Here is a 216,344-nt window from a genome sequence, read left to right as displayed (position 1 = left end):
AAAAAGAAATGAACATTGGTAAAGTAGATGGAGCATACAGGAAAGTTAAGGAAAATTTTGGGGTACATGAATTAAAATCTAATAATGTGTTAAACAACGTTGGTACACCAATTTATAATACGAAAGGCAAATTCAGTAGGTGGGTGGAATGTGTTGAAAGAGTTATACAGAAGAAATGAATTAGAAAATGTTGTTATAGAGGAAGTTGAAGAGGATGAAAGGGGAGAAACAATATTGAGATCTGAATTTAAGAGAGCATTAAAAGATTTGATTGGCAGAAAGGCTCCTGGAAGAGACGGAATACCTCTTCCGCAGGCGAGGAAGGTGTAATATTTATGAAAAAGGGAAGTGCTTTCAGACTTCAAAAAGAGTGTTAATAGTCATGATACCAAAGAAAGCAGGAGCAGATAAATGTGAAGGATACAGAACAATTAGCCATGCATCAAAAATCTTAACTAGAATTCTGTACAGAAGAATTAAGAGGAGAGTGGCACAAGTGTTAGGAGAAGACCAATTTGGTTTCAGTAAAAGTATAGGGACAAGGGAAGCAATTTTAGGCCTCACATTAATAGCAGAAGGAAGATTAAAGAAAAACGAACCAATATACTTGGCATTTATAGAACTAGAAAAGATATTTGATAACGTAGACTGGAACAAAATGTTCAGAATTTAAAAAAAATTAGGGTTCAAATACAGAGATAGAAGAATGATTGCTAACATTTATAGGAATCAAACAGCAACAGTAATAATTAAAGAATATACAAAAGAAGCCGTAATAAAAAAGGGAGTCTGACAAGGATGTTCCCTATCCCCGTTACTTTTTAATCTTTACATAGAACTAACAGTTAATGATGTTAAAGAACAATTTAGATCCGTAGTAACAGTACAAGATAAAAAAAGATAAAGATAAAGATGCTACGATTTGCTGATGATATAGTAATTCTAGCTGAGAGTAAAAAGGATTTAGAAGAAACAATGAATGGCATGGATGAAGGCTATGCAAGAACTACCACATGAAAATAAACAAGAACAAAACGAAAGTAATGAAATGTAGTAGAAATAATGAATATGGACCATTGAATGTGAAAATAGGAAAAGAAAAGATTATAGAGGTAGAAGAATTTTTTTATTTGGGAAGTAGAATTACTAAAGATGGATGATGCAGGAGCGATATAAAATGCTGAATAGCACAGGCAAAAAAAGCTTTTAGTCAGAAATAAAATTTGTTTACATTAAAAATTAATTTAAATTTATTTTTTTATTTTAATTTTATTTTTAGGTCAAAAAGGTGGCCTTACGAATCACCGCTAAGTAGCAGTACTTGATAACACTAAGTAGCGTACAAAAACTTGAATGATAATGTACTTGAAATAATAAAATTTTTATGAAAATATTCTACAGCTTGTTTTAACAGTAAATGAAAGTACCGAAGATAAAACAATTTTTTTAAATCCCATCACCTCATTAAAAAAAAAAAGTATTAGTTTACAAGAGATTATCCTACCCTACTGAACGTCATTTGTATGTGTGTCTGTGTGTGCGTCCCCCTTAGCTTAGTTCTGGAATGTACCGATCACTTGCAGAAAATCTGATTCGTTAGTACATGTCTCGTGGTGGTAAGGTGTATTCTAGTTATATATATAGATATATTCTATTATTATATATCTAGATATATATTATATATATATATATATATATATATATATATATATATATCAGTTTTTGGGAAAATTTAGTACTTTTTAACCAGTCCTAATTTTTGGACAAAAATCGCAAATACCTTGAAAACAGTCGGTCTTAACAATCTGAAATATCTTTTCAACGCCCTCAGACGATAACCCAATCCACTCCCAGTGGTAACTGACGAATGATAATATTTTCAAGTGCCCCCAGGTTGCCATATGGAAATCAGGGACAGGGTGCCACAATAATATCTCAGCAACCACTTGTCCGATTTTCACGATTCAAACAGTGTATGTTCAGCAGATTGAACGCTAACTGTGAACTAACACAGATTGAACTAACAAAATGGGTACACTCATCGTCGACCAGATCTTGGTTAACCGGAAATTAAATTGTTTAGTCCTATGTTTTGATTGCACTCACCCACCCATAAAACATACCGATCTGATCTTTTGCTAAATATGCTCAAACCTGTGCACTAGCGCAACTGTAAACTATAAACGTACAAAGAAAAAAAGTAGAAAATAAAAAATATATAAAAAAACTTTTTTAAAAACCACACCCTTATATTAAATGCACTATTAAAGAGTGAAGTGCTGGGGCCAGCACTCCACTCTTCGTCTGGGGCCAGCACTCAGACCATTCATCACGCACATGAAAAAAATTGGCAAAAACATCAAATTTTTAATTTGAAGCTATGGCTTTCATACATCCTACATACGAGGATAAGCCAATTATTATCCACAATGTAGTTATAAATTTTATTGCAATACAAATAGGAAACTGGCATGTACATCATTTTTCAACATAGTCCCCTTGCATTTCAACGCACTTGGTTCATCACTGCACAAGCTTCCTGATGCCCTCATAGAAGGTTTTTCGGTTGAGCTGCGAGCCAGGAATGCACTGCTTCTTTCATTGTTTCGTCTGAGGTAAATTGACGGCTCTTAAATGCATCTTTGAGTGGACCAAACAAGTGGTAGTCAAAAGGGGCAAGTTCAGGACTATACAGAGGATGAGCCAGTACTTGAAAGTTGAGTTTCTGGACAGTTTCTGTAGTGTGTGTGGGCAACAGTATGTGGACGGGCATTGTCATGCAACAAAACAACACCTTTTGACAGTAGTCTTCGGCGTTTGCTTTGAATTGTAGGCTTCAGCATGGCAGTAAGCATCTCACTGTAACGTGAACTGTTTATTGTCGTGCCCCTTTCCTCATAATGTTCCACTACTGAGCCTTGTGAGTCCCAAAAAACCGTAAGCATCAGTTTTCCTGCGGATGGTTGGGTCTTGAACTTTTTTTTGCAGGGCGAATTTGGATGTTTCTACTCCATACTCTGTTGTTTACTCTCCAGCTCGTAATGATGGATCCATGTTTTGTCACCAGTGATGATTCTGTCTAAGAAGATGTCATACTGATTGAAATGTTTTGGGCAGATGTCCAAGTGTGTTTGTTTATGCAACTGTGTGAGTTGTTTTAGGACCCATCTTGCACAGACTTTATGAAACCCAAGTTTGTTGTGGATGATTTTGTAAGCAGAACCGAGACTAATTTACAGACAATGTGCCACTTCATCAATAGTTACTTATCTGGCTAAGAAAACCATGTCATGTGCACGCTCAATGTTTTCCTCATTTGTGGAGGTAAACGGTTGTCTGCCTCCTTAACACTTGTGTGACCATTTTTGAATTTTTCAATCCATTCGTAGACACTCCATTTCGCCCGTACTGTACCGAAAGTCTTCGATGAATTTCGGCCCCTGATACACCTTCCGATCACTGAACGTTGCTCTTCTTTGGTGCAAACAGAAAGCAGAGCAGCCATGGTTAACAGCAGGGCAGCGATAATGGAACTAATCTAGCAGCATCAAAGCTGCACAGACATAACAACAATTAAACTACGCATGCCTCATCTACGCAACACGACAGTACTACCAACATAAACAAAAATATAACTATATTGTTGATAATAATTGACTTACCCTCATATCACTATCATAGCTTGTTGTCAAATCGATTCTGAGATACCGTCCTAAAATTATTTTTTACATTTTAGTACGTTTAATTTAATAGTGGTGTTTTATTTTTTTTTATATATTTTTTATTTATTTATGTGATTGTGTTTCTTCATAAAATAATGAATTATTACCAAATTGTAGGCACCGGAATGAACCAATCATTAGCAGAGAATCTTGATTGTTAGTATTAATTTATAGTTAAATTTCTTATTTAACTTAAGTTATATCAATTTTCATCATTAAAAAAAAAAATATATTTTTACACAAGAGGTAATCAATTTTGAAGACCTAATAATCCCATTCCAAGATGCCACCTGCCAGGGCAACCTGCTCGGAGGGCCTAGTTGCGGAGGTGTGCCCTAGACATGCCGTGCAGCTACTAGCTGTTAAATTGCTAATAAAACACAAACAAACATGAACAGTAGGAAAGAGTTGAAAAAATGTGGTACGAATCGCACTGCTAGGTAGCAGTACTTGTTAGTAGTAGGGAGCAAACAAAAAAATTTTATTCTAAAATTAGAACTATTTGATGAAGAAATAAAAAACACAATTAAAATTGAGGGTTACACTTACAAAATAATAAGTGCAATATTACATGACAGATTTTCGATTTGTGAATTTCATTACATTACTTTTATTAAAAAAGGAAAAATATGATATGAAGTGAATGACATGACTATGAACAAAAAAATTTGTCCAAGAAATTGAAAAATGTACATTTGTTCTAGAAAGGCAATAAATTTTAATAATAAATCCATAAGCTAACACTATCAGTAATTCATAAAAAAATAAATAATCTAATAAAACGCAGTGATATCCAAAAAAAATTACAATGAAATTGTAAACTGTACGGTAAGTCTTGCAGGTAACAAAATTATACTGATAACAAAAAAGTTCAGACACTACATTTCTATTATAAAAATCTGTTTTTAATTTAGAATTTAAAAAAGAATGCATGTTAAATATATGTACAATAATAGATAAATAAAAAATTTTTAAGTGTTCCATATAATAAGTAAAAAAATAGAAAACGTTTTTACAAAACTCTTTACTGGCCCGATTTACGGAAACAATGCATATTATAAGAATTGTATAATTTCTGTAAATGTGATATGTATAACATATCACATATTTTTATCATAACACATTCAAAACATCTAAGAAACTATGCCAAATTGTATTTTAATTATTTTTATGTGTAAAAAATACGGTAATTAATGAAATAAAACTAGGTAAATAAATACCACTAATAAACATAACTTTTGTTTCCTAACATGCGTTACATGATTTTAATCTGTTTTTTAATGCTCAAAACGATTATGAATTCAGAATCTTTATATCGTCCACGATTTTTGAAAAATGTTTAAATTTTAATTAAAGGATTTTCAACATATAGTTAGTATTTAAGCTCTTGTATTGTATATTGTTAGCTCATTTTTTATTGTTTAACTTTGTTAAAATAATTTGTAAGCTCCTTCATGGACAAGATTAATCATGTCTGTGCAGGTCAAAACATATAGTAGAAAACATACTGTGTTGTTTGTATTAAGCACTGGATTTAGGAATGAATTCATTTTTGTTCTGTCATATTACTGTCTTAAGTTTGTTAACATTAGTGTCATAACATCTCGAAATTGTGTAAATGATGTGGATGTCTTTTGTTATGTAAGTGGTGTTTAGTGTAAAATCAAATAGAAAAAAACATTACACCTTTAATTAAAAAAACACATCATTTATACTTTTAGTGTAAAATTGGTGATCAGGATAAGATATGGGGCTCCTCATATAGTATGCACTAATTTTTTTGTATATTTAAGAGGATGGCTGAAAGGTACATAGACAGCTTTGCCATTTGGTGTACCTATGATCTAGCATGAACCAAAGGATCATGTAACCAATTATTACTTTTAACAAATATGTCTAGAATTTCTAAAAAATCTAAACATACTGTAAAATATCCTTCTTTGCAAGCTGCAATCAGGCCTGTACCTCACAGTGAAATTATTCCAGTTCCTGAGCCAACTGTGAATGTTTGTTTCGAAAGCAGTGAAGAAGAATCAGGCAGTACTGAAGAAGACAACAATGATTTTGAATTATCTTTCAATAAGCCACATCTTATATCACAAGGTGAATTAAATGACTTGTTAGGGATTTAAGTTTATCAAAAAATCAAGCTTAACTGTTAGGATCAAGATGGCAAAGTTGGAATTTACTTCAAAAAAGTACAAAAATTTCAGGCTTTCAAAGCCGACAAAAAGACATTTCTCAGTACATTATGGATGGAAAAGATTTAGTTTGTTACACAAATACTGATGAGCTTATGTTGCACTTAGGACAAGTTCATAAATCTGAGGACTGGCGCTTTTTCATAGATTCGTCCAAGTATAGTTTAAAAGTGGTTCTACTACACAATGGTAACTAATATCCTTCGGTACCAATCGCTTATGGAATTAATTTGAAAGACAAACAATGTGATGAAAAAATAAATGATAAAAAACATAGCTGGAACATACGAAGTGTGTTCAAGAAATATGTAGATTGTTTGAATTACTCAGGTCCAGTTGGTTCCAGTCAAATCCGCTTGGCATTGCCATGTTCGTACAGATCAGCTGATTACAATGCAGTTTTTTGATTGCAAATATCATTATTGGTTGTTTAGCTACGTGGTTGTTTGTGAAGTGTGTTTTTTCATTTGGCGGATTTTAGATTGAGTGAATTGAACGAGCAAAGAGTTGCTGTGAAATTTTCTGTTAAACTTTGAAAATCTGCGAGTGAAACTTTTGATATGCTCTAGACGGCTTACAGCGACATTGCTATGAAGCGTGCAACATGTTTTAAGTGGCATGGACATTTTAAGGATGTTGTCAGTCGATGAGCGTCCTGGACGTCCTTCCACATCAACTGATGACTCGCACGTAGACAAAATACACATCACGGTTCGGGCAAATCGATGTCTGACCATCAGAGAGCTTGCTGAAGACTGTGGGATATCAGTTGGATCATGTTACAAGATTTTTACTGAAAAATTGAAGATGCACCACGTTGCTGCAAAATTTGTTACACGCCTGATGACGGATGACCAAAAAGCCCATCACATCCGAGCTTGTCAAGAACTGCTTGAACGTTCGAAGAAGATATGAAAAGTTCTTGTTTAGGATCATAACAGGTGATGAATCTTGGGGTGATCGAAACAAAGGTTCAGTTGTCCCAGTGGGTGGGTGAATCATCTCTCAGACTAAAAAAAGCTCACCAAGTTCGTTCCAATGTGAAGGTGATGTTGACAATTTTTTTTGATGCTCTGGGTGTAGTCCACCACGAGTACCTCCCCCAAGGCTCCACTGTAAACCAGACTTACTACACTGAAGTTCTCAAATGTCTGCGAACATTTTCTCAAATGTCCAGAAATGTGGAAGAGTGGTGACTGCTTTTTTCATCACTACAATGCTCCTGCCCATTAAGTCCTCAGAACTCGTGAAATTTTTACCAAACACTCGATCACTGTTCTTCCCCATCCACCCTACTCACCTGACCTTGCTGCTTGTGACCTTTCTTGTTCCCCAAACTCAAAAGACCTTAGAAAGGAAGAAGATTTGAGACGATTCCCGAGATTGAGGCAAATGCAATGAAGGAACTGAAGAACATAAAAAAATAAGCATTCCAGGACTGTTTCCAGAAGTGGAAACACTGTTGGGATAAGTGTGTGCGTAAGGGTGGACAGTACTTCTAAAGGGGACCCAGACAAGTAACTTCTAAATAAAGTACATTTTGTTTTATGACATTAGTTTATGTATTTTTTGAACAGACCTCATATGCGGTGATTTGAAAGTTATAACTTTTTTGTTAGGCTATACTATGAACATATGTACATTTTCTTTACGAATGGGACAGCCAAGCTAGGGATAAACATTATGTTACCAAAGAGTGGAAGAAATGAGAGAACTTAACTCCAAATGGGAAAAATATTATTCATGAGCCCTTAGTTGAACCCCAAAAAATATTTTTACTCCCTAACCATATCAAGCTAGGACTAATGAAAAATTTTGTAAACGCAACCAAGAAGGATAGTCCCGGATTTTTATACATCAGGCAGAAATTTCTGAATGTAAGTGAAGGAAAAATTAAATAAATATTTGTTGGTCCTCAAATAACAGAGTTAGTCAAAGATGATGTATTTAACTCAATGTTAAATAATATAGAAAGTGCAGCTTGGGCTTCATTTAAAGATGTTTGCAAAAGTTTTCTCGGCAAACAAAAATCTGGCTATTACCACGATATTGTTAAACAACTTCTTACTTCATACAGAGCTATGGGATGTATTATGTCTGAAAATACATTTCTTCCACTCACATCTGGATTTTTTCCTGGACAACCTCGGAGACATAAGTGTCGAACACAGTGAATGTTTCCACCAAGAAATTTTGATGGAAAGCTGCTATAAAGGGAAATGGAATACTAACACGCTAGCCAATTACTGTTGGACATTAATTCGGGATGTGTCTGAGGTTATTTATAAAAGAAAAGCATCAGCAAAATCATTCCAACACAGGTATGGCCATGCAAAATTATAAATTATTTCAGATTTTTAACTACATTTTCCCATAATATTTTTTGAAGTATAATTTATTTAAAACTAAGGGCGATAGAAAAATTGTACTTACAGATCTGTAATGTATGCAAAGAAATTGTATCACATTTAGAGAAACATTAAAAAATTGTTTTTTTGTCTATTGGTGTAATTAATACATCTGTTGCTAAAAACGATCAGAATATGAAAAAAAGTAATGGAAAACACATTTATTTGATTTTTTTTCTATTTATATTCTTTAGTAAAAATATTGCGTTAAAACACACATTCAATGAAAAAATGAATTTTCATCACGTTGAAAAGTTAAAAACTTGAAATAATGTTGAATACTTAAAATAAAGAAAATATGAGTCGTAGTGAAATAAATATAAGGTGAAAATTACTTTAAAAAAAAATATGTAATTGAAGAAAAGATGATAAATCACTAACAAGTCAACGTGAAATATTTATGCTAATAGATGATAAATTTGTGATAGCAAATTTATAATTGTCAAATTTAACTAAAATTGTGGTAGTGACTATACTACCCTTGCTTATTGTATGAGTTTGTTTAATAAATGAAATTGGGCTGGTAAAGAGTTTGTAATAAATTTTTCTATTTTTTGCTTATTATATGGAACGCTTAAACATTTTTTATTATCTATTATTGTATATCTATTGTCCATATATTTATCATGTATTTTTGTTTAAATTATAAATTAATAACAGATTTTGATAATAGAGATGTAGTCTCTCACCTTTTTAGATATCAGTATCATTCTGTTATCTGTGAGACTCTTATCGTACGGTTTACAATTTCATTGTAATTTTTTTGGATACAATTTACTCACTTTCAAATCATAATGGTATGGGTTAGAAGTTCACTCTGAACATAGATGTAATAATTAGATACTTTTATAAATAAAAATTGATTTTTTTTGGATCAATAAGTGATCAAGATGGAGCTATAACATTAACATTTTTTTATCATAATTAATGTTAGTTTTAATCAGATGTAGCTGTTAATAAATAAAATACTATCTATAATTTTTTGTGCATTAAATAACAGAAATTAAAGGGATAAATTTTACTCAAGAAATAAACTTTATATTTTAGTTTTCTTGTCAAAAAACTGATTGAATAATTTTCAACACAATGCGAAAATAATGTGGGATTACCTATTTATTTTTTTAAATTATATACTCAGGTAGTGCATATTAAAATGCACTTACAAGTATTCAAATCCTAGAAAAAAAGAAGCTGTTACAACCTCTGCAAATTGAAAATTTCTTATCCTTTTCTTTGAATAATTTGAAATTGAATTTAGCCAGTTATCACCCTTGCTAAATATAAAAATTTGAAATGAAAGTGGTTAATGTTGTTCAGTGGTTTAGTAACTCTGCCTGTAAGCTAAAATCTATTTTGGTTTTATTTCATGGTTTCAGATGAACAGCTTTTGATAAAATGGTGTATAGTTTACAACACATTTGTAAATAGAAAAATTGTTGATGATTTGTGATTTCCAGAACATAATGAGATATAAAAATATATTTTTAGAAGTATAGAATATTTAGGAGGCCTTTTTGAAAGAAGAATGTGTAAACTGTACTTGAAACATCCTCGATTCTTTGTCAGCAACTATGTTTCCAGTCCATTAACTGCTTCAAAACATAATGTGAATCATTTTTCTCAGACATTAGTACACATTAGTTTTCTTATGAAAACTTTGCTTATATAAGAATTTAATGATTTAATTTCATGAAAAATATATACAAAATTGCCCTCAACAGAAGTGGTGATAAAGTAAATTTGGTAAGAAATATGATAATATTATAGAATCAACAAAGTTGTATTAATTGTCAAAACAACCTAACCTAACGAGTTATGTGTATAAAATTTGTTAAAAACTAAGTAGGGAATAACTGTAACAAAAAAATAATTACAAATTTATATTTGTGTTTCTAATATTCTAAATTCTTCTGCTAATTTTCATGAATTATTAGGTAAGAATATTTTAAATATTAAACTATAAATTAAAATGGAGCATAATTCCCAAATTAAGAGGTAAACTTCATGGTTTCTTATGGGTTTCGACATGACAAATTGAATAAAATATATTCCAGAACAATATCTCCAGTATTTTTCATAACAGATGTAAAACAGAAAAATTTGTTCTAAAAACACTTTTTTTACATTTATAATACAAAAACTTTATTAAATGACTAATTTTGTTAAATTTATTATCAGAGCTTGTAGAGAATCTCAATTCTGAAAAAATTGATATAAAATATCCCAATAAAACAAGCATAATAAAATAAATTTTCCCCTTGGTTTGGGTTCCTAGAATTTCTATATGGTTTTATTTCAGTCTTGGCCCAGGAATGGGGACAAAATCTTTTGCTAGCTGTAGCTCGCTAACTGAGTGTTTCTGAACCCATGTTTACACAAACCTTTTTTTTATTAATTTCACTAATAAAATGAGCTCAGAAAGTGCTGGTAACACTAAGTGAATCACATGTATATGCATGATTCTATTACAAACCTTTTTAATAAAGTCTATGTCAAGTTGCTTCATGAATGAACCAATTTTAAAAAAATTGCAAGGTTTTCATTTATCTTAACTTCATTCAAACATTAAAAAATAAATAAAAATGCAAATAGCCAACGTATCTTCAGTGATGTGTTTTATTATTTGTTTATTCAATTTTATGTTCTCTTATGTTTATTAATGGAGGCTTTTTCTTGAACTAAAATTTAAGTGTATAAGTACAAATAACTTTAATTTTTGATAAAATCTTAGCCCTTTCTGATAAAGAAATTTCTTTATGAAGTATTAGAAAGTACAATCAAGTTGTTAATTTGAACAATAACAATAAGTAAGGATAATCTCATTCAATTTGAAGAAGTAACTTAAGTAATTTTATTTTAAAAAACCAGCATAATGATATTTTTCACAATTTACTACACTGAGATTATACTGATTGTAAAAATGATTCAAGATTTAGAGTAAATATTATTTCTATGTCGTATATAATATGATCTCTGTCCTACAGTAAGCATTGAACTGCAGATTATAATCCAATATTGGCATCAAGGTAAAGGTTTTATTGAATATGATACACTGATGTTATTAACTGAAAGGTGGTTTTGCTATTTTCAAATGTAATGGTGATCTTTTAATGCTGATGAGAGTGTGGTCATCAAAATATATTATTCAAAGCATTTTAAGAATACATTTGCTTTATATTTTTCGTTATTATTGTCGTCCTTCATCGATTAGACAATTTTCTTGTTTCGACCTCAGGAAGCATCATCATTGGCTTCATAGTCTCAAAATTTTCTTTCCTACAGTGCTGTAAAATTTTAATGTTAGAAAGTCTAGATTCTCTCAATATGTTTCCAACAAACTCTTTGATTGTGTTAAGTGGTGTACGAAGTCAGTTTGTCAACTCAAGACTTCTCTCCTTATACCACCATTATACAACAGATCTTCCCTTAAACAGATCAAAGGAACCTCATTACAGCTGCTTAAACTCTACTTCATTCTCTTTTTAGGAATCCAGGATTTACTCCCACCAATCAGTGTGAGCATAGCCATAATGTTGTAAAATCTTACTAAATCTTAATTCTACACAGAATTTGACTGATACTGCTACAGGTTCCCTGAAATTTATATGTCTTGTCATTCATGTTTTGGTCCTCCTTATGTGTAACAGCAAAGTCGAGATTTTTAAAATTAACTACATGCTCCAAAGTTCTGCCACCAAGAAAAAAATTTTATTTAACTCTAACCTGAGGTTATTAGAAGTTTGCTCATAATTTTTTAACTTTGTAAATATACCATGTGAAAAACCTCTACCTGCTTTTTAGCCCATAACCATCCCCAAAAAAGAAAAAGATTCTGGATATTAAGTGTTTATCATTATCAAAAGATTATATAAATTACAGCAGTGCTGTTGCAATGGTGAAGAATTGACAAATATGTTTTCTCTTGCAATTACACTTTAGAAAATTTAACAGATGACAAGCAGAAAGGCTGAATTTATATTTTATGCCAGTGATCAAAATATTGCAAATATAAAAAAAAATGTATGGCTGTCTCTGAATAAAAGATTATAACATCTTATCAATTTTTCAGTTAATGTCATACTCATGACATATATGGCAGCTAGAAATAAAAAGATATTTCTTAGTGTAAAATTGGCAAAAAGAATGATGTCAAGCTACTAATACAATACTCAGAAGTAAGCTGAACATCTTATCAATTTTAGAGGAAAAAACAATATTTCAAAGAAATGGATGCAAGTTTTTCTTGAATAAACATATATTTTTAGGTAGATTTTATAAGAAAGCTACCTATTGTAAAGGGTACCATGATTTGAGTTCTGGAAAATTTTGACATATCTTCATGTTTAACATCCCACATACCCCAGAACCATCAGCTCAAAAGTTTATGTATATAATTTCACTTTCTTGTGGACACGATAACTGCTGTAATTTTGCGCCAATCACTTTCAAACTGATTAGAATAACTCAACCCAAAATCTCAATCGAGTTTGTTAATGACCAAAATTGGACCATGGGGTTGGAAATGGGGTGGCTTTTAAAAAAAAAAAAAAATATTGCTATATCTTTCTTATTAAGTAGAATATAAAATTCGTTTAAAGTTCTTTGGATAACAGCCTAAAATTTATCTAAGTAAAGTTTTTGATATAACCAACCATTGACAAGGAAGTGGAAAGAGTGGGGTTTTGAAGACAAAAAAACCATACCTACCTTAATAGGCACAATATCGAATCGGTTTAAGGTGGTCGTTAGTCCCCTAAACATTACTTAAAACTTTTTTTGAAACATCTTTTGATATGACCAGCCCTTACGGCAAGGGATGACCCAAAATGTTGGTGGAATCTTAAGATTGTACTTGTTGAATGTTTAACATATGAAACTTTTTTTCACATGCAACCATTGTTGTATTGAGTAAATGTGAAGTTTTTCATATCTTTAAGGTGGGCATTTTTTTTATCTCCTACTTAGCACTGCTGAAATCTACCTCCACCTTCCAACATGCTGAAAAGGATTTTTTTAATGTATACATGAATTTAACCCTTTTATGCTTTCCACATTAATGAGTAAAACAAACACAAACAACATCGCAACTGAATTTTGTCATAATCAGTACTTATTTTAATACATGAAAAAACAGGGCATGTAGGTTAGAAAAATTGATAATATACCCTATTTCTAAATAGCCTAAAAAATAAGTGTTGTTAAATAAGTGTTTCATAAGTGTTGTTTAGTTTTTATGTTTTTATATTTTTACAAATTTCTTTTTAACTATGACTATGAACAGTTAAAAAAATGACATGAACATCTAGTTACAGTTCTTTAATTTTTGTAAATGAATTTTGACTATTCTTCTTGTTTCCTTATTTTAATTGTTTAGCTCAGCTCACTTTTTGTAAATATTACCTATATTTAAAATTACATAATATCAGTTCTGTTAGTACAGAGTGACCAAGATAGGATTGATATCAGTATTTTGCACTGATGCAAAATTTTCTTTTTACTTTTAGCACACCTAAAGACTGGTATCTAAGAACACCCCTACTACTTTGTTTATACCACGCTCAACATTTATCCTTATCAATTAATATGTAACTTGCTGAAACAATAAATTAATAATTAATTTAAAAAAAAGTAAAAGTATTCAAATTTTACAAATTTATTCCAAAATAATAAAAGTTTACATCATGATTTAATAAGAAATCAAATAAGCACACTTAGTATTAAGAAACTATTATTAAAAAAAATGAAACAACAATATTTAGGATAAAACCTAGATCTACATATACAACTTTTTGTTATTTTAATGATTTTGATAAAAACTGCAGTGCAGGCGGTCCACCATAGTGTACTGCTAAAATATATTTACAAAGTCATTAACATAAAAAAAGTGTAAACATGCAACAAAACTTCTTTGGAGTTATGTTAAATTACCATTATTTTTAATTTAAAAAAATGAAACGTGATAAATTGATAAAAACTGATCATGTTGTTTCATCTTCTTTATGCCTTTTAGTTTTAGTGCTTGATTCCCCTTCATCATCGTCAATATCATCAGCAATCCTTTTGTTCTTAGATTTACTAACAGTCGGTGTATATACTGGTTTACCACTAGCGTCCCAAGTTGTTTTCATTTTTTCAAAAGCAAATACCAAATATAATGCTGAAAAAAGAATTAGTTTAATAATATATTATTCTAATAATAAAAATATCAACAGAAATGTACAAATAAATATTTTTCATAAACTCACAGTAATTTCATATTATAGTTAAACAAATTAAGTGTAAGCTAAACCTCTCCACCATAAGCTGTCTTACAGAATGAAACTAAATTTCATTTTACTTTAGACTACATATTTAAGATTTAAGACTACATATTTATTTAAAAATTTGGTTAGTTTCATATACTGATAGGTAAATTTTGTTTGGTTTTAGTAAGTAAATAAGTTGACCAGTCTAACACCTAAATAATCTGATTGAAACTTGTGTAAATCTTTATTTTTATTTATTCACTTTTAAATTCAATAAGTTAGTTACACTTCAATTTTACTACTTAGAATAGAATGGAAGCTATCTAATTGACATTAATAGATATGGAAAAAGGATTTGACGATGAAGAATTGAACAAAATATTTAAAATTAAAAAAAAAAAAGTTGTTAGGACAACATTAAAAAAAAAGGATGCCTGGTACTTGTAGTGTTATATCCCACATGTTGGTTAGTTTTCTTTATACAGAGTTTATACAATTTTTATAACCATTTTTCTGAGCTATTTTTTTATATGTAGCATTTCCAAATTTAAATTTTTATCAATATTTTCAGAGTAAATTTAGAATTTACTTAGAAAGCATTATTTACCTCAGTGGTTTAAATTTTGTACATAATCTTTGAATTGACATTAAAAAACAATTCTCAAAGTGCTTAACACTAAAGTTAAGAAAAAACAACAAAATTGGGTAAAAACACCCAAAAAGAGTTTTTACCGGTTTTTTGCTTACTTTGAATAATCATTTTTCAAAACTAATCAGGAGCTTTTTCATACAGCATGAAATTCTGCATAAAAAGTCAGTGATGGATTTTTTCTAGACCTTTTTAAAAAAAAAAAACATGAATTTGATACTTGTACAGCTGACACAGAGGTCGACATAGGCCTGTGTGAAGCCATTTCACAAGAAAGGGTTCTCAGGAAAATTTTTACATAATCTATGATTGGTTTATTATATCGAGAAAAAAAATAAAATATCAAGGAAAAACACTAATCTTTCATTAACTTTTAAATTGTTTATTTTGTGCTTTTGGACAATATCTACATGGTTTTGAAATTTCTTGTTTTTATAGATGTTGCAAACAAAAATTGAGTGAAATAAATACCATAGAGACTTTTGGTACTAAAATTTTATTTCCTCAAATGAGCAAACTAAACAAATTTTTCAACTTTCTACATTTTGAAACATACTATATGTTCTCAACTTAGACCTTCATAATTCAATGAAAATTACTGTAAAAAAAAATAATAGAATTGAACAAAATGTTTTTAACATTCAAATTATGTGTTGCACTTATCGTAACAATTCTGAAAATTATTTCTGATTGTTGCTTCCATGTACTATTGTTGCAAAAAGTAAAAATTTAAAAAAATAAACAAGTAAATAAATTAAAACTTAAAATATGTAACTTTAAATGGCATGGCAGCAACAGAATATTTTTATAATTTTTGTCACTTGAATGAAAAGGTACATGGATCTATTTTAACTCTGTATAAATGAAAAAACGGATTTTTTAGCTACCATATTTATGCATGTACAGGCTGCAGTTTTTAATCCACAATCGAAGAGGAAAAATAGGGTGTGGTTTATGTACGAGATATTAGGCCTACAGAAAGTTTAAAAAATCTATTAATAAACAATATAACATTTTGAAATGTACCCCTTGTGAAAAAAATCAACTCCATTTTGCATTGATAACATCTAGGCTACTCATCAGTTGTCTCTTCCTCATCATCCCTGCAGTAGTCCTCACTCCCAGATGATACTTGCCATATTGCGTCGTCTTCAGTCTGTTCATTGAGTAAGAAGTAGAGGGAACTTTGAAACTCTTGGTGACCATTTTACTGGTGTGAGTTTCTATGCAGCCACGATCCACAGAGAATTGAGATAATGAGGCTTTCTCTAAATTCCCACATGAAATCACTCCCATCAAACAGAATCTCCAATCGAGCTAGAAATGAACCTTAAAAGGCTTACTAATGGCCTTTTAAGGCTCATTAAAAGGCCTATTAATGGAAATGTTGAGTTATTTTAACATGTCAGTAATCCCCCCTGCTATCACAACTGTAATGCCCTTCTTCACTTTTTCTGTTAAATGGCTTCAGAAACTGCCTATGGACCTAAACTATATGGACCTGTAATGTAACAGACACCTGGATATTGAAACCACACTGTCTTTGACCAATCCATGTACAATTCTTCTTCAGTCATCCACCCTTTCTCTTGCACTCTTATCAATTCCAGGCAGTAGCTTCTCCTTAGACATGATTTTACATTTAAAAATGATGTAAGGTGGGAGTTTGTGTCTATCAGCAGTGATAGCTAGCATTTCAGTATACCTCTGTTTTTTACTCCTGAAATTTGCACATGCACTTTTTTTCACCAGCTTTGTTCACTGCTGTTTCAGACAGCATATTGAAAAAAATGGGAGGTTTCATCTTTTGTAACTTCAAAAAATGTCTGTGAAATGCAAACAGTTTCACCTGAAAGTGTTAGAAAGTCATTGTGCCATTGTTATCTGCTGCCAAATCATGAGGTAATTTCATGCCATAAAGCGCCTTGCCCAGCCATAACCGACTTTAAATTCACCCTGAGGAATTCCCATGCTGTCTGATAACTGACTCACTTCAAACTGTAACATTTCCATGGACATAGAAAATCCATCTGCCCATATTTTCTTGACATATTACAGCACATTGGTTTCTACTTCCGGGTATTATGTTTTCCTGCCACGAAAAGATCGTCAATAAATTTGGGATGTTTTTTCAAGAGCATCTTTCCTTTCAATTCATCTTCACACATTTTTCTCATCTACACTGAATTTCCACTCAACTGCTAAGTTTCCATTTTCTTGTGCATAATGCACTACTTGCAGCTTAAATTTACAACTGTAACTTGCTCTAAAATGACCGTGTTTTACTGCTTAGTGAAACGGTCAATTAAAAAAAGAGTATACACAATATTGGTAGAAATTGTTTCCACCTTCTTCCCCTTTGTCTCATGTGGTACCATTACCTGAGATGCGGTTGAAGCTTTCCAACATTCATCCTTCTGTGCGAAGAGGTCCATCATATGGTCACCACAGATCTTACAAATGTTCAACATTGTCAAGATTCTCAATACTACTGTCTCTGTTTACATTTATCAACAAAATTCTAAGAAAATTATTTTTCCTAAAATTATTGTCTCAAAGTACTTAAAAATTATTAAAAAAATTAACTATAATTGACCATCACATACTTGTGATTTGAATTTCTTTACATTATCCTTAAATTAAAAATAACTCTGTAGGTGTCCAACAATTACATTAAAGAAAATAGTCTGTTTTGGAACAGAAAAATACCTCTAACTAAATCATTAAACTTTTCCAATCACTACATTTAATAATGATGCTAATACCTTTTTTTTAGACCATGAAATTCTACATAAAATAGTTATTGATCGTATACTGCTAAGACAAATTAACTTACAATTATTCTAAGATCACAAATTTCACCATTCATGTGATAGCGTATAAAAAACATGCAAATAAAATAAGAAATTTTCTTAGGTCAGAATGATAGAAATCTGTAAGTATGTGAAGAAAATTTTCTGTTTATATTTAGGATGTATGAGGATCATTCAAATATAAACCAGAATTTTGCCACATGAACTGAAGAAGACTAATGGATATGGTGGGGGTGCAACAGGTAGTTAGTTGGATATGTGTGAAGGGGAGCAAATGGCCAGCCACGCCTGTAAATCATGTTCCCACATCAGTAGCAGAATGTCTGAGCAGGAGCTACTATATCATTCATTGCATACTCAAAATCAATCCAATTTCTTGCCAATGAAGGTGTCAAATCCTCTGAAATTTTGATTAGACTCCAGGCGTAGTTCAGAGAGGCTACCTCATTAAAAACTCAACTGTTTGATTGGCCAAAAAATCTTGAAGTGACCTATGCAGTGGAGAACAAAAGTCACCAATGTCATCGATGGACCAGTGTCAATGATGACAACATTCAGACTATTCATTACTGCTCCATAACTGTCACTGAAATTGCATCAAAGGTGGGCATAAGTGTTGGGAGTGTGTAGACGATGTTGTCAGACATTCTTAGATAAAACAGTGTCGATGAAATGTGTTTCCATTTCTTCTTAGTTTTCTTACTGAGGTATAGAGAAATGTCTGGAAAGACATCTGTCAGCGGTTTCTGAATCACTTTGAGGAAGAAGGAGAGGCATCTTTGGATGTATTATGACTTGCAACAAAATGGTGGGAGGGGGCAATGATCAAGGCCAAGAAATGCTTGTCAGCTGGAAAAGTTCTGGCAACTTTGTTTTGGCACTCAAAAGTAGTGCTGCTGATCGATTTTCTGCATGAACGAAGGATTGTAAGTATAGCATACTACTGCCAGTTGTTGATGTCAGGACTTCTTATTGCAAAAAAACATTGCCGGCAACCAATTCCCAACATCCTCCTTCCCCGTGAGGAACGCACACCCACAAACAGCAGCTTATTCATGATAAACTCACTGAAATTCATTTTTAAGGGATCAGGAAGCTACTTATCCAATGGAAAAAAATGTATTTCTGTTGAAGGAAACTGTGTAAAAAAATAATATATTTTAATGTTATCTAATATCAATAAAGCTATGTAAACAAATTCTGGTTTATATTTGAAGACCCTTGTATTATCTAAGTAATATAAAATGCACATAAATTGAAGTTTTCATAAATTACCTTTTCATCAATTTGTTTAAATATGTTGTGTTGTATATATTTCACACTACTGAAAGTATTAAAAAAAGTAAAAAAATACTATCCTTACATGATTACACTGAATGTTCAAAATTTTGTAAATTTTTTTTACCATTCAAATGATACACGGCTTGTTAATGGTATCAACTTATGCACTATAATGTAATTTTATTTTTAATCATCATGAATTAAATCAAATAATTATGCATGAAAAATATCATTTCTGCATAAGTAGATCAGAAATTTCTTTAAAAATATACAATGCATGTGATGAAATGGACCCAATCATTTCTGAAATAAATGCTCCAACTTGCCATTTAGCAAATTACAATTACCACAATTTTTTTCTAATAAAAAGAGCAATCAATGGTTTTCTAATAATTTAAAAAATGAAATTTTACAGATTGTGAAAATTTTATATCTTGATGTTGGTGAACTATATATCCCATTGTTCTCATGTTGGACATAATGGAGTTTTTTAAGGATTAGTTGAAAATGTTTATTTTTACTGAGAATTCTTTGATGCTCATTATTGATGTTTATTTTTATGATGAATACTTAGTTGATCCTGGAAAACATCATTTCCAGGCCTTATGAGTGAAGGTTTTTAAGTTAACTAATTATATGAGCTCAATAGAATTGACAATGATTAATAATCGATAATACACTCCATTTACAAGTGACATAAGCTCGAAAGCTAACATGATGGTTAAAAACAACAATATTGAATTTTTATACACTTTTTTCTGAAGATTTTTCAAAAATCATCTTTATGGAAAAAAATTTCTATGCAGTTGAAATTTTACTTTGAACAATTGAAATACAGTCCAGAATTTGGAAACAGCATAAGATCATTATTGAAGATTTAAAAGTTTTCCTTGGAAATTATAAGTTTCATTTAGGAACTGCAAGTACAGCAAACTATAGGAGAAAGCAAGCTACTATATTAACTTCTTAATAGATTTTTAAATCTTAATAAGATTTTTCTGGTAATAAACCACCAGAATTTCAATGTTTCACCAGTTCAATCGAAAAAGTGTACTATCCTTCCAAACAACTGTAACAGGATGAAAGTTTGGTAAACTGGAGAGGTCACTTAGTGTTAAAATATATATTTAAAATAGGAAAAAAAAAACAAGTATGAGATGAAGATTTATGTTCAAGTTAAGCCCAAAAGTCTTATGCAAAAAAATTATGTTGTATGAAGGTAATATGAACTTAGAATTAGACCATGCAAGTAGTGTCCACGCAAATAATGAGGATAAAGTAAAAGAAGGCAAAAGAATTTAAACTACAGTCTATACATGAACAATTATTGCATCCATCATTTATTTTATAAGAAAATTATTAAATGAGGAACATACTCTATGGATACCCTGAGGAATTCACATAAAGAAAACCAACAGGTTGAAAAAAAATAATGAAAAGTGAATCCGTTTTGAATTGGTATTTCTTTGACCAAAGGAATATGAGTGACAAAATGGAAAGTTAAATGGGATGTTCTTGCTTTGTTCTCTTAATTTGAAGAAATGGTAGATATTCCAACAAAAAACAGCAGTTGTGTTAAAAAAAAAAACCAAAAACCAAAATTAATAAGAATATGACAGTAAGGAGCAGATAAAACTGACCAAATAGTTTTACTATCCAAGTTTGCATAAAATATTCTGCGTGGTATAAAATAGTTGTGGTATAAATTTTATGAATATTCAATATTAAAATACATATATTTTATAATAAATATGGAGATTCAAAGCCCATGTTATATAATTTCAGGCTTTAAATGATTGATTCATTATGGTTGCCAACTGTACAAAACTTTTTCTACTTTCATTTTGTCTAACAGAATTCTGGCCAAAGATGAGAAAGAAACTTGGACAGAGGTGATGATGTTGGAGTGTGCAGAAAAATATTAGGGAAGATAGTATTTATTACTTTATACTAGTGTGATACCATGTTTTAGACTAAATCATGAAGAATTATTGACCTAAAATTTAATTCATTTTTGTGTGAGGTAACTTCTTTGCAGCAGCCTAAGTAATGAACAAAAAACCATACTGGTTTTATGTTATCATTTTTTAATCATTTCGCAAAAAAAAAAAATAGGGATGAATTCCTAATGCATACTGGACAGGGGAAAAACCTGGGTTACATATGCTAAGCCAGAGAGTAATGTCAGTCTAAAGAATTGCATTATTCTTGTTCACCACCCAAACTAAAAAAAGCAGGCAGCTGTACTTGAAAATTTATGGCTTCTGTCTTCAAGGATGCAAAAAGTCCACTCTTTGCTGACTTTATACTCCATGGAGTTGCAGCAAATGTTGATGTGCATTGCAAAAAAAAAGTGGACTATTTAAAATTGCAGAAGAGGGCTCTTTGATGTTTTGCTCCTCCATGATAATGGATGGCCTCGTAGCACAAGAAAAAAACAGCTGCTCAAAAAAATTTGAGATTTTTTATCATCCAACCTACTGTCTCAACCTAACTCCTAGTATCTATTTTCTGTTTACCAAACTGAAATACTTTTTAAGAGGAAGGAGAAAAGACTTTGTAACCATTATAAATTCTGACCTAAATTTAAATTAAATCGAATTGGCTTATTTAAATTGGTGAATTTATTTGTATTTTATTTTATCATAAATTATTTATGGATTTCTTAATACATTGACAGATGATATATATATTTTTAAAAACGTAAAAATTAAATTAATAGCAGCATGATTCATTAGTTATCAAATTCCTTCTTAAAATAGAATTTTAAGAGATATGACATCATGAGTGAAAAATGAGCAAACATTTTCTATATAAAGAGTGTTACATTTGTGTGAGAACACATACTCACAGAGACTTGGACAATTTGGAGAAATAGTGGTGGGGTTAGACCTGTGACACCATCGGAAAGCGTCAGGACTTTGTCGTGGTTAGATGAGTGTTGAGTATTTAAAAAAAAAAACTGATCAGGAAAATCACAGACTGTGATTTGTACGGAATACAGGTATGAGAATTTGATATCAAAGGCCACTCCATAAAGAGATTCATGGATTTATCAGAAGATTTCTTATCCATCTCAGATTTTTCAGATCTTTTTATTACAACATTAAAAAATATTATTGTAGAAATTATAACATGTTGAAATGACAAATTATGTTTAAAATTGTAATTAAAATTAATTTTGGATTGGCCAATTCCTTACTATCATAAGTATTAATAAGATATTTTTTAAATTTTCATGTGTACAAGTAGTTATGCAATAGCAATTCTACGAACTAAGCAGACTAGTTATGGGACTTCTGAGTCAAATATGTTTATTGTCATTTTTCTTTATTTTTATAAGTAATGTGTATTATCCATTACTGTTAGAAATATTTTTTGATGTGTTGAATTACTGTAATTTATTTTTTTTAAACGAGAGAGAGAAGCATAAGCGTCATAGTCCTGGTACATTGTTTCGCAAATCCCAACATAGTAAAGTTTATTTTATTTGTTAATTAAATATTTATTCTTATAAAATTTTGTTTCTGTGTTTTATTTAAATTTGATGTTTTACAAGAAGCTCACAACTTGACGAAAGCAACAACTTATCTAAATGGACTGGTGGCAAGGAATATGATAAAGAAATGGAAAATCTTATCAAATGTAATAAGTGCTTAAATATAAACAGTTACTATGTACATAACACAAAATACTAGCTAGCTTAACATAAATTATGTGTTTTGTTAAAAAATGTTTTTTGTGATAAAAAATTTTTTTTATCATAAAAATTTTGATTTTTTATTATATAATTGTAAATTGTCTGCAACTTCAACAATTTAGTTACGAAAAACCTACAGACAGCATTTAGTACTCAATTCTAACTTGTTAAAAAAAATATGAAACTGAATAACATGAAGTAACTAATTTAATTCATTTTAATCAGGATGGCCAACAGTCATTTGAAAATGTAAGATGATGCATGCATATAATTAGAGAATATTTCATTTTTTCATTCTTTGTATAAACTTTAACACTTTAGTGTTCTATAATTCATTCTTTTGCTACAGAAAGCTAAAAATCTGAGACTGTCCAGTGAAATATGAGATTACTTATTTACAAACAAAACATATTAAAATATCTGGCCTTACCACATACACAGATTATTTTTATATTTTGTTCAGATTAAAGATTATGCAAAAAAATTTATATACAATCGTACACACATCTTATAGATACTATACTTACTGGCAGCTTCCCATTCCGGTCCTGATAATGTACCAACACGAGCAATATTCTTTTCACTGTTTTTAATATGATCTTCAGCATGTTTGTAATCATCTTTTTTACCAACTAACTTATTAGTATTTGACTGGGCAGGATATGTCTATAGGCACACAAAAGAGAAAATCAATAACTTAAGTCACATAAGCAAAAATAAAAAAAAATTCATAAAAATTTACAAAATAGAAGGCGTAAAGAACTATTGTTTATTCAATAAATCTAAAGATAATTTACAGGCTTTTTTTTTTAATCTTAAATGAAAATTATTCCTCTGCTTATGCAGATTCTTTTTTATTTCAATAAGATTGTATTTATAACTTTGTTGTAATCCTGGAGTCAGTTTAATTTTTTTAAGTTTTTATCATCAAAATTTAACATTTGCCAAAACATTAAATTTTTGTTTTCCATTATTTCTTGTTCAAACCATTGTTTCTTAGTCAAATTATTTTTGTCATGCAATCTAAGTAAATTTATAGAGTATTCAAATTATCTTACATTTTGATGTATGGAAATTTGCAGCTTTTGAGATGGACTCACTTACAGACATACACCTTGCTATGAAGGAAAACCAAATAATTCAAAAAGTACTCAAGAAAACAAATTTTTATATTCAATTAACAGCCAAACATGGCATTAAATGAAAAAACACAGACCAGAAGTTTAAAAAAAATTTAATTCACAGCTTATTTCTGTCACAGATTTTTAAAAATATTTCAATCAACTGATCAGCAGAAATAAGCAATTCTTGGGTGTCCTTTTGATTATTATCTTATTAGTATTAATGAATTGTTAGACTTTCTCCTAATTGATCATTGAGAATGAAATATGGCTTAGTTTAATTTCCTGCTTCACCTTGAAAATTTATAATAAAATTCTATAGCAGTTAAATCTATCCTATAAAAATTTTGTGCTTTACAAATGTATCTAATACAAAAGTTAGGTATAAATTTAATACATTTGTATAATATGCAAAAATTGTTAAATAATCACTAGAAACTATTCTTTTATTGCTGTTAATGTGGATTACAAGTAAGGGGCCAAGAATTGATCAAAGGCATTCCAAGTTTAACAGTCTCTAATTTTGAGCTGTGCTTCACACATTGTTTAGTTTATTGTGTCATAACTGCATATAATATTAGGTAGTTTTTTTAGTTACTCTACACATTTCTTACCATTTCTATACTGTTAAGCCATGTAAGCAAAATGCTCTTCTGGACCATTCAAAAGTTGAAAAAGAACCCTTTGAATTTCTGGTTTACATCTAGGCATCTATTACTGTGGAAGCCCCGTTCGGCAAAATTATTCAGACAAAAAAAAATCAATATTGTTCTAGTGATTCAGATTTTACTAATATAATCATGATAATCAGGATATTGCTTCTATGTAGAGTGTAAGTTATGAATTAACAAACAATTATCTTTTACTATATGATTAGATTTCAGGAAAATATATTTCAAAATATATCTGAGTAAAATTTTTCTGAATGAATATATGAAGAAAATATTAGTATATATTATATTATTATAATATTTTTTTTTTATAAATATTAGAATTAGATTTAGATATTAGATCACTGAAAGAAAGGAGAATATTCTCAAAAGAAATATATTGGTATCAGTCCATTATTTTTAGAGAACATGAATAGATATATAAAAGATATGTTAAGTCATTGGGACGTTATAATTTAATATCAAAAAACCATAAGATATTATAGGTATTTCAAATACCTATAATTTATAAAATATTAAAAAAAAGTAATTACATTTTCAATAAAAACATAGAGAAAATAGGTAACTGCACAAACATAAATCAGTTTGGTTGTTAAATTGTACTCTTATGTGGTGTTTCAGCAGAAAGAACACAATATTAAAAAGAACTCATGAAGCAATCTTTTTCTCAGTGTTATTTTTGAATACAATAACAGTAATAATAGATTTAAAGTATGTTTCTCATTTACCTCTAAGGCTTGCATTTTTCCTAATAAAGTTTTCCCATCTGCTCTCATCCTCTGGAAAAAGTCTTCAAATTTTTCTTTTTTAACTTTCTGGAGACCATATTTCTCAGCAAGCCTGTTTTATAATTTACAAAATATCCATTTCAACAAAACAATCATACATATTAATATTATTATTTATGCATTATTAACAGCAGTAATTAATGCTATGACTGATACTGAATGGTGGCTTTATTAAATTATAACATAACATGCATTACAAATTTAATTTATAAGCAATAACAAAAATTAATTTTGGCAATGGGCAAGATAATACACTGCAACTTTCACAAATTGAAAATTTCATATTAGCTGGAACATCATGACATACCTGGAAAGTAACAAGGTTGAAATAATAAATTGGTAATGGTAATGATCAGAACAGCTTTAAACAGATTAATTCTCAAAGTTGTATAACAGTGAGTGTAATTTTTCTTTTAGATAACAAGTTTGATTTTATAAAGATTCAATCCAGACTAGTGATGTGGCAGCTGAAGCCACAAAATAAAAAAATAAGTATTTTACATTTTAAAAATTGAACTGCACTCATTTAACTGAATCAAACTGTAAAGATGCCTACTGCTGTAGATATATGATTTTGAAAAGTATCTATTAAAAAATATATTATGGATGTCAAAACTATCACCAATAATTCTATTAATAATTCTTATTGACCGAGACAAAACAAACAACTGAGTATCAGACAAGAAAGACTAAATGAAACACGTATAAAAAAAAGTTCACTGCCTCTTTATACAGCAAAAAGGTAATATGGTGAAATCTCACTACAATGGCATCAAAAAAACTTACATTTTTTACCACTATAACAAACTTCTTGTTAAATTGAAAATAAAATATGGACTTTAAAGGTCAATGTACGTCTAAAATATTTTATATAATGACACAATGTTTTAGATTTTAATATAAATTAACTCAAAAATTCTAAGTATCCAAATAAAATTTGTATATATAGAAAAGAATTTGTGTATATAGCAGTTAATGATGTTAAAGAACAATTACATGCCAAGTAACAGTACAAGGTGAAAAGATAAAGATGCTACGATTTGCTGATGATATAGTAATTCTAGCTGAGAGTAAAAAGGATTTAGAAGAAACAATGATTGGCATGGATGAAGTCCTACACAAGAACCGCATGAAAATAAATAAGAACAAAACGAAAGTAATGAAATGTAGTAGAAATAACGAAGAAGTACCACTGAATGTGAAAATAGGAGGAGAAAAGATTATGAAAGTAGAAGAATTTTGTTCTTCAAAAGGAATTACTAAAGATGGAGAATTACTAAAGTAATTCTTGGGAAGTAGAATTACTAAAGATGGATGATGCAGGAGCGATATAAAATGCTGAATAGCACAGGCGAAATGAGCCTTCAGTCAGAAATATAATTTATTAACATCAAAAATTAATTTAAATGTCAGGAAAAGATTTTTGTTAAGTACATGTTTGGAGTGTCGCTTTATATGGAAGAGAAACTTGGACGATCGGAGTACCTGAGAAGAAAAGATTAGAAGCTTTTGAAATGTGGTGCTATAGGAGACTGTTAAAAATCAAATGGGTGGATAAAGTGACAAATGAAGAGGTGTTGCGGCAAATAGATGAAGAAAGAGGCATTTGGAAAAATATAGTTAAAAGAAGAGACAGACTTGTAGGCCACATATTAAGGCATCGTGGAATAGTCGCTTTAATATTGGAGGGACAGGTAGAAGGAAAAAATTGTGTAGGCAGGCAATGTTTGGAATATGTAAAACAAATTGTTAGGGATGTAGGATGTAGGGGGTATACCAAAATGAAACGACTAGCACTAGATACGGAATCTTGGAGAGCTGCATCAAACCAGTCAAATGACTGAAGACAAAAAAAAAAATATAGAAAAGAAACACAAGTTTACTCCAAGAGAAATATAGATTATAAACAGCTCCTTAAAACAGTTTCTTCAATAAAGTACATAGTTTTAAGCTAAGTATTATTGTACACAATAGAGAATTATGAAAAAACAAATGATAAAAGTACAATAGTTATAACAAATTAAAAAAAAAATTATTTGCACAATATACAATGTAAACTGTAATTTTATTACTTCTGACAGCACAGGAAAAACATTACACTCGGCTAAAATAATTAATAATTCTTAACCGTTTGCCTAATGATTTGTACTATTTTCAATATTTATGACATGTTGTAAATCCTCATTAACATAATGATATCAAAAATGCATTGAAAACTAAAGAGCAACTACTGCTTGTTTTTACTGACAATATTTCTGGTGCAATTTCATTGCCTTCTTTACATCTTTTTCTAACATGCAAATTACATTAATTTTTTGTCCAAAGACAAAATTTTTAGTTTAGAAGTCATTTATAAAAAAATGTTGACTTAATAAATTTAGTTTTTAGATAACAATTGAAACTTATTACAATACATACATTATAATACAATATACATATATATTATGATACATTATAATACAATATAATACATTACTAATTGAAACTATCCAAAATAAATAACAATTGAGAAACTATTACAATACAGACGTAGACACTTGGACTTAAAACATTAACTTTTGATGAATTTTTACAAAAGATGATCAATTGTTTTATATATATATATATATATATATATATATATATATATATAATACAAAATTTAATTATATAAGATTATAGTTTTATATATGTTAGTCATAATTATACTCCTCTTGAAGATGGCATAATAGCCCGAAAGCGCTCAAGGAAATCACATTGGAATTTGGTAAACTTTTTTAAAATTGTATAAAATAAGTAACCAATAAAATTTACAGCTGCAATTCTAAAAGAGATAAAACGAAAACTACTAAAAATACAGAAAATTGATGGACAGATGTAAAGAGACAATTTTAAGTGCAACAATGTTAAAGAACATTTGCTAATTTTAGACAAAAGAAACGTTGATTTCTGAAGGGTAAGTAATAAGCAACAAGAAAGTTAGTAGTGGAATAAAATCAAAACTTAAAATTTATTATGACTGACAGATCAGAATCCATCAAAACATACCACATTTCTATCCAAAAATACAGGTAATACTTATCTTTATAAAAGAATAATATAACGTGTTTTTTCTAATGTTGAATATTAAAAAACTGTTTCAGATTACCAAACTGATGAGACATAACACAAAAGCATATATTTGAAATAACTGTATATTTTTGTATGATTGTAAAATTCTACAATCATAGAAGACAAATCTACATATTATATATAAAAGTAATATTTGTAATTTAAGATATGTAACAACAAAATGAAACACTGAAACTTTAGTAATGGAGAATTTGTCTCACTTTAGGTAAACAGTATCAAAGAAATTCATCATGGCCCAACATGCTTCATAAATGGTCATAAATTTAATAAATAAATATTATCAAATACAAAACCATAACAAACAAAAAATACGTAATTCGAAAATTTATTTTATTATAAAAACAGAGAGAAAATGCATTGCTGAATGAAGACAGAAGATTAATATCACATAACAGCCTTTTGTAATTTTAGAATTTCCTAAAACTCTTGAAGATAACTTTTCTATAATAATAAGATTAAATATGTTTCTACGTTTTTAAATATTGGTAAGAAATAATGCTATGCTACTGCTTTACACAGGGGAGGTTTGGGTGCAGCAACCAATCATTGTAGAGGCTTTAATAAATGTAGATTATATAATTAGAACATTTTTTTCGTTCAAACTGTATTGACAAGGCTAAGTAGTTATATTTTTTACAAAGTAAGTTAAATATATAAACTATTGTTTTCTAAAATTTGACATATTACAACAATCTTCAACCAAAATGCCATACTTTTGAGTAAAAATAACTGATTGCCTAATACAAAGAGATTGATAGTTATGAATTCACCAACAGTTTTCTAAGGAAACAGAAGAGAACCAATAAATGATCTTAAAGACAGCAAAAATGAATTGTGTTTATTTATTACAGACTTAATGTGATTTGTGCATTCAAAAAATGCATCATTACTTCAATATTAGGCAAAGCAAAATCAAATTCTTAACTGGTTATTTTAAGTCAATCAGGCATTTTATTACATAAATTATTCCTCTGTGTGAGATGCTGCACTCAAAACAGCGTACTGGAACAAGCTCTGGGTGGAACCTTTATATATATATATATAAACACATACACACACATGTGTAAAAGGGAAAAGAAACAGAGTGCTTCTCTTTATATCACAATAAAAAAAAAGAAAAATCTATATGAAATAATTCTCACCGCTCTAGTGTAGGAAAATGAACAAGAAATTCAGGACAATTTACAACACCCTCTAAATGAAAATCATATTTTCCACCAAAAAGAGCATAAGGTTTTTTTTCAGAATCAAATGTTATCCTATAAACATCATTTCCAAAAGATAAGCTCTCAGAAGCTTCAAGCCTGGCCCTGTAACAAAAAAAAAAAACAAGCACAGAATTATAAACATAATCATATATGTGTTTATGTGAAACAATTTTATACTTTGTATTCTAAGTTATTATTTAACTTAACAACTAAATTTAATAAAAAAACCTACAATATGAATCAATGTAACTTATCTCTAACATTTTAACAATTATGACTTCTTGTTTACAGTCTCGCTTAAAACTGTAACAATATTTCAAAATACTTTACACAGAACAGTATAGTTAAGCTGTGTTTGCTCTCTTTCTACTTAAAAAGGATTTAATAAATATCATATTTGAGAATGCAGTTAAATATGTGAAGCAACAGAATGACAAATGATGTTAATGAGAAGTTTGAGATGTAGTTTTCTGGGAGGAACAAATCTGTAAAAAGTATGGAACAGAAGAAAACTGCACTTAGAACAAGAGAGTGAACATACAAATGATGGTTACATACACCTTACTTTTTAATAATTCCATTATAAAAGAAAAAAACTATAATTTACAGTTAATATAAAGAATTATTTCTGAAACCTATTTTCACTAAAAAAAGAAGTTTTTTTTGTGACACATAATCTAGCTTACAAAAAAACTGCATACAAATAACCTAGATCTTGAATAAAATATTCCATGAAAATTATAATTTCAGCTAAGGCTAAGTGCCTGGATAAGGCAGGTTTACTGATGTGTTCAAATATGGAAATTAAGTTTTTAACTGCCCTGAAGATGAAATAATTTTTAAAAGTTTTAAGGAAACAAAAGAATAAACCAACCAGTTTTACACAAAACTGTAATAACTTACGATAATGGGTACTTGTTGGTTAGTGTTCCACTTATTTTTTAATATGAGCAGTAATAAAAAAAAGTGAACCACTAAAAGTTTGAAAACTTATTTTATTCCTTGTTATGTTAATAACCTAACTAATGATTCTGTGTACTGTACTTCGTATGATATTAACATAATCTAACCAAACATTTAGAAAAAAAAAAATCAAGATTTTTTAAGGTAATAGAAGTTCATAATGGTAGTTTTTGATAAAAAAAGGGAGTGAAAAAAGAGAAAAAAAGGTGGCAACCAGTTAACCAACAAAATAAATTAAATGGAATGCTAACTGACAATGTAAATGAAAAATAATAACCCCTATGAAGAAGCTTGATATTTTTTTAAAGAAGTTATATTAGTAGAGTATGAGATAATTATGATAGTGACATAAATTCTTTTTTTCAAAATAAGTTTCTTCTTTTATTTCTAACATGTTTGTACTTTCTGATCAGCTTAAGCTTAAGCATGTTTGTCTTCCTCTGGGCATAATGCAAGATTTTTATGTTTAGTAATTTATATTAACAATGCATATTATCATAATTATTTATTTTAATGTTATGCATAATATTGCTAGAGTTCTTGATGGTAGAAATTCAAAAATAATTTATGGTTTTTCTTTTTTTACACTTAATCTTTGCCCTTGACCAATGATAATACTTTTTCCTCAAATACATTCATTAGGCAAGGATGTAGACGATTTAAACTGTAGATGACTTTGTTCTTTCAGTATTATCCATTATCCAGATCCTATAAAACAGCATATGCTTTTGAACATCAGCAATCGAGAGCCTCTCAATAGGCTGAAATGGCCTCAGTAGCTTCTTGTGGGTTGACTGGTATACTCAATTCATCCATTAATCTCCTTTTTCATTAGAAATTTCTTCTTCCTTGTATTGATAACATAGTAACTGGATTGGTTAACATACTGGATCCACATATAATGGTCATGTGGAAGTAAATTTATTAAAAAAATGAAGATGGCTTCAACAGTGTTTGCTATGAATCTAAAGGAGAGGAGAGGTAAGATATGGTGGAGCAAATATTTATATGTGAAAACCAACATGCAATTTATGCTGTATTGCTTGCTTACATAAATAATGACATTAACATCAAACATAAATCATCAAATTTTAATTACTTACAAACTGGAATGTATACGACTAAATTTCTCACTCTAAGTGATTAATTTTTAATTTGGACTGTCTGTTGAGTAAATTATAAAAATCTGAAATGTGTGTTCTTTTAATCAATAGTACTGTGTCGATGAACACCAAGAAATTTTAAATAAAATGGATTGCTTCAGAATATTTGTTTCAGTCTATGGCTCATGTAAATCACTGAAAAAGATGAGGGACAGAAATATTTTAGAGAAGCTTTTCTGCAAGCCAATGGTCCCTCCACTTCTGCAGAACCTAGCAAAAATACTTCATCTAAAACAAGAGGGTTTCCTTAACAATAATTCTTAATATTTCAAGTGATTATCAATGATAGCTGTTACATGACTTGTAACAGCAAAACTTCTTTTCCTTTTTTCAAAAAAAAGTAGTTTACTTTTTTTGGAACATGAATGGACTGAAGCTTCTTCTCATTTAAATACCATAAATATTATCCTACATTTTCAAGAATGAAGCTGAAACTCTGCTGATTACAGAAAGAAAAGAGTAGTTATTCATACATAATATATGTATCTTGCAAATCTGCAAGATTCATTATATATATATATGAATGTTTGTTTGTTTGTCCCATATGCGTTCCTATACCATTCATCCAGCTACGTGGCATGGGGGTTGAGATATTTCAAAAAATGTTATTTATGGTCTGATTTGGCTGATTTTTTTGACTGATTTGACCGATTTCATTTTCAATCCAGTTATAAATGCACTATCACTTTCAAAATAGTTCCTTTGGGAAGCCACCAACACTTCAAACGATTTTCTCAGTCTTCACAGCAGTGTTGGAACTCAGAAACCGGAATATCCTTCAGAAGGTCAGTGCCTTTTTTAAAAATATTTTTTTTTCTACTGTTCTATAATGGTATCCTTAGAGATTTTTTTTTAAATCCAGGAATAGGAAAAGTCGCAGGGACTAAAGTCAGGTAAATAAGGTAGTTGAGGAACTACAAGAATGTTTTTCTTTGCCAAAAACTCATTAATTGAGAGTGCAATGTGACAAGGTGGACTGTCATGATGTAGCATCCAGTTGTCTTTGATGGCTGGTCTCACGCAGGCAACTCTTTTCTGCAGCCTTTCAAGAATTTCTTGGTAAACATATTGATTTACAGTCTGTCCCATAGGTAACCCACCGAGTTGGTCTAGTGGTGATCGCATCTTCCAAACAAGCTGATTTGGAAGTCAAGAATTCCAGTGTTCAAGTCCTAGTAAAGGCAGTTACTTTTATACGGATTTGAATACTAGATCGTGGATACCGGTGTGTTCTTTGGCAGTTGGGTTTCAATTAACTACACATCTAAGGAACGGTCAAACTGAGACTGTACAAGACTACACTTCATTTACATAGGCAGAAACTCATTGTGAACATTGGCATTACTATCAAAGAAACAAATTAGCATGGTTCTGATTTACTCATTTTTGCTTTTTTGGGATGTGGTGAGTTTGAAGTGTGCCACTCCTTGCTCTGGCATTTTGTTTCTAAGTCATACTCAAATATCCAAGATTCATCACCAGTATAAAAACACTTTTTAAAAAATCAGGATTAGTTTCAATTCGCCCTTGAAGATCACGGCACATTTCCACCCTGTTGTTTTTCTGTTCAACAGTAAGGTTTATTGGGACCAATTTTGCAAAAAAATTTTTCATGTCCAATTTGTTTGTCAAAATTTGATGGTATGGTTTAAATCAATTGTTCTGCAATCATTTTGACAGTTAATTGCTGGTCGTACTGTATGAAGTCTCTGATTCACTCAACACTGTTGTCACTTTTTGAGTTAACGGTCTCCCAGAGCAAGGAATGTCTGCGACTGATTCCCAGCCACCTGAAAATCCTTTACACCAACTAAAAATTTGGGCTCGTGACAGTATCATCTCCATACGCATTTTTCAATTTTGAAAAAGTTTCAGTAGCATTCCCACCGAGTTTAACACAAAATTTGATTTCACAACATTGCTCATAATTAGTATCTCATTTTCGTAACGCACAACAAAAATTGTTTCACGAAAAGTTTGTTTACGTCTCACACCGCAACAACAGACTAAAAGTAATAGTACCTAATATAAATCAGCTGTTCATATAACTGAATGTTTGCCAGTAACTTTACAGTGTTGCCACTTTGACTGCCAAAAGAAAACTAGTCTCACTACTTTATTTATAGGCCTCGTACATACAAATCAATGTTGCACATGCATTTTTTGATCACATTGCAAGAATTTTGAGTAACATCTTTGCAATCAATGATGCAGTTAGTATAAATTCTTATTCAACTGGAAGAATTTAAAGTACAATCACTTTAAATTATACATATTTTTTTTTATTAAGCTGGATAAAATGAATCTAGGAACCCTCATTATCAAATTTGTGATGAATCATATTTCTCTAGTTTCTGTACTCTATCTCTGAACTTCAATAAACTACAAATAGTGACCAAAATTTTACTTCTACAAGGAACCAAAGGAGAATCCATGCAGTTTTTTGTGCATTATTAAGTAAACATTTTTATATTTTGTTTAACCCACTGCTTCATTTCCATCCTTCAGTAAACAAGTTTATAGAAAGTAATCAGGATTATTAATTTGTAGTGTGAGTGAATATATTGCCTACTTCATAATATATTAGTACTATCAAATGTGTTTCCAAATCCAGTGCCTATTTTCCCAATTTGAACACGGAATGATTTGAAGTTTGCACAACAAGTTTACAAAATGGGGTCAGGTACGATTTGCAAAGCAAGAACTTAACCTTATATCAATCTGTATTTTTTAAAAGAATTTCTTCTATCTTATTCCAAGAAGAAAATGAAAGAAAATTCAACAATAAAATTAATATAAAGATTTATCAAAAAAGTATAATACAATTTTTATAGCTTCACTATAAAAACCCAAGCCCAAGGGCCTTTTTCAATGTGATTGACAACATAATCAAGCTAATTACAAAATATCAATCTTGTGATTTTAATAAATTAATAAGATTCACAAATAACAAAAATAAACACAAGGGAGGGTATTGAATATTTAAAAATATAGCATTATGCTAGAAGATTATGCTCAATATCTTAAAATCTTTTAGACATAATAAGGAAAACTACACCTTGTTGATGTTCAATGTACATGAACGAATAACACACTGCATGTTTTGTAATAAAGAAGATTCTGCCAGTGGAAATATAGCAGTATAAAGAATACTTCATAATGACAATAATATGTTAGAAATGCAAGAAATGTCAAGAGCCTGACAGCTGCACAATAAAGATCATTACTCATTTTTGTCTTCACTAAAGGAAGAGTAAACAGCAGTGTACAGTTGATTTTTTAAAAATTATATCACTGCACTACAATGAGAGCTACAACAATTTAAACAAGGCATATGCAATAATACAAAATTTAATTTATGCAATTTTAATAACTAATGGGTTTACTGCAGAGAACCGATAAGCATGCAATAACAAATAACTACTCCAATTTCTTAATTTAATAAAATAGGATCTGACATGATAGGGGTTTTCCAGTATTCCAATGAAGTAAGGACTGATGAAAATGTAATAAAATATCATACAGCTAATAGAAAACATACAAGTGTCTGAAATGTAATTTCATCATTTTTTTTTGTAATTTTTTTAGATTAACAGTTCAATTTGTAAGAGATACAAGTTCAACATCATTAATCTCACAAATATAATAGGGTAAACATAAAACAAACTCTTTTTAACAGATTACCATGACTTTACTCACATATAAGAAAAAATGGTATATATACAGGTGAATGTAATTTAGCGCACTTTAGGGGTTAATAAAAAATGAACACAGGAATGTAGCACACACTGACTTTTTTTCAAATAACAGTGTAGGTACTAGAATTACTAACCACCGGGTTGGTCTAGTGGTTAACACGTCTTCCCAAATCAACTGATTTGGAAGGCGAGAGTTACAGCGTTCTAGTAAAGCCAGTTATTTTTACACGAATTTGAATACTAGATCGTGGATACCGGTGTTCTTTGGTGGTTGGGTTTCAATTAACCACACATCTCAGGAATGGTCGAACTGAGAATGTACAAGACTACACTTCATTTACACTCATACATATCATCCTCATTCATCCTCTGAAGAATTATCTAAACGGTAGTTACCGGAGGCTAAACAGGAAAAAGGAAGGAAGGTATTAGAATTACTGATGACCTTAAATGAACATGCCAGTACGATGTAACAATATGGGTGATCATCAGTTAGCAATGGCTACTGTGCAGGAGAAATTAATGTGTATACTATGGTTTCATGAAAGCATAGTTGTTATTACTGTTTGTAGATTTTTTCATTTTGAGTACATCCATGATCCTCCTCTATTAAACATGGTTAACAAAATTTAAGCATATAGGAAGTGTAGTGCACAAAAAAAGGTGCTGGCAGACCTCCCATCTCTGAGGAAGTTGTGCATCATGTAAGAGAAACTTTTCAGAGATGCTTGGGTAAACTGAGTTGTATGAATTTAGAACTGGAAATACCATAATTGGCAATTGCGAAGATTGTACATAAGCACCTAAAACTTCACACATACAAAATTCAGTTGATGCATGCAAATACCCTGCGCCATCTCAATTTTGCTATGGACATTCCAAACACAATGTGATTCCCTGAAAATTAACGTTTGATGTGTGTAAACTGCTTATGAAGTGATCAAACTATTCTTCTTTGCTTAGGCAACTACTAGCCTAGTTATCTAGGCATGTTACAGAAGTCTGTAGTACCATAAATTGAACATTGGCAACCCAACATTTTCTACCAACAAGATGATGCACCACCACTCTGGGGTTTACATGTTAGGGACTAACTACATGAACAGTTTTCTCAATGTTGAATAGGATACGTGCCACAAAAGATGAGTATGTGGTATTTGTTTGAAGTTAAAGAGTGCTGTAAACAGAACTGTTTGAAATGCCCTGTTTAACAATAAAACATGGGACGCAAATATTGCTTTGTTAATTTTTAAATAACACCTAAAGCATGATGAATAATTTATGATCACCTGTATATGTATAATGCTTCTAATTACAATCAATAAAATGTACAAAAAGTAGAAATTAAAAAAAAAACAATAAATTAGAAAATGGATAAGACAAAATTAATTTTGGGCAAATTAAATTAAAGAGTATTTTAAAAATATTTTTTTCATAATTAAAGAAAAAGATATTGAATAAAAATATAGTTTATAAAAAGTTACAGTTTAGTGTAAAATTATATAAAATCTAAATAGTGAATAAAATTATTTTTCTTTTAGAATAGATATAATAAAAAAAAAAAACAAAATAAAAAGAAAACTGACAATTTTGAAAGGGTGATAAAATAAAACGTACAAGATTTGATTAATCAATCACCTTAAGCAAGGTCCTTTTTGTTGTACCAATCAGAAAGGAAGAAAAGTTAAAATAGAGTACGATATAAGAATTTAGTACATCATAATACAGACATAATTTCATTGGCGTCTGGCATAGTACCGATGAAGAAACCACCAGGCTGTAAACACTCAGCTGCATTCTGCAACATACACTCTGCCTGAGCTAACGATTCAAAACTGTAGTGAAATGAAAATTGACAGCTCACTAAATCTAATGAGATGGACGGATCTTTGTAATGTGTTCTTAATCGGACCTGAAATAATGTAATAAATAATAAATGATTATTGCAGACAATGTAAAAATATATACAAAAATTAAAAACTGGTAAAATGCAAAACATAATAATACTACGATACACTATTTTGTTATAATCCATTATTGGAAAATACCCTCTAAAAGAAAAAGTCACAGTAATTAAACATTTAACTTAAAAATTTATTACATAATTAAACATATTTTTCAGAGTAACTGCCAAGACTTGGTAGTACTCATAAGAACACAGAGGTAATCGGCTGATTGCCGTTTGGATTCATAACAGAAAATTGATACTTCAGATTTTTCATACTCACAGTCATTTGCTAAAATAAATGTTAATCATATCTAAGTAAAAAGTCATTAAATGATTACTGTTTAGTTTATAATCTGTTAATAAAAATTTTAATTGATATAAAATTTTAATATGTAGAAAATAATTTTATCAGCAATAAGTATAACCATCTACACAATGATAATCAGCTAAATTTTAAGTTTTTAGTACCTAAAAATAAAATAAACATGATATAAAAAACAGAATTTAAATATTTTTATTTATTTTGAAAGACTGTAATAATATAGCACTGTACTATGATTTCCAACTTTAGAAAGGAAAGAAAGTATTTATGACATTAAATTTCAAAATTGGACTCTGAATTCTTTCAAAGCACATACACACATAAATTTTACTAGTTTGTAATGTTTGAATATTTCAGCAGGAAAAGTAAACAAGTTTTACCTGCTTATAAGGAATTATAATTCTTTGGTGTACATAATAACAGTTATTTCCAAATAACACCAAATTTTAGCAAATACCCCTTCCCTTTTACCTATATCTTGCATTAAAGTATGTGTGTAGTTACGTTTTAATTTTAGAGAAATATGTAACAAAATCTTTATTTATTGTTTAGCATCTCAATCAATGAAACCTTACAAGAACATTAGTGTTAATCCCAGATTCTTAAGCATAAATAACTCATTAAACAAAGATTGGTCCTTACAAATAAATTCTGGCTACAAGTGCAAAATTAATAAATGGTAATTAAAAAAAAAGGTATTAAATTTATCATAAATACCAGGCTTATTCCCAATTAAAACTGCCAGATGAGATCTAATGAAATTTTATGATATATGAAACATTACTAAGCCTGAAAAGAATTCATACTTAGATCTTTCTGAATGAAGGCAGATGTAAAATTTAATATAATATGTAACTATTTTATATAGTATATTAAATTGCAAAGAACCGACAGAACTCTTAAACTTCAACATCAACACCCCAATAACAGCACCACCAGATAACACTAACCCTCCCACAAACAAAAAAAAAAACCAAATACTGGGTAAGATGAAGAATTACAAAGCAGTGGGAGAAGATCAGACCTTTGTAAAGATCTGGAAACATGCAGGAAAATCAGCAAAAACTGGCCTTAATCAACAGCTTGTCAATATCTGGATCAAACAAGAACTACCAGAACACTGGACGGCAGCCCTCATCCATCCGCTACACAAAAAAGGGGACTTAACAGACCCTAACAATTACAGAGGAATCTCACTCCTATATAAAACATACAAAATTCTTACAAGAATCATCCTCAATAGGATCGGTTCTACCTGGAGAATACTAGAGAGCTGTTCCAGACTGATGAGTCTCAAGCTAATAATAAATTACAACAGGAAAAGAAACTGAGACATGGTGGTAACATTTGTAGATTTCAAGTAAGCTTACAACTAAATCCATAGAAAATCCCTACTAAAAATTCTACAACACCTCAGACTACATACCAAATTAATAAACATGATAAAACTGACCCTCACAAACTCGAAGTCAAGGGTAAAATTCAGAGGCAAGCTCTCGAAACCAACTGAGATCAAAAGAGGCCTGTGCCAAAGCATGGGCTCTCACTGCTATTATTCAACTGTGCTCCAGAAATGGTAATAAGGGAATGGCTCAAAAAATGCCCCAAAAATAAAAATAGGCGACAAATCAAAACAAACTGTCTTGGTTTTGCCGACAACTTGGCACTGCTAGCAAATGACATCGACAAATCACAGATATTAGAACTTCAGAACACTGCAAAAATTGGCCTCAAAATATCATTCAAAAAGACAGAAATTATGCCCCAAAAACTAACATGATTAAAAGAAGCAAACTAAGAATAATAAAATCAAAATAGTAACCCAATTTAAATACTCTGAGAAATAATAGCATACAACCTAAACAAAAAAACCTCGATCCAAATAAGAACAAACAAACTAGCTAAAGCTCAAAAATTAACCTGGTACACTTGCAATAAAAAATGCCTATCAATAAACGCAAAAATAAAACACTACCAACACAGTTACAAAACCAGTAGCCACTTAAACAGCAGAAACACTCTTCCACCTGAAGAAACAATCAAAGACACAGACTCCAGAAAATTGAAAGAAGAATGGGAAGAACCTGCATCAATAAAAAGCCAGAAAGACGAGGAGTAGTGGATTATGCCAAAAAAAGTCGTGTACAAAAACAGTTAGAATCCATCACTGATACCACACATAAGGACAGTCTGGGATTCTTTGGACATATTGTGAGGATGAAAGATTCCAAACTGCTGAAACATCTAGTACAGTAGAATCTTGACTTGAAAAACACCAAGACAGGATACAGATGGATCAGAGTAATAAGAGAGGAAGTGAAGGTCTTACACCAGAAGACACCATAGTTAAGATAAAATTAAAAACAAAAACACTCATTTCATATTCACAAGAAAAAACTTACAACAGAATATTTTCAACACTAGAAAGGGCACAAAGACCGAAACTTATGAAAAAGTACTGAGAGGAACGCAAGGCACAAACAGTCCTGTCGAAGATACTTGGATAATGGACTGACTAAAGTAATCCTATGTGACCATAAAAGAAAATAGTAATAATATAGTATATCATAACTATTATTTTTCATTCTAACCCACAAATGTACCAAATAAGTAATAAAATGGGAAGATAAATGATTTTAATTAATCACTTTGAAGTAAAAAAGTAAGAGCACTCAATGTGATACAAATTAATGCACTGTGTAAAAACAATTTAACAAGATTCAGAAAATAATATATATTCATGTAAATATTTCAGAAATTCAAAAATTTAAAGGAGATGGGTGAAATTTAAATTCTACCCAATCTCATTTACACCACTAGCGTTTATACGAGGGTTGTCTGAAAAGTTTTGAGCCTCAACATGAAGATGGCAATACTCATCAACAAAAGTTAGGGAATGTATATGTGCACACATTGAAAGGTACTCACTAAAATTTCAGCCATTTTGGATGCTAAGTTGTTGTTTGATAATCTTTTGGGTAAGTCATTCTGAGTGTTTTGTGGGAAAAATCAAATATCGTGCCACGATTAAATACTTGCATTTGAAAGGCAATACTCCTACACAAATTAAAACTGAGTTAGACGTTGTTTATGGAGACTCTGTCCCACCATTTGCCACTGTGAAAAGATGAGCAGCTGAATTACATGGTCATACCAGCTTGGCTGATGAGCGTTCGGGACAGCCAAAAACTGCAACCACCACCAATATCATCGAAAAAGTTCACCAAATGGTACTGGATGACCAACAAATTAAGGTTAGAGAAATAGCAGAGGCTATGGGCATATCAAAAGAATGTGTTTGTCATATATTAACTGAAGAATTGGATATGCATAAGCTATCCATGCGTTTGCTCACTTTGGACCAAAAATGCGTTCGAATGAACATCTTCAAGGCCCTGCTGGAGCAGTTTAAGCAAAACAAGTCAGATTTTTTGCATCGATTCATAACTGTAGATGAAATCTGGATCCACCACTACACTCCTAAGACAAAACAACAATCAAAACAGTGGACTGCAAAGAATGAACCTGCTCCGATAGAAGGCGAAGACAGTTCCATTGGCCAGGAAGGTGATGGTGACTGTTTTTTGGGATAATAACATAATTTTGTTTATCGATTATCTCCAAAGAGGTAAAACAACAACAGGATAGCATTACGCATCATTACTTCAGAAACTGAAGGCAGAAATTGCAAAAAAAATGACCTCATTTGAAGAAGAAAAAAGTGCTTTTCTATCAGAACAATATGTTCAGTATCATGTTTTGTTTTCTCCTTATTTGATGGTAAACAAACTAACTAACTATCTCTTCTGCTTATTTTCAAAAAAGCATATAAATTCCTTATTTCAGTTGATGAGTTCACCAGCTGATTTTAGCTATATATATTACCTTTTTTTATTATATTGGTTAGTCTATTTCATATATTGATACATGTAACTTAACTCTTAATAAATATATCATTAATGATTCTAATATTGAAACATAATGAATTAACATGTACCCTATTTAAACAAAATATAATCTGATATAAAATGTAAAGGATAACCTATGTAAATATACTACTGTAATCAATAAAAATATGTGAAAACTATTTACAAAATAAACACATATTCAAGAGACTAACAATGAATTTATTTAGATATAAATGATCCAGCGCCTTAAAGTTCACAATAATAAAAGGTGCATTAAGACAGTTATTCGAACACAATGTGCCTGTTCACACTTCGATGGTCGCCATTACTAAAATTCACAAACTGCTCTTTGAATAGGTTGACCACTCACTGTATTCATTAGATCTGGCCTCAAGCAACTTTTTCTTGTTTCCTAACCTTAAAGTTTCCCTTGGAGGAAAGAGATTTTCATCAGATGTTATCGCATACAAAAACATCAATTTTGTGGAGAGACACCAGCTACTATTTGGAAGGGTTAAAGAGGTTTGAGCATCGCTGGAAAAAGTCTATAGACTTGAAAGGAGATTTATGTTGAAAAATAAAACTATATTTGACAGAAAAAATATAAGTCTATAGACTTGAAAGGAGATTTATGTTGAAAAATAAAACTATATTTGACAGAAAAAATATATCTTTCTATGTTAGGTTCAAAACATTTCTGACAACCCTCTTAAATTGTGGATCTGTTACTGTTGTTCCTTTATAACCACAATAAAAAAAAGATACCAGTAGTTCTAAGATAACTTAGAAGAATTTTTTTCTAAACAATTGCTTTCAAAGTACAAAAATTAAAATTATTTTTAATCCAAACTGTTAGGTCATAAAAGATAAAAAGAGTTCTTCTAAATTCTGATTTTGAAACATCAACAGATATGGTTTTTTAAACAGAAAAATAAGCATCCTAAACTTTTATTACAGATAATTTTTTCAAATAAGTTCAGCATTCAGAGAAAAAATACTTTTATACAAAAGTAAAAAATAAAAATCGAACATTAATTACCCACCTTTGTACAATCAGCAGGGATAAATTCAGCAGTAAAACATCGTTGAAAATTTCTGTCCCGTCTCATTCTTTCTTGAATATCTTCAAATCTCTTCTGACATTGTTTAACAGATGTTTCGGCAAGATCAACACATACCAAATGTGTTATTCTTCCATTACGCCATTTAAAGAGATCCCCACCTTTACCACAGCACATGTCCAGTACTTTTAATGGAGCTCCTGCAGGTTTTGAATTACGCACTTTCTCTAAAAATTCATCTAAACAAGCAAGAAAAATAAATCCTTAAATACTCTGATAACAATATGTTCAATAAGTCTCATCTAAGAACATGCTGAGATGACAATTCAGGTGAACATTATTTGAAAGGATGATTTAATAGAGATTGTCCTTGAAGGTATTTGCTTTTTTGAAGGGGATTGTAGCCTTCATACAGTTCCCTTGAAATTTTCATACAAGTACCTGAATAGCTTATATTCATACTTATATTCAATTTGGCAGATCTGCGAGCAAAAATTAAGTAATGTATGGCAGCAATTTCTTAAGATGAACCCCAAACAGTGTTTTATAACATTATTTGACAAGTCATTTATGTTTTGTTTTTTTCTGGGGGGGGGCGGGGGGCGAAAAATGCCTGTGCATTATCATCGCCCGAAATTTGCTTTAATAAAAAAGTAAAATAACACTGAAATAAAGAACTAAATAAGGTTTAAAACTAATATAAATTATATAATAAAAAATTTATTAAAACAAAAGTTAAAAAAGTGAAATAAAACTCAAAACTAATATCGCAGACGGAGTCTTTACAACATAAAAGCTAAAATAATAGAAAAAGGAAACTATATAAAACTTGACCAATTCCGATAGGGAGTGCAAAAGGCTCCCTAATCGGATAATAAAATTAAAGACGTAGAACCAAAAAAAATCAAATTTGAAAGTAAAGGAAAAAAAAATTATCAAAAACTCTTCTAGCATAAAATATATATGATAATATTAAATTTTTTGCAGTAATCTAGTACTACGCAAAAGCAGAAACATCCGGTTCAAAATTTCATTATCATTGTACAAGATACCACGGATGTTTCTAGGTAGATTAAATTTACGACACAACACCGCATAACATATGCAGTCTATGAGAACGTGGTGCACAGTCATGCGGCAGTTGCATCGTGTGCATAGGGGTGGGTGTCCTAACATTAGGTACTCGTATGTGATCCTCATATGCCCTATCTGTAATCGGCAGAGGACTACTTCTTCACAACGAATTTTTCTGCAAGAGGAGTCCCATGGCAACACTAAATATTTAATCCATCGGAGTTTATTATCGATGGTAGTCGCCCAGTCACTTTGCCACCTTGCTCTCAGTGATTGTTTTACACAATTAATAAAATCAAAAGTAGTAACTCAGGTGGTGAAAGGAGGTTGAATACATGCTTCTTTGGCAGCATAATCTGCTTGTTCATTACCTGGAATCCCTACATGGCTAGGAACCCAGCAAAAACTTACTTCTGTGTTGCGATTACTCAACTCAGCGATTGCATTGTAAATTTCAATGACGACAGGATGTTTGGAATAAAAGTTTTCTAACGCCTAGAGAGCACTACAAATAAGAATGTTTCTATATTTCGGGTTAATGATATTTAGAGCCTTATTTACAGCGAGTAGTTCAGCGGTGAACACACTCGTAATACCGGGTAGACCAAACATATAAGTTCTTTCATTGACAACAAAAGCACAACCAACAGTATCGTCTTGTTTCGATCCATCAGTGTATATCACCACGTCTGGGTTCGTCTTGGTGAGAACACACTGAAACATTTGACGAAAAACAGTAGATGTTGTTGATTGTTTATCGTAGTCGTAAGGTCAAATGTAAAATTTACAAGGTTTATTCTCCACGGAGGATATGAGCACAGACATTATGGAGAGAACGACAGAGTGTCAACATTTATATGCTGCAGCAGATGTCGGGTACGGACACTAGATCTATTTATTTGCCCATTGCAAACTGATGTAAAATAAAAGCACATATTTCTCTTTTAGGCACATATTCCACCAGTTGACTGCAGTGCATTGACTTATGTTCAACTGCCATAAATCTCAAATCTACTGAAGTCGGTTCCTTGCACCCACAATAAATGAATCATGTAACAGTAACTATCAGAAGCCTACTACCCTCTAGCCAATTTCCATCATGAAATTGCTTAGTTTCATTACAAGTTCTTCAGTTACACTTCCACTTCACACAATCACTGAAATATAATTTTACGTTGTAATTTTGTCTGCATTTCAGGAACATAATAATATTCCATATTCCTGTAACAACTGTACCACTGCCTCTTCAGTATTATGTAGCTGCCACAAATTCATTACCGTTACTTCCTATTACAATGTTAGGAAACTAAATAACAAAAATGCAACAGCTAAATAAATGTACAAGATTACTGCGATAACAAGAAATAAAGTAACTTCAGTAACAGTGTGCACAACAAAAATAATGCATAATAATGTAGATAATAATAATTTATAATAGCTGTATATGTAAAATAATAGCTTCATGTGTGTATATAATAGCTGTATATGTAATAAAAATATGCATGCCCAGTTAATGAAAACATACCCATATTTCTTGCCTTGTTTGGCACATCTGATAACCCATGAATACACTCATAAAAATTGTTACAATTGTAAAAATATACATTCATTAAAATTGTTTATTGTTACAGTTTTCATGAGTTTTAAAAAGAATTATGAAAATGTCAATTGTCCACTAACAGTAAAAGTTCACTAATATTTAAAATTAAATTTATATAACAAATAATAAATTCAATTCAGTTTTTGTCATCGTATAGCAAGAAATTCGTAAAGCTGTCACTTAGTAGTTAATTTATTTTAGTGAGTTTTCTTTATTTCACCATGTAATGATATCATCCCTGTTAATTAAAGCACTTTCCCGGTTTCATTTTTCATATTTAAAATTCATATTTTTTAACAATATATGAAAAATTGTTCTTTGGAAATCTGATAGATTGTTATCGTCATTTACAACGCGTTAACACTTTGTCTATTGTAGGCAGTTAATTTTGAAAAGAAAATTTGTACTTTTTACGAATCACATTTTTATAGAAATCATCAACCTTTTCTTCAATTGACCACCAAGGGTTTTTTTCTTAGGAGACCATAATTCATTAGTAGATTTATGCTCGTGAATCACATTGTACACTGAAACAGCACAACTTCCACTTATGTTAGCAGTTTTATTAACAAGATCTGAAATCAACGCTGCTGAATTACTCTGTAATTTGCTTTTGTAAGCATTTAAAATGATGATATTTTTCTGTGATTTAAGGGGGTTTTTTGTGATCTTTTTTTCAGAGGGGATATCAATAATCGAGCACTATTATCAGCTGAACAGTATCAGACATGGTGTCAAAATAATGGTACAACTCAAGTATTACAGACACAAATCTAGGAATACACTACACTCACATTCCAGTAGACTTAAATAAAATTCCATTATATTAACTTTAAATAACATTAGAATAAATAAATAACTGATACACAAAAATTGAACATAAGAGCAAAAGAGTAATCATATGAAAAGATTAAGGTTGTAATAGAACTGACAAGACATAATATCATATAAACATTTGATTATATGATTACTATAGGACTAATATATGGTGACTTATATATAAGTAATGATTGTTAATAATAATACAACAATGACTGTTTTTTAATGTTTGGTTTATATAATTTTTTTTTAATTGTATATAGATATGTCCACATTATGAATCGACACTGATATACAGGACGTGACTCAGTAGAATTACAACGAATTCACACAAATGCAATGTTTGTTTATCCTTCACTATACATAAACTAACTGAATACGGTTAAATGTAGAATAATAGAATTTTAATCTATAGAAACTGATTCAATGAACAAGACTCTGATGTTAGCGTTTTACCTTATGTCACACCCTATAATTTCCAGAATGTTACTTACTGAAGTGCTCCAGGTGTTGGAGCTCCCTTACACTGTAAGGGATACAGTTAAACAACTTACCCAAAATCCAATATAGTTTTTAAATCCTTACTGTGACCTTGATTCTCAAATTATTGTTACAAATTTTGAAAAATTCTGTAGATGGTATAAAACATGATAATAAAGTGACTGACTATAATTTTTTTTAAATTTTAAGTGTGGGCAAGGCAACCTATGAATGAATAAATCTGTTGTAATTCTAGCTGTCATCAACAAACGAACAAGATGTAACTGAACTTTAACAACACTGTATATTACCCACACTGTAACAAGTATGCTTCAACACTGTATTCATTGTTATTTCTGGCAAATAAAAGTTATAAAATAGTATTATAATAATAATAGTATTATAATAATAGTATATAAAATAGTATTTATAAATATATAAAAACCATACTTACTTATGAGCATACTTTTGATCCAGTTGTTAAAATTACGAAGATAGACAATTCTACTCTGATTTCTTTCAGACAGCCCTTTCTCTTCCAACATATTGTAATGAGCTGCTACAACTGCACCATGACCAGTTGCACCATTATCCTGTAATCAAAATCATTTCATAAATGAATCTGGATTATATAAAATAAATTTGATACAGAAAATATGATTAATTTACATTTAATTTATCTATAGTAAATAATAAGACTACCAAACACAATCTACATCAAAACTATCAATAATTTTTTATTTGTACTGAATAGCAGAATAATATAAATTAATTTAATAATAACAAGAGTCAAGCAAATGTTATAGTTCAGAAGAGAATGAATAATCAACAAACCTGTTAATCTGCCAGAAAGTCAGACTACTAATTACAAGGGAAATTATTAGTAAACCCCTTAACTTTAGTAAGTTTGTGAAACTGCTTTGGTATATATGTGAATAATTTCATTCTTTCTTGCTTAGGAATCTCATTGTTCGCTGATTGTCTTACAGAAAATGTTAATCGATGTTGATGGTCTTTTAATGGCTTTTTTAGTGGGACTGCAAATTTAGTTTATCAAAATATGTTTGTTTGACTTATTTATTTATACAAAGATCTATTTTTATTATTTTATGACATATTGCACTGATACATTTATTTTAAGTTCTATTGTTTTTATTATATGTAAAAAAAATTCTTTGTCCATACAATTTTAATATAGGGTTTGATGAGAACCAAACTAACCAAAAGTGGATAATCCTCCAAGAGATACTGAATTATGTAAAAGGAATATTCTACACTTTGAGTAAAAGTTTTAGATAAGTGACCCATGGTGACCATACCAACCCACATTTTCAACCAATTGTAACCAAAATAAAGTGGCAATGACTTGTATTTAAAAGTCATTGCACAAAATTTAATAATTTTTATTTCAAAATTGGTTAATCTAGTCCAAAGCTATCAAGTAAAATGGTAACTGATGGAGAAAAATACCAAAAGATTAGTTTTAACCCTCACCACCTGAATGAAATTGCCTAAATACATAACCAAATCACACTAATGTAATGGAATCATCTAAATGATACAAGAATGTGACTGAGCTGAGAAAATATAAAAAAGAAAAGAAGTTTCCTTCCTTCGTGGGAACTTTTAGGTTTTTTTTTAGCCCCTGGGACCACCAATAGGTCGCTTCAGAGGCTGAGATGTAATGACAATTTTGTACCACGTGGAAATGCCATGCCTATCTGGAATTTGAACCTGGATCGTCAATGAAAGGCTGAGATGCTACCACTTGTGCCATGGGGGCCAGCCTTCCTTCACGGGAACTTGAATAAAACCAAACATTATCAGAAAGTATCTCAGCTACCTAAAAGGCATTTAATTATGTGACCAAATTTACTTATCCTTTGAGTAAAAATTATTAGATATAAAACTCGTAAGGTCCATCTTTTTGCCACATTGACTAATTATGACCAAAATTAAATGGTTCTTGTACAGAATTATCATGCCAAATTTGATCCATCCAATCTGGAAATATCAAGCAAAAACCACACCACGTGACATATACACATGCATATGAATATATCCTTTCAGAATTTTTCAACATTAAAATTATGATTTTTAGTTAGAGGGATCATAAAATGTCAAGATCTGAAAAAATCCATCATGTTAAATCTAACCCATTAAAATACTCTACATTATATAGTATTTTGCACAGATATACACTATAAATGTATAACAAGTTATAAGTCCAAATACACTTACATTTGTTTTATCCCCATTCTGAACCAAGTTATCGTTATCTGTTTCTTCATTTGCTTTTGTATTAGAATCTTCAATTGCTTCATTATTTTCTTCAACTGAATGCTTTAAGTCATTATTCTCTTCAGATGAATATTTAATCTCAGTATTAGGTAATGATTCTTCAATCACAGATGATGACTTTTCTATTAAATTCTCCATAACTGACTTTTAACTAATCCAAATCTACAAAAGGAATCATTCACAATAAATAAAATTTAAATTCAATAATCTTTTTATTAATAAACACATATTCTTCAACTTATTTTCAAAGTATATCACATAGAACAATTAACTTCTACAAAACATTCTATAGAAGATGATAGCATTCTCTTTAAACTAACATGATCAGATTAGATAAATAGATTTTTCATTTTTACTGTTTATGTAACAAACAATGATATTCTGGATTTCTTGAACTACTTTTAATAAAAATTAAAATAAATTAAAGGAAATCATTATAATTTTCCTTCAAGAAAAGTATGATATTTACCAGCCTGTCTTACTGAATAAATTTATACTTTTTATTAATTTTGGATAGTAGTGGCTGTTTTGTTTCCAAATCGCTTCAGCACACTTAAAAGTTATAAGGAATACAGCCATCTCCTGCATTATCAAAAATTATACTCAGTAATCAATGTGCACTGAATATATGAAAAAACAATACAAAACTGGCTTCTATACACCATGGGCAGGAACATCTGAAATAGACAGTAGTCAGTGATCAAAACTGTAATTAACAAGTTGAAATTTTTCTATAAATTCATCAAGTTACAAAATTAAATTGGGCTGTATTCCCGTTTTACTTTGGCTTTTAGGGTTTAACCGATGGCACTGTTTCATGTTCAATTAATTGGCTGTCCAAACAAATTTCAGCACAAGACTAACTGCAAAACTTTAACTTAATATAAAGCCAGGTGAGAGCCAGTATAAACTCAAAACAAGAAAACTAAAGAACATTTACTTCAATGTTTTACTCCTAGGAAACTAAATGGATGCAAGAATTAAACAAACTATAATATATTGCAATTAATCATCGTTTCAAGAATAAGACAACCTCTACATTAGAGAGAACTCTTTGAATAGATGAATAAAAATAAATCTTAAAATCCAATAGGTTATAATCGATTTATAAAAATCCACAGTTAAATAAAATAATGCAGTCTAGTTGCTAAGTGTAGATACAGTTATAATGAAGTTAAGATAAAAAGCATTCCTATAATAACCTACTTTTGAAAAAATGCCCAAATTGCTACATTCAGGGCAAATTCATACACATTAATAATAAACAACTTCAATACTTTTCTTAGTGGAAGAGTTGGTTTTTAAATGTGATGAAGTTAATCATCAATTCACATTACGCATAAAATGTCAATAACATAAAGAATAATGGTAAGCAATTGTCATTGATCGTCCCTTACCAACTTTTCCAGATCCTGTCAACATAGAGAAAAACTGTTAATTCAGGTAAAATACTGGAATTAATTAAATAAAACTGTGAACAACTCCATTCAAAAATAAAACCCAATTATTAATTCAACAGTAATATCCAATCATTAACGCTAGATAACCTGTACACACATCAACAAAGTTACCGCTATGTACCCGACGTATACAATATCACAAAATCAGCTGTAAAGCAGTGCAACCACTTCATTATTATTTTGTAAGAATAAAAACCATTTCGTCATTACAAAGATAATTTGAGTTATTCAATGAAATCTGTATTCTTGATTAATGCGTAATGTAACGAATCCAAAAATATTTTGGCCATAAAAAAATAAATCAAAGAACATAATGGCTTGGCCATACTTTAATGACACTAATTACAGTGATAATGGTTTATGTAAGGTTCAAACTGCATTATATCAGTATTTTTTTTAACCTCCGGGACCACCGTTACGTACTACTTCAGGATAAGATGATTGACAATTTTTTTTTCAGCGTGTGAAAATGCCGTGTCTGACCGGGGGATTCGAACCCGATCAGGCATGACATTTTCACATACTACAAAAACAAATGATATCAGTATTGCGATATTGTAAACTTACGAACGAGAACTTTGCTCGGCTAAAAAAAATTGCGCATAATGGATACTTTTGTTAATTAAGATTTGAGTTTTCCTGATAAAATGTTTTAATTCATATTTTTAACAGCATTAATTACTGCCAGTATCGTTTTTAAACTCGGTAGCTTTTAACGGTTGCGATCCACTTTAATGGCAGAGCGCTCTGGGACTGAGGGCGATCTCCCTATTGATTTAAAGAAAACGAGATAAATAAAAATTTCTGGCGAAAAAGGATTTTGATTTATACTTATGTATATCATACAATTAATGAAACATATTTGCTGACATTTCCTTAAGCTGTTAACGAACAGATTGTTTTATTAATTTTACGCAAATAAAAACCCCCATAGGAATCGAAAATCATCTTTTAGGACTCCCTTTAAATCTAGCAGAATTTTTATTGTTTAACTTTATTGCATGTTTATAACCAAAATGGTTGTAAGGTTAACAACTTAAATATGAGTGAAGTCTGAAATGAAATCCATCATATTGTATGTAATGTTTATTCACTATTGTTCCATTCCACGTCGAGCCGTCCGGTGATGCGATCTAGTGGGTGCTAGCGCTAACCGGAAAGTTAAGCCGTACTAGCTTTCTACGTTAACCCACCGGGTTGGTCTAGTGGTTGAACGCGTTTACCCAAATCAGCAGATTTGGAAGTCGAGAATTTCGGCGTTCAAATCCTAGTAAAGCCAGATATTTTTACACGGATCTGAATACTAGATCGTGGATACCGGTGTTCTTGGGTGGTTGGGTCTCGGTTAACCATACATCTCAGGAATGATCGAGCTGAGAATGTACAAGACTACACTTCATTTACACTCATACATATCATCCTCATTCATCCTCTGAAGTATTATCTAAACGGTAGTTACCGGAGGCAAAAAATAAAAAAGCTTTCTACGTTAGAATCCCGCGAAGTGCAGTAGGATTTTTCATTTCATCCGGATGGACAATTAGTGTTACTCATACAGTTACTAGCATTCGGCGCTCGAATCTGATACAAGGCGGTCACGTCATACTCTTAGTCCGGATGGATTCCATTCTTTGTTCGAATGAATGTTAGCTTTAATGTTTTATTTAATTGTATATATATTTTTTTTTATATGTCAAGTTACAATTCATTTCATTAACTGTCAAGATGATAGTTCATTAAACCATTATTCAACAAGCAACAAGCCGTTGTCTTTATTCACCACCTATGAAAATACAGTCCAACCTCGCTCTAAAATCTACCAACTACAAAAATTTAACAAATTTTGTCTGCCATGTTTACCTATTTATTTAATAATTACATATATTCTTCATAATTTTATCCTTAATTTATTATTATAATACATTAAAAACTATTTATCTAACTTTATGCACAATTGAAATTACTATTAACATCTTTATATTTATTCATGATTAACAGGATGAAGTATAATAAAATAAAAATACTTACTCAGCAGATGAAAATGTGTCCCCAAGATATTTTCAGAGTTTGAGATAATACATTTATTAAGGATTTTTGCTTGGGAGTTGTTAAGAAGCCCCTTTAATACTTCATTAGCTAGCACCTTTCATCTGTTTGTTTTTAAGATACTGATATAACAAATTCAGATTTAACAAACTATGAGTAAATAATCATAGATTATGGGTGAACCATCATGAAAATTCAGTTGCTTTTGAAAAACGACAGGCATTACTAGGTACAAAATGCTATCCCAGGCTAAGGAAAATGAAGTGATGCCTTTTTCACTCTTCTGAGGTAAAATTTACTATTGCATATCAGCATGACAAAATGGAGACAACACTTTTACTTTGTTCTTAGAGACTGTAATGATCATCATTACTCTTCCAATTAAATTGAGAAAAAATTACAAAGATAGTGGGTGAAACTAATGCGAGTAATTGGAAAGAATTTGTATATTTCATACAGAACAACTACAAAGATAATCAAAGGTTATTGTATAGAATGTTAAAGAATATGAGAAAAGAGTATATGACAAATATAAAGAATAACATTTATGGACTGAATGAAGCAAGATTGTACTACGATGGATAAATTATTTAATGAAGCTACTTGTGAATGAATATCATTCCTGTACAGGATGAGTGCTCTGATGGAGACAGTAAGTTGTGGTGGGATGAGAGTAAAACATTATAACTGAAAATAATGAAATTGAGCACGGCAACTGGGCATAATGAAATCTTCAAGGTGAAATTTATGAGAGAAGCAAAAAAAAAATAATTTTGCTATGCACTATGACATTGGTATAAAAATTTAAGACGATACCAAAACTCTTCATTTACAAGAAAGGCAATAACAAAGAATATAGAAAGCAGAATATGTCTGAATGCATGAATGTGGTTCGGGGAAAATTTTTATAAGTCATGAAAAATAGAAATCATGATTAAATATCAACTGATGTTGTGTTCACATCATTTTTTAAATTATTAACTAGAATAATTGATCTTTTAACAAGTTTTCAAAAGAAACATTCATCCTATTGAGTATTAGGCATAATAAGAACAAAGGTACCAACACCATTCCTGGTCATTGACTCAAACTGTGACAGGCAAGGAATGCATTATAGTCTTCAGTGTGTGTGCATCTTGTCTCCTCTCTACTGCACTGTTCGTTTAGTTGGTTTTGGGTATGCAATAGTGTTTCTTTGTTTTTATTAGTTGGCCAGCTACAAGCGTACTGTTTTCATTTAATAGTGAAGTGACTTTTAACAGTGTTAAGTGATATACACAATATACAGTAGTGTGTATAAAAAAAAATTGTAATTTTATATTAATTAGCTATGTTGACATTTAAAAGTAAGCAAGACATAAACTGCGTGTTTTGTGACTGATTTGTATTCTAATAATTAGCTTAATAAGTAAGTAATCTTTTTTAACATGTCTCTTAGATTAAGCCCAACACATTTATTTTATTTCAGTGCCCTCTTCCCTTGAAGCCATCACAATACAGCCAGCCAATATTAGACTGTTGTGTTGTGACTATTAATGTATTTCTTGTTCATAAGATAATTTTTAAATAAATTAAGTGTCTGCAACCCATGTACTTTTATTACTTCTCTTTTTATAACTCAAAACATACAATAAATTGGTCGGTAAAACATAGTAAACCCTCGCCTTAGTTTTGGGGAGATTTCTGATCGAAAAAATTGTGTTTGGGAGAAATTTCAGGGGGTCTGAACATTTTCTGCTTCTTTGGTAGAAAGTATAGGGGATACCATCATCATTTCTAGCAAATTGTATTCTAGAATTTACGTGAATTATAGTATTTCTCTAGAATTTTGTGTGGATTACAACATGTGTTAAGAAGGTGGGCAACTTATTGCATGGATAAGTTAAGAGCCATAATATTGCTATATTAATGTCACAAGTGAAATCGGGGGAGTTACAGAGACTATAACAGGAGTTTGGGATAAGGATAAACTGTTACCATATCTATTTTTTATTCTCATGGATGATCTATTGTGGACTAACAGAGGATGGAGCAAGGATTAGGTGACTGGAGAGTGAGAACAATAATGCTTACTGAGATGGCTTTCTGAATATTTGGAATAAGAGAAAAAACTATAAGTGGAACTAAGACTGTAGTTATAAATAGGAAAATTAATAGTAACAGTATTGTACTTAAAAAAAAATTGAAACCATCACAGCAAATGTAAATGAATACTTGTGTGCAACATACAGTGAAGGAGGAAAATGAAAAATTAATTACGTGTTTTGGGTATTAGCAAGTTGTTCTGGGCAATCAATAAGGTATCTCAGAAAAAGAGTAACAGTCAAAAGGATAAAGCTCATTGTAGTTAAACCTATTCTTATCAATATACTCAAGTAATTGTAAATCTTAAATACAAGAAAACTGAAATAAAAGTAGGCTTCAGGAAATGGAGATGAACTTTCTGAGAAAAAAGTGAAAACAGGAAACCTAAAAAACCTAAGAATAATATAATACTTAACCTCTTCACGAAGATAACCTTTTTAACAGATCTTCACAGCTTAGGTGGTATGGACATTTGAACAGAATGACTGATGAAAGATATGTTTCTTTAATTTTATATCTAAATGATTGATGGGGGAAGGGGTTATCAATGTACATTGGTTGCCAATATATTTACCAATGATTGTTCTACCTGAAGACCGTGTAGAAAAATCAAACTTGCAGTTGGGGGCTCATTAGTTAAAGCATTCTAATCCATACATAATTTTTCTTATCATCCAGCTCTAGTTCTATGATATCTTCTATTTTTACTTAATTTAAGTTCAGGCAAGAGAAATTAAAATTAAAATTTATTTCTGGGCAGATTTCTGTACACTGACATTCAAAAACAGTGAATTTTTTCTTTTTTTTTTACTGAGAAAACCAACTGTCCTCATGACATAACAATAAAGTCACAAATCTAAAATCATCACCACCTACTTATGTGTGTGTGTGAACTTGAATCTAAATAAATCTTCTAATTTAAACATTGATCGTTAATCTCAGCAATTACCATTAAAACTGAATAATTTGTTTCTATTTCATTTTAAGCTTTTTGCACCCAGCAACAAAGTTCCAGATTCTTAAATAATTTCATAATTTCTAAGCTATATTTACCATAAAGATTTTCTTTTTATAAAACTAGTTCTTAAGACTAGCACTTCTGTAGCTATTTTTTGTGGTCTTAACAACTCACTAATATGAGTTGTATTAAGGATCTCGATAGAAAATATAGATTTTAATTGGATTGTTGGATTTGAATGGTATAATCTGGCTCATTTTACAGGTATCAGACTTGTAGAATGCCTCTGGAAAACCTAAAGATGTAGTAAAAAATGTTTTTAAGTCAGTTAATAAAAAAATTTCGATGGCATTTTTAATTTAAATTTTGCTAGGTTTAACATTAATCATTTCATAAAATTTTCATCTGACTGTCAAGAACAAAATTATTGTTAGATAACAAATTTAAGGAAGTTTTAAGATCAAAAAGGAAAAAAATAACTTATGGATAAAATAAATGAAGAACTGCAGATGACCAGATTTAGGGAACATGGAAAAGGGTGAGACAATGATGATGCAAATGATAACTACCATTAAAAAGCAAAGACGAATAATAAACACAAAGAAACAAAATATGAAACCATTTATTTAAAAAATAACAGGATTTTAATGTGAACTTATATGTTTAATAAAATAAAGCAATGTAACAAAAATTGTAGATTAATATTATATATTTCCAGTGATCATATTACCTCAATTAGTTACCAAAAAATGATACGTTCTCCATACCTTCAGGCATATAATTTAGATTTGATTCAGATTTGTGTTTCATATTATAACCTTTACCATAATCTGAAAAAAAATTAATAATAGTATTTGTTTAACAACAAAAAAAATTACCAGCAATATTTCTTTTAACTTGTTTTTACTGGATGTGGTTAGGTTAATTATGATAAGATTCATGATGACTTTATTTTTTCTTATTTATTTAATTTTATATAAAAAAGTAAAAAAAAAAAAATCATTCTAGAATAATATGTCAAGCCAGAAGAATACACTGCTTTTAATGTATCATAAGAAAAAAAAATGCCTGAAATAAGGGCTTTGGATTGTCAGTATAAGAAGAATCTAAATCTAAACAAATACAAAAGATGTGCCTCTTCAATAAGGGTTGGAAACTGCTTCAACTCTGGTAACAGGTTTTTTTTTAGTTGAATTAATTCATCAAAATATAAGCTTGAAGCTTGTGTGTGGGAACATGAAAATGCGAATTTTGTAGCACATGAAAAATGTCATGCCTGACCAGGATTCAAACCAGGACCTCCAGATGAAACGCCAATATGCTACCACTTCACTATGGTGATCAGGAGAGTGGAGGAAAAATAAGTTTAGAGTTTGTACATAGAAACATTAAAAAGTTAATACAATCCTTTTTGAGTGAATGTGTAATTATAATTTTGAAGGTTTATTTTTCAGAGTACATATTTAAATACTAAAAAAATGTTGGCTCCAATTCTTTGATGATATTAATTGTTTCTGAAAACATGCTGCTGAAGATTTCTTCAACTATAATTATTCTTCCCTCAGTGGTGTTGAAGATGAAACTGCTGTTAATGGTACTCACTTTATATTAGTTATGAAAACTATTTAGTATGCTGTCAAACAGTATAATTAATCTGTGCTATGTTTTCTCAATTAATATATATATATATATATATACAGTGTTTCATTTTACAATAATTAATTAAAATATTAAAATCTACTTACCAACAAATCTTTTTATGTGTTCAAGTGCTTTCGGAAATGAATTCCATCTTCAGGGACTTAACATTTTTTTATATTATTAAAAAAAAAAACTAACACTTTGTCATCATAACTAGAATTGTTATGTAAAGTGAGTAAAATATGTAACAGTGGTCGTCATGTGTTTAAAATCATGTCGACTTAACATCCTATCATTATGAATATCTCCACCATTATTCATAATGGTCAAGATGTAAAGTCGACACAATTTTAAACACATGACGACCACTGTTATATATTTTACACAGTTTACATAAAAATTATACTTATGACGACAAAGTTTTATTTTTTTTTAAGAATAATGCAAAAAATCTTAAATTCCTGAAGATGGAATTCGTTTTTGAAAGCACTTGAACACATAAAAAGATTTGTTGGTAAGTAGGTTTTATATTTTAATTAATTATTGTATAATCATACCAATGGGTCACAAAAAAAAACCACCTATACATACAACTATATATATATATATATATATATATATATATATATAGTTTTATAGTTGTATATATATATATATATATATATACACACGGAGTGTTCCAGGACATATTCGCCAAACTTCTGGAACTGATTCAGGACACCAAAATGAGCAAAAAGGTGATAATTCTTATTATTGTTAATTTATTTTCATTAATTTACTATTATTATTTATAATTTTTATAACATTAGTGGAGGAAATAAAAACTGGCAACAAATTATTAGCTTGCATTCCGGTGTGCAAACGTACATACTACGAGTAAGTTGTCGACAATAACTCGATTGTTTGTCAAAAGATTTTTACAAATGAGGTGTAATTTGGTTTAAAATAAAATGCTTAATAAATTTTGAAGGTGGTATTTTCAAAAAAATTCTTTATTTTGTAGAACAAGACACTAGTCTTACATTTGCCAAATTTAATTAAAGTAAGTTTACGGGATCCTGAGAAATAATCTTTTTATTGAATATCACAAAATGGTGTCCAGAAGGAAAACAAAGCAAAATAGAACTTATGCTTATAAAAACGTTTTTGCTCATTTTGGTGTCCTGAATCAGTTCCTGAAGTTCAGCGAATACATCCTGGAACATTCTGTATGTATGATATATGTATATGTATATATATATATATATTATTTATAGTTTACAAACCACCAGATATACACATATATAAAGTAAGACTGATCTCACCTTCAAAGTCAAGTGTTAAAAATCCTTTCTCATTCACAATAAGACCTTTTAGAATCTACAAGATCCATCATCAGTTAGTATCTTAACAACTGATGATGGATCTGAAAAGGCCTTATTGAGTGAGAAAGGTTTTTTAACACTTGACTTGAAGGTGAAATCAATTTTACTTTATGTGTGTATCTGGTGATTTGTAAAGTAAAAATAATTAATAATAATTTGACACACAGGACAATGCATTTGAAAAATTAATATACACATATATATTTTTTTTTGAAGCATTAAGATCTTCTTTGGACCGCGATGAAACTTGGCTTGATGAGTTTTACCTTTCTTACTTCCCAGATTTTCTTCATTCGCTTACTACTAGTATTCTTCTGTCCATCAGTCCACTTTAAATCAGTCCTATGTACCTGTTTTTGCTTTTTAAATTGCTTCCAATTATCTAAATTTTTCCTGAAAGCATCTCTGGTAGCTATCTGTTCTTCCAGGATGCCCTTTTCCCCCAGATCACTTCTGATTTCCTTTACCCAATTTGTTGTGTTTCCGAGTTTCATAAGATGATCAAAAATCAATTTCGCCAGTCTGTTTGTGTCTATCATCTTTTGGTGCCCATAAAATTTAGCTCTTTGTTTTCTTGCCATCGTTATTAAAGTTTCTGTTTTCTTGTAAAGTTCCTCATTGCTCCATAGTTGCCAGCCTTCTTCTTTGTTTTTTCCTGGTCCTAAAATTTTCCATAGTATTCATCATTCCTGCTTTTTGATATCCCCTTTTCTGTTCATGGATAAACATTCTACGGTATATAATCCTTCTGGCTTGACAGTATTGTAATGTCTTATCTTTGCTTGTATGGATATGCTTTTTTTGTTGTACTGTACTTCGTTATTCCAAAGGCTTTTCCATTTTCTTAATCTGTGTTTGTATTGCCGTTTTATCTAGACCATTTGGTTGAATCCATTCTCCAAGATACTTGGAAGCTGTTGACCCTATTGATCTTGCCGTATCTTGTTTCTAGATATTTTTTATTCTTGTGTTTCCCTTCCATATATGTTTTTTTTTTTTAATGAGATGTAGTCTAGTTTTTTATGCTGCTTCCTGTAGTTTTTCAATCATTATCCATGAGTCATCTATGTTTGACGTCAGAAGCGCTATGTCATCTGCAAAAGCCAGGCAGTCTTCTGTTAGGTTATTTTTTTTTTCAGTCCCAGTCGTATTTCTTCGATATTCTCTTTTTCTAGTAGTTTCTGCCATTCCCTGATGATTTTTTTACAGTACAATGTTAAAAAGTATTGGTGATAGTTCACCCCTTGCCTAGCTCCTGTCTTGATGCTTAAGGCTTCAAAAATTTTGCCCATGAATTTAACTTTGGAGGTTATACATGTTAAAGCGTGTTCCATAATTTTGTGGGTTGTCTTCCTGTCAATGCCAAATTCTTCTAAAATTTTAAATAATGTTGGTCTATCTATGGAATCACGCCTTCTTAAAGTCAATCAATGTTACTACTGTATTTTTGCTGGTTATAACTCTAAGCGTAATAATGCTCTTAAGGGTGAAAATTTGTTTAGCACATGATCTGCCCTTCCTAAATCCTCACCAATTAGATGACCCATTTGTTTGTTGATTCTATATTGGAGGGCCATTGATAAAATTTTATATGCTACTGGTAGGAGGGAGATTCCCCTATAATTATTGCTGTCTGTTTTGTCTCCTTTCTTGTGCAAAGAGAATATGTAGGTGCTTTTCTATTCTTCCAGAATCTTTTGAGTTTTTAAAATTTCTTCATAGATTTGTTACGTCTTCTTTACTATTTTCCATTCTTCCCATTTCAAATTTCCACCATTATTTCATCTTCTGCAAGTGCTTTACTGTTTTTCAGTGTCTTAATGATCCGTTCTATGGGGTGTTCTGCAGAGTCTGGCTTGGGTTTGTTATTAGTTCAGAAATTTAATAATTCTTTAGGGGTTTCACAGTTTAATAGATTTTGAAAATATTTAGCTACATTATTGCAATTTTCTTTATTATTTAAGGCTATTTCACTGATATCCTTTTTAATACATAAGTCTGGCTGGTTGGTATCCTTGGAGCTCTTCTTTAAATGTCTTGTAGAAGTTCTTAGTGTTGTACTGCTTCCATCTTTTCCAATTTAGCAAAGTCATGCTGCCTTTTGATTCTTCTTATGGTTCTCGCCATGTCTTTTCATTGTTCCACTTTTCTTTCATTTTATGGGAGTTCCATATTTCCATGCTTCTGCCCTTTTATTTAGTGCTTCGTTGCATTTATTGTTCCACCATCTGTGCTTGGGGCTTTCTTTTAGATTCTGCAATTCCTTCTGTTGTTTTTTTTAAATTGTCTTGGATCTTCTTTTTTTTAGCTGAGGACTTCTCTATTTATTCTGGGGTTTTTTAAGTGGTTTGGATTTGGGTTGAAATTTTACTTTAATTACTGTTAAATAGTGATCTGAATCTAAGTTTAGTCCTTTTTTAACTTTGTTGTTCATTATTTATTTTTGATTTTTCCTAATTATAGCGATATAGTCTATTTGAAATTCTCCTATTTTTGTATTAGATGCGACCATGTCTTCTTCTTGAGCATATTTTTATAGTGCAGTGTCATCACTTTAAGATTAAAGATTTCGTGGAAGGTGATGAGTCTTTCCCTGTTTTTGTTTGTTCTTCTGTCCACTGGATAGTCTCCCACTATGTTCCTGAATTTCTTTTCTTTTCCTACTTGGGCATTAAAATCGCCAAGTAAAATTTTAAATTGATAGGACATGTAATACGACATGACTAGTTCTTAACAAATATATTTGAGGGCAAAGTTTTGGGTAAAAACCTAGAGGTAGACAGAGAGCAACTGCCATCAATAATTTTAAAGAAGAGATGAGTCTTGGTTCATATAATGTCTTGAAGAGAGAGGCGGAGATGAGAGTGACGTGGCTAAATCAACAAGGAGTAGCCTTTAGTGAATGATGAGTAAAATTTTGATTTGATGTTGTGGAATTTCAGATGTAATGTCTTCTAATTGATCCAAAAATGTGGTTTTTGCTCTGAGACTGTGTCATCAGAAATTACTGAGGTGGAAGTCCGCCAATTAATTTGTAGCCTAGCTAGGAATAAAGCTCGTGGATATGATGGTATCACAGTGGAACTCCTTGTTCGCACCCTGCCTATGATTCTTGGTCAATTGACTAGGGTTTTCAATAGGTTGCTGTCTGCTGGGCACTTCCTAGCATGTTGGAAATGTGGTATTTTGAAATTGCTCCTCAAGGGTGGCGACAAGGATCCCACTGTCAGCTCCTCTACCATCCTCAGACGTTCTTGCCTGTAGTGGGTAAGGTTTTCGAGAAGAGGTTTTATACCTCCGTATCAACAGCAGGCTGACTTCTAATCACATGCTGATGGACGACCAGTATGGTTTTCACCCTGGCAACGGCACAAAGGATGCGCTTCTTAGGGTTATGGATTTGGCTTCAGCCAGCGAGTGCAAGTATATACTCAGTGTTTTCTTGGATATATACGGGGCGTTCAACAACTTGTGATGGCCCTCAGCCCTGTTTCAACTGCAGCAGCGTGGTTGCATGCTAAACGAGATTAGAACTCTCTCAAGCTACTTCAACGACAGAACTGTCATACTTCATGACGGCAGTTCGGAGGTAGAAAAGACCCTGTCTAAAGGTTGTCCACAGGGCAGTGTTAGAGGTCCACTCGTTTGGGTCATTGAGTTCAATTCTCTCATGCGATTGCGGATGCCCAGTCGCATCGTGGCTTATGCTGACGATGGGCTGCTGCTAGTCGAGGGCAAATCGCGTGTCGAGATCGAGCTCAGAGCAATGGAAGCATGTAAGATGCTAAGGTTGTGGAGTCTTCAGCATAAGATGGTTTTCAGTGTGGAAAAAACCACTATGATGTTCTTGAAGGGCTGCAAATCGCCACCCACGAGTTATGATGGACGGCCTTCCGATTAGGTATGACACTGTTCAGAAGTATCTGAGTGTTATCCTTGATGAGAGGCTTCTCTTCAAGGAGCACCTCCAGTTTGTAGCGAAGAAGGTCATCGATGCTTTCTTCGGTGTCCGTAGAGTCATCCATCTCAATTGGGGGTTGAATTACCGCACCATGCGTATTCTTTACAAAGGTTCTGCGAGGCCATGACCATAATGTTGTACGATGAGCCCAGATGGGCGCAGCGTATTTACAATTCCAATATTTGAGGGACATTCTTTTACGAGCCCAGCATCTTCTTTTGTTAGCTGTTGTCGGTGGCTAGAGGACTATTTCGCGAGAGGCAGTCACTGTGATTGCTGGCATGAAACCCCTGAATATTTTGGCTACGGAGCGTAGTCAGCGGTATATCTCAAAGAAGGAAGGCTTTCTAACGTCAGGGCATATGCAAGAAATTGAAGACCAAGGTTTTGAATCTTGGCAAGCTAGGTGGAACGATTCTTCTACTGGTCGATATACGCATGGTATTTTTCCATATGTTAGGGAGTTGCGTGCTATTAGCTGGGTTTCCGCCAATTGGCATATTATACAATTTTTTTCGGGACATGGTGCTTTTAGGGATAGTTTGGCTAGGTTTAGGTTGGTTGACTCTGGCTTGTGCCCGGAATGTAGGGTCGATGACACGGTGAACCATGTCCTGTACGTCTGTCCAAGGTATGAGGCTGAGCGTACCAGAGTTATTAGGGAACTTGAGAGAGTGAACTCCTTCTTTGATCTGCGGGTCAACTGGAGGACCCGCTGGAGATCAACTGGACAACTGTGGCTGGCTTCCTTAGATTCCTCGCCCAACATAAGGCAGCCAAGGGAATTTAATAGAGTAGGAAACCAGGTGGCTAGGGTCCACCTGGACAGTTTGATTGACCGAAGGAAGGCGCTTTGGCAGCTGTAGAGCTACAGTTAGTTAGATAAGAGGTGTCAATGATTGTTGAAGCTGTTGGTGAAACGGCGACTGCACTGCCGATGGGTATGGGATGCAATGCAGCCGTGAGGTGTAGTGGCGTTTTGACGAGGGCATTGTAGAAGGAGCAAACGACACTGTCGGCGGGATGTGACTGCACTGCCGAAGGGCATGGGACACCATGCAGCTGTGAGGTGTAGCTACATGGAGCTCAGTGGGAGTAGGCTCAGTGGGAATCCGCCTCTCTCTGGTAGACCAGACCAGAATACGTAATTAACCTAAGTCAGGGGTTTATTTAAATGCAAGCTAAGTTTCACTAAGGGAACTAGGACAAAATTTTGTTGTTGCGATCAGCATGTCTGGTGGTATGTTGTGTTATTTTGCCTCGAATTACGAGACATTCACGAAATTGGCTCATAACAAGTAGAACTAGGTGCAGGCTTTGTGCTTCTGCGAGCTCGGTTAGCTAATTCAGACGGAGACAATGTAGGACATTCAAGATGTCCGGACGAGGCCTACAGCGAAGGCAATAAGCTGAATTATTAAATCACTGTTGCAAATGTCTACCGAGGCATTTGCATCGGTGACATCCCAACGAGGCCAGGCTTATTACTAAGAGATGTAAAAAGTCAGAGGATGATAGACGACTCTCATTACAGTCCAACATGGCAAGGAATGGGGGGGGTGGGTGACCGGAACATCACTAGGCGGATGTCTTCTTCTATGGGGTTGGTATGTTCCAAAAATGCTTCTATTAAATCTGGGTTAGCTCTATTATTCTTATTCATTAGATGGTGTCCATTTAGCCATTTATGAGGTATATTTTTTATTTACTGACCTGAAGGATAGTGTTGAAATTCTTTCTGATACAGATGAAAAATTAATTATGCTTCCTGTGATGTTTTTTCTTACTGCAAACGCTGTTCTTAAAATGGCTACTCCACCGTTGTTTATGATGGCTGGTTTTCCTTTGTAAATCCTGTCATTTCATGTATCCATATGAAGTTTGTCCCTAAATTGAGTTTCTTGTAGTGCTGTTATTTGTATATTTTTCACATCTAGCTTGTCAGTCAGTTGTTTTAGCAGGCCAGTCTGTGTAAGTGTGTTGATGTTAAACTTTGCTAAGAAGTGTTTTGTCTTATGCTTTAGCCTAGTAAGTGTGTTTGAAGGTTTTCCAGGAAGTTCCGATACCTTTTGTGTGAACATTCTAAACAACCATGACAATTTTCTAAGAATTTATCATTTAAAACTATAGGTTGGCCAAACTTAACCAGACTCTCATTTCTCTAAAATGAGTGACTATCAGTAAAACAATGAAGATGATTCCAAAGATGATTGAAAACAATTACTATTTTGATACCATACAACTGTTATCATAATTATAACAGTAATTATCTTAAAACAAAAATTATTCCCTAATTCATGTAACAAGCATTAACTAAACAATTTTGATTGTTTTTAATTTCACAAAAATGGGAATGGTCAGCCAATTTAACAATGGAAGCTGTAATGAAAATGGTAAAAGTTGTTAGTGTTTAATAAAATAAATACTAGAGGAAACATAAAAAGTCAAAATAAATATTATAATTTTACACTCTACAGTATTGTAAACATACCTAAATCTTTCATTAATCTTGTAGGTGCATTTCTAAGATGAAGAGGAACTTCAGGTAATCGACCTTTATTATTTCTTATAAAATTCCTAGCATTATTAATTGCATTATCCATTTCTCGTGACTTAGGAGCTCTAAAACAATTAAATATTTACTTTTTTTTAACAACATATGTATGATTAGTGTCATAACCTAAAATATTACAGTTATGAAATACAACCTCCTCTATGAATCATGAGACCTTGCCGTTGGTGAGGGGGCTTGAGTGCTCAGGGATACAGAATAGCTGGACCGAAGGTGCAACCATATCGGAGAGCTATCTGTTGAGAGCCAGACTAAGGAATGATTCCTGAAAGAGGGCAGCAGCTCTTTCAGTGGTTGTTAGGGGCGTGAGTCACAATGACTTAAACGGCCATATCAACATCACTCAGTCCTTTGAGTACTGTGCAGCTGAAAGCAATGGAAGACTACAGCTGCTTTTTTTCCAAGAAAATGTGGCTCTCTGCATTTTCATATAGTAATGATGGAGGCGCCAAGGAAGGAAATATAGTGGGTGAATACGGGCTGGGCAAAAGGAATGAAAGAGGGGACCGACTTATAGAGTTTTGCACGAAGTATAATTTAGTAATTGCCAATTTAAAAATCATAATAGAAGAATATACACTTGGAAAAAGCCAGGCGATACTGCAAGGTATCAGATAGATTATATCATGGTTAAGCAAAGATTTAGAAATCAACTCGTTGACTGCAAAACTTACCCTGGAGCAGACATTGATAGCGACCATAATTTGGTGATAATGAAATGTAGATTGGGGTTTAAAAACCTGAAGAAAAGGTGTCAGATGAATCGGTGGAATTTAGAGAAGCTCAAGGAAGAGGAGGTAAAGAAGATTTTTGAGGAGGACATCGCAAGAGGTCTGAGTAAAAAAGATAAGGTAGAAAATGTAGAAGGAGAATGTTAAAAAGGAAATTCTTAAATCAGCAGAAGCAAACTTAGGCGGAATAAAGAGAACTGGTAGAAAACCTTGGGTTTCAGACGATATATTGCAGCTGATGGATATATTTTCTATGTTCATCCAGCTGATGGATGAACATAGAAAATATAAGAATTCTAATGATGAAGAAAGTAAAAGGAACTATCGGCAATTAAGAAATGCTATAAACAGGAAGTGCAAACTGGCGAAAGAAGAGTGGATTAAAGAAAAGTGTTCAGAAGTGGAAAGAGAAATGAACATTGGTAAAATAGACGGAGCATACAGGAAAGTTAAGGAAAATTTTGGGGTACATAAATTAAAATCTAATAATGTATTAAACAAAGATGGTACACCAATATATAATATGAAGGGTAAAGTCGATAGATGGGCGGAACATATTGAACAGTTATACAGAGGAAATGAATTAGAAAATGGTGTTATAGAGGAAGAAGAGGAAGTTGAGGAGGATGAAATGGGAGAAACAATACTGAGATCTGAATTTAAGAGAGCATTAAAAGATTTAAATGGCAGAAAGGCTCCTGGAATAGACGGAATACCTGTAGAATTACTGCGCAGTGCAGGTGAGGAAGCGATTGATAGTTTATACAAACTGGTGTGTAATATTTATGAAAAAGGGGAATTTCCGTCAGACTTCAAAAAAAGTGTTATAGTAATGATACCAAAGAAAGCAGGGGCAGATAAATGTGAAGAATACAGAACAATTAGTTTAACTAGTCATGCATCAAAAATCTTAACTAGAATTCTATACAGAAGAATTGAGAGGAGAGTGGAAGAAGTGTTAGGAGAAGACCAATTTGGTTTCAGTAAAAGTATAGGGACAGGGGAAGCAATTTTAGGCCTCAGATTAATAGTAGAAAGAAGATTAAAGAAAAACAAACCAACATACTTGGCGTTTATAGACCTAGAAAAGGCATTCGATAACGTAGACTGGAATAAAATGTTCAGCATTTTAAAAAAATTAGGGTTCAAATACAGAGATAGAAGAACAATTGCTAACATGTACAGGAACCAAACAGCAACAGTAACAATTGAAGAACATAAGAAAGAAGCCGTAATAAGAAAGGGAGTCCGACAAGGATGTTCCCTATCTCCATTACTTTTTAATCTTTACATGGAACTAGCAGTTAATGATGTTAAAGAACAATTTAGATTCGGAGTAACAGTACAAGGTGAAAAGATAAAGATGCTACGATTTGCTGATGATATAGTAATTCTAGCCGAGAGTAAAAAGGATTTAGAAGAAACAAGAACAAAACAAAAGTAATGAAATGTAGTAGAAATAACAAAGATGGACCGCTGAATGTGAAAATAGGAGGAGAAAAGATTATGGAGGTAGAAGAATTTTGTTATTTGGGAAGTAGAATTACTAAAGATGGACGAAGCAGGAGCGATATAAAATGCCAAATAGGGCAAGCTAAACGAAAAAAAAAAGAAACATAATTTACATCAAAAATTAATTTAAATATCAGGAAAAGATTTTTGAAAGTGTATGTTTGGAGTGTCGCTTTATATGGAAGTGAAACTTGGACAATCGGAGTATCTGAGAAGAAAAGATTAGACGCTTTTGAAATGTGGTGCTATAGGAGAATGTTAAAAATCAGATGGGTGGATAAAGTGACAAATGAAGAGGTATTGCGGCAAATAGATGAAGAAAGAAGCATTTGGAAAATATAGTTAAAAGAAGAGACAGACTTATGGGCCACATACTAAGGCATCCTGGAGTAGTCGCTTTGATATTGGAAGGACAGGTAGAAGGAAAAAATTGTGTAGGCAGGCCACATTTGGAATATGTAAAACAAATTGTTAGGGATGTAGGATGTAAGGGTATACTGAAATGAAACGACTAGCACTAGATAGGGAATCTTGGAGAGCTGCATCAAACCAGTCAAATGACTGAAGACAAAAAAAAAAGAAATACAAATTAAGTCACTCCCAAAAATGGTTTAGTCATTCTTAACATGACAAGATCCAATGCCAGGCTTACTAATAAACATGAAGAGTGAAGTAACTTATTCATTGAGCCAAACAATTATGTTTGGCTCAAACCCACTGAAATGTGGAGATGTTCTGCTCTACAATTCGCAACTTTCACTTTCACTCTGCTGAAAAGGGACTGGTTAAATTGTGAGCTTCATTAATCTTAGAGAATGAAAAGTCTGATTACTATCTCTTATACTTCAGATGTTTTATATGAGTAACAGCTACAAGAAAAAAATAGGATAGATAGTGTAAAACAACTAAAGAGTGTAATTATTATTTCTGTCAAGAAACAATGCATTATGTACATTACTTCCACTCAGTAGGGGCATATAATAAAATAAATAAATACAACACATCACTAAGATAGATATTTCAGAGGATTAAAGAGAATCTGCTGTAAAAGTCAAGTTTATACAACTGTATGAAACAACTCCCTGATACGAACATGCAGTATATATTTCTGAAAATAAATGGTAACTCCTGTCTGCATTTCATTGTTACTTCCCAACCATCAAGATCTTTCAAACATATTGCAGGCAAGGTAAATAATTAGATTGTAAGGGATGCAAAATCTGTTTACTTAAAAAATATGACTTTTTACTTTCTTTAACATAATATTTAAGCTTTATTGATTACTATAGTCATTGATTAACTTTGCTAGCATCGTTTAAATTTTTTTTAATAGAAATTATACATTAATGTGTCTTTGGCCATTGGTAATTTTATCCTTACTTCACACTCTTCAATAACCAGAATCTACCCCATAAGATATTCTAAGTTTGTGGAACCATGAAGCTAAAAGATCTATTATTAATTAATTTAAAAAAAAAAATTAATTAGCTTTCATTAATACTGATTAAAATTTTAATTTAATAATACAATTCTCAGCAAAAAAAGAGAATAACACTAAAAACTTCTAGTCTAAGGCAGCTGATTTCTACAGTTACCTCTTTTTTCATTGAAACTCAATTTAAATGAATGATTAATAATAATTTAATACATTACTGCCGGGCTGCCTAGAAAAAATTAGCCGCAATTACCTTTAATTAAATATATTTCAATTATTTTCTTTTAATTAATTGCAACTATATTTTTTTAAGTGAATTAAACATCATTTGAAAGAAAACTATGTGAAGAATGTAAAAAAAAAAAAAATGGTTGCCAGCTCTCAGTCAGCCACAACCTCCTCCAAGTTGCCAGTATGTATACTGTTAGGGCTGGGATCAAATCTCATCATTACTGTGAAACCTACTCTTAAAAAACTATATTCACAGAGAAATAATAATTTGTCTAATTGCAAAGTGAATCTTGTTTAAAAATTTTACCTTTTAAACCTCTAGGCAAAAGGAATTAATAACTGCAGACTATTCTATTGTCTACTATCAACTAATAATACTTATACTAATAATTTTTATAGAAAAGTTACTTCAGATATTGATTAAAATATTTAATGATTTTAATACGGCTTTCAATTTAGAGAAGCTTAAAATATTGTTTGATATGATGGGAGAATCTTAGAATAAGAGGAATGCACTGAATTTTGGTGAAGCTGTGTATGTCAAAATATGTCTCTTCTTTTTATTTATCCTGAATATAAACATCTTGATATTTCTAATCTTTAGGTATGGCTCACTAATTCCAAATGCCATTAATGCATTTGTTAGGCTGTGAAAATAACAGGCTAATGTATACAAAAATTGTCAATAGGAGTGGTTAGGTTAGATTAATTTAACAGTTATAAATTACTATAATTGTATTGCTGATAAACTAGTGTTAGAGTTTAGGTTTAATTCTAAGTAACAGAATGAAAATAAGTAAGGCTGATTGAATTAAATCTTATGAACTTTTTATGATAAGAGATTGACTTGAGATTGTTTAAAATAAATAAAGATGTTAGTTTTTCAACATTAATTCATTGTTGAATATGTATTTTGCCCTTAACCAATATATTTCCCATGCAACTGAATTGCATGGGAAAAATATTTCTCTCCAACAAAAAAGGGTACTGAAGTTTATTTCTTAACCAAAGAAATCACATTCATTTTGTAACCTATCCAAAACACATGGTATGGATGTTCTAATCACTAAGAGGCATATTCATAAAGTAAGGGCGGTTGGCTTATATTTAAATATTAGTGGGTCTGAACACAGTTTCACGCATTCAGGGCCATCTGTTGGCTATTTGCAAAGCTGCTGCAGTTGTTGTTTTGATTCAGTAGTCCTTTGCCAGCTGGTGAATGCAGAATGCATTGTCTGTAACAATCGTTTCTCCCACCAGTTGTGAAGTGTGCGCTGTGATTCAATTTTTGAGTGCGAAAGGATCTTCAGCTGCTGAAATTCATCGCGAGTTGTGCTTAGTGTATGAACCTACAGTAATGAGTGTAGGAAAGGTTAGACAATGGTGTCGGTTGAGATATTAAAATGGCTGCAAAAATGTCCATGACGAAGAGCAGAGTGGCAGGCACAGTATTCAGACTGAGAAAATTGTTGAACAAGTTAACTGAAAACTGTGATGTGATTGGTGATTGATAGTGTTCTGGTTGATGAATTTCTGCATGTTGAATGCACCTCTATCTACACAATTGTCACTAAAAAGCTCGGATAACACAAATTGTGTGCAAGATGGGTACCGAAAATTCTCACCAACCAACACAAAGAGCAAAGAATGTGCAGTGGACGAGTGTTTTTGGACCACTATCGACAAGATAGAGATGATTTGTTTTCCCAGATTGTTATGGGCGATGAGACGGATATCCTACACCAATGTAGAATCGAAACAACAGTTAATGCAGTGGTGCTATTCAATTTCCCCAAAACTGAAAAAGTTTAAGCAATCTCCATACTAGTCAAAAAATGTTGGCTACTGTTTTTTGGGACAAAAAGGGCATCATTTTGGTTTCATGAAACGTGGATCAACAATTACAGCTGACATGTACTACGAAACGCTCACCATACCAAAATCAAATGACGTCCAAAATCAATGACGTGGGGAATTTGTTGTCCGGTATAATCCTTTATGACAACGCGTGTCCTCATACTGCTGCCTTAAACAAGAAGATAAAAGATTTTCCTTGGGAACTTTTGGACCACCTCCATATAGTCCCAACCTTGTACCTAGTGACTATTTCCTCTTCTTGCATTTGAAAAAGTGGTTTGGTGGACAACGGTTTGAAAACGATGAGGAACTCAAGACTGTTGTTGTCAACTGGTTCAATTCCCAGGTGGCGAACTTCTATGCAGAGGGGTTAAGTTAAAGAAACTGGTGCAGTGTTATGAAAAGTGCTTAGAACTGAATGGCGATTATGTGGAAAAGTGAAGTAGATATGTTGTAAACTAAAACTGTAAGTAAAAACCTTTTCTCATGAGTTAATTTTTTTAAATGACAAAACAGCCCATACTTTATGAATATGACAGAAATTATTTTTTGACAGAAATTATTAAATTATACTCACTAATCATCTTTAAGAGTAAAGGGAAAGTGCTTGCAGCATGTTTTCATAACTTTTTTTGTATTGGTTACTCAACCATGAGGCTGAACCTGCTTTAATATGAATTCATCCCCAGGGGAGAATCTGGGAGAATAAATTCACCCCCTGCACTTCCTCTCTCATCTTTGTATGCATGATCTTGATCAATATTGTGGCAATGCGTGCGACACCCTATTCAATCTGTAGCACAGTCTCCATGATGTTATCTGGAGTAAACATGCCGAATTCATTCAAGCATGCTTTCCTATGCTGCAGGAACTGATTGCATATGAACACCGTGTGTTTTGCGATATATCTTCCTCCCCACAATAGTCACACCTGCATTGAATCTCAGCATCTGGACACAGAGGTATGCTTCAAAATAACCATAATTGCTAAGGGACTGGGTCAACTTACATCCCAATTCTCAGTGTTTGTGGTTCAGTTTTCTAGAGGTCCGGCATAAGTGTGTAGATCTATCTATCCTTCATCAAGTGATCTCAATGTTCACATAATTGATGATAATTTGAGTATCAGTGAATAATAGCAAATATTTCCTTCTGTATGCCCTAAGTCAACAATCTACAAATTAATTATTTATTTATTATTATTTTCTTTCACCAAATAAAACATTTCTGGCATATGAACTGCGATAGACTGCACATTCATCAATAAAAAGCATCTTTTCACAGTGCACTGCAATAGGTAATTTTCATAATAAAGCCTGGCAAGATGCAGCACGACGTTCCATGTCTGCATTTGACAGTTCATTGATGAACATTGGACAAAACTGCCTATCTTTCAAATCCTTTTTCATACGTCTTGCATTGTCGTCCACAGTATATGAAATTCAACTGATTGTTTACGAGTTGATTCCATTGGGGATTGTGCAATGTAAACTGCAACAGCAGTACATCTTTCTAACCATGTTAATTTTTGTCCACTCCACGGCCAACCTTTAGCATTGCCTAATTAAAACGCACGTTTTTCCCATGCCAACAGTGTTGCTTTTCATGGTGGTGGCTTATTAAAGAATTGCTGAAACATATCACTAATTAACTTCATTGTTAGATTCGTATATTGTCATTCATGAACCCACACATTTGTCACTAACCATTCCTCGACGCTGTAACTACTCATGTCAGCCATTTTAGCATAACTGCCTTTTGCTCAATGTGAATTTGTAAAAAGCTGTTACCAATTGCCCCCAATGAAAATACTGTATTTCCTAAATACATAACCTAACTCATATTTTTCGTTAACTTTAGGGGTACGGTGATTTCCTGGCCATACTGTACATGCTTGCCTTCATCAGTGATTAACAAATGTTAGATGACTTTTTCCTCATCCACAAAAATTAACTTGAATCTTTAACATAAACTTAAAAGCCTTAACTAATTGAGAAATAATTTTTTCCATCTAAAATATGAAAAATAATTTTTTTTAAATATTTAATCTAAAAATGAATTAAAATTAAAAATTCTTAACAAAAGCTTCCGAGTAAAAAATGTTATTAATATAAAAATGAGTACTAAGTGCAATGGTAAAATACATCTTCTTACAAATACAAGGTTCCAAATGCTGAAACAACTCAAGAAATAACACTTTTGTGAAACTGAAGAATGTGTAGTAAGGTAACATTCAATGGCCAAATAACATTTAGTAAACCCAAAAATCACTTAAAAGATGCATTTTCATTCCAACTTTTTTTTGGTTAGTGATTAACGATAACAGCGAGTTGATGACATAAGTTTTCTACATTGAAATCTGATTAATAATAATTACACACACACACACACACCCACCCACCCCCACACACACACTATTTTTTATAATAAAAAACCAACTTGAACAACCCAAGTACAGAATTACCAATTAAATGAAAATGACACTTACCTTATTTTTTCTTTTCTTTATTCCAATAGCACGTTTGCAGGATCCTGCATCATCAGTTGTACATAAATTATATAAAATTACATATCAAACAATTTTACTATCATATATACAAAACATAAGTCAATTAAATAACTACATATATTTAAATATGATGTCAATTTATTTTTAAATTTAATTTAAATTTTTAATTAAAATTAATTGACGTCATATTTAAATACATGTAGTTATTTTATTTAATTGACTTACATCTTTTGTATATATGATAGTAAATTTTAATCTTTTAATTTTTATTCTAAAAAAAAAAACATTATGTTTGATATGTAATTTTATATAATTTATACAACTGATGGTGATGATGCAGGATCTTGCAAAAGTGCAGTTGCAATAAAGAAAAGAAAAAAGCTAAGTGTCATTTCATTTACTTTGTAATTGTGTACTTGGATTGTTCTAATTGGTTTTTGATTATAAAAATACAATATATTGGTACAGAGGAATATTTGTCTTATTGGTATTGACTTTAGAAAAATCATTAATATATATATATATATATTACTTAATATCATTTACTTTAAAACATGACTGGATTTGTGCATAACAGATACTTATGTGAATGACTTATTTATCTGAATTCCAAGTAGAATTTATACATATATTTATTCTTAACTGTTAGAATTATTCATTAAAGTTTACAAGACATAATCACAGAAGTGAAGTACTTCTGCTTGGAGTGAGTGAAGTAGTGTTGGCATAGCTAATAATACAATGGAGTGGATAGTGAACTGCGACAGGAAATCATAAGTAATCAGTTGCTGGCCCAGCAATCCATACCCTCTCTCATATTAATGAATTTTCTGAACTTTTATGATATAAAAGGTCTGTAAATGAGACTGGTTCAGAAAAACTTTTTATTTACAATCCAAATATCCATAGACTCCATCACCTTCAAAATTGTCCCCTTGGGAAGCCATGCAACACTTCAAACGGTTTTCCCACTCTTCATAGCAGTGGTGGAACTCAGAAACTGTAATATCCTTCAGATGATCAGTTACATTTCTTAAAAATGTTTTCTACTGTTCCAAAATGATGTCCATTGAGGTGTTTTTTTTAGTCAGCAACAGGAAAAAGTTGCAGGGACTCAAGTCAGGTGAATAAGGTGGTTGAGGAACTTCAGTAATATTTTTCTTTGTCAAAAACTCATTAATTGAGAGTGCAGTGTGACAAGGTGCATTGTCATGATGCAGCATCCAGTTGTCTTTGATGGCTGGTCTCATGCGGGCAACTCTTTTCTGCAGTCTTTCAAAAATTTCTTGGAAAACATATTGATTTACAGTCTGTCCTGTAGGCAAAAACTGCTTATGGACAATGCCATTACTATCGAAGAAACAAATTAGCATGATTTTGATTTGCTCATTTTTGCTTTTTTGGGACATAGTGAGTTTGAAATATGCCACTCCTTAGTCTGGCGTTTTGTTTCTGGATCATACTCAAATATCCAAGATTCATCACCAGTAATAACATTTTTTTAGAAAATCAGTTTCAATTCCTCCTAGAAGATCGCGGCACACTTCCACCCTGTAGTTTTTCTGTTTAACAGTGGGGTTTTTGGGATCAATTTTGCACAAACTTTTTTCATGTCCAATTTTTTTGTCAGTTAATCGCCAGTCATACCATATCAAGTCTCTGATTTGCTCAACATTGACGTCTACGGTCACCCAGAGCAGGGAACGTTTGCAACTGATCCCTGGCCATCTGAAAATGCTTTAAACCACCTAAAAACTTGGTCTCGTAACACAGTGTCATTTCCATACACCCTTTTCAGTTTTGAAAAAGTTTCAGTATATTCCCATTGACTTTAACACAAAACTTGATTGCAAAACGTTGCTCATAATTAGTAACACTCATTTTTGTAACGCACAATAAAAACTTGTTTTATGAAAAGTTTGTTTACATCTCAGGTGGCAACAATAGACTAAAAATATGAATGCCTAATATAAATCAGCTGTTCATATAACTGTAAATTTACTAGTAACTTTACAGTGTTGCCACTTTGGCTGCAAAAAAACTAATCTCATTATTTATTTACAGACACCTCGTATGTATATATTTATATGTATTTTATTTTACTGAAATGAATCTTTTTCAAGATTCATATTATACTTCTTTACTGTTAAATTATATTTTTAATTTTTTTTAATGTAAACCATCTAGTACAGAATACTTCAATAAGACATATCTTACTTTACTTTTACCATGAAAGTACTTTCATAGGATCCCACATCCACAATTATGATTGAAATATCTAATTTGACTAGTTATAAGTTTAATTAAATATTATTATCTTAAATTCTATTCTTAGTATGTTAAATTATTTAGGTGTCAATATCAAAATAAACAAGGACAACCAAATTGAAACATTAGTATATAGAAAACCTACATCTAATAATAAAATTCATAAAAAAATTAAATCACCTTTGGTCTCATGAAATTAACACTTAGACAAATACAATTAATAGAGCAATCAAATACATATATAATTACAAAGAAAACTGAAATGATGAAACAAACATCATAAAACGTACAGTGATTGAAAATAGATATGATACTACTTTAATTCTATTGTGTAAATAATATTTATAAAACCAACTATCAAAACACAATTACAAAATAACTACCTTACAAACAATACATAGTAAGACATAAAATAGTGAAAAAGTATACATAAAGTATTTATACACTAATAATATCACGGAAAATGTGATTAAACCTTATAATAAAGAACGAATAATAAAATATCTGTGTGGATTTATAAAATTAAATGTAATGGTTGTGATGTTATTTATATAAGAAAAACAAATAGATTCTTTAAAACTAGATTTCTTAAAGATTACATAAATTACAAAAATAATAAATTAGTTTTATCTAATATGGAAGACCATTTAAGAAATAATAAACATTCCATAGCTGATATTAAAACAGATTTAGAAATATTAGAAATTAACAAAGATGACATAAAGTACATTAAAAAAATATTACATATATAAATACTAACAAAATTTCAATTTGATAAACCATCAGACAGTGTCTGAGGGAGACACTCTTATAAAAACTGAAGTAGATAAACAACACTTGTGTAACTTAATATGCAATTATCTTTACTTTTATTTTTTTATTACGCAATAATGAAATTATTTCAATCATGACTGAGGATGCAGGATCCCAGGAAAGTATTTTCATGAAAAATTAGGGTAAGATATGTCTTTATCTCAATATTCTGTACTAGGTAGTTTATTTAATAGAATTTAATAGTACAGAGGAATATTATGATTCTTAAAAAAATTAATTTCAGTAAATATATACATACAAAATTCAATTTCATGTAATTCATGAGAAAATTATAAATGAGTATACAGAAAGACCTTTCTAAAGTAGACTTTTGATAAAATTAAAAATAATTAAATGGAGAAATAGTCTAAATCATTTATAAATTATAAAAGACCGATAATAAAGTGGGAACCTTTCTAACATGGAAGTGGAAACCATTTTCCTTTTTTTTTGTACTGTTTATATTGTAAAATGGTAATGAAAAAAATTAACCATGAACAAAAGTGTTTTTAAATGAAGGTAGATAATTTGATGGCTTTGTCAATAAAAAAAACCATTATATTGTGTTCCATCTATTCCAAGATGAACAGAATGAATACTGAATTTAACAGCATTTATATTTATTATTTTCATTTTTAGTGCTTGTAATTCACACAAGTGAATTTTTTAGTGATTCACCAAATGCAGAAGTTTAAAAAAAACACACACACACACGTTGTATATATAATCCAACATGATCCACCTAAGTACAGAAATTAAAAAATAAATAGATTACCTTATTTTTTCATAACTTTACAATAGTGCTTTTGTGGCAACCCACATCTTCAGTTGTAATTTTTATATCAAACTACATCTTAAAACTCGAAGACATTTAAAATATATATAACATTTTTTTTTGATAATAAATGCAATTTCATTTTTTTTATCATATTAAAATTAAATTATTTTCATCTGAATAAGTGCTGCCATCTACTGCAGCCCTTATATGCGTGTAAGTATATATAATATGTATATAAAAATATTTCTGACATTTTAAATTTACCTTGCCAAGTAAACAGCAGTTTGTGCTAACAGAACATCACATTCGGGCTTTCCAATTAACTGACATCCCTGCATAGCAGACACTGCTATAGTCATAGCCATTGGATCTGCTAATCCTACAAGAAAAAAGTTTTCTTGAGCAAATTTTGATAACCATAGATTCAATAATACATTCTAATGATTATTTACTTACATTGTTTTTCACTAATACATTATAATAATCTCTATACAGCAGTAACTGGTTGTCTACCATTTATCAAAACTTATAAATGATCAAATACAAGAGAATACTGACAAAATAGATTACTAATGATGCAGACAATAATAATAATGGAAAAAGATTATTAAAAATGTACAAGAATAACTTACAAAAAGAATTGCAGGTCTACCTCATTTGAATTGCCATATTCCTCCCCAGTGTGCGACAACTCAAATACTTGTTATGAGTTTTTTTATCAAAAGAACTTTCATAAGCTGAAAATGTGCATTAGTAAAATTCTCTTTCTGAAATGGTGTTATATCTCAGATATAACACCACTTCAGAATCAATCCATGTGCTAATTCAAGTTTACAAAAAAATTAATGTTTTTTATCCTCCAAACTGCAACCTCCAAAGGAGTCATTTTTTGGTAGATTACGAATATCTTCTTTTGATTAAGTACAATAATATTGCATATACTAGAATATTATACATCAAAATTTGTGGTACCTGATGGGACAGTTAACCATACTTTCCTAAGTTAAAATTAGATAATTTATTTGGATAACTGTACATTACAGATATTAAGTCATGAATGTGTAGCATGCAACTCTACTACAGATATAAAAAGGTATTGGCTTACAATTTGCATGGCAGATAAAGGGAAATTACAATAAAACTATGACAAGCACAATTTATTATTAACTGTGTACTGATACTTTGTGGTAATTATTATTATAAAACGGCAGAAGTGGGGATAAAGTCCATATTAAAATAATAATAAATATATGAAAAAAATAGTAAGGCAAATATGTGTAGATACTGAACAGAAATCAGTACAAAGGAGTTAATAGAAATTGTTTATTATTCACAGAAATTTAAACAAAACTAATTTATTTTTGTAAATTGGTGTGAAGTTATTTTAAATGAGTCAGTAATTTATTAAAACGGGAAATACTTCATTTTTCTTCTTGTATGACGAAGTATTGTTACATGAAAACATCTCTGTTATATGGTATGGAAGTAGATATTTAAAAAAAAAAATACAGTAGGGCCTCTCTTAACCAAAGTAATTGGGAGTGTTGCCAGCTCGGATAACGGAATCTGTAGTTAACAGAGAGCTTAAGTTTCGTTCTTGAATTCAGGAAACAAACCATATTAATATCGAATTGGTAGCAGAATAAGTCATAAATTAGAAATGATTTTAACAATATTATTATTTTACTTTACTGTATTTATTATGATAAAATCAACAGTCACTAATCACTCTCATATAGACTCACATAAACTTAGACTGATTTTTAACAAAAAAAGTCTGACACTTTCTTTTGTCTTAACTGAGTAACATGGTCCATACCAGTGCATCGTTCCAGTTTCGTACTACTGTTAAGTCAAGGAAAGGAATATAGTTTCATTATTCTAAATAATGGAGTGTTTTTGTGAGAAATACAGTTCCTTTGTTAGGATAATTTTTTCATTTTCATCAATCGGTTCATCTTCGTCACTGGAGATTCTATTAACCTCTTCTGTCACAACTTTCACAATATCATCATCATCATAAATTTTAAATGTTGGTTCCCTTGAATCAGATTCTAACCAGTATTTCACTTCTTTTTCCTTTAAATTTTCATGTAACCAGTATAATTTCTAATAAAACACAAAACTCCTCATTTGATGGCATAGTACATAAAATTTTCTGATTGCTGTCTGATCGACTGAATTCCATGATTTTGTCAACATGTAAATTGCATGTTTTATGGTCAATGCCTTTAATGTGGGCAAAACTTGAAGCTCTGATGCTAGACATCATTTTGAGATGATGTCTATGAGATAACATTTTTTGTTTATAATCTTTTTTTACTGCTGTTATGACACCCTGATCCATAGGTTGACAAATGCATGTCACAATTGGTGGAAAACAATTGTCTGAACATTTCCAGAAATTAGAAGATCTTTAGATGGATGACATGATGTTCTGTTGTCCAACAACAGAACTGCTTTTTCCGGTAATTTATTTATTTGTAGGTAACTTTCCACATGTGGGATGAAACTGCAGTTAAATCAAATCTCAAAAATGTCTGCACTCATCCACGTCGATTTTTGGTTAACATACCTAATAGGCGATGAATCTAATTAGCAATCTAATCTAGCATCTTTGCTGATCACAAAAAGAGGTACTTTGTTGTCATCACTTTTAGTGTTACTGCAAATAAGAACTGTTATTTGCTCTTTGCTAATTTTAAAGCCAGGTGCAGAAGCTTCTTCCCTTGATACTAGTGTTTTTGGTGGTAGCATTCTAAAATTTAATGCTGTCTTATTTGTGTTATATACTTGTTCTGGCCATAGATTTTCTGGCTGAACAAGAGCAGAATACTTTTTGATAAAATCAGCAACATTGTCAGTATCAGCAAATAATTTTTCCCCTAATGCAGCTCATTGTTTATGCCATGACAATTTCTAAATTTTTTCCAGCCAGCCTTAACTGGCAGAAAATGTATCTGGATTATTCAATTTTTTGTTAAATTGAATAGACTTTTCTTGCAAAATAGGGCCAGATATTGGTACCCCAAAGATTCTCTGTTGTCTGAACCACAAGGAAACAGCATCATCTAAAGCATCCTGGACTGGCTTCTTCAGCAGATCATTTATTTAAAAATTTTTCAGGCATTTTAAAACATGATTTAATTTCTTTTTGTTCCATTTCCAATCACTCATGGTTGTTTTTCTGACACCTAACTCATAAGCAATTTTTTAATCAATTCTCCAGAATTTAATCTTTTAACTTTTTATTCACTGAAACTACCATCCATTTACATTTTGTATTAATATGAGTAATATCTTTGCCGCAAATAGCCATTACAACAAAAACCACAAATAGTACATACAAGTAATCAATACAACACACTACAGCTACTATAGTGTATTACAGTATAGCAGATACACACTCACAAAATACAGACTGATCTTTACACATACAGTAGATAACAGAAACTAAAGAGAATTTATTGTTCTGCTTTACTGCTACTTATTCTTATCAAAGAATTTCAACTTAAACTGTCAGTTTATGTAGGGCGAGTTCAACAAGCTGAAAGCATCTCCTCTGATAATGTAGCAACAAAGTGTTCTCATACAATCAATTGCTTTACTGAGATAATAACAAATGGTAAAAGGATTTTTTTTTAAGTATGTTGTTTAAAATATTTTCTAATTGAGGAATGCCTATGCCAACAGACAAAAAGTTTTTCCTAAAACCGTGCTGATAGTACATATTATATCACCGATGAAAACTAGTGCAATCACAAATAAATTAATACAAAGTTATACACAAATATGGATTATGTTCAAAATTGTGTAATATTAAATGATTAACAATTTGAAAAATACTAAAAAACAAAATCTAATCACATTATAGATATAATACACTACAATGTGGAAAATAATTTATTTTGAAGGAGAAAAACTGACAGTTTAAGTTACAATTCTTTGATAAGTACACTCATATAAAATGAAAGTCCTTTCCAAATACATACATTTTGATTCACCTTTTAAATGATTGAAAACAGATTTAAATGAAAAAGTAAGCAGAAGAAAACAAAATTTCACCTTAATTAGGTCACCATGCACTACACAAATGTAAGTTAAAACATTATTACTGGCTATGTAAGTAAAGCATTAATTCAGAATTTTCTCTTTATGATCATTAATATGATCTCTTCATGATATAAATACCTTTATATTTTAATTTTCTATTCAAATTTGTTTTGGTTTAAAAGAAAAAATCTTATAAAAAAAAAACTGAACAGAGCCCTAAACAAGGTTGTTAATAAAGGCTTAAATTCAGTTAAAATGTCACTGAATGAATAGTTACTGCATCTCCTTAATTAAAATAATAATAATTATTAAATGTCAGAATGGCTAAGAAGATTAAAAATATACAAGGAATCTTATAAATTCTAATCCTGTATTCACAGTTTTTAGTGATTAATATAAACTTCACCTACCTATGTCTTCACTAGCTGCTCTGACTAATCTTCTAGCTATGTAAAGTGGATCTTCACCACCTTCTAACATTCTAGTCAGCCAATACAGAGCAGCATTATCATCAGAAGCACGTATAGACTTATGAACAGCTGATATTATATTGTAATGTTCATCACCTTTTCTATCATAAAGTAAATGAGATCGCTACAAAAGAAATAAGGTTAATACCATATGTATTCAAAGTAATAAAACACAAGAACAAATACACAGAACCCAAATGTACCACCTCTTGTGGGGTAATCAATTAACATGATTTTCTTTAAATATCTATATCTATCAGTGCAGCTTTGTCGAATCAAGCCCACAGGCATCAGGTGTTGTTTATTTTGCAGTGAGGGAACCTATAAATCATCATAACACTTGGGTCACCAGGACAGAATGTGAATAAGAAAAATAAATAAATAAAATGGTAAATGTGAGAGAGCACTGAGGTACTCATAGTGTTAAAATATAACTGGTCCCGCCAGGCCTCCAAGTGTCAACTTCCCAGATATGAAGACAAGCAAGCTATCCTTTACCCAGGAATGGATTCAAACTATTATTGTGAATATTATTATTATTTCTATAATGTCTTTGATTAAGAAATATGAATGAAAAGGAATTTTCAAAAGAAATGAGTTTAGAATTATTTTCATGTAGATATTAGAATATCCACATTTAAAGAGTGAATTTTTTCATCTTATTTTTGTTTTTTTGAAATTGTTTTTGTAAAGAATAGTAATGTTAAAATGATTATTATTAATGTTATACTTGTTAATATGATGATTTTAATTATCTTTTTAATATTAATTAATCTTTTGGTTGGGGGCCAGCTATACTTATTTGTACTGACCCCATAGGGGAAGATACCCACCACTGACAGCTGCGGTCGCCACACCACCTCCTCCGTTCCTAGGCCTTATGGGCTTTACCAGAGGTCATCTTCAAAACCTCGCCAAAAGGCATCTCTCAGCCTTGTTCTTGCCTAAGTTAGGATGCCACTGATGTGAATGCAACATGTGACATTCCCATCGGTGTACTACTACACCTAAAATACAACAAAACTAAAAACAAAACATATTTTACATGTCTCAAACAAGACTGAGTAAACAAAATAAGGAAAGGACTGAAATCCACTATCTTTTTTAAACACAAGGGGCAACCGGTATTCGTCTAGAAGATGTCGCCTCAATCGCACCTGTGTGTTGCAGCGTAGACTACCCACCCTGTCACCAGTATCTTCTGGACCTCCTATCGGGGTACCTGCTGGATCATCAGAGCATTCTGACCTCCTCTTCTGGACAATCGGGATGCCCCTCACCAGGAGGACTACCCTTCCCATTTCTACCTACTTGGGGCCTGGGTATGCACCTCATGCATACCCCCCTCAATTCAGCACACCCTCCTCTCACACCTCCAGGGTCCTTCTTACATCATCAAAACACCCCAACCCAGTCACTCTTAGATGTGACTGGGCCAGATCGCCCTCAGCAAAAAGGTTGCCTCCCTTGCCCTACATGAATCTGCCCTTCGACCCAGCTTCCCTTATTTTTTGAAGCCTTTTTTGTCTATTATTATAATAAAACAAATAATCCTTAGTCCTACAACATGTTCAATATCTCTTAAGTTTTTCCATGACTTCTAGCGTTCTTCAAATATTCGTGAATCACACCTTCAACATCTTGAGCATGAAAACACATTTGATGCTCCATAATTATCTTGCCATGGCTTCTGGTATTCCTCTGTCAATATGTCTAATCTCACATCAGCTGTCAAAATAAACAATAAGTAATATCAAAAGAAAATCTTAACCTAGCATCAACTTGAATCTGGCTACATCACACATAACATGTTCATTTCCATATAGATGTCTGTCTATTAACCCATCTCCATGGGGAGACATGCCTTCATAAAACATACATAAAAACAAAGTGAACATGAACAATAACAACATATGCATATAAACAACAATTCTAACCATCCTAATATAAAACACTGAAGGTACTGTTCTCCGTTCCTACACTCAGTGCTCTACTCCATCGCTTCCTTTTCTTTCATCTCGAGGACTTGCTTTGCTAATGAAGCCACCTGATTCCACTGCCTTCTTCCTTGGACCATGTATTCCACCATGTTGTCCGTTGTCAGTCCATCTAATCCTGACAGCCACCCATCTTCTGCAATGAAAGAATACATGCTCTGAAGTATCCTCCTCACTGCAATAGATGCACGTAGGATCTTCTTTTCTTTGGAACCTGAACAAGTACGAAATCCACTACCTACTGAAGGTAAAAGAACACGGGAAAACCCAGGCAACACCCTAAATGCCCTTGGCAGTTCTTTGTTTTGCCAAATGGTGTAAGAAGTTCTCAACTATTATCCATTTGACCTGGTTTTGCCAATTGATGAAGAGATCCAGGGTCAACCTGATAATATCGAGCCGACACATAGTCTCTGTGTGTATCAACCCACACTTTGAACAAACAAAGAGAACATGATGTACATCGTCCAATTGCTTGCATTGTGAACACATTCCAGAGTCCACCAGGCTGAACCTCTGTAACCTGTCCCAGAAAGATACTGTGTCATATACTTATTCAGATGTACCCAAGAGGTGCCCTGCAAACAAACATCAGGAAACAGATCATACATATAGCATCTGCCCTCTACCTCATTCCATCTGGCCTGCCACAAAGCATTACCATGTAGTTCAAGTTCCTGATCTTTGTCAGAAGCTAACTCGGCTAACTTCTTGACACTACTGCCGCTCTGATGCAATCAAGTCTATTAGTTTCATACCCACAATCACCAGATGCCTCCTGTGAAATCGTACAGTAGCCACCTGCTAATGTTAAAAGTATAAGGCATTCAGCCCTCAACAACATGTCTCGATAGCTTTTAAACTTTAGCCTATCTGACCAAACAGGCGCCGCATATAACATAATTGCCTCGCAGACACCCTTACACAGGATACTCATGGTCTTAAATTAAGACCCCAATCAGAATACTTATTTGTATTAAAAAGATAATTTATTCTCCTCCCCAAATAAATACAAATAAAACAATACAACTTAGTAACAATAGAAACTTTAATATCAATTGCAACCATAATAAAATGATGAGATATAACCTGAGAATTCACATTTCAAGGCAATCACAGAATTCAAGGAAAATAGCTAATAAAAATATGAATTATATTCATCATCTGAATTCACCTTTTATGTCGATTATCCTCTCTCTCTCATTCATTAAATTTTATATGGTATGGGCAAAAAGTCCCTTGGTACTAGATATGAATTTTTTTGGATTGGTGCAGCTTACCCTTACTATGGATCTAAAACATCTGTGTGGGTTCCATCATTTTCAAAGCATAGCTCTTTGTGCCTCCACGTTCAGTTGTTCATCTGCAATAGGAAATCAGGGGTGATCATTTCAAATGCTAACCAAACAGGGTCTTGGAGCTGCTCGTTGTTGATATATCTGTGTGTTTGGATCTCCTTTTGAGTGCATTGTCAGGAATGGTGAGGTGAGGACTTTTTGTTGGTCAATGCAATGGAGCCGTAACTCTTCTGACCTAAGTCTGATCCAGCGATTCAGAAAAATTCCATTGAGGCAATAGTGGACATTAATTAGTGAGGCAAAATATGCTGGAGAACTGTCGTGCTGAAACATAATGATGTCTGCAATCCATTTTGCTATTAATTCTGGAAGCAACCACTCGTCAATCATTTTCGGATAACTGTGCCATCGAAAACATATGGGCAAAGATGTTCGGCTGTCATCCCAGCTCAATTTATAACATGAGGCGGATGGTGCTTGATTTTCTAAAAAAGTGGGATTGTTTGTTCGGAAAAAAACATTTCAGTTACGAGAGCCTCTATAAATCTCACACTTGTCTAAGAACATGCCATTCTTTTTATTATTTGTTCTCAGAAAGTGTTCAAGCAATAAAAGACATGCATAAACACAATGATCAAGGTCATTGTCACTCAACTCATTAAGCGTAGCTGGATGAAAACATTTAAATTTAAAGTCCGTCTGCATTTGTTCTGGCATTGTTGATCTGAATGCCTAACACTGCAGAACATTTGGGCATTGATTTCACAGGTGATCACTGAATTAATGCCTCTACAGCAGCACATGTGACAGCTCGACCTTCCACTGCATGGCATATCAAGAACATTTCCTGCTGCAACAGCCTTCTCCCATGGCAGTAATATCTGCCATGATAATGATGATTTCAAAAAACGAACAAAGAAGTTGTTCAAAACATTCTTCAATGTTTTACCAGTGTGTGTAGATGTTTGTGGATCCACACAGTCTAATTAAGCTGGATTTATTATAATGTAAACAGACTTCCCGCCTACTGTATTTTATACTTAATACAAAAAGAAATAATGGGTGATCAAAAAGGCATGCAACCCATAATGCCTACATGAAACACAAGAGCTGATTTTTTTCAACCTCCAATGGGCTATAAGAAAGACACACTAACTCTTAACAATATGATTTTATTACTAAAGTTGAGTAGTATCTAACTTATTTTTCTACATAATCGCCAAAATGATTGAGGCATTTGCTGTATCGTGACACCAATTTTCTGATGCTCTCTTCAAAGAAGTTTGCCGTCAGTGAAGTAAGGAACATTTTGACAGCCTCCTGAAGTTCTTCGTTGGTGGTGAAGTGTTGTCCGCCCAACCATGCCTTCAATTCTTGAAAGAGGTGAAAATTACTAGGTGTTAGGTCTGGACTATACATTGGATGGTTGAAAACTTCCCAATTGAATTGTTTGAGAAGGTCTTGCCTCATATTGGCACAGTACAGTTGTGCATTTTCATGGATCAAAACCATGCTTCTTTGTTTGTTCTGGATCACTCTGCAGAGGCAACGTAAAGATTCATAATAAAATTCCTTTGTTACTGTTGTCCTCTGCTGCATAAAGTCCACTAACAAGATATCTTTATGGTCCCAAAAACTTTAGCCATTGTTTTCCTGTTGCTCAGTGTCGGTGTGCATCCACTGCTTGGACTGTTCTTTGGTTTCAGAATTATCATACATGATCCAAGTTTCATCACCAGTAACAATAAACTTTAAAAGAACTCTTCCCCTCATTACCGTAACATATGAGAAACACTAAGGCTGATGCCATTTGTTGCATTCTGTGATCATCACTCAAGATTTTTGAGACAGAATGTGCACACAGTTTCCATTATCTAGGTCTTTAGTCACAAAAGTGTACAGAAGACTTACAAATTTCTGTAGGAACTTCACTTATTGTAAACCTCCGTTTGTCACGGACAAAATCATCAACACGCTCAACCAGGCGTACAGTAGTGACAGACTTGCATCCTTGTCCACCTTCATTATGGATGTTCATTCACCCTTCTTTAAATCTCCTACTCCATACCCATAAACTACCATCATTTATAAAGTTTTTACCATCATTTATAAAGTGGTAGCATCGATCGTAGTGGCCATGTGTAATTGACTGTAGCTCAGCTCAGACTAATGCAACTGAGCCGGCAATGGCAGATTATGGAGGGGGGAGGGATGGTGCAATCGCACAATGCACAGACCTGGCTCCCGCCTATCTCTTGTTTACTTAGATGCATGATCGGAGGTTGAAAAAAAAAACAGCCCTTGTATTATCAAGAAATTAATTATTTACAAAGTGAATGAAAATTAACAATTTTAAAAAAAATTCTAAAAATGTTACAACAAATGAAATAAAATATGAAATGCCCAACATACTCGTTAATGCAATGTTGCACATGGTCATACAACACGAGCAAATACAAAAATCAAATATTATGAAATACTTAACCGAATAATTAAATAAAATTTTAGTTAAGAAAAAGAGTACTATTAAGACCCACTAAATATCTACACTTTCTAAATAAAATATTTTCACCTGAATCATAGTTGTATGCAGTTACGAAATGAAAACTTATCTTTTATTAAAAAACTATTTAGTGTCAATAATATTAATCTAAAATTGCCAACAGTACATTGAAGTAAAAGTTTACTCATGTTAAATGAATTCACAATAAATATACACTGCCTATTACAATTAGTGTAAGTACAGCTAATTAATTTTAAAATACTACCGAGTAAATGCAAATATATAAATAATAAAAAAAAGAAATTCAGCAATAATCAGTGAATAGTTGAACAGAAAATGTGACAAAATATACAAAAGATTTCCAATAATGACAAATTTAAACAAATATCTTGGAATGAAAGTGCATTTAAGCAAATGTAATGCCTATTGCAGGGCGACATTTTTAAGTTTAAGCTTTGCAAATTTTAAAAATATGGAAAAAATTAATTTAAAGCACTGAATGCTTAAAAAGCAGCACATTGCATGGAATTCATTAAAACGTTTTGGTGAAGCCAGTAATACTGAATGGAAAAGCAAATTTTGATGCTAGTTGAAGATGCAGTACAAATTAAATATAGAATGGAGATGGAACTTGTAATTCTCATATTATTACTGTTGAAATTTTTAGCTGAACTGGGTGGTACACAATGAGGATAATAAACTGTCTATTTGTTTTATCTGTTGAAATTTGTTATTTTTTATATTCTTTACAATTCTTCGGACTAGTCTATTTTAATTCCAACTGGAATTTTCTAATAATAATCTGATTAAAGTACAGTGAATTTAATTTCTTTACAATGACATCTATACTTCAACTTTCCATACAATATAACCTTTACAAACAGTTTCTCTTTAAAGAGGAACCTTAATGTTGCTATATGTATCACTTTAGAATAATATAATTGCATTGTATACAGATTTAAAATTTTATATAATATTTTTGCATAGTTAATTATCGACTGTAGCAATACAAAATTTTCCTCAAAAGTTATTCACCTTTGTAGAAACAAATTCGCAGTTTTTTGATACCTTCAATGCTTACAAAAGAAATTATTCATAAAAATTCTAACCTTAATTCCGTCTTTAATATCTTCTAGTGTAATAAAAGTGTGATCATCATTTTTCTGGGATTGAAACGCAAGTTGAAGACTGTTTAAAGCAATCCGTGCATCACCATCACACATTTCAGCTAACCATTGAATTGAATCTTCATCAATAACATTACTGAAAAGAAAGCAAAATCATACTTAAGTTTGTTTCAATAAAATTTAATGCAAAAACCATAATAAATATGTAATAAAAACAGTATAGCAGTCGTATTAGTATTGTAATCTGAATTATCTCTAAAACACTGTAAGAAAGACACAGAACCAAGAGAAGATGATGAGTAGTATCAATGGAAATGTTATAATGTAAATCAAGCAACTAAAATTTAAATTACTAGGCAAAAAAATAGACAGACCACAAATTAAATAATTTTAATAATCTTATAGATGTTTCATCTATTTGTTTATGCTATTGGTAAAAGGATGCATTAAAACTGTGAACAGGCTAAATCGCGTTCCTAAGGACAATAAGTACAGCAATGCCAAAGATTATGGGTATATTACTGAAAATGTTAAAACTAATAAATTTTTTACTTAAAAACATACAGCTTTGTTTGACAATAGTATCAGCTTAGCTCAGTGGAGGCTCTTTAAAAGGAACAGTATTCTTAATAGCCATGAAGTAAAACCAGCTGATCAGAATCCCATCAATAACCAGATAAATAAAATAATATGATAGTCAGCTGGTAATCATATAGCCAGAGATTACAGAACAAATACAGAAGTTTGTTTATGCGTGAATAATTATGAGGCGACCTTTTGGCGCAGGGATTCGAGCTCGGCGATAGAGTTGATTTTTGTTTCCGAAGAACATGCATTGACACTCTGCAATTGGAGGGTGTTAGAAGACCACTTTAGGTTCATTGGAACACTTTATGATATCTTTTAAGATGACAACGGAACCAAACTTGGTTAAACCTGGAAGGGTCATTACCTCAAGAAGGGAATATATCCGGTTTGCTGTAGTTTTGATGGATGGCTTGCCAACATCACTGACCCAGAGGAATTAACAGAAACTGTTATTGAAGAATGTGAGAAGGCTAGAGTCACAGTACAAGCACCTGAACGAAGGCACACATATTAGTGGGAGGTGCTATGAAAAAGAGTCTGGGCTGCCAAGAGAGCCTCTTAGAGCAAATAGGCGTGATTGTCAGATTAGAAGGGAGAATGCTAGAAAAGAGTATGTCGAGGCAAGTTCCACATACATCGCAGCAATTAAAAGAGTTTAGTTGAAGTGCTGGACTGAATTATGCCAAGATATTGATAGACCCGTGGGGAAAGGGATATCAATTAGTAAGAAGGAGGATATCAATTAGTTGAGTTTGGGCACTCGAGCCGTTCGGACGTGTGTTTGTAGCTCCGCGTTATACTGTGAATTTGGTTGGTTTTTACGGATTTTTGATCGGAAAAGTACATAGGATTATAGTGGAAAGGTTAACGGACAAGTGTTTACAATTTTGTGAGATTTGGTCAACGGATTACATTTTTATTACGTGTTTTTGGTTACGAAGCCATTTGGCTTATACAAGAATATAAGTACTGGATAAGTGTTTTTTGGACAGTTAATTTTTGGTGCCAGGTTCTGGAAGTTAATAAGTTTTCAAGAGGAAGGGTTCAAGAAACGTACGTAAAGTTTCATGAGATTTGGTGAACTGGAAAATTATTTATAAATATTTAAAATAATTTATAGGTTAAACATTGGTTATAGCTGTAAGATATACAGCTGAATATTTTCTAAGTCGATTGGCAGGACAATACAGGCCTGTCAATAGAAGTAAACAACAACTTAGAAAATATTTCGTTGTTTGCTGTAAGACAACTGAAACATTTTTTCGAAGTCAAACTGCTCAGTTATTAGGGAAACTTCAAAACTTAATAACTTTTGAACGGGTGCGTTTAGAACGAAATCCTTTCGGATCTAGGCGAATCACGAGTTTGTGCATCTTTTGGCGCCCCAAAAACATTTTGCCCAATTTTGGGCCCCCAGTTTTGAAAATTTTAAACCCCCCTTGTGGGGTCTTAAAGTAATAGGAATTGGGCGGAGAGCCCAAAAACACCAAAATAGTTAATATCTATCAAGCCCATGGAGGAGGGGATGGAGGTAACTGCCTCAGGGTCTTCAAGGATACAGGAAAAGAAAACTTGGAGGATTACGGAGACAAAGAGCGTCAAACGGGCCAGGACGGGCTCATCCGAGGAGGAGGATGCCCCGCTAACTCTTAGGAATATTGCATATAGACTGGGACACGCCTTACTACAATTACGCCAAGGCCTAGGTAAATCCAGCCCGGCTTTTATGAAAGCGCATGAGCGGGAGTTATCTGAGATTTACAAGGAGCTTCAACTGGTAGAGGCGGAAGCGGCTGGTGTTGATACAAATACGCAGGGGACACAAACAGATAGACCCACAGGGAGGACGATATTCTAGAACAAGACCTTACTGATGACCAACTATTAGAGAGACTGCCAAGCAGATGGTCAACCTGGGCGATGAACAGGCTTACCCAGGTGACCAACTTAACGCCTGGGGAGGACAGCTGCCACTATGTTAACTTGACCAAGACGAGACCCGGCAGCCAGTTTCATGGCACCAAACCAGGGGCCATGATCATCCAGGACTCCACCGTGTTGGAGGATAACTGTGTTACCTCGAGGGGTACAAGGTACACGGTGGTGTACAGCACCAAAGAAGGAGAAAAGGCAGCCGCAGCGCAAGTGATTAAGGCCATGAGGAGGGTCGTCAGTAAACCCAAGGAAGTGGTATTTATCATACCGCCTGGACCGGAGGATATATTTATAAGGAAAATAGTTATTTACCCCTGTCATGGGAGAAAAAAAATCGCCTCCAAAAATGATCCTTCCTAATTTGGGGGATCAAACACGAGCCAGATCGCGATCGGCTTCTGTGCGTAGGGCCGCCCCACCGGTGACGGAGAGTAAGACAGTGGTGGTGACAGCAGCTGGGAAGTCGTATGCTGACCTCTTAAAAACAGTCAAGGACAGTCTCCAGGGAGGAAGCAGGAGAAGTCCTCTCAATTAGAAAGGGCCGCAACCAGGAAATGGAGGTCCGAATCCAAGGAACCAAAAAGGCCGGCGAATTTAATAATATGTTAAGAGACCGAGCAGCAGATCTACAGGTGGATCTTCGTACGAGAGGCAACAGAAGAATCGTGGTGCATATTAAAGATCTGGAGTATGACACCACGGAAAACAAAATAAAGGAGGCGCTAGACAGGATCCTTGGCAAAGAGGAAAGCTATAGAATAACATCTCTAAGAGGTGCATATGGAGAAACAAAAATATGCTACGGTCATCACTACTCACAGAGGGGGGACCAAGCTGGTTGCCTCCAGGCTTCGGGTGGGGTGGGTCCGCTGTCGGACGTATATCAGAACACAAAAAGAGCGCTGCCATCAATGCTGGGATACTGGGCACGGTAGCAGAAATTGCAAGGGTCCTGACCGTGGTAGCTTATGCTACAACTGTGGCGGTGCGGGACACCTTATTCGAGAATGGCGAGAGGCCACTAGGTAGGTGCCTAGTCTGTAAGAGCTCGACGCACAGGACCGGCAGCTCCGATTGTTGTAAGACATGTTAAGGATGGTGTTATCGAATCACAACCACAGTCTCCTCGCCAATTATCTGGTGGAAGAGATTGCCAACCGTTTGTGTTTTGATTTTATTGTGGCTACCGAGCCAAATGTCCTCGCGGCCGCTCACTCGCAGTGGGTGTCTGATATGGCTGGGGACGTCGCAATGAAGCGAGCATCAGGCATTAGGGACTTTAGTCTGTATCACAGAGCGCAGGGTGTGGTAGCTGTGGAACTGGAAGAGCATATTATGTACGGTGTCTACATTAGCCCTAATGTGTCCATTGAAGAGTACCAACACCGGATGACACAGTTGCAACGCTTGGTTATGCAGTCCCCCAAGAGAGCTATTACTTTGGGGGACTTCAACTGTAGGACAGTGGCGGCGGGCGCTGGGACCACGAATAACAGAGCAAGTGTCCTGGAGGACTTCCTTGCAGCTACCGGTACCACATGCCTGAACGACAGAACTCCGACTTATCGCGCGAGGGGCCATGAATCCATCCTCGATCTGGTGATCGAGGATGGGAGAATGGTCACTGATAGAACCGAATTCCGAGTTTTGGAAGGGGAGACCGGGAGTGATCACCTTGCGGTCTCCTTGATAATACAAGTCTGTTCGGCGACCTCTGCTGTACGGAACCCAGGAAGAAGACTCACTAGCAGACAAGTGAACATAATTGTGGAGAGAGCGGCACGCAAAATCTCCGACGGCAGAAGGTTGGATCCGGAGGTCCTCCAAGAAATAATCTCAAATGAAATTTCCAGCATACCGGAAACGGAGCATAGATACCACCCTGTGTACTGGTGGAACCAGGAGATCACCGAACAAAGAATCATACTTCAGCAAAATAAACGAACGGCCCAAAGATTACGAGCTAGACAGGGATCTAAGGCTCAGATTGAACAAACTATGGAGGCCTATAGGACGGCTCGGAAAACGTTGAACTACCTGATTAAGAACGCCAAGAGATCTAAGTGGAGGGAACTGTGTGGTGAGCTTGATGCTGACCCGTGGGGGCGAGCCTTCCAAATAGTAATGAAGTGATTGGGGAGGCGAGTGCCTGCGCTGAATGATGACAAAGCGGCGCGTCAGATGTCTGTACTTTTCCCACGGGAGGAGGAGATAAGACGGGAGGCAGTCTTGTGCGAACGTGGCAGGTTTGCACAGGATGAGGTGATTGCCGCAATTAACAAGTTAAATAACAAGAAGAGTCCGGGCCCAGATGGAGTTCCGGCAGCGGTCATTAAAGGCCTGGCTAGAATAGTACCGTGGGAGATGACGGACATTTTGAGTTATGGGCTGCAACACCGCACTTTCCCTCAATGCTGGAAGAAGGCCAGAACGGTTTTTCTTCCCAAACCGAATACAAACCCAGGCGTTTGCCAGTACCGTCCTATCAGCCTCATAAATAATATGGGTAAGGCTGCTGAGAGACTTCTTGCTACCAGGATCAAGAGGAGCTGGACCTAAATGGAAACCTACATTTGGAGCAATATGGATTCCGTAAGGGCCGTTCGACACTGGATGCGATAAACAGGGTGGTTAACTGGGCGGCGGTGGTACGGAGCGGTACTTGGAGGACCAGAAGGATCACATTGATGGTCCAGTTAGATATCAAAAATGCGTTTGGCTCGGTACCATGGACGGACATTGTAGCGGCGCTCAGAGAAATGAATGTTAGTGACCACTTGCTAAACCAGGTTGACTGCTACCTGTCTGATAGATAGACGGAGGTACGCACTTTGGAGGGGGTGGTGAGATTTCCGGTCTTCGGTGGAGTTCCGCAGGGGTCTGTGCTAGGCCCCTTGCTATGGAACATCTTTTACGACCGGGTGCTCCGGTTGCCTTATCCGGAAGGAGTTAGCGTAGTCACTTACGCTGACGACATTGCACTATTGGTGGAAGATAAGGATATTGGTGGTGCAGAGGATAAAGCAAATCGCTCCCTCCAACTCATAGACAACTGGCTAATAAACAACAACATGGAAGTGTCCCCGGCAAAAAGCAAGTGTATCCTCTTCACGGGTAGGAGAAGACTGCGCGGCGTTCGGGTCGTGATCTGTGGAGAGGTTATAACTGAGGTCAAGGATACAAAATACCTAGGGGTGACAATAGATAAAAGTCTCAAGATTGGTGGGCATATAGAAAATGTGTGCAAAAAAGTAGGGCTCACCATAAAATCCATCAGGAGATTATTCGTGGAACACACAGTACCGGGGGGCCTCCAAACGGAAACTGATTGCGTCGGCGGCGGTGTCTGCGGCGTTATACGCGGCGGCGGTTTGGACTGATGCAATCAGGATACAAAGAAACAAGGATAAACTGCGAAGAATGCACAGAACGGCATTGTTGGGAGTGGTGGCAGGGTATCTCTGTCATATGAAGCTATATGTGTGCTTGCGTCGGTCCCGCCGATAGAACTTCAGATCAAAAGCAGGAAAGCGAGAGCGGAAGGGTGTAGTAGAGCTGAGACCGAGGCGATGACCCGACAGTGGTGGAAGGAAGTATGGGCAGAGACTAACGCTGCAGCCTGGACCAGAAGGTTAATAAGTGATTTGGACGCATGGCTGGATCGCCAACATGGCGAGGTGAACTTTTACATAACACAGATGATGTCGGGTCATGGATGTTTTGGTTACTATTTAAAAATAAAAAAGCAATTCAATACAAAACAGCTTTAAAAAAAAAAAACAGTTTAAAATATAAATACCTGTGAACTAAAGTAGAATTATCCATTTGGTTTTCCTCATTTTTTTTTTTAATTAACAAATTCATTTTCAGAGCAGCTTTCTTCAAAATGCACACCAAATCATCAGTTTTCAACTTTTCTAACACAATAACTCGACATCTACTAAGTAATGCTGAATTTAAGCTGAATGATGGATTTTCAGTAGTAGCACCAATCAGTGTAATACATCCACTTTCAACATGAGATAAAAATGTATCCTAGACAGAGATAGTTATTAAATATTTGGTACAATTCCATCAAAATTATTATGCAAAAGTAAAAAGTATTGATAACAGTAAATTAAATAATACAAAGTAAAAGGGAAAACTCAATTGTACCAGATGTCACCTGGCTCCATCTCATATCGTCATTTTCAGTAACCACTGAGTTACTGAGGTAACCGTATCATTACTGAGGTTCAACGAGATAGTGATTGATTAGAAGAAAGTCCAAGCATTGTACTTAGTATTGAAAAAGCCATCTAGTGACTGAGATGCTGGGATTTCTACATACCTAAAATCCAATTTCTGAAAATCCTCTATTATCCTTGCTTCTGTAATTAATCTAACAGAATAGTTACTTAAAAATTGTCATACTGCTTCCCACCAATGTTCCCATTATAGTTTAATATGCTTTAAATCATAAAATTAACCAATGTAAATAAATTATAATTTAAGAATTACCTGCTGCAATTTATTAAAACGATGAATTTCATCCATAAAAAGGATTGTTTTACGCTTAAATAAATTAAGTTCATTCTTGGCAACTTTTATAACCTCTTTTACTTCATTGACACCAGTCATTGTGGCAGATAGTTTAATAAATCTTGTTTGTCCTGAATCTTTACTTTGAACATTTTTACTAATAATATGTGCCAAAGTTGTCTATAAACACAAAAAAATTAATTAACAAAAAAAAGCTCATAAATATTTAATACGGAGTTAATACTTCACAATTATACTAATACTTTTTAAAAAACAAACAAACTGTTAAACAATTAAAAATCCTGAGCTTTAATTGCATATATCATGTAATAATAAAAGAACTGTTATTTGCAAATGTAAGTTTTTAAATATTAGACCAAAAAAAATCTGAAAATATTTTTCTATTGTCTCAAGAATTTCAGCTTTTATTTTGCTGAGAGCCAACAATCATTAAAAATATTGGCAAAATGCTGATCAGTGTTGTGAAACCTTTTTTTTACATTAGCAAAAATTATTATGAATAGTAAAAGTCAAACATAGAAAATCTGGTATGGCACCAAGAGAAAACTAAGTACAATAGTTTAACTTACAGGTTGGTTGGAAGGCATTAATTAGAATGATACAGCATCAAGTTAATCAGTTTCTTCTCTCAAAAAAAAAAAAACTGAGATCCAGTGAAAAAATATTGAAAATAAAAACAATGTTTTGTTTGAATTCACACAGTGTTTCCACAATTTCTCTTGCTTCTGAAAGAATTTTTGTTTTTAAATCGTTTGTTAACTGCTACTGTGTTTTATCTTAAATTTTGTTGAAATGCTGATAACGTTGAACATTGAATGCAATTTTGAAATGATATGGAACTAGGCAAAATGAGTTATGGAATGAAAGCAAGGAGGAACACAGACTACCTAACATATCACAGGCTGGACAGATAAAGATTCAGTTACATTATATATCAAGATATTTGTTAGGGGGCTACATTAATGGTGTGTATGTATAGTTGCCACCAAGTAATGGCGAACTTGGAATAGTAACGATTACTACCCAACATAAAACATGTTCCTCACTTTTAGTAATCCTCTTTACCAAATAATTGTTCTAATTTTAACAAATGAATGCAACAATTTTGAAATGAAATACAGTCGGCTAATTCTGTACTGTACATTGTAAAATGTAATAACAGATGACAAAATGTTACAAACTACTAATTACAGTAAATATTGCAATAGATGTTAATTACTATAACTTTAATTACTTACTGGGAAATGAATTATCCATTTAATTCCTCAGCTAGAATGCTCTCCTCACTGTCATCACTATCTTTAGTGTAATTATTACTGTTATCACTTTCACTATGTAAAATGACAATGAAAGATTCTGTCAGAGAATCTGTTAATGATTCTTGGCTCCAAAATTCACCATTTTTTTTAATCACTTCTTTCCAACAATTCGCCAAATTGATATCGTTTTCTGTTACTTTTGTTCAATTTAATTGGTTCATACAATTGTGGTTTGAGCATCTGAGACAAAAATGGAGTATGACGTTTCTGTAGCCGAACATTCATGTCTTGTTTCTTGCTTGACACTGGAAGTTATTCAGAAAGAGTATTAAGATATGGAGCATTGTCAATAAATACTACAGATTCAGAAGAAATTTTTCTTTAGTCAATTTCAAATAATTTTTAGTATTCATGCTATCATGGTAATCGCCACTTTTTCATTTGGCTGTCCAAGTTAACATTGCGATTGGAATAAAGCCTATTTCACCTCCAGTATGAATTATAATTAAATGTTCATCTTTATTTATTGATAAATAAATCTGGTACCACTGTCATCAGCCAATAATCTTGCCTTTAAATACGATGATTCATTTAAATATACAATCACCCAGTTACATTTTCTAAAATCACCGATTGCCTGCAAATATGAAATTCTTTTCTGCCTAACATCATGTTTTTCAACTAAAATTTTCCTTTCGTTTTTTGTTTTGCAGCACTTAAAACCTAATTCTTTCAAAATCCTTAAACATTTCACTGCTGTTAAAATTAATTTTAATTTCCAATTCTTTACATAGTTTGTTAACAGTTGGCAGCTCCCCTATCTTTGAGTGAAATTCATTCACAGTTTGCCCAACCACACCTTGTCAAAATCATCTAATCTGGTAAATGGTTTAGAACGTTTCTTTTTCGTGATGATGAATGAACATTCTGGCCCCTCGGATCTAAATTCTATTTTTTCCTTTCTTCGGCTTTGAACCTGAGTCCTGGTAATAACATAGGCAGCTGCAGTTCTCTCTTCACACTTCTGTGTAGCAGTTAAATACTTGTCATTTTTAATTTTCCTACAGCTAAAGATTTTTTTCTTTATAAAATCATACATGTTGTTTACAATTTCACACATCTGTTTCAAAATTTTTTACCTTTCACAGCAAACTTATATCAGCCATAACTATTCATATGTGAATGAACTACTTTAAAAAGTATGAATCATAAACCACAGTAAAAACGTTTTACAAAATATTGTATCATACATCAATTGACTATGTAACAAAATACACAATATGTTCCTAAACAACCGTAACAAGGCGGAACCACAGAACTGAACTTTACATTCATGGAAAAGCAAAGTGAAACAAAAATAATTATTCTGTATTTGAAACATGATGTCACTTTCTTAATACTGAATAAATATTTTCTTTTAGAGTGCACAGCAATTATTTGGCAAAAGATGATATAAATTTGTGGGTTTTTCTTTCCTGAAGTTGGAAAATTAATTCAGATTATGTCTGAAATGCTTCTGTTGCCGTGAAAGAATTAGCTTCCAACTTCAGAACTACATTATTAAATAACAGTAGAGTACCATATAAAAATTTCAAAACAGATTAACTTTATAGATTTTCAAAAAAATCAATTAATAATTTTGGACATTTGTCACAAGATAAGAAATATGATTTTAGGCCATCAAAAATGGAAAGAGTTCTTTCTATTGCAGGTAACAAACTAAGGAACCTTATGCTCCTATGAGATAATACTTTTTTGTAATCTGTTTCTTCAAGTTTTAATTTTTCACACACTGCAAAAGATAGAGAGTAAAAATTTGAGCAGTTTCACCTGACATTTCATCAAAATTTAAAAGACAATTTTTACTTCACTTCTATTTGAGCTATCCATCGTTTCTGTTGTGATTTTAATGTTTTCCAAAGAACGCAACACATTATCAAATATAAATGGTAAAATAACATTAACAATAACTGCCTCGGTTTTGGTTCTAGCAGATGAAAATTTTAGGTCATATAACTTTTTAAGCAGTTTAGATGTGCAGTCTGATGTTTTGAAACTTGGTTCATGTTCAGCAGTGTGGTATGAAAATATAGCTTCTTTAGCAGCAGACTCCAGATCACTGTTATTGTTATTCCCATCTGTGGCCTTAAAAAAATTTCTTATGTTTGCTGAAGCAGTAGCATTAATACCACTCCTATGTTTAGCTGTTTTCACATGGTCTTCAATATCACCCTTTCCTTTATGTACAATAGAAAATCCTTCAGTACATAGGGTGCAATAAACACGTTAAACTTTTACTCTCATTACACAATTTCAAAAATTTGTATTCCTGTTGCAGGTTAACATTAAACACACATTTTCTTTTGTCCATTGCTAAACAATGAGACATAAAACGAATAGAGATAAAATGATCAAAAACATGTAGATGAGTTACTTCACACATGAAAACAACATAACATATTGCCTCCGTTGTGTTGCCAAATGACTAAATAAAAAGTTGTGGCGAGACCAATAGCCATGCCTCTGCCAAAATCAACATCAATACTTGTCCCAAGGTTGGCCGAGAGATGCATGGCTGTAAGAGAATGTTTAAAAACACGATGTCAAACATATAGGTCTAAAATTAAAAAAAATTCTCAAACCTCAGACAGCACTAAAAAACCAGGACTGTCAGGGCTAATCCTGGACATATGGTAAGCCTATATATAAATATAATTACTAATAGATCTACATCTATGTTTGTATTTCTGAAACTATAGAATCTTACTTTTAATGAAATCAATATCAAACAGATTATCTGAAACTATGTAAGTTACACTTGAGTAGAATTAGCAAGTTGAAAAAATTACTAGAAACTGAAAATCCAAGTGTTTGAAACTCATCAAAAAAAGTGATTGAAAACTATGTATATTAACAGTAATATATTAATCCTTAATACAGTAATTGAACCTAACTCATTAATCAACAAGTGTCCTTTTTATTCTTAGATCATCCTGCCTTTATTTTTTATTATAATTTTTACACAAAGTTGATTTCTTCAACCAGTTTTCCAGCAATGCTGGCTCTAGGTGTGTGTGTGTATAGGCAAATGCGATTACTGCTACTGGCTTGCCTGATGTAAGTGGAGTGTAAGTATAAATGTACTGATAAACATGTAGTCTGGAACAGACTAAGGTTGGCCTGACCATTCCTGAGATGGGTGGTTAATTAAAACCCAACCACCAAAGAACACTGGTATCCACAATTCAAAATTCAAATCCCTATAAAAGCAACTTTTTACAAGGACTTGAACTTTAGAACTCTCAACTGAAAATCAGCTAATTTCACAATGATGAATTTAACCACACCTGGTGGGTTAATTTATTTATGTACAGAGTACAACATGAAAATTACATAAATTTGAGATGTAGTTCATAACATTTACGAAAAGCAAAAAACTTCCTATAAACCAATATCCAAAATTGAAAGTCTCATTGCATTCCAATCCGTTTGCTTATTTTTATCACAAAAATTCATATTTCATAACACAATAGTCCTGTAAAATATATACAAATATTTAATATGCTCTTTCCTATAAAATAAATATATCTTGTCTTTTAACAATTTGAAAAATGTAACCATTTAAATTTTGAATCATTAACATTTTTGTAACCAATTTCTGATGCACATTAAAAAGTGTAAATCCACCTTACCAGCAATTAATTTTGACTTCTCAAGATCTTTCAGTCCTTAAACTATCATTAGGAGATTAAAATATCATCACAACACAAAGTTAAAGAATTGAAATATTAAGCAGTTATGACTGATAGCTAGTCATCAGTATACTGATTGAAATGTACAGCATAATCTGGAAAATAAAATAAAATCAACAGGAACAATGTTCCCCACACGGGCATCTCATTTTTTGAAACGCTGGGGTGGCGTCCCCACAGCCCAAGCTCCTGCAGCCTTTCTTCTACTACACATAGGACTGCTGGACACATTACACACTCACATGATACTCTGACAAGATTACATGTGTATCACACATGCCCTTCCCCTAGAAACTTTACACTCGGTGCTGTTGTAGCACCATCCACTCCGCAACCATAACCCAAGGTGGAAGCTATCATGCTGATGGATGGATGGCTCTATGTGAGCAAGTCTTAAACGATGCCCTCTGGGAAGAGGGGTGCACCCAGTTGTATTTAGCCCTTACCCCGGTACGCATGCGCTCTGCCACTGCAACTTTCGCCGATTCTCGTGGAGTAAAGATGGAGGATTCAATACAAAAAACTGCAGTGGTTGGGGTGGTCCACTTGAAAAAAACACCACCCAGGATGGTGGTGTGGAGAAAGAAGCCAGGAGGGCGGAGAATGGGTGTCGGGGAAGCTTGGCACTCAGGATCTCAAGTAACTTCTACGGAAATGTTAGCATTTCTCTGCAGCAGAGAGAGGGAGATGTAGCCTCTCGGCAGGCATGCTTACAGTTGATGACTTACGTGGTGAGATACAGATGATGAGGGATACAGCTATTAAGATTCCTTGAGGTCTGTAACAGAAGTGGTTTTGCATCCTCGACAGTTGTGAGGGAGGTTTCAGATTCCTCGACCCTGACAGATGACTCTGCTTGGATCGTTGTGCCTTACGTATGGCTGGTGTGATGGTGCATGGTGATCCCATTCCGGTGGTGCATTGGAGCAGGTGCTTGAGTTTCGATGGCCTATTTACCAGAGTGGAGGTGATATCTCATACCCTGGATCCAAGTTCAGACTGTGCCCGGGTTTTCTTGTTGCCGAGGGGTCATTGGTGGGAGAGCCGCTGGTCCGATTGCTTTGGAGATCTCTCCGGAGATCTACGAGTGACTGATCCTGAGTGGTACTCTTTTCCATAGTGCTCACTATTTGTTGGAGATTGTTTATCCTGAAGATGACGATAGTGATCGGAAAACCTTGTTAATGATTATGCAGTATGAGATCGATGAGATGCTTATGACTTTAGATTGTACACTTGTTGGGGTTGTGTGTAGGAGTTGCGGCCCTTACGAATTCTTTACATTCGAAAATGACGGCTTTGGAGCCACAGAATGAAAATGTTTGGAGATTGTGGCTAGGAGGGATATGAACCTGGATGAGAAATGTGCCCTCCATCTCGTTGGTGGCAAACCGGGAAAACGGATGCCATGTGGTTCGACTTCATCGATGTTATCTGTGAGTAAGGAATCTGATCTGTTCCGCCAGGTTAGGGGAGGCCTTGGCACGGGCCTGGTTGCACATATTCTTTCAGTGAAAAAGGGTAAGTCAGAAGCCTTGAAACTTTCGAGTGGTTGACTCACCAGTGGTTAAGGATGATCTAAGGAAGAGGTTGGGTACCACTGTGGAAGACACAGATGTGCAGTAGAGATCTTACAGGGGTAGGATGCGAGACTTTCATATAAAACACTAAGATGCTGATGCCGCGCCTGATGTGGTGATTGCAGCTCTGAAAGATGTGGTTGGGACATCGGTCCCTGTTAGAGTCGCTACTATGAGGCCATCTGTTGGTGCCACGCAGAGGGCGACGGTCTGCTGCCGGACTCTCCGAGGATAAAAGTGGGGTGGCATTTCTGCCGCTTGGAGGCGCACCCTCCGGACAAACGATGCTTTTGATGTTGGAGCATTGGTCACCTCGCTCGGAACTCCAAGGGGCCGAACCGATCAAGTCAGTCTGTGCTATAACTGTGGTGGGGCAGGACACCAGATGGCGGGATGTGTTGGGTGGTAGAAATGTTTGGTATGTGTGCAATTTGCCCACAGGACTGGTGACCATGAATGTCACACGCCTAAGGATGTACAGGGTGCTACTGCTGGGAAGAGGATTCAGGGGCGTGCCTCAAGTGATGGTGAAGGCTTGTGACATTGGACAGGTATGTCTTAGGCTTGGCTCCTGGTGTGGGCATGGGAACAGCAACACCGGGCCTTGGCTACCCCGCCTGTGGACTTGCCCGGTGAAAGAATGATTTAAAAGATCCGAACCGGTGGGAGAGCCTTGCGGTCTGCCCACTGGAGTGGAAATGCAGAAAAAATCCAAACCAGTGGGGGGTTCTTGCAGGAGTTCCCCCCATTAGAGTGGACACAGTTTGAAAAGACCTGAACTGTTGGGGTTCTCCAGTCATGGGGGCTCCATTATAGTGGACTCTTAATATAAAGAGTTGGATAAAAGATCCAGAACCGGTGGACCAACCTGCCATGCTGGACTTATAGCTAGTAGGCGGGGAGGCCTGTTTGAGTCAGACGGACACTCCATGGATGAGTTATTGTTGCTTGGGTGTGGAACCGCTCCAGGGAGGCATAGAAAGAAGAAAAAAAAAAAACACAGGAACAATGTTGTAAGAATATTTTATTTGAATTATTTACTTCTTTATATATTTAGGGTGTGTTTAAACAATTATCATCTTTACAAAATTTTTGCTCATTAATTAGATATTTATGTTTACTGTAAATGTGATATTTTTCTAAATTAGGTGGGTTATAATAATTATAAGATATGTCTAAAATTTTCATAAAACAATTTGGGCTGTATGTATGACCATTATCTACATTTAGCAAAGTTAGAATTGTTTTATTGTTTTTTATACTATCCATGTGCTCTTTTTTGCACTATAGAGAATTTACGATTGGTCATACCAACAATCTTCACAACCCAAACTGTTTATCAAGATTAGTATCATCATTATTATGATAGCTTATTATAATTATTATTAATATATTTGATTAATTTATTACTTATAGTAAATGTTATGTTAATTCTTTTATACAACTTTTTAATTCATAGACTAAATGGAGCGTATTCAGTTTTTATATATATTTTTTCCTTTTCATCTGATAATAATTTTATATTGTTATTCATATTAATTTTATTGCATAATTTGTTTATAATATTAATATTATAAGCATTAGTAATAGCAATGTTTTTAATTATTTCTATTTCTTTGTTTAAAGAAACTTTTATCATGTTTGAGATAATGTACGGATCTATATAAAAGTTCATTAAATCAGCCATCTTTTGAGCCCATGGATGAAATGAATTGAAGTTACTTATTCTACCATTTGAAGAAGGTTTACGATATATATCTAATTTTATTTTATTTATTTTATTGTTTTATATATTTATTTTTATATCTACAAAATTTAAACAATTGTCATTTTCTATTTCCAAGATAAATTTTATGTGTTTCTCAACTTTATTTAATATTGCATCTGATTCATTTTGAATATCTTCATTATATATATGACTATGGTGTCAGCAACATAATTTTTGTTTAACATAATATCAAGTTGAGTGAGGATTTTTTTAATATCAGTATCTTATAAAAATTGTAGGTATATTTCTGTCATAATTCCTGATAACGGTTCACCCATTGCCAAACTGATTGGTAGTTTATAACATTGGTTATTACAAGTAAAACAGTATAATCACAACATAATTTTATCAACTCAATCATTTACATAATGTATATTTAAATCTTTATTGTTTTTTAATGATTGTTAAAGTCTTATTTATGTCAATATTAGTACATTTATGTACTATATGAGTACATATCACAAATTTCTTAAGATATACATTTTGAATTATTATTTATATTAATTTTATGTAAAAGATCTATAATATTATAACCATTTTTTAAAGTGTACGTATTGTTTAATTAAATTTTTTAATGTGTTTACTAAAAATTTGCTTAAGAAATATGTTGGTGAACGAGTAAAATCAGTTAATGGTCTTATTGGTGCATTAATTTTAGGTAAAGCTTTCATGTATGGTGCATATATATTAATATTTTTTTAAATTTATTTTTATTATATTATCCGGTATAAAAATGCATATAATGTGATAAATAAACATGTGTATATGACTACAGAACATGAGAAAATTTGAAGAGTTTGGTGAATCATCCATCATACTCTTGTTGTATTACCAACAAACTGGTAACCAAAAATTATGTATTTATTTCAGAACCGGGTTTATATCAATTGATGGGATATTTAGAGAGAAGAAATGAAATAATTTATGAAATGGATATTCCCTCAATGCAAAGTGAAGGAGCCTATATTACATAATGACTACCACATCCAGAGACCAAGTACAAAAGTTACTGATAGCTTTTTACTTACTGAACTCAACACCAGAAAAGATGAGCATATAGAATCTTTAATGAAAAATTATATTTCTTTAAATATTCACATGTGTTGCAACTGAGAGGTAACATGAATCAAATTTGTGAAAAAGCCATCAGAATGGAAAGTAAAATTGCCAAGATGACCAAGCATGTATTCAGTTTATTCAAAGGAAGACATCAGGGGAATGATAGCATTATAGTTGTAGTGTCAAAAAAGAAACATGAAAAGGGTGATGCCAACTTTTGACATGGATGAATTAAAAACAGTGTTGTACTGAAAGAATGTTTCAAATTTGATGAATATCTTACAAAAAAGTAAAGAGATCTTGAAATGCAAAAACATAATGTCATCTTGGGACAATAATAAAACTAAAAACCAAGTCATCTATTTTCATATATTACATGAAAATTATTATTTTCATATCTAACATATATTAGATGATTAACTGGATGAAGACTGTGCACTAACCAAAGCAGTTACACTGATTTCTAACACCAAACAATACTGTAACAGGACAAGTACAACTGACCAGGGTAACAGTTTTCTTCCAATTAAGAAGAAAGAAAGACAAAATAATAATGAAAAGAATCCAGAAGGAACTAAAAGAGATTTTTTCCAAGACTAACAGATCTGTTTAATAATCTGTTCTTTGTAATACAGACAATGGAATCTCAAAAAGCTGTTGCTCGACCAGAAGGGTAACCAGTCCAGAGTATGAATTTATAGGAAAATATAAGGGCACGGATGATTAAAATTATTATGTTTCAACAGATAAGGATGAGGCAGGTAATGGTTCTGCATGCCAGGGGATATAAATATTGTCAGGAACCAATGAAGAGAGTCAGTACTTCTGAGAGGTCATGTTTGGCAGAGTTGTGATAACAAGCAATGACGGAGTAGTTTCACAAGCCTGAGTTCGGCATGGTTGTGGTGATGGCAATAACAGTAAGCATTTGGTAATGATGAGTGAAGAGTATGTCACAAGCATTCCCTTGTGGACAGTGGGTGAAAGCAGGAAGTTGTTCGAGTGAGTTATTGGTAAACAGTAGTGAAAGTGACAGTATTATACTCATTTGTAAATTGTAGGGTAGTTCTATTGGAGACAGTAAAAATAATAATACTTACAGAAATTGAATTATATGAACTTTAGACTTTTCTAACATTATTTTACTGTTAATGGAATGTTCCAAGGAGCTACAACTAGAACTGAATATGTAAGATGTTTTTGTTCTAATGCCCAACAATCTAATACTCTTTGGACAAATTTTGTAGAACTAGAAAATTAAGAAACTCATAGCTCAGTTGGCATCAAATCTTTCCTAATAAAAGGGAATTCTTTCATATAATACCGAGTTTAAAACTATTTAACTTCATATTTAATGAGTTACTGTACTCTTATGATAATCTATAAAAGTGGTAGCATCTCGGCCTTTCACCTGGAGGTCCTGAGTTCCAATTCCGGTCAGGCATGGCTTATGACATTTTTCACAAACGCTAAAAAACACTCATCTCATCCTCTGTGGAAAGAATTGCTTGACTGCAGACCTGAAAGTTAAAAAAAAAAAAAAAAAAAAAAAAAAAAAAATCTATAAAAGAATGAAAATGAATATCCTATAGCATATGTTACAATTTTATATTTCAACTTACTTTTCCACAGCCTGGTGGACCCCATAAAATCATGCTTGGCACTTCTTGTTTCTCTAAAAGTGATCGTAAAATCTTATTTTGACCAAGTACATGATCCTGGCCAATATAACCATCTAAAGAAGATGGTCTCATCTGTTCAGCAAGAGGAACTGAATTATCCATAATAACTGATTTATTGGCATCCTGGGAAAAAATTTTATTGTGAATTAACAAGTAAAAAATGCAAACATTTACAAACTAATATTTAACCCTAATGCGGTGAAGTCAATACTGAATGACATGAGTGCACGTGTAAAATATTGGTTTATATGTCTGTATAATAATGATTTCACATATTTAGCAGCAACGGGCTTTTATTTTAAATATTTAAAAAACCAGTTTAAAATTATACATATAAGTAATTAATATGATTGGTTGCATTATTTTGTTGGCATCATTTCACTTTATTACTAGATGGTAAATTATTACAAATGTTAATGAATAAATTGAAAAAATGTCCAAAATTTTGATGTTACAAACAAATTTGTAATAAAATATAGATATAATAAAAAAATTACATTGTAAACATAAAAAAGTGTTTTACTTTAAAATTCAAATGAGAAACTTACAATATTTCTACAACTTACTAATTCATACAGTTTTCACTCTGACATAATATTTATTGGTTATTAATTACACTGGTCAACATGATTTTTGCTCATGAGTACCAATAGGTGTACTTAATGCAGTTTTTTTATCCTGCTTTCAAATATGTATTTGGAATTTCTTCATAACCCACAGATTTTCTGTTATTTTAATTTTTTAAATATTTTAAAAAGTTTTTTGTCCATTGTAAAGTAAAAGCTCCTAGAGCATTGTAAATATGATGGAACCAAATGAGCTAACACAAAGGGTAGCATTGCTACTGTTGTGCAGGTTCAGATGTGTATACGACATACAAACGTGATCTACTGTAGCACACATTAATCAGAACAATGCCAGCTGTGAGATAGTAGTGAACCAGTAACACATCATTGTACATTACATTGTGCATTACATATTTACAACTTTATTTCTTTTTAATTAGTCATTAGTTTCAAAATGCTTACAGTTTGTTTAAATCATCCTAACAATATTTGTTATGTATGTGGTGAAGTGACGCTCAAGTCCTAAATGTGAAACCTTACTCTGTTAGTAAAAAACTGTTATGAACTTTATTTTGGTTGTAAATTCGAAGACCAAACAAGAGCCTGGGCCCCACATATCTGCTGTTTATAGTGTTGTAGACTTCTCACTGTATGAGATATGGGCATATGTTCTGAGATATAAAAGGTATATGGGAATACTTGCTGCACTGCATAGGAGATGCTGCCCCTGGATTTTGGCAGCTTATCGTAAGATCTCAAGAGAGGCTGCATAGGTGCTGGCAGGTGTTATGCCAATTGACCTGCTAAAATTACTCATAGAAGGAAGCGTAGAGAATTAAGGATGCTTCCTTCTTTGGAGAAGAAGAGATTGATTGTGGCCAATTTACAAGAGTAGATGAATACTTGGCAAGAACAGTGGGATGCAGGAGAGAAAGGTTGGTGGACTTACCATCTGATTGGGAATGTAAGTAGTTGATGCAGTAGGATTCATGGATCAATTGATTATAGTCACATACACAATTCCTGGCCGCGCATAGTGTTTACAGGTTGTATCTTTTTAGGTTCACTCGACCATTTAGGTTCTTGTGGAGGAAACTCTGTACATGTATTCTGTTGTACGAGGTTCCAGGATGCGCATGCTGGATGACCTGGGTCAGGTGCACATATTTAGATCTGAGGATTTTCAGCAGATAATGCTTCAAGGTGTGAGGCAGTGGATTATTATTGCAAATTATAATAGAACAGTTTTAGAACTTAGAAACACAGAAAAAACTTAGGAGACGGTGAGCACTGGCATGGCCTGCAAGGGAAAGAGATGTCAGAGGGTGCTGATTTGGACAGGTCTGCAGCTGAGTGTCTTGGGGGCCCTCTCGAGCATTAGGGGAGGGGGTCACTTTGGTGTGGTGAGGTCATGGACACTCTGGTTCTGGTGCCTGAGGGCGTTGCTCATGTTTTTAGTGATTATGGCTGACAATTGTGTGGATAAGTAGTTGAGTTGTATGTGTGTTAGATGGTGGGTGTGAGTTTGTGTACTCTGGGTGAGATTGTGGAAATTTAATTAACTGTTGAGTGTGCTTTGGTGGATAAGTTATGTCCTTTGGCCATATCTTCATGATTGTAGTGCGCATGTCTTGTCTTGATTGTAAGAATGTATAAATGTGTGTGGTACGTCTTAGTACCTGCAAGGTGTGCTATGTTCCTGTTTTCCTCCTTTAGGTATTTGTGGTGTGCATGTAGTGGTTTGGTATGGATGATGTTTGCTTGTGGAGAGGAGACCAAATGTATGTGTGAGTGTTTACCCCCTCTTAAAGTAATGCTTTATTAGCGGTTTCCCAGGAGGTGGGGTCGCCAAGGGTGTTGGTTTAGTTGGTAGTGCGTAGCAATACATATGCACTTTCTGTAACAGCTTGTGGAACCTGTTAGTGAGTCCAAAACTGCTTTGGCAGTGGTAAATGGGGTTCCTCCACCTCTACAAAAAAGAGGGGAAAAAAAGGCTTCTCAATGCATGGAAAAATAGCACACACACACACACCATTTGCTATCCCTATGATTTTTGGAACCCAAAAATCACTCTTCTGGCTGTTATTTCTGCTTAACAAACATTAGATTACATCAAAATCAAAACATATATTGGTGTACCCTACCTTGCAATTTACAATGAGATTTCCACACTGTGAAGAATTGCCCATACCAATGCATGTACCAAAGAATATGTGACATTAGATGAAGAGAGCTCAGAGTTTGATGGAAGTAGGGAAGAAAAAGAAACAGATTCTGGTGATACAACTTTTGAATAAAGCAGTTCATTTGAGCCTCATTTACCAATTCAAGAAAATCTTAACGATCTCATACGAGATTTAAAGTTATAAAAAAAAACAGTCTGATGCTTGCTTCCTGGCTAAAAAAATGGAATCTTCGTCAAAAGAATACAAAGATGTGTACTTATTGTAATCATCATTCTGAATTTAAAGACTATTTTTTTAAAGAAAATGGTTTAGCGTTTTGTAATGACATTTCTTCTCTTATGGACACACTTTGTAATGAACACATCCCAACAGAATAGCGCTTGTTCATTGATTCCTCTAAAGTTAGTTTAAAGGCGGTGCTTCTGCATAATGGCATTAAATTCCCATCAGTATCTATGGCTCACTCTGTTAGTATGAAAAAAACATATGAAAACTTTAAATTTTTATTGCAAAGCTTCAATATGCAGTGTATGAATGGAATATTTGTGGTGATTTGAAGGCAATTGCACTTATTCTTGGTCTGCAGCTTGGTTACGCAAAGTACTATTGTTTTTTGTGTGAATGCAATAGTAGGGACAGAGAAAACCCCAACTTCATTATAAAAAAAATTGCCTAAATGTGAATCACTCATTCCTGAATAGAAAAATGTGAAACATGCCCCATTGTATAATCCTAAAAATGTGTATCTACCTCTGTTATATATCAAACTAGGATTAATGAAGAATTTTGTCAAGGCCATGAACAATACTCCTGGTTTCATGTAGTTATAACAGAAATCTCCTAAAATTGGTGATGCAAAAATTAAAGAAGTAATATTTGTGGGTCCACAAATACGATCACTAATGCATGATGAAAAGTTCGAGAAACTACTGAATCTATTGGAGAAAGCAGCTTGGCAAGCAATCAAAAATGTTACTCATTTTCCCAAAATGTCTGCTGGGAAATTGAAAGGTGGAAAATTACCATAATATTGTCAATGATCTTATAAAAATTTGGGTTGCAATATGTCCTTAAAAGTACACTTCCTGTACTCACACCTAGATTTCTTCTCGGAAAATCTTGGGGCAGTGAGCGATGAGCACAAGAAACACTTTCATCAGAAGATGTCAGCTATGGAAAAGAGATATCAAGGCAAGTGGAAAAATAATACGCTAGCCGATTACTTTTGGACCATTAAGAGGGATGCTTAACAGGCAAAATATAGCAGAAAATCGTCATTTCTTACTTTCTAGGCAAGTCAAATGTTTGAATATTGTGTAGTTTTATTATTCAGAAAGTATTAATGTTGAAAAAATAAACGCCTGTCTCTTGGAAATCTTGCGTAATGGGGAAAACCGATATCATATTTGAATTCAGGAGACAAAATACTATCAGAATCACATATTTTTCTTCCACAGACAAAAAAACTCTTTTTTGTTCCCTGGTGCTACTGGAAGTTATTTAATATGCACTAGTTAAGTATTTTTTGAATAACCAAATCCCTTGTATTACTCAAAGGCCACTGGGTTTTGACTTACCACGTAAGACATGGTCAATGCTTAACAGAATATGTACTCAGCATGGTAGGTGTGCCTATTTCCTGTATAAATGGGGTAAAACACTGACGCCCCTTTGTGAGTGTGGTGAAAATCAAACTGTCAGACATATCACAGAAGTTTGCCCTAGGACAGCTTATGAAGGGAATCCTGAAGATTTCCAGATGGCGACTCCAGAATCAGTAGCATATATTAGTTTGTTAAATCTTTGTTTGTAATTTTGACTAATTGGTGTAATGTTTTGATGCCATATGTTAAACAAATAAATGAATAATGTAATTTTATAATTATAATACTGCATACTGCTTGGCATTTTCATTTACTATGACTACCATAAAAATAGGTTAATCATACTGATGATACTAAAAATTGTACTCAATTTTGTGGTAAACTGAATGGATTAAATTCTAGAATCAAACTTATCAGTTGTCTTAACCACATTGTCTTTTGGCAAAAATTTTGTTAAAAATCAAACTGCAAAGTGTTGCTTTGAAATTTACATATGTGATAATGTTTCCTAACAAAATATATTGTTTTATCTTCCGATTTCTATCTAGGTCTAGAATAGCAAAACAGAACTAAGTTAGATAAAACATTTGCTACCCAATAAGGAAAATGTGTGGCCAAAGAGAAGTTATCAGTCAATCAAAGCGTTAATCAAACGAATCACATTCTTTTTTATCAAATGAATACAATTTAAAACAAAATTTAAGAAAGCGACATACACCTTGGATCAAAAACTTACTAAACACATTCAACCCAATGGTAAATGTGTTCGAATTACAATATTTTCATGCTTGCAGAGACTATATTCATACAATTTTCAAAAAGTGAATCCAAATGCTACAATATAACTCCTAATTGCAACTGAAGGCATTACTTTGTTGGGTGGCTGCATCAGATCATTTTTCAATTTCTTTGGTCGAGTTTCCACACTGCTGCTTGCGTTACTTTCACACGATCGTTTTGAATTTGAACTGAAAAATAAACATTTATTTACATGCGCTTCTATTTCAGGAAACTGAAATCTTTTAAAGCACACAGGACACACCGTTAGTGTGTCGTTAATCTCAGACATCATTAAGCACAAACACTTAAGTATTACAAGGCTATAACCTCAAATCGCAGCACAATTTTTCGTACCGCTTTAAAGAGGAGCAGTACGACAACTTCAAAAATTAAATTTCACTTTTCGAGAAATATTTGTATTACTTGAAAAATAGATAAATTATTTAAATTCACATTAAAACATCATGAGTAAGTATGAATATATATATATAATTCTGTTAATTTAACATATATATGTACATAAGAAAAAATATATAACAGAGAACTGGCTTTATTTAAAAGTATATTATAGACAATGTTTTGTTTAACCTTCACCTATATTTTTAACTTTTCTACAAACATTTTTATCGGGTTTAAATATAACATGTCGATTAAAATTAATTGCGTGTCTTGACATTTTCATTGTTTTATTTTACATTTTCTAATTTATCTTAACCGCTATCTGTTAATTGTGCGAACTGAAATCTGAAGATAACAGAAGTGCAAGTGAAACGATGACGTTCACGCTCTTGACTACGTTCCAACATTTAAATTTAACCAAACACTACCAATTTACATGCGGATCGTAAATGTGTATCCCATTTTAAAAGAGAAATAAAATTTCAAAAAATCTAGATATTTTTGTTGACTTGAAAAACGGAAGCAGAATTCCTCCTAAAAACTAAAACTTGATTTAAAGTTGAAAGTTTCAAGTTAACTTTGTAGATATATTATTTTTGTACACTTAAAAAATGTTTCCTACAATCTAAAAATAGTGTCTAGCATTAGAAAGCTACAGATTCACTTTGTAGATCACACTAACGTAATTTTTCTTCCGTCTTATGTTTCTTTGATTAGGAATAACGGTAGATGGAAGTGTATGTGTGCTTAGTTGTTCTGCAATGCTTGGGACTTGTGAAGTGAGCGTTATCTAGAACCTATGTATAATAGCCGGCGGCTAAACTAACAAACTTTCTCTTGATTTCCTTGTAAATGACAATTTGTATTAAAAGTTTTAATTTAAGATTAAGACATTTAATATCAATTAATTTCTATATTCTGACGATAAAATACAACTAATTCTTTTGTCTTTAATATGGTGGTGGTCAGCAAGTTTTGAGTAGGTAAAACTGAGAGTACAACAAAATTCTACTCTGTTATAAAGTGTGCTTTGTGATATAAATTGTCGTTTACTTTGACAAATATTAATATACGAAAATTATTTCCAATAAATCTATGAATATCCTGGAATGCCTAAGTACCGTTATGTGCCAGTGACCCTGTGTATTTAGTGAATCGTCCGGAAGGTAGATGGAGGTAGTAGTAGCGGCAGCAGCAGCAACCTTCAATACTTAAGTTTGTGCTATAATGTCACATCCATGTGATTAGTTGTGTAACGGATGTTATGGAGGGTGAATTGAAAAACAGAAAAAATAAAAATTCTCAACGTAATAATGCTAAAAGAAAAAATAATAAAGGTCAGTATGATACAGAAGAAAATGATAGTGAAGTTAGGTTATTGGATGAATTTAAACTGAATGGTAGTAGGAATGTGTGCACAGTTATTGATAAAGAAAATACAATATGTGAAAGAGAGGTAAGAAGTAGTTTATTTTTTTATGATATTCATTAGTTTTTATTACATATTGTAGAGTTTTACGTGATGTTTGCTGTTACAGTTTTTAAATGTTTGTAAAAATTTCTCCAAACATGTTTAAAAAATTTTGTTGAGAAAACGTAATTTTTTGTTATTTATGATTAATGTAACTGTAAAGTGAGGTGTTTGTGATTATAACTTTCTGTTTGGTTATTTATTCTTAAAAATAAAATTGTGTAAATATTTTACCCAAAAGGGCTGTAATTTCATTATATAAGGTAGTTAAAAAACCGAACTTATATTGATAAAGTTTACCCTTCTCAGATAATTTCATTAATAAATTATCAATGTTTCTGTGTCATTGTTGGATATCTTTTAATAAATTTAATTCGTCTTTTATGTTTTTTGTTATTCCTTTATTTTTTGTAATGATCTGAAGTAAAAATATATCATTGGTTTGGAAGATACAGAAAAACTGAAATTTTATGAGTGTGTTGTGTTACCTACAAAATATAAAAAAGTAACAGTTCATTACTGACTTGTGTTCTAAATAAGATCAATAAATAAGTATTATATAAAATTTTCATTCCATATTTAAATGCTCAAGCTTTGACCTTATACATTGAGTTAATCAAAAAAATCCATTTTAAATCGTTCATTGTTGAATAAATTATAATATTGTATGTTGAAAGTTTTTTTCTAAGTTACAAGATGGAGTTCCTCAGTTTAATAAAGGGTTCCTGACTGAGGAATACATCAGAAATACTTTAATGTGTAAAAGAAATTATAGCTTCTAACATCACAAACAAACTTAAAATAAAAAGGAACTTTAGTTCAGGTGTTTAAATTACATTAATATAAAAAAACAAAACCATGTAGGACATTAAATAATATGTACTAAACTTATTATTTGAAAATCATCCATTGTTAAATGAAAGTATTAACTGAATAAATTTCTTTGGTATCTTTACATCATTTGTTATGAAAAGTAATATATTCATAAAGATTTAAAAAAAATGAAAATAGACTAGATTAGGAAGTTAGAAAAAACTAGTAGCTCCAAATAACAAAAAATTTCAATAAATCCTTACCTCCCAAAAATAGCAAACTATGATCAACAGAACTATTAATTACAATAGATTTGCTTAAGGATTATAAAATGAAAGTACATAGTGTTAAATAATGGATATAACATAAGGGATGTAATTAAATAATAAGTACAAATTAGTTTGAATATAAAAACAAGAGAATATAGTACAGAAAACTAATAATAGGTGTTACAAATGTCTACCAAAAAACTACAGAAATGTAGGAAAGAGGTTAGGATATGTGAAGTGAAGAAATTAAATATATGTTGGAAACAAAATTTGAAAGCTTGAAGAGGTGAGGAAATAAAGAGAGGATGACTTGAGTTAAAATGTAGTGAAAGATGAGAAATAGATATGTTAGAGAAGTGAGGAAACCCAGGAAAGAAATTAGTGATAGATAATAATAAAGAGTAGGAATGCTGACCCTGTATAACTTGGGATAACTGAAGATAAAGAACTTTTAACATTAAAACTGTTAAAACAACAACGATAATTTGTTTATCTCTATGGTAGAGTTTTAGTGTCTTGGCTTGTAATCCGAATGTCCAGGGTTTGAATTCCGGTCAGGCATGGGTATTTTTCATAGCTACAAAATTCATTGGGCTAATGACCATAGTAGTAAATTACCATAATTTAAAAAAAAGAAACTAAAATAATAAAATAAAAAACAAAAAGAAAGATTAAATAAAATGATTAATGTAAGTGCAGTGAGTTAACAAAGTAGGTGCGTGTAAAATAAACTTCTGCTGAGTTTAAGCCATGTTTATAATACACCATTTCACAACAGATAAAGTATATTAATTTATTATTCACAATATCTGACCTCATCTTTCTTGTGATTTTGATGTGATCAGAGTTTTATTTCTTCAAACATCATTACTCTTTTTAAGAGTAATGGTAAACAGAGTGAATATGTCACTTAAATGGCTGAATATCACCTGGATTTATGAGGGCCAGCAAGTTTGTATACAATGATATATTTGGTTCAGTGAAGAAAACAGTTTAAAATCACTTTACTCCCCTCATTTTCCCAAGTAAGCTTGGATGTTTGTTATTCTTGAGAATGACTTGCCATTTTCAGGAGTAACCTTGACTCATATAAGGTGGTGTATAATCATATGGTTATGATATTTGAATACATACAATAATATTAATTGAAATTTGATAAAAATCAAGTAAATAAAGTTTTTACACCTATGGTGGGTTTTAAAAAAGTTGTGCAGTCTTAAAAAACCTATATTAGAAAATAAATAAGTTTATAAATAAAAATTGTATCTTAAAAATAGTTATTAAGTCAATTTTAGAAGTTAATAATACATTTACATTCCAAATACTTGCCAAAAAATTGCCTACACAAATCATTAATAATAATGTAATTAATAAACAATTAAAATTTGAAAATAATGATTGGCTCAGTTAAATTATCCATTTAATTTAATATTGATTCAGTTTAGCATTTTATAAATAAATTATGAAACAAATAATGGTGTATACTATTTTTTGAATAATTAGATAACTAATGAGTTCATAATCAGACATGACAGATGGGATGTGTCTCTTTTGTACCTTTACCATTTATGTGTCTGTTTTGTATATTTTACCTCTGCTTTATGTTACTTTTCCACAATTGTAATATCCTATTTCTGTAATGTTATTCAAAATTGGCAGTTTAGTGCATATTTAAAATCAGTTTTTCCCAATGAAAAATAACCTGTTGAAAGTTTCAGGAAATAAATATTGAATAAAACTACATTTTGTGTGTTTTTATAAACAACTTGTAATGCTATGTCATTATCAGCAGAAGTAGATAACCAGGAGCTGAACTATCCTCACTAGCTCCAGAATCTTCACCACCATCCAATTCCAAATCAGTATCTTTTTCTAGACCAGAATTGCTTTTAGATAAAAGCTGATTATAATCTAAATAATTTTTAAGGTAGATGAAATAGATGATGCCAAATCATCAAACAACCATTCTCTTTTGTCATTACTAATGCATGACCCAGTAATTTTAAAATTTAGCTATTGAGAATGTTAAACAAGTATATAAGAATATTTATCTACTAAAATTATCTTAACAAGAGTAAGAAATATTTTAACTTCAGAAAGTAACTTTTTCACTAAATCATGTTACTTGTTATATATGTGCACAATATGAATAAATTCATGAAATATATGTCCAAGTATGTAATCAAAAATATTTAAATCTAAATTAATATTTAACTTAAAGAATACCTAAAAAATGTGAAACTGAATGACAGATACAATTAACTAAACTACTTTTTCAAAACAATTAGTTATCATTTAAGCTCAAAAAAGTTTAAAATAAGATTATGAAAACATTTTTTGATTTAAGTAGCCCAGTTTATTTTATATAAGTCATTGTAGACAGCAGCCTGTGATGTCATGAAACATATGTGATACACAGAAACAGAGCTAGAAGGATTAGTCTGGGGATGCCTTTATGTTGTACTTTATGTTGTAACCTTTATGTTGTAATGCATGTAAGTAATAGAATACATTTTTTAAAAACATTAAAAATTTTTAATAAGAAATAAATTGCACTCACAGATTTTATGAAGTAGTATACAATGAAACTTGTTAATGAGAAAAAGAAAGTAATTAAAGAAAACAGCTAAACATTAATGGTAACCAGAAAAGAAAAAAGAAGAAAATTAAAACGAAGTTCTTTGAAGAGGTAAAACATTTTAAGTGTTTTGGTTATGAGCTGGCTGAGGAAAAAATTTGGAGAAAAGCTCAATGCAGAAGATGAATTGGGCAGAGAAGGGAGTGCAAGACAAAATTGGTTTAGGCATGCAAGAGAATGAGGGAAACAAGAACAACATTGAAACAAAACAAAATGTTGATTAAAAGGTAAATGAGAAGATTCCTGTGAAAAAAGGTAGGTAGATAATATAAGTGGCTTTAAATAGGAATGTAGTAGTAGTGGATATGGTGATAGGATGAACCATAATTGTGATCTATTATGCATTATTGGCCCAAGTTACTGGTAAAGGGAAGAAGACAAACTAAACAATATTAAACCAATATTTTTAGTTTGTCATTTTGTGAATTAAAAATATCATAATATGGTTTGATTTCTTGTTAATGATATCAGTTTTGAGATTAAGTTTATAAATTTGGTCTTCTCTTTTGTCCAATCAACTCTTCTCTTCATTCATAGAAAGATGTTTCCATGAGCTATTTTCCCCGTTTGTTTTGAAACAATTTCATTTATTACAATTCCAGATAAGTTTTTTTTACAGTTTTGAAATTAAATGGCACTTTACTGATGAAATTAGTGTTACATAATGTTATTGTTTTTTACACTGCAATACATAATCATTGTTATAATGATTATTATTATTAATGTTTTCATTATTCTTTAGAAACTACAAAATTAAAAAAAAATTGTTGCTCACCCTAGCAGATAAATGATAACAAAAACATTTCTTGATATCATATTTGTAATTTATGTGAATTGGAATGTGGGTTAGATAAAATATTAGCCTTGCATTTCATTTAATAATTTATTATTTTTATTTTGTATTAGGGTGATGGAGAATCAACATCTGAACAAATTGCAATTGACAAAAACAAAATGAATACTTTAGTTCAAAATAAACTTCAGAAGAAGCCTTTAAAAATTAGTATAGAAATTGATGTTATATCAGCATTACTGTTTGCTGTTGCTGTAATTACAAGGTTTTACAGACTTGAAGAACCTCGCAACATTGTGTAAGCAATTATAAGTTAAATTTTATAAACCATTCTTTTTCATGAGAACAAATTTATAGTTATGAATGATCTAATGTTTACGAGCAAATACAGTTACAAGTAGAATACAAATATAGCATACAGTTAATATATATATTATTACCATGTAACTGTTGTATTAATTGTTATATTTTGAAGTGCTAATTAATTTAAATTTACCTGTAGTGATTCATAAAGCAGAACAACTACCTTTCTTTTCTATTATAAAACTGTAATATTATTTGAAGCTTTATCAGAAAATTTATAAATAAAAATGAGATATTTATAGATCAGCATAACAAAATGAGTTTACACATTTTTTTATAAGTTCAATTATAAAACTTTCATCATCATCATTCACTGAAGGCTATGCCTTGTCGATTTAGCCACGTCACTCTCATCTCTGCTTCTCTCTTCAAGTCATTATATGAACCAAGGCCCCCATTTCTTCTTTAACATTATTGATGATGTTGCTCTCAGTCTATCTCTAGGTTTTTATACCCAAAACCTTGCCCTCAAATATATTCGTCAAGAACTGGTTATGTTGTATACATGTCCTATCAAGTTTGCTCTTCTTCGTATAACATTTAACAAGGACCTCCTCTCACTCACTTCTGCTAACACTTGACCATTTCTTTTCCTATCCACCCAGCTTGTTCTTGTTATTCTCCTCAAAATTCACATTTCCATTGCTTCCAGTCTTCTTCTTTCTGCTTTCCCAAGCATCCATGTTTCACACCCATAAGTTAGAATACTCCTGACATAAGTTTTAGCGAACTGTTTTTTTATTTGCATAAGTCAGTATATTCTTTTTATGCTGTAAAGCTCGTTTTACCAGCGCTGTTCTTCTTTTTACCTTTGTGCAACATTTATTATCGCTAGTGACGGTGCTTCCCAAATAACAAAAACTGTCAACCTTCTCTACAACTGTACCATCTAATTTAATATCAACGTTTGTTTTTCCTACAATCATAATCTTTGTTTTCAGTTCAAGTTTTGTTAGTACTTTAGATAGTGTTTCTAACATAATCTCCACTCCTTTTGCTGATTCCGCCAGTAACGCAATATCATCTGCAAAGCGGATACAGTGTATGGATTTTCCATTAATTCTGATTCCTTTTGTTTTTTCTTTCATTTCTACAATAGCTTTTTCAATAAACAAATTAAACAGAAACTGTGACAGTGGGCAACCTTGCCTGACTCCCCATCTTATTTTGGTCTCTTTCTTTAAGTTGTAGATTTTCTGTAAATGTTCATCAGTGATGAAGTAAATTTGTAACATTGCTGATAAAGATATTACATAATAGTTCTAGAATGAAATTAAAAAGATGAAGTAAATGGATTTTTCATGAATCATATTCATTAAGTGAGCTATTCTGAAATTTCATTAATATATCTAAATAAAACTACTATACTTAAGAATGTGTGTTAAAAATGTTAAATGTGGCAATCAGAAGAAAAAAAAATGAGCCAGAATTTTAAAACTTATTTTAAATTGATAATATTTTGTAATGATTTTATGTGAAAGTCACAAAAAATATAGTAAATCTACTCTATATTTATCATGTTAGTTTTAATGTTTCTTCCTCTGTGCACAGTTTATGAATTTACATATATTTTAAATCATGTCAAAGTTTAAACAGCTTTTTAAATAAGTTGCTGAAACAAAATTAGAGTAAATACAGTATAGTTAGCATAAATATGTAGTCTAAAAGAGTTGTAAGATGTAAACTTTACATTTACATGGTTATTCATATTTTTACTGATTGTTGATATATGGCTTATATTTATTAAATAAAATTAAAAAATTTAGACAAGAATTCCAAAAATGCATTTTCTTTAAAAAGAGAGAGAGCAAGAGAGACGTCCCTCCGTTAAAGCCACTACTGGCAAGGAACAGGGGTGGTGTAGCGACCAGACGCGCTATGTGGTGGGATCTTCTCCCCTTGTGGGAGAATCGAGATGTCCCTCGCATGGATACAGCATTTTTTGAATTTCCATAATTATCTTTTTTTTCTTTTGAGCAATATAACTCTGAAGTAAAAAAGTAATATCAATGACTGCTATATTTAATATTATTATTAATTTAATATTTATATTACATTTGTACCCATATTTTTCACATTGTACCCATATTTACAAAGAAAAAAGAACACATAAGCATTACATGTAGCAGAATCAATTTTTGGAAATTGCCTTGTACAGTAAGGAAATATATGCAAAGATATTAATTGCAAAATACACATCACAGTGAGTGTATTTAAATGTTATTAGTAATTTATTTGTAAACTACTTAAAATATTTATTAAAAATACAAATAATTATCACATGAAATGTAAAATCTGTCCATACCAAGTATACAGAGTATATTAACTTATGGCAAAGTTTACTGGAAGTTAATATACATAGTAGCCTAAATTAACATTACATTTATAAATATTGTATTAAAATGCATCCTTACAGCAGAATAATTTATATATAGTATAATCAAAATTAATTAAGTACATTTAATTTTACTTGGCCTTTTCAGTGTTGGTTCCCTTCCAGATTTGTGATGTACAATGAAGTACTTAAAGTATTTAAAAATGTGGAAAATGTAGAGAATTTAATGAAATGCTCATTCAGCTATGTTTGATTAAAACATATTTCTAGATATTTATTTTAATCAAGTATGACTGAAAGAACTCTCATTTATTTAATTAAAAATTTAAACATAAAAAAACCAGTGAAAAGTGTGATGGAGGCTAATTATATTAATATTGCATACTATGTTTCCATATTTTATCTTAGAATTTTAATAGACAGTTATATATTAATGATTTTTTTTTTTTAACATATTTATTCTAATTAATATTGTTTAATGTTTGATTGCATTAAAATTGATGAATCTGCCTAAGCATTAAAATGCTAGGAATATGTTACCTCAATTATTTTTTTATTATTAATGGAGAGTTTTTTGAGGTTTCCTCGTCACCACCTCTGTTCTTTTTAATTGTTCATTTTTAACAATTTTATCTTAAAAATCTTAAGTGATCAATTTAACCAACTTAGTGATTTTATTTTTTATATGGATAATTTTATAAATTAACAATATAAAAGAAAGGATTTGGTGATTAGAGTAATTAAAAAAATTGATCTTAAAAAAAAATAAGTAAATGGATTAAAGTAAGAACGCATTCTAATACTTGGTACAGATTCCATGATTTAAGTGTTACTAAATATATTTTTGTATTTACTTCAAATACATAACTATTCAAGGAACAATTTATACTCATATCATTATTCACTGAAAATTTGTTTATTTTGCAATGTGATTACTGGGTTTTTCTTATTTTAAATTCCTGTCATTTTAGATTTGATGAATTGCATTATGGAAAATATGTTAGTTTGTATATGAAAAGAACTTTCTTTTTTGATGCCCATCCTCCATTGGGAAAGCAACTCATTGCAGCTGCAGCTTATTTAGCTGGATTTGATGGTATGATTTTTTTATATTCTGTAGTTTGTGAAATAAATAAATTAATTGTGTTTAATAATTTATCAGCCAATAATATTTGTAGCGTTATTAGAAGTTTTGTAATTTACGGTTTATATGATTCTTATTTATTTGTAAGACTTACATTACTTTTCGTTTAATACCTTGGTTTGTGTATTGTACCTGTTATTTTCAAAAATTATGTTCATAAAAAAAATTCTCTGATCAAAGTATTATTTTAATTTGAAAGTATCAATTTACATTGCACGCACACATGCGCATGCACAACCCTTGAAAGCACTATTAAATGAAAAAACAATAAGCATAGGGTATATAACATAAGTAATATTACTTATTTATAGCTATATTACTTCATCAGAGAATGATGAAGTAATATCATGATGAAAGTGATATGATGAAGTAAATATTTAATTATTAATGTGATATTATATTGAAATTTTGAATTAATCACAACTAAAAGAAAATATGAAGAATTTAAGAAAATTTTACGATACAATTTACATAAAATTATTGTGGTTACTTGTTATCTATATATTTTGTAGTACAGCTTCTTTTTATTAAGAAGAGAAATCTACTGGTTTGCACTCTTTAATACTAGTGAGCATATTGAAGATAAATCCTCCATTTATTAATTTAGGAGATAAATTTTTAAAATTGACCTTACTGTATTTAGTTAAATATCACTTTCCTATGGAAATGCCAGTTCCTTATCTGTTTTCTTTTATTAATGCTCCAGATCAAATCAGCTCCTAAATCATTACTATTGTTATTTGGTGAATAACCTGTATGTTTTTTTTTTTGTGTAGGATCAGTTTTCTGGTTTTTATCTTACATTTTTTTTATAAAAGTTAAAACAGTATAGTTAAGCTGAGTGTATTTATTATTTAATTTAATTAATTTTAAAGAATTAAAGTAATATCTACTTTTACATCAACTGTTGTATTTAAAAAAAAAAATAGTTTTATTTTGGAAATGTAATTTTTATTAAATTAAAATTTTAAATAATATTGTTACATTAATTACAGGAAATTTCAAATTTGATGCGATAGGAAGCCCTTATAAAGAAAATGTACCACTTTTTGCTTTGAGATTTGTGCCTGCAATGTGTGGTAGCTTGTTAGTGCCTGCTACGTATCATTTCATGTTAGAACTTGGTTGTAAACAGTGGACTGCAGCTCTCGCAGCTTTTCTTATTTTATGTGGTTTGTATTTATTACTTAATTTGTATAACTCTCTTTTGATGCATGTTATAAAAAATTGCAGTTTATGATGTATATCATTTTTCTTACACCTTTTGAAACTCTTCATGTAACTTGCATAAAAAATACATATTTACACTTTGAAAAGATATATACCATGTAATGTAGTAATTGTAGATATGTGTTTTCTGTTTGTTAGGTATTTGTTGATTTTTAATATCCTACTTGTTTTAAAATATTTTGTTATGTTTATTATTTGTTTGTATTGTTTTTTGAAACCTATACTGTTTTAATTTTTCTTTCTAGTTTATTTATTGCTATGCTTTGTTTTACAAGTTATTTTTACATTATTATTTTTTTTCAGATAATGCTATACTTACTCAGTCAAGATTTATCTTAATGGAATCTATGTTGTTGTTATTTACTGTTTATGGAATGTTCTGTGTTCTTCGTTTTCGGAAGTTACAAGATCATATCTACTGTTGGCAATGGTGGTTTTGGCTTTCACTTGCTTCTCTTTTATTGACATTGGCCGTCTGGTACAGTTAAACTATTTTTTTATAATAATGATTTTTATTTTTTTTAATTGATATTTGTTAAGTCTTAATTCTTCAGTGAATTAATTATCTTAATTTTTAGCAAAAAATAATATGAATGTGTTCTTTTTCATAATATTAGTTTTAATATATATTTCTTCTTTTAATTAAATGTTTATGGTAATATTTTTAAATTGAATATTGTTTGATAGTTTTTCTTCTTCATGGAATATGACATTTTATATTCTCTTCCATTTACATGTCTAACATTTCTGCTAAAGTTGTCTCAGTTGAAAGGTTTTGCTGTTTTATGATTTTTTCTTAAAATGATAATATTAACAATTAGATTTTTTTCTATTTGTTCCGTTGCATTATTTTTTTTAAAATTCTGTTTGATAGAAATGCAGTAGATAATTCAGTGTCTAATATCAAAAGTATTTATTTCCACAAGATGACATAATCATAAAACTAATAACAACAAAAAAGTATGAAATAAAAATGTGTTTAGGAGCCATAAAAGCTGTATTAAACAGTTTTTAGAATTAAATCCGTAGAACAAATGAAAGATAACTTAACAAAATTAGGTTAAGAAATCAGGTGGTTAAAACGCTCATTTAAGTTACGTATCAGTGATCACACATTAAGCAGTACTCTGTCTAGCATAACTTATCATTTATTTATTATTTCATAAAAATTGTGTTTATATAGAATGCTGTTAATCTTAAAAATGCATACAAAAAATAATCATCATTGTGCTCTTATCTGTTTTAAGGCAGGTCTCTCACAAAAAAAGAAAATAAAGTTAACCAAATAATTTGAATAATAGTATGTCCCTTTTTCCTACAAATTAGCAGTATTAAAACAAATATTATGGTTGGCATTTTAATGCCATTTTATTGCCTGGACTGTTAACTTATAACATGGTTCAGTTGAGGTTAAGATTTTCTGGTTAAATTATTCTTTTAGCCAAAACTAAAATTGACTTGTTTGCATGCTGACCAGTATGTATTTATTTACAGAAGAGTAATTTCATTGGAAAATAAATAAAGCAAAGGTAATGAATTGTGATAAACAATAAGATGATGGTGAATTAGATACAAAGATGAAAATTATGTATAATGGAGGTTGAAGGTTATATGTTGATAGACAACAACATTGCAAATGATGTGGATAATAAGTTAGAATTGGGAAGGAGGAGGAAAACAATTTTAATGTCAAGTGTTTGTTTTCTAATTTGAAAGCAATTTTTTAAAATGTTTGAAGTTTAGTGTTTTATGCCAGCAAAACATTGGTAATACAAAACCTGGAATAGAGAAAAAAGAAAAGTATAGGGTGAGCAGGTGAAAAGTATAGGGTATGTTACCAGCAACCTGGTAACATACCAGCATTGGTATGTTAACTGATCCTGGATTAATTAATTAGATAGTGGAAGAAAGTGTAAAACATAAAATCTTTGTGAGGTTAAGGTTAGAATGTATAAAGGAAGTAGTTAAAGATGTAGTAGTTAATAATATTTGAAATTAGAAGAATAAAAGGAATGAAGAAATTAATCAAACCAGAGTACTGCCAAATAATACAAAATAACTTAAAATCACATTTCTGTATATTACATTCAATGTAAGAGCTACCCTCTAAAATATTGCAGTGGTGTAAAGTAAGCTACACAAAAATGCTGCTTGAGAACATTAGGTAAGAGTAGCTGGAATTAATGTAAACTGTACACTAATGTGTTGATTTTAATCAGTTGCTTAGAATAGTTAAGTCAAAATATAGTAAACATCTTGATTAATTTTATTCTCTTACTTTACTATGTGACACATCTTTTCATATTTCTTATTATTTCAACCAAACACATTAGACAACTGTATCTAAACATTAGTTGTAGTAGTTGTTAGGATGCTGGTTTTTAGGTTAGTAGTTTTATGTTCAATTCCTGAAAAGGGTATATAATTTTTTCACTTAATATTTCATCCATTTTGATTTCCTTCTGGCTTTAAGAAGGCTTTGATTTTGTTATTTTTATTAGGTCCACTGATGGAACACTCTAAATTTCAGATAACTCCCACAGAAAATAGTCATGTGCTGACCTGTCTAGAGAACATGCCAGCCATACATCTCCATTGGAAATCATGTGGCCTGAAAACATCTCTTGAACCATTGCCATGGATCCTCTGTCAGTGGGGATTGATGTTCCATCCTGCTGGAACTACACCATATTCAAGTCGATCCCATGATAAAGTAGTTCAGGAGCAAGGAAATTTTATAAGTATTGTATAATGGTTAGGATTGACTGTCACCATTAGCTCCTCTTTGAAGAAATAAGAGTCTATGATTCCAAAATTTGACAGAGCATGCCAGACCTATGGGTGGTGAAGAGGACGCATATGAAGCTTGCTTAAGTTTGTATCAGACCAGTAACAAAAATTTTGTTTGTTTACTGTGCCTGATGAATGAAAATGCACTTCATCAGTTACTAGCTATACCATTTCATCACTAAACAAGTTAATGAAATTTTCTCAAATTGTCATCCAGTTTGCTTTGTCATGATCATTTAGATCTTGCACTACCATTATTTTCTGCGGATAAAAGTTCAAATTCTTATGTAGAATTCTTCTGACACCGCTGTGGGGTACATAAAGGGCAGTAGCATGCTTTTTGGTTGAGTGTTGTAGGCTCCTCATTATTGCCTGTTTTGTTCTGTCAGTGTTTTTAGGAGTTTTCATAGAGTACACAGCATCTGGTGATTTGTTTTTCATTACAAAAAAAATAACTCAGAAATTTTTTTTCCAGAACTTTATCAGATTTAGGAGGAATGGTGCCATGGGGAGTATTGAAATGCATTGTTGTGTATTGACAACTGAATCAGTATTTTTAAAGTATATTTCCTTTATGAATGCACTGTATATAAATGTTCACTGCTCCATTTTTAGTTCAGTGGCATGCAATATTTTATTGCAGTGGTATGCAAGATCATGGCTATTTCAATTTTCACCTACATGTTAGTATTGCCGAATTATTTTGCTTTAAAAATCATCAGGTTCCCATGATTCAATCTGAATATTCTTGTTTAATTATCTTTTTAGCAGTTATGTTACTTTCTCATTATCTTTTTAGTCAATTAAGAAATAATTCAATATATTACATCATAGCAGCAGAATATAATTATTTGGTTGAAATAATTTTATTACTTTTTGTTGTCTCTAAGGACTTATTCAGAGATCTTGCTTCTTCAGAATATGATTTTTTAATAAAATGAATGTTCATTTTATTTCTTTGGTTAAGATAATATGAGGGTTGTCTGAAAAGTTTTGAGCCTCAACATGAAGATGGCAGCACTTGTCAATAAAAGTTAAGGATTGTATTCACACATGCATTGAAAGGAGCTCACTGAAATTTCAGGCATTTTGGATGCTCAGTTGTTTGATAATCATTTGAGGAAGTCATTGTGAGTGTTTTTGTGAAAATGGAAAAAATTGAAATCGTGTCATGATTAAATACTTGCATTTGAAAGGTAATACGCCTATGCAAATTAAAGCTGAGTTGGACGCTGTTTACTGTGGGACACTGTCCCACATTTGCCACCGTGAAAAGATGGGCAGCTGAATTTAAACATTGTCATACCAGCATGGTTGATGATGAGTGCTTGGGACGGCCAAAAACTGCAACCACTACACTGTTATCATCGAAAAAGTTCATCAAATGGTACTGGATGACTGACGAATTAAGGTTAGAGAGATAACAGAGGCTATGGACATGTCAAAAGAATGTATTTATATTAACTGAAGAATTATCCATGCATTGGGGTGCCACATGTGTTCACTTCGAACCAAAAATGGATTTGAATGAACATTTCCAAGGTCCTGCTGGAGCAGTTTAAGCAAAACAAGTCAAATTTTTGGCATCAATTCATAACTTTAGATGAAATGTGGATCTACCACTACACTCCTGATACAAAACAACAGTCAAAACAGTGGACTGCAAATGGTGAACTTGCTCTGAAAAAGGTGAAGACAGTTCCATCGGCCAGGAAGGTGATAGTGATTGTTTTTTGGGATAGTAATGGAATTTTGTTTGTTGATTATCTTCAGAAAGGTAAAACAATAACGGGACAGTATTACGCATCATTACTTCACAAGCTGAAGGCAGAAATTGCAAAAAAACGATCACATTTGAAGAAGAAGAAAGTGCTTTTCCATCAGGACAATGTGCCTGCTCTCACTTCAACAGTCGCCATGGCTAAAATTCACAAATTGCACTTTGCACCATATTCACCAGATCTTGCCCCAAGCGACTTTTTCTTGTTTTCTAACCTTAAAGCTTCGCTTGGAGGAAAGAGATTTTCATCAGACAAGTAGGTTATCACATTTCTAAACGCCTATTTTGTGGAGAAAGATACCAGTTACTATTAGGAAGTGTTAAAGAGGTTAGAGCATCGCTAGTGAAAGCATTTCGACTTGGAAGGAGACTGTTGAAAAATAAAACCATATTTGACAGACAAAATACGTCTTTCTATGTGTTAGGCTCAAAACTTTTCAGGCAACCCATGTATACATATCTGTAATTTAAATTTATAATTCTGTTTTTTCTTTTAAAAAAAATAATCCATTTTGAATAAATAGATCTATGTGAAAGTATTCACAGAGAACAAAAATGAAAACACAATAAATGATAAAATTAATTATAACTGAATGATTATTTAATTAGCTGTTTATTTAACTGGTTTATGTTATTGATGTTTCAGTGTGAAGTATGTCGGGTTCTTCTCATGTTGTCTGGGTATGGCTTTGGTGTGGTGGGATTATTGGCGTTTATTAAGTAACAAGCTCTTTTCAGATTTTTCTTTATTCTGTAATGCTGTTGCAAGATTTCTTGTGATGGCTTTAGTCGGCATTACTGTGTATTTAACTGTTTTTTATATTCATTTGGCAGTTCTCAGTAAAGCTGGACCTCATGATAGTATAATGACTAGTGCATTTCAAGCCAGTCTTGAGGTGATTATTATTTTTATTTTATATTTGTATTAAATCTAATTTTATAAAAATATTGTATGAAGTAGTGTTAAAAATATCCTGGAATTTGAGTTCTATGTAAATAATTATTGTTTATATAGAAATTATTGTTTCATAGGTGATAGTACTCATGATATCACAATATGGTTGGCATCATTTTCTTATTACCTCTTAAATTATAGCAACAGCTGTGTGTTTGTATAATGTGTATGTGACATCATTGGAGTTCAAAATGTTTACCGATGAACAGCACACAAATATCAAAGTTTGGTTTTTGCTTTAAAAGTCACTGTTAGGAACACTGCTGTCAGGTTTATATTTGTTTGGGATATCTGTAATGAGTGGTCATGTACTGCAGCAAATGGTGATGAGTATGTTTGAAATTGATAAGGAAATCTATGAAGAAATAACATCAGACTTGAATATCAGTGGGAAGGTTTGCCATATCATTCTCTACAGTGATATGAACATGCATTGTGTTAATCCCACATGTTGCAAAAATGTTTCCAACATGTTAATCCATGCTAATCAATCATTATCTTGTATGGTACTTTATAAAATCAGTGTGATACGTTTGTGGCTTTGTACCAGCTGGTTTTTAGATTTTTGCTTGTTTAAATTAACTTTGAGATGAACATGATATAAGAATGCTGAGACATCATCAACTATGTATGGAAACAACATGAATGTTTCTAAGATTTGATCTACAAAAGTTAACAAAAACTTGATGAATTTGACAAAAGTGTTTAGCTGCTAAAGGGAATTACGTTGAAGGAAATGTAATGAAATTCTTTTTAATGTACACAGTATTTTGTAAAATAAACATATTTTCAAACTTTGAGCTGCCTAACTTTTTATAATTATATTACATTTAGTAGAGATAATGAACTAAGATTAGTGATCGTTCTTTCTTTTTTCTTAAAACGATGCAATTTTAAGTTATTTTTCTATCTAATAGTTTTTGTAGTAGTCATGATAATATTGATTCATTCTAGTGGTTTATTCCATGTACTGCTGTGTACTCAATTATTCAGTGTGGTAGTTTGTTAAAGGTCAAAATTAAATTGTTACTAATTCATAAGACTGGTTATAACTGATAGTTACAAACACTGTTGCTGTGATGAACATTAAATATTATAATTCTTTATTTTCTAGTACTCAGAATAAATACAGGTAATTCATACAGGCTCAAACATTAGAGTAATCTTAAAGTAATTAGGTTTCTAACTGATATCTTTCTGTTGTGCCATGATATCAGTTGATATCTGTGCGATATCTAGGGGACTATATAATATTGTGAATGATTATTTCTTTCTGGGAAGGCTGCATGGAATTGCTATTAAATATTAACACTGCTTATAAGATCATTACCAGTTGTTAACGAGCAATTTTGCCTGGAGTGGCTGTACTGCAGCATAATCTTTGGTTATTACTCATATTAGACTGTATGAACATTATTATTTTTAAATTCTGGCTTGTTTTATGTTGAAAATTACTTTTTTTCTAACTTCAGTAAAAGGAGGAAGTTTGCAGTTTTATTTAATGATTTTTTTAACTTGTGAAGTTCTGCATGAAAATTCTGAAAAATTAAATGAAAAACAGAGGACAGAAAAAATAATATAAATTCTCTTACTCGAGAGTGCCTTATCTCATGCTTGGTGGCAATTTCTTTGTCATTTCTTAGCACTCTTTTTCTTATTTTAATCAAGGTGTAAGAATCTCATTTGAGCACACACTTTTTTCACACACGTAATATTTTGAAGATCTAACTAAATTTTAAATAGAAATAAGGCAAAATTTTTTATTTGTTTGTGTAATTAAGTAGGTTTCATTGTTTATTAAGTTTATTTTATAATTGCTTAGTTTTAATTTTAAAATATTTAAAATATTTGTTTTCATTTTAAATTTTAGATAAATTTATTTTTACAATTTCTTAAGTATTTTCAGTAGAGTCAAATTTTAATGAAAGCAGTGGAATGTGTAAGTTTTATGAATATACTGTTTAAATTATAAACTTTATTAACTTAAATGCTTATTACAGGGAGGTTTGGCTTCGATTACTCGAGGTCAACCATTATTGGTTAGCCATGGATCACATATAACTTTAAGACACACATTTGGTCGAGCATGCTGGCTTCATTCTCATAACCATGTTTATCCAATATTATATGCTGATAAACGTGGAAGTTCACATCAGCAGCAAGTTACTTGTTACTGTTTCAAGGTTTGTTTTCTTTATCTGTTTTTACTGCATATTATTTTGATTGGTGATTTTTAATTTTTTTTTTATTCATTCATTCATTCATTGATTGTGTTCTGCCAATGGGGCAGGTCTTCCCATGGCTGCTTTTTTTAAAATAAGTAAAATGTTTACTCATCCTCTCCACTAGTGGCAAAGCATCTTTCATGATTAATGTTCCTCTTTTTTTTTGTGAATGTCATAACATATCTGCCTTGAAGCATTCTTATCTGCTCTGTTATTGAAGGTATTTTTCTATAATGCAGATGTAAGTCATTTCTAGATTATGTAATAAAATTTATAGTGGTAAAACTAACAGATCTATTGGTAAAACTAACAATAACATTGTTGAAAAACAAAGGTTGGTGATAAAATATAATAAAATTTAATGATTGTGACCATATCAATTAAGAAAAACCACTAAAGAGAAAAGCAAACTTTAAGAAAAGCAAACATTTGTTAAAGAATATTTTTAAGCTGGTCAGTGCAAAATTATTGATCAGTACTGTTTTACCATCTTGGTCTAAAAATGCAATCATTTCTTATCTTAATGGTGGGGGGGGGGGGTTGCCTAAGGGAGCCTTTAGTATTCTTATTTAACTTGTGTTGTGGTTCATTTGTGGGTACACAATTCCCATTATCTTACCTTACTCTTGAACCTTTCTTCCCTATTTTGAGTTCTACAGGTATAGGATGGATGTCAGTGCTAAGGATGCCGTGGCATTAGAGTCAATGCGTCCTTGTGTGATATGGTTTGAGGGGAGCTACCTTTAATTTGATTTAGACAATACTTCCCAACCATTGGAATACTGTAAAGAGCTCAATGACTGAATTCCTTATTGGGTAATGCAGAAACTCTTGATCCCTCTCCTAAAATACAAATAGTTTTTATTTGTATTTATTGAAGTTAATAATAAATATAAATGTTTGAATTGAACATATTTTATTTATTTTCTCTTCTGTACTCATGAATTTATTTGTTAATTTATTGTTTGTTTATTGATTTATTTACTGATTGTGGTTATTTATTATGTTTGTTCTTAAAGTAATAAATTATTGAATCTAGTTAGTAAAATAAAAATAAAGAACTTTTGTATATTTAATGACCTAGATATAAATTTGTATTTCTTTTTTTCTTGAATCTTCTGTTTAAAATAAGTTGATAAGAGATGTTACCATCATCTGTTACATATGTTGTATATCTGATATGAAGTCTTGAAAGGAGGATAATGTAGCACACTAAATCAAGATTTATTGTATGGCTAGTTCTTTTCCTCCTCAGAAACATATACAAATTGATAATGATTGATTAATTTTCCAGACTGACAAAGTGTATACGACTGATTGTACTAAACTAGGATCTGACTAACAGTTTGTATTTTGCACGTACTATTTTGGGGATAGGTGAGGGTTTATCTTAAGGAAACCTCACCCTATTCTCAGATGGTTTTTTTAGTATTTTGATTAAAAATTATTTGTTACAGCATATAGTAGTAGATAAGCATGAACATAAAATTACAGTTCAGTAATGTACTGGTTCCATGACAAAAATACATGAATCTTTTAGAAGATTGGGAACAAAATGGACACCCACTACCTCTAAGGGTTTTGAAGCATCTTTTGAGTGGAATGTTTGTCTCATTTTGTGTCCCTGTATGGGTTTTTGTTGCCCCTCTCTGGTTAACCAGAGAGGGGCAATACTCCTCTCTAATATTTGACCCCTTCCTGGCAGTAGGTTTTGACTAAACAGCCATTGTAAGGTCCTTGAGATATATGTATTTTGGAGTACTGTTGATGGACTTGTACATTGATTCTATTTCTTATTGGGTAAATGTACAAAAAAAAAACAACCTGGGGCTGAAGGCTAAATGAAGCCAGACCTAATCCTTTTTTTATAAATAAATGTAACATATATAACATATAGTTTAGCTACTAGTCAGTAACAGCTATCTGATTCAGAAAATCTGATAAGCAGTTTTGTAAATATGAAATAAGTTTATTACTCTTAATCTTAGCTGAATCATTCTACCTTAAAGAGATTTATTTGTAATGTTAAAATACTGTTCCAACATATTTCAGGAGATAAAATTAATAATTTATTACATTAACATTGTTTCTGTAGGATGTTAATAACTGGTGGATTGTCAGAATACCAACAAAGAAGAATCTAATTGTAACTCAGCCAGTAGAACCAATTCGTCATGGTGATATAATTCAGTTGATTCATGGTATTACAATAAGAGCTTTAAATTCTCATGATGTTGCTGCTCCAATGTCTCCACAGAATCAGGTTTAACCATATTAATATATTATTTCATTCACAGTTTTTAAATCTAAAATTTTAGTATTTAATAAGAATTCAATAATAATCGTTTTTAATGGAATAGGATTAAAAATAATTTAACTATATAATTTCATATACATTTTAAATAGTAAGGCTTACAAAAACCTAAAAGCTGACCTGACTAACAAATTTAACATGGAACTTATAAAAACTTTAAACAACTAGAGAATGAAGAATAAAAAGTATTTCTAAAAATAACATTCATCAGCCCCGAGCCAGATGTTTTTAATGAAAATTCAACCTTTGGATCTTTAATAAATTGTATGAAGATATCTTATCTCTAAGTTTCTATCCATTAAATAAAGAAACAAAATTAAAATATTGAGTTTGATATTAGAAATATAATTGAATTAGCCAAAACATTTAATGGAAATTAATGAATATTGACACTTAAATGCCATTACATTCTGTAATAGATTTGAAATTATCTCATGGTAGAAGGTCATGTGACTTCCTGATCTTTTCCTCCCCACCATCCGTGTTCTGCAGCATCCATTATTAACTACACGTCAGAAATCTAATAAGCCCACACATAAATATAGTATTTTCAATCGATAACTAAATCACAAAAATTGATATAAAATTTTTCAGTAACTCTGCTTAAGGTATTTTACATACTAAATAAGATTACCTCATTCTAAAAAATTGTGTTTCCTATATATTTCGCAATCACAGTACTTCCTTCCCTTTTTGTATTTATTGTTATTGAGAAACAGTTATTTATAGAGGCAGATCTTTTGCTAAATAAAAAACTGGCATAATTATCATTTATATTATTTTAAATAGTCATTGTTATTTTAAATAGTCATGTTTATTGTTTTAAGAACATTGTTACATCTTGCTTTTCTCCACATATGCAGCTTTTGTTTTGTAATACAATTTTGACCATTTCAGATATCAATCAGACATGCAGTTTTTTTGGCTGATCTTTAATTGTGAAAGTTGTTTTAATTATGTAAGCATTTAAGTTAAAATGGCGACTAACAGTCCTCATCTTCGGAAAATCTAAAAAAATTATTTATAGGGTATATAACTATTTAAAAATATTTCTGCATAGCAAAACTAATGCTACTATTAAGGAGGTTTTTAACTCAAATGGAGGAATTGACCGCAACCATGTGTTCTGTATCAGTGTGTACTGTAAAAAATGTTTGTCATAAAAGTAATGAAAATGCAACAGCCTAATGCAAATTATGTGAACATTCTTTTGAATCGCCTTGTAAAAAAATTCCTCATACAACTAGGTAACCAATCTTGACAATTTTAATAAATATATAGTTCGTCGTTCCATTCAAGAATTTTATGATACAGGAGAGTATCCGATGTGCAGTAATATTACAGACATTTTTTAAAAAAATTTTGCTGGGAGTGTGTATTCCAAATGGAAAATACTAAGACAGTTAGGGTTCCGCTTTCATAAGTGTAATGATTGTGGAAAATTTTTGATGGAGAGGTCTGACATTGTTCTTACCCGTGTAAAATTTTTGAGGAAAATGCATGAAATTAGACAAAATAATTCTTGACCAATAGTTTATTTAGATTAAACATGGGTAAACCAGAACCATTCCAGGAAAGACATCTAACAGAATTCAACAAGCAATGGTGACCTTAAGATTCTGGTTAGAAAGAATCCTGTTTAATTATATGTCACGCCGATTGCTATGAACTTGGTTTTATAAAAGACTGTGCTCTCGTTTTTCAGTTGAAGCATATGGTGGACTTCCACCAAGAAATGAACTATGATGTATTCCAAGAATGGTTCATAAATTTATTGTGATCTTTGGAAGAAGAGTGGGTTATTGTGATAGATAATGCCAGCTATCATTCTACACTTAAAGAAAAAGTGGCAGTGACCAACACAAAAAAGGTGGAAATTGTTTCATGGTTAGAAGAGAAGAAAATACCACACAATCCTTTGCATACAATTCGTGAATTACTTTCTGTTGTTAATGAACACAGACAAAAATATAGACTGTATGAGTTTGATGACATTGCAACAGAAATGGGGCATAAAATCATTTGACTACCACCGTGCCAGTGTATCTTAGTCGGGCTAATTTGGTCACAGATAAAAGGTGAGGTGGCAGCCAATAAAGGTACATTTCAAATAAATGACAAAAACATTATTGGAAGATGTCATAAACTGCATAACAATAGATGACTGGAGAAAATGCGTTGGATATGCAGAAAACCTTCAAGTACAAGATTTTCATAAAATAAGATTGTGGGACGACCACTTAACAATGGATTATAGTGAACTTACATGAAGATGAAAATGCGTAGATTTATCTGGTGATGAAGACTTATAATTTATTTCAGGTGATATATATTTTTTGTAAATTTTTAGAATTTTTCAGTTTTGAAGTCCATGTTTAAATTTAGTCCTAACATTTCTAAATTTCTGAACATTTGGGAAAATTAAGGAAATATTTTTTGTAAAATCATTAGTTTCAGATGTGAGATAGTAACTTCTTGTGCGCACTAAATTAATGCAACAAATATTTTGTTAATAAATATGTAAGATGTGTTGACGAATCATTGGACTGTAAAGAGAAAAGGAACAATTCAGTGAACTATTACCGTAGTTCAAGGGGAATGAAGAGAAACCTTAGGCAGTGAAAGGAGAAAGTGAGCGAGATCTTTACTCAGAAGATGATTTCAAATTTATTATAACTTTCTAATTATTATTAGTTTGAAAAGGTTTATTACTGAAGGGAGAGGATTTTAAAGTTAAACAAAAATTGTTGTATTTTTATTAACAATAAAATTATTGTTTTAAATATTAGTTTCAATTAAGGTAATTGTATTCATTACGCAAATCCTTAATAATATCGTAGATTAATTTATACTTTTTTTGCTATTTGGAAGAATTTGGAACTTGTTTTTATTAGTCTATTTTTTATTTTTTCTAACATTGTTATTTATTCATTATTTTGTATAACATTTCACGTAATATTTAATATAAAGTGTGTGATATTTATGTGTCGGGTGATTTATACAAGATGTACTGTAAACATGTTTAATTGTAATAAATTATTGCGTATATTTGCTATAAATAAAGAGACATAAATCTACATATAATAAATGAAAACAATGAACAGAATTGTACAGTATTAAAAATCAGTAATTTTTGTTTACATTGCATGAGTTTACAAGTCATTTGACAGATGTTCAGAATTAGAAATGCAAATAAAAGAATCAAAACTTTGTTTTTAATGTTAATATTGTTTATTTATCTATTTCCTGTTTTTTATTTAAAGATTGAATTGAAAATAATAAGATAAATTTATGGTGCAAATAAGGAACAGCTGTGTTCATCTAGATGTAAATATTTATTTGAAAAATAAGAGTAACAGTAGTAGTAGTTTGGTATACTGTATATCTATATTGAATTCAAGTTAAAAATAAAAATTAAAACCAATGTAATGAAGTAATGTAATCTAAAACCACTGTCAGCATGTTAATGGTTTTATTTATTCTATACTTTTATGATAGATTTTTATTTTTTATTTAAGTTCTGAATTTTTTTTTGAGGATTTTTATTTTTAGTATTCCACTGGCTAGATTTTATTGATTCTTGCTGTCAGCTGGGTAAAATCAAGTTGGTGATGGCCTGGACAACAAATTGAACGTGTTTATATTAATCTTAACAGTAGTATAATTATTTCCCATGGTAAACAGATAACTAACAATTTTTTGTCTATGATACATCATGTGTCTTCATCGTAGTTTGGGTATTAATAATTTATGCAATACATTTATTACTATTCATAGAAATATATTACCTAAACATTTTTTTAATGTTGAGTATTTTATTACTGTATTACTTTTAATTCATTCTAACAAGATTATATGTATTGTTATTTATAAAGTTTACAGTTTATTAATCTCAATTTAAGCAAAAGGTAAAATTTCATTACAACTTATTAATCAACTTTAGATGACATTAATATTTATTGCAATTATTTTGGTAGCCTGAGTCTTATAATAATTTTAAGTTACAATCTAGTCATATATGTGTAACCGTAGTCATAAAAGCAACTGTACCACTTTTATGAATTTTGTATCTTTCTTTAACACTGTAAAACAGAATAATGGCTGAGTTGTTGTCTAGTAGATAATTAATTGTTTGTCACTAGATAAACATGTGTTTATCTAGTGACAAACTAGTGTTTGTCACATTATATGTATAGTAGTGTAAATTATTTTAAAAAGAAGTAGGATTTTAGCAATTATTAGAAAAAATCTGATTAAGAAAAAATATTGTTAGTTTGTCTTAACTAAATTAAGTCAACACCTATACCAAAAGAGTAAACAAATTTTTATTATGAAAGACAGGAAAAATTTTTATTATGAAAAACTTCTTTAAATTATTTTGTTTTCAATTTAATCAGTATCACTCATATTTTATGTAGGATTCAGACTAATGTCATGTACAGAATGGTTTAATTCATGAAATTGTCATTCATGAAAATTCTAAATTTTCTGTAAGTTTTCAAATATTTAATATATTTTTTATAATTTAAAATATAGGGTTTTTTCTTTTGTGTTCTTTTTTTGTGTCGTTATCTTAATTTTGTTCTGAAGCATTCTCAGTGATTTAATTTAAATTAATTTTATTAATATTTTTTAATTATTTGTAATAAATGATATATGTTTGTAACATTTATAACCACATTTGCATATAATATTATTATGAAACCATATAATCCATATATATATATAAACGCTATTTTTCTATTACTTATGTTTAAAACTTCACAAAATTATGAGGGCTATTTTTTAAGTAAGGTTTGATTGGCTGTGGTTATGTAAATTTTGTGTGGCTGTCAAAACTTGCATGTGCCCTAGTTCCCAGCATGCCTTGCACAAATGCAGATGCCATTTGCAGTCATAAAGTCACTACATACAGTTTATATTGTGAAGTTAGAATGTTTCAAATAATTGAGTGGCCTGCTGATTGTGAAATAAGGTCTGTGATTTGATTTTTTGACCACAAGGATTGTGTCAGCAGTGGACATTCATCGCCAGATACTTGAGGTTTATGGGCCTAATTCAGTGAGTAAGTGCAAAGTGCATAAATGGGTAAGACTGTTCAAGGACGGGCAGGACAATGTCCATGATGAACCATGATCAGGTCGACCTTCTGTAATCCCAGACAGTTTGGTGCACAAATTTGATGGAAAATTTTGTGAAGACTAGTGATTCATGATGTCCACTTTGTCACTGATATTCCCACAAGTTTCAAGGTCAGTGCTAAATAAAATCGTGAAAGCAGTGCTCATGGTGGATTCCCAGGCTGGTTTCTGTAGAACAATAAGAAAGGAGAATGGCTAATGCTTTAACATTTTATACCTGATACAGTGAGGAAGGATATGAATTTTTGGACCACATTTTCACAAGGGATGAGACATGGGTGTCTCACATCACTCCAGCATCAAAGTGGCAATCAATGGAATGGGGACACAACATCTGCAGTCAAATTGAAAGCTAAACAGACAATGTCAGCATGCAAGTTTATAGCAACTATGTTTTCGGATAGACATGATGTCTTGTTAGTCAATTTTATGCCCAAAGGGACAACAATAAGTCGTTTGCATACTGTGAGAGCTTGATGTACCTTTGGCATGCCATACAGAATTGGCATGTCATCTGGAGTTTTGTTGCTACATGAAATGCATGACCTCATTCTGTTGCTCAAACTCTAGAGTTAATCAGATCTTTTGGATGGGAGCAAATGGACCACTCACTGTACAGCCCGAACCTTGTGTTGAGCAATTACTACCTGTTCCGTTACCTGAAGGAATTTCTCGGCGGTCAGTGGTTTAACAACACTGATGAAGAAGTGAAAACAATTGTTGAAGACTGATTGTCTTCACAGGCAGCAGATTTCTATGTAGTAGACTTAAACAATTTAGTAAAATGCTATGATAAATGTTTAAACTAACAAGTTATCTATGTAAAAAAGTAGCATAAAGACTGAAATAAAAAAAATGTTTTTGACAATATACTGGTTTTGTTTATATTAAAAAAAATGGACATTACTTAAAACATAGCCCTTGTAGTTATAAATAATCTTTTTATGTTGGAGAAAGTGATTCTACTGTCTGTCTGCATGTTTATATGTATGTCAAGTTTCACTTGAGCAGTTGAGATTAATTGTTTGATAATTGTCTTGTAAAATGAGTGCACCCATGCTGGAATTTTTTTTTGGGACAGAAAATAAATGTACAAACAGATAAATGTTCCATCTGTTACCAAATAAACCATCTAAATAATTGTCCTGTTGCAGTAGTGGGTAAAACAATAAAATCCTGTGTTTTTTTTTTGTTTTATGTTTTATTTTGTGAAAGTAAGTGGACCCTGAGTGACAAGTTCTGTTCTGTCAGTGATTGGTTTTGTCGGAAATTGCTGGTATTGTTTTGATTGTTGCCATGCTTCATATTGATACGGTTATAATATTGTTTTGGTCAAACAAACAAGTTACTTTGTTTTTGAATTATTCAAATTCTGAATGAAGTTGGTTTTATTTTATTCTTAAATAATGAATCATTTTAGAAATAGATTTGGGTAATGAGTAAATTATTTTACCTGCAAGATTTCATTACACAAAAAGATATATGATGAATAATGTTGATTTTCATTAATAATAGCTTATAATATACGAGGTGTGTGAGAAAAGTAATGAGACTGACTTTTTACTTACCAAAGTTTTAATTTTTTCAAACAACAATATTATCCCCTTCAAAGTAGTTCCCTTGGGCAGCTATACACTGGTGGAGTCTTTGTTCCCACTCCTGGTAGCAGCACTGGAAGGCTTTAACTGGTCGGTCACAGTCTTTTGAATGTTCTCCAGAGTTCCAAAATGATGTCCTTTTAAGACATATTTCAATTTTGGGAAAAGGAAAAAGTCACAAGGACTCAGATCAAGTGGATAGGGGGGTTGGGGAACCATAGGAATGCGTTTGTTTTGAGGTCAAAAATTCCCTGATGGAAATGGCCGTGTGACATGGGGCATTGTCATGATGAAGCATCCACTTGTCTGCAATGTCTGGTGTCACATGAATCGCTCTTTTCCTGAGGCTTTCAAGGACACCCTTGTAAAACACTTGGTTGACAGTTTGTCCTGGTAGAACAAATTCTTTATGCATGATACCACTACTGTCAAAAAAGCAAATCAGCATGGTTTTGATCTTTGATTTGCTCATGCAACATTTCTTCGGTCGAGGAGATGATGGAGTGTGCCACTCTTCGCTTTGCTTCAGGATCATACTCAGATTCCCAGGATTCATCACCTGTGATTACACGATTGAAGAATTCTTGGTCATTGTCAATCCTCTCAAGAAGATCAACGCACACGTTTCTTTGATTGTCCTTCTGTTCCGTTGTGAGGTTTTTCGGCACCAATTCGCACAAACCTTTTGCATGTCCAAATCGTTTGTCAAAATTTGATGTATGGTGAAAGCATTTTAATTTAACTGTTCACTCATCATCCTTATTGCTAAACGACGGTCTGATCTCACAAGAACCCTCACACACTCAACGTTTTGGTCAGATTTTGAAGTTGAAGGTCTTCCTGAGCGAGGTTGATGTTCAATGTGTTCTCGGTCTTCCAAAAATGATTTGTGCCAGCGGAATACTTGTGCTATTGATAAGTAATGTTTCACATAGGCCTGTTTCAATTTTTCAAAGGTCACACTCGCAGATTCCCCAAGTTTAACACAAAACTTGATTGCACAATTTCGCTATAAATTCCGATGCTCCATTTTCGTAACACACAACTTCACTGATGGCGCTGTCAAAAATAATGTGTTGGCTGAACGGAGTTGAAACTCGTACTGAGCATGCAGAAGGGATGAACAAACCGTTCTAGCACAGAGCGGTAAACACAGCGTTGCCAGATTGCTCGCAGTGTTACCAATCTCATTACATTTCTCATACACCTCGTAAATCTTAGATTGGAGCTTTCAGATTTTATGTGGAATATAAAGGTTTGTGTTAATTAGATTTTTCTTTTTTTTAGGAAGTAAGTTGTTATATAGATTATAATGTATCAATGCCGGCACAGAATTTATGGCGTGTTGATATTGTTAACAAAGATGAAGTTGGAGAAGAATGGCATGCCATTGAATCACAGGTTTGTAATGATATGCATTCTTATATTATTTTTGGATATTTAATCATTAAATACTAACAATAAAAAAGTAAAAATTTCATTTGTATATTTATAATTTTTTGCATAAATTTTTTCAACTATTTTACAGTATTTAACCGTTAAAAGTATTCATTGCAATTCTGAATAATCGTGTATGTGATTTATAAATTACTTCTCCTGTAAAATTGTTTGCATCACTCTTTTGAAAATTATATGAGAATTTCAGTATGATTACTTCTCTAATTTTCAGTAAGCATAATCTACAGTGTTTGAATATTACAAGGAATTTGATTTGTATAATTAATTTTTTCTCTTTATTAGAAGTTATAATCATCCATTTGTGTTTGCAAGTTGGCATCATTCTTATTATAATTTTACCAACTTATTTTTTGATTTCATTTATACTGGCTTTCTCAACAGCTTTAGGAGTGGAAGCTTATATAGTGTTCTCCCCCACCTTTATTCATTAATTTAAAAGGCATTTGACTGAAGTGTTTTAATGTGTTTGTGTATTGTGACAGGTAGACCCATCCTAACAATTTCAAACAAAGCACATAAAGATGGGTTTATCCATCTTTTTCTAAAAATGTTGCAGTAGGTCTCAATGTGAGATTTTATGTCAGGAAATAAAATATCTTTTATTTCTTGAAGTTTTCCCTTCTACTGATGTCAGTTCCAGCTGTATTAAACATTTTATTCTTTTTGTATTCTATTTTTGCAGCAATAAATATTAAAAATTTGTACAGCAAGATTATGTTTCTCTCTTGATAGTCTAAATTAAATTGAATCTGTAAAATATTTGATGAAATTAAATGATTTTTAACTTTGCTTTATATTTTTAAATAGATTTTTGTGTGTTTCACATGCTGTAGAATGCCTGTTTAAAAAACTTTTTTAGCATTAAAAAATATTATATGTAATTCTAACAATCACCCCGATTTACTCAAGAAATGTTTTAAGAGAAGAAAACGATCTGCTAAATAGTAAATTTAGTGAATTGTGTTTTTAACCAATAAAAAACTAAATATGCTTATGTTATTATTAAAATGAATTATTGTAATAAAGCCCAGTATGCGATGATAAAATTTCATGAAATTCACCATTCCAATGGGTTAAAACGTTTATTCAATTTAAGCTTTTCATATTTATTGTGATGATATAGTGTTGATTGTATTATTTAAGTTACAAAATGTTTTGTAGTAATATTCCAGTTTCTTTCATATGACATTTGATATTTTTCATACACATTGTTAAGTGGTATGCAAGACATTTTGATTGAACATTTTAAACATTTAATTTATTAGAAACATTTTTCAAGGTCATGGACTATGGTCATGGACCTTTCCCTTTTCTTATCCTTCATTCGCTTCCTGCTTTCATTAGTTGTATCTTTTACCTTGGAGATGTAGCGGTTCAGTTAGTAGACAACGTCTCCTGTTTGTTGCTTGCTAGGCCTTTAAGTGTATTTTGTCATTTTTCACCTGACTCTGAGGATGGCAGAGAAAACAGTAGTAATATAAATGTAATAGAAATTGGGTAAAGAATGAACTTCTGTTCTTTTAAAAAGGGTCACTTCAAAGGGCAGAAATTATAATTTCTACTTCTATTTAATTTTTTTTGTTGCAGGTGAGATTAATTCATGTTAGTTCTAATCAGGCATTAAAGTACAGTGGTCGTCAGTTACCTGATTGGGGATTTAATCAACATGAAGTTGTTACTGATAAAATTATTAATCAAGCTGATACTGTGTGGAATGTTGAAGAGCATCGTTATACTAAAAGTTAGTATTTTAGAATTTTTTTAATTAAATGTTATATTTATAATTTTTCAAATAGTTGTATCTGATGAAAAGTTACTTTTGTTGGGTATGTACAAATTATAACTAATAAGTAATCAGATAGTATTCATTAATCTATTGATTGATAAGTACACATAATGTAATAATTCTATTGTGTTGTGACAAACCACTATTTAAGGAACCATTTACATGTGAAAGGATTTGTTTGCATGTGTTTTTGATTGAAATATATTTTTTTAAATTGAATTTTTTTCTGCAGGTGAGGATGAAAAAGAAAGAGAAAGGGATCTATTAAATGCAGAAATGATTCCATTGAGTGCAACTAAACTTTCATTTTGGTCAAAATTTTTAGAACTACAGTATAAGATGCTGTTTGTACATAAAGAAAATGTTCAAAATCATATGTACAGTAGTGAACCTTTAGATTGGCCTATGCTTACTAGAGGGATTGCCTACTGGGTTAGCTCTGAAGATAATGTAAGTATTGTCTTTTTGTTATAAAAATAATTTGATTTCAAGTTACAATGTAGTGTTAAGCTGTTTTGTCAGTCATTTTTATATAAAAATACTCTTTCTTATTTGGTATGCTGCTATAGAATTACCCGTTAGAATGTACCAGTAAAATTGAAGATAACATCAAAAGTAATAGCTTAATTTCTTCTTTTTTATAATTTCATAAATAATGTCAGTAAGGACTTAATAACAAGTTTTATTTTTGTAGATACTTGATCAATATATTAATTAGTCATATGCTTGCATTTTCATTTAACTACATGTTGTGTAACTAAACAATCTTTTTCAGAAGGTGAAACAAAAAAATATATATAAGTTTTGAAATTTTTAATTTTTTTGTTTCTTGATAAGTTTTAAATTTTTACTTTTGTAGGTAGAAATTTCCATTTGTAATTTTATTTACTGCATTCCTCGTTTTATAGAATTTTTATGTTTGCTATTTATTAATTGAAAATTATTTTTAACCCACTTTTAAAATTATTAAAAAATATTTTTAATTTTTTTATGTGAAATAGTTCTTTATGTGACATGATTTTCTTCTCATTTGACTTTTATTTCTGTAATTACAAAGGAGATTAAAGTTACCTCATAGATTTATATTATCTGTATAGTTAATCTAAATATAAAACTGTGATCATGGATCTATTAATATTCTTTGTATAACAATTCGTTTGCCACTAAGAAATAAAGGGTATAACTGAAGGTCTAACAATATAAAGCATTTGAAAATAACAGTACATCAGGCTTCGTCAAGGGCAAGTCAAAAAGTAAAGTGAAATTCAAAAAATCAATATATTTATTTGTACTTACATAAATGATACATACATTATTTTTCAACATAATCTCCTCCTACTTCTATGCACTTAGTCCATATTTTAAAGAGCTTTTGAATTCCTTCCTGGAAGAAAGTTTTTGGTTTGGTGTGCAGAAAATTTTTCACTGCTTCTATAGCCTCTTCATCAGATTGATAATGATTCTCTCACAACTCTTCTTTTAATGGGCCAAAAATATGAAAATCACTTGGAGCCAGGTTCAGACTGTGTGGAGGGTGGTCTAGCAGCTCAAAACCGAGACCTTGGAGGCAAGGGATTTTTTTTTTGGCCGTATGAGGTCGAACGTTATCCTGAAGCAAAATTACACCTTTAGAAAGTTTACCATGTCTTTTGGATTTGATTTTTTGTTTCAGTAAATGCAGTAGCTCACAGTAGTTGTCACTGTTTACTGATTGACCTTTAGGTGTGAAGTAAACCAAAAGTGAACCTTCCATATCCCAGAATATCTTTATCATCATCATCACCTTTCCTGCAGACCTGTTGAGTTTTGAACTTTTTTGCTGTAGGAGATGAAGGATGTTTCCACACTATACTTTGTCACTTTTCAAAATTATGGATCCATGTCTCGTTAATGGTTTTATTCACTTAAGAAATGAGTCTCCTTTGTCTTCGTAATGTTTCAAAAGCATCTGGGAAATTTTCAAACTGTTCTCTTTGTGGATGCTGGTCAATTGACATGGAACCCAGCAAGTACAGACTTTTTGAAAGAATCATGGATGATTGAAAATGCTGCGCCATGGCTTATTCAACTCATTTGCACTGTCATCAACTGTAATTCGTCAATTACTGAGAATCATTTGTTTAACCGCTTCAGTATTGTTGTTAGTCTTTGAAGTGGAAGGCCTACCTTGCTACTGTTCATCACAGAGAGAAATCCTACCATTTTTAAAATGATCAATTCATTTGTAAATCTTTCTTCCACTCAAACAATTCTCTCCATATTGCTGCTGCATCTGATGATTAATCTCTGCTGGTTTCACCCCTTTTGAACTGAGGAAATGTATCACTGCTCACATCTCTTCCTTGGTGCAATCAGACAAAGGAACACTCATTTTAAACAGACTTTTAAACACAATCACAAATAGTTAATAGTGAAACAATATTTTCAATGAACAGCTGATAGAGATTATGAGTTATAACAGAACAATCATTGCTGCTATACATGTGGTTGGAAGGAAATCAAAATTTCCCTTTATTTTTTGACTTACTCTTGTATATGACATTGCCAGAATTGGGATGAAAAGCTGATGAATAACATCTTTGATCTGAAAATGTTAACTATTATTGTTTCTACATCACTGATGAAAGAACTGCTCAGTAGCTCTAAAAGATCTTCTGGAAGTGTTTCTCTTATTTAAAGTGTTTAATTTTTTAATGATATTTTGTAATGCTGAAAGAAATGTTTCCAAGCTTGATAATGGAGATTTAGCATCTTCGGCTCTCATCCAGTAGGCTCTGGATTTGAATCTTGGTCAGCTTGTTATTTTTCTTATGCTACAATTATAAAATATTGAATATATTCTCATAAGTATGAAGTTATGTAGTGGCATTATTTATCCAAAATAAAAAATGAGTGTGAAACATTTTTTGTATCTTATAGGGTCAGATTCACCTCTTGGGAAATGTGATCATTTGGTACTCAGGAGCAACAACTCTTGCTTTATATTGTACTGTATTTGTTTTCTATCTTTTGAGAAGAAGGAGAAACTGCTATGATTTACATTTAGGTAATGAAGTATTATAATGTTCTTTATATAAAATTTAAATTAATTATGCTGATTGTACATAGTTTTCTAAAAGTTTTTCAGATTGTACTTTAATTTGGTGCTTGTGGTTTTTTAGTATCTATGCTCGTTTTCAGCACTGATAGAAATTGTTTATATTTAAATTACCTTCTTGTTAATAATACATGTGTCTGTCAGATACCTATAAAATCAATATAAACCTTTTATCAGACAAGAGTTGCACAGGATGATGTGAAGAAACCTAAGAAAATTTTTTTGATTACTTAAAAATAAATATGCTGTGAAAAATGAATGAGATAAAGACTAATGAAATGAATGAAAGAAAATGGATTTCATCTTTTACCCAATTTTTTGTAAATATGATTATTCTTACTTCATTTGATTCTGTAAATACCTGTAACATTTTAAAAAGTATTTGCCTGATCTTCTAGTAAGTGTTGAGTTGGTACTGAGCAATAGCTTTTCTATGTTGAAATAACAGTTCAAGGGGCAGACTAGACTACCTTTTTATGGGACTTAATGGCTTGTTGTTGCTATTTTCTAGTCACTGTTATGTTATTGACTAATTAATCACATATTCTCATTCTAGCCAAGTGATTCAGAGATTTAATAAGCTTCAGGTTCTCACATCATGGAACAAGTAATGCCTGCGAGGCATTCCTTGTACACTATGAGGCTGCCCATGAGTTCTGAATTAACAAATGGTATAAATATCTACTGTAATTCAGAATATTAAAAGAATCATCCAAGTTCACATAATTCAGGTTTCTTATGCTTTTAAATAAAGGAACGAAATAGACATTTCTGGTGTAGATATGGATTGTTAGATTATAAACAGAAATTTTTTTACATATCAGTGTTGAATTAAAACTGTGCTGTTTTACTTTTTTGGCAGGCTAGTAAGATTAAAAATGTAGAGGTTTGAAAAAGACTGTTAATAGGTAAAATTTTCTAAAGGAAGTATTGAAAAATTAAGTCCAAGTGTTCTGATTGTAAAAAATTTCAGATACAAATAAAAATATCCAGGTTTCAATTTGTTACATCTCTCTTCAAATATAAATTGTTTACATCAAAAATTAATTTGAACATCAGGAAAAAGATTTTTGAAAGTATATGTTTGGAGCGTAGCTTTTTATAGAAGTGAAATTTGGATGATTGAAGTACCTGAGAAGAAAAGATTAGAAGCTTTTGAAATGTGGTATTATAGGAGAATGTTAAAAACCAGATGGGTGGATAAAGTGACAAATGAAGAGGTGTAGTGGCAAATAGAGATGAAGAAAGAAGCATTTGGAAAAATACAGTTAAAAGAAGAGACAGACTTATAAGCCACATATTAAGGCACCCTGGAATAATTGCTTTAATATTGGAGGGACAGGTAGAAGGAAAAAACTGTGCAGGTAGTCAACATTTGGAGTATGTAAAACAAATTGTTAGGGGTGTAGGATGTAGGTGGTATACCGAAATGAAATGACTAGCAATAGATAGGAAATATTGGAGAGCTGCATCAAACCAATCAAATGACTGAAGACAAAAAAAAACATCTCTTAGATGAGGTACAAAGTTGGCTTAAAGAGAACAAAAGTAAAAAGGACAAAATCAAATTTTGATTTTGAAAGAGAAAGATAAAGTGAAATTTAGTATCAAAGAGCAAAAAGGACAGTTTTAGTCGTATGCATGGCCCTTTATTGACCCTGTCTTTTCACTTGACAGCACTACTTACAAAAATAGTGAGTCCTGAACAGAAAGCCCTCTGTGTTTTGCAGTTTGCTAAATGTGAATTAGTAGCTACAATTCAACATATGTTCATTAGAAAATTTAATTGTGATCCTCCAATTGACTAATATTCATCAATGGTATAATCAGTTTGAAGTGACTGGATGTCTGTGTAAAGGGAAGAATATGGGATAACTGAAGTGTCTGAAGAAAATTTTGAATGTGTCGGGAAGTCTTCCCTGCATATTCCTAAAAAAACTGTTAGGAAGGCCACCCATGAACTAGCAGTGCAGGTGATGACCGTGTGGAATCTTTTAAGGAAACAGATAGTTGTCCATACTGTTTACAGCAATTACAGGATTTGAAGTCTAACAACTCTGCTGTGCATGCTGACATTTATATAAACCTTTTGATGAAAAAAATAAGCTTTATAACTTTTCATGACATGGTTTTGTGTGTTATTGTCATGTGTTTCAATGTATGGCAAAAAATTCTGCAGAAATTTTGAAAAATTTGACATAAAGGCTTGTTTTCACTATCCTCAGTCTCATTAAGAGTTTAAAAATTAGTTGGAGTTTGTTTAATGTAAGTATTTATTATTAGGAATATATGTCTGTCTTTAAGCATTTAAAAAGAATTTCTTGTTATTTTCAGTATCATGGTAACATATTCAGGTACATTAAAATTTCATTGATTCAGATGAATATTTTTCCCTCTGCTGTAAATCATTTATTTTCATTAGACAAAAAAAGTTTACTAAAACATTGTTCTTCATATTTGCAACTTTATAAATGAGAGTTATGGTTTGGAGTTATGAATTCATTTATATTCAGTTGAATGGAATTGAATTAAAGAAATCCAATGATAGTTATTCTTGTTAGCAACTCATTTCTATTGTCTATTTTAAAATACTTGTTGCAGCTTTTTATTTCTGTAGGGTACAATTATATGTACAGTGCATATGACGAAAATAAAAGCATGCTTGCACTAGGCAGACAGTCACTGTGCAGGTCATTTTATTACTCTTTTTCTTGTAACATTAGGCTCATTCAGAAACCAAGTATTCTGCAATACAGTGTGTTGAGCTATTTTCATAAATAGCAAAAATTCTTCCACAATTAAAATTTATTATATTATAATTTTTTTTTATTATAAATATATTTTTATTATAGATTAATTAGACAATAATTTCTTTAAAAATATTTAGTGTACTTATAATTATTTCTTATTGTATACAGTACAAAAACAAATAGTTTATACTCGTATTAATAGATTATTATTACACTCTCTCCGTCAAATGAGTCATAAAATTAGTAACCACTTTATACGAATAAAGGTTATCAAAATATTTCATTTAAGTTATATTTATATGTACTTGTTGTAATGGATATTACTATTGTTGACAATGTTTACAGTAATAAACATTATCATTAAATAATATGTCTATACCCTACAAATTATAATAATTTATTAATAGCTTAGTTGTATACATATTCTTAGAATAGCTAAGTAATTTTTTTTCGCATTGTAGCTTAATATTCAGTACTAATGTTTACTTTTAATTTTCAATAAACTAATTTAGTTCAACTCTTGGCATGCACCAGTACAAATGTTGTAGTTTTTTCCTTCTGAAATGTGTGGTGTGTTAGTTAATGATTTGTGTGTATTAATGAACTGGTATGTTTTTTGTCAGTGAATTCTTCTTTTGTAATGGCAGAATTTAAATCCATAATTAAGAATAAAAAGCTCCATAGTCATGCTCATAAAATAGTTAATAATGTATACGATTTTATGAATAAAGAAGCTATAAAATTTGGAAAATTAGACAATAGCAAAAATTTAATACATATTCAGAAATGTGAACAAAGAACTGCTGTAGCTTGTGGGATTTTAAGATTGCAAGTTCAAAACTGAAAAGAAAAGCAGGATCTAATTAAATCTAAATCATAGTCATGCTCATTCAGCACACCAAAAAAGTATAAACTGTTCAAAACCAGTTAGTGGATTAGACATTTTGATCAAGGCTTTGTAAGAAGAACAGTTAACGAGTTCCACGCAAAACTTCAAAAGAGTATTCAATTTAAAGTTTCTAGAACTACAGTAGCAGAGTTTAAACGATGTAAAACTGATAAAAATATGAAACTTTTGATTGTGAAAGAAGACATCGAAGAAGATAGAATATTTAAGAAAAATGATCGATTGCAGAAAGAAAATTCTTTGATTGTTTATTTGGACAATTGAATATTTTAACATCCCATTCAACCACAAAATCGTGGTTGGATAAAACTGGTGCTGAAGTAAAAGTGCCAATTAGTAAAGGTGATTGGTTAATCATAATCCATGCTGTAGGAGAAATGGGGTTCATTCCGAACGCGATGTTGATGTGAAAAACCAGTTCAAAAAACAGTAAATCTCACAACAGTGTCAACAACAATTTCATGAATTTTTGGGACATCTGAAGAATTAATTTATGATCTTACCCCCCACCACAGTCAGTAATTGTTGTCAATAAAGTGCCATACCACAATTCACTTCTAGAGAAGTTTCCAGATTCAAATGATAGGAAAAGTCTCATGATTAATTGGTTAGAAAAGAATAATATTCCATTTAATAAAGCAATTTAAAACTAAAATTGTATAACATAATTAAATCACATGGAAATTCATAAATAAAAGTACCATTTTGACGAACTATAAACAAAACACAAGGATCAGGTTCTGTGCTTTCACCTTACCATCCTGATTTAAATCTGAACTAGATGTTATGGTCAGCTCTGAAAAGATATGTTTGTACTAATAACACAACATGTTTAATATCAGATGTTAAAAAAAATTAGCTGAGGAAAGAATGAATGAAATGAATAAGAATGGTTGGAAACCATACTGGGAGCATTTAAAAAAGCTGAAACTGAATGTAAGAAGATGGAACTGCTAATCAACAAAATTATAGATAAATTTTCTTACATCTAGACAGTGGTAGTAAAAGTAACTGTTCTAATGAAGACAGAGAAGATGGAGAACTTACTCAGTAACTGGACTTACAATGCAAATTTCAAGTAAGTGTTAATAATAATAATAATTATACAATCGCCAATGAAAATTCAATTTATAAATAAGTTACATTACTGCTGATTTAAACTACTATTTATAAATTTAATATATATATATATATATATAAATATCCTATGACACTCCTGGTAATGTAAGGATTCCAACACAAGGTTATACATCTAAATCAGTTCAGTTGTTGAGCTGCTATGGTAGAAGAAACATACATACATCCTAAATATATTACTGAAAAAATATTTCAAGAACACATGCAGTTTTATTAATATCATTAACATAAATGAAAATATACAGATCACATTTATAAATTACAGCTTTTCATAAGTAAAAGATGTGATAGTTTAAAAAATTCATAATGTAAATCATACCGTACTACAAGATTGAAGAACATCATGTAAATCGGTATAAATATAATAATTATTATTATTATTATTATTATTATTATAATTTGCTGAATTATGTCTTTTTTAAAACGATATCTATAGATATAGTTTTATCCAATAATATGCTTTTACATTAATTTCTAGTAACAGATGTAGCTTTGTAAACAGTACATTCATATGCTACGCAGCGTTAAATAAGGTCCATTTCTGAGTATATCAGTTAATTTTTATACTGGTTTGGGTTTACGATAATTTTGTATTATACTAGCAAATACTCCGTTTGAATTTTGAAAATCAAAGATTGATTGCGAAGATATAACAACATTTCTGAATAACCACAGTTATTCATCTGCTAGATTGAGAGTGTACCTGATGCTTGCAAAAGTTAGCCTTCAACCTACTAACAAATTATCTTCAAGTTAGCCTTCACCACTCTAGCCTCATACACAGTCTCCACAGGAAGCCCATTATTATAAAATAGAATTTAAAAAAAATTTGTTTAATATTATTTTATTTAATGTAAATTTAATTTTATTATTTTTGTAATATTATTCATTTAATTGATTTGAATCATTCAGTTCAAACCCAGCTCATGTAGTGAGAGGCTTACAGGTCACAATTCATTAAAGTTTGTGCTTCAACTGGCAAATCTCTATTGCTGCCTATATACATACATACGAGGGACATTCAATAATTAAAGAGAAATTTATGTAGAAAAAAAAAAATATTTTTTTCAAAATGAGACTTTTACTACTTCTCAACATAATCCTCACCAATATTGGGACACTTGTCCCAACGATGAACTAGTTTTTTTATAACTTATGCAAAGAAGTCTTTATTTTGTTGTTTGAGTACTTTCACACAAATTCTTTGACCTCCTCGTTGTTGCTGAACTTTTTTCCATGTAATGCCTCCTTGAGTAGACCAAACAAATAAAAATCTGAGGGAGCCAAATCTGGACTGTAGGGAAGATGTGATACTATCTCCCAACCCATTTTTCCAATGGTTTCTTTGGGTGGGTGGTGTGAGGGCGAGCATTGTCTTGCAGCAATATCACGCCTTTTCTTTGAGATCGCAACATTTTTCTCTCATTGCTGGCTTTACTTTTTTCATCAGCTTGTCTGAGTAGTAGACACTGTTTATTGTACACTGATATTCCAAAATCACAAAAGATGACACCTTGGGCATCCCAAAAGATGGTCAACATGACTTTTTCCACTGATGCTTGCGTTCTGCATATCTTTCGGAATCATCTCATCTCGGCTCATCTTTAACAGATGAGCTGGTGTGCTTTCATTCCATCCTTTGTCTTTTGGACTTTGGTTCAAAATGATGAACCCAAGTTTCATCACATGTTAAAATCTTGTTTAGAAAAGGATCATCTTCCCTTTCATAGTGTTATTTCAAGTATGTACACACTTTGAATATCTTCTTTCCTTGTGTTGTTACGGTGTGTTGTTGCTCTTTCAGGACCCACCTTGCACTTGTTTTGCTGTACTTGAGCTAGTTACTGATAACGTTATGAACTGTACCAACATTTACTGCAACTGTTTTTGCTAAATGTCCAACTGTAATACATCAGTCTTCACAAATGTTATCAATGCAGGTTTCAAGCGAAGGAATTGACACTTAAATTGGCTGGCCAGGACATTGCTCGTCAGTCACTGAGGTTCGACTCCTTTTGAATCGTTCTACCCACTTATAAAAATTTCCGTGGTTCATACAACTTTTCATCAATCGAGAAAAGATTTTAGCTGGTTTTTCACCTTCAGAAAGCAAAAAACAGAGCCCTGAATGTTGTTCAACTAATATGGAAACTTCAAGCCGACACGCTATCGTTAAATGCAATATTGAGGTTATAAACAAAACAATTTTTTTAAGAGGTAGGAGTAGATGAATGTTCTTTTGTGCAAAATGGATAAAATTGAAATTCGAGCAATAATAAATTATTTTGTTGTAAACGGTTTAAACCCGACAAATATAAAAAAGGAGTTTGATTTAACATTAAATGAATCTTCTCCATCGCTTTTGATGGTAAAAAGTGGGCAGCTGAATTCAAACACGGTTGAACCGCCATCTTTGAAGATGATCGTTTGGGATACCCTGCAATGGCCACAACCAGTGAAAACATCGCAAAAATCCACAATGCGGTATTAAAAGATGGACGATTAAAGATACACGAGCTTGCAGAGATTGCAAAAATAAATTTAAAATAATTTAAAGAAACTGGTTTCTTTTCACCTCAAAGAAAAGACAAATGTGGCCATTAAAGTAAAACTACTCCAACACAGGCTACGTTATTAGTAAAAAAAAAAAATTAACTTGGTCCAAAATTATCTGCCATGGATTTAAATCAAGAATTAGCAACCAGTGAAACAGATTTACATATGACAACTGTTAGATAGTGACTTCTTGTAGCTCAACTAGTGGAAAGCTCGTTGACCAGCTGAAAGGCAGGTTCTAACACCTGCAATTTGGAAAAATTCAGAGCTCTTGTGAGCCAAAGCACATACTAACTAGACCAATGAAGACTGGAGAAATGTTATGTTTTCTGAGTTACATTTTTATGTTCAGGGGCAAAGGGTTCCAAACACTAGAAAAACAGATGAAAATACATCACCAGCTCATATTTAACAATCAGTTAAACATCCACAGAAAAAAATGTTTTAGGCTTTTTCACATTTGAAGGTCTTTGCTCATTACCTCCAGTAGATGGTATGTTGAAAAACGATGGATATATCAAAATTGTAAGAAAATTTGATGCCATGCCATACTGCCAAAAAAGTGGACAAATTTTCCAAATAATGAAACAATTCTTGCCGTTTCCAGGCACCTCCCTAGACTCAAACCCCATTGAAAATATTTGGGCAATATTCAAAAAATGAATTGTACCATAAAACTTGACCTCATTAAAGCAATAATATTGGTATGGTTTCATGATAAAGGAATCAAAAAAATGTGTAGTACACTTGTTGAATTGATGTTAAATTGTGTATATTAAGTGGTAAAGAATAAAGAACAAATCAATTACTTGATATTCACAAATTGTACCAGTATTATTTTTTTTTACTGGCTTTTCTTTAACTCTTGCATCATTAATTTAACATTCTTCCTGAAATTGGCGATTGATAAAATTTTGCACAGTTACTAAGGTCAGTTGACAATAAAATATTCCACCATTACTTTTGCAAACATCCTCCTGTATAGGGGTAAATTAAGGGTGCGGTTGTAATAATTTAACATACTTCCTGACATTTGCTAAATGAGAAATTTTGCACAGTTATTAAGGTCAGGTGACACAAATTCTTTGCTGTAGGTCAGTTATATGCCAATGTCAGCATTAACCAAGTTAGATCTCTTGATGGACTTAGGATCAAAGAATTGGACAACTCCAAATTAACAGGAAGAAAACCTTGTAATGATGATGCATTATCAGAGGTGGATTGAATGAGAAATCTTTTATAAAAACTCATTAAAACATTTGTTAAAAATTGTGATAGTTAAGTAAATGAAATAAAAACTTCACTATTTCATATAGCAAATGTTTGATTGAAAATTTGTTTGGTATTTGATAAATATATTAGAAATTTCAGTATATGATGTTATCTTTGTAATATTATTTTTAAATAAAGTAACTTTTTATTTAGTAACATCTGTGTTTAGATTAATTTGCATTCTCTACTATATTTTTAAAATATTTATCTATTATGCAATAGTGTGTACTATTGTGCATTTATGTAGTTGAAGAAACATTGACTTTTTAAAAGTATTTTTTAATCTCATATTGCCTTATTTTTTACAGAATCATGGAATCGCTTTGTAAAAGTTGGTGAAGTATTATTTCTTGGTTATTTGTTCCACTTCGTGCCATTTTTTTTCGTTGAGCAAACACTCTTTTTACATCATTATTTACCTGCTTTTACATTTAAAGCTCTATTGACTGCTGCTTTTATTGAGCATATTCATGATATTGTCAAGTAAGATATTTCTTACCTGCATGTTTTTATATGCATGTGTTTTGAGTGTGTTTATAAACTTTGCTTATCAGAATTACGTATCTGATAAGTTGAGTTTAATTATGTAATGTTTATTAAAAAAGGTGTTATCTATGATAAGGGCATTCTTTACTGATAGTTATGACAATGTCATATTAAATATAATGATAAGATTATACTGAAATTATTTTAGAATTTATTTAAAATATTTATAAATTATATGTAAGTATTTTAATCTTAAATCCATTTAAGACATAACTAGGCATTAGTCTGAAGCAGGTGTGGTAACAGGTTGCATAATGTTAAGCTGACTCCTACATCTTTTGATACCATGAAAGAAAAATATATTTTACACATATTCATGTGTAAAAACTTTTCATGCCAGAAAAAATACTTACCAGTTTCTTTGCTCCTAGGCTCATTTGAATTAAAATGCTATTGGTAGTTTCTACCTATGTTTTACTACACAATTGAATTAGATACAAGCTACGTGTGGGAGTGTTGGTGCTTAATTTTTTTTTATGATTTCATTAATTTTTGTGTTCAGCCCATCAAAAATGGTTCACATTATTTTTTTTACAAAAAAGTTTGTAAGGAGTTGTGGCTTTATGAGCTGAACTGTATTAACTTTCCCCTTAGTTTCATATTACTGCAATAATTATTGGATATCATCCTTTATTCCCAAATTCACTATCACATCATAAAACAGGGTTATTTATCCCATTGGGTAGAGGTTTACTATTATTCAGTTAGTGGTACTACAGGTTTCAGAAAAGTTTCATTCATATATTGTTTGAAGTTTTCTTCTTTATGGACAAGAATGTTCTGAATTGCTGTGCAAATGGTGACATTGTGAATTGTAATGTTCGTGTGTAGATTTTGAGAGATGGATAACAATGTTATGCATCTTATCCGGTTTTTTTTCCTAGAAGAACCATTTGAGGGAGTTGGCTCCCCAAGAATTTTTTTTTCTTGGTTTGCCCTTTACAAAAAATTTTATCTTGCCCCTTGTGAAGAAAAGAAAAGATTTTAAGTTAACTAAGTTCGCAAGAGCAGACTAATTTGGTGACTAATACTAAAACCTTTGGTGATAAGTTCAGACAAATTTTTAACACTATTTTATTCTGAGACCTGCTTCATGTACAATTATGTCAGTTTTTTGCACAGATGGATGATCAAACTTTGATCATATTTACTTTGTAAATCTTCCAGGGGATTTGTGGCAGTGGTTTAAAAAAACTAATTTTTTAGAACCAAGGCCTCCAGTTTGATTGTATTTTGTATTATCATACACAAATTTACTTTCAAACCATTTTTTGAGTCAGCGTTCCATCTGAGAAGGTTCTTAATCTTCATGTGTTTCTTTTTCCTGTTTATTTATTACCATATCTGATAAAAATCATTTAGAACTAAAAGGTCTTTTTTTACTTTAAATTGTTTGAAGGTGATCTATATTGCTCAGTGTATACTTTATTAACACCTCAGTTATACTTTTCAAATTCAGCTAGACACAATTGCATGTTACAATTTCTCTGCTAGGTTCATAAATTAAGTGCAAAAATTTAGTTTTGAACTTGGATAACACAAATTAACGTAATATTTGAGAAGAACATTGCTCCTGAGGTTACCCCTCATTCTAAAAAATAAATCAAAGGCTATGAAAACATACATTTTAGAGAAAACATTTTAAAATTAACAAAATCAGGATTTGATGGAGTCCAAATGGGCCTTCCTGCTTTTACATGAGCAAATGACTCCTGCTGAATCATTAGTGGTTTGTTATGGACCGGGGTAGATATTGCACCAATATAAAATCCCATAATTCAACCTGGAATATAGAATTGTAGAGTAGATATTTTGTAGCACATAATCAGGACAAAGTTGCTTTAAATAATGAAGGGATTTTAATAGATCTTGCATAAATGCTTAATATGATTAACACAGTCTATCATCTACTAATAATCCTAAATATTTAATTTGGTTATTCTTGCAAAAGAAGCACCTAACAAGAAATTCTCTCACAATCCATTTTATATTGGGTTAGGGGAGATCAAATGAAATGTACTACAAAGAAAAAAATCAAGATTATTTTTTCATCCAACTTGTTGCAGTGAAACCGTAACCTTAATTTGTTCATTTGACTAGATGGATTCATGTTGATGTTCTATGTCCATTAATCCATATGTAATAGTCATATCTTCAGCAAAGGGAGTAATTGAACCATTAATGCAAGGTCATTAAAAATCATTCATGTAAATTAAAAACAAGAGTTACTCCAAAACAGACCCTTGCGAATGCCACAATATTATATAATCAGTTAATTAACTGATTTAACATCTTTTACGATTATAACAAAATGCTTCCTACTGTCAAGTATGACAAGAACTAGCTGAGTGGTAGGCCTCTGTTCTGTAACTGCATTTTCTAACCATTTATGATTTACCAATGATTTTTAACAATTTGTGTATCAGAAGTTTTCCATATACCAAGAAAAAGCCCAAACCCTGAGACCATTTTTATATACAGGATCATTAAAATTTCTAAGTAGCAAGCAATAAAATTGTGTAAAGTCATCTACATCCTGTAAGCAATACTGTTGTCAGCAAAACAATTTATTATCTAAGAAAGATTTTAATAACTTATCTTTAACCAGTTAAAAAAGAAGATGTTAGTGATATACATGTATAATTTCCAACCTCTGTTTATCTCTATGCTTCTTATATATTTATACATATTATTATTATTATTATGCTTTTACGGCCAACATGGGACCACTTAAGTCAATTTTAGTTGGATCTTTTCTGAGAAAAGCGTGTTATTTTACTCTTTCGAGCTGCCCAGTATTTCTTCATCCGTTCAGATCTTGCTTTCTTTTCTTCATCCGTAAACACCCTCTTTGTTGTATTTTGTCGTTTGTCTGTCTTTTGTTTAAATCTAATGCTTTTATCTTTTAGCTTTGTAATTTTTCCAGTTTTATTCTGTAGGTCAGTCAGGGAAATTACCAATTCTTTCATATCTTCTCTAATTTCTTTGATCCATCCTACTTCTAGCTTTTGGAACCAGAGCTTTTCAATGATATTTCTTGACAGTCTTGTTTGCGGTGTCCTTATGAGATGACCGAAGAAAGAGATTCTTTTTTTCCGCATAGTATCAGTAACAGGCTCTATTTCTCGATACACCACCTCATTTGGCACAATCCACCATTGGCCTTCTTTTTGGTGTTTTTTATTGATACACGTTCTGACAATTCTCCTCTCTATTTTCAGAATTTTTTCAATTCGGTTTTTCTGAGTGATTTTGAAAAGGGTCTCGCTTCCGTAGGTGACTTCTGGCTGTACTACAGTTTTATAATGTTTAAGTTTTGTTTTAGCAGAAAGGCATTTTTTGTTATATGTTGACCAAGTTAATTTTTGGGATTTAATCATTTTATTTGTCCTGTTTTGCCATGTCACTTTTTCATTTAAATTATAAGTTATTATTTCCCCTAGATATTTAAATTGTTTTACTATTTTAATTTTCTGATTGTTTACCGTAATGTGCTCTATTACCAGAGGATCTATGGCCATTAGTTCAGTTTTTTCGAAAGAGATATGAAGCCCTATCTTTTGTGCTAGGTTTTGAAGGCTCATGATTTGTGTTTTGGCTTCTTGAATATTATTTGCTAAAAGAGCGAGGTCATCTGCAAATCGTAGGCAATTTAGTGTGATGGAGTTTTTCTTAGTACCCATTTTTATATTTTTGGGATTTATTTCATACCATTTTCTCATGACAAATTCAAGGGCGCAGTTAAAAAGGAGTGGTGAGAGGCCGTCTCCTTGCCTCAATCCAGTTTTTATGTAGAAGGGTTGAGAGAGTTCACCTCTGAATTTCACTCTGGACTGGGTATTGGTTAAAGTTAATTTTATCATGTTTATGAGTTTAGGGTGAAGGCCCAGGTTTCTCAGAATATTCAGCATGGATGGTCGGTGTATACAATCATAGGCCCTTTTAAAGTCGACGAAGGTGATTATTAGTTGTTTTTTCCGTCTTTTATATAAGTCCATCATAAGTTTTAGGGATATTATTTGCTCCGGGCAACCTCTCCATAACCTAAATCCCCCTTGGTATTCCCCAAGTTCCAGTTCAAGTTGGTCTTTGCATCGGTTGTATATGATTCTCGACAGGATTTTGTATGTGCAATCCAGGAGAGATATGCCTCTGTAGTTTTCAGGATTAGTTTTATCCCCTTTTTTATGTAATGGATGGATGAGGGCTGTGGTCCAGTGTTCTGGAAGTTTTTCTTCGTTCCATATTTTCACGAGGCATAGATGTAGGGAAGTTTTGACTGAATAAACTGATGAGTGTTTCCAGAGTTGCGAAAAGCTGGTCTTCTCCGCTTGCTTTGTAGTTTTTTATTTCATTTAAGGCTGCAAGAACTTCTTGAATTGTTGGCGGGTTGATATTTACTGGTGAAGTTTTAACTGGAGTTTCAGTGTCAATCTCAAAATTCTCTGGGGGGTCGTCACAGTTGAGGAGTCTATTGAAGGTTTCTGCCAAAATTTCAGCATTTTCTTTATTGGTGTGGGCCATATTTCCTTTTTTTCCTCTCAGCATAAGGGTGGGTGGTTCATATCTTTGAAGAGCCTGACCAAAAATTTTATAATAGTTTCGGAAATTAGTTTTCTTGGAACTTTCTTCTATTTGCTGAATCAAGTTTTTTGGGCTTGTCGTTTGGTTCCTCTTATAATTTTCTGAGTTATTTTCCTTTGTTTGGTGAATTCATGGTTAGATTCTTCAGTTTTCTGGGTTTGGTGGTTGATCCAAGCCCGGTGTCGGTCTTTGACTGCTTTGTCACATTCTTCATTCCACCATTGGTGTTTTTTTCTTGGGTTTATAGGGGCTAGTTCTTCAGCTATTTCTTTCAGTTGGGATGTCAGTTCTTTTAAATTATTAGTTAATTTGATTTTTTTTGTTGTTTCTTCAAAGATGGCATTGTTTATTAATTTATGTGGATCATAAGCTCTTTTGTTTTTAGGTTGGGATTTTTTCTTTTTATGCGGGGTGAATTTTATTTTAACTTTAATTAAGTAATGGTCCGATCCAGTATCTGTTCCTCTCAAGACTTTTACATTATAAATCTCCTTGTGATAATTCCGGTCCATGCAAACATGATCCTGTTGCCATTCTCCTTTTTTCCAATCTGGGTGTTTCCAAGTCTTCAATTTGTTTGGTTTTCTCATAAAATAGGTGGATTTTGAGATCATATTATGGTTTCTGCAAAATTCGACAAGTCTTTGGCCGTTCTTGTTAGTTTTCTTTTGGGCAGGCCATTTTCCGATAATATCACGATATCTTCGTTCTTTACCAAGTTGGGCATTAAAGTCCCCTATTAAAATCTTCGTGTGGGTCTTATTTATGTTGTTTGCAGTTTGGTCAAGAAGTTCCCAGAATTTGTCCATCTCTTCTCTATCTTTTTTAAGATTGTTTTTGTCATTGGTGGGAGCATGGACATTTATTATGGTGTAGAATTTATTGGCTGATTTTAGGGTTAAGGTTGAAATCCTGGGGGAGTAAGACTTAAATTCTACGACTGAGTCAATTATTTTAAGATTGATTGCAAATCCTGTTCCGAACTGTGGGCAATTCTTCATCACACGTTTCCCGGGGATTCCTTTGTAAATTCTGTAACCCTGAGATTCAAACAGCTCTCGATCGGTGTTTCTCATTTCTTGAAGTCCTGCGATTAGGATATTTTGTTTGTCCATTATGTCTGTTAGAGTTTTTAGTTTGCCGGGTTGAGTTAGAGAATTAATGTTGTGAGTGGCAATGTAGTTTATTTGCTTGTGTCTTATCCTCAATTTTGAAGTTGTGTTGTTTTTGGGTGTTTCCAAACGCTCCGATTCATTGTTATCTTTTAAGCAGCTGCCCACCGGATCCGAGTGCAGCCTTCTCTGGTATTTACCAGACGGTGGATTTTTTCTTAAAAGACCTTCTTCCATATTTGACTTTCAAAGGCAAGTCAGCCTTGGGTGGGAATAAATTCCAGAGTTACAACTCTGGATGTGATCCAGAGAGGTGATTCCGATTTAGTTCACCAGTAGAAATCTCCACGTTTCTAACTGGTTATCCAGACGAACCAACGTGGAGGCGCAAACCGATTTTTTTAATTGAGATTTTAAGTATGGAGAAAGTTTAATCGGTTCCGGAATCATTTCGTCCATTTATACATATATATATGAATAATGTTAGCAATTTTTAGCCTATCAGGAATGCACCACACTTTTCTTAATTTAAATTCTTTCACCAAGTTAGGACAACAGATTTCATCCAAGACAAATAAAAGGTGTTTTTGAGATAGGTTCGTTTTGAATTTGCCACCTATGTACACAATGTAAACAGATCGCAGTTGTGTAGCTCAGTTATTTCAGACAATAATCAGGTGTAAGAAACAATAGTTTATTCATGTTGTGCTTATATTCATCCATTTGTAATAAGTGTTACAATTTTTAATCTCACAAAGTGTGAACTATGAGGAGTAATCCAGGCGAAGAACATTCCTGCAGCTGAAATTCACTGGCAGATTTGTGTCGTCTATGAGTTGAATTTTATGACTGATCTAAACTAAGTCAGTGGTGTCATTAATTTTGAGAAAGGTGAACAAATGTTCTTGATGAAGAAAGTAGCATTTAGCAATCTGCGATAAGGGATGATTTAATTGAAAAAGTTGACAAAAAATTTGAGAAAAATGGCATCTCACAGTTGCCTTTGATATTTCACAATCTTTGATCTATCAAGTCTTGACTGAAAAATTGGGCTGTAAAAAATTGTATGCCAGATGGGTGTCAAAGATTTTAGCCAACACACACATGGAAACATGTCTTGCTGCAGCGCATGAATTTTCACAGCATTATATATAAAAATGAAGTTGATGAATTGTGTGATCATATTGTTATTGGAGATAAACCTGAATTTCTTATTTGAATGTTAGGGCAAAGCAACAGTCAGTGCATTGATGGCATTCATCATCTAGACTGAAAAGGTTCAAACGAGAACGTTCAGTAATAATTAAGCATATGGCTACTGTTTATTTTGAGACAAAAAGGATGGCTTGTTGAATTTAATGATTGTGAAACTACTATGAATGTCGTTGTTATTTATTGTGAAACATTAACAAATTTTAGAAAAGCTATAAAAATCAAATAACATGGAATGCTATTCTGTGGGATGTTTTTGTTTTTTAAAACACGTGGCAATTCTGACTGTGAGGCAATTAAAAAAAAATTTCAGTTATCCGGTCTACAGCCCTGACTTAGCTCCCAGCAATTAATTTTCTTTTCTTTACCTTAAACAGTGGTAGTGAAATGTGATGAAAGTCATGTGTGCCTGACTTACACACACACAACTTAATTAAAAATATTTATAATTTTATTTAAATATAATATTTTATTTTATTCAGTGATTCTAAGCTACGAGCATACCGTATTTAATTTGTGCAGGTGTGGCAGTACTAGTTGCGTTGGTTGTCACTAACAAAACTAATGTAATTTCATAACTTGCATTGAACAAATTTCACTTGTACGGTCAGCAGACTGGTGTAGTCACAAGGCTTAACGCATCAGGTACCGAGTCAACTGAGATCCGAGACCCAGCCAGATCAAGTTCTTTTTTACACTTCAAATATTATTCATTTATTTAATTCTACTGCTCACTGTGATTTCACAACATAGCAGACAATACAACAGCATTTTTTGGGTGGGGGATGCAATTTTGAAAAAAACGTTTTTGCAAATGTTATTTTTTAATTGTTAACAAATTTAATTTACCTAAGAAAATTATGACTTTAATTAGGCAAAATCTCGAGATACTGAGGGTGACTTTGCACTACAGTCTCACACACTTGATCTTTCAAGTTGAAAATTTAATGGCATCAATGCCCCATATATAGAAGTAATCTGACCAAGTTTGGTCAAATCGGTCCAGTAGTTCTAGAAATGTAGGTGATTTAGAAGCCAACACCAAATACACACACATGCGTGCACGCATACATACAAATATTAACATCTGGAAAATTTCCATCTGGTTTTTTAGGTGTCAAAACATCAAGATCCAGTGATGCCCAAATTAGACTGATTACAATACTTTCCCTTCTAGAACTGTAGCAAAGCTATAGTGCTATCTAGATGAGAAAGTATAGAAAGTCAAAATAGTTTTTATGTATAAGTAATAGAGTTTGTTCATATTTTTCAGTTTTGTTTTTATTCCAAAACGGACCATACTTTAAAAACACGCCTTGTATTTAATCTTGCAAGTCTGGACTGCCCTGAATTGAACCTCATTCCTTGAATCTCCTTTAACCAGCAAAACCCATCATCCCCGTATTCGATGATGCAGCATTCACTGGGTAACGTCAACCACATCAAAGAATCCAGCAACCCAGAGCAGGGGTTCTAAAACACTACCCTGTGGACAACCTTTAGATAGCATTTTTCGTGCTTCTGAGACGTTGTTTCAAAGAACAATGTGTCAGTTGCTTAAATAACTATATAACACATTCCAGTATCTCAATCTGATTTTAGGATATACATTTTTATTGAAAAAAAAATCAAAAAATGATGGTTAGAAGGAAACTTAAGTGAGTTTTTGAGTTTATTTTGATATCCTGAATCAGTACCTTAAGTGTAGCCAACACCTAACTGGAAATTCTGTAAAATGAAAATGCACACAAATTCAAGCACATGGACATTTTGGAGTTAAAAAATTCATCAAAACCTATTTTACATTTGAATTTGAGAGGAAAATTCTCTCCAAGATGTTTACTTAAGATTATATTTTTAGGATGTTACAAAAATGATGAAATCCTTCATTGCTGAAAATATTTAGAAACTAAAAGGACTTGTGACTTAACTTTGCCCATGAAATGCAGCCCAAAAAATTGGAAGAACAAGAGTATACAGTATAGATAGGAATATTTACAACTAATGGATATGATGTCTCTAACACAGTTCTCTCAAGGAATTTTTTGGAACACTAGAAGGTCTGGAGAAAATCTGCTAAGTCACATTTGGCCTTAACATACATAAAGATTTGTACGCTAAAAATTGTGCTAGAGCTAGCAATGAGCTCAACCCACCAAAAACACAATTTTTTTGAAGGAGGGTAGAAAAATGATACCAGAACATCATTAACATCTTTGGATGAAAAGGAAGGATAAAATTACAGTATTAAGGTCGGAACTCTCAAAAGTTAGCTACCTTTTTTCTTTTATGCAAAAAGAAAGAAGTCATGGAAAGCAAAAAAAAATTATTTTCTGTTGAAATTAAGAACCTAATAGTCAAGTTGTAGAGTTTGCAACATAAGATGGTATTCAGCCCAGGGAAAACAACAATGAGGTTGTTCAAGGGCGGATTAGCTGTTACACAATGACCTCATGTATTAATGGCAGCTCATCGAATTAGACATGTCCTGCTGCAGAATTATCTAGGTGTTATCCTTGATGAGTATCTTCAATTCAAAGAGCACTTTCAATATGGTGTCAAAAAGGCTTATTCTGCTTTCTTCGGTGTTCAGAACGCAGATCATTCCAGTTGGGGGCTTAATTTCAGAACCATGCATATTTTATATAAGGGTGTAGCTGAACCTATTTGGACTCGTCCAGTGAGATACAAATGTTACAGGAATATTTTCTTGAGAGCCCAGCTTCTCTTATTGTTATCTGTGATTGGTGCCTATAGGACTGTCTCTCAAGAGCCTTGTCTCTGATATTAAGTCCACTGATATTGTGCCAATTAGTTACGATGCTAAGAAGAGAGGCCAACTACCTTCTGGGTGCATAAAAGGAATAGATAGCCAAGGTTTCAATTTATGGCAGGTTAGGTGGACTGAATCAGCCGATAGCCATTACACGCATGGTATTTTTCCTGTTGTGAGAAGCATGCAGGTAGTTAGGTGGATTTTCTCCAATTGACTTATTATACAGTTTCTTTCCGGACATGGTGCTTTTCAAGACACGTTGGTCAGATTTGGTTTGATTAATTCAGGCTTGTGCCCAGAGTGTAGGACCATTGATAATAATGTGCCATGTCTTACATATGTGCTCCAGGTATAAAGCTGAACGTACCAAAATAACTAATGATTTAGCAATTATGGTACAAGGATCAATTATGGTTTTGATTTGCAAGTTAACTGGAAAACCATAAGGAATGGAACATAATTGCTGGCATTCTTTGATTCTTAGCTGTGCTTTGAGGAAGGGGTCTGATGCTGTTTATAGTTAGAATAGCAACCCAGAGAGCTAGGGACCTGCCTGGCTGCTTACTTCGCCAAGATAAATGTTTTGACATCAAGCTCTGATTAGCTGAGATGTTCACTATTAGGATGAGATGGATGTGTGGAGAACTCTGTGATGGAGCTGTGGTGTGGGAAGATGTAGGCATTGATCTCGCTCCTAAAAGCGGACCCGAAAGAGATAAAATATGTTTTCATTAGAGGCTTATTAAATTTGTGAATCTGTTTCTTTATTTCTAATTAAATCAAGAGGACTTTAAGTAAATTGAATTGTAGGACAAAATTGTTGTTGGTTCGATCAGCATTTGTTTTTTGGTATGAGGATAGTATTTTTGGTGTTTAAAGACATTCAAGTAATGATCTGAGTGTGTATTCTGAATTGAAGTTAGTTATAAGAAGAATTTTTGTGTGAAACTTTCGGTTTAGAGGAAGGCACAAGTATTGTGCTTCCACGAATCATTTAATTTGATAGTTGGAGGTTATAAGTTATGGCAGGTGGTTGTGGTTGGAAGAGGCCATATGAAGGTGATAGTAGGTTGTATAAATACTTGTACACTGATGTATATGTCTGCCGAGGTAATTGCATCGGTGACATCTTGACAGATGCCAAACTGATGACTGTGTTTTGTTAACAAGTTTAGACGGTCTATTTTAATTATACATTAATAACTCTGTAAATATTAGTTTTATTGAATTATGTGTTTAGATAAGTATTTCATTCTGAACAAATGGTACTTTATTTATTCACTCTGCCAGTTTAATTTTTTCACGGACTGCATATTTTCTGATTTTTTAAATTTCTACCATATTCAGCTTTTTGTCAAAAAATTTAAATGAATGAGGTATGTCAAATTGTCCACAATTAGATGTTCAACATTTGATGTAAAAATTTAAATTGGATATTAAAGCAGGGAGGACTGCTTTAAAATCCAGCTGATTTGGTTGTCCTTTAATACGGGTAGAGTAAGATGCTAGCAGCTGGTCCCGTTTATCCCAAAGGTGATGGCTCACCACAATCAACAAGTATGCTTGCGACAGGGCTTGATTTAAAGACACCTGTAGCAAGACAAAGAAAAATGTGGTTTACAGGATGCATTGATCCAGTAGACGATGCAACCATAATCCAAACAGGACAGAACTAAAGAATAATGAAAACGTAATGTACATGATCAATCTGCTCCCCACTTCGTGTCGCTAAGAATTCGTAGTATATCCATAATTTTTAAACATCTCGCTTTTAACTGTTTTATATGTTTGTTCCATGTAAGATGACTGAAAAAGTAAACCTAAAAATTTAATGTAAGGAGAGGTAGCAATTGGCTCTCCATTGACAAAGGATTTGTGGAATAAAAGGTGTTGAAAGTTTGTGCTGATTCTTTTAATAATTTAAGTCTTGATTTCTTGCTTGTTATTATAAATATTTTATTGTGATTGAGATATTACTTATATATATATATAACATTAATTGTTTGAATATGATTGAAATATAACATTAATTATAACTGTTTCATTGTAATTGTAAATATTTCTACAAGTGAAATGAACGGAATTGTAGAACTGGAACTGAACTGATGTAGAAGTGGCACAGAACTGTACTAATGTAGTGAAGCGCTTGCTTATATAATGTTGGTGGAGCTGCTGATTTGTCAGGAGCTGAGTGCATTTGACAGGAGCTGTTTGAACTGTAAAGAGCCAAGTGAAGTGTAAAGAACTGCTGAATTGTCAGGAGCTGACTGCATTCGAAAGAAGCCGAGTAAATCTGACTGAAGCCAGATATCTTTAAATTTAAAACTCCTAATAGAATTAAAATTAAAATTCCAACATTTAAATAGGTGCAACAAAAAAGTGAACATTTATAAGAGTATTTAAAATTTAAATAACCCTGATTCTTAACATACTGTCGCCAAAAATCATATGATATATAAATTAAATTATTATGAATGATAACATAAATTATATGATTTTTTTTACACATATGATTTTTGTACAATTTGTAATGAATTGTTTAAAAAAATAACAATAAGTTTAGTTATATCAATGGACAATAACAAGAATAACATATTGACAAAGTAATAATACAAGTGAGAAATTTGCGTTTTACATAATCATAATGAAATTAATACAATAAGTAATTTATAATCATGTTAACAGAATTTCTATAAAAATACAATCAAATGAAACAAATGTATGAAATATTTCAATCTATAGAAATATTATAAAAATAAAATTGTTATTTGAAGTAATCAAATATGCTTGGTAAAGGGCATAATCGAATAGGTTTCCTTAATAGACCATTAGCTGTTTCTAAATCAACAACTTCTACAAGATTGAGCCTGGATAAACTTGGTTGACAATTTCATGTTTTCATTGCATGGGTGGAGAATTTTCGCTGGTAACTAATACCAAGTCCCCAACACAAAGATTACGTGATGGAAAACGCTTATGCAATAATGGCATTACTGTTAAATGAATGACTGTAAATTCAGATCAGAAACTAATTCTAAATAAATAGTTTTAGTGGTGAGACATATGCTGTACATGCTTTTACTTAATGTTTTAGACCTTTACCTGCCATGGTGAATCACAATTGGACTGCCGTAGTCTATTGTGCAAGTAGAAAATTGTCAGGAAGGTATTACTCTGGAGGGTGGTAGTTAACCAAGCTGTTGTACTCTGGTTTTTGCAATATATTGAAAGCATGTTATAAATTTACGAATGATAGAGGAAGTAACTCTCCTACCATTTATTATCCAGTATTTTTGTTGTAACGAATGATAAATAAGTTAAACACCAGCATGCAAGAGTCGTACATGTTCAGCATTAATGATTAGTTTCGTGATGTTAGCATTGGGATGTAAAACAATAGGATGTTTCACTTGATAATGTAATAGTGTTGCAGTCTGCCACCTACATGTAGTAAGCCTGATTTATCCAGAAATGGATCAAGAGATAAAAGTTTGCTTTGTCTCGTCACTAAAATGAATGAGTTATGATTGTTGAATAAGAGTTGGTAAGAGTGTGGTCTAGTTCTTGAGTAGTTAAAGAACCAGAAATTTGTTATGATTGTCTTGATTTGGCATTATGAATAAATCTGAATAAGCAAAACTAAAACTGCGAATTAAAGTATGTTGTGATGAAAATCGTTTTGTGTAATCAAATACAACAATAATTACAAATGATGTTACAATATATTTGCGTTTTTCTATTAGACATTCAGACTTATATTACAGTTATTAAAGGTAATATTAATATGTTTTTGTCAATGGGCAGAAGTGTGTGATAACCACTGGGGACCATGGCATCAAAGTGATGTCAATTAATTTACTTTGTGAACAACTTCTACACAATATATCTGCTGGATTATCAGAGGATTTGATATAATGCCACTTAGCATTTGTGGTAATTTGTTTAATATCAGAAATTCTATTACTGACGAATACTTTCCAATTAGATGATTGTCCGTGAAAACCAATATAATACTATTGTAGAAGTGTGTATAAACAGATTTTGTCACACTGTATGTTGAAGGCATTAATTACCTTAAATAATAAATGATTAAGTAGAAAACCACCATAGAGTTCAAGTCTTGGAAGAGTAATTTGTTTTAAGGGTGCCAATTTTGACTTGGAAAAAAGTAAATTAGAGGAAATGTATTATTAGTGTATACAGTTCAATATGTAAATACAACAGCCATGGCCCTTTATGGAGACATAGAGAATCCATGTATTTGCATAGAGTTAATTCTACTGTCAATATTGGGCTTTATGGAGTGATTTATTTTAATGGATTCAATTAAATGCAACTAGTTGTATAAATTGAGCCATTGTGTTAGTATGTATTGAGTATTGTTTCCACCCAATTAACTTTAATTTCCCACAATGATTGCATAAAATGTTTATGTGAGAAAACAGTAGGACCAATGAGTCCCAAAGGATAACATATACCTGGTATGATGGATAGAATATTTCTTTTAGTTTGTTTTTTAGAATCTGTGGTATGAGTAACTTGGAAAAGTAGCTTATCTGAGAAATTATACCGTAGAACTCCTAAAGTACGCAAGTTCTGTTTTTGATCTGAAGGAATGGAAGTATTGGACTTACATGCCAGTGGAAATTTATTTTCATTTGCAATTTGAATTAAACACTGTGTGGCCAAATATGGTTCACAAGCGATCCATATGTTACTGTACGTAATGCATAGTGTTTTATCTCCTGATCAGAGAATCATGCCAGAGTATAGGTTGTAAATTGGAATCGCTAGGTTTAACTAATATCTGATGATACATTTTAGCCATGTTAGAAGTAATGATGTAATTATGGATTCTGAATCTGAGTAATATGATCTTGTTGAACTACAGGTCCAGCTAAAAGAGTATCGTTGAGGGATAAACTGTTAGTGGTTTTCGCTGAACCATCAAAGACAACTCAAAGTTATTAGTTAAACTTGATGGTTTAAATACTGGATGGTGAGGTAACTAACACACATTTGATTTGTTAATTAACAAATCATCAGGGTGTAGTAGTGACATATGATCTAAATGCATCCGAAAGGAGGCAAGTGAAGTGTAAAGAGCCAAATGAATCCGACCGAAGCTTAAATTTAAAAGTCCTATATTGAATAAAAATTAAAGTTCCAACATTTAAACAGGAGCAACAAAAAACTGAGCATTTATAAGAGTGTTTAAAAATTAAATAGGTTATAATAACCCTGAGTCATAACAAAAGGGTCTCACAGGCGAGCAAAGACTAAAAATTTTGTTTTCTCAGGTGAGAACGTGAAGCCGGTAAACCTCAGACCAAGCCTCAAGGCGAGGTATAGTATTCTGTAGTAGTCTCTCAGCTGTGGCTGAGTGGGCAGTGATATGTTCAGCAAAATCATCAATAAGTAGAGAACATGAAACAGGTGGTTACACACATTTAGTAATACTGTTGTTGGCTATATTTAACAAGGTGGCACTTTATACATTTCCTTGAGGCACTCCATTCTCCAAGATGGCATTATTTGACACAGAATCTCCAACACTAACATGGAAACTTTGGTCATATAAAAAACCCCAAATAAAGTCAGCATATTGCCCACAACTCACCATTCTTTAAGAGTGCTTAGAATACCATGGCGCCAGCCCTCGTGTCGAAAGTCCTCCTGATATAAAAGCATTTTTGATAGCTGTTCCCAGTAATACCAGATGGTCAATGGAAGACCATCCTTGGAAGAAACTGCATTGTTCTGGAGATATGAGGGCATGATTCTCTAAATTCCATGTAAGCCTGGAGTTTACTGTTCTCGCCATCACTTTGCACAAAGTGCTTGTCAAGGAGATAGGCCATTAGTCTGAGGAGCATGCTTTATCTCTACCAGATTTAAGTACTGGTACACTGGTACGACAATGGCTTCTGATCAGACGGGTGGGAAGACTTATGCAGAAAACAAACCATTAAAAATACTGAATAGGTGTTGTACAGCCAGATTGGGAAGGTTTTTGAGCATACTGAGATGAATGGTGTCATGTGAGTTTTATAGCTTGCGACATCTCGTTGAATGTAAAGGGAATTTACCGACCGAAACACCAACTTTCAACGGTACTATTTCCATCTGTTTCTTATACCTTTGAAATTCATTAGTATATGATGAAAGGGACTCGAATGAAAGCATTCTGCCAGGTTAGTTGCAAATACGTAAGATGGCATAAAAAGTTCTCCTTCTTCCACACAGTAGACATGAGAATAGCGCATGAAATGGTGTGTACTCCATAAAAATATAATTAAAATATAAAAAAATGTGTCTATGAATACATGATGACATTCCACTCTAGCCGTATGAATCAAATTCAGATGTTCATTTGTAGGCCTATTGTTAAATTTACACAGTGCTCACCATCATTTTCTAATGTCGTTTTTGTTATCATCATTTCACCAGGGAATGGAGGGATGTTTTGGATTTCCTGATGTTTTTGTAATGTATCTACTAGCATTCTCAAGTACCAGGATGTTAAAAGTGGAAAGTTGATCACCACAGTTGGTACCAGAAGCAGTAATAATTGGTTTATGGTCACTGCTGTGCGTAATCACAAACAGACCAAGGAACGATGAGGGAATAAACTCTGTGAGCATAAGCAGAGGTTGATATTGGATAATGTACCAATTGATGTCGTCAAACGTGAATGATCCATTATTCAGCCGGCAGAGGTCTCACTCTGTTTATGATATTTCCTCTAGGGGAACAGACTGTTGAGCCCCATGAAATATAGTGGGCATTAGTATTTCTTAATATTAATGACAGAGATGGAATTTGGATGAGGAGAATTTGTATATCCAGTGTATCAAACTCTGAGTTTGGTGAGAAATATAGATTACAGATGTGCAATTTGAAAGGGACAATTTTTATGGCGACTGCAGGAATGCGGGTAGTTAGTGATTTCCTTTAGCTGATACTCCATTCTGCATGAAGATAGCAACCCTCTCTCTACTTTCTATTGTCAGCAACCCTCTCTTCTGTCTATGAGACAACCGTATCTTCCACAGAGATAGCCTCCTGATTGTTACTGCATCTTGTAGAAGGTGCATTTCTTGGAAGCACATTATGAAAGGTTCTTGTGCATGTATCAATACTCTAATATCTTCAAAGCGGGAATGAAGAACATGGACATTCCACTGGATAATGTTCATAAATGAAGGTAACTGTAGATATATATAGATATAGAATTATAGATTTCGGTTTTTCTTTTTAAGATGTTTAATTTTAATAACCTCCATTGCCCTGGAGTTGGGTGGTTTCTCAATCATATCCTCCAATATTCAAGATGATGGTGGGGGAGATTTTGAAAAATGGGAAGTTGCAGACAACAACCCAGATGGGGTGTTTGTGTGAGCTTCCTTAACAAGGAGCTTATTAGACTGCTTACTGCAAGCTGAATTTACTAGGCCCATAAAGGCAAAACTTTGGGGAAGGAACTTTTAGAGGGATCCCACTACTGTTGGTTTCACTAGCTGCAACTACCTACTTCTCATTCATCTTACTTAGCACCGTCGATTAACTGCATTTGTAGAAGGTTGCCTTGATGCTGCAGCTGCAAAAGAGATGTCTGTTTTTACCAGATTCTGGGAGTTCAGCATTTTTTATACTCTCTTCATGCAGGCAGAAAAGATTGCTTCTGCTTGGTACAAATTTTGATAGTTGCCTTCTCTTTTTTAAAAGTTGGGCAATCTTGTGAGTGAGCTGAATGTGATCAACCACAGTTTAACATATTCTTTTTCCGCCTGGAAGTCAGAGTCGTTGTGACCGTCTTTTCCACATTGAGCAAATATTGTACTGTTCAAGCAAGAAGTTGTGTGACCATACCTTTGACATTAGAAACATCTCCAATGATTGGGAATTAATGTTCATACCTGATTAGACATGTAACTTACTCTTATTTTCTTTGGTGGAATGGGAAGTTTAAACAGTATAAGAGAGAGAGTAGGTTCCTTCATTCCACGCTGATGTTTCATAATTCATTTCATTTCTACAACACCTTGGGAACAAAGTTCATCAGCAATCTCACTAACATCAATCACCAAAAGGTTCTGGCAAAACATTACTTCTTTGCTGGTATTAAGGATTTGTGACATACTGCCTTTATGTTAATACTGCTCATATTGGTGAGATGCAAGAGTGATCGGCTCTGTTCATCACTAAACATCTCAACCAGTATTGATCAATCTCTTAACTTCATGACTTTTTTGGTGAACCATTTGAACCAGTTATCACTTTATTTATCCGGAAAGGTGAGACCTGTTGAAGAGAGCCTTCTTCCTGATTGTTTTGAAGAACTGCACATTTTTAAACTGTGGATGGGGTGCATTACTGTTTACACTATTCTCTTCAATACAGTTCTTATCCTCATCAGACAGTACTGAGTGAGATCTTTTCACATGACTTGGATTGGTGGTTTTTTCAGATGGACCACCAATCATCATAGAGTTTAAATCAGGACTAGAAATGTTGGTCTCACAAGTACTGTGGAAATACAGGACCACTTCTGCAGAGCCCATTTGTACAAAGACTAGAGCTAGAGCTAAATACAACTGGCTTCACCCAGGTGCTCAGAAGGCATTATTCAAGACTCACTAGAGCCACACACCCTTTGGCACAATAGTTTTCACCTTGGGTTACAGTTGCATTTCATAAGGTGTTGCAACATCACTGAGTATAAATGTAAGAAGAAACAATGTAGGATGTTGTTGTGTAATTGTATAAGTGTATATGTTGTAATTTGGATAGTGCAGGTGTATAGTGTAAAGTGTTCAGCTGCTCAGGATTTAGTAGGAAGGAAAGCTCTGGAGGCTTGGACCATGAGGACCCCAGCCCCCAAAGTCTTAAAGAATAAAACTACCTGTCAGGAAATCAGTGTTACTGGTAGATGTTAATTCATACACCTAATATTGGATCATAAGGTCTTAATTTAAAAAATACTGAATTTTAAAAGTTGTAGTGGGTCATAAATACTAAAAAATAAAATTGGTGTAAAAAAAAGCCATATAATTTTTATTTCTTAATATTTATGTCCTGCACATAATTTTTAAATATAATGTTATTAAAAGAAAAAAAAAGAAACTTCCAAAATTATGTTATTCACTTATGTCAATAGTTATTGTTCTGTACTTAGGTTGATCTAATAAATATAACTTTGTATATTAGTACATAGGAGTATGATTCTTAAAAGAATTGACTTTAGAAATATATACATATATATATCGCTTAAATTGGATTTTCTGATTTAATCAAAATTAAATAACAAAGCTGTAGTATATGTTTTCCAAAATTATACTTTTTGTATACATTTTATTATAAAAGATAAAATTCTTAAATGAAGGGCTTGGAATATTTATTTTGTGGTTTCTATATCAAGATGTCCTATATTTTGTCTATTAAAACCCAGCGCCTTATTTATTCTAATTACTACAATGTTATTGTTATTCTTGTCATAACTTTCTTGGTGTTATATCTTATAAAATAACTGTTTTGTATGTGAATATAACTGAATAGTATATCAAAAATTCAGTACAGTGTTAATAGTGTAGAAAATGTTCTGTTGAAGGTAAATGAAGTAAGTTAAAAAAAAGTAGTGAATGATTTTTTTTGATATTGTCTGATTCCAGCGCACTTAGCAAACTGATACTATTTACGTTTCCATTGCTTACTATAGATGTTATCATTGTTACTAAGTGATATAGAATTTATTTTTTATTATAAATTAAATTTATAAATACAATTTTAACTTATTGTCTAACTTAGTTTAATTTTCTGTTTCAGCTACCTTCCTGTTTGGTCTGTGATTAGAAGGTTTTTCCAACTGATTTTAGTTGGTTGGGTACTTTTTGTTTTATATGTATTTCAAAAATTCTCTGTACTCAGCTATGGAACTGTCTCTCTTACTGCAAATGATGTATTAAAATTACGTTGGAAAGATACATGGGATTTTATTATACACAAATAATAATAAATGCAGTTGTACCTATTATATTTCATAGTATTTATTTATTTTTTACTGATTATGTATATAAACCTCTTCAATACTCATTGGAAAGAATACTTTATTGAGATATTTGTACAATATAACATTTATATCAGAAATATACAGAATAATTATTGTATATATAGTATTTAAACCTATAAAATAGATTTTAAGTGTTAATTTTTGTAATGTATAACTGTTATAAAGTGAAAGAAAAATACTAGAATCTATATGGTTAAACATGTAAAAGAATTGTTATTTAATTTAAAAAATTTTTGAGATTATTTTTACATTGACTGAACAGAGCTAATCATTCCTCTGTAAAGACTGCTCATATTTTATAATGTAGAATGTATAGTAACAACAAGATTATGTACTTTATTTCCTTTTAATGAACTAAAATATATTAAACAATAATTTAAATGCAAATAATTATTTTAATGTGATGGTATTCTGTTATTTGTTTTATTAAGTAGAGTTATTTTTACCTTATAATTCTGGCAAGGAAGGTTATATTTATTTTCTTTGCTACAGACTGATGCGATTAACTGATTTAATTTAACAAATATTGTATATATTGTATGGCTCATTCTAATTCTGAAAATTGTATTGTGTATCATTTTGAAAATACCAAAATGGTTATGATCTCTGAAGAATCATTTAATAACATCTGTTTCATTCAGATTGTTTGAAAAATTTATTTTACAGCAGATTACATCTATTTCTTTATTCTATCCGTAACCTTTTGTGGATAGAATAGTTGTTATGTTTGTAATGCTCTTTAACTCTTTAGGTATATGGAATGCAGAACTTAAGTTTTCCTGAACACCTTCCACTAATTCTTTTTTGTTATTCATTATGAGATGCTGATTTTTACTGCTGTAAAAAAGGCAAATAAAGATTTTAATTTAGCTATATTAATTATACTAGTAATTCATATTAGAATAAAATAAGTAAATATTTTCAATTCTGTTTTTTAAGGTTATCTGCAATAAAAAAACTTACTATGAGAGCTTCAAAATTACACACCAAATAAATTCTTAATTAGTAATTGAGGAACTATCTTATTGAAAAAATAAAAAAATATTTTATGTTCACTAATTGATTAGTAATATATTTAAAATATAGTAATGTTCTGTTATATTAGAGCACATAAATACAATATAATGAACAAAGCAAAAAATTGAACAAAAAATTAATGTGTGAACATACTTATCTGAAGAAAATGCTATATAATATAAAGTCGTATTAACTAATCCTATGTAACAACAAAGAGATTGCAATATTATAAATTTGATTTACTCCTTTTTAGATTACTTGAATATATTCAACTTCCTCCCTCAAAAGCTTAGTAAAAAACGTCTGCATTGTGAGGGTTTAGCTGCAGCCTTTTTCTTTCTTTTTTTTACTTAACATTATTTTTTATTTTTTTATTTCTTTATTAAATCTAATTCTCTCTTATTTTCTTCAGAGTATATTAAAAAATTGTATGGTATGTTTACATGAATTCATTGAACATTATTACTTAAACTTTTCAGTTGAGAATTAATTCTGTAGTATTAGTTAACTGGTTATAGAAGTAGCTGTTATATGAAACATTTTTCCTTTTCCTCAAAGGTCTGTGAAAATTTTATGTTGCTTTAGTAGCATGTTTTTTTTATTGGAAATTACTTTGTAGTGCTACTTATTGAGGGTGGAGTCTATGTTCATCCGAGTTCTAAGAAATCACCTGACGAGTACGTTCTATGTATCTTGGTCTTCATTCATTTTCATGTAAGAGACAATAGTAGATTTGAAAGAAGATCAAGATTTCCATCTTCAGTATTATAGTTGTTTATTTGACATATTAAGTAAAATGGTTTATATTTATACCTTGTATTATAAATTTAATGTAATATATGTTGACAATTTTATAAATTTATCTTAGAAATATACATTGTCATGCCTTCATCCACAACACCATATCAGGGGTGATCATTTCAAATGCTGAGCAAACAGTGTCTTGAGGTGCTCATTGTTGACATATCCGCATTTTTGGATCTTTTCTTTGGAGCCAGGAACTACTCTGATCCACATCCAATCAGTGAATCGGAAAAATTTCATTGAGGCTTCTGCAGACATTCAAAGCAAAATGTGCTGGAGCACCATCTTGCTAAAATGTAAAGATGTCAGAAATTTGTTTTGCTGTTAATTCTGGAAGCAACCACTCGACAATCATTCTCGGATAACTGTTTTGATTAATTGCATCATTATAAAAATAAGTACCAAGGAGATGTTCAGTTATCATCCCAACAAAGTTTTTAATATGAGGTAGATGGTGTTTTTAATTTCCTAAAAAAAAGTGAGGATGTGTCTTTTGGCCAGAAAAAAGCATTTTGGTTACAAGAGCTTCAATAAATCACACAGTTGTCTGAGAGTATGATGTTCTTTTTATGGTTTGGTCTTGGAAAGCGTTCAAGCAATAACTGATATCATAAAAACATCGCTCAAGGTTATTGTCACTCAACTTATTAACTGTGGCTGAATGAAAACATTTAACTTTCAAGACCTTCCGTTAAGGTCTTGCATTATTGATCCTGGAATGCCTAACTCTGTAGAATATTTGTGGGTTGATTTCACCGGTTATCATTGAATTGATGCCTCCACAGCAGCACACATCTTGGCTCAGCCTCCCACTGCGTGGCGCATTAAGAACACTTCCTGTTGCAAATGCCTTCTCCCATGTTAGTAACATTTTGATGGTGACGATTTCCCAAAACACACAAAGAAGTCATTCATAATGTTTTCCAATATTTTAGAACGTTTGTGGACCCACACTTAAGCTAACAAACGTTCTTCGACAGTGAATGAACTTGTATCCACCATTGTTCCACACTTGACTATAACTAATGGAATGTAATCCTCATAACAAACTAATTCATATTATTCTGCTCTCCTAAGGACTTGTTAGTTCTGTGAATAGATTATCCTCTTATTTGATCCCTGAAATATGTCATAATCTATCCACCCTATCTTTATTCTATCCCTGAATATATGTAATATGATACTTTAATTTCATCTACAGGGATGAGTAGGCAGTAACCAATGGGCAAGTGTGATTAAGAGGTATTTTGGTAGATTGGTGAGTCACTTAAAGGGTCCCATAGTGGCTGTGATGCCTTTGTTACATTTGGTGACTTATCAGTAAATGCTTAACAAGCTGCAAATAATTATATCATACCACTGATACCAAACCAAAAAAGTAATTTTTAATAAAAGAGAAGTACTTTCAGTCCAAGTGAATTAAACTTTTGATCTGTGAAACATAAATTTCTATAAAACATAACTGCCATCACACAGATATAAGTTACATTTTTAATTTGAAATAAATCTTTTAATGTTGCTGATCTCTGTGGCAGAGTCTTGGCCTTTCATTTGGAGGATTCAAATCCCGATCAGGCATGGCATTTTTTATATGGTGCAAAATTCCATGTACAAGCTTCAAAGCTTCTGTGTGATTTCATTAACCAAAAAATAAACCTATCTTCATTCTGTGTATAAATAATTATTTGATTTAGTTTATAATTTATCAAATTTTTTTTTGAAAAGGTACTAATATTCTGTAATAATATAATAAATTAAACAACTTTTATGTGATGGCTTTAACGCATTTCAGAGCACTTAAAATAAATTGTTGCATTTAAATTTATAGTTTAATATTTTTTTATATTTGTTATAACATTTTTGTTTTTAGAAAAAGTTATATATATATAATTATTTATTTCATTTGTATTTGTAAATACACAATTATTTAACTAATTACAATTCATGATAAGTTTTTTAAATATTTTGTACTAATGCAGTTATGTAACTAGGTAGAAGAATTATTCATTTTGTGGAGTCAGTTGAAGTTTTATATGTACTTGAACCAAATAATGTAAGTGATTTTTTTTTAAAAACTTAGAACATAGATTTAAAACCTATTCTCTGTTCTCTTTTCTAGGTTAAACCCTCAACTAAACATAGAGAAAACTCAGTTATTGTGAAACGGCGGTTTTCACTAATCTTTTCCTCAACTTTGGAGACCAGATCATCAGTCACAATGCTCGGACGTCCACTCTTCTCTTTATTGTGAACGTTTGTTCGACCATTTTTAAACTGAATGCATCACTTCCTGACAGAACTTTCACTCGTTACATTGTTCCCGTACACTTCACACAGTTCCCGATGAATTTCTATTGGTTTTAAGTTTTTTGCCAACAAAAAACAAATCACAGACTACACCTCACAACTGGCGGGATTTTTGATTGCAGCACACATTTCAAATTTGCATATAAAAAACAGGCAGTTCGGAGATGTTCCCGTTGTCACGGCTGGACGCTGACTGAGGTGCTGAGCACGAGCACACCAATATATACGCGATTGGCGGCGTCAGGTGGAAACGTTCCTTACTTTCTGAATAGCCCTCGTACTTCTAATAGATTTAAATCTTGGTTACAGGTGGAATTTGCAGCAGAGTTTAACTAATAGTGCTTTCTCTTTTTTTTTTTGAGTGATTGGTCTTTCCCCATGTACATGTACAGGTCACTCTCATTCCACAAAATGCTTAATTAAACAGTTTTCTGTTTATTCATTTTAGGATGAAAGTGCATGAAATATATATTAAAGAAATGACAAATTTAGTGAAAATTATATTTTTGTAATTAATGTATTTGTTTTTCATTATATAGAAAATAAATTTATATATTTAGTTTTAATAAGGAAATAATTTTTAAATTCTTTCTTTGATGATTTACAATTTTATATTAACTTAATTGATTTACAATACTTTTAAAGATAATGTGTATTATTTTAAAGAGTATTCTAAAATTTAATTATTGGCCCATATAAAAACAACCAAAAATATTAAAAAAGGTTTAATTATACGCACTAGTTAACTCATATCTATGTACTATTTATATATTCATATCTATGTATTAGTTGGCTGTTGCCAGTGTACTTCATCAAGCATTCATAAGTTTCAGAATGCTAGTTGTCAACCAGACTTTCATCTTAGTAATGAATTAATAATCTTTCAGCACCAAATCCTGGCAGTTGGCAAGATGATAGGCTGAAATAAACAGCTGTTTTGGTAGGCCTGCACTTTTATTCAGAACTCCTATGCCGTTATGAGCATTTCATTTCATTTTTTTTTGGATTGACCTTAAAGCCTCTTCAGTGTTTCACGAATTTCTGATGTAACTAAGTCCCAGGTTCCATGAATTCTATCTGCTAAATTCTGTTGTAGTCTGCTATAGCCATCTTTTTTCACTGTGATAGTGCCTTCTTAATTTTTTGTTTTGTTTATTAGTTAACCATCGTGTATATTGACTTGTTCTCTAATCAAGGTAGTAATTCATAAATGAATCTTAGCACTGTGACCTGTTCATAAAAATCTAATTACCACCTTATATTTTACAGTTTGTGTAAATGACATGTTGCAGTGATTAACTTGTGACCTTGGTATTAAATTAAAAATTGTTGTATATTGAGTTGTTATACTTTCAATAGTTAGTTTTAGAATATCTCTCATAGTTTTAATGTTATATTGAACATTTTCTATATTATTTTATTTTTGATTGTTTTGTTTATTGTTCTTTTTATAAATTATTTATTATATTATTTTATTAGTTAAAAAAATTATTGTATAAATATTTTATTTTATTATAATTATTGTATAAATGGTTTTTTAAAATTATTTTAAGCTCTCTACTTTTTTTATATATGAAATAAAACAGTAGTAAGTAAATGTGAATACTGAAATGTAAGCTAATGAAAGATACTTGTCTAGACATCACTCAATTATACATTTTTTGTTACTACATTAAGCTCTCTATGTTTCTAAAATATAAAAAAAGTATAGTATTAAATAAATATATATTTTTAAAAAAGTAACTGTATTATAAGTTAATTAGTGGTGCTTGTATATTGATGTCAACTAATTAGTAACAAAAGAAGATAGCAGACAAACAAACTTCATGATTAATCTATTAACTTCTTTGAAAATAATTTTTTCTGAGATATTAGCTGGGTGTCTGTTATTAATTTTTCTTTATACAATGAAGTGCAAGTTTTATTATAAATGTTTTATAATAATGCAATTATTAAAAATATATTTAAAAAATATTTTTAATAATTAAAATGTATACTGTAATATGATGTTTCTTTGCTTACCCATTGACTGAGATGAAAAATAAAATAAAATTATCAAATTAAAAAAAAAACTACACCAAATGGTAGAGTTTATGAATATACATTTTAATAATTTAGCATTTTTTCTGTTTTACTTGGAAGTTATAAAGCCATTAACTATAGTGGAATTTAGATATCCTTTACTGAAATTAAATAGGTATTGTTTCTTCATCATGGCTTTCTTTCTTTTGTGAATTCACGAGACCTACTGTTTACTAAAAAAAAAAATCTGTGATATTACAATATACATGCTACATACAGCCTTCATGTATCAAATAAAACTGAATTTTTTGTTCAATGAAAGCTTTCTGTAAATCACTTGGGGTACAGTTTTACACCAGAGCAAGTTGTAAAGAAAATTTCTAAACACTGTACAATTGGGCTTGTGGAATGTATGGACAGTATAGCCTCATATAAATAAATAAATGAATACATAAATATAAAAATTCCGAACTAAATGAAAAAAAAATGTGTGCTATGTTTTTTTTAAATAAAATAAGAACCTTTTATTCATTCGCATAAAACTAAATTTCCACTAAAACTGCTGTAATAAGGTAGAAAGCTTCATTAATTTTTTTTTAAGATGAACAAGACAAATTTCTTTAAAGGCTTTTCTAAATTATTTTTTTATTTGAAAGATGTCTTAATTTAGTGAAAAGATGATTGTTATCTATTTTATTTGGTTACCTGCAGACATGTTACCAGCTTGTGCATACACAATTTGAGAATGATGTAATTACACAATCTCATTGTATTTCTAAAAAATAAAATCTTATTCAAAGTTACTGAACCTGTCAATCTTCAAAATTGTAAGTTGCAATCAGGAACTAAAAACTTAAATATACTAGTACATGAACAACTTATAATTTATCAACATAATTTTTTACTTTAGGGGCAAGATTTATTTCTGTTGTTGTACTTACATGTTTATACTATTGTAAATAAATCATTTTTGCATTGATATATTTGTTTAATTGTAAACCTTTTTTTAACATAGATTGATAACAATTAGAGCATTTTGCCAGTCTAATGTGGCATTAGTTAAAAAAAAAATGTATTTGTTATTGATTTAAATAAAATGAGTCTTCCCTGGGTAACTTACTTTTTCCTCATGGAAGGATTGCACATGGTGCAATCCTTCCATGTTAATGATGTGTAATCATTAGAAAATTAATTCTACCTAATGATACAAAACTATAATTTTTAAAGGCGAACTAAATCATATTTACTTTAAACTTGCATCTTCAGTAAGATTGAAGACAATCTCTGTAACATTAGCTGGTGATTTTTTGAATTAGAAAGGCATGCATTTAGAACGCAAATCAAGTTTATTTATTATTTAGCTGATCTGTAGTCCAATAACATGCAGAGGAATAAATTCCAATTGTATCCAAAACTGACAGATTCTGGTAGCATGATCAGGTGTTAATCTCAGTGATGTGGAAAAACTTAAAAATATTTGCTCATATCATCTGATTGAAGTGTGGGCCTTATGAAAATACTGTCCATATTATATGGGATAGTCAGGAAGGACACAAATACAGGGCAAGCTCAGTACTGCCAATGAAGTAACATAACTCAATTTTGAGAATGTTTGTGTCTACAGGCAAGATCTGGGTTCTCCCTCAAACTATGTGGTAAGTTAAGCTGGATCAGATCTTTGTGACTGTTTGCTCAAAGGCAACAACTTGTGTCTTGCAAAGTGACTAGATGTAGGTAGGAGGATTGTCTATGTCCAAGGCATATGATGAGCCTGAGATCAGGCCTCCCACTAACAGGAATCCAGTTCTCTTGTCAATGAACCCCACTTTAAATAGGAGAGAGTGGGCCACATTTTACTTGGATAGGCAAGCTAGTCTTCTATGTTGGATTAAGACAAATGGTATGAGAAGTTGTTGGCGTCTGTTCTCCTGTTACTCGCATAGCGATTGGGAGGTACATGTTTTGTTTATTTAGTATTTTCTTTTATGTAGGTGGGAATACCTAGATTTATGATAATGGTTTATTTGAGATTTATATCTATGAGATAGATGGCAGATGTTGATTCTGTATTGTTAAATGTTCATTGTACTTTTTGAAGCAGAGTCTTGCTAATCTAATATAAAATATTGGGAAGGTTCTATAGTTTCAGTTATAATAATTCTTGCTGCTAATACAATTAATTTGAAAACTCCAGTGTAGTTAGAGGATAAAATGTTCCTCCTTCCTTTGAGAAACTACATCCTTATTAAGAATCACAAAAAAACACTGCAAAAGAGAAAAGAAAATATGAATATCAAAATATCTTTATTAGTGAGTAAATTCAATTAGAACATACACTATATTAAATGATCAGTTTAACAAAATGAAATGAATGATTATTTTTAAGTTGTAAAGTAGCATTTCTTTTTATATCAAATTAATAAAATTGAATCATTCATGAAGAAGTGTCCATAGATTCCGTTTCAATTCTTTTAACCTCTTCCTCTTCAATGTAGATTGGTCTTTCAATACTGGATAAAACTGCAGTAGTACCAGGCTTGAATCGATAGACACCTTGTCTGAAAGATCAAAAACAAATTATATCTCTGGAAATAAAAATGTATATACATTTGATATATATTTTTTATTGATAATCAACATCAAAATCGATCTAACAGATATCATTATGAAGAATTGGCTAATCAGGCCAAAGATACTGTTTGCGATCAAGGTATAAAGTCTTACTCAGTACCACTTTAAAAAACGTACATTCTACAGTTAAGTTTATTTTTTTATGATAAATTCTTCACTGATGAGCATAAGCTTGCATTTTTATTTTATAGAGTACAGTAAAACTTTACATGAAATTGTCAAAAAAAAAAAAAAATCTTGTGCAAGACCAACTTTTGTTTTCTTTTGAAAAAGTTATCAACTCATTCTAATCTAAAAGTTTAAAAAGAAAACAGATTAAGAAATAAATAAGAAACAGAAATAAGTAAACAGTCAAGAAGCAAATTAAAATAAATTAAAAAACTGTACACAAATACAAATAATAATAAAAAAATAATTTTAATATTAACAAGAAAATCAGTATTAAGTTAATAATTCTGATGCCCTCATTATTTCGCATTCTAAATCCACTGATTTTCAGAGTACAATTCACTATATATGTTGGATTAAGTAGTAGACCCTACACATAAACATCAAGTTTCAACTCTCATACCACTGTGACTTGCTGCATAAGCACATATGAAAAAACATCTAATCTTCATCTAATGCTTCCTGAATACACCAAATAATATTTGTATAATATTTAAAATAAAACAAACAGATAAAAAATGTTTATACTATGCAATCTGGCCAGCCAATATTACATTACTGAGTGGATTTGAATTAAATTATTTATACATTATAATTATATAATTTTTATCCAAAAACATGCTGCCATCTGTTGCCGCTTTTATAAGTATCATTTTCATATATCTGAAAGTTGGTCAAGTTGAAAATTCTTTTGTATTTATAAATATAAAATCTCGCAAACTTTTACTATTATTTAAATTAAATCTCTTGACTTCCACTATTTCCAAATTTGTCTGAATATCAGATACAATATGTTTGTTTTTAATAAGGTGATCAGCAACATTATAAACCCAATTTACCATTTTTATAATTTCTAATGTGTTCTAAAAATCTAGTTTTAAAAGGACCTGTTTTTATCTATTTATTTTAAATTTAATTTAAATTTTACATTTAAAAAATGTTTAATTATGACATATTTATATATACGTAGTTATTATATTAATTGACATTTTATTTTATTTGCATATTTTAATCTTTTAATTTAAAAAAAAAGTTATGTTTGATATGTAATTTTGTATAAATTATATCTTTCATATACAATTGATGATGCAGGATCCCGCTAAAGTGCTTTTGAAAAAATATAGTAAGTGTCATTTCATTTACTTTGTAATTTTGTACTTCGGTCGTTCAAATTGATTTTTGATTATAAAAAAAATACAATATATTGTTACAGAGGAATATGGGTCTTATAAATAGTGACTTTAGAAAAATATAAACATATAAGTAAACCACAATTTAAGTGAATGATATTTTGCACTCATACCTCAAAATGTAAAACAAAATCATTTTCACCCACCTATTCACACCATGCAACTGAAAGTAATACTGTACATTTATTTGAAAAGTCTGTATAAAAGGATAATAATCTATTCTAATCACTATTCTGGGAAAATGAATTAACAAAACTGAGAAATTTTAAATAATAATAAAATATTTATTCATATTCAACTAGAACATTTTATAAGTTATTGATAGATAAAATAACTGGATAAAAATAAAAAATAAACAGAATAAAACTTGGTAAGAAGTACTTAAAAAATGGACTATACGAGTATAATAATAATAATAAAAAGAGAATATTTATAGAGACTATAAATATAAAAAACAATTATATGATGGTGGGGGAGTCCACAAATTTGTCACTCCTAAAATAATTATAGTTGTGACTGCGTTTTTCCATTAAAATTCATATCGAATTCTGTACCCAAACAAAATCCAAAGTTTAAGTTGACTTTATCATCAATCAGAAACTAATTCTTTAAACATTGTAAAACTACAAGAAGGGGCATCACTGACACTTTTATCTATTGCACAACATTTATAAATTTTCATCACTCACTCTTTTATCTATTGCACAACATTTATAAATTGTAGTATTATAAGAATCTTAGCTTTATACTTAGTTCTTAAGACATTTTTTTTAGGAAGAATCATGCTGAAACAAACTCAAGTGAATTACTTTATTGACTAACAACACAATATTGATTAAAGGACATTAATATTAATATTGATTAATGATATATTCTCAAACATCTGTTGTTGCTGTACTTCTATGAACTAATGTTACTATAGAAAATGTAATATTTCATTAATAGGATATGGAATAAACAATATTTACAAACATGACATTAGTGAACAGGTCATACTGGTGAATCATGATTTCAGTAGCATTAAAACTGATATCAATATGAAAAATAAGATACATATAAACAGATGTATAATTCTCAATCAAGATTGTCATACATAGTGGTGATTCAGAAGGAAAGGGAAATAATTTGGAAACTGATTCTACAACTTCCAGAAGCTCAAAATTTGTGAAAAATTGAATAAAATAGATCCTAGGACTGTACCTACTGTAGTTTTCATATTAAATGTAAACAGAAAAATTCAGTAACAATAAAGATATCTTTTTTAGGCTTGAAGTACAATAACTTTGTTAATGACTAATAAATTTGTAAATATTATTAACAAAACTTGTATAGAATTTAATTTTGAGGAAACTGATGCAATAAAATCTATGAAAAACAAACAAAAAAACCACAAAACAACAGAAAAATGTTATGTATTTCTTCTTTATGAAAATGTTTCAAGATTGAAAATAACTAATTATTTAGTAACAAACTATAAAGTTTTCATTAAATATATACTATAGGTACTTCAAAAAGTAACTGATTTTCATTACTGAAGTTCTTTTCATAATATCTGTGAATTCCATCCTTTTGTTTCATATCACACCATTCTAGAAACACTGACCTAAAACATGTTATCTATGTAACATATCACAAAAAAGTAAGTTTACTATCATCTCAAAATTACCTTTTTCCTTTTACACAAGCAAGTTCATACGGACGGATGTAGTCAACAGATCCTTTTCTTATAACACATATATCAATAGTGCTTCCAGAACCAAGATCATTAAAAATACCACCTGCAATTGCATCACGCACCAATTTCTTACCAGCTTCCTCCTGTCAACACATTTAATCATTTAAATTTCTTCAAATACATTTTTTCTATATTATACTCTACATTCTTACAAAAAATTATTTAAAAAAAATAATCTTTTATAAATTACAATGTATTAAAAAATCATAAAATGTACTTTCATTTTTTTCAAGAGTTCATATTCTAATTTAATGAGTGGAGCCTAATGATCTATACGTACAATAATATGCAACTTACACAAATATTTTGATTGTGAATAAACGGTGCAAATACATGGAAAATTATATAAATGATTGATTACTCTTCAGTACTGGTTGTACTACCCCAGTAATGATAGGAAATACTGTGGTAACACTCTAACAAATACAAAAAGAAACATGAAAATTTGTCAAGCCATTTCTGAGAATTTGATATACATAAGTAGAAAGATAGTCACAAAAGATGAGTTTTTTGTTATTCATTCAGTACTGATCATGTATCGCCCAATTTAACCAAAATTTTATAAGAGCTACTTGAGATCATCCTCCGTCAAATGACAACAAAATCATTACAATTGGTTAATTTGGTAAAAATTTAAGCATGAACAAATATAAAAAATAAACTGGTAGAACTAAGAGCCTCCTTTATGAAATCTGTTAGCAATTAGACAATAATGGAATAACACAAAGTTGCATACAACTGAACAATAATGAACAGAAGCAATTGGTTAGTAGTACCTCATTCAAATTTACTCTTTGTTATTAAAACTATTTACTAAAAATAATCACAAAATGGATATTTTCCTTCCAATACAGAGCGGGCATCAAATGTTAACTGGAAAATACACATACAAATAAGTTAAACAATCATGGATGCCAGAAACTTAATGAAGTCTGAAATACACCTTATTTTAAAGGGAAAAGTTTTATAGATAAAATCTTGATATAAAACTTCTTTAAAGAGGAAGCCAATGGGAATGTTATAAAATATAAGGGATTTCTACCTTATATAGTAGAAGTTCATTTGTCCATCTTTTAGTAGAAAGGTGAGGCTTGTCATTCTGATGGTTTGTGAGGGCCTCTAATTCTTTGCATAACGTTTTTAAAACTTGGAACTCTTAAGAACTTACAAACTCCACCAATTTTTTTTTTTAATTTAACTGACAAAAACTGGTAGGTGAAAATTTAATAAAACTTTGTAGTAAAAATTAAGATTTTATTAATTGTTATAATTAAAATCACAGAAAATTGACAAATTTATTTTTATAATAATTTTTTAAAGAATTAGATTATTTTTATTGTTAAATACTCCACATGACTGTAATTGATTTATAATCTAATAACTACACACAAATTATTATGAAATACATCAATTCTTCTTAGAAGAAACAATCAAGGTGTAGTATATTCTTATCATTTCCTAAGATCTGTCGAATGTCCCTTGGTAATTTAACTTGTGACATTAGGCCAAGTAACATATGCAGTCCACAAGGACATAGCACATCGTCAAGCGTCAATCACATCATACACATAGTGTGTTTTCTGCTGACATCAGGTATCCATGAGTAGCTCTGGTATGTTCTAACCGCAATCAACACAGGACACTTCCTTCTGGTGAATTTTTCAGCATGAAGAGTCCCATGGTAACACCATATTTTTGATGTGTCGAAGTTATTATCCACTGTAGCAGTCCAATCACCTAACCACCTTCTTCGAAGAGTATGCTTAATGGAATTAATAAAATCATTAGTTTTAACTCGAATGGTGAAAGATGATTGGCTACATACATCTTTAGCAGCGGAATCTGCACATTTGTTACCTGGGCCCCAAATGGCTAGGGATCCAGCAGAAAATCACTTGTGTTGTGATGATTCAATTAAGATTCCATTTTCGATTTTTATGTGATCTTTGCAAAGCATTCGATTTAGTTCCAAGATTTTTTACAAATGACAAAACTTAGTAGCTGTTGTGTCACGAAATGCTTACAACTGGCTAATTGCTTACCTTACCAACCACAAACAAGTAGTTGAAATTTCATCATTTTATAATGGTATAAGGGTAAAATTTAGGTTATCACTTCAAGATGTAGAACATTAACTGCCTCAAGTAATTGACCTAGATGATCCCATGCTTTTCTTAAGATTTATTAATAATCCTCTTCACGGATGACAGCTATATTTAAGTCTGAAGATAATTATTTAAAACGATATGAAAATTCTAGTGGCACTACAAAAAAATTATTCACTGGATGAAATATAACCAACTAACTTTAAATATGGGTAAAACCACTGCACTGTGCTTCTAGGTAACATCTGTTGATTGCATGGGTAGAATTCATTATTCATTAATGATAATGATAGTATTTCTGTTACCTACAATGTATATTGTAGTTACTCGGCTCCTGATGATTCACACAGGTCCTGGTGGTTCGCTCGGCTCCATCTACACTACATAAGCCGGCTCCCCACTAGAGTCAGGCAGTCTCTCTCTGACCATCATTCGAAGAATCATTAGTGCGTCTTACAATTCTAATATTGTTTGGTCAAAATTTACACTTCATGCAGTTAACAAGTAAATTACACGTATTCTTCAACAATGAATCTTTTTTTGTATGTTAAAAATCCTTTAAACATTATGTTTGTGTTTTTTCTTCTATATAATTGTATGATAAAATATTAAACTTAAAGGAACTTATGTAGACATATATAAAATCCACGATTGTGAGATTATATTTTGTGCAAGTGAATATCAAGATGTCAATGTTTTTCATTCTACAGTAATCGTCTGTTGAACTTTCTATTATGATAGTACATTCTGTGCCAGTAAGTATCAAGATATTGTTTTTCATTAACAAAAAACAGTAATCGTCTACTAAATATTAAGGTAATCCTCTGTTAAATAATAAGATATTATTATTATACTCTGTATTGTTATTATATACTGTGTGGATGTAAAAGAAATATTTAAGGTAATAAGTTTACTTATACTTTAATTAAGGATTGTTGTATATAAATATCACACAAGGAGATTTTGTGCAAAGCATTTGTCTTAACAAAACAATAATATGTAATAATGTATTTATGCATTTTTTGTTTGTTTTATGAATATGGTTAGATAATTCTGATTTTCATTCTGTTAAAAATAAAGTCTAATTTTCTTATGGCAAAAACGAGCTATGTGTAATTTTACTTTTGTAACTTTCCCAAACATTGCTATTTAGAAAATAAAGATTTTAACTTATCCTTGTATTTATATTTATGATGTGCAATGAATGCCAAAACGAATAGTAGTATTTATTCTAAAAAATAACATCCACCTCTACAAAATCAAACAACGAAAATGTTTTCATTTAACTCGACAGAATAATTTGTATTAAGAGAAAGAACCATATTATGCTTCTATTCCCATTTTTAATTAATTATTGAACCATTTAAAAAAAGTATCCTGTCCTTTAATTTAAAATATGACTGAAAAATTTTCTGTACCCTTTCAACATATAAATATGTACTCAACTAATTCTCGATTTTACATTTTAATGTAGTAGTAATCTTTTATATTTAATATCTTGATGTGTTTACTTTAACATTATTTTTTAAATTATATTTTAAATAATTAATATGGACCTTATTCACATCAATCTTTGATATGACCAAGATTTTACTATGGCTTCCCTTGATCAATCCAGGCAAATCTACATTCCTTTTTTTATCTATGGAGAAACATATCTACCCACTGCTGATGTAATCTATAAAATATATTATTATATTTTCTCTTCCCGTTGTTGTTATAGCAGGGAGTAGGAATACATGACCTTCAATGACAAATTTTTATTTTAATGGTGTTGGAATGTCTAGGTGACTATTTATGTTCAACAGTGAGACCCAAAGTTCTTTGGATACTGATATGGTTGGGTTCCAATTGACCACATATCTCAGAAATGGTCGTCCTGAGACTGTATAAGACTACACTTTATTTACATTCATTTATATATCATCCTCTGAAGTAACACCTTACAGTGGTTCCAGAGGCTAAACAGAAAACAAAAAGTGAGACCCATATTGTCGAAGTTTCTTTTCTGCAAATATTAGTTAAGTATGGAATACTTTTGTTGCTAAAATCTCAGTAGCTTGTGATATTTCAAAACATGTCACTTGATCAAAAACATCCATGAAAAACTTCACGCTTTACGTCTGTTGATGTCCTTGACGTTCCTGGTCTTGAGTCATTATTTATGCTTAAACATCCTTCATGCAAATAACAACACAGTAAGAAACTGAACTAAAATAAGGTAATATTTTTATTATAAATAAATAAAATGAAAGACCTCTAAATCAGGTTTCCATCCAGACTCCAAAACAGCCATAGCAGCAAGAGAACCAGAACCCATGGTAGTGTACTGCAATACATCTGTTGATCCATGAGGGTAAATGCAGAGTAAATGTGGCCCAATGCTATCTACACCACCTAACACCAGAGCTGCTCCTATATAACCCTTCAAAAGATAAAAAAGCAAACTTACACAACCTTTATTACTAAACAAAAAAACATGCAGTTATAAATAAAACATGGTTTCTAAACGAATAACTTGTCAGCAGTTTAATTTACAAAGATTTTTAATATAATCATCAATATCACTGAAGTAAAACTATGAATATATTTTACAAGGCAAAAAATTGAAATTAAAAAAGTAATTAATTACAATATTATATGACAGATAACTACATATAATTTTAAAATCTTGGGTTGAAGCTTTTTGTTTAGAAAAAAGGCACATTTCAATCCTTTATTTACTCTATTATATTGTCTACACGAGTAAAATCAACCCAGCCAAAAATAACTGTTACATTACAACTAATGTCTTAAGTGCTACTACTATATTACTGGAAAAACAAACTAAACTAAAAAAAAAATTAGTTACTTTGAATCTTCCTTTATAGAGACCATAATCTGTTTCACAGTACTAAAGTAGGTATTGAATAATAGGAAAACTAAGGGACATGATACACAGCTATTTCACGGGCATACTGTTTTAATTTGAAAAAGAGAGTAAAAACAGAGGGAACAAATAAGTCTAAAGTAATAACCAGGGACTGAATGATGATGAAAGATGCTCCTTTTTGGCAGATGGCCGTTTGGATGTTGGCGAAGATGGTACCTAAAAGCTGTTGGAGGCATTATTTGGAATGTGGTGGTGATAAATAGATTGTAAAGGAAGAAAATGGAAAAAATTGGCAAAGATCAATAGTTGTCTATCAGTGTGAAAATAATATTCAGTATAAATGTAAATTGTTTGTATTTTATACAAATACATATTTTATATACCATGTTGGGGGATTGGGATTTGAAAAAGATAATAGTTCAAGTCTTTAAATAATCAAGAGCACGAACAGTTGACAGTTGTTAAATCCAAATTATTGCAAATATTACACACATTGCAATATCAAACTATTTAAATATTTAGAAAAATTTTCATGTAAAAGCAGTTTTTTTCTGTTCACATGCTATTAGAATTAAGTAAAGTCAAAAATAAATATCAGACAAAGTCAAGCCTATTTATCTAAAATAATGGGATAACAATCAGAAAAAAAATTTCAAACAGGGATTAGGAACTGATTCTATTATGAGGAACAAACAAAGAATGTAAATGTGGCATTACAAAGTATAATATTATACATGATTCTGTTTAGTGACGTAGTAGTTTCAGTATCAATAGAAAGAAAAATCTTTCAGGGAAAGAGGCCACAGCTCAGTTAGAAGTCCTAATGGTATGGTGAGAGGGGGGAATCCATATAGTCCGGAAAAAGATTAATATTACACATGTAGACACAAAACAAAAATAATAAATAAATAAACAGAAGTTATATTAGATTTTATATATATATATTAAAGAAAACAGTAAAAAAAAACATGAAAAACAATTCAAGGGATAAAACACACTTCCCTACTATCTCATAGTTCATTATGCAGACTTATTTTCAGGTAAACCTATCTTCTATTCTAAATTTACATTTTAATTTTATATTAATCTTGACTATTAATTAAATACAAGCAGAACAATAAACAGAAGGGAAATGAAATGAAGCATGTTGGTGAAGAAAGAGTCTTTTATTATTTTCAGAATTGTAAACATCATTTTAGAATCTTTCCAATTGTAGTCTATTGTAAGACTACAATTGTAGTCTAAGTGAAAGGAATTTAATATTTAAATAATACTATCAGTTTTCATGTTTCCCTCAATCATAACCACATAAATACTCTGTGAAACGGGTATTCATAAAACTAATCAATCATATAAATATTTGAAAGATATTTTTAAAAAGCTTGTTTAACCTGATATCTATAAAGCATTTGTTTAAGCATTCGATTTGCGGTTATAACTGGGACTTCACGTCCTGTATTAAGTCGATGAAGCTCTAACTGAGATGATATCATACGTGTTGTTACTTCAGTATCAGCAGCAGTACCAGCTCCACAGCAACTGAAAAAAAATTGAAAGTTAGAATAACAGTAGTATTAGAAAACAGAACATTTCCTGAGAGTCTAACCTTCCTATTTTTTCAGGTCAAACTATTTGTTTTCTAGATTCACCAACTTAGTTCAGATCACTATGACCTCAAACCTTTTAGGGCAAAATAATATCAAATTATTTTATTTAAAAAACCAAGTTTCTATGACATAGGCCTTACTTCATAAAAAACAATATTTTTCAAGACAGAAAAAAATAAATTCTACATAAAACCAAATCTACATAACTATTAAGATCTATCTAATACATTAATAAATCAAAACAATATTAAAAATAAAAATAAATGCAAAGAAAACAAAAGAATAACCAATTAGGGGAAAATATTTTTAATTATTTTTCTTATGATTTTTCAACTCTCAAGCTCTTAAAAACGATTTAACAAAAATGTCAACTATTTAGAGCTAAATTATAGTTAAAGGTTGGCTGAATGGAATTCCCATGTGTAATAACTAAAATCCAATCTTTACTTTTTTTCTAATTTCATGTACAAGCAATGTGTAAAAATACAGCTATTTTAATTCAACAAAAAAATACCAACATTATTCCATGCCATATCATTGTTTTTTAGGGAATATTCAGGTGAAAACAATACACTTGGGAAATCTATAATATACACAAACAATTATATTAATGATCATCATTTTTTTTTTAGGGAAAAACTATCTCGGCAAAAACTTTTCATAACATTTGATAAATCACAAAGTAATAATTTTAAAACTAACTTTAACAACAAAACCTCATATAAGAAGAAAGATACGTAAAACAATAATATAATTGGTTAATATAGTCAATATATATTAGAGTGATTTATAGGTAACAAAATACGATTACATCGCACTTTTAAAGTAAAGTTGTTTATCTAGTTAAAAAAAAACCCCCTTGACACTTACTAGATATTTTTAGCTAGACAATGAATTTTTGAGCAGTTTTTATCAGCAATAATGTTATCTCCAGTTGCTCTTGTATCAGCACCAAGGATAACACCATCTTTATACACTATTCCACAAATTGTTGTACCAGTTTTTGTTGCTTTTGGAAGTGCCAAGCCCTTCTGGTTTTGAAGAAATGCATTTCTGAAATTAAGCAATAACAAATTAAAAATTTATATATATATATATATTTTTTAAGAACAATGAACAGACTAAGAAAATGCAAAAACTTTATGACATAACGTAAAATAATTCTCATAAAAATAAAATATTTTATTTCGTTAATAAGTTTTATCAGAATCAAAACCAATTGAACCATGCATACCAGCTCATGACATAGCAGAATGATTAACATAACCTCTTTCGACGTTATTTTACATACAGGAAAATTACCGGTAACACTTTCTGTTGAGGCTTGCTTACCTTTGTACATTGTCAAAGACGAATCCTGGTGCACTATGCTCAGGAAGCAACAATGAAGACATTTTCAAAATACAGAAATTAAAAGCACATACAGTTGTAAAAGCACAAACAAAACTTGCTACTAAGCGATACTTCTTGCTAACTGGACAATCGACTGCTGACTTATTATTGGCTTTTCATTAATTGAAAGTCGACTGTAAAAAAAAGACTTTCGACTGAACTCTGATTACTGGAAAAAAATTTATCAATTTATTTATTTACTAAAATGAAATATCCTATCATCTATAAGAACAGTTTTTTTATTACAGAAATTAAAATAAAAGCACTACGCCTAAAATGACTGCTTATGCTTGAAACCTCGATATTAGCAGAAAATCGAAACAACTTCGTCTCTCGATTTTTAATATCATGTTAGCCAACAGAGAATTATTTTGATAAAAATTACTTAAGTTTCGTGTCGTACAAGTAAGTTAGTATACAGAATAATTGTAAAAAATGTGTAGTGGAAAAAATAGTTCTTTGAATCATAAATAGGTTGGTTAATAATGCGTTTTTTATTCAGTTTTGAAACTATCTATATTTGCTACATAGCAAATATAGATAGTTTCAAAACTGAACTGATTATTGTCCATAATCATTAGCGATGGAAATCACTGAAGAATTAAAAACAAAACAAAAATTGATTATACTTTCATTAAATATTTCAATTATTTAAAAACTCCACGGTTGTAGAAATAATTTCTGTTCTACCGTTCTCCGAGAGATATTTTGTTCTAATATGTTTGTTATTAATTCATAACCTCGTTTATCTTACTCCCTGCCCAACGAACCAATCATCTGTGCGATACTTGTTGTTATTTATTATTACGTTATGTTCAATTTATAAAACGTTAATAGAATACCCATTTTACGTTTTGATCGAGTGTATTATGTACACATCTCATTTAGTTAGACTATGCTCTAGAAGAAGTTTTAGACTCTCTGTTGTCAGTGTTGTTATTTTATATTTGTTAGTTATAATAGTTCTGAAAGTAAAAACGAATTCATTAGAAAGTATTTCCGGATTGGTTCCTAATATAGTTCATTTTATAATTTTTAATAATACCAAATTAGATTTCACATCGTTTCTTTCAATTACATCTGTTTTAAAAGTAAGTTTTGAAAATATTATTTTCAGTTGGTAATAATTTTTATTTCCGTTATATGGGGTATATTTTGTTAACGAATGTTGAAATTATTTTCTTTGTGGTATGGTGATAATTCCATTCGAAACGCAGAATGGGAGCATAACTTATTGTTGTGAGTGCTTTTACTATCATAGTTATGGCGATCATACCCTGGTATTTACAAGAATTTAATTTAATGGATTAATTCTTTGAGGCGTAATATTTTTGGAAAATATTAGTTTTGCGTGTCAACACAAAACATACCTAAACACGAAGTAAATACTACTTCAGTTTCTTCGAGACAGTTTTCTTTCAGGATGTATCCATAAATATTATAAACAAATATTTAATGCCAATTGGTTCAAAGTAACTGTATAGATCATGACGAGAATGGATTGGTGTGTTTGTATAATACTCCACAGATAAAAAAGGACTTCAATGCTACTACCGAAATGGACCAACGGAAACCTAAATATAACCTTGATCAGAGGAGTATCACAAGATGCTTAGTTAATTTTAAAATAAAAAAATACAACTATCCCATACTAATAATAATTACTCATATAAATGCCTAAGTAACATAGAAATAACCACAGAATAAATTGGAAGACATTTTTGAAAATTACACAAGAAATATATTTCATGTACAAGTTTGAGATTTTTAACAAATTGTTAAATTAGTACTTTTTCAAACTCGTGGACAAAATAGTATTGTTTCTAAAAAAGGAATTTTCAACTTTATTTTAAATAAGTGATGGGGAATTTAGTTCCTAAGGATAATAAAGCTACTTTTTAAGCCAAAGTATTCTATTGAGTAGAATTGTGTTTTTTCACAAAAATATTGTGCCTGCTTTAGTAGAATTTGATTTATTATGTTTTAGGAATAACCAACTATTGTCTTGAGTAAATCTTACACACATTTATAAGTATAAATACATGGATAAGTCGGTTTTAATGTACCAAATAGCTGATAAGTATTTATGGGCATGAAACAATGATGTGTTGGCCAGTTTTTGTATCTTGGCTTATTTTTTTGAGTGCATCAAGATATGATATTGTACTTCAAATAGAAATTTGGATATATGTAAACATAATAAATATTTAATAATGAAAACAAACTTAGAACTTTATTAAGATGCTTTAAAGTAAAACAGTACAGTTTTATTTTGTTTCAGATTAAATCAATTTGATTGCCCGTTTGTCATTTAATAAACGCCCAGAAATTTTGCACTGTGGACAATAGAAATATTGGAAATTCTATCCTGTAATTAGCCGCATAATGTGAATCTGAAAATACAATGGTTTATCCATATTTAAAGTTTTAGATAGTTGCAGTCTATTCGGTGAATAATTTATTTTTTGCCCAGGTCTGAATTATAAAAACATACTGAATAGTATTAATTGTAGTCTTGCTTTCTGAAGTTTGTTCTGGTGCAGTCACCATTAATGACAAAACAACGTTATTTTTATTCTGTTTTTTTTGTGGTTTGTCTATGTTGGTTGACAGTAAAAATTATTCTGCAAATTATAAACATCTGAAATTGATAAATCACTCCTGTAAATAAAATGCTTTTAACAACTTCAAAATATTTTTAGTTGCTTTGCACTCATGTTCAGCTAGTCAAGAAATTATCAAAATAATGACTGAAAGTGTTTGTATAAGTATGTAAACAAAATTAAGTGGGGTGATAGATAAAAATATAACTAGCTTCACATGGGAAATCATTCTTAGATATACCATATATGTGTCATACTTTATATGTTTTATTGATAATTAATAGTTTTAAAATTATTAATTATATATATATATATATACATATATATTGCAACGTAGTGATTAATGCTAATTTACTGATTAATTTTTCAGTGCTGTTTCTTAAAAAATAATTTTTTATAATAATGATTTAATAAATGTAATCTGATAATTTCATTGGCTTTCCGTTATTGCTACTTAAAAATTATACCCAATAACATTAGTATTAAGGTAAATTTTAAAAGAGTGTTTACATGTTTATTTGAAATACCTGATTATTTTGCTGTCAAATTTTTGTTTGCCTGGTAATTTCGTTTTCAGATAATGTATATGTATATCCAGTAGTGATCAGATTGATTTTTGTTAGATTTTCTTGTCGAATTGGTATTAGATTATCACTGTGTTAGAAAAAACATAAGGAGATATACCTTGAGAGTGAAAATAGCTTACTTTAAATTTTTCTGTCGATTCATTTGTAGATCATACACAAATCAGCCATCAAACACCATTATAAACTCCTGACAAAACCTTTTGTACCAGAAATTTCAGGGAACTTCTGTTTCATTCAAAGCTTTATTTTGTTCATATATTTCATTTTCAGAAATAATTTTTGTTTCAAGATATCCTTTTCTGACTGGTAAAAAAGCACGCAACTTTTGAGTACCTTGGATCGGCAATGCTTTTGCTAAATGAAGTGCTAAATACTTCTCTTCTTTCTAATATTCTTCAGTTGAAACAAATATGAAGTTCCTATTTTTAATATTTGACCGAGCCAAGTCATAAAGCTAAGTGACTGTTGTTATTTGATCTTGGTGGCGTTGTAAACTTGCTTTTGATGCTAATCTTTTAAGAATACCACCAAGACCATGCATTCTTGCCGTGTGATGTGGCAAAGAAGTGCCATCTGCCTCAGCACCAAAGTCATACTTATGATACGTTAAATTCACAAAATTTCCATGATTTTTTATTGTACTGCTGAGCCATCTGAGAAGTAAATTTAGTTTATTCACAATATTATACTTTTCTTTTAAAAACTGAATTAATTATGAAAAGGTAAACATATTATGTCATGCCTAAGGCAGTCAAACATAATAACTAAGTTATCATTTAAAGTGTCTGCAATGTCTTGGCTTTTAAAATAAATAGTGAAAGGATAATTTGTAGCCTGTCGATTGTTCCAGTGAAACCCTTGGGCTTCATCTTGTAACACAAATGAATAATTTTCAGCAGCCACGTAATGTGATAAAGATTCCAGGTTCAATTACAGTTTTTAAATTTTTTAAGAAGTTTGACTGCTTAGAAGTAATGAATGAATGGTAAATGAGAATTGATAATTTTTCAATAAACATCTCAATAAAATTTTATATGTTCTACTCTACTGTTTCTAAACTTGAACGATCAGTTGATATCCATTGTTTAAAAGTTATTTTGTTTACAGAGTTTTCAAAAAATATGAGTCTAAAATTGTCAGAATCTGGAAAATTCTTACAACTTACCAAGATAGCAAATTTCTGTAGGTGGATTACAAATAATTTATGTCATACAGTGTTTATAAGAAGTGAAATGATTGATTGGTGCACTATTTTTTTAAATAATTTAGTTTATATCCTTCAAACATTAATTTCACGTTCTGATAGATAACACACACATATGCTATGAGTTCCACTGCCACCTGTTAAAACACAATTTTTAGGACGTAAAACAGCAAAGGTAAAAAACTCACTTTTAATAACTGTACGAGTAACTGTTGATGTATCTCTTTCAGATTAGCCAGTACTAGTCTTTCTTCAACTTGAATGTTTCCACAAGGTGATTTGATTGTGACAGTCTTTTTTGCCTGTTGCCTGACATTACACTACATACATCATCTGATTTATAAAATGCCTGAATACATCCAATTATGTTTTGATCCAGATACTTTCCAGATTTAGGGTTTGGTGATGAAAGAATCAAGTGAAACTTGTGTTTGATATGATTCAGTATGAGAAACGTGTGGCATATCTGTGAAGAGTGAAAGTGATAGCACTGCTATTTGGTTTACAACTTTTTGTTTGTTGGTTTACTATATTTGTTGCTTTTTGTGTGCAAGGGACAGCAGATATGGAAGAATCATGAACCGTGAACCCAGCACTAGTAAAACCTGATAAAGTTTATCTTCCATCACTACACATTAAGCTAGGTTTAATGAAACATTTTGTTATAGCTGTGGATCAAGATAGGACTGGATTTCACTTTCTAAATAACAAGTTCCCTAATATAAATGATGTTAAGATAAAGGAAGGTATATGTGTATTTGTTGGACTGCAAATAAGAAAACTAATGAATGATATTGAATTTGAAGACAGTTTGAATGAGTGTGAAGTTGATGTGTGAAAATCTTTTAAAAAGATTGTAAACAATTTCCTAGGAAATCATAAGGCAGATAACTACAAAGAAATTATAAATGAGCTTCTTAAAAACTATAACAGTTTTTACTATTCCTTAGTTTGTTCTCGTTTAGATTATGGTTAACACGCAATACCGTGCTTAAAATGCTGGATGCTGTACATCATACTTTCCTTTGGCTTGCTACAGGTGCCTTTAGATCAAGCCCTATTGGAAGCACCCTTGTTGACTGCAGTGAGCCATCACTTTGGAATAGACAGGACCATGTTTTAGCATATTATTTTACCCATCTTACAGGACAACCAAATCACCTGGTTTTTGACACAGTCCTTGGAAATCCTTATCTTCAGAAATATGAGGACCATCCATGTTATACTGCGCCTGTAGGTATTTGTATCCAGCGTTTACTATACCTTATAAATGCTTACGTACCTTCCATTTTTCCGTATTCATATCCTCCATGGAGAATCAACCTTATTAATTTTATGGTTGACCTCACAATATACAATAAAGAATCAACACCACCTATTTTCTTTCAGCAAATGTTTCACCATATTCTCTCCAAGACAAATCCAGACGCAGTGTTATACATAGATGGATCAAAAAATTATGACTGTTGGATGCACATTTATTGTTAATGACCGAACCTACATGATTGGTCTTCCTGGTCTTTACTGCTGAATTATATGCTATACATTAAGCATTGAATATCATTAACACTAAGTATCATCATATCCTTATTTGTAGCGACTCGTGTAGTTCTCTCCAAGCCTTAGAAAAGTTTTATTCTAGACATCCTATCGTCACTGACAGCTACTATTCAATCACTGAGTTGAACCATCACAACACACAAGTGAGTTTCTGTTTAATCTCTTGTAACATGGGGATTCCGATTGCTGCTAAAGACGCATGTAGTCAACCATCCTTCACTACCCGTATTAGTACATCCAACTTTATTAACCATGTCAAACATGCACTTTGCGCGAGGTGGCATGATAACTGGGTTACCACAGTTGACAACAAACTTTGTTATGTCAAAGATAACGTGTTGCCATTCCTCCCTCAGGGAAATTCGCGGAGAGGAAGTAGTCCTCTGCCAATTACAGGTAGGACATACAAGGGCTACTCATGAGTACCTGATGTCTGCAGAAAATGCACTGATATGCGTATGATGCTAGTATTGCTTGACTGTGCATCACATCCTTGTGGATTGTATACATCATGCGGCCTTGTGTCATAAATTTAAATTGCCTAGGAATTTTTGTCAAATCCCAGGCAATAATAAAGAAGTTTTGGACCATGTACTTTTATTTCTTTGCAATATTAGTATTTCATACTTTTTAATAGTGTCCTTAAAATTTTCTTTTTTGTACGTTAGTTGTATATTTTTGTATTTATCATTTTAGTTTAAGTTTTTTATCTTGTCTTTGTTTTTAGTATTTTAGTTTGAGTTTTAATTTTGTTTTTAAATTTTTATTTTGTTTTCATTTTGTTGTCTTATTAGATTTTATATTTCATATTTTTGTTTTCCGGATGATGATAACATGGAGATGATTTTCACCCCTCCCCCACCAAAAAATAGACAACTTGTAGAAAACATACAAAAATTGTTTCTCTTTCTGAGCATACCAGTGTGATACAGCAACAGATAGCTTCTGAGTATGGTGTTGGACTAGGGACAGTGAATGCTATTTTAAAACAATTTAAAGAGACTGATTCCTTTTTATCAAAAGAAAAGATGTGGCCACAAAGGAAAAACTTCTCCAACATAGGATTACTTATTATTAGTAAGAATAAGTAAACTTGATCCAAAATTATCTGTTGGACATAAATCGAGAATTTACAGCCAGAGGAACAGATTTACATGTGATAACTGTTAAGAAACCTACTTCTTGCAGCTGGATGGAAAGCTAGCCCAGGTAAAAAGCAGCTTTTAACACCAGTAATATACAAAAAAAGGCTCTTGTGGGTCAAAGAACATGCTAACTAGACCAAAGAAAATTGGAAAAATTTTGTTTTCCAACAAGTTAAATTTTTATGTTCACAGGCTAAGGGTTCCATACATTAGAAAAGCATCAAGATGGAAATTCATCATCCACTTATATCCAATCATAAGTTAAACTCCCCAGAAAAAATGTGTTGGGGTTGATTGAGATTTGAAGGCATTTGTTCATTACTTCCATTAGATGGTAAATTGAAAGGTGATGGATTTATCATGATTCTGAAGGAAAGGGTTGTGACACAACTTCAAAACATATTCTCACAAGGGAAGGGAGTGTTCCAGCAAGATTTGGTGCCATGTGCCATACTGTCATGAAAGTGGAAAAATTTTTCAAAGAATGAAATATCAAAGTGCTTTCGTGGCCAGGCAACTCCGCAGACTTAAACCTAATTGAAAACCTTTGGGAAATAGTCAGTAACCAACTCAAAAATTAATAGTATTAAAAAACTAACCCCCCCGTAGAGCATCATGGTTTCATGATGAAGAAATCAAAAAAATGTGTAGTACACCTGTTGAATTGATGTCAAATCATTACATGAAGTGATAAAGAATAAAGGAGGATATATTAATTTCTGGACATTCACAGATTGTAAAGGTTAAATAACATCTTCGTTTAGATTAACTTGCATGCTATTTGAACTTATTTGAAAGCAGCATCAAATTCTAAGATTCAGTTATCAACATTCTTGCAAAAAACAAAGTCTTGTTTTCCAGTGTAATTAATAAATAACTTTTTAAATAATATGGAAATTATTCTTTTAGAAGTAATACGCATCTTTTCCTCAGTCATTACTGAGATTATTAGTAGTACCAATTGCAAACAGATATCCTTTAGAATATGTAGTCAAGTAATATGTTAACTTTTTTTCTTGATATGTCACATTTTTAAAGACCATCTTGTTGCTTTTATGTTAGTAAACTTCATACAGTTTAAGTGGTTGAGATTTTGATATTTTATGCTATTTAGAAAACTTGCATAACGTGTTAATATTTTTGTATGTGTGTTTTTGTTTTGTACAAGGTGATTTGCAAAGCGTATGGGATTTGTAAAAGTTATATGATTTCCTAAGGTCTGTTATGGAGTCTTTGCTTATGTATATTTACTTTGTATCAGCTTGTGTTTATGCAACCATTCATCTAATTACAATCATAGAGGTGTTATTTAATTTGCATACATAAATTGAATCAACCTTCGCAAATTACCTTATAAAAACAAGGTACAATATTAACTACAATATGCAGACACAGTGGCATTTGGCATTTACATTTTTTCTTCAGTTGTATTGTATTTAAACTTTTATTTTAGGAGTGCTTAGCAGAGCTGGTTTTACCCAGTAGATACTTAAAATATTAAGCTTATTTTCAATCATGGGGTAGGAAATGAGTTTGAATTGGCTAACAGGCGACCTCCCAGATAAAAACAAGATAAGCTTTTCAGATTATGATATCCTCAACATAGAGACCTAGAAGGGTCAAAACTACATCACAGAACTGATTATTGGGAAGAAGGAATCAAGGAAAAAGAAAAGGAATTAGTGATTAGAAAGGACAATTCTCAGATCTGCATTATGAGATACACAACTCCACCTAGAGAAAAGCCCATCCTGGCAGTAGGTGCCCATATTCTGTCCTCAGTTCTCAAAAGATGGGCCATTTTTACTCAGGGTTATGCATCACATTATTGATCAACAAATTTTTTCAAAACAGTTTAAAAAAAGTTATATCACTATTAATAATCATTTAAAATGTTTGACATGTTTAATTTTTGTTGATCAATAAATTTAAACCCTTATTCAATTAAATAAATTTTTATATATATTGCTAATGGAGTATGATTTTAAAAATTATCCAACTCTTTCCAACAGTGTAGACTTGTGTTTACAGATCATTACAAGTTCAGGGTAAAGGAGGTAAAGGTATTCAAAAGTAATAACTTATGTTAAGAGAACAAATTAATATAATTTAATAATCATACCAAGTTTTAATGTAGATTAGTCAAGTTCAATCTTTCATAGTTTGACAGATGTCTAGATGATAATCTAACTCTTTCCAGGTGTTTAGGAACAGTTACTTTTATACGAATTTGAATATTAGATCATGGATACCAGTGTTCTTTGGTGGTTGGGCTTCAATTAACTACACATATCAGGAATGGTCGACCGGAGACTGTACAAGACTATACTTAATTTACAGTCATACATGTCATCCTCTGAACTAATACCTTATGGTGGTTCCGAGGCTAAACAGAAAAAGAAAGAAAAGTGTTTAGGAGCACCTGTGGCATTATTAGACCAACAGTTTCAAAAATTCTCTGTTTTAAATCATCCAAATCATGAACTTTTCTTTGATACACACAAGTTTTAATAAATCCCCAAGCAAAAAGGTCAAAAGGTGTGATATCTGAAGATCTAGGTGACCATGCAGTTGGACCTCCTTGTGTGATCCAACATCCAGGGAATGTGTTGTTCAATAACATAACTTTTCATTGAAAGTGTGGTGGAGTATCATTTTGTAGGAAACTGAAGCCTGCAGGAATCAGAGAATAGCAAACTTCTCAAGCATGTTGAAGTACATTTTTCCTGTCACAGTGGACTCTAAAAAAAATTGACCAATGATCCATTTTTGTGCAGTCCTAACCAGACTGCCTTTGGTATGTCCCTTTCATTTTCAATTACCCTATGGGAGTTTTCAGTACCCCATGTTCGACAATTGTGTTTGTTAACTTTACCACATGCATGAAAGGTTGTTTCATCACTTGATAACTTATGAAGATAATTAGCATTGTTTTTGATATGGTGCATTTCTGCAGCAAACTAATATCGTGGGCAGTGATCATTTGGTTTAATGTGATGAAGGACCTGTATACTTGCAAATGGAGCTGCTTATGTATAATGTCGTGAATAGTGGAACGAAGAACTTACAGTTTATAATCAGCCCACCTAATTGACTTTCCAGGATTGGCAGTGAATGCATCAGGTACACAATCTACAATATCACTAACTAAAACTTTTGAATGATTTCCAGTTTGTGAAACCAAACTTCCAGTTTCTCTTAAAAGTCTTATTCCGCTGACGAATAGACTTGGATGTAGGAGTATCAATATTCCATTCAGTTCATATACACCATTGATCACACATAACTGATTGAAACTCCAACCAAAGCACATGTGGGATCCATATCTCAACTGACTACAATTGGACTTTCTTTTTCCTGTTTAGCCTCCGGTAACTACCGTTTAGATAATTCTTCAGAGGATGAATGAGGATGATATGTATGAGTGGAAATGAAGTGTTAGTCTTGTACATTCTCAGTTCGACCATTCCTGAGATGTGTGGTTAAACTACAATTGGACTGTGAGTTGGCTTGTCTGCGCATGCTTATCCCGGTGACCTTGAGAGTATATAGAACAAATCATGGAGATAGTTTCTGTTGATTGAGCCTATGATTAATAAAGATTATGATGACTGGTTTTCAAATACTTCTGTTTAGATTTAGCCTGGACACTCTGTATATCAAGACTTTGTCAGTAATGTTTCTGTTGGCAATGATCACTGTCTTGTGTTTGTTAATTTAGTATGTTATGTTTATCAAATTTGGTATGTTATAAATTTTGTATGGTTCTAAAGTGTTGAGATCACAGTTTTTAAATAGAATATTAGTATTTCTTTGTTGTGTTTTAATATATTTATGCACTTTACCAATGCACATATTTAGCCATAAAAAAAACATATAGACTTCACATTACAGAATCATTCTTTACAGATCACTTTATAAAAATATGTATGCACAAAAAGATAGTTATTCTTGGTAACTTTCTTATTACAATGATCCATAGTGTGTCACTAACATGGGCCAAATTATAATTTTTATTATTAATTTTGATTGTAATTTATATTTGCCATTAAAAAATCCCAGCAAGTCACATTTTTATGTTTCCATGTGGTTAATTGCCACTCTCTGTTATATTGTAGTATTTTCTTCCTGTCACAGTTGGAAATTCCTACAGGTTACTGGAATTATGTCTTTGCTCCCAGCTGAGAAATTACAAATAAACTAGTTTAGTGTGATCATTATTTTTGAGTGTGTTTTAAATTGTTAAGTAAACGTAAAAAAAAATAGCAAAAATAAATAACATAATTAAAATAAAAATCTTATTTTGGTTGTAAATTGAGAATTAAAATAAAAACTTCACTCCTTATGGGTTTTTTCTAAGCTGTAGTGTAAATAGTTCAAAAGAATAGAGTAAATAAAACAGAAGCTCTTTAGCATTTACTGTTCTTGTAATACATTGTTGACTCTCTACTAGTCATTTTGATGATTGCTACTTTTATTTTATAAACACAGAAGGATATTAAAAAAAAAATTAAGTAATATCTGAATGTGCCATCTACTCTTACACCTGTTCCTCATGGAAAAGGCTTACTGATACCAATTATGTCATTGAAGTGGGATGTATTAACATTTCAGAGCTCAGTGATAGTGATAATACAAAGCTGATGAAAGTGTAGACCATCTGAACACATTTGTGGTTTCATTTATAGTCCTTGATGTCAAGGGAACCCCATCATATCCATTAAAACGGATTAAATGATTTGTTGTGTGGCTTGTGCTTATCATAACAGCAGGCTTAACTTCTCTGCTGGATTGGAATATTGAATTTGTTAACAGATGGAACAAGTATTACATCCTTCAAAAAAAGAAATGCTACTTTCTCAGTGTTTTATGTAATGGAGGATTCTTCTTGTGTATTTTTTGACATTGACAGATTAATTTCTGAAATAGGAGTAGACTATAAAAGCTATAGGTGTTACAGTTATTTTGTGTTTATTTTTTAACTTTCTGCTGCAAAATCAAATAGAAATAATAATTTCACTGGTGAAATATAAAACAAAATGTGGTTTTTTTATATTACTAGTATAAGATAGTCACAGTTCATTTTCTGCTGCACATTATATATTTTAATGATTGGATTATAATATTTTGCTTTTACTTAATCATGGAGTATTTTTTGTAGGTTCAACGTCCAGAAAAAATTTTGGTTCACTGTGACTGTAAACAATTTGAAGATCATTACTGGGGAATTTTATTAGAAATATCACATAAAGTTTTGGTGCCAATTGAAGTGGTATATTTACCAAGACCTACTCATGTTTTTGGTCAGACTTTAAGTTCAGTATTTCATTCTACAGATGTTGCAAGAATACATGTGTTAATGAATTATGGAGGTATATATCTTGATACTGATGTTCTGATACTTAAACGTTTAAATGAATTTTTTAAATTTGAAATGGTTGTTGGATGGCCACCAAATGAAAATATTGGTACTCAGGTGAGACAGTTATTAATGACAATATGTAATTAAGCAATAGATATATTTTTTAAATTAATTTACAAAGATTATTTCTTAGTCAGTAAATATATTCATCTACCCACTTTTATAATAGTAGGTTTTCTTTAATAGTGAACTATATTTCTAGTTATTTAAAATACTGATAGAGTTAATTTTGACTGCCTCCTTTTTTCTTCTTTTTTGTCCATAATCTACTCTAGGAAAATGTAGTTCTTTGCTATTATGAGATTATTCAAAAACTTTTAAGATATGAGACTAATAAAGGTTCATGGAAAATTTATGTTTGACAGTACTGCTATGTCTGACAGAATCCATGAATTGTTAGTCCTCTATTACAGCATTATTTTATTTACAGTTTTGCCATATCAGTTCCTGCTAGCTGTGTGGAAAACAGTTAGCAGGGACTGTTTGTTGTGTAACCAATCCTGTTAACTGTGTGGAACAAAAGGAAAAACTGCTAATAAATTTTATTTACAACTAATTTCTATTTATAGAAACGAAGTAGACAAAATTGTTATTAAACTCAACACATACTTACCCTCAAGGAAAAATTCAAAATCTGTGTATTAAGATTAAGAAATCATGAAAACTGGGTTCTGGGACAGAATAGGAATACTTCTTTTGATCCTAAAAAACTTTATTGGTCTATAGTAAATAAAATGGTGAGGGGTGTTACTAAAGTATTCCTACCACGTGTATCTGTGCACAACTTGTTTTGGAAATAGTTGTAACAGACCTGCAAGTTGAAAGTTTTGGTACTGGGAAACCTACAGTTAACCTGTTAATATTTTTATTAATTTTTAAGCTCCTCACTTGTTTCTCTGTCCCTTTGAAATAATTCTGTAAAACATTAAGTATCTGGAAATCAGAATGAATCCTATTTAGTTTAGTTTATTTAAAATTCAACTGTGAATAAATGTTATGAATGGCTATCTGATGTTTTTTGTCTTTCACGTGATGCTTTTTTTAATATTTTCAAATTCTCCAGTATAAAAACTTAATATATACAGCTTGTCTATATTTATTTATTCTGTTCAATATATTAAAGTATTCATGGTTTAAAGAATCCATGTTTACTTTTTTCACCTTTATTTCAAACTCTATTCTGAATAATCTTCGGCACTTAATTTCTGTCTCATTTCCTCAACACCTAATCTTTCTTTTCCTTTTCTTTATGGGTTCCTTCTATTGAAGACCTTCTACGACTTTCCTCTGTTTGAAGATCACATAGTAGAACGTAGTAATAATTATCTGAAGTGTTATTTACTTCACTGTCTAATTTCAAGTAACAGAAGGAATTTAGCCAACTTCTGTTTCCTGCACAAGAGAGCATAATACAACTTGTTACCTGCCTGTAAGATTTTTATGCTTTACATGACGACTTTTGTGTAGATACTGAACAGTTATTTTCAAGTTTAATCCTTAATAAATTGAGTGGGTCCTCTTTGGACAAAATTATTAAGATTATTACTAAATAAACAATTGTTTCTTTTTCAATATGGCTAAAGAAAAAAAACAACAATCCTTTATGCATGGTTAAAAGGGCACATAGTACTTTATTACAAATGTTAGTGAATTTACTTCAGAACAAAATCTTATTTTATCACAATTGGACCATGAAATACAAGGAACTATAAAATATTTTCTTAACCCAGCTTCTGTCTTCTATTTTTCCTGTACATCTTTAAATCCTACTTTCACCTCTTCCAAAAGGGTAAATGGGATAAAATTTTCCCTAATTATTATCCATTTCTGTTTTCAAGTTTTTGGAATTTCCAGACTTGGCTCCATACTTTGTTAAAGCCATTTTTAATTTTTAACTGTTCCGAGTATTAATCAAAATTACCATTACTTAATTTTCATGAGAACTCCTTTGGAATAAAGATGATAAATCTCAGCTCTGTAAATGTTCAAGAAAAGGGAAAGTAGATTAATGATTATGATGATGCATTTCCTATTTAGATATGAGATGTGATTGGAAAGTTTTAAGATAGCTGCTGCCACTGCTGAACCAGATAAAAAGCAACAGATTCAAAGATGGCTGCAAGTCAGTTGAAGATGACCCCCGGTCTGACTGGCCTTCCACTTCAAAAACCAATATAAACATTGTGAAAGTTCATGATTTAGTGTGCTCTGATTGTAGATATACAATTAGGCAGATGGTTGATGAACTGAATTTTAGTTTCTGTGCAGTTCAGTCAATTTTAACTGAAGATTTGGGCATGTGTCAAGTGTCTGCGAAATTCATTTTAATATTGTCAGACCAGCAAAAGCAATACCAACTTAAAGTGTTCAAAGAATTGATTAATCTGGGCGAAATTTATAAATATTTGTAAAATAGGATAATTACAGGTGAGAAATGTAGGGTTTATGGGTGTGACCCAGAAACAGAGGCACAATTATTGCATTGGAAAGGTCTAGCTATGTCACGACTGAATTATTGCAATGAAGTCAGTGAATATGAAGATGGTGGTTATCTTCAATTCTACGGATGTAATGCATTGTGCATTTGCTCCAAGGGGGCAGACAGTTCCATGTTTATAGTATAGGAATACTATAAGTGTCCTTCAGCGTTTGCACTAAAATGTGCAGAAGAAAGAGCTGCACTCTGATGGGTCTTCCACCACAACACACTGGCTCATCGTGTGTTCTCAATCTCCGACCTTTTTACCAAATTCCTTTGCTTCTATAATCTTCTTATTCCTCTGATTTAACCCCTATCAACTTACACCTGTTTCCTAAATTGAAATTTTTGGTGAAATGGAACTGATTTGAAGACAGCCAAACAAGTAAGGAGAGGGTTCTTAACACCCTTAAGAAAGAAAATTTCCAGGAATGCTTCCAAAGTGGAAAACGATTGGGAGTCAGAGTATTCAGTCAGAAGGGGAATACTTTGAAATTGCTATCCCAGTCTTAAAACTTTCTAATTGTACCTTGTATAATGATCATTTGTAGCCTTTTCACTCTGCATAATTATTTTAATATTTGTTTATGAGTAAGAGTGAATGAAAAAAAATTGGTAAGTAAAAAGAGAAAAAAATCAGTGCTGTATTAATATTTTGTATTTTAATGTTATAAGGCTGTATTCATTTTTTTTTTATATATCTGTAAGACTTGCATCTGCCAGTGAGGTGTTGCTTTACTGTAGATGGCATTGCATGACTGATATGAATAAATAAATTTTTCCTTACTATGATTAATTAAAAAAAAGAATTATCGAGTGAATGCTAATGATAGACAGATTAGTTAAAAAAGCAACCATTTATAATTAAAAAAGTCACAAAAAATAATATAATTACAACTCCATATTCATTAGAATGGTTACTTTGAATAATTTTCTAAAGTCACTAATTTATTTACTCACTTCTGTTTAATTAGTTATAAGTATACTTCGCAATATTGTGAATATTTTTATGTTTATGTATTTTTATATTTTGTGAATATTTTTATATATTATACATTTTTAATATTGTGTATTTTGCAATATTGTGCATGCAGTAATATACATTTTCAATTTAGTTCATTTATTCCTCTAAAATTTGTATAATTCTTTTTAGATTTTGATTGCAAAGAAGGATGCACAGTTTCTTAAACTGTGGTTAAATGGTTATCATCGTTATAGACCTAGAGCATGGTATTATAATGCAGGTCAATATCCAACAGAACAAATACTTGAGAAAAATCCAAAGCTTATTCATAGAGTTCCAAAATTGTTTGGTGTACATAATTTATTAGATAAGCTGTACAGCAGTTCAAAATGGCCTGAATGGAGAGATTATTTTTCTGTACATCTTCTCAGTCGACACCCACCTGCACCTAAAGGATTAAATGAAACATCAGTTATTAAATATGCTGCACCATTTGGGGAAATAGCTAGGTGGTTGCTTTTTGATTTAGAACCACATACTATAAATTTACATGATGTGCAGTTTTATGGTTCTTCAACATTTCCTCCTGATTATATCCAATGACTTTTTTTTAAATTAAGTGATAATTTAAAATGTGAATAACGGGACAAAAGCACTTTACTTTTTGCCTATTATGTTCATTATGAAACACAGTACACATTTTCTGGTTCATTAACATAGATTAAAAAATAATTTATAAAAAATTGGGATAGGTGTGAAAATGTGCTTTAAATACATTGTATGTGATTTATTAATTGGCTTTTTGTTTTTATTATTTTTAAGTCATCTCTGTTGCTAGTAAATGTATGATTTTATTTTAATTCTGTCATTGCTGTAGTGGATTAACTGATGCAGTTGTTTTTCTGTACCTGTATTTGTTATCTTGTAGAGTAGAGTACACTTGTGAAATTATTTTTTTGAAATTTTATTAATTTTCTTTGTCTGGTTTGGTATACTACTATATTTGTTTTTTATAACACACAAAAATATTACTGTATTTGACTACAAGTTGTTCATAGTTAAGTACATGGTTTATTTTTGTTATTAAGTATATAATTACTTATATAAGACTCATCGTTAATCTGAATAGTTTTTTAATGAAGACTTAAAAATACTTATATTATAAGAGTTACTTTGTTTGCAACAAATGTTGAAAATGATTTACTTTTTTTACTATGTATTTATCAACACATTTCTTCATGTTCCTCCTAATTACCTCTCTTTGCTTTTTTTCATATATTTCCTTGATGACATTGGTACTATTCATCTTCAATTGTCCAAGCACATAGGTTACCTCTGGAGGCAATATCAGTTGAGTTGCTATCAAAGCAAATCTAGACTGGTATTAGAGATCTTAGTTGTCATTGTGCTGTAAAAATTATTTTTTGTTAGTAAAAATTCAATGAATCATATCCATAGCAGAATCAGCACAATGATGATTTTCATTTTTGTGCTGGAACCTTAGATAACTGTAAATTATGTTCTTAAACCAGTGATTAGCAACCTTTTCACCAGTCAGGAGTCAATATGAAATGAATTTGTTAAGAGTAGAATTTCAGCGTTCTCATAGCAGAACAAATTGGACCTAAAAAAATATTCTTTTGTTCAATTAACTTTCTCTAATCTTTGCTAAGAAATAATATTTGCTGCTTGAATCTCCTTATCATTTTTTATTAATAAAACTATAATGTCTTTTGAGCAGATTATTCAAGCCTGGACTTGTTCGTGAAGTATATTTAAAAAATAGTTTCATAATTGCTTTTCTTGATACCGAGTTTAAGGATCTGTTTTGTGATAATTTTCACAATAAAAACATGTTTTTCATTTGTCAACTGTTTTTTGAAGACATGGTTACAATAGGATGTACAAGTTAATCCAATGACGAATACACTTTTGTTTAAAATTATGAATCTTTCATCTGTCAAAGTGCATTTTTCTGCAACACAAACATAACCTTCTAATATTACTGAACATATCCTTGAAACCAGAGGTTCACAAATGAGGAGTTGTAAAAGATTACTACGAAATAAATACAACGGGTATTTATAATGGTGTAAAACAATTTATGTAAAGTTTCATATTTTGTTTGTTAGAAAAAAATGCACAAACATTTAATTCACGTTAATAAATAAAAACAAGACACTTACTGATCAGATGTGAACTGATTGATGCCATTTTGCATGTCATGAAAAATGAAATGAATACTTCTTTGCTGCTGACAGCATGTGAATACAGCTGCACTGATTACTGAAACAACTGTTCCACATATGAGGATGCAAATACTTTTATGGGGATGCAAACGCTTAACTTATATGTTTACAATTCAGTATTTATTAAGCTTAAACTAAGGTCCACATGTGTGAACCTGTGGACTGAAGAGGTTAGTTTCCTTTTACTCAGTTTTTCTGTCTGTTACAGTAACATCAGTTATGTAATATCTGGTTAGTGCTACTGTAACATACTGCAGAGTTGTACTATACTACCTGTTATGTTTTACTAAGTTGTCTCTATGTTGTGCCTACATGTGCAGAGTTTTCATAAAGAATTTCTTATTATTTTTCTGTGTATTTATTATTATTTTTAAATGTTTTTCTATTTATCTATACTAATACACATGTATAGAATAAATAAACTTTTTAAAAGGTATTATTATCCCTCATACAACTTTAAAGAAATGAAAATTTTTCATAAATGTCAGTGTAGAAATTAATAATTTAAAAAATGCTATTCTGAAAAATAAAATTAATAAGACAGAATTACATTCTAAAGACAAAAATATCCAACACGTTTTCTAACTGGTGTTACCAGATGTTTACTTTGTTTATAGGAGTTTTATTTTTTCTTGTATTAAATAATGCCATAAATGAGATCAGTTAATCAACTAACTAAAATTCTTTTTAAACCCCCTGAAATGCATTACAATTATTGCATGGCCGATGAATAAGAAATGCATATTTGTGTCAGTTTTGCCAACAATGTAATGATGGTGTTTAAATCTGTGCACTAGAACAATCAAGTCAGATAGATGTTCTTTTTAGTTTCCACCTGCAAACTGTTACATTTTCCCCAGAATGCATTATCTGGGATCTAAGATAGAATTAGTTTTCTTTTAACAAATTTAAAAATATGTTGATTATGTCATTTTGTAAACATTTATTAAAAAACAGTATTCATATTGAACACTAATGAAATATGCATTTTCATAAGTTTTTTTTAAAAATGGATGTAAAATAATTCATAAAGGTTTTTAAGTCATGCGTTTGTTTTATTTAATCTCGATAAGTTTGTTTGATAGTTTATTTTATTATTGTACGTAAATATTGTATGTAATTTTATTATTGCTGTAAAATCAAGACTATTGAATTTTCAAATAAATAAATATTGTAATTACAAACTGCATAGTTATTTTATAGTGTTGTTTAATTTTTTAATCTATTTTAAAAGTACTATAATGCTGTTCAAAGAAATTATTGAAGTTTGAAGTATTGGATTTGTGTTTTATTTTATTTTAAAGCAAAAATATGTTTTTTATTACTTGTTTTTTTCCTAGGAAGATCAGACTGCATATTGTTTGTTGATTATTGTGCATGATGACAATTTTTTCAGTTGATGTCCATTTTAACCATCATTTTTTGTTACATAATTCTTATTAATATTTTAATAATTTCACAATATAGTTTTTTAATCAAAATGATGCATTGTTTGGTTGTAGTATTTTAAATTTGTATTTTTATTATTTTGTTGTAAAAAGTTCTTCATAATATATTTTTTATGTACTTAAAATAGATCAATAACATTTTTAATCAAAAATTGTTTATATTGTTAATAGAATAATAAAATAATTGTATTTTTTTAGTTTGAAAATATTTAGCATTTATTAAAAAAATGCTCCTTCTTATTATGTTTTATTCCTTTAAATCCATACACAAATGGTAATTTTTGTAATGTTCTTTATAAATATTTCAGTACTGTGTTTGAATTCATTACATCACATCAACCAGAATATATTAAGGCTTGTTTTTAATAAAAAATGTAATAAAATTTCAATATGTGATTGTGAAAAATAGAAAATTACGTAGTAAAGAAAAATGAAGAGAGAATATCAATCCATCTATCCAGCCTATGAGCTTTACTGAAACATAATGCAGATTCTTAATACATTATATGGGCATTCACCATCCCATCAAATTTCACCTTACCCTTATCTTCATACTGAATAATCATTATTTAATTTATTCATTATTAAGCAAAAATATTAGCCTGTGTCAATAGCAGTTTCTTTTAACTTGTTCTAACGTCATTTTTGACAGTGAATTTTTAATTCTAGTTGTTCTTAGTAACCTATTTTTTTTTAACTGTTATTACTTCTTGGGGCTGAACCTACTTTAATTACAAACACAGTCCCAAGGGAAAATTAGGGTACATTTATTTCTTTACTTCTTCCTCCTTCTTTGTTCAGATAATTACTTCCAAAATTCTCAATACTGTGTGCCACGCTTATTCGTTTTGCAGTATACTTCTGAGGATTTTGTTGGTTGTTAGCACATGAAATTTTGAGGCATGCTTCTCAAGACTTGATATATGTTGCAAAGTGTTGCATTTGAATATGGTGTGCTCTCCAGTATCCTCCCTTCCAAACTATAATCATACCCACCATAGAGCCTCCAATGACCATGCACACAGTTATGCTTTGAAGCAACTGTGACCACAACTGGGTCACTTGTATCCCAATTTCCTGTGCTTGCA

General features: G+C 31.5%; 5 protein-coding genes across 9 annotated transcripts; 2 read left to right on the top strand and 3 right to left on the bottom strand.

The window, feature by feature from the left end:
- Positions 1-13,968: 13,968 nt before the first annotated feature.
- Positions 13,969-50,870, bottom strand: Rnmt (RNA guanine-7 methyltransferase). The gene is made up of 9 exons (XM_075356619.1): positions 50,653-50,870; positions 49,196-49,417; positions 47,409-47,547; positions 42,964-43,220; positions 37,473-37,654; positions 29,853-30,020; positions 25,540-25,651; positions 23,547-23,685; positions 13,969-14,488 (listed from the first exon to the last, which is right to left on the bottom strand). The coding sequence occupies exons 2-9, from the start codon at positions 49,391-49,393 to the stop codon at positions 14,310-14,312; spliced, it is 1,374 nt and encodes a 457-aa protein (XP_075212734.1). The 5' UTR covers positions 49,394-49,417; positions 50,653-50,870; the 3' UTR covers positions 13,969-14,309.
- A 5,538-nt stretch (positions 50,871-56,408) lies between these two features.
- Positions 56,409-112,570, bottom strand: LOC142319386 (ATPase WRNIP1-like). 2 transcript variants are annotated; one of them, XM_075356616.1, is made up of 9 exons: positions 112,317-112,570; positions 107,030-107,212; positions 95,948-96,148; positions 95,247-95,482; positions 88,907-89,060; positions 81,940-82,123; positions 77,741-77,855; positions 65,262-65,392; positions 56,409-56,634 (listed from the first exon to the last, which is right to left on the bottom strand). In XM_075356616.1, the coding sequence occupies exons 1-9, from the start codon at positions 112,515-112,517 to the stop codon at positions 56,540-56,542; spliced, it is 1,500 nt and encodes a 499-aa protein (XP_075212731.1). In that variant the 5' UTR covers positions 112,518-112,570; the 3' UTR covers positions 56,409-56,539. The 2 variants fall into 2 exon arrangements, with proteins under 2 accessions (XP_075212731.1, XP_075212732.1); XM_075356617.1 differs by lacking the exon at positions 65,262-65,392.
- An 858-nt stretch (positions 112,571-113,428) lies between these two features.
- On the top strand, positions 113,429-182,874 carry rt (Protein O-mannosyltransferase rt). Of its 4 annotated transcripts, none has more exons than XM_075356614.1 (14): positions 113,429-113,961; positions 118,722-118,906; positions 122,278-122,402; positions 123,446-123,622; positions 123,984-124,158; positions 128,897-129,146; positions 131,206-131,388; positions 133,526-133,693; positions 141,771-141,884; positions 143,529-143,682; positions 143,960-144,177; positions 146,647-146,773; positions 155,755-155,929; positions 175,502-182,874. In XM_075356614.1, the coding sequence occupies exons 1-14, from the start codon at positions 113,938-113,940 to the stop codon at positions 175,683-175,685; spliced, it is 2,259 nt and encodes a 752-aa protein (XP_075212729.1). In that variant the 5' UTR covers positions 113,429-113,937; the 3' UTR covers positions 175,686-182,874. The 4 variants fall into 4 exon arrangements, with proteins under 4 accessions (XP_075212729.1, XP_075212728.1, XP_075212727.1 ...); XM_075356613.1 differs by having other exon boundaries at positions 113,431-114,080; positions 179,686-182,874; XM_075356612.1 differs by having other exon boundaries at positions 113,431-114,080.
- Positions 182,875-184,182: 1,308 nt separating this feature from the next.
- Prosbeta2 (Proteasome beta2 subunit) lies at positions 184,183-195,891 on the bottom strand. Its single transcript, XM_075356611.1, has 6 exons — positions 195,536-195,891; positions 195,074-195,256; positions 193,988-194,135; positions 191,982-192,149; positions 187,551-187,702; positions 184,183-184,453 (listed from the first exon to the last, which is right to left on the bottom strand). Exons 1-6 carry the CDS (start codon positions 195,595-195,597, stop codon positions 184,330-184,332), a joined length of 837 nt encoding a protein of 278 aa, XP_075212726.1. The 5' UTR covers positions 195,598-195,891; the 3' UTR covers positions 184,183-184,329.
- Positions 195,892-196,344: 453 nt separating this feature from the next.
- LOC142319382 (uncharacterized) lies at positions 196,345-215,456 on the top strand. The gene is made up of 3 exons (XM_075356610.1): positions 196,345-196,686; positions 207,856-208,170; positions 211,749-215,456. Exons 1-3 carry the CDS (start codon positions 196,465-196,467, stop codon positions 212,160-212,162), a joined length of 951 nt encoding a protein of 316 aa, XP_075212725.1. The 5' UTR covers positions 196,345-196,464; the 3' UTR covers positions 212,163-215,456.
- Positions 215,457-216,344: the final 888 nt, after the last annotated feature.

Source organism: Lycorma delicatula, chromosome 2, assembly GCF_047948215.1.
Source record: "Lycorma delicatula isolate Av1 chromosome 2, ASM4794821v1, whole genome shotgun sequence".
NCBI classification, from domain to species: domain Eukaryota; kingdom Metazoa; phylum Arthropoda; class Insecta; order Hemiptera; family Fulgoridae; genus Lycorma; species Lycorma delicatula.
Note: the sequence above shows the minus strand (reverse complement) of the source record. Positions and strands in the feature narration are given on the sequence as shown.

What these genes read in the sequence shown, in the direction of transcription:
- LOC142319386 (XM_075356616.1), bottom strand. Translation starts at nt 112,517, where the DNA reads ATGATGTCTGAGATTAACGACACACTAACGGTGTGTCCTGTGTGCTTT. An exon ending in GTTTTAATAAATTGCAGCAG is followed by an intron (nt 95,483 to 95,947) that starts GTAATTCTTAAA and finishes ATCTCTGTCTAG; the next exon opens with GATACATTTTTATCTCATGT. An exon ending in AGCAGCTAGTGAAGACATAG is followed by an intron (nt 77,856 to 81,939) that starts GTAGGTGAAGTT and finishes TTTTTCTTGTAG; the next exon opens with GATTAGCAGATCCAATGGCT.
- LOC142319382 (XM_075356610.1), top strand. Translation starts at nt 196,465, where the DNA reads ATGTACACATCTCATTTAGTTAGACTATGCTCTAGAAGAAGTTTTAGA. An exon ending in CAATTACATCTGTTTTAAAA is followed by an intron (nt 196,687 to 207,855) that starts GTAAGTTTTGAA and finishes TATTTTTTGTAG; the next exon opens with GTTCAACGTCCAGAAAAAAT. An exon ending in ATGAAAATATTGGTACTCAG is followed by an intron (nt 208,171 to 211,748) that starts GTGAGACAGTTA and finishes AATTCTTTTTAG; the next exon opens with ATTTTGATTGCAAAGAAGGA.
- Rnmt (XM_075356619.1), bottom strand. Translation starts at nt 49,393, where the DNA reads ATGGAGAATTTAATAGAAAAGTCATCATCTGTGATTGAAGAATCATTA. An exon ending in AGAATGGGGATAAAACAAAT is followed by an intron (nt 47,548 to 49,195) that starts GTAAGTGTATTT and finishes TTTTGATTACAG; the next exon opens with GATAATGGTGCAACTGGTCA. An exon ending in GAAAAATGCAAGCCTTAGAG is followed by an intron (nt 23,686 to 25,539) that starts GTAAATGAGAAA and finishes GTGTGCCTATAG; the next exon opens with ACATATCCTGCCCAGTCAAA.
- Prosbeta2 (XM_075356611.1), bottom strand. Translation starts at nt 195,597, where the DNA reads ATGTCTTCATTGTTGCTTCCTGAGCATAGTGCACCAGGATTCGTCTTT. An exon ending in GTCTTTGACAATGTACAAAG is followed by an intron (nt 195,257 to 195,535) that starts GTAAGCAAGCCT and finishes GCTTAATTTCAG; the next exon opens with AAATGCATTTCTTCAAAACC. An exon ending in TGTCTAGCTAAAAATATCTA is followed by an intron (nt 194,136 to 195,073) that starts GTAAGTGTCAAG and finishes ATTTTTTTTCAG; the next exon opens with TTGCTGTGGAGCTGGTACTG.
- rt (XM_075356612.1), top strand. Translation starts at nt 113,889, where the DNA reads ATGGAGGGTGAATTGAAAAACAGAAAAAATAAAAATTCTCAACGTAAT. An exon ending in TTATTGACATTGGCCGTCTG is followed by an intron (nt 124,159 to 128,896) that starts GTACAGTTAAAC and finishes TTGATGTTTCAG; the next exon opens with TGTGAAGTATGTCGGGTTCT. An exon ending in GGGTTAGCTCTGAAGATAAT is followed by an intron (nt 144,178 to 146,646) that starts GTAAGTATTGTC and finishes TGTATCTTATAG; the next exon opens with GGTCAGATTCACCTCTTGGG.